The sequence below is a fragment of the Choloepus didactylus genome, chromosome 5, assembly GCF_015220235.1.
Source record: "Choloepus didactylus isolate mChoDid1 chromosome 5, mChoDid1.pri, whole genome shotgun sequence".
Classification (NCBI taxonomy): domain Eukaryota; kingdom Metazoa; phylum Chordata; class Mammalia; order Pilosa; family Megalonychidae; genus Choloepus; species Choloepus didactylus.
The window spans coordinates 76,039,830-76,288,939 of NC_051311.1; the positions used below are offsets into that span (position 1 = coordinate 76,039,830).

The 249,110-nt window shown below is 36.2% G+C and overlaps 1 protein-coding gene and 1 long non-coding RNA gene across 2 annotated transcripts; one reads left to right on the plus strand and one right to left on the minus strand.

Annotated features, from left to right (window-relative positions):
* Positions 1 to 22,267: 22,267 nt before the first annotated feature.
* CFTR (CF transmembrane conductance regulator) lies at positions 22,268 to 215,517 on the minus strand. The gene is made up of 27 exons (XM_037836310.1): positions 215,391 to 215,517; positions 185,222 to 185,332; positions 181,452 to 181,560; positions 167,966 to 168,181; positions 164,773 to 164,862; positions 163,718 to 163,881; positions 162,777 to 162,902; positions 158,097 to 158,343; positions 156,051 to 156,143; positions 150,206 to 150,388; positions 139,941 to 140,132; positions 114,349 to 114,443; positions 111,385 to 111,471; positions 109,227 to 109,953; positions 107,265 to 107,393; positions 91,600 to 91,637; positions 90,876 to 91,126; positions 86,894 to 86,973; positions 82,294 to 82,444; positions 81,153 to 81,380; positions 78,462 to 78,562; positions 55,253 to 55,504; positions 47,854 to 48,009; positions 35,173 to 35,262; positions 25,874 to 26,046; positions 25,136 to 25,241; positions 22,268 to 23,927 (listed from the first exon to the last, which is right to left on the minus strand). The coding sequence occupies exons 1-27, from the start codon at positions 215,441 to 215,443 to the stop codon at positions 23,727 to 23,729; spliced, it is 4,449 nt and encodes a 1,482-aa protein (XP_037692238.1). The 5' UTR covers positions 215,444 to 215,517; the 3' UTR covers positions 22,268 to 23,726.
* A 308-nt stretch (positions 215,518 to 215,825) lies between these two features.
* LOC119534196 lies at positions 215,826 to 221,763 on the plus strand. The gene is made up of 4 exons (XR_005216978.1): positions 215,826 to 215,980; positions 216,176 to 216,337; positions 219,286 to 219,413; positions 221,103 to 221,763. It is a non-coding gene; the product is annotated as an uncharacterized LOC119534196 (long non-coding RNA).
* The last annotated feature ends 27,347 nt before the right edge of the window (positions 221,764 to 249,110 follow it).

Below are 249,110 nucleotides of genomic sequence, written 5' to 3' on the forward strand. Positions count from 1 at the left end.
CACAATTCAACTTTACATGGCTACCCATGGCTCCATGACAGCACACAATCTTTGCAGGCAAGATTTTAACCGCATCCAGCTTTCTCCAAGAGCACGGGTATGACATCACACAGCTGATGTCCTGCTCTAAGGAGAATCATTTGAGGACATACAAACACTCAGAAAGGAGATCATAAAAAGGGGATGGGACTTTGCCCCACACGTAGTATGAGGCCCTGCCACCTCGGTTAAGTTCCTGAAATTACTTGTTAAGCTGAGGGCGCTTCCATCTCTGAAACTGTCAAGAAATAACTATTGACCTTCTCAGAGCCCACAATGTTAACACGAGCTCAACATCCTTTCAGCCTTTAGTATTTTAGAGGCTACATATTCCTCATTTACAAAGTTTAGTCCCTTTTATGCTGTTACTTGAATCAGCCCCCTGCAACAAAAGTGTCATGGTTTGAAGCTGTATATACCCCAGAAATGCATTCTTAAATCTAATCCATTCCTGTGGGTGTAATCCCATTGTAAGTAGGACCTTTTGATGAGGCTACTTCAGTTAAGGTATGACCCACCTCATTCAGGATGGGTCTTAATCCTATTATTGGAGTTCTTTGTAAACAGAATGAATACAGAGAAGGAGAGAGAGAGAAAGCCACAGAAGCAAGAAGATGAAAGCAAAGAAACCTGGAAGAGAAGGGAGAGACCAGCAGATGCTGCCATGTGCCTGGCCATGTGGTAAGTTGCCAAGCATCACTGGCAGCTGGTCTTCAGGGAGAAAGCATTGCCTTGGTAATACCTTGATTTGGACATTTTCTTGGCCTCAAAACTGTAAGCTAATAAATTCCCATTGTTTAAGCCAACCCATTTCATGGTATTTGCTGAAGAAGCCTAGGAAACTAAAACAAAAAGACTAGAATTTGTCTATATTGCACTACAACAGGCACTCCTGTTAACCCCCACTTTCCTCCCCACCCTCTTTAGCCCCCACTGGCCTGAGATTCCTTCACTGTAGAGGCTTTTGTAACCTCCTCTCATGCCTCCAGGAATCACTAGGCCACCCACAATGGCCATAAGCTGCTCATAGAATTTTGGTGCAAGGGGCTGCCCTCCTCAGTCTTATCCTATTCACCATTAGGGTGGCAATTACTGGCTTCATCCTGGGCTCTCCCAGACACAGAAGTTCTTGAAGGCCCTGAGCCTGTCATCCTTCATACTAATCTGCCCATTGCACCTCACAGCATGAAAAAGCACCTCAAACTCAGTATTAGCCTCCCTACTAAAATGGAAATGGTACCTTATAGATAAAGCCAAACCTGGGCCCCCTGGTCTATCCCACCTACAGGAGGGGGGTGGCCTCCCCTCTCCTTAGCCTCTTTCCAGATGCTGGAGGATGTCACCCCTCTCCTGGACCCCTTGGAATCAGCTGAATGAACAGTAAAAGAGAGGTTGTACACTTTACAGATGGTATCGCCCTTTGTTTGAGGTGCTAAATATTAATTTATATCTCACTTCATTCTGTAAATACTTCTACATTAAGGACCTTTATCTTTAAGCCTAATATTTGCCCAATGTACTTGAAGAACATTACCATACTAAATAAACTTTTGGACAATGTTAACGATTGGGCAGTCATGTCAGTCATGGAAGTCCTGGGTTTCTATTTTATTTTATTTTTTAAGAAAAAGCCTACACCCTGTTAAGCTCACATTTACCAAATTCCCTATTCAATGAAGCATTTGCACTGCCAAGATAGATCATTATTTTGTTCTTTCTCATGCTTTCCTTGACAGATCTACTTCATAGCCTCATTTTTGAAAATGAGGTCCAGATAAGTTGAGTGAATTTCATGGAATCACACAGTACTTAGGGGCAGATCCGAGATTAGTTATTTGAATGTCTGCCTTCTAATTTCAAATAAAGATGTATTTCCAACTGGGAATAGCCAACCAGTATATTGTACAGCCTAACCAATATAGTCTCTTTAAGGAGACAACATTAGAATTATGCTTCAGGGGATTCCATTTATATAGAATTCCACGTGAGTGATGCCTCGCTTGGATTGTGAAAGAATTCTTCCTGCCCAGAGTATCTGCTGCTGTTCATGTCCAAGCTAAGAAAGGGCCTGTCCTGAATTAGCATCTTTCCTTTGAAACCCAGGATGAGGTCTCATCCATACCAAAACCAAAAGCCAAAATGTGCATTGCCAATGTCACAGACAGATGAAGCATACAAGTTATAGTGGAACATCTAAAACAGCTATATTCTTGATTTTAATTGATATCCAAATCCCCAAATCTATGGGGCACTCAGGGATTTGCATTTTGATTGAAAACTTGTAAAAATAAAAAGCTTTTAACCCAAAGCAAGAATCTGTAGAAGCTCATATGCCATACCCAAATATAAAGGATAATTCTTTCTGTTTTCCTGACGTCTCTTCCAGCTCCTCTCAGTCACATCATGAGCTAGCCTAGCTGCCTACATTGACTATAAGCCATGGTACTAATCAAATATTTAAAATATTTGGCAGAGGCAGGGTGGGAGCTCACTTGTTTCTCCAGCTCATTTCAGTAGTTCCTAAGTTGCAACAGCTCATGGTTTCTCTTTTTCTTTTTTTTTTTTCTTTTTCTTTTTTTAGTATATCAGAAGGGGTAATTATGCTAGCAACCTGATTCTATCTCATTTTTTTCTACTCATTCCCTGTTACTTCTAGGAATTCATTGGTTCGCTAAGAAATAACACAATAGTTAATAGAAGCTTTAAAAAACACTGGAAACTTCTTGACATCCAGCATGGCTTTTTATTTAATTTTATTTTATTTAAAGGGTTTAAACTTCTCTGAACAGACTGGATAGTTCAAAAGTGAATTAGAAACCTTGCACTCTTCTAGTCAATACTCCATACAAAAAGAACACACACACAAAACCTCATGACCCCAGATAGAACTACATTTTCAGTAGGATGTATTGCTCCCCTATGAAAGTTAATGTATTGATTTTGTCAAAGAAAATAAGGTTTAGTCATGCCTACTTAATACCAAAATAACTAGCCAGTTCATCACTGAATTAGAATTTTAGACTAGCAGAAACCTATGAGGACATTTTATAAAAGTCTCTAATTTTACAGAATTGGGAACCAAGGCCAAGAGAGATTAAGCGATTTGCCTGAGGTAATACAACTATTTAGTGACAACATTAAACTAAAGCCCAGATTTTAGGACTCATGCTGCAGTGCTCTTTAATCATTCTCCTTTGTTTTTGCCCGTTCCAAACCATCCCTTTATCCCTTTCTCCTGATAAGACACCCTGATCTTCTTGGGAAATAATCCTTCCCGTTAAAGTCAAGTGGACCAGGTAGAGCTGACGCCCTTCCCAGCTCTGAGAATTGGCATGTGATCCCACCCAGACTAACCACAGCCAAAGACACTCAGTTCTGGAACTATGTTTCAGGTTCAGTTAGAGATGTTCTCCCCTCTGCAGAGAGGAGAGATGGTAAGCCTGGAGCTGCTGGCAGCCATCTTGCCACCACAAAGGACAAGCCTGCCTTAGAACGGAGTCAGCACATAGTAAAGTACATAGAGAGGAGACGATTGAGCCTTAGTGATAAGGTTTGAGCACCCAGATTTGGCAGCACCTGAAAAAGCTGCTTCCACTCCTGGGCTCAGTGAGAAAACAAATCCCCCTTTTAGCTTAAGCCAGTGTGAGGTAGGCTTCTGTTTTTTGTGACTGTAAATCCAGATAATACATCTTCCTATTATAGTGTACCATGTAAAAAAGGAAAGAAAGTCTATCCAAAACTAAAGACATTCTTTAATTATAGCACAGATAAAATAACTTTTACTTTTCAATGGTTTCCTTTGATTTAAGGAGAAAAAACCTTAGAAAATGATACTTTGTTCTTTAATTTTGAAAGAAATGGTGAGTTTAGTTATGGATGTGAGGCCAATTGGACTGCAGAGAAAAGGACCCATTGTCTGTTTGTCCACACCATTGGATTGGAATAAGAGGAAATCCAAGCCAGAGAAAATATTAAGAAACTTCTATAAATATCTTCCCTCAGAGCACTCTAAATCTCTTTTTAAAAACTAACAAATATGTAGAGAAAGAAAATGGATTAGTGGTTGTTTAGGCCTGGGGCTGTGGTGGGATTGGGAGTGATAACTAAAAGGTACAGTGTTTCTTTTTGAAGTGAGGTTATACAACTGTGTGAATAGAATAAAAATTCTTGCACTGTACACTTTAAATTGGCAAATTGGATGGTGTGTGAATTATATCTCAATAAAGTGTTTCCAAAAATCTAGCAAAATACTGCAATCTAGGAATTGTACTATCTCTTCCACAGGCTGAATACGTTTTCGTCTTCGTATGAGTGATTTTGCAAATTTTTTACTGAAGAAGTAAAAAAGATAATTCAATCTTGCCTCTAGCAGAGTTGTTCAAAATTTGTTTTGATTATTGATAGTTTAGAAAATCTTTTTTCAACACCATTGGTAATGCCACATCTTGGAATTTCCTGCTAGGGTGATGCTTCTGACTGTGAGCAGAATGGGTCAGCCAGCCGTGTGGGCTGAGTTGTGGGAGTCTGGATCAGAGAGCAAATCAGCTCTCAATCAGGGGCCAAAGAAAGGATTTGATGCTGGAGGAGGTCTACCATAGCCAGGTGTGGAGTGTAGAGGAAGGACTCCTGTTGGAACACCTACAAGACTTCTGGGGAAGTGCCCTATGACTCTGGCATGTGGCTGGAGCTACGGCATTATTCTGCAACCTCTGAGGAGAGTGTTTAGAGGCTTAGAAGGGACCAGTATAAATGAAGGTTCATGAAGCTCCATTAGCTTCATGAAAAATTCTGTAGTTTTCTAACCCAGACCTGAGAACATATCTATCTAAAAAACTACAAGGATCACCGAGAAAAAGTTCCAGCCCTCAAGGCTGTGTTCTGAGGAAGTTCAGGGCTGAACTTGGGCATGAGGCAGTCAATGTATTTAGTGTGGCACACAGACTGGCCGTTTTGAGACTTTGGTCAAACAATCCTTTTATCTCATTTTACAGGTGAGAACTTCCTACAGCCAGAGGTCAATCAATTACCCTTCTGTTAGATGTTTCCTTGCCAAGGCAGCCTAGAAGAGGTTGGCCATGTTTATTCACCTGGCACTTACCTAATGCAAGGGGATGGTTGTAAGCACTGTTTAGAAGAGATTTTTGGAAAGGGCTGCTAAACTCTGGCTCCAAAGGATTATTCAGTCAAAGATACAACTGCTTGCTGAAATGGAGCTCTAAATGGCCTCGGTGTCCCAGAGAGCCAGGGACTCTAAGAATGGTGCGCTAAAAAGTGACAATCTTAAATCAAAGGAAGGGCACCTCACCTCCTCAACAGTCAAAGAATAAAATAAAGTGCAAAGAAAAGGCTTAGAGTCAGACCTATGGAAAATGAAAAAAAAAATTCTCAAATGGGCTCAGAGAATATTCTCACTTGGACATCTCTACCACATCTGAGAGAGAACACTAAACCTCCCTCAGAGTCATTTACTTAGCTGCTCTAAAATACTATCCATTTATAACTTACTTTTTTTTGTGACATTAAGTTTCTAGCCTTTCTCCAAACCTAAGACACCACATACTTTTTTTTCTCGAGTGGCAACTACCAGCTTGCTGCCGGGGAGGAAAATTACATCTTCATAATCCTAAAAGTAAATACTGTTAATACAAAAGAATTATTAAAATAAATCCACTCTGTGTTCTGTTGACCTTGACAGTTTCCTAAAAGATGGAAACTGAAGAAAAGGAACCTTGGTATATCATTGATAGCAACTGAACAGGCAGAAATTTGAGCTGAAATCCCTGCCCTCAGAGTCTATGTCTAAATGGGAAAAAAATATATTAACTTCCTAAAAGGATGTAAAATCACTAAACATGAAACATCTTAGCCCTGGCTGTGAGAAAACTTCATCAAAAAAGTCTCTGTGAGTAGTTTTTTCTGTGGGATAAGGGTACCATGACTCTAATTTCACTCACAACTATTTACTGCTTCCTTTGTATGATATTGTGAAGCCTGAAGTGAATGAGCCAAGTATGAAGGGTCCCAAACATATTTTCTTGACTGGGATCCACTGTGTAGCATTAACAATGACAATAATGAGGCTAGGCATGGCTGGTTGATAGACATATTGAGCTTCATGGGAAGAACTTGGCAATAGCATTGAATAACTTCATACCATACAATAGGTGCATTTCCCAGAAAGGGGTAGTGAACAATTTTTACTTTCCAAAGGTTAGGCCCTGAGTACTCAGTGTTAGACTTCTTGTATCGGCCAGTAGATTTTATCCCAAGTTACTGGAAAAGTGAAAGAGGAACACATTATTGGTTTATTACTGAGGGGTGAATGACTTCATTTAAATAATTTCACATACATAGGAGCAACTGGATTCTCAATTCTTTAGAAACCAACACACGGATTCAAGTGATGAATCAACATTCAAGATCAGCTTGTTTACTGGTAAAGGCAGATTAGGTAACATAACAAGGCCACCTCCCTCCTTCTTCAACCCTTGGCTCTTACCATGATTTACTGACTTACTGGCAGCTGGGAAAACTGTAACTAAAACCCTGCACCAACACTGCTGTGTACCAAACGTGTAGTTTCCTGCCCGTGAGGTTATCACGGTCTAGTGGAGGGAAACACTTCAGTGCAATGAGGCATTATAGGGCTTAAGATAGAAGTGCAAAAAGCAGTAGTAGTGTCAGTTATGCTTGGGAAGTAGAAGAGGGGTCTTCAAAGTCCTCATGGACTATATGAACAACATAATTCACCCAACTCTCTTTTGAGCATCTGAGAGAGCAGATTTGAAGAGTAACAAAGTGACTGATGAGCAAACTAGGCATGAGAAGGTCACCATCCAGTCCAAAGGAGGCCCTGAATAGGAAGACTAAAAAAAGGGAGAAGAAAGGTGGGTACCTGGTAATATATCAGATATTGAAAACGTAGACAACTATAAAGCCATCTGCACAAAGGCTTTCATGATCCATCTCAACCATCCACTCAGATTCTCTGTAACTCTTTTGAAGTCCCATACACTTTATTGGTGCCTCTCTTAAACCACCTAATACAGTCAGCCTTACTTTATAGTCATACATATTCCTTGAGGACAAAAACTCAGACATCTATCTCCCTCTGCTTTATACATAGCGTGTGTTCAATGAATATGTATTTTTGCATTTAATTAAATGAAAGACAAGTTACTAATAATTTAAGAATTATAAAATTTAGGCAGCCTTGAGATCAGGGATAGCATTAACAGTAAAGGGATCAGTCCTAAAACATACCTTCTCTTCTTGCTACACTCTCTGGAGGAAAACACAGAACCATGCCTTGTGCCTGCCACTGCACATCACAGTCCATTACAGTTTCCATTCTCAATGGTACACAAAAGAGTGGTACACAATCTTTTATCTTCTCTCAGTTCCCACTATTCTAAACCATCATCACTCAAATCCCTTCCTCAATTCTGTTCAACCCTCTTTTCTCATTCTACCCATACTAAATCTTTTTACTTCAAAGAGAAAAGAGGTCATCACCTGGGAACTCCCTTATCTTCTTGTTCCCCTGAATCCTTGAGCCCCAAATACAGCCATAGTTACATGTGGAAATGTGCTGCTCAGATTTCCTGATGTAGGAAGCATAACTGACTGACAACTCCAGCTGCTGGCCCTCTGTGTTCACCCTTGTATGCGTTTCAAGGCCAAGCTTCCAGCAGGCTGCTCCCAAACACTGACTGCAATTGGAGGGGATACTTACAGGCCCATTCCTGGGAGACATGGAGCTTCTTTAATGGGACACTTTGACTCAAGAGCTCCCCTTAACCCTGGCCAAAACATCCACTTAACTATGCTATAGCTTGAGATTCTTAATTCCCTCTGTGCTGGTTTGAATCTATTATGTACCTCAGTAAAAGCTATGTTCTTTTAATCAAGTCTTGTGGGTACAGACTTATTGTGGATGGGATCTTTTGATTAGGTTGTTTCCATGGAGATGTGACCCCACCCATTCAAGGTGGGTCTTAGTTTACTAGAGTCCTTATGAGAGCTCAGGGAAAGAGCAAGAGAGCTCAGAGCTGACACAGACCCAGATGCTTGGAGATGAACACAGAAAGACATTTGGAGATGCTAAGCTAAGAGACAAAGTCCAGAGAAGCTAAGTGATAACCCACAGATGCTTAAAGAGAAAGCCACTGGAATCATAAGCTAAAAGCAACACAACCCAGAAGCAAAGGACCAGCAGATGCCAGCATGTGCCTTCCCAGCTGACAGAGGTGTTCTAGATGCCATCAGCCTTTCCTCAGTGAAGGTATCCTCTTGTTGATGCCTTAGTTTAGACACTTTTATGGCCTTAGAACTGTAAATTTGTAACCTAATAAATCCCCTTTAAAAATCCAATCCATTTCTGGTATTTTGCGTTCTGTGTCTTTAGCAAACTGGAACATTCTCCTCCGTTCCCTTTCTCCTTGGTAAGTATCAGACCTCCACTGGGGTCTGAAGGGTCTGTCTACATTCTCTTGCTCCACATCCCTCCCCCTTATCATTCACGAGTGTTTCCCCCAATAAATCTCTCATGTGTCTAATGACATTTTGGTGTCTGCTTCTTGGAGAACCTAAACTAAAATATTTCATATCACAGAAGATGAGGTTTTCACTTTCACCCATACAGTTCCTCCAGGACCTTGCTCCTTCGATCACCTACACATTCTCTGTCATTTTTCCTGTGGTTCATTCCCTTAAGCCTGTATGTATGCTCAAAGAACCCCCACTGAGAAAACAAAATGGAACAACTTCTAGCAACTGACATCTCTTTCCACCTCTTCTTATTTAGTCTTCTCAACAGGATTTTACTTCTTCTCCTTCTTTACTCTTCAATCAACTAAAATGTACTCTATGCTCACTCTATTGGGAAATTGCTACCACTAACATCACCAATGACCTTCTAATTCCCAGAACCAATGGGCAGTTTTTAGGCCTTACTTTATTAGATTTCTTTGTTGTAATTGACACTATGGATCATACCACCCTGCCCCGATCTCCCTACTTATGAAGACTGTCTTCTTTCCTGGCCCCCATGACACAAGAACAACAAGCTCTTTAAGTCCTCTTTCTACCTCTCTAGTGGTTGCTTCTTGGCCTCATTCACTGGAACTTCTTCACCTGTTTACTCCAAATGTCCAAGCACAATTCTGTCCTTGACACTTCTTCTACTACTACTCAGTACACCTTTCCTGAGGGATCTCATCTGTTGCCATGGTTTTAACAACCTATATTCTGATATTTATCAAAAATACATATCTGCATGGTGGGATCTAAAAACTTAGATCTGATTTGTTACAAAATGGATCTCAGACAACCATCTCAAAGTTGGCATGATCAGACCCAAACTCATTCCTTCTTCCTTACCTTTATGAGTTCTTATCCTTAGCTCTCTGTCTCAGCTGAGAGGAGCATTAAGGCAGAAGCCTACAAATCACCCTCGCTTCTTCTCTCTAAAAGTTAGTAGTTTTTACCATAAAATGTTGAGATCAGTCCTCTGCATCACAATTGCAGGTGATGATTGAATATCTAGACTGTTCTGTATATAAAGGATAGATGACTAGAAAAAAAAATGGCAAGAGAAATAGTAAAATTTTAAATTGGTAAGACCAGCTGTTCACCTGTTTGCCTTTAAACAGATATGGTAATGGGGTCCCTATCCCCAGTTTACAGATGAGCAGCTTAGACCCAGAGTAAGTAACTCAAGGTTGCCAAGAAGTCCATTGTAAAAGGGGAAGTAAAACCCAAGATTCAGGTTTATTAGTGCAGTGCACCTCATGCTGCACAAGGGTGGGTGAACACTGACAGAGTAAATGCAAAGGAGACCAGGTCTTGCAGTCTGCCCCCACAGTTATGCAACACAGAGAAATCTTCAGAGGGAGTTCCCTCTCCTCACTCCATGTATTCTAAGCACACCACTTAATATCAAACACCATCTGGCAGACAGTGTAGCATCTGTATAAACAGATCAAAGAGCAACTTAATCTCTTCTGCTTGTCACCTGAAAGAGAGTACTGTTGTCTCCCTGGATGGTAACCGACTGCCCTACCACCAAGTCAAAGGGGCCATTTGGGGTGAATCATCCTTCTAGAATCTCTCCATGAAGGTCATTTCACCAGAACAAATATGTTGGCCACAAAGAAATCCTTGTGGAGGGAGTTCTGGCTGCCCTAAACCTGGCACAAAAAAAGCTCAGAAAATTACGTGCAATTTTGACCTAATACGGATTATGAATCCATTAGGATATTGGAGAGCATATTGAAGTTATTACAAACTCAATTTTTAAAGGTTTACCAAATGGCTCCATTTGCCAGGTTGCTAAGATAAATACCACACAATGGGTTGTTGTATCAATGGGAATTTATTGGCTAATAGTTTCAGATGCTACAAGGCATGCTTCCCTCTGGGGCCAGTGGCTTTCTGGCTGTCTGGTAACCCTTGGGTTCCTTGATTCTTTCCAAAGATCCTTCCTGGGTAACTGCATTTCCTATACTGACTTCCTCTGAAATGGCTGACTAGATCCATGTTCAGTCATACCTTCTTTTGCAAAGGGATTTTCAGTTAAATCATCATGTGGAGCCCTGTTCTCTGGGGACCCACTTCCTGGAATTCAGTGAGAACCCATAAGAAAAAGGAGAGGACATCATCATGTGATTGAAAATCCAGGGAACCCAAGGATTGCCTGCTAGCCAGCATCAGAATATCAGTCTTCATGGAGAAAGCATGGTCTTGCTGACACCTTGTTGTTGACTTCTAGCTTCTGAACATGTGAACCAATAAATTCCCCACTGTTTACGCCAACCCATTGTGTGGTATTTGTCACAGCAGCCCGGAAAACCAAGACATAAAATTATAATAATATTATATGGTAAATTCATAGCAGATCTGGAATTAGGAATTTTTAAAGAACAACATGAGGCAAATGGAGAACATATGAATTAAATGAATTTTCCAAAATCACACAGAATTGATCTACCAAGAAGAGGTAAAGCTGGAATTAAAATTCAGGCATTTCTGAACTCAAAGATCTTATTTCTCTCGTATGTTCCAAAATAGGTTATGAAAGGAAAATCATCCTTTTCTTAACTATCCAACTGATGACTTAGGTTTAATTTTATTTAACCACCACTACGCTGAAATAGAATGCTGTTTTAGTTTGCTAAAGCTGATGAAATGCAATATACCAGAAATGGGTTCACTTTTACATTGTGGTTTTACTAACTTAAAAGTTACAGTTCTTAGGCTATGAAAACATCCAAATCAAGGCATCCACAGGCAATGCTTTCCCCACAAAGACCAGCTACTAGTGATCCTCAGTTCCTCCCTCATGTGGCCAGGCACATGGCTGGAGTCTGCTGGTCTCCCTCTTCTCTCCCAGCTTTCATTGCTTCCAGCTTCTGGCTTCACTGGTATCCTCCGTCAGCTTCTATGGGGCTTTTTTTTTTTTTTTTTTCCTGTGTTAGCTTCTGTCTCTCTTAACTTCTGTGTGTCTTTTATCCTCTTATAAAGGATTCCAGTGAGAGGATTAAGGCCCACCCTGGACAGGCCTCAACTGAAATACCCTAATCAAAAGGTCCCACCTACAATAGGCCTGAGCAAACATCACCTCTTTCTTGGGTGTTGCAATAGCCCAAAGACCAGCTGCCAGCGATCCTTGGCTCCTCTGTCACATGGCAAGGCACATGGGGCATCTGCTGGTCTCTCCCTTTTATTCCAGGTTTTGTTGATTTCAGCTTCTTGCTTCTGTGGTTTTCTCTCTCTCATGTTTGAATTTATCTTATTTAAAAAGCACTCCAGGAATATGATTAAGATCCATCCTGGTTGAGGTGGGCCACACCCTATCTGAAGTAGCCTCAACTTACAATGGGTTTACAAGCACAGGAATGCATTAAAGAACATGTTTTCCTGAGGTACACACAGCTTTACACCACCACAGGATGTTTGTCTTTTTGTTAAGTTGTAGGAGTTCCTTGTATATTCTGGACAATAGGCATTTATTAATGATTTGCAAATATTTCCTCCCAATCTGTAGGTTGTTTTTCACTTTCATATTGGTGGTCTTTAATGCACAAAAGTTGTTAATTTGATGAACTCCAATTGGTCTATTTTTTTCTTTTGCTGCTATACTTTTGATGTCATATCTAAGAGTCTATTACCAAATCTAAGGTAATGAAGATTTTCCCCTATGTTTTCTTCTAAGAATTTTGGCTTTAGTTCTTATATTTAGATCATTTTGAGTTAATTTTTGTGTATGGGGTTGGTAGGGGTCCATTTTCATTCTTTTATTTGTGGATGTCTAGTTGTCCCAGCATCATCTGTTGAAAAGACTATTCCTTCCTCCTTGAATGGTGTTGGTATCCTTTGCCTTTTATGTCTTCATCGTACTTATCACTAGCTAACATTATTTGTTTTTATTTATTATTTACTTTTTTATGCAATGGAATGTGAGTTCTATGAGGGCATGGACTTTGCTCTTTTTTCCTTCTCTTTATCCTCACTGTTTAACACATAGTAGGTTCTCCTAAATATTGATTAGGTGAACAAATGAAAATATACTTGCTTATCTCTCTCCCAACTGGAATGTAAGCTCCCTGAGAACAGGGACCTTTTCTCACTGGTTCACAGCTGTTTCCCTAGCACCCAGCACTGTTTCTGGTATTTGATAGACCCTTAAAATATTTGTTTAAAAATCAACCAAATACTGTATTATTCTTTAAAAAAATTTTTTTCCTTAGTAATGTATATGTTCAAGTGTTGATTGTGGTGATGAATGCACAACTATATGATGATACCATGAACAACTGATTGTACACTGTGGATGATTATATGGCATGTGAATAAATCTCTGTGAAATTGTAGGAAAAAATATAAATAGAGATAAAAGGGCTGGAGAAAACATGGAGAGAGGAATGCACCTATTTATTGTTGGTGGGGAGGTAGAATGATGTAGCCATAAGGTCCTGCAACCTCATTATGGGGTATGTACTTGGAAGATCTGAGAGCAGGGACAGGAATGGATATTTGCACACTGGTGTATATGGAGACAATATTCATGATTTGCAATGAGCGGAGGTCGCCTAAGGGTACATCGACTGACAAACAGAATGGTGAACTATGGTGTATGCATAAAATAGAATATTGAGTAACTACAAGAAGGAGTGAAGCTGTGAGACACTCAACAAGGTGAATGGATCCTGTAGACAGCATTTTGAGTGAAGTACGCCAGAAAGGAAAAGACAAACATTATAATACCTCAACCATATGGACTAACTACAATGTGTAAACTCTGAGAATTGAATCTCAGAGTACAGTTTATCAGGGGAATGCTTATTGTAAAGGTCCCTAGATTGTTAGCTCTTTCAGCAGTCACATCTATTCCTGAACTGTAATGGCTATCTCCAAATTCTGAGATGCTGATACCTTTGTGTATAACCTGGTCAGTCTCTGGAACTTTGGGTATCTGTGTGACACCTGAAACTCAGAACTAGAGCTCAGCACTATGGATGTCAGTATTACCTCATACAGCAACTGTTAAAAAAGCTGAAAAAGAGTTCAGACTTCAATTAAAGATATGAATGAAGTGGATCTGGTTAGTACAAAGGCAAATCTGACCAAAAGGTAAAGGACGATACTGACTGTGTTTTAAAATTTCAACTTCTGTGTGAGACCAAGGGAAGAGATGTTTATTTGGTGTAGGATATATATCTTCTACAGCACACTAAATAATTTAACTTGTATGGTCCATTTATTCAAACACCATAATTATATGGAACTTTGAATAGGAAGTGAGATCTGGTAGGTTTGTACAGGTTAGTGTGAAATAGCGATACATCCCAAAGTAATTTGGACAGAGAATAAAAATATATATGCAGCTCCTTCCCCCCACCCCCCACCCCCCTGCCTGCCTCCTGAGGAGCTGGAGGATAGTCTCACAAACATTGAGGGCTGACAATTTGGTATGCTGAGCCCTTTATCTTGGGGCTTGCCCTTACAAAGCTTGTTACTGCAAAGGACAGGCTAAACCTACTTAAAATTATGCCTAAGCGTCTCCACCAGCATACCTCTTTGTTGCTCAGATGTGGCCCTCGATCTCTCTCTCTCTCCTCTCTCTCTCTCTCTAAACCCACTCAGCAGGTGATCTCACTGCCGTCCACCCTACGTGGGACCTGACTCTCAGGGGTGTAAATCTCCATGGCAACGTGAGACATGACTGCTGGGGATGAATCTGGACGTGGCATTGTGGGATTGAGAAAATCTTCTTGATCAAAAGGGGGAAGCGAAATGAAACAAAATTAAGTTTCAGTGGCCGAGAGATTTCAAACGGAGTCAAGCGGTCACTCTGGTGAGTATTCTTATGCACTATATAGATAACCCTTTTTACGTTTTAGTGTATTGGAATAGCTAGAAGTAAATACCTGAAACTGTCAAACTACAACCCAGTAGCCTTGATTCTTGAAGATGATTGTATAACTATGTAGCTTAAATGGGGTGACAGTGTGATTGTGAAAACCTTGTGGCTCACAGTCCCTTTTCCCAGTGTATGGATGGATGAATAGAAAAATGGGGACAAAAACTAAATGAAAAATAGGGTGGGATGGGAGGGGATGATTTGGGTGTTCTTTTTTACTTTTATTTTTTATTCTTATTTTTATTCTTTCTAGTGTAAGGAAATGTTCAAAAAATTGACTGTAGTGATAAATGCACAACTATATGATGGTACTGTGAACAGCTGATTGTACACCATGGATGACTGTATGGTATGTGAATATATCTCAATAAAAATGAATTTTTAAAAAAATCAACCAAATATAAATGTGGGAATATAAATAAGGAGCTGGTGGAGCTTGAGATACAATATCATTTATTTATTTTTATGTCTTTGTTTGAATCATATTCCGTTTTGTTTAAAGGGATTTGAATATGTAGGAGAAAAATCTGTAAGACTACCTCCCTAAGAAATTTCTGTTAATCAAAAATTACAGAGTTGGGTAGTGACATGGAAGTCCTTCTGTTTTATATGTTGGAAAAATCTATAAGAGAGAAGTATGTTTAGGGTAAGGAACTAACTATCAACTGACCTGGACTGCTGGAACTTGGAAGAAATCAGAAGATATTTCCCCATGTCAGGGAGATCTGACGGGAGGAGTACGTGCTCAGATTAACAGCAGGTGAGGTGAGTGTGCAAAAGTTGCTGTTACCTTTACTGACAGGCAGCCAAGAACATAAAAGAATTGAGCCAGAGTTGATAAAATGTTCTGAGACAGCCTCTAAGAGAGCCAAAATTTTTAAAAGTGTAACATATAACACACTAGACAGGTATAACAGTCATTAAACTGCATTCTTTGAGGGTTGATGCTTACTTGGCCTATCCACATTGGGTACTGTATTAGGATTCTCTAGGGAAACAGAACTGACACTATATATATATATATATACACACACACATACATACATTATGTAAATATTATGAGATTTTTTTATAGGAATTGGCTTACTTGACTGTGGAGAAGGGCAAGTCCAAATTCCATAGGGCAGGTCACAAGCAGGAACGATCTGGATGAATTCCCCAGAAGAAGATGACTGGCTGAAGTAGAAATGGAAACCCTTTCTTCTGACTTGCTGAAATCATCGCTTCTCCTTTTAAGTTGAAGCTGATTGGACGAGCCTTCTCTCATTGCCGAAGGCAATCTCCTCAGCTGACTGTAGACGTAATCAGTCATTCATGCAATCACTTTACTGATTATTTAAATCCATGAAATAGGCTCACGGTAACAATCAGGCCAGTGGTTGCTTGTCCAAATCACTGGACACCTGCACCTGGCCAAGTGGGCACATGAACTTAATTATCACAGGTATACCAAAATCTTAAGCAAAGTAATCAGTCGGTGGGTGTTTATAGATACAAATCACTAACAAATGAAGAGTTAACTGAAAATTTTCCTTCAACCAAGACTTTAGGAAATACCAAGAATTTAAAATAATTAAATTCTATGGAATAATAATTTTATATATGTAAAAATGCCCCCCTACCACTGACACACAGTAAACTTATGAGGCTTAATTAGGAGAGACAATTGAGGCTGATGGGGATACAGAAAGCTAGATCCCAGGTGAAAGCAAGTGTGGTATTGAGGTCTGGTGGAAATACTCCAAGATATTTCCTGATACTGCATGAGGATGTGTGAAAAAAATTCCTTGTCTGTCTAGGAGCAGAGTAAGTTTTATGCCCTACTAGGAATTTCTGCTCAAGTGTAAGGAGAAAGGAAAAAATGAAAAAGGCCATAACCCTCATTGTAGAAGGATGGCTGATTCTATTGTGTTGAACAGTATGAAATTGCTATTTTACGGGGGGGAAAAAAAAGTCAAATATCAGCTATTTCACGTTTCAACATTCCACCTCGAATTTTTGAATTTTTGGAGGTGGATTTCTTCTTTGTCCCTTTTGGTGGGAAGAATAATTTCAATGTGGACTCCGAAGTGAGACGTATTCACCCAGGGTGAACAACTCTATTAAACGAGCTCTTTAATTCACAGCCTACGGATTTAACTATTTTACTTTCCATACCTACAGTTAGGAACCACATTAGCAGATCTCAATAATAGTTAATTCTAGGAATAAGGATGCTTTAATCAAACCTAAGAGATGGTGTTTATATTTTTCTGTATTTCATGTTACTTTGTTTTAAATATAAATTATCAGTTTACTGTATTATTGTCTTTTTAGTTTTTAAGGCACAAGAAAATAGTCTTTAATCTCTCTTAACCCTTCTCTAAATTAGGCATAAACAGGTGCCACCACCCACCTGGGGCTTCCCTCCAAAGCCTGCCTAGGGGGAGCTGATTGTCTCAGAGTTACTGTTACCCACACTGACTAAACCAGTGATTCAGTCATACTGGCCATAACCATTCATTAGAGAGAACAGAATGGACTTAGAAGAAAGATATAGTCAGCATAGCTTTTTCTATTATTTTTGTCTTCACAGCAAAAAAGCTTGAAAGCAGTAACCCATTCAAGCTGCAGGAGAAAGGGGGAAACTTCCTAGACTTTGAGAGAATATAATGAATGGGGGAAAGAGACACTGATGTCACCATATGGATAAATATCCTCCAAGAAATGCTGCTGGAGAGTTGCTTATTTCACATTTTTTAATATTATGTCATCCTTCAGTTTGATATCAGTCAGTCCCTGAGTGGTTGCTTTAAAGAAAAACTCATCTGTTATGACAGCCTCTACTCAGGCCAACCTACTTTATCTTTCTGCTTTTCTAAAGACAAAGATCTCCCAGGATCTGGGGCAATATGGTTTGAACGAGATCCAGCATACATTCCCTCAGGGCATCTCATGTTTGCCAAGGTTCCTTATAGCCCAGGCAGCATGAACTATGAAAATAAAATTTGGTGGGAGCTGACAAGATAATTGAATGAGAGTCCATCCAACAAGTAGGATATGTGTTCAAATATGATAAAATGAACTAAGCTCCTTTGATAACCAAATGAACAACAATATAAAAGGCAAGGTCAGACACAGAGCCAAAAATTATTTTTTTAAATTGCTGAGAAGATAAACATGATGCCAGCTGGTTTTGTTGACCTGTCTTCCCTTCTAGAGGTATTGTCTCTTCTAGTTTCAAACTTAACATTGTCCCAGCCCCTTCCATTTCCAAAGGGCAAAATAAAAGGTAATCATCTGCTTTATGGGCCTTTCTTGGAATCTATTGTATATTATCATGGGAACTTTATTCAAGCTTTATATAGAGCATATTGTTTTAACCTCAAAGGGTAGAACATTATACTAAAAGACCTGATATTGATTAACATACCCAAAATCTTCCAAAACAAATGCAAAAATGCAAATGAAAGCCCTAAAAACCTTTTTGATCGAAATGATACTTCATTTCCCTTTCAAAAGGAGTTCATCTTTCTCCAAGGATGAAAACTAGGGGTAATTTCTTACTTGACATTCCCCTTTACATGAAAACAGTCCTATAAAAATCAGAAATGATTCCCGATGCCAATGGAATTGAGTAGAGTGATGATTAAACTTTGTTCTCTACAGATTTTATTTGTCTTCAAAAATTGTAAAACCCTTATGATATATTCATGTCAAAATCCTCTAGTGCAACCAGAGGAACCTATTGAAGGTAAACTTATCAATGTAAATGAGGTATGTGGTTATGAGGAAAAGGATGAAGATGTCCCAGAGGAACTGACATCAGCAAAAATCTTCACATTGAAGGAACTCTCGAAGATACAATATTGAAGGCAAAGAGGACAAAATGTTGGAAGCTGATCCAAACTTATAGGAAGGAGTACACCATTCTCAAAGGTATAGAAAATATGCTATCTCTGTAGTATTGTAAGTTACAAGATGAGAAGAAGTCAAGCACTGTTCAAACAAATCTTGATAAGTATTCTACAAGGAAATAAAACACTTTCTTTGTTTCTTATGTTTTTAATGCAGTGTACTAAGTAAACATTAGTTTTACTATTTTTTTCATTTCCCTGTATGTTTCTAACCAACAAGAGTGTTTTTAATGTTTTGATTAAACAATATATTTTGAAAGGTGAAGAAACAATTGTAATTTTCCCAAATAATTAAGCTAATTTTTCATAGTTGCAGCTTACATGGTCATTTTTACCATCCTATACTACATCACAAAGTGAGGACTCTATATTTGAAAAAACTTGAGACAATGACATTTGTAAATTGAGTGGATATTTGATGATATTAAGGACTTTTTAAAGAAAAGCTGTGGCAGTGGTATCGTAGATATGTTAAAAATAATACAGAGAGTCTTTGTCTTTTAGACATTCATACAACTGAAGTTAATTGAAATCTGGGATTTGTTCAAAATAAAATAGTAGGGGAAGAAGTGCAAGGGAGTGTAGAAATGAAAAAAGATTGGCCATGAGTTGATAATTACTGAAGCTCAATGACAGGGATTTGGGGTTTATTATACCATGTATCTACTTTTGTATATATTTGAAAGTTACAGTTGTAATTTTTTTAACTGACCAGAAAATATATAAGAATGTAATAGCAATCCCAGGCTCATTTGGAATGTTTAATTTTACTTCTGTGGCTCCTCTAGCCTGATAACCTTGCTTGGTTCAAGTGTAAAAGCCAGGTGTTAGCTCCCAAGGAGGAAGGAAGCTATGTATGGGCAAAAGCAATCTGGCTTCTGCTTTGGCTCCCAAGGACACTACAGCATCCAAACCAACTGGGAAAATAGAAGAAATAAAAATGTCTTCCTCACAAGAGGATTCTCTATGATCTTGAATTTGCTTACACAACAAGTTTTCCTTTAGAATATGAATAAGCCCTTGGTCCCTGCTGCCAATGGAGAGCAGAGGGGAGGAGGGATGGTTGTGTTGAAAATAGTCTCATTTATATTGGCTTATAGAACTTTGATAAAAATAACAGCTAAGTAATCAATTGTAGCCAAATATATTGATGCATTCTTTGAATAAAGCAGAGAAAGCTTATTTCTTCACATTAAACTTTTTGATAATGCAAATTACAACTAATTTCATTGGAGTTAATTGCAAGATAAATTTTTGTATTTTTTAAAGGCATTTTTGCTCATTCTTGACAATCAAAACTTTCAGTTCCATTTGTCAGCATATCTCACATTGCTGATGTTTAAAGATCACTCTTTCTTCTATTCCATTAGTGTCAAAGGTGAATGGGAAAGAACAAAGCTAAAAAGCTGCTTTTATCCCAAAACTATTTTGGTTTAATTTTAAGTATTCCCAATGGCTTCAGGATATCTTCGTATGTCAGGTTTGCTATAACAAATACCACAAACTGGCTGATTTAAACAATGGATATTTGCAATCTCACAGTTTTGGAGGCTAGAAGTCCAAAATCACCATAGAAATGAATGGAACTGATATTTCACCCAGTATTCAAAACTAAGTAACATAATGGTTACACAGAATTTGGGGTGAGTGTTCTTCTGAAAATGAGTTTTCAGCTCAGAAAAAAACACCATAGAAATGAATGGAATTGGTATTTCAAGAATTCTAGTAAGTAACATAATGGTTATACAGAATTCTAGGTGAGGGTTCTGAAAGTGAGTTTTCAGCTCAGGACAACACCATAGAAGTGAATGGAATGGGTAAAAAAAAGAAAAAAACAAAATCAAAGTGTCAGCAGGATGGTGCTTTCTCTGAAGTTTGCAGCGTCTGGCGGTGGCTTGCCTGCAATCCACAGCTCAATTTCGACCTCTTTCACGGAGCCATGTCTCATCTCCTACTCCCGGCTGTGTCCCAATCTTTGCTCATAAGGACTCCAGTCATATATGACTAAGGCCCACCCTGATTAAATTTGCCCTTACCTTAATTAATAACATCTTTAAAGACCCTATTTCCAAATGGGTTCACATTCACAGGTCTGGGAGTTAGGACTTAAACATGTGTTTGTTGGGGACATGATTTAATCCATACCAAGGAGAAAATGTCTTGGAGATGCATTTAAGTTTGGTGTGAGGCTCTGTATTCATTTTGATCATTGGCATGTGTTCTTTTGGAGGAATTGGCTATCCTCACAATAGCACCAAATCTCCACGAGAGGGCAGTTCTTAAAGGTTTTGTAAAAGCTTAGTTTTTGATGACTAGTCCTAATTATGTCATACCTTTTGATGTAAGTAGTTATTCCGCTTTATTGCTGCATTAATCTGTTTTGCTATGTGAAATTAAAGGCCAGCTTTATCATATTCATTGAAACAATTTGTTTTGAACACCTTTAAATGATTAGAGAAAGTATTAGAAAGCAAGGGAGTTTGCTGTAACAAATTACAGATAAAGGCCAAATTTCTGCCAAGAATTCTCCCTTTTCTGAGAAAATACACAGAAATTGATTCCCTAGTTTCCAGTCAAATGACAGATAGTGCCCTGGGTCTTTTTGGTTCTGTATGCTGGGAGCAGCTAATAATTCCTACCCTGTTCATTTGGAGTTCTCAGGCCCTAATATATTTGTCCTGCATTTGTAGGTTTTTCATTGTATCTTTTAATAGAGAATTGTGATTGTTCACACCTGTTTTAACAGGTCAAACAGGTTTTTATATTCAGCTCTTTCAATTTCATTCTAAATTGCCTTCTAGCATAGTAGTTGAGGTTCTTTAGCAAACTACTAAAATATTTACTTTGGGGATTTTATTAGCCTTTTACTCTAATAGGTAGCAATTTCCCAACTCTGAAAGGTCCCAGTTACTGGAAGGAAATGTACCTGTTTCAGGCTTTTGGTTTTTTTTTTTTCTCTTAATGAGGAAGAATAAAATGAAAGGACTGAGAAATAAATGAAGAAAGTGTGTCCCAGATGGGGTGGGCATTGACTAAGACAAGTTAAACCCAAAACTCAAGACTTGCATATAGAAAACAAATAGATAAAATAGGAATTTTGTGGCAAAAATAGCTTAATTTTTAAAAATGGGGAAAGGAGGGAAGAAACTCTGGTACGAAGAAAAGCCAAGTATTTGGGATGATCACCGGAGCTTTGATTACTTCTTGCTTTTGTTTTTCTTCTTAAAGTGGACTTTAAGAATTAGAGATTCTGTTGTCTCATTTAGTTTATATTTGACTCCTCCCCTCTTTGTGAAGTTCTTTTTTTTTTTTTTTGACTCAAAATGTACTGGGATAGAGCATGCTCTGAGGCTCTGAGGCTGCCCTCTTGAGGTCACAGGTGAAAACAAACCTCTTCAAACAAGAGAACACAGAATCGGAGAGCCAGATGTTCATTTGGGATCTGCCGTCCTTCCGCAGCGTGCCAGGACCTGTGCCTTTTATGAAGAAGCAAGGAAGAAAGGGGACCAATGAAACCCTGTCAGTCAAAAACAGGGATGGGAAACAGAAAAGCCACCCAGGTGTTAGTGTAGAAAGAGTATTTTCCTTGATGATATTTGTTCACTTATCAAGAGCTATCAAAGCTGCTGCTATTTGAGCAAACTTTCAAATAAATGCACACTTAGAGAGTACATAACTATGTGTTCCATAAGCCTCCATTTACAAAAAACAATAACCCTAAAGTTGTCGATTCATGGGTGGTTCTCAAAGAGTCTATATCTAAAAGAAAGATTCATGTTTTGTTGTTTCATAAAACCTCAGAGATTGGAATAAGAGACCAGAGAGACATGATTAATGACCACACCTGAAAAACAACTAATTTTCACACAAGTATGTGGATTTATTGATATTCTTATACAGTAATAAATAGAATGCAATTTTTTTAAGGGTTAGTTTGAAGTTGGGAAAGTGGTATGTCCTTGATTAAAGTAGTCAGATTCTGCAGTAGCATCTTTTTTTCGGAACTGTATTATGCTGGCCAAAAATTACACAGTTGCAAATTACACATCTGCATCATTCTGATGCTTCTCATCCCACCATAAAGGTGATTCTTGGTCCCTGGCCAATATTGCCCTAGGGTTCTGCCCCCTCTCCACCAGTTGTAACATAAGATAATATCATAAAAATAGCTAGTACCATAAAAAGTCAGCAATTCAAATATAAAAATTCTTTTATACAAATATAATTCATACATAATCATCTTAAAATACAGCATTGTTATATATGAGTTTGAAACATTATTAAAATAAATATTTCCTAGAGAAAATTTCATTTTCATCACAAAATTATAAAACAGAAGCATATAAAACTAATTCATTATTGACTCTTCTTCAGTATGTCCCCCATTCTGATATAAAGTATATATAGGTGGCCTGAAAATACATATCACCATATATATCTAGCCTTCAGATTTCATGTGTGTCTGTCTGCAGTGCTCCATGGCCTATCCACCTAGGCACTCTCTACCCGGAGCTTATGCTGTAAGCGGGTTTTCTGGCGCAAATCTGAACTAAAGCACTTTTCTAGTCATTCTTCTGTTCAGAACCCTTAGGAGCTTGTTACTTTCGAGAGGCTGGGGAAAGGCACAACTTCCGCATCCTCTGTTCCCTGCCTGTGGCCACAGCAGCTCCTTTCCTGGTAAGGGATGTGTTCTGATTATCTGAATTATTTGGATTTTTAGTAGAGCTGGATGGTACTAACCCTGAATTTCCAGGGTCAGGAAGTTCTCTTTTCTCACTGTCCATAAATATAAAATGGAGCATATTTTGATAGGCTGTCTTGTGACTCTCACGATATTCTGACACTTGTTTGGAAATGGGATACTCAGAGTGCTTAACAGACAATAGAGTTGAGTTTCTAAAATCTTGGAGGGAGGGGTGAAAGAGTGGATAGAAATTTAAGTAAACCACATTACTGGTTTAGTTAGTGGTTTATTTATTTTCCAGTTATCATTACTTAATCCTATCTCTAAATAATATGATTTCAGCTCTTCTCCAATAATACAAATTAATAAATTTCACTAGACAATCAAGCTGGCTGACATTTATAGTCACCTTTCCAACTACCACCAAAGGAAAAGTCTTCAGGAAAATCTGGCTTACAAAACAGAAGTGATAAATCTTCAAGGATTTGAAGTACCCTTTCACACAATTTAGCCATTGCCAGGAAGCCCTTTACCCAGACCCATATCAGCGTCATTAATTTGTCTTACTAAATTGTTTTCCTTTTTTAAAAACATTATTATTCTTCCTTGTTTTCTGAGGTAGAGGCAACTGTTACCTCCTCCAACTCCATAAGTGCGTCTCTATGGCAAATACTGGTCCTGCTCTCTAAAGTCTTGTTTCTTGTACTTCTTCTTCTGTCTCCTCCTTCAGGGCTGCGATTTTGGATCGAGACTTGTGCTTGCTGGAATTCCGGTGGGGGAAGAGCTTCATGCGGTCTGAGGGGCTGATCGCCTGCCGGAAAAGGCTCTTCTCCCTCAGCAGCTTCTGGATTGAATCGTACTGTCGCACTTGGTTCTCCTCTATGACCTAGGTAAGAAAGTGGCCATCAGTGAGATCTTGGACAGAAGGCAGGGCAGACCAGAGCAGGGACAGAAACTGGCAAAGGCTCAAAGGAAGATAAAGCCAAAAAGAAAACCCAGGCTCCCAAGGCTTGCATTTTGAGCTGTCAGGTATAACTGCTGAGTCTTCATGCTTTAAGGAGGTCCTACCATTTGGGCAATTCTGATGATTTTTCTATTTAGCAGCTGGAAGAATTTTTTTTTTTTTAATTATTATGGTACTGGGCAATGCCCTTCTTCAGAAAACTTTAGGGGAACTCAGAATGCTTTGAAAATAAGGATAATTCATGTTAGGCCCCTTACATAGTACCTTAAAAATCAGGGTAAGTCTACAGCATAACAAAGATATGAACTTCTTCTTCAACAGTGGATCTGAAGCTTAAAAATTCCCAGTTGGTCAGGATTGCCTGGATTTAATAAGCAACCTTTGCAGGATAAAGTTGAGCACACCCACAGCCAGAGGATGGAAGGGCTTTATTTAACTTCCTGAACGTGGCTGTAGCAGGTCAACAGGTTGCAAATCTACCCTCTAATCTGGCACCTGAAGCTTAGTAATCATCATAATTGTAACAATCCTTCAGTAAGGAAACTAGTTATCTCCAGGAGGCTCAACTCAAAAATCTTAACAGAAATGACATGCTGCATCATCTTCAGAACTTGCTTGTAACTAAATCCAATAGAATCTGTAAATATCACTTGAAGGAACCTAACAGTTTTGAAATCACAATGAGAAGGTGGCTGGGTGAGGTACTAACCTGAGTGCCAAATAATTAACAGAAAAATGAAATGAGCCTTTCAACCACTGCATTAAAGCCATGAATCAGATTGCAGGACAATCTGGGTCTGTCCTGGACCCACTTCAGGGGAGATTATTGATAGCATCAGGAGGGAGTTTTAAGAAATAGTAGTCTTTCTTATGACTTGGTCCCCAGATAAAGGGCTCAAAAAGCATAATATAGCCAATTTATTGATATAACTTGTAATTGCTGCCATTTTAGATTTATTGAAGTCCAACCTAATCTCATTGCTCAGGTTAAAGTGAGAAACTTGGGCAGCTATTTTGAGTAAAACAGGATGGCTGTATGACAAGATTCAAGGAAGAATGTGTACATTGCAGCAATCTGTTATCAAAAATTAAAGGAGAAATCAAATCTTAAGTAAATAGTAAATATTCACCAAAAATCGTTGACATTCCAACATTGCTTCAATCCTGTGTTCACAGAGGATTACTGTGCAATCAGTGAATGCTTGTTTTAGGGTTCTTCTAATGATTTGGTATGTTCTGGAAAAGAAAGAAAATGCCATGTATAGCATCACAGATTATCAATAATCTGTCTTTATCCTTCAAAGCTTGCCTATTCTTCTATTGATTTAATTCTTTAAATTGCTAATCTTTCTTTAAATACTTTTAACATAATGAGAATACAGAGTTAGCCACAATCAGCTTTCCAAGCATGAGGTAGATTCTAAGTTTCCATAAACAAATAAGTAGGACAAATATTTTGAGAATTTTTTTGCAAATGAGTACATTTTTCATTACGTGGAAGCTCCAGTAGTTCTCTATTTTGTATTATAATTATTTTATATGATATAAATAGAATATAAAGGAAAACCATATGGATCTGATTATGCCTATGTAACTAAGTATTTCATCATGTGTTGACAAGGGGGAAGAGTTTGTATGAAAATTCCAAAACTACACTCAGAATAGAACACATGACTCTTATTCTAGAAAATAAGCACTTACGCTCATGTCAAGGAGTGACTTTTCCACTGTGCAAGTGTTTCATATCTCAAGGGGGGGTCCTCCACTTGTAAACATGACAGCCTAATGGGGATTTGTGTCAACATGAAAGAGGCCTCAATAATTCAGCCCCCGCTGTATTATTAAATAGCAGGAATTCTGAAACTTACATTGGATCCAAATGAGCACTGGGTTCATCAAGCAGCAAGATCTTCGCCTTACTGAGAACAGATCTGGCCAAGCACATCAACTGCTTGTGCCCATGGCTTAGGACACAACCCCCATCCACAAGGACAAAGTCAAGCATCCCAGGAAACTGCTCTATTACGGATCTGAGTCCAACCTACAGAAGAGAGAGAAAATATCAGGCTTAGAGAGGGTAGTTCAAATTCCACGGGGTTAAAAACACTTAAGTTGAAAATCTAAAATAAACAGAAGGGTTTTAAAAGTTTACATTTCATATCAGCCCCCCTTCCCCTTCCACTATTTGGGTTTAATTGAGCAAAAATCTATTTATAATCTTGGCAGCTCTCAAGGATCATTGTAGGGCTAATTTTAGTTTTGTACTTCATTCAGGAAACTTTCAAGGAAGGCCTATTATGTGCCAAGCACCCTGATAGGGATTGAGGAAGTGTTAAATGATACATGGCCCCTGCAAGGCTCAGGGTTTATGAAGACATATGCAAATAATTAAATACAACTGAATACATGCTTTAATAGATACTATGTATAGAATGGAGTTACTCTTCATATCATGACAGATTCTTTTATGCTACCTTCTGTCTTCTACTGTGTCATAATGGATGATGGAAGGTAGCATAAAAGAATCAACTGGGGAGATTTTTAAAACTACAAATGGCACCCACCTCTAAAATTCATTAAAAAAATTGCAAGAAAATTAAGGAAATTGTGAAGTAAAAAAAAAAACTGAAATAGTGGCAAATTACTAGGAGCTTTAAAGATGCTTAGACATTGGGGGTGGATTGCAAGAGTTGTGCTAGGATCAATAGCTTATTTTTTTAAGCCAGATAGGAAAAAATAGGTTGAAAATGCAAATGAAATAAAGAAATCTAGTCTTTCCAAGTAAGACAACAAATTGCAGTCTTGACTTTTATCACTCATTAAATGTGTATTAAATGTTTATTCTTAACAAGTACTGCTGAATGAAATATAGGTAATCATCTCCTGCCTTGAGAAGTCTTGGATGTAGTAGGGGGGAGGCAGGATTATTAATGTAATATATTGTAAAATAGGCAGAATGAGATAATGACCTTAAGAAAGAATCTCATGAGTTCAACAATGAATTCAGATATGACTTGCATCACTGCGTTCATTCAGCAAATATTACTTGTATGCCTAGCATGTGTATTGTAGGTGATACTCCTTTCCTTGACTAGTCTCTTATTAAAGAATTCTCACTTTAGGAGAATTCATTAAATTTTGAAAAGAGGTGCTGAGAATGTAAGGAATGTAAACATATTAATTAGACAAGAAGGACTACTCTGATGTATCAACAAAGACTCAAATATAAAACTGCTTTCAGATCCAAGTAGCTGAGAATGTGAAGATGTTGGGCAGGGAGTTAGAGAATATGAATTCTTCCCTTCTGTCTTCAACTTCTTGCTTTTTATTGGTTTTAGCCTGTGAACCTACAAGTCTCTCCCTTTTTAAAACAAAAACTAAACTCTTTTAGCTGCCATTCAATATATACCCATTTTGTCACCTAAAAATCTCAAAAAATTAGTGTGTATCTGTGGTCTCCACTGCCTCACATTGCAGATCATTTTTTCCTTCTTAGAAACTCTTTTCCTTGGCTTAGCAGAAACCATACACTCTATGACCACTTCTTCCTATTATCATGTGTGGGCAATGCTCCCTCTATCTGTCCCTTGTCTTTCTCACCCCCAACTCTGCAGCTCTCCACCTGAGATCTCACTCATTTTTAGGGTATTGACTATCATCTATAAGCTAATGATTTTCAAATTTTTAGATGCAGTCCTGGACGTCTTCCAAATACTTTTAAAATCCTTCTCCTTGCCAACACTCTTCTAGCAACCCTAGTCTAAGCCACTGTCACCTCTTGAGCATTGTACTGCAAAATCTCAACGGGTCTTCCTGCCAATTCGCCACAAACACCCAAAGGGATGTTTCTAAAATGCAGGTATGACCGTCTCATTTCCCTGTTTAGCATTCCATGGTAGTTCTCTTCCCGACATATTCAAATCCCAGCACCTTCACATGGGAAAAAAAGGAATCCAGAACTGAATCCCTTTAACTCTTCCTTCCAGCAACACCAAGTATCATGTAGCTCCCCATATGCCTTGATGTTCTGAGATCTGTACCACTGCTCAGCCTGGAGTGCCCTTCCAAATATCCCTGATCATACTTTAGGGTGGTCAACAGGCCCCAAGGCATGGCAATACTTATGTGAGTTTCCCCTCTCAGACTGTGAGTTTCCTGAGAGCAAGGACATACATTCTTCAGCTCTGTAATCACCAGTTCCAAGGCTGGAAGCATTTCAACCTCAACAGATTCATGCATTCATTCAACAAATATGTACCGAGGTCCTAAAACACTGGCCAACCAAGCAGACAGCATGTTGATGAATGATGAATCAAAACTTAAGAATGAATGAAAATAATAAATGAATGAGTTCTGTAACTCTGCCAGTGTAGAGTGTGACCTGAGACAAGTCACTTCACCTGTTTACATGCCTTTTTTTCCCTCATTTTCAAGAAAAATTAAATTATAAAATTGGAAGTTCCTTAACCTTGATAAAGACATCAATGCTTTATTTCAGATCAATCATCAGTAATTGGAGATTTTTTTTTCTTTTTTTGTCAAATTACCCATCAAGAAAAGTAATGGTTAAAGACTGGAGCTCTGCAGTCAAACAAAATAGCTTTGAGTCTGTACTATACTCATTTGCTGATGACATCAGGTGTGCTCCTTTAAATTTCATTTATCTCACATATAAACAATGGGAAACATAATAGTATTGACTCATAAGGTTATAAGTGAATTGTTCTTAGGAAATGCACATGGAATTACTAAGCGTTTAAGGAGCATGATATGTACAATCTATTCTCAAGATAATTTATGTAAAGAGTTTCCCACAGAGTGTGGCACATGGCCAGCACTTAATGAATGGCAATTATTGTATCTTTGGAGCCTGGGAAATCCCAAGGACACAGGCCCAGTCAACAAGACATTGCTGATACGACAATGGGGTTTGTAGGATTTTCCCTTCACAGGTTGTCTTTGGAAGGAAGTTAGCAGGAAATATTACAATGCTATTATGTTCCATTGTATCCAGAGTTACAGGTTGAGATTTTGCTGTGAGGTGCATTCTCCCTCTAGATTCATACCAATCAGATACTAGTTTCCTAAGGCCATACTAAGAAAGCTCCATCACTGTATTGTAGACTGCACTTCTGTATGATAAAGAGATGAGCAAAGTGTGTGTGTTTTCCCTAGATGAAACTCTTTAATACATGTAAATAATTAAATACTTACATATATATTATGGTCAATATTTAAAGAACAAAATTTTAAATATGAATGACAGTGAAAGAGACCAATCTAGAGGGTATTTTGCAACATTTCTAGCCCACTGTTCTACCCACCATAAGGTATAGTGTACATATTCTCTAGAGAAAGATGCAATATAAATTAGAAAAACTTTAAATTTTGAAGTCAGTATATATTTAACAAATTTATCAAATACCTATTTTTTGCCAGATATTGTGATAGGCTTTGGAGAAAAAATGAGAAACAAGACTGACTAGCAATTATTATTGAAAGGATGCAAAGTTAATACCAACTATATGTGCTTATAAGAAAGGTTTAAATTAGTCTACCAATTATTTGGATGTAAATAACTGCTTAGTCATACATTCCTGTCATTGACACTTACTGAGGGTTTATCAAATTCTAGAAACTATGGCAGACCTGGGGTTTCAACAATGAATAACACCAGCCCTGTCTTGAAGGAGCCTGAAGTACATATAGAGAGAAAAATAGTAAGTGGGAAATAACTGTTCAAAGAGTTGAATGCTGTAATAGGGCTATGGGGGAAAAAAAACCTGAAATGGAAATTGCTATAGAGTTCATCTAATCACAGATCTTTAGCAGCAATGTGTGTGTGTGTGTGTGTGTGTGTGTGTGTGTGTGTGTGTGTGTGTAGTCTCCCTGCAATCTTATGTATACTACCATCACAAACCATTTTACAATAGATTAAAAATAAAAACAAATTTTAGATCAGTCCTGTCCAAACAAAGGTGAATTAAAAAATACTGAAATTAAAATTACTGGAATTAAAAATTTACTGGAGTTTACCACTTATATGAAATCACTAGACTATGCAAATTCAGAGAGACAGAAAGTAGAGTACAGGTTACCAGGGGCAGGGTAGGGAGTGGGAAGGGAGAAAGGGGAGTTAATGAATAATGGGTATAGGGTTTCTTTTTGGAGTGATGAGAAAGTTCTGTTAATAGATGGTGGTAAGTGTAGAACAACATTGTAAGTGTGATTAACCCCACTAAACTGCATGCTTGGGAGTATTTTAGTTGGGATAATTCACATTGCATGTAGGTTTCCATATTTATAAAAGAAGAAGAGAGACTAGAGACAATAATGACTAAATACTATACATGCTGGACTGAATCTAACAACAGAGCAGAAAGCGTGCAAAAGGATATTATTGGGACATATGAAAAAACTGGAGTGTAGACTGTAAGCTTTATATTAATGCTAAGTGTCTTGAACTTAATAACTGTACCTAAGGCGGTTACATAAGTGAATTGTTCTTAGGAAATGTACATGGAATTATTAAGTGTTTAAGGAGCATGATATGTACAATCTACTCTCAAATGTTTAGAAAATAGATAGGCAGGCAGACAGATGGACAGACAGAGAGATGGATGGATAGATAGAATGATATGATAAATGTATTATTTACATTAAAAGTTGTTGGATCTAGGTATCTGAGTAGGGGGATGTATGTTGGAGTTCTCTGTATGCAGTTCGTATTATTTTGCAACTGTCCTGTAAGTTGAAATATTTCAAAATAAAAAGCATTTAAAAAATACTGGAATCAAAACTTTGCTAATTGTTCTCATTCCAACACAGCATTTAATAAAAATAAAAGCATCAGTTGTTTGTGGATATAAACAACTCTTCTTAGGACAAAAGAATTTGCTAGCTTTCTTCTGTTGAGCTGATATATTGATTGTAACTCCCAAATTGCTATTTATCAAGAAGCAATTTTATTTTGCAGCATATAAAAGTTAAAAAAATAAAGCATGGCAGTCTGTAAAGTGTCTGGTATTTTCTTCACAATGATGACTTGCTATTGCTACATTTTGGTAATGCTTTTATGGAACAAGAATTTGCTCTTGTGACGAGGAAGCATGAAAAAATCAGAAAAGTGAATTGTAGTGGAGTGAACAGTCTGTTTGTGAGCAGTGATAAAAATAGACATTATCAACTCTTTTAGACACTTTTTTTGCTACTCTGCAGGTTTTCCAGGGCACATTTTCAACTGAAAAGGCCACCATTTCTGCGATTTAGCTTGCTCTCTAGAGCACCTTACCTGACCATCAATTGATGTGTGTATGAGGAAGGACACTAGTTTATAAGTAATCTGAAAAGCTAACAATTACCAAAAAAGCCTTCATTCTAAAATCAACAGACGTGGTGCTCAGATTATGGATAACACTGAGATAGCCCACTTTGTTGAAACAGCCTGTGAACTAGGAGTCGGGCAACCTGCTCTGTTCCTGCACCCAGCAGCACCTTAGCCAAGTCACTCAGACTTCTTGAGGCTCAGTATCGCCACGCTAAATGGGGATAGTAATACTTATTGTGTATCAATCACAAGGTTGTTTTGATGATATAGTACACATGAAAACACTTTGTCCATGAAAGCACCATTCATTCATTCATTCTTCAATCAATCAGTCTTTACTGAACACCATCCATATGCCCAACACTATTCTAGGCATTGGAAATTCACAATCGTTAATAGAACATGATCCCTGCCCTCCTCCAGTAGGGGGCATGGACAGGTAAAGAGATAAATCTCTATGCGGTGTGAGAAATCTTGTGAAAGAGGTAGATTTATAGTGTACCCTTTGTAATGGCTCTTCCCTCAGATCCAGAGCCGCAGGGAAATTTTCCTGGCAGAAGCGCCATCTCAGGAGAGACCTGAGTAGGAGCAGGTACTGAAGGGCTGGGGAAAGTTTTCCAGCTACAAAGAACAGCATCTGAAAAGCTTCTGGAGAGCAGAGAGCACATGGTGCTTTACAGAAATCAAAAGAAATTCAGTATGCAGAATCATGGGAAGTGGGAGAGGTGGGAAAGTGAGTTTAGGGAGGGAGTCAAAGAGAAATCATGAAGGTGTTTGTAAGCCACCTTAAGGAATGCAGACTTTGTCTCCAGGGCAGTAAGGAGCCATAAGAAGGTGAGAAACAAGTGATCAGATCTGTGGTTTAAAAAAAAGTCAAGGGGCAGAGTTGACTGTAGGGAACCAATGAAAAGCAAACCAGCTAGGAGCCGCCTATTTCAGAAATCCATGTGGGAGATAGTAGTGGGGTCAGGTGAAGTTGGAGAAAAGTGAATGCATTCTAGATATCTGTAGGAAATAAATGGTAGGGCTTGATGTATGGGGGCCGATGGATGGGTCCTAGGCCTCAGCGTTGGGCAACTGGAGGGTGGCGATGACGTTCACTGAGATTTGGCACCTAGGACCAGTGTGGGGTGGGGCAGATAAGAAACTCACTCATAGATATAAGGTGCTTGTCTGTGCCAAGAGGTCTAACAGGCAGAGGAACAGATAGGGAGCTCCGGGAACAGGCAGATTTGGGTCATCAACAAAAAGAGATTAGAGTCAAGAGGATGCATGAGTTTTCCCGGGAAGAATAAGTAAAGTGAGACAAAGATAAGGATTCCGTGGAGCAACAACATTTAAGGGATGACCAGGTAAAGACCAGAAGGAAACATTTTACTAGCTAACATTTACTTAGCTATCTGTTATTTGCCAGGCACTCGGCTAGGCTGATTATACATACAAGTCCTAAAATTTATAACAACCCTTCCAATTTATTGGGCCACAGTGCTAGGGATCTGTTTTTTTGTTTGTTTGTTAGCTTGTTTGTTTTTACCTTGGGATTCAGTCTTTGGTGAGATTTTCTTTGGTCTAGGCAACTGGTAAAGTCAGTTTGACACTGCTTTTGGTGGGGAAAGTTGTCCAGGCCTGAGAAGTTTATGGGATAGGAAAATTAGACCACCTCAGTTTTAGGTCTTAGACAGAAACTCTCTTTCCCTCCCTTAGCTCTGCTTTAATTCATCTACAGAGTGATTAGGTGCAGAGGGCCAAGATGAACGTGTGGGCCTAGGTGCAGAGGTACAAGGGGCTCTCTTGGCCAGTTTTGGTTCGATACCTTAGAGCTGGGAACTAAGCAGGAGGTTTCATGGTTTCACAAAATCTAGTCTGTATCAGCAAGGATCAGATTCTGCACTGGAGCTTGGTTAAAGTCCAAGATAGGAATGGATTTCTTGGCCTAGCATTGTCACTGTGTGCTCTTTATTTCCACATGAGGGAAGGGGAATTCTGCAGGAGGTGCTGTTGGGATAAGATTTAGGTGTTTGGCTATCTGCCATCGCTCTGTTTCATCTCACTGTTTCATCTCACTCTAGAGATGTGATTCACACCAAGGTCACAGACAGGACTAGATAAGATGACATGCACCCCAGTTTGCCCAGGACAGTTCTGGTTTATACCCTTTGTACCATCATCCAGTTTAGAGTTTGACACATTCAAAAATGTTCCAATTTGTACAATAAAGTATATGATTAACCATATAGACTTAAATCCTAAGCATAGTAACTTTTCTGCTTCTCTAGACTGTTTATTTGTTTTATGCCATTCTGGGGCCTCTTCAACAAAAACTTATCACTACTATTCAAAGCACATGGCATTAATGTTAGGAAAACATCATCTCTGAACATGAACAGCAAATTATTAAAACGGGGCTCAGTAAAGAGATATACCTCAAATAAAGATCTAAATAGGTAAAATTTTTGCATTATATTGGTATTGAAAATCTCAACTGTATCTTCCAAGGTTTCAGAATTTTTTTTTCTTCCTTCTTTCCTGTAAATTTTATTGTGACTTGGCAATGCTTGTAGATTTTATGAAGTTTAATGTCTTCATTTTCAAGTTTCTCTCCCTCCCCATTGGGCTTCATATAGTTTATTCTCTGAAGTCATACCAAAGATCTTAAAATGTATCGCCTGCAATTTAGTTAATGTTTTCTTTAAAACCCTTGTGCTTGTTGAGTAATAAGGAAACTTTGATAATGAAAACGGTTAATCTAAGTGCATTTTATGGGGGGCACGTTAGGGTTGGGCACTCAACGGGTAAGTGTTTAACACTTACAGGCATCTCAAAGCTCCTGGCAAGGTCCATGCTGAAAGGAGGCAGAAAGTGAAAAACTATTTGGAATAAGCAGAATTGGACCACAAGACCAAAGGCACAGAAAACAGTGGAATAAAGTTGTTTTCTAAGACCTCTGAGTGTCAGCATTCTTAGGTTTCATAGTTCTAGTCTGCCACCATCCAGAGCTTTGAGTTTGAACCCCAGGTTTAATGAAATAGAACAATTTTTTTTTAATATGAAGTCTATATGTAAAGAATTATCAGTTTACAGCTAATGTGTTCTGATCAGGGAACCAAGAACTTTCCTCTATCTCTCCTGCCCTCCAAAATTCCTCTATCTAATACCCTCAATTATTGCGTAAATGAACACCTTTGGGGAAACACAAGGTGTTATTTAGGAATTTTGATTCCCTTTTTGTCCATATATTTCCAATATGGTATCCTAATGACCTCAAAGGGTGGCATAGACTTCATTTAGGTCATTGCCATTTCACTTGGTGCTCATAGAAGGTGACTCCTGGTGGTCTCAGAGAAGACTACATACATCTGCAGATGTTCTAAAATGATCATCAGCCTTCTGTGCTAAACCCATGCTTCCTAGAGAGTAGTACATCATATCAAACCAAAACCTCCTTGTAGTGCTGGGAAAGCTTCAGAACCCAAAGGGAATGTAGATAAGAAGGTGTGGAGGCATGATCCCTTATATCAAAGATAAACTGAGTGCATTGTAGCCATCTGGGTCTCTCCTAGTTCTATCTCTTTGATGCACCTTGGTTCAGGAAGAAGCCCAAAGTCACATTGTCTATGGGACTTGAGAGACAGAGCCTTAATTGTTGACGATTAAGGGGAGGTCTAATTCAAAGTGCTCCATGCTCCAGTTGTATTAGGGTACTCCTTTTTAAGACTGTGCACACACACACACTTACACACAAAGGTAGGTGTACAAAATTATCTCAGCTATAACAATCATATGTACATGAGCTAACTTTTTCATTCTAGGGTTCAAAATTATTAAAGTCTCCATCCTTACCTCATCTGCAACTTTCCATATTTCTTGATCACTCCACTGTGCATAGGGATCCAGGTTTTTTCTAAATGTTCCAGAAAAGATAAATACTTTCTATAATAATAAGGAAAAAAGAGGAAAGCATGAATAACCTACACATATTTTTACTTTTCCCTTATTTTATTATGATATATTTCAAGCAGAAAAAATATTTAAAATACAAAAATCACCCATGCACTTACCCTCCAATCTTGTCAAATTTTAATATTTCGCTCTGTATAGTTTTTAAGAAATGAAAATATTATGGTGACATTAGAACACTTTTCTAATCCCAATCTCTTCAGGATAAAGAAATTAATTGTAAATGATGAGAAATTAATTTTGTTTTATTCCTAGCAGTATTCCTTATTATAGGTAAATATAAAATTAAACTAAAAAAAAAAAAGAATAAATATGTGGGTTATAATTAACTTACTAGAACAAATTCCTATTTTGTTCTAATGTATTTTCTACAGATTTCTTTTTAAAAATCTAGTTTTCTAAGTGATTTTGAAATTGTTTTAACTTACAGACACTTATTTAAACACATATTTGTCTGGTCTATAAACCAAAGCATAACTCTATTTACATGAGCAGATAGGCACAGGAGAGGTTCACAACTTAGAAATCAGAGAAAGAATGGAAATTAAATATTTATTCAACTGAACACACTTTACAGATAAGATCAGTTCCACTGAAGTGATAAAATGACATTCTCATGCCCTGCAAGGAGCATTGCACAGCTATCACCCTGAGACTCTACTTGCCATATCACTGTCTACTTAGGAATTGCCTGTATGATTAAAAATGTTTTAAAAGAAAATTGCTGTCTCATTGGGAGATGCTGATACAGTAATACTTTTTATGTTGATGCTTAAAAAAATTTTTTCTTGTTTTTTCTTTTGCCTTTGGTTAATAACATTGAGTAAGAGAAATTAAGAACTAAATTTCTTGAAGCCATTTAGCTTTCACAAATCACCTTAGACTGAGAAAGAATGCTCAGTGCCCACCTGGTCTGCAAAGGACGGCACAAAGAAGTCTGCCCCAGATTAATGGTGTTCTGTGCCTCTCAGGCAGAACGAGACTATCCTCACCGTTGCAGCCAAGTTCAGAGAGGGTCATATTGGAAACTTCATCCCCCGGGGCATAATTTATGGCTTTAAGAACAAAGCTGTTGCCAAATATCTCAGGAACCCTCTGGAAAGGGCAATAAAAAGTCTAATGCTGATATTTTTCAATTTCTCATCATCAAAAAAAAAGCACCTTCTTACCATTATAAAGCACATGAGGGTGTCTACATTGCTTTACAGAAGTAGATATGCTATGAAGATTTTTTAAAACATAAAATTATATATATATGTATGTGTTTATATGTACATATATGAAGAATATATTTGTGCATCCTCCTCCAAGCTTCCAAGTAAATGAAAGTAATGTCCAAATATGTCCAAATAAGCTGAAGAGAACAGACAAAGGGCACAAAGGCTTTATTGTGAGAATTCTGACAAACTAAAGAGAATTAAATGAGAAGTGGCTGTGAGAACTTGTCAAGTCATTATTTAAGCAATTGGGTTTCTGTAGTACCTAAAGTTCAAAGACTTGCAAATGAGATTTTGCAATTTATTGGTCTTTCTTTTTTTCTTTTTATGCTGTGGTCCTTTATGTAAAAAGCTTTGGACAGCATACTACATGCTTCAGACAAGATATCTCACTGGAAAGGACGAAGCTGGCACACTGAGCTCCCAGTTATAACAGATTTACCATGTTCCAGGCCCTGAGACAAATTCTTTACACGTGTTCATCTTCATGCCAGCCTAACGAGGTAGAGCCTATTTTTATACATGAATAAATTGTGGCTGGGAGAAGGTAAGTGACTTGCCCAAGGTCTCTCAGCTACTGGACAGTAAAGCTGTAATTCAAATTCACGGGTGTTTGTCTCCAAACTAGTGCCCCTCACCACCACAGCAAACTGCTTCAAGTCCTACAAGAACAAGTTTTTTCCAATCTGGAGCTCAGGTGACATTACAGGTGGGGCAGGAGCAGCCCAATGGGTCTGTGAAGAGCCCATCAGCGCTCAGCAGAATATTCTTCAAGGTGCGCTCTACCCCTCTGGCAATTGGCTTGGTCCCTGCACTGTGAATGATGAGATTAGCTTCCTCTTCCTCCTCAGGACAGGGGCTGATGGATTTCACATGGGCTACAGGAGACTCACACATCCAGCAGAACAGCATAGAGAAACGGTTGAGTTTGGACAAAGTGGAACAATGTCATCATCCTGGAGGACTGTGGGTGGGTGGGGGCCAAAGGTATTACAGCATCACAACAGACAAAGCAGTTATTAAAGGCAATGTGGCTTGCAAAGATGCCCTAGTGATGCAGTTCTGGCCTGATAGATACGTCCACAAACATGATCCCCAGTGTTCTCAAGTCAACTCTACCTCTAGGCTTCCCCATCTCAGTATATGGTATCTTTCTGACTTTAATTCAAGAACCCCAGGAGTCATCCATGACTTACCCTTCTTCCTGACTCACCCAAATTTAGTCAGTCACCAGTCCTGCAGATTGTTTTCCCCAAATATACCTCAAATCTCTCTACCTTTCTATATCTATTGCCACTACATAGTCCAAGACAACAACATCTCTCTCTCTCTGGACCACTGCCAAGCCTCCTAATTGATTTCTTCCCTTTCACCCTGGTCTCCCTTCCAGTCCATTTTCATTTAGCAGTCAAAGCAGTTTACAGTTATAAATCGAACTAGGTCATTAACCTTTAAAAAACACTTCAATGGCTCTCCATTACACTTGGGGTAAAATGTAAAAGCCTTAAGATGGCCTACAAGAACCTTTGTGTTTTATCCCCTTCCACTTCTGGTGCAGTTAGTGCCCTTCTTCACTTCTTCACTTTTTTACTCCCACCTCACTGGCTTTCTTTCACTTCCTCCAACACTTTCTCCAACAGAGATACTCTTTGTTGCCTCATTTTCTTCAGGCAATTTCTTCCCTCTGCCTGAGAATCTTATCCCTTACATTCTTCTGGCAAACTACTAAATCCTTCAGGTCTCAAATTAAATCTCACTTTCTCAGGGGCATCTTTCTTGATCCTGAAAACCAAAGAAATTCCCCTGATAAATGGTCTCATGGCATCTGTATTTGATTTTCATAGCTTATAGTGAATATTAAAATTATATATGAATTTGTGAGTATTTTGTTTTTAATGTCCATTTCTCCTACTAGACTATAACTTTGCTATGTACACTTGTGCTTAGCACAGGGCTTTGTACATAGCATTTTTTCAATAAGTGTTGCAAGATTGAATGAATGAGCTGATAAAAACTAAAAGTATTTTAAATAATTATAGACAGGGTCCAGCACATGTTATTTTTCTTCCTTCTGGAAGAACAGTTGCTGAAATTCATCATCTTTAAAGGAGTAATACTAACAATCTACTAACAATCTATTAAAACTTTGATCTTTGTTTATAACTTCTTAAGAAATGACATGCCTAATCTTTTCTCATAATAGCCTAATAATTTATATAGAATGTATATTAAATGCATATTTATATATTCTATAAAATTAATTATATTTAAAATAGATACGAATTTAAAATATGAAGGAAGAAAGCTGTTTGCTGAAATTAGACATCTAAAAGTTTTAGGTGTGGTGGATTTGATACCATTCAGAAATTCTCTAGGTCTTTTGTTCACAGTCCATGTTCTAGCATTAAAATAATGACGTCAGTACTCCTTTAATTTTAAAGAAAAATTAACTGAACAAATTGGTTCAGTTAGAATTCAATTTCATACTATTAATCAGATATTCCATTTCTGTCTTATAAATATTATCTGGCACTCTATTATTATCAGGGGGGACATTAGGTTCTTAGATTTCTTTTCCAAACTGTTTGAACTTTTTCACAAACTCATCTGTAAAGCCAAAAGATCCTTGGAGGTCATTTAAGTCCTCTTCCCTGGTTTACAAATGAAACAGCCAAAGCCCTGAGAAGTTACATGGTTTGGCCACCGTGACAGTGTCAGACTGAATGTTTGTGCAGCAAAAAAATACACCTGAAACTGTATATCAAAAGATCCTGTATCCCCCTTTTATGCAATTGTTCACAAGTAGGAAAGTTAAGATGTGCAAATACTTGGTATTTATTTAATGTCACTATGGTATAAAGAGAAATTCGTGACTAATCTCTTTCCTGAAGCTGCCTTCCCTACTCAGTGGAAATTGTTGAGCCTTCGTGGAGTGCTTAGAGAGCTGGCTGCAGATACCTGCAACAGGCATTATGTTTAGCTTGGATCTCAAGTGAAAAGCAAAAAAGCAATAGGGCTACTGTGGTGACTGAATGTAATAACAATTAAATAAAGAGGAGGAAGGACTCTTTATCCTTAAGCATATAGTGCTGTTTTGTTCTGGCCCAGAAGGGAAATATATATATAGTTCAATTAAAATGTAGCCCAAATATTTATAAGCATCACTGTGACTCTGAACTCTCTTTCTGGAAAATTCTACAAAGTTTTCTTGTAAGTTAAATCTTTACATTAAAAATCTATCCAGGGATCTAAGATGGCGGCATAGAGAGGAGTGGAAGCTAAGTAGTCCCCCTGGAACAACTAAAAAAAAACAGAAACAACTAGTAAATAATCCAGAATAACTTCAGGGGGACAAATGTGACCGTCTATTCATCATACACCAACCTGAATTGGGAGGAATGCCCGAGATCACAGTAAAAATCTGTAAGTAAAACCTGCAGATTCAAATCGGGAGACCCCTCCCCCACAGCCCGAGCTACAAAGCCTTGTGGTGCCAGAGAGAAGCTTTCTCCCAGCAAGCAAATATAGCTCAGCTGAGCTCCAACTGGGGTTTTAATTAGTGAGTGTGAACTGCTCACTAGGAGGTACAAATCCCCAACAAGCAGACAGAGGCTTTGGCTGACAATTGACCTTGGAGAGACAGAGGGTCACCTCGGACTAGCTCTGAAGGGGACTCTCTGTTCCTTTTTCAGCTCAGTGGAGAAAGCCTCAGCCATTTTCAGTTCCCAGTTCTGAGACCCAGACAAGGGTATAGCACAGGCAAAGAGAGACCATTGAAATGCTAATGACCTCCCCCTAGGGCATCTATCTTCTCTAAGAGGAAAGGGGTGGGGCCCAGCTCTACTACCTGCCTTTCATTCAGTACTTGGGGTAAAAGAGCCACACCTTCTCACACCAGTCAAGAATTATAGGCTAACAGGTGCCACCTGCTGGGCAGAAAAGCACAGTGACCGGAGGCATCAGAGGGTGTACCAATTTTCTAAGACACACCCTCGGGGAAACCAGATACTGAATATTTCTTCCTTCTGGAACCTTAGCCCCTTCTGGTCTGGGGACACCTGATTGGGGTAACCAAGGAAACCATGCCTAGACAACAGAAAACTACAACCTACACCAAGACAAATGAGGTTATGGCCTGGTCAGGGGAACAAACTTGCACTTCAACTGTGATGCAGGAATTGAAACAACTAATAATAAGTCAATTCAAAAGGTTTAGGGAAGATATGGCAAAAGAGAGGAAGCATATAATGAAAACACAGGACATACATAAGGTAGAAACTGAAAGTTCAAAAAACCAGCTGGCAATCTATGGAAATGAAAGGCACAGCACAAGAGATGAAAGACACACCAGAAACATACAACAACAGATCTCAAGAGGCAGAAGAAAACACTCAGGAACTGGAGAACAAGGCACCTGAAAGCCTACACACGAAAGACCAGATAGAGAAAAGAATGGAAAAATATGAGCAACGTCTCTGGGAATTTAAAGACAAAACAAAAAGCAAGAATTTACATGTCATTGGTGTCCCAGAAGGAGAAGAGAAGGGAAAAGGGGAAGAAGCAATAATAGAGGAAATAATCCATGAAAATTTCCCATCTCTTATGAAAGACACAAAATTACGGATCGAAGAAGTGCAGCGTACCCCAAACAGAATAGATCTGAATAGGCCTATGCCAAGACACTTAATAATCAGATTATCAAACATCAAAGATAGAGAGAGAATCCTGAAAGCAGCAAGAGAGAAACGATCTATCACATACAAAGGAAGCTTGATAAGACTATGTGTGGATTTCTCAATAGAAACCATGGAGGCAAGAAGGAAGTGGAGTGATATATTTAAGATACTGAAAGAGAAAAGCCACCAACCAAGAATCCTATATCCAGCAAAACTATCCTTCAGATATGAGGGAGAGCTTAAAATATTCTCTGACAAACAGACAATGACTGAGTTTGTGAACAAGAAACCTGCTCTACAGGAAACACTAAAGGAAGCACTGCAGACAGAAAGGAAAAGACAGGAGTGAGAGGTCTGGAAAACAATTTTGGGAGATAGTAGCACAGCAATGTAAGTACACTGAACAAAGGTGACTGTGAGTATGGTTGAAAGAGGAAGGCTGGGATCATGTGGGACACCAGAACAAAAGATGAAAGACTGGGACTGTGCAACTCAGGGAAACCTAGGGTGTTCAATGATTGTAATAAAAGGTACAAATATGTTTTTACATGAGGTAGAACAAATGAATGTAAACATTGCAAGGTGTTAAAAATAGGGTGGGATTGGGGGGAAAATACAATCAATGCAAACTAGAGGCTAGAATTAACAGAAACATTGTATTATGCTTCCTTTAATGTAACAAAAGCAATATAGCAAAGCTAAATGCATATGGGGGGGGCGATGAATACGGGAGTGGTATGGGACTCCTGGCATTGATGATGTTGTCTGACTCCTTATTCTACTTTAGGTTAATGCTGTCTTTCCTTTTGTCAGTTTCTAGCTATCAAGTTTTTGTTTGTTTGTTTGTTTGTTTGTTTTTCTCTCTTTCTCTTGCCTTTTTCTTTTGCCTCTCTGCCTTCTTTGACTCTTCCTCCATCTCTGTGGAAGAAATGTCCTTATATAGAGAGTGGCGATGGTGCTCAATACATAAATACATTACTATATGGAGAACCAACGATTGTTTACTTAGGATGGAATGTATAGTGCTTGAACAAAACCATCTTAAAAGAAATGGGTTGATGAAGAAACCTTGAGGGCACTATATTGAGTGAAATAAGACAGACACATAAGGACAGATATTGCAGGGTCTCACTGACATGAACTAATTATAATATGTAAACTCATAGACATGAAATTTAAGTTACCAGGATATAGAATGAGGCTAAAGAATGGGGAGCAGTTCCTTATTATGAGCAGAATGTTCAACTAGGGTGAACTTAAATATTTGGAAATGGACAGGGGTGATGGTAGCATGTAATGAGAATAACTAACAGTGCTAAAAGGTGTGTGAAGGTGGTGGAAAGGGTAAGCTCAGAGTCACATATGTCACCAGAAGGAAAGTTGGAGGTTAAAAGATGGGACTGTATAAAACAGTGAATCTTGTGATGGACAATGTCCGTGATTAACTATACAAATATTAGAAATCTCTCTCACTAACTAGAACAAATATATGACACTATAACTAGAAGTTAATAATAGAGAGGCCTATAGGGAAAAAATATATACCTATTGCAAACTATATACTACAGTTAGTAGTATTTTTATATTCTTTCATCAACAGTAACAAATGTACTATACCAAAACTATGAATCAATAACGGAGGAGGGGGCGTGGTTAGGGGTATGAGAGGATCTGAGTTTCCTGTTTTTTGGTCTTTATTTCTTTTCTGGAGTAGTGAAAATGTTCTAAAAATTGAAAAAAAAAATAATTGTGTTGATGGATGCACAGCTGTATGGTGTTGACATGGGCAACTGATTGTACACTTTGGATCTTTGGATAGTTGTATGGTATCTGAACAATCTCAATAAAAATATATACATATATTAAAGAAAAAAGAATCAACACAACACACACACGAAAAAAAATCTATCCAACTTGAACAGATCAAGATCCTAAAGTTGCATTACAGAATGCTTTAAAATACGCATTTCTTTGTCTTTAATAATATATATTAATTAGAACCAGGTGAATAAAGTGTTCCTTAATCAAAAATATTTCAGGCTTATAAAAATAGAGAATAATTCTATAACAGTAATGTAGATATCATTTATTTGTATGTAAATGATTACATGCAGGATGTTCAAATTGTTTCCATCACAACATATTTATACTATGATTTTTTTTACTGTACTTTTTACTTTATCAGAGATACCATAAAAGAAACTGTTTTCTAGTTCTGACCACATTATGAAAATTTTCAAATTTTTAGGCTCAGATATAGTAAAATTGTGCTATATGTATTTTCATACTAGTTATTCTCTTCTCCCTTGAATTCCACCCCTACAGTCCTCATTTTAATTCCAGGCTCTTATCACATCACAGCAGCAGACCTTCTTAACCCATCTCCATACTTCTCATTCAGCCAACCTGAAGTCCATTCTCCAACAGCTGCCAGCAGCAGCCAACTCCTCTGCCAGCCCTTTGTATTCTCTTCCTACCTCTAGAAGAGTAAACCTGTTCCTCACTGGACCATGTAAGTACTTGTTGAGTCTTTCCCTCTTTCTCCTGATACTTTCCAACATGTGACCTTCTCTGTTCCCCTCCCCATCAACCCCTTCTAGTTCCCATTTTGGAACTTGTTCACAATCTCCCTGCTGGAATTCTAGAATATCCTCTAAAAACCACCCCCATCCCCAGCCTCTCCAAAACGTGCAAACTTCATGACCTACCCTAATGTTCACCTTCTTCCTGAAAGTGTCCATACTCATTTGTTCTTTTGGATAGCATATACCTCCAATCCAATACAAAGATGAAGGGGCCAAGATCCCCTGTCCTCAAAGAACTATAAATAATAATAACCACCAAAACCCAGAATATTATACTTACTATGTGCTAGAGAATATTTTAAGTACTTTGCATGTATTAACTCATTTAATCTCACAACAAATCAATGATGCACTTACTACCATCATTATACCCATTTTACAAATAAAGAAACTGAGGTACAGAGAAATTAAATAACTTGCCTAAGATTACACAGCTAGTAAAGCCTGCTGGTAGAACCCTGATCCCTTGTAAAAGAGATAAGGTAACTTAGCACAAAACAATGTGTATTGAATTCCTACCATGCAAGATATGGTGTTATGTGCTATATATGAGATAGAAAAATTAGTAAGAAAATGTTTAACTTACCATTGTTACTATATTCTTTTTTCTAGTCTGATTCAAATGTTGATTTTTGTTTGTTTGTTTGCTTAAATCTTGTTTCCTTAACTAGAGTGCCTGCAAAGTGTTTGCTCACAATACTGAGGGGGAAATTAAACAATTACACAGGTAATTCTAATACAAAGTATATCAGAAGGGCCAAGAGAGGTGTATAAATTCCATATGGGATTGGGATGTGGGAGTGGAGTGCTAGGGTTAGAGTCAGGGGTCAGAAAAGGCCCTTTGACAGAGTTGAGCATTTGAGATGCCAACATGACTATGGCGATGGGAGACCTTCTCAGAGGAAGTATGTGAACAGAGGAGAGGAGAGAAAAAAGTGGGCTTTCATGCAACAGTAAGTCCAGCTTGACAGAAGCATAAGAATGCATTGGTGGTAAGAGTAGTGAATCTGACCAGCAAGGTTGGACAGGGACTGACTAAGAGAGACCAAATGCCAGAAGCAAGAATCTGGATCTTAAAACAGTGAAGGAGGGAATGTCCTAAAAAGTTTTTGACTTGGCAAAGCACAAAAGCAGAATGCTGCTTTAATGTGTGCAGGATATATCAAGGGGAAGTGAGGAAGAAGATAAAGAGAAAAGAAGCTACTTCATACACTCAAGCAAGAAGAAATCAGGGGCACAGCAATGGGCATAGTGACATAGAACCAGCAACAACAGCGTTTGTGGACCAGGATTCTCTCCTTCATAATTACCCACAGAACACCCTGGATAGCCCAGCCCTTGATCCATGATTATAATTAATTCTCTATATTTAATTCAGCATTTTGGTTATATTCTTTCTTTCTCTGATCCCTGACTTAAGTAAACAGGTGTAATTCTGAGCATCTCATTAGAAGCTCACAGGCTGGACTATCACCTGATGGTGGCAGGTGAAGGATCAATCCTATTTATATTTTTATATGACTACAGAATCCACAGCAGCTAATATAATAAGCATACAGAAGGAGTTTAATAATTATTAAACTGAATGATAACTGCTGCAACCCCAATTTCATTATTTATATATTTTTGTAACTACAGAATCCGCAGCAGCTAATATAATGTTAAGCATACAGAAAGTGTTTAATAATTATTAAACTGAATGATAACTGCTGCACTCCCAATTTCATTGTTCAGATCTGCAGACACTTGTTTTGACCCCATCTCATATCCCCACTGCAAAAGACATCCCAACTCAGTGGATGCATGTGTGGACATGCATCATTTTTGGATCACAAAGTCTCCTAGCAAGAACAGGCCTAGTTGTCACCTCAGAATACTGCAGACTTTTAAACTTGTAATTGGAGCTTTACATGCCCTTAAAGTTGAGAGGAACAAATTGAAGGAGGCTCTACCCTTGAAATGCACACAGAATCCTGTCTATAAGGCTGATGCCTCCCCCAAGATTGCTTTCTAGCTGCAGGCAGGAATACTATAAAAAAAATTGCAAGAAGTAATCAAAACTAATGCCATCTTGTGATTCAACAGCTGATGTCTCAGGATCACTATGAGGAAGAAGAGAAAGTTCCTTGTTCAAAGTTCCCTTTTCATGTATCTGAAAACAAGTGACCAATTGACCCAGAGATCCTTGATGTCTCAATGTCAGAGATCTCAGGGAACTATGCCCTTGTAAGGTCAGAAAGATGGAAACATAAAAAGATGGAAAAGCAAACAAAAATAGCTTTCCTTGGATTTTAAGTTCTTTCTTTCTTTTTAAAGTTCAGACTCCAGGAAAGAAAAAAAAAATACTTAATTTTAAATTTCAAAGAAAGGTTAGGAAAATAAAAGCATCTCTTGGTTTAGATGTCAAAAATATATGAGGAGTTCAACCTCTTTCTCTGTTTTGTGGGCATTCACTCAGTGTTCTCAAGTAGTCACTGTAGAATAGTACATTCTGTCTACAAATACCCTGTGATACTGGGGGACAGTCCCAGAAGCCAGAGTAAATGGCATTGGCATCATCACTCATTTTTGGGAAGCCCATCTGAAAGTATTTCTTGTTTAGTTTACATAAAGCTAGGAGCTGCAGGAGAGAGAAAATGACAGGGAAGTTTGGAAGATCCACTTTGACAGAAAGGTAAGGTAAATTATTGCCTGTTCTCCAGGTTTTACATGTTTAAGATCCTAAATAGAGCACACAACAAAATGAAAACCGCTGTACCACATGGCAGATTAACTAAAGGATTCCCAGTGAAATTGAAGCTATTTTTTAGAGCTCTGCTTATTCAAAAGGGTGTGTTTGTGTGAACAAGAACAGCAACAAAAAACAAAAAACTTTATTGTTGTTAGTTAAAAATGGGACCAGAAGACTTAGATTAAACTGAACAACAACACTTCTCAGACAACCAAATTTTACTCCGTGTTCTTCAACATTCTTCTTTTGCCTACTGCTATCACCTTGGGATACTAGTATTTTCAGTGTCTGTTTATCTTTAGACCATCTGACAAACCCTTTTTTCTTTCTGAAGAAATAACACTGTTTTTCAAAACCCCAACCAGGATCAAGGATCTGGCAACATGGCAAAGTCTAGACAAATGGACTAAAAATGTCAGTCTCACAGTTAGAATATTTAGTGCCTCGTGAGCTGAAAGGAGCAAGTGTTCCCTAAAGTTAATCTATCAAGAATTACAAACTTTTTTCTCTGTCTAGATTTATAGTCAATCTACCTGGAGATGCTCCTGGCATTTTAATTTTGTGTGAAAAGTAGAGAATTGTTAAAAAGAACCATGGTAGTGGAGTGGATTCTGTGCCAGGGAAGAAAACGATAAGTAAAACTGAATACATCCATAGAGATGAGAGCAAATTCCAGTAGAAATACTGCAAATGCCTCTCAGATTTGGTCCTATTAAGGATATTCCTGCATGTCCATGTAGATAACAGATAATTTTAAACCGGGAACTGCTGCTCCTTCTCTCATATGCAAAAAGTCTTCTTGCACAAATAATGTACATAGAATGACAGTAAGCCAGTGAGGCTAGAGATCCTTTGTGACCCAAATCAAAGAGTGACATTTAAAAGAAAAAAAAAAACCACTACAGATTAAACTGACGTGGTTCAGCCTATTCAAAGAACAAAAAACAATCATTACACTTTCTATTTTCAATTCCACCACTTCATGCTTCCAAGAGTTTGTTATTTCAACAGCATCTTTTATGTCTTGCAGAGTATTTCTCAACCTGCTGTGAGTGCTAACTTGGAGTTCAGTTGCTGAAGCTGGGGGAAAAAACTGATGAAAACAAAAGCCACTGTGCTCCAGCTGTGGATTGTGTCTTCTGGCAAACACTATCAAAACTGTTAATATTTCAATAACTGCACATCACAGAGAATTTCACAATGGTAGAGACAATTTTTCTGCCTATTAAATGACTGCATTGCAGAAAAAAAGACAGCAATACATGTGGCTATATTTTGCAAGGAAATGTGAAGTTCCTGAGTATAAGTGTCAAATAATAGTAAACATGTAATTTAGTTCCTTTTTTTAGGCTCACCTGTGGTATCACTCCAAATGCTCTCCTCCACTGTTGCAAAGTTATTGAATCCCAAGACACACCATCAATCTGGATTTCTCCTTCAGTGTTTAGCAGTCTCAAAAATGCTGACAACAAAGTACTTTTCCCTGATCCAGTTCTTCCCAAGAGGCCCACCTATAAAATGAAAGTAGTGGGATTACTCCAGTGACATACAGATACCATACCCTAAAACTAACTTGGCATTGTACTTCAATAAAACCATCAGATGTGTTTTCCTGGTCACAAGGGGAAATTTTTCATTTATTTATTCAAGCCCCCTTGCACATTCCCAATTCTGACCAATACAGAGTAAACTGGAATAGAACACAGAAACTGCTCATAAAAAATTGGACCCATGATGCTGGATTCATTTATCACTGACCTTGACTAATGACAAATGGGTTGAAAGGCCCATTTTGTATTAAGGAAAAGCAAAGATACATTTTCTTAATGGACAACATTTCTGAGGATGTGCTTAACCCGGAAGTAGAGGCATACTAGACATTTGGTGCCAAACAGAGATACCAGCTTGAAATGAATTAATCTGGAACAGGTCTAATATATCTTACACCCTGTTCTTAATAAAATTAAGCAAGAGCCAAGCTCAGACATAACAATAAACAAGAGTAACTTTAGTGAACTATATATTCCCAGAGAAGGCAACTTGGGGCAAGGCCTCACCACTCCTCAGTGGATAAGCACTTGGATGGTTGTCAAATCAAAGTCTTAACACTCATCCTGCTTTGCAAGAAGGGAGTTCTGTGAAGCCGAAAGGATACTAACAACAACAACAACAACAAACTATTCTTGTTACCTAGAGCCTGTTGGAGCATAGCCTGGAAGTGAGGATGCCATGCATTACAGAAGAGACCAAGTGCCACCACGGGCGGCCAGCAGGGAGCCCCAGCTCTGTTTTTTTATTTCAGCTTAGACCCCAGCACTTGGTGGAAGGTGCTTTGACTGGGATAGAACATTCATGCAGTCATTAAGTTAACACTGAATAAATTGTCCAACATTTAGTAGCTGAATAAATTGCCTTCCCCTTACATCATTCTTATTTCTTTTTATCACTCTGCCTCCTTGCAATGTGGCTGAGCAATTGGTCTTTTGGAGCACTGCTTCTTAAACTATTCATAGTCAAGGACAGTTTTATTTTGTTTTGTTTTTTACTTTCCTATCCACTGTACATCAGTACTTTTAAAAATAGATAAAATTGTATTTCTAAATGCTTATTCTCAATTTCTATACTTCCTTGTTGCTGGCTAGTAACAATTTTCACACCAGTGCTAGTCCATGGATTGCATTAAATGTTTTAGAGCATATAATAACTCATAATAACAATAACTTATTGAATACTTATTATGTACCTAGTAAAGACCTGGGACTTTGGGATAAGTTAGTAAACAATAATGACACAGTTATCTTTCTATCCATCATAACTTGGTACAATACCAAGTTGTTATTTCAGCAGCATCTTTTATGTCTTGCAAAGCATTTCTCAACCTGCTGTGAATGCTAACTTGGAGCTCAGATGCTGTAGCAGAGGGAAAAAAATGATGAAAATCTGCAATGGGGTTTTCCAAATGTTCTCTGAGACAACTGGGAAAAAAAGGTAAACTAAATGTTAAAACACACTGCTGAGTTTCTTCATGGTAACAATCACAGTTGGTAATTATTTTATTTTTTCTTGATTACTGCTTTTGTTTTCCCCAAGAATATAAATTCAAAAGGGCAGGGTAGTCTATCTTGTTTTCTGTTGAATTCTTAATAGCAGGCATAGTGGTTGGCTCACATATGGTGCTCAATAAATAATTGCTTGGATGGATTAAGGGACAGTAGGATGGACAGATGGATGAATGGATGGATGAATGGATGGATGGATAATGAATGGATGGATGGGCAAATGAATGAACAAATTTAATTAGTTGATTTAACAAACAAATTGATTTAGTCAATTTTGATAATTAACATATCAACTCTTAATTTTAAAATCTTGTAGAATGTCCTATGCAACTTTCATTTCTGAATTGGTCCATGTTGCAAAAACATATCTCATGCCTTCCCAAACACAACAATAAAGTTTTATACAAGCAATGTGAATATTCCCCATGCAGGTAAGGTATGAGGGAAGGGAAGAGAAGTCCAATAGGAGGAAGAATTTCATTTAAGGGTCATATCAAGAATTTGTGGTAAAAAATACCTTACATGATGAATGTACAACAATGTAATGGTACTGTGAACAATCAAATGTACGATTTGTTTTGTATGACTGCATGGTATGTGAATATATCTCAATAAAATGAATATTAAAAAAATAATAAATAAAAATAAATAAAAATAAAAAAGTACCTTGCAGTTCAGATCCTTATCATTAGCCAGGGTTCTAATGACTAGGATAAATGACCATGTTCCCTTTCCTCCAGAAGCAAATACTAAAACATTCAGAGAACTCAGTTTTTATGTTGGGATAAGACTAGATTAAGAGGCAATTTGTAAATCTGCTTAGCTTCAAAGATTTTAGTCATTGCTCTGGTTTCCTTATATTGCTGAACTGCTGGTAGTGCATTAAGTCTGACATGTTTTCCAACAAGTAACCTAATTGGTTCTTGCCGAACAAAGTCTTCCTGTTGTTTATATAAAACTGACACATAGCCATTCTTTTCTGGGATTTGTTTTTTCAGGCTTCTCAGTGATCTGTTGAATAAGGCAGAATACTTCCCATAATAAGCTTTTAAAACATATCCTAATTCCAAGTCATTGTTTTCTAGTAACTTCAATATACCTCCTCTCTGAAATTTTGGATCAAGATAAATCAAACTACTATGTGGGGAGTCAAACACTGTTTGAATTTGGTGCTAGCTGTAATTGTACTGTACCATGAATAGAACAGTCTCAGCACATTCCTTTCGTAGCATCTTTTTTGCCACTTTAATACAGATGGAAACCTATTCTGCTTATTTTTCATCTCCTTTTGGTCTCCAGCTATCAAGATGCCTTATCAAGTGAAATGTAGATCTCCAAGGTGATTATAACTGCACCTTTTATATGTTGATATATCTGTTTATTATTAATAAAATGTAGTTCATGAGAATGTGCCCATGATAAACCCACTATAATTTACTGAATGATTCAGCTACTTCATACCAATTTTTATCAAGATTCAAGATGCCATACACAAGATGTTTAAGAAATTAAAAAGCATTTAGGTGCTCATGTTGTTGTGTTCTTAACCTTGACCTTACATTGAATTGTTTCTGGTGTTTCTTCATTATTCTAAAAAGACTGCAAATGGGGAAGGCAGCTAAGCCCACCCAAAAGAACAGATCTTGAAGAACCATTAAATACCTATTTAGTCAGAGGACTGTCCGATACTGAGATACATATAATATACGATTCAAGGCATTTTGTTAAGCCCAAGTTTATCACAACAGACCTGGCTCTAAATTAAAACCCAGTCTGCATTTGAGAGGAAAAAATGGGAGAGAGAGTCTAGTTGGGGAAAGATGATTTGAATACTAAAATTTAGGCAAAACTCAAAAGCTTTTAAGAAAAAAGCTACTCACAATTGGAAAGATACTTTTGTTTTGTTTTTCAGTTAAAAGCTGTGAAACAGTTGCTATACTTCCATGCATTGAAAATAAAATTTAAAGTAAAAGTTCTGTGGACTAAAGGTCTTAATTAAAAGCAAATAAAGTAATAGGAAATCTTTTCCCTAAGTAACTGCTAAAGACAAAATGTTTTAATATGAAGTTTGAATATTTTTTCTGTACAAAATATTCAACTTTTTAATCTTTCCCATATAGCAAGGAAAACTCAATTCCATTAAAAATGTTAAAAGAGATGTCCATTTAAGCATTTTTCAACTGCTTTTTTTTTTTTTTTTTCAGGAATGAATTGGCCCATAGCTGTTAAAATTATATGTAGTGTTTTGGATACCTGAAATAGTATACTAAATTTGAGTCTTCTCTTTAATTCAGCATGCAAAAAATATATTTGAGGCATCTTGTTATACTTTGTAAGACACTGTTGTAGGTTCTGAGGGCAAGGCAGTAAAATGACATTCTTAAGAGAGCTGCTCAGAGTGCCATTTTAAGAATCAGTTCCTACTCTAAGGAACCATGTGACCTAGAAGTACGTGTAAGTTATTCATTCATTCGTTCATTTAACATTTACAACCTAGTTATTGTAAGCTAGGCAATGTGTTAAGCAAAGGGATAAAGAAATGAAAACACAGAGTTCCATTAATTAAGTGGGGGGGGGAGCATTGTAAGTTATCACAAAATAAATAGCAATACTGAATTGCTAAATGAAAATGCATTTCATTTATACAATATAATTTTGAGAATAAGAACTGAAAAGTGTTTGCATTTTGAAAGACAGCATGCCACTCCTTTCTCTAATGAGGTTTTTATATTTTCCCCACGCACTTATTAGAGCCAGAAATTTAATTTTTGCTTGACATATTTTCTTTCCCAAAAGCCTCATTCAATAACAGTGCTTTAATTAAAGGAGCCACCTGAAAGTAAAGCACTCTGATTTCTATAATCCTGTGGAACTCAATCAAGTTTTAGACATATATAGGTGACAATTATTGCTTATTAGTTTTCAACCTGTGAAGGTCTTCAAGAACACCACAGTAATCAATATGCACACCCACAAAAAGTACCCCGTACATGCAACAGGTTCTAGTTCCTGGCCTCACAGTTCCTTGATCTGCAAAATTCTAATAACCTTCACCTCCATACTTCTTCAGTTACTCCAGCACATCTTAGACCTCATTTATTTAAAAAAAAAAAATGCATTTTTCTAAAATGTTAAGTTGTAGATTCCCCCTCCTCAATGTTCTGATCTTCCCAGATTTCAGCATCATTACTCTATACCAAAAGTTGGTAAACTACAGGCCAGAGAGCCAAATCTGGCCCACTACATGTTTTTGTACAATGAGCAGAGAATAGTTTTTACATTTTTGAATAGCTGAAAAAAAAGATGAATATTTCATGCAAGTTAAAATTATATGAAATTCAAATTTCAGTGCCCATAAATAAGTACCCTTCCTCCCCCATCTCTACTTGTTCAATTATACAGTTCAAGTCCCAAAGTCTCCTTTCAAATGCCACTCCCTGTATTAAACCTTCCCTGGATATCCCTACTGTCCACCAGCTTGTACTAACTGCTTCCTCCTCTGATTACCACAGCCTTTTGCCTGTATATCTCTTACTCAAGAGCATATCAAGGTTTTTACAATCCTGAAGCTTATATAATTTGAGGGGCTTTCTTCAAGAATAAAGATTACACTAATATACATTAAAAATTATGTGCCTTGAAAGGAGCTCAGACAAGTGAAGGCTCTGAAACTTAAGCTATGTTAACTTCACAGTAAATTTGCCTTGGCTCTTACTGTATCTCACATTTCCCTTTCATATTGTGATCTCCTGGGATAAGTCAGTCTTTCTATCTTTCTTCCTTCCTTCCTTCTGTCCCTCCTTCCCCTTTCTCTCTTTTTATTTCTTCATTTATCTCTTTCTTTTTCTGTCTTCATTTTTCTCTTTCCTCCCTCCCCCCTCCCTTCCTCCCTCCTAGCCTTCCTTCCTTCCATCCTTCCTTCCTTTCTACCTTCCTCCTTCTTTCCTTCCTTCTCTCCTCATTTCCTTCTCCTTCTTCTTATTTTATAAGAGATGCCATGGGATCTAGTGAAAAAAGGACTTTGAATTCAAACAGACCTGGGTTTAGATTAATGTTTTCTCACTCACTCTTCCATTGTGTAAAATAAAAGAAATAATATCTACCTTGGGGGTTATAATAAGATCAAATGTCATAGCAAATAAAGGTCTTCAAACAGTGCTTAGGACATGGTAAACTCTCAAGAAACATTAGATTCCCTCTTTGGAGGACAAGATCCATAGCCTTATGTGAGTAATTTTTCAATTCCCTCCAGAGTTCCCAGAAAATTTCTTGCAAGGAATAGTTACTGAACACACATGGCCTGTTTTCTGTACAGATTCAGAGAAAATGACATGCCTGAGCATATTGCTACTTCCTTGTGAAGCATCTCGGATTACTACTCCCACATCAAGGAAACTTGCACAGAAATGAGGATCCTAAATTCTTTCAGTGCTTGATCCAATAAATTCAATGGACAAGTAAGCATTAGTAAAGCAAAGTGTGGGAGGATGTCAGGAGAAGAGAAGACAAATAATTCACCAAGGCTTTCCAGCTTGGTGTACGTCAACCTATTTGTTGCTATTGTGTATGGGTTGATAACAATGTTTTAGGCACTGATGTGCAAGGCACAACAGAATAATTAATTATGCTGTGACACTGATGTGCAAAGCACAACAGAATAATTAATTATGCTTTCCATATTGCATTGCACATTGATGTGCAGGCATAACAGAATAATTAATTATGCTTTCCCCATTGCAAGGGAGGGATCAAGGCAAATCATTAATTTTACAAAGTTCCAAAGCATAACTTTAACACTTATCCAAATTCTAAACAATAGGAAGCAAAATATCAAGAATTTCAGAGATTTCATCAGGGCTCTGATACAACCCAAATATCCATAAACAACCTCATTGTAATAGTAGGGGAGGATTAAGTCTAAAACCTGAAGTCTTTCCATTTATGCCCATTTAAAACTGTTTTGTCTCAGAAAAAAAAAAAAATCCCATTCATAATAAAAGCAGAGGAATAATAAGGAGCAAATTTTAGTGGTATATGAATTTACTTCTCCTAACTGAGATAAAATGGTGTCAAATTCTGGCATTCCAGATCCAGGAATTGGTTTATATTGAGTATCTTCTAAATAGTCAGCCCTGTGCTGAAATCCATAGGAAATATTTTTAAATAGTGCATTGTAATTTTTGCTTAGTAAATAATTCTTGTTTATATTTTCAACACTTTTTAAGAAAAATCTGGCTAACACTCCAAATAAACAAACTGAAATAAAGCCAAGAAAAAAGTAGCACTTGTTTGACAGAGTGCAATCAAGTAAATTGTAAAAAAGACATTAGCTGGAATCATCCACAAAATAAATCTCTTACCTGAAATGAGAAATATTTTCAAGATGTGAATTCTAAAAGGTGTTAATTCTGGATTACTCAATGGTTTTTTTAGTAACCTAGCAATTAATCAGATATTCTGCAAGGAGAATCACATTTAAAATGGACTTGTTATATAAGTTCAGAACTTGGCAAATTATATTTCATATGAAAAATAACAATTCCATATAATAATAACTTGGAATAAGCATGATCAATATCAGTCCTTATCTGCAATAATAGTGTTATAAATGGATTCTACTAACACATTGCTTTATACTACTGGGATTCATTTAGTGAACAGAGGTCTAACAAAACAAGCAATGTTTAACTCTCACCCTCTGGCCAGGACTTATGGAGAAGGAAATGTTCTCTAATATGGCATTTCCACCATCTGTATATTTTGCTGTGAGGTTCTTGACAGTCATCTGGCCCCCTGAGGGCCAAGTGTCATTTTTCTTCACGTGCTGATTCTCAATAATCATGGCTTTGGAGAGCTGGCCATTCTTGGATGAACTGATTGATTTGGTATGTTTATTTTCTTCTGTTGGCATGTCAATAAACTTAAAGACTCGGCTCACAGATCGCATCTGAAATCAAAATAACAGTATTTTATTTTCTTTGTTTAAAATCTGTAGGCAATGTCATAATTAGTTTGATGTTTACTGAAAAATAACTTGACAGATATGACACTAGCTACTCATGACTCGGTTATTTGTCAGAGGTTTTTCAATGAATTAACAGGAAATAATTGGGTATAATTAAAAGCTTAGCCAAAGAGAATGTACTATGACATGTAAATGGGCTCTGTATAGACTTGTTTATTTTTGTGATCACTTAATTCTCAGTTATGCAAGCCGCACATAAATAGCCAAACAATTATTAAGGGAATAGATGTCAAAGGAAATTTTTTTCTACTCTGAGCAGTATTACACAATGTTGTACAATCGGGATATTATAATAAACTGTAACACACCTCAAAACCACTACTGAATGTGATTGTGAAGACCTTGTGGATCACACCCCCTTTATCTAGTGTATGGATGAGTAGAGGAATGGGGATAAAAACTAAAGGACAAATGGGGTGGGATGGGGGGATGATTTGGGTGTTCTTTTTTCACTTTTATTTTTTATTCTTGTTCTGGTTCTTTCTGATGTAAGGAAAATGTTCAGAGATAGATTGTGGTGATGAACGCATAACTATGTTATCATACTGTGGACAGTGGATTGTATATCATGGATGATTGTATGGTGTGTGAATGTATTTCAATAAAACTGAATTTAATAAAAAAAAAAGAAAAGAAAAAAAAAAAAAAAAACCACTACTGAAGATTCCTGCCTTTCTCTCAAACTACAATTCCATATTGCAGCTGGGTGGTAAGGACTCTTGATGCTTAGTCAATTTTAAATAACTTCACAATAATCTTCAAACAAAGTTAGGTCATTCAAATATACATATAATTAAATAGTTACATTTTAATCTAAATTACTTAAATATCAATTTCCAATGCTGAGCAAAATATGACTGAATGTAAGGGTTGTATGTGAAATTAAAAATATTCTTGCTTTATAAACCTATTCATGTAACATCTAATACTGTATATCTTTAATCTGAACAGAAATAAAACAGCTCAACCATTTTTAAAAGGTATTTAAAGTCTTTAACAAGAACATATTTCTTTGAAAAATTATGACTTATTAGAATTTGGAATGTAATTTAAAAGTTCAGTATATATTAGGCACTCAATGTATATATTTGAAAAATTAATGAATGAGTAAAGAATGAATAAATATAAATGAATAAATAAATGAATACAAAGAAAGAGTTTGAAGAGTTTGAATTCATTCAATTTTTGTTTTTCAAAGATCTCACCTAACTGAGTTGTTTCACAGAATGGTGCACCAAATTTACACCCAGAGCAGTTTGTTAGAGAACGTGTTTGTCTGTATCCTCGCCACTACTGACATTTTCAAAAGTTTTAAAGTTTGCCAGTCTAACGAGTGAAAAACTTCATCTTATTGTTTTTAGTATTAATTTTGTTGATTATTAATGGCGTTTAGTATCTTTTACATGTTTATAAATAGGCCATTTTAATATCTCTTTTGTGACTTGTATATTGCTGTTTTGTTCACTCATTTTAATTTGTAAGAGTTTTTTTTTATTTTGGATACTCTCTTCCTTTGTTATATATTATATAAATATGTTCCATAAAAAAAAAAAAAAGATCTCACCTTTGATCCTGAGACTCAGCCCTTTCTAGGTATTAACAGCTTACTAAGAGAATTTTATTGCTTTTTTGGGGTCTTAATAGCAATTGTTGATGCGTCCTTTATTAAGTCAAGAACTTAACTAAGCTTCTCCCTTGAAATGTTAATTTATTATCATTTTATTTATAGCAAAGGCTTAGACTTCTTGCAAAAAAAAAAGGGACAGAAATGCATGAGGCATTCATTACTATTCTATTTTTCTGTTTTTCGTGATCATAAGGTAAAATAAGTTCTTCATCTTTAGGGTGGAATGATTAGTGGAGAAGAGGAGTTTAGATATTGATTCTTATTTGAAAATTAAAAGTCTTGTCTCAGCAAATCTAATTGTATTGCTTGTTTTCACGTGCAATTGAACAAGCCTACTTTGTTTGTGAGGCTCTTTTTCCTTCTAGGGATTCTGTGCTTCCCTTTTATTAATCTTGAAAATATCCTAAAATATCTTCAATAATTGTTCAGGATTCAAGAAGAGAATCCTTTTAAGTCAAACCTTTTGTTAATGGAAGTGAAAAGGGACCAAAGGCCACACCCATTATACACAACTTTAGGAGATGTGGAAGGCACACAATCAATATTGTTCCCACATGTAATATTTTAAATTCTGCATTACAGGAGACTTTCAGGGGTTTTTAAATCCTGATTCCGTTATTCCTGATTAATTTTGAATTAAAGCATACTCTTGCATTTCATTGTCATTAATTTTCATAAAGCTGCTGGTTGGTCTCTATAAGTTCGGGAAGATAAATTAAAAATGTAACTACCCCTGAGATGAAAGTGCTAGAGAAATAGTTTAAATGCATTTCAAATACCCTATTGTATTTATCCTGCACAGGAATGTGAAAGGAACTCTAAAATGCCCTTCAGGCCCTAGGTTACAAAATGGTTCCCAGCAAAGAAGACGCAGAACAGGGATATCCTGAGCTGAGCACTAAGACTTCAAGCACGTGCAACTTGGAGAAGGAGACTTAAAGCTTACAAGAAAGAGGATGAGGAAAAAAAACCTAAGCTCTGACCAATCAGCTGCAGACAAGTTTCCTTCTGCCTTGATGTTCCAATAAGCCGCTAGAACAGAACTCACCCATCAACCACATTTGCTTTTTTCTCTTTTCGTACAATAAATTCCAAATGCCTGCCCACCCCTCTATCCCCCAAGGCTTTGGAACATGATCTTTTATTAGGAGTTGACCAATTTGTGAATTCTTACACTGTTAATAAAGCTATATTCTTTCTATTTGCAGTAGCAGTTCATTGGCAGGATTAACAACACCCTCTTAAAATGACTGAGGGAAATGCAGAACATAGCTTAATTTCACAAAACAAAGTTGAGACTGTCAACATTTCCTCAGGTCAATTCTGTGAAGAATGCTAAACTAGCATTTGTTAGCACTTTAGTATATCAAGAAAGACCCTATAAAACAAAAATCCTTGATATTTTAATACTTCCAAACAACAAATAAAACATTTAAATATGACTATCTAAACTATTCAAAATTATGATAGTATTATTAGAAAATAAGAGCTTTCAAAACCATTATTTTGGCAGCACTGAAATGTAGTATTTAATTTTAAGTCTGAGGACTTGTGTTTGAACATTGAAAACTATATTCCCCATTAGTGAGGCTTACCTCTAAAACTGAATCCAACCTAATACCACCAAGCATGACACCTTCTAATGTCAAACGTGATGAATGGAATGTACCCATCAAATTTGGAAAATAAAACTCTAACTCATCATCTTTCCCATAGTCTAGTTGCTTAAAGTGATTTTAAGATAGACTATTACAGCTGTTCACAGCATGGGCAAAGATCCTTGACAAAGAACACATTATTTCATCTTAAGGGGCACTCATCCGTAGCATATGAACAGACATTCATTCAATTCAATGGGTTAGAACATTTTCAGAGGGGAAAAAAATGGTGGCTAGAGCAGGCACCTGCATGATGATCAGGTCTGCAGGCTCTGAAATACCATTACTGATGCATGATATGAACAGATAATATTGTGAATTACTAACCAATTCCTGGTAACTCACAGGCTCTCCAGGTTCAGCCAGCTTGGGAATTCTACCTCCACTGCCTCTGGGAGAAGCCATAACAGAACAAAGCAGGGTACAGCAAGTCTTCTCTTTTAAGCCCAATTTTTGGGCCTTTGGAACTCAAGTAAGAGAGAATTTGAAAGCTTTGAGACCCAAGAATATTGCCTTTTAAGCTTCAAAAGCCAGAGCCTGAAGGACTCAAGTCACAATGTTTATGCAAAAACAGTAGCCATAAGCAAACTGGTGATGGATAGAAGCAGCTCCCCTCCACACCTCTCAGTCTGACTCAATAAAGATTGCCCATGAATGGCATAACAAGAGGACTTGGGCACCATTCCTCTAAAAAGAAGTCCTGCCTTGCACCTGAACCTGTTCTATCCTCTGGTGGATTTGGGGGATTTTAGAATATTCCAAGGTGGAACCCAGAAAAGAGGCCCATAGAGAAACTTCCAGTCCCTGGCATGGTGTGGGAGCAGTAGAGTGGACATGGTTGGGTGGCATGGCTAGACACAGAGAACTGAATTTCTGGAGCAGTGCTAAAGGGAAGTCAAATATCTCCAATCCTCAGACACCTCAGGGGCACAGAAGAAGCTGAGAGGGAGTTTGGCTAGGGAGAGCTCACAGTCAGGATAAGGACAAAGACACAACCTACCCGCACCATATACCTCCAGCCAGATAGGAACAATGTTGCAGAGACAGCAAGCCTGGGCAAAGAACAACTAGAGCCAGATGCTCCTGCTACCCAGTGTCTTGATATTCTGTAAGCTCCACTCAGAATGTAGATTCACTCTGGCAAGACCACTAAAATTCATGAATATGTGTTCAAATAGAAATTAAATCCAGCTATAGCAAAAGTAACATTCCTGCATACTTGATTGCAAAAGCCAAAGATTCACACCTGCTACCAGGTATGGACCCAGGTTTTGTGGGACCTGAAGCTTAAGTAATTTGGGTGATCTTCCTTTTAAAAAAAGAAAAAAAAGCCAAACTGTGAATAGAAAATGAAGGGCATTTGAAGGGGTCTGTGCAAGTGAGAGGACCTGAAGCTTACATTCACAGGCTTCATGTTAAACCCATCTCTATAATAGTAACCTTGTTCAAGCATTCCTGTGTCCTCACCATCAAGTGCTTAGCACCATGCAGTCACTCGATAAATTATTGTTACTAATGAATGAATCCATTGTTCTACCTCATATGCAAAAAAACAGTGTCTGTGCAGTGAAAATAACAGTACTGTAGGCCAGCAGGGAGTCCAGGTGGCAATTTTACTCCTCAACTTTTCAGCCTGAAAATACACGTTGCTACTTGGATTAGATGGAAGTTGCAACATACCAAACTATTTTTAGTCTGAGCTATTTGTTTTTATTGAGCTTTCTTACCTCACCTAATCCTTTCTCTAATTTAGAATGTCTACTAAACATTTTCACGTGATATGTAAAATCTACTGCACCATTGTCCAGCTGCCGAGACTGAGCTAGATGGAAGTTCAGGTCTGGCAATTATCAGAGTCTCTGGCCGTGGGCTGCCAAACTCCTGAACTTCAGGCTGCTGTCTCCTGTGTGTATGTAGAAAGGGTTCATTCAAGGAGAAATGAGAGGGCAGCTCTGTCCAGGGCAGCAAGCCTACCCCACTCACAGGAAAGTCTCGTTGTAGCCATGACCAGCTTATGTGGGAGAGCTTTTCTTAGATTTTGAGAAAAAGAAGATGAAGTCATAATGAGACCCAGGCAATGAAACACTGATCTCACTCTACATTTGTGGAGAGGCAAGCTTGACATAATTTGTACAGACTTTTACAGAATCGGCAGTTAGCCAAAACTAAAGGGAGGAGTTTTGCTTGAAAATTATCTGCTTTAAATTCTTGATTTCATCATTTAATTTTATTATGCGTCAAAATTCTCCTGAGCACCTTGAGTAAACAGAGTCTTATTTTCTTTATGAGATAAGGCTGGCCACACCTGTAAGGAGACTTCAAAAGTAATTGTTCAGAGGATTGCAAGAAACAACTGTGAAGAAAATCATCTGGAAAACCAACACAATACGAAAAATCAAAGATTTTATAAGAGAAATTTTCAAAATGTGAAATATCTAAAAAGGGATATTAAAGTGGTTTAAACCATAGATCCCTCTCAGTGGGTCCAAACTATATTTCAGCACTAATACAGACCTGAAACCCAACACCCCATGAGAGCCATTAAGCATAATCCTTAGAATATCACATAGACTTAAGAGATAATGGTTATCGTGAAAAGACACTCTGACCAAAACATAACCTTGAAACTTTGGTCCATCTTTCTGCTTGTATTACTCATGATCCCAGAGCACATAAAAAGTCAGTCAAGTAGCATATAGCTATAAATCATGAATAGGATAAGTGGTTACTTACAGTATACTTGAAACTCTAATCCTTTAGTAAATGATTATAGCTTGCTTTCTACACAAATGGAATACATACTCTAACCTGTGTGACAAATCACATAGCAAGTCAGTGTCACTTTTTCTGACTGTGAGTATGATATAGATGGTGATCTTGACAAAAGAGAGACAATTCATTGCAAGAAATGGCAAAAGTTATATCCTAATGTAAAAAGAAATAAAACAAAATAGAGTTACTATGGCTAAGAGATTTTAAATGGAGTTAGGAGGTCATTCTGGAGGTTACTCTTATGCAAATCTCAGCCAGATACCACAAACTGCCAAAGCATGCAAAGCCTCAAGCAACAATGTTCCTCAAAACCCCAAGGACATCCAGACACCAGAAACAAACCACAAGATAAAGGACTCAGTAAACTACCTAAGCTGAAGGACACTTGGAGCGTTCCCCAAATATCCACCAATCACAAGCAACTTATGTAAACTTTTCCTTTTTCTTTAAAAACCTTTGCCTGTAAGCAGCTAGATAAGACAAGATTTGGGTTGCTACCTGAATTTCTGCTCCCCGAACTGGAATGCTAAAACCAAAAATAAATGCCTTTGTAGCCTTGTAGCTTAGTTTGTTTATTTCTGTTATTTACACTAAGTAAACATGGAAGTTTCAAATGTTTGTGGTATTTTCAATAATTAAGACCTATACTAAACATAGTATTAATTGTGCCAACATGCAAGGTAGACTCAAATTTATCCTTATATGTGAAGGATGTGACACCACTCATTGAATCACCTACTCATACTGGAGCTTGTTTTTGCTGTATCATGTGTAATTTTTTAAAAGTATGTGACAAGCTAAAAATATTCAAAGGAAATCTCAAGTAGTCTAAAGCAGAAAATCAAGAATATTTCCTCAAGGTTTTTACTATTTTAATAAGATTTTTCACTAAGCATCTTAATTTTGAATTCTTGTGGCTTCCCAAAATTTCTCTGCATGAAGCATCATCCTTTAAATGTCTTTGTAAAAATTTATGTATGTATTATTGATTGATATATAGAACAAACATGATCTGCTGGTGATTCAACAGAAGTAAATTCTATCCATAGACTAAGGGTCAGCAAACAATGGCCTACAGGCCAAATCCCAGGCTCATTTGTTTACGTATTGTCTATGGCTGCTTTGCACTGCAATGGCAGAGTTGAGTAGTTGCCATAGAAACTTACAGCCCACAGAGCTCAAAATATTTATCCCCAGCTCTTTAAAGAAGTTTGACCCCTGTCCTAGACTTTCAGAAAGTCAGAGCTAAAATGAATCCTAGAGATCATCTAATACAGTGGTTCACAACCCTGAATGCATATTTTTTTAATTATCTGGAGCACTTTTAAAAATGTAGACAACATGCCTGGTCACATCCTGCCAACCACAGACAACTGATTCAATTGGTCTTAGTGGAGCCTGAGGAATCTGTATTTTTATAAATGTTCCTCATGTACTGTCAGGTTGAGACCCTCTGATCTAATCCATTCCTTCATTGTACAAAAGAAAGATCTATACCCAGAAAATAAAAGTGACAAGCACAAAGCCCCACAGATTTCTCACTTTCCAATACTCTAGCAACCACTTAGGGTTCTCAGATGTCTCCCTACCAATGCAAGACCAGAGAACATCATAATGGCAATTTTCTTTCTCTTTGTTGGTTCTAGTAACACACCTGCTCAAAGTTCTTTGATCAGCTCTGATAATTATGGTGATGAATAACTTAATCAACATCCTTTAGGATTCAGGGATAATGGCAGATAGTGACACAAGTGGGGATCTATGATAGTGTCTGGATACATGCTAATCAAGAGTTGAAATGTTTCATATGAAAAGGGGCCAGAGGAGAGAGATTGTCAGAGCTGGCAGGAAACTTAGAAATTTTCTAACTATACTGTTTCATTTTACAAATAAGAAAAGTGAAGTCATCTTGAGGCTATGACTTGCCTAACTCCTTGGTGGAGTCACACATCTCCTTGGAGGCAAGTCCAGAGCTGGAATGCATGGTTCTTCCCACCAAAACCATGCTGCAGGATGGAAAGAGAATGGTTAGATGGAAAGAGAATGGTTGGATGGAAAGAGGACTTGAGACTGAGTTAATGAATAGAAAATATATCCCATCAGCTCATGAGAACAGAAAAATAATGGAAGACATGATCAAGAGATCATTAAAAGGGAACCAAAAAAAAAAAAAAAGAAAGAAAGAAAAGAAATGGAGAAAATGAATCCTTCCCTTAGATCCTCGTAGGGCAAATTTCTTTCAATACAAGATAATTAGGTGTCAGAAGATATGAAGAAAAGCCAGGCTTCCCTTTTCTCCTTCCATCACGTTTCCTTTTGGTCAATATGCAGTCAGTCACTTGATCTCTTCTAGACCCCAAAATAAACACAGGCAGTAAAAAGACAAAGGAGAAAAAGAGGGAGTTTCTATTGACAGAAAACTCTTCTCAGATTGCATTAATCTTGCAAGAACCTTCTGGAACCTCACTAACTAGAATCTAAACTTGAGGCCTAAATGTGCACATTCTTCCCCTTTGGTGGCTTCCTTACTCTTGTGCTATTAGAAGCACACAATATAATAAGGGAGACAACTAACAAAAAGAGGGATGGTTCTCCTGCTGCTTCAGTTGGAGAATTAAGGAAGCAGGATAATAAACACATGCTTGAACATTTTAGTTCACTATGTGTTGAGTCCTGAAAAGACAAGGATTGTCACCTGCCTCATTCAAACAATAGGACTATGAGTGTGGCTTGTTATCACTAAGTTTGAACATTGCCTTTAGTGCCCTTTTAGCTATTTATTATGTATCTGATCTTCATTCATTCATGGAGGCAGAAATCTAGGCATGTGTTATGGATTGAATCATGTCCCCCACAAAGACATGCTCAAATCCTAACCTCTGGTCCTGTGATCTAAACTCACTTGTAAATAGGATCTTTGAAGATCCTATTAAGTTGAGGCCAAACTGAATCAGGGCAAGCTTATTCTAATATGACTGGAGTCTTTACAAGCAGAGGAAATTTGGACACAGAGCAGGAATGAGGAGGAGGCAACAGGAGACAGGTGGCCACGTGACAAAGGCAAAGATGAAGTCCTGCCAGCAAGCCACCACCAAAATGCTACAGACTTCAGAGAAAGCACATCCTGCTAACACCTTGGATTTGAACTTCTAGCCTCCAAAACTGTGAGAAAATAAATTCCTGTTGTTTAAGCCAACCCGTCTGTGGTACTTGTTAAGCAGCCCTGGCAAGCAAAGACAGTATACATTGCCTCTTTAAGTCATTTAATGCTTAAGTAGCTAAGCATAGGAGAAAGAGAAGCCTTACTGTACCAAAAAATGGTAGGCACCTAGTGAAGCCAAAGAAAGTAAATCATTCCACAGATTTTTTAATTAAAGAGGCAAAAAAAAAAAAAAAAAATAGAATAATAGCTTTAGTAACAGCAACTATAATTTATATAGTACTTGAGGTATGGGGTTAAAAAGAATAATAAACACTTCTCTGTTCATCTATCCACAGAATGGTATGAGAAATACAACTGAAATGAATAGAGAGATCCATACACCATTTATATTAAAGGAAAGAGTGAATTAGAAATAATAGTCTTTAGAACATTGTGATATCAGTTCAAATAACAGGAAATTCCCTAATATGGCAGTTTCCAATGGGAATTATTAAATTAGACTGTATGATAATTTTATTATTTTTTAAATTTCTGGGGTCATTCAGAGGTTCCATAAGGTGACAAGGTTCAGATGTATTTTTTTACAACTTGCTACAGAAGGCTAGACAAGTTAGTAGGTAGAATAGGAAGCTCTGTCTCTTTTATTGGTCTCTTGATACTCTGTATGTATTTTGAGGCAGTTATGGACAGGGACACATACCCCAAAGTGTCTACTGGAAGACATTCTGTCACTGTGGTTCATGAATAAATGGAGATGTCAAATTGGTAGTTGTTTATATACCTGCAGCACAGGAAAGAGGTATAGGCTAAAGATACAAATTTGTGGTTCATCAAGGGATGATTTCTGAAGCACGGGATTAGATAAAACAGCTAGAAAGAGTGCAGACAGAAGAAGGCTGGAATATAGCCATGGGGCATAATGATGTTTATAGAGAACTTCAAGAGGAAGGGCCAGCAAGGAGCACTAAGGAGCAGCCAGGGAGGAAAAAGGAAAATGAGGTAGGAATAGCATCACAGAAGTAAGAGAAGAAAGTATCAAAAAAGAAGGATTTGTTCATGGCATAAATACTGCTGAGAGGAAGAGGGAGATAAGGATATTGGCTCTGGCAAGATGTTGGCCATGAGTCACTGGGATGACAGAAATGAAATGAAGTAGGTTGTGGAAGGAATGGGGGTTGGTAGAAAATAGAGAAAGACACTCTTTCAAGAGGTTCTGCTGTAAGGAGATCAAAGAAATAGGGTGGTAGCTTGAGATCAAGGAAGTTTTTTTTTTTTTTTATGCCAGTGATAAAGGTACAGCAGTGAAGGGGTGATTGAATATGTGTCTACATAGGAACAAGGACACAGAAGGAAAAACGGAGTATAAAAATAGAGTCACCGGTACAACCAGTGGAGGCAAATGAGGAAATTATTTCTGGTTGTATCTCTATTTTCTATGAAGTATGCATTGAGGTCATTAGTTGAGAATCGAGGAGTAGGATTATTGGAGCACCTGAGAAGAGACAAGAAGGTGGGAAATGGTTGTCTTTGGAAATAAAACAGGAAATTTATTGGGGAAATGTAATGAAAGGGTGTTGGACATTGTCAAATGCTGATATTTGAGATTTGTTGTCATAAATACAAAATGACTTGAGGCAGCAGTTAAGTGTTAACATTCAAATATTACCTTTACTAGTAGAAAACTAAAGTAATTAGGCACCTGGATATAAGCAACAGATGAGAGGTAAAAGAAAACCCATGCTGCCGTTTTTATAATATCATCATTCTGTCAATGTTTGACTCTCCATCCATGTCTAACCTAGGCCAGAAAGATAAATGGAATATTATTTCCAAGTCTAAAAGTCTTTTTTTTTTTTTTTTATGAGTGTCCCTGCATTGGAAATCTAAAGGTGTGGGTCAAACAAAACACTGTTTAACCCATTTTAGACAAAGCTCTGAAGGCAGTTAACTCAGTAAAGTAAAATGACATTGCATTTTTACTTCTCACACAAACACATAATTTGAGGAAATAGTTATATCTATCTTCCCTCCTAGTCTCAACATGCTGAGGTGAAAATAGAAAGGTTACTGTATAACTTAAGCAACTGCATAGTTGTCAGCCTTATGGTGGCAAATAATAACTAGCAAAATGCCCACAAAGGCCCGGGAAAGGTCACTTGTGCTATTTGACAGAGAAATGAAAACTAACATATTCACACTGACATAAAAACAAAAGAACATGACTTTTAAAAATGAGATCAAATGCAAATATTGATACTGTCCATAGAATGTATTATAAAATAATAGTTCTTTGCAAGGATCTTTTTATGCTGTGGTATGAATGAAACTTTGTCAAAGCACACGTCACTAAGCTCAGGATACCCATGGGAAAAACTAAAAGAAAAGTGAAAATACTTTAAAGGAATGCTAACGGAGATTGGACACGCAGAATAAAATGTGCCAAACAAAGGTTTTGACATCATAATCTAAAGGCTATTAACGTAAGTCAAGAAAGTTAATAAGGTAAAGAGAAAGGAATTGTCCATATACAAAGTAGGAAGATGTCATTATATAAAGAAACAGGTAAAGTGTGTGAGTATCTAAAATGTAAAGTTGAAGTTGTAGAGAGTTTGAATAAAAAATTAAATAAAGGCAAGCACAATCTTTATTTTAAATTCTCCTGCAACTTTCCGACAGAAACATTTTTGAGTACACTTCTAAGAGCCAACCCCCAAAGCATACTAGAATAGTGCTAAATGAGGAGAAGGCTAGAAATGCTAGGAAGATCTGGTCAGATTCAAAAAACATTGTTAAAGGAAAAAAGATAAAGTCTATAATAAATCATGTTAAGGCTAAGTTACATTTCAACAAATTATTAAAATGCTTTGGTTACATAAAATATTATTTAAGACACATGGGCAAGAAGAAGACACAAAAAAGTTAGTTTTTTTTTTTCCTTAGAGAAACATTTCTGAAGATATTTGTTCTGATAGGACTCAATTATACAAGTTTCATAACTGAATGAATGTGTGCAGTTTGAGGTCGGTGTGAACTATCCAAGAGAATGGGAAAAGAAACTTAAGTGTAAAGTGCAATAATAGTGTTATTTAGTCATTCTCAACTTGTATTTCTAGATACTAATGCAGTAATGGGTGAATAATTTTAAATGCAATACTCTAAAAAGACTAAAGAGAGTCACTGACGAAGCTACCCAAACCGACTATACTATATAATCTGATTAAAAATCATAAATATTTATAATTCATTTCATAAATAAAAATGAGAAAATCTGCCTTGCTTTCATTTCTCTCTCATGATTGCTGCCATGGATTTGTGCCCCCCAATTCAGTGTTAGCACATAAACACTGCAGATTCTGAGTTCTAGAGCACCAAGACATGAGAAACAACAAAGCTAAAATAGGTCTTCTATGCCTGGCAATGTTGACTAGAAAGAGAGAGAGAGAGAAGACCACAGAATTTTAAAAATACAAAAAGAGTATTATGAAAAATGTTATTCTGATAAATTTGAAAAGCTAGATGAAATACCCAATTTCCTTGAAAATTATTAACTAAAAGACACCTGGTTAAGAAAGAAACTCAAGTTCCTCTTCTTCCTTTTCCTCTTTCTCTTCCCTTTGCTTTCAGAGAAACTGAGTCTAAAAAAAGTCATTAGGTAGGTGTACTACTTCCCTACTGCTGCTGTAACAAATTACCACAAACTTAGTCGCTTAAAACAATGCAAATTTATTACTTCACAGTTCTGGAGGACAGAAGTTCTGGATTGCAGGCCTGTATTTCTTCTGGAGGCTCTACAGGATGATCTGTTTCCTTTCCTTTTCCAGATTCTAAAAGCTGCTCATGGTTGCATCACTACAAGCTCTGCTTCCATCATCACATCTCCTTCTCTGACCCTGATACCCCTGCCTCCCTTCTATGATTACACTAGTCCTTCCCTGCCCAGATATTCCAGGATAATATCCCTTTCTCAAGATCCTTAATTTAATCACATCTGCAAGGTCCCTTTTGCCATATAGAATTACACATTCACAGGTTTGGGACTAAGAAGTCGACATTTTGGGGGAATGTCTAGGATGAAGACCTTCAGGTGAAATGGGCAATCAGACAGGAAGGCTAGCCAGGGTGGGCTGCCCGAGTTCGAGTTGGGTAAGGAGGGTGTTTGTGTGGGGACAGCCTAGTGCACAGTGTTGGAGCCTGGGTGGGGTGAGGGCAGCATCATTCAAGGGGCAGCCAGCACACGGTTTCAGAACACAGGCACAGTGAGGGGGTGCTCAGCTCAGAATAGGGTGTCAGTCTTCAAGGGGGTGAAGAGGCATGCCAGTGTGGAGAAGCAGAACCCAAGAAGGAGAAGGGCATCCTCACAGGCAGGCAGCGCAGTGCTGGGAGTTAGATCCTGGGTGGGATGAGGAGGACATCCACACTGGCCAGGGTGGGTGTGGCTGGGTGGGGCCTTTGAGCCTGGGCACAGTGAGAAGGATGTCACCTGGGTTAGAGGCAGCCCTGGCACAGGACATTAGAGCTCAGGTTGGGGGACAGGGTACTCATGTGAGGGCTGGGTACTGCAGAGAAGTCAGATTGACTGCATTCAGGGGATCAACCAAAGAGGTAAGTATATTGAAGATAACGGGATCCAGGTTTCTCACTGCTCAAGAAGGGAGTTATAAATATGAGAAGAGAAAAAACTACAATGAACCCTATAATAATAGATTGAAATTGGAGGTATGTGTGTGAACTCATGGTTTTCCACACACACATACATATAGCCATAGCTATGCTATATAGATATGGGAATATATATAGATACAAATGTGAGTGTATGTGTATATGTGTATTATATGCAGACATATATTCTCTATTTTCATATACTGAGAGAGCAGGTAGCAGTGATACACCAAAAGCAAAGAGCATACTTAGTGCCCAGATACCGATTTCTAAATACCATTCTCCACTAAAAGGAACCAGGGTTCCTTGGGAAAATGGCTGATTCCAAGGATGAGGAAGGAAGATAAGTCTGGAATACCTTCTTGTGACATAAAGTAAGAAATACTCAAAGAATGATGGGACATGTCAAAAGTACACAGATTGAAGGAGCTCCCATTGGCTGAATCTGGAAAAATTTGCATAACAAAATAAATAATCATAGCACTGGATTCTAACCCATTGAATATATTAGGAAATGATGAGTTCATTGATTAAATAGGAAGCTTGGTGAAGAATAGGGTATTTACATCATTTCAAAAACCTCCCGGGAGGCGGGGCAAGATGGCAGACTGGAGAGCTGTATGTTTTAGTTACTCCTCCAGGAAAGTAGGTAAAAAGCCAGGAACTGCGTGGACTGGACACCACAGAGCAATCTGTCTTTGGGCATACTTCATACAACACTCATGAAAACGTGGAACTGCTGAGATCAGCGAAATCTGTAAGTTTTTGCGGCCAGGGGACCCGCGCCCCTCCCTGCCAGGCTCAGTCCCGGGGGAGGAGGGGCTGTCAGCTCCAGGAAGGAGAAGGGAGAATTGCAGTGGCTGCTCTTATCGGAAACTCATTCTACTGATTCAAACTCCAACCATAGATAGACTGAGACCAGACACCAGAGACTCTGAGAGCAGCCAGCCCAGCAGAGAGGAGACAGGCATAGAAAAAAAACAACACGAAAAACTCCAAAATAAAAGCAGAGGATTTTTGGAGTTCTGGTGAACACAGAAAGGGGAAGGGCGGAGATCAGGCCTTGAGGCGCATATGCAAATCCCGAAGCAAGGCTGATCTCTCTGCCCTGTGCACCTTTCCTTAATGGCCCTGGTTGCTTTGTCTATTAGCATTTCAATAACCCATTAGATCTCTGAGGAGGGCCGTTTTTTTTTTGTTTTTTTTTTTGTTTTTAAATCCTTTTTGCTTTTTCTAAAACAATTACTCTAAGAAGCTCAATACAGAAAGCTTCAAAGAATTGAAATTTGGGCACGTCAAGTCAAGAGCAGAAATAAGAGAGCTCTGAGACAAAAGGCAATAATCCAGTGGCTGAGAAAATTCACTAAACAACACAACTTCCCAAGAAAAGGGGGGTGTCCGCTCACAGCCACCATCCTGGTGGACAGGAAACACTCCTGCCCATTGCCAGCCCCATAGCCCAGAGCTGCCCCAGACAACCCAGTGTGACGGAAGTGCTTCAAATAACAGGCACACACCACAAAACTGGGCGTGGACATTAGCCTTCCCTGCAACCTCAGCTGAATGTCCCAGAGCTGGGAAGGGGGAGCAGTGTGAATTAACAGATCCCCATTCAGCCATAATTTGAGCAGACTGGGAGCCTCCCAACACAGCCCAGCAGCCCAGAACTGCCCTGGGGGGACGGCACTCACCTGTGACATAGCACAGTCATCCCTCAACAGAGGACCCGGGGTGCACAGCCTGGAAGAGGGACCCACTTGCAAGTCTCAGGAGCCATACGCCAATACCAAAGACTTGTGGGTCAGTGGCAGAGACAAACTGTGGCAGGACTGAACTGAAGGATTAGACTACTGCAGTAGCTTTAAAACTCTAGGATCATCAGGGAGATTTGATTGTTAGGGCCACCCCCCCTCCCCGACTGCCCAGAAACACGCCCCACATACAGGGCAGGCAACACCAACTACACACGCAAGCTTGGTACACCAATTGGGCCCCACAAGACTCACTCCCCCACTCACCAAAAAGGCTAAGCAGGGGAGATCTGGCTTGTGGAGAACAGGTGGCTCGTGGACGCCACCTGCTGGTTAGTTAGAGAAAGTGTACTCCACGAAGCTGTAGATCTGATAAATTAGAGATAAGGACTTCAACTGGTCTACAAACCCTAAAAGAACCCTATCAAGTTCAGCAAATGCCACGAGGCCAAAAACAACAGAAAATTATAAAGCATATGAAAAAACCAGACGATATGGATAACCCAAGCCCAAACACCCAAATCGAAAGACCAGAAGAGACACACCTAGAGCAGCTACTCAAAGAACTAAAGATGAACAATGAGACCATAGTACGGGATATGAAGGAAATCAAGAAGACCCTAGAAGAGCATAAAGAAGACATTGCAAGACTAAATAAAAAAATGGATGATCTTATGGAAATTAAAGAAACTGTTGACCAAATTAAAAAGATTCTGGACACTCATAGTACAAGACTAGAGGAAGTTGAACAACGAATCAGTGACCTGGAAGATGACAGAATGGAAAATGAAAGCATAAAAGAAAGAATGGGGAAAAAAATTGAAAAACTCGAAATGGACCTCAGGGATATGATAGATAATATGAAACGTCCGAATATAAGACTCATTGGTGTCCCAGAAGGGGAAGAAAAGGGTAAAGGTCTAGGAAGAGTATTCAAAGAAATTGTTGGGGAAAACTTCCCAAATCTTCTAAACAACATAAATACACAAATCATAAATGCTCAGCGAACTCCAAACAGAATAAATCCAAAAAAACCCACTCCGAGACATATACTGATCACACTGTCAAACATAGAAGAGAAGGAGCAAGTTCTGAAAGCAGCAAGAGAAAAGCAATTCACCACATACAAAGGAAACAGCATAAGACTAAGTAGTGACTACTCAGCAGCCACCATGGAGGCGAGAAGGCAGTGGCACGATATATTTAAAATTCTGAGTGAGAGGAATTTCCAGCCAAGAATACTTTATCCAGCAAAGCTCTCCTTCAAATTTGAGGGAGAGCTTAAATTTTTCACAGACAAAGAAATGCTGAGAGAATTTGCTAACAAGAGACCTGCCCTACTGGAGATACTAAAGGGAGCCCTACAGACAGAGAAACAAAGACAGGACAGAGAGACTTGGAGAAAGGTTCAGTACTAAAGAGATTCGGTATGGGTACAATAAAGGATATTAATAGAGAGAGGGAAAAATATGGCAAACATAATCCAAAGGATAAGATGGCCGATTCAAGAAATGCCTTCACGGTTTTAACGTTGAATGTAAATGGATTAAACTCCCCAATTAAAAGATATAGATTCGCAGAATGGATCAAAAAAAATGAACCATCAATATGTTGCATACAAGAGACTCATCTTAGACACAGGGACACAAAGAAACTGAAAGTGAAAGGATGGAAAAAAATATTTCATGCAAGCTACAGCCAAAAGAAAGCAGGTGTGGCAATATTAATCTCAGATAAAATAGACTTCAAATGCAGGGATGTTTTGAGAGACAAAGAAGGCCACTACATACTAATAAAAGGGCAATTCAGCAAGAAGAAATAACAATCGTAAATGTCTATGCACCCAATCAAGGTGCCACAAAATACATGAGAGAAACATTGGCAAAACTAAAGGAAGCAATTGATGTTTCCACAATAATTGTGGGAGACTTCAACACATCACTCTCTCCTATAGATAGATCAACCAGACAGAAGACCAATAAGGAAATTGAAAACCTAAACAATCTGATAAATGAATTAGATTTAACAGACATCTACAGGACATTACATCCCAAATCACCAGGATACACATACTTTTCTAGCGCTCATGGAACTTTCTCCAGAATAGATCATATGCTGGGACATAAAACAAGCCTCAATAAATTTAAAAAGATTGAAATTATTCAAAGCACATTCTCTGACCACAATGGAATACAATTAGAAGTCAATAACCATCAGAGACTTAGAAAATTCACAAATACCTGGAGGTTAAACAACACACTCCTAAACAATCAGTGGGTTAAAGAAGAAATAGCAAGAGAAATTGCTAAATATATAGAGACGAATGAAAATGAGAACACAACATACCAAAACCTATGGGATGCAGCAAAAGCAGTGCTAAGGGGGAAATTTATAGCACTAAACGCATATATTAAAAAGGAAGAAAGAGCCAAAATCAAAGAACTAATGGATCAACTGAAGAAGCTAGAAAATGAACAGCAAACCAATCCTAAACCAAGTACAAGAAAAGAAATAACAAGGATTAAAGCAGAAATAAATGACATAGAGAACAAAAAAACAATAGAAAGGATAAATATCACCAAAAGTTGGTTCTTTGAGAAGATCAACAAGATTGACAAGCCCCTAGCTAGACTGACAAAATCAAAAAGAGAGAAGACCCATATAAACAAAATAATGAATGAAAAAGGTGACATAACTGCAGACCCTGAAGAAATTAAAAAAATTATAAGAGGATATTATGAACAACTGTATGGCAACAAACTGGATAATGTAGAAGAAATGGACAATTTCCTGGAAACATATGAACAACCTAGACTGACCAGAGAAGAAATAGAAGAACTCAACCAACCCATCACAAGCAAAGAGATCCAATCAGTCATCAAAAATCTTCCCACAAATAAATGCCCAGGGCCAGATGGCTTCACAGGGGAATTCTACCAAACTTTCCAGAAAGAACTGACACCAATCTTACTCAAACTCTTTCAAAACATTGAAAAAAATGGAACACTACCTAACTCATTTTATGAAGCTAACATCAATCTAATACCAAAACCAGGCAAAGATGCTACAAAAAAGGAAAACTACCGGCCAATCTCCCTAATGAATATAGATGCAAAAATCCTCAACAAAATACTTGCAAATCGAATCCAAAGACACATTAAAAAAATCATACACCATGACCAAGTGGGGTTCATTCCAGGCATGCAAGGATGGTTCAACATAAGAAAAACAATCAATGTATTACAACACATTAAAAACTCGAAAGGGAAAAATCAATTGATCATCTCAGTAGATGCTGAAAAAGCATTTGAAAAAATCCAACATCCCTTTTTGATAAAAACACTTCAAAAGGTAGGAATTGAAGGAAACTTCCTCAACATGATAAAGAGCATATATGAAAAACCCACAGCCAGCATAGTACTCAATGGTGAGAGACTGAAAGCCTTCCCTCTAAGATCAGGAACAAGACAAGGATGCCCGCTGTCACCACTGTTATTCAACATTGTGCTGGAAGTGCTAGCCAGGGCAATCCGGCAAGACAAAGAAATAAAAGGCATCCAAATTGGAAAAGAAGAAGTAAAACTGTCATTGTTTGCAGATGATATGATCTTATATCTAGAAAACCCTGAGAAATCAACGATACACCTACTAGAGCTAATAAACAAATTTAGCAAAGTAGCGGGATACAAGATTAATGCACATAAGTCAGTAATGTTTCTATATGCTAGAAATGAACAAACTGAAGAGACACTCAAGAAAAAGATACCATTTTCAATAGCAACTAAAAAAATCAAGTACCTAGGAATAAACTTAACCAAAGATGTAAAAGACCTATACAAAGAAAACTACATAACTCTACTAAAAGAAATAGAAGGGGACCTTAAAAGATGGAAAAATATTCCATGTTCATGGATAGGAAGGCTAAATGTCATTAAGATGTCAATTCTACCCAAACTCATCTACAGATTCAATGCAATCCCAATCAAAATCCCAACAACCTACTTTGCAGACTTGGAAAAGCTAGTTATCAAATTTATTTGGAAAGGGAAGATGCCTCGAATTGCTGAAGACACTCTAAAAAAGAAAAACGAAGTGGGAGGACTTACACTCCCTGACTTTGAAGCTTATTATAAAGCCACAGTTGCCAAAACAGCATGGTACTGGCACAAAGATAGACATATAGATCAATGGAATCGAATTGAGAATTCAGAGATAGACCCTCAGATCTATGGCCGACTGATCTTTGATAAGGCCCCCAAAGTCACCGAACTGAGCCATAATGGTCTTTTCAACAAATGGGGCTGGGAGAGTTGGATATCCATATCCAAAAGAATGAAAGAGGACCCCTACCTCACCCCCTACACAAAAATTAACTCAAAATGGACCAAAGATCTCAATATAAAAGAAAGTACCATAAAACTCCTAGAAGATAATGTAGGAAAACATCTTCAAGACCTTGTATTAGGAGGCCACTTCCTAGACTTTACACCCAAAGCACAAGCAACAAAAAAGAAAATAGATAAATGGGAACTCCTCAAGCTTAGAAGTTTCTGCACCTCAAAGGAATTTCTCAAAAAGGTAAAGAGGCAGCCAACTCAATGGGAAAAAATTTTTGGAAACCATGTATCTGACAAAAGACTGATATCTTGCATATACAAAGAAATCCTACAACTCAATGACAATAGTACAGACAGCCCAATTATAAAATGGGCAAAAGATATGAAAAGACAGTTCTCTGAAGAGGAAATACAAATGGCCAAGAAACACATGAAAAAATGTTCAGCTTCACTAGCTATTAGAGAGATGCAAATTAAGACCACAATGAGATACCATCTAACACCGGTTAGAATGGCTGCCATTAAACAAACAGGAAACTACAAATGCTGGAGGGGATGTGGAGAAATTGGAACTCTTATTCATTGTTGGTGGGACTGTATAATGGTTCAGCCACTCTGGAAGTCAGTCTGGCAGTTCCTTAGAAAACTAGATATAGAGTTACCATTCGATCCAGCGATTGCACTTCTCGGTATATACCCGGAAGATCGGAAAGCAGTGACACGAACAGATATCTGCACGCCAATGTTCATAGCAGCATTATTCACAATTGCCAAGAGATGGAAACAACCCAAATGTCCTTCAACAGATGAGTGGATAAATAAAATGTGGTATATACACACGATGGAATACTACGCGGCAGTAAGAAGGAACGATCTGGTGAAACATATGACAACATGGATGAACCTTGAAGACATAATGCTGAGCGAAATAAGCCAGGCACAAAAAGAGAAATATTATATGCTACCACTAATGTGAACTTTGAAAAATGTAAAACAAATGGTTTATAATGTAGAATGTAGGGGAACTAGCAGTAGAGAGCAATTAAGGAAGGGGGAACAATAATCCAAGAAGAACAGATAAGCTATTTAACGTTCTGGGGATGCCCAGAAATGACTATGGTCTGTTAATTTCTGATGGATGTAGTAGGAACAAGTTCACTGAAATGTTGCTATATTATGTAACTTTCTTGGGGTAAAGTAGGAACATGTTGGAAGTTAAGCAGTTATCTTAGGTTAGTTGTCTTTTTCTTACTCCCTTGCTATGGTCTCTTTGAAATGTTCTTTTATTGTATGTTTGTTTTCTTTTTAACTTTTTTTTTCATACAGTTGATTTGAAAAAAGAAGGGAAAGTTAAAAAAAAAAAAAGAAAAAAAAAAAGAAAAAAGACAAACAAGGAAAAAAAAAAAAAAAGATGTAGTGCCCCCTTGAGGAGCCTGTGGAGAATGCAGGGGTATTCGCCTACCCCACCTCCATGGTTGCTAACATGACCACAGACATAGGGGACTGGTGGTTTGATGGGTTGAGCCCTCTACCATAAGTTTTACCCTTGGGAAGACGGTTGCTGCAAAGGAGAGGCTAGGCCTCCCTGTATTTGTGCCTAAGAGTCTCCTCCTGAATGCCTCTTTGTTGCTCAGATGTGGCCCTCTCTCTCTGGCTAAGCCAACTTGAAAGGTGAAATCACTGCCCTCCCCCCTACGTGGGATCAGACACCCAGGGAAGTGAATCTCCCTGGCAACGTGGAATATGACTCCCGGGGAGGAATGTAGACCCGGCATCGTGGGATGGAGAACATCTTCTTGACCAAAAGGGGGATGTGAAAGGAAATGAAATAAGCTTCAGTGGCAGAGAGATTCCAAAACGAGCCGAGAGATCACTCTGGTGGGCACTCTTACGCACACTTTAGACAACCTTTTTTAGGTTCTAAAGAATTGGGGTAGCTGGTGGTGGATACCTGAAACTATTAAACTACAACCGAGAACCCATGAATCTCGAAGACAGTTGTATAAAAATGTAGCTTATGAGGGGTGACAGTGGGATTGGGAATGCCATAAGGACCAAACTCCACTTTGTCTAGTTTATGGATGGATGTGTAGAAAAGTAGGGGAAGCAAACAAACAGACAAAGGTACCTAGTGTTCTTTTTTACTTCAATTGCTCTTTTTCACTCTAATTATTATTCTTGTTATTTTTGTGTGTGTGCTAATGAAGGTGTCAGGGATTGATTTAGGTGATGAATGTACAACTATGTAATGGTACTGTAAACAATCAAAAGTACAATTTGTTTTGTATGACTGCATGGTATGTGAATATATCTCAATAAAATGATGATTAAAAAAAAAAAAAAAAAAAAAAACCTCCCTACATAATATGTATTTATTCACAAAAGGAAAAAGAGTAACTCTACAATGGAGAAGTTAACAGACACTACTTTAATCAATTGACCAAAGTTTAGCTCACCAACAATGGGAAAAATCAAAATCATGTGCCACCTGATAGGATGCAAAGAGAAAAAGTACTATCACTTCTAGGATATTCCTGCCAAAGATGTAGAACCTAAATACAACCATAAGAGAACATCAGACAAATGCAAATTGTTTCTACAAAGTAAGTGGGTTGTAATTTTCAAAATTCTTGAGAACATGAAAGTCAAGGAAAGACCAAAGAGATATATCAACTTAATGCAACACGTGGTTCTGAATTGACTCTTTCTGCTGTGGAGGATAGAAGAGATAGGGGTTTGTTTGTTTGTTTGTTTGTTTGTTTTTTGAGAGATACATAGTTTCCTTCAATTATCTGTAACCTTGTATTCCTTAAGCTGTGTGTTGAGCACACAGCTGCTCCTTATGTTACTATCTATACTTTTTCGTTTGTCTGAAATTTTCCATAAAATTTTAAAAAGTAATAATGACTTACCAAACTATCCACGTCTATGCTGGTGTTCACAGCCCAATGCAATGTACCCATGATATTCATGGCTAAAGTGAGAATAATACCAACTACTCCTTCCCCTTCACCTATAGATGGAAAAATGATATTTTAAAAGTCTTGACTTTTAGGAAAAAACAAACTTCATGCTACATTTCTTTCATCTGTGAACCACTTTATTTATACCTCTCCTATGGTCCTATCACATGAAAATCACATTTCTATGTTGTGCTGATTTTAACCTTTCTTTCATTTCAGTTCATCACAGCATCTAACAGTAGCAATGATGCTCTCTGCACATAGTAAGCATTCAACCAATATTTTAAATTGAGAAGTGAATGAATATTAGGAAAGAGTTGTCCTTTTAAAAAGTGCTTTAGATACTAAAGAGGCTGTTGGTGCTGGATAGACACCATCTTTGTTTCTTCTATTGTTACTCTGAAAGTAATAATACCATCAAAACCTAAAATGGGCAATGGGAAAAAGATATATTGTGTCCAGAAGAGTTCCTCTACAAAGAAGTTAATGAACAGTCATAAAATCCATGGGCTTGCCATTTGAGAAATAGAGATTTACCTTTATTTAAAAACAACAACAATAAAAACACTTTAGCTGGAAAGAACAACACTCAAGTGGTTAATTAGAGTAAATTGTTTGTCAAGGCTGGAGGAGACTACTGATTAAAATTCATAAATACTCAGTATTTATAGTCATAAAGTTTTTCTTACAGGAATGTGCTTAAATTATTATAAATTTAGGATACCAAGTCCCAATTGAAGACAGATCTTGCATCTATAATATATGAAGAAATTGTCATAAAATTGTCCTAGGGTTCTAACATTGGGAGAAAGTATTCATCAAGGTATTTCAATTGAAATTTTTGTTTCCACAATTTCTCTAACAGAAGACAAAATACAGATATCAGGTGTCTGCTGCTTTTAGTACTGATTCATTTATTTTAAAGAGGTAAGATTTATCAAGCATCCCAATATGTTACTCATCTGGGGGTTAAGATGAGAATAAGATAAATTGTTACTAATAATACAATAATAAAATTAATGTAACATTTATTGGTATATACTATGATCTAGACACTAAATGCTTTGCACAAATTATCACATTTAATACTCCCACATACCTATGCAGTAGATACTATATCTATTTACAGACTTAGGAAGGTTAATTAATGTGTGCAATATAGCTGAAAAGCAGTATAACCAGGGTTGATATTAGCTGTGTGGCCAGCATCCACTGTAACTGGACATCCGATTTGATGCTAAATGAACCCACTCATACTCTTAGCCATTATGCTAAAGCAAGTGGTATATTGGCTTGAATTAATTGTTTACAAATCTTTGTTCATATAACTCAGCCCTTTTTTATCCTATTTCAAAAAAAATAAAGGAAAAATTTTAAATTCTGAACTTAAAAAGAACCTTAATTTTTTAAAGAGTTGCCTAAAATTGCTGTATTGCCGAGGATTTAGTTCATTTGCCTGACCACTTACATTCCTTTCCTACGGCCATCTCCCACTGCCCCAGCTGAGGGAACCACACATGTAGTGTACCTATGAGTCTCACAGCACCTGAGTGCACCACAGGTGGGGCCCCGAGCAGGACTGAGCCCATCTGCTGATCTCTCTAGGACTCTGTCCCTGGGAGAGGGGAACTCTGCTGTCAATTCAGGGAGCCTGAATGGAGAGGCCACGTAAAACCAAGATGGCACAGCCACGGTACATGTGGAAAGTTCATCTTCAGCGAGGGAACTGCATAAAGCAGCCACAGAAAGGAGGCAGGACAACATCTGGCATCAAGAGATGGGAACAGCTGCATCTGACTGTCTAGTAGCTGTTCTAATTCCTCTGTGAAGCCCTCATGTGCTGGCTGTCTTGGCTTCCATGAGGTACTCCTCTAACTCTCCAGTAAATGCTCCATCTGGGTTTGAGCAGGATTCTGCTCTTAAACCAAACAATTCCTCAGATTTGGTGTCTGCTCTGAATCCTTGTCTACTGTCACATATATAATATATTCACAAACACTTGTTACAGCCCAGAAAGTCAACTTCTTAAATTGAACTCCTCTGAGCTCATTTGTTTATATAAATTCTAATTATGAAATATTTTTTCACCCAAATGTCCTACAATACAGGACATTTGCATTTGAAAAATATGGCTACATTTATCTAAGTTATTCTGCTTACTTCTGTGGCAGGTTTTCCCCCCCTCTCACATTAGGATAATAAATTTCACCAGCTGGTTGTTAAAAGAACAAAACTTACTGAGGAGGGGAATTGAATGTGGGTGGGTGTGTTTATAAATGTGAATGTTTCTTTTCCCCTATGCAGAGAGCTCTTTAATAAAGAGATCTATTATTTTGAAGCAAGGGCTCTATCACCAATATGAGAGTGAAAAGGATTTTTTTTCTTTCAATCACAGATTTGCTATCTGTTATTCTCTGTGTCCCTGTTTTTCTTAAACTGTAAAGCAGGGATAAAACTACATACAACTCTAATTCAAAGGAATCATTTGTTCACTAGCAAACCAACCATTTTTTTAATTAATAAACTCCCCACAAAATCTGTTTAAAAGTATCTGAAAGTTTATATAAGAATATAGTAGTTTATACGTTGACAAAATTTTGAATTAAATGCTCAGCTAAACAGTTAATGAGTTCATAGTACCTGTTGTTAAAATGGAAATGAAGGCAACACCAATGAAGGAGAGGACAAAAATAATTTCTATTCTCATTTGGAACCAGCGTAGTGTCGCCAGGTACAAGAACCAGTTGGCAGTGTGTAAATTCAGAGCTTTGTGGAACAGAGTTTCGAAGTAAGACTGGCGTCCAAAGGCACGAAGTGTCCACAATCCTTTTAAGCTTGTAAGAAGATGAGTGAAAATTGGACTCCTGGCTGTGAAATATTCCCATAGAAAACAAATCTTGTAAGTACAGAATGCAAATTCATGCTTCAATATACCTGTACTTGAAAAAGACTAACTTACAAGAGGAATCACACAGCAATATAATAAGTTAGAGAGGCTTTTCACTCCCATGCCATACTTTTAATAGATGTGATTTGTTATTTTTTTAATGAATTACTCTCCATTTTTACTTGGTCACCATTGACGGAAACTTACTATAAAATCACTGCCATTATTTATTCATTTTTCTTGGCTACCACTGGACTTCTTTTTTTTTTTTTTTTCCTAGCTAATCCTAAATTAATCGCTGCTGAGAGGAAAAAATGTTTTTCTTTTAGGACAATATAGTCAAGTGCCTCAATTATGAAAGTTTTATGTAACTTAATTTAGCTAATAACCTTCACAGTAGAAACACACTGGAAATTTGTCCCCTGAAAATACACCCACACCAAGGCTATTACTGAAAAATGTGCTTCCCAAACAGGTCTAGTGCTTGGAGACATGCAAAAATACAGACCCCAGGATATAAAAGAAGCGTGTCTGAAGCTAACAAGACAGAGGAGAGATTTTGTCCAGGATTGTTTAGGAACCCAGAGAAATCTTTAGAAAAACTACACTATCATTTTAAAATTTATTTTATGTAAGTGAAATATGAATGAATACCAATACACCAACCCTAGTAAGATGTTACAAAGTTGATTTAAAAATGATATGAATCACATGGTCATTAAATAACAAAAACAATATAAGCATACTTTTTAATCCATATTGTTACACAATGCAAGAGTTTAAAAGGAGGAAAAAAATATCTTGCAAACATAGATTAATGGAAGAGTTCAGAACTGTCAAGCAGCTCTTATGGATTTCTTCCCAGGGCAAGCATTGCAGCATCAGTAGTCATACCTTCAGATTCCAGTTGTTTGAGTTGTTGTGAGGTGTGAAGGAAGTATGCTCTCAATAAAATAAATGCGACTATCACAGGCATTGTTGCTAGGAAGATGTAGGGTCTTAAAATCGAGACTACTGCTATAGCACCAATCACAATTAGTAACAACTGTAGGATCAAAAAAAACGTATTGGTGAGTACATTTTCATGTTGCAAAGTGGACAAGGTATGTCGATGATAAGCTAAATAAACTCTTCACTTTCTGCCCCATTCTTAACAAGGGGCACGTGTCCTCCTATAAAATATTGTTTTAGTACCAGATAATAACTTTTTTTGAAGTTTTCAAAACATGATGCTCTTTGATCCAGGGATGTTCTTATTTATCATTCACTTTAAAGTGCACTGTGCTAAAAACATTTTTTAATTAACATAAAATTTTTGAACCTGGCATTTTTTTAAATAAGCTTTTTTATTCTGAAACAATTTTAGTATGAATATGAATTTCATGATTTATTTTGTTTAGACAATTTTTGAGAAACCAAACATACATTTTGGAGCTTTTGAGTCAGAAAGATCTAGTTTAAATACAGACTAGGTCATTTAGGCAAGTTATCTAATTTCTATGAGCCTAATTTTCTTGTGTTTAAGATTTAAAAATTTATACTTAAGAAATTTTACCCCCCTTCTCAACTCTTACGATAATTGGAAACACACTAAAGACTCAAAAAGACTTTAGGGGATAGCTGACTTGTCTTTAGACAATTTTTCCTCACATTTTTAGTCAAGTCGTTTTTGTGTTTTAGTCAAGACCATTTGTTATAGCATCACATTATCCACTAAAAAATAGAGCCCTATGGGCAATCTCAGAAACAAGCCAAGACTGGTACTCTTCAGAATCTAAGACGAAGACTTAAATTCTGTATTTCTACCTGATGCTTAATTCACACATTTTTAATTAAAAAGGAACAAAATTTGCTAACATTTACTCCACAATAGATCATTAGAATACAATAGATCATTAGAATAAAGCATTAATTAAGTAAATGTCAGTAACAAGAGTTATAAAGATAAGCCTATTATAACATCCAAATGCTAATCAGTGAGCTAATACTCTACAAATTGGCAACACATGCACTTCCCAGCTGATGGGGTCAAACAGGTAACATTTGGGTAGATGAGGGCAGGGGGAGAGGTGTAGCTCAGATATGCATAAATGTTCTTTGAACAGGTTGTTATTTTCATCTAAAAGTTCAAATGATCTAGCTCAGTGACACTTCTCTGAGGAGAAAATGCATCTAGGTCTCCAATCATCAAATTTTATAATACCAGTCCTTCATTCATTCAACAAATACTCAGATAGATGTTCACTGTGCCAGGCACTGGGCTAAATATATATGATAATGCCATAATCTAAGGAAAGTCTTATCTTCCATTTTTGCCCTAAAAGTGGCATCAGTACAATGAGAAAGTCCCAAATGCTATAGTTATTATATGATACCGTGCTTCATTAATGGCAAAGTACATTTTTTCTTAACATGAGCCAACTATTTTTTTTTTAAATAGAGTCTTTTTGGAAAAAGAAACAGGTGAAAAGTTAAGATCCAAGCATGATTAACTAGGGAAAGCGCTTCCACTTAACCGGGCCATCACATTCAATACTAGCATGCATGAACGACAAAAGCTGTTGCATTGGTATAGGAACATTCAGATCCTTAGGATCAGTGTCTTTTGTTTGCTGTTGATAGCTGTAAAATGCACTGTGAAGCAACACTCACAAGGTAATCAGATTTCCAGCAACTACTGTTTGCTGTTGATAGCTGTAAAATGCACTGTGAAGTAACACTCACAAGGTAATCAGATTTCCAGCAACTACAATCATCCAAAATATAGACCCAAACGAAAAACAAGTGAAAAATAAAAGTCTAAGCATTAGGAAAAATAACTCCATTTACTACATAAAAATCTATCCTTAGATACTGAGATCAGAGCCTAATAATTTAGCACTATGTATAAAATTAAAGGCACTGTGGCTTAATATATTTGACACTCTGATCATGCAAAGAAACCTTAAATTCTGTCCTAGTTTTTAATTCTCAAAGAATTATTTAAAAAGTCATTTCTGACTAGGTGGTATTAATGACAGGATAACATGAAAATGTGAACATAGATTTCTAATTCCCATTCAACTTCACCCCATTCCTAAACTTTCTCAGGGGAAAAAAATCAACCCACTATAAAAACCTGCATGGTACCATTCACACATACTCTAGGAAGTTGACAGCCGATTTTCACCCAACAAAGCAGTTTGAAAGCATTCTTTACACTGGAAACCACACAGAGCTGCCTGTGAAAGCAGAGCAGATAATAATGAAGGATCACTTTGAAATAAGAGGGGGAAAAGCATATTTAAAACTATGCAATGACCCAGAGATTCGTAATTCACTTCATAAATGATAGCGAATCCTTGAGAATTTTTAAACAAGGGATTAAGGGACTTAGAATGTATAGGGGAAAAAAAGATATGAAAGACCCAGTACAGAGCAAACTGGGAGGACTCAGGGAATAACTGCATGTTGGATTAAAAGAGAAGAAATCAAAAAGAATCTTAAGGTTTTGGGTCTGAGAATAGAAGACTTTTATTTTAAAATATGTATGCTTCTGTCTTATGAAAAATTCATTCAGCCCAGACATATAGATAAGTAATATGCTAAGATACAAACTTTTTCTCCATTTGGCTTCATGTATAAATTTGTCAGGCAAGGTCGAATTCCAGTGTTCCAGTCTGAACCACATAAACTAAGAATTAAAAGGGACCATTATCAGTTTATCTTCCCCATGTTACAGGGGAAACTTGAGATCCTCGGACATTAAATGTCTGATTCAAGATAAAATAGTGTTATTTGCAGAATAGAACCTAGATCTTCCATTTTCATTATACAAATGTACCAACAAAGAAAGCAAATTTGCAACATTATCAAACAGAGTGAAGAGAAATTAAGTTTTCAAAAGGCAATTCACAGATGTGCCTTATTTTATGCAATAGTTCTGTTCCTGAAATGTTGGGAATAGAGAATTTCATTATCTGAACATAGTTAAGTATAATCAAGGGTGCTCACAACCTAAAGGAACCCTGTGATAAATTTTTTCACAATAACAAATTTAATAAGATTTTTACTGTATTTAGATTGTCATATACCATGTTTGCTTAATGCAAGACCCTCTTATATTATAAATAAAATATGAAGTTAAAAGAGCCCGGCCTGATTATTTTTGAAGCAACTAATAAACCCAACAGCCTAGGTAGTTAGGTAGAAACTATTCATATGTGGCATAAGAGAAAGGACTTGAAAGCCATATTTAGACACAATAAATATTTAAAATTATCTCTCCCAGAGGATTTCTTAAATGAGCCTAAGATTCAGAAGATACTCAGTGGACCACAAATTTAGGGAAAAAAATTATCAAGGGACCACCATTCGTGAATGCTTTTGCAATCATGTCAAGATGCCCATGTTCCAGTCTGTACCTGACTTAATATTATATATGAGACAAGTAATTTACACTCCTAGAAAAAGAAACAAATTTCCAGTGTTAAAAGACAGGACACACTACTTGGAATGCATGAACTCAAAAGAATTCTGGCAGCTGTTGCTGAGTTATACCTCTAAACAGAGCAAACTGAAGGAAATCCAAAATACCAAAGTTCATTTGTAATAGCAGACATGTTTATGGCAATCATTTCAGACAAGGCAAACTGACAGTCTGGTTTAGTGTAGCTGCCAATGTCAGTTGTGTATACATGTGACTGTGCTATTCCTTATTTTGTTTAATAGGTTCTCTGAAGCACAGTATTAATATTTGCAGGTGGTAGAAGTCACTGCAGGGAGAATAACTCATCCCAAGATAACTCATCCCAAGATGATCACTTAGACAGTATATCACTTTCTGAAGCTTAACCCCAACCAGCTGGGAACCTGTGCTCAAACTCTCACTATGAGTCAGTCACCTCACCCCAGAGGCTTTCATCCTCTGAGCCAGGAAGTCCCAGAAGCCTCTTCAGATCTGTCTCCTAGATCTTGCCCTGAATTTTTCTTTCGTATCTCACCTGCTTGAAACGTAGCTGTCCATCAATAATGGTGCTTAATGGGAGGTAACTGGCTAGCCAATCTGTGCCAAAGCATTAATGGATGAGGCTGGTTTATAGTGTAGCCCATTCAGAGAATCACTCTTTTCATTTTAATAAGGGCCTTTTGAAGGTAGGTAGGCTGCCATTAAATAGTGATGCCAATGCCCAAAATGCCATGCTTTGTGGCTAGTAATTTGGGGAAAGACGATGTTTAGTCCCTCTCAAATCACACCCAAGTAGATAGTTATTACATGTAAATGTGGGATTGCCTTGGGTTTAGGTCATGTAAACAGTTCACACTTATTACTGAATTTACTAAATTTATGTCTATTTTCTAAGAGTTTTGTTATTCACAAAATTCTTACAATAAACAAGATTTCATTTCTCAATCAAATGAAAAATGAGCAAGAACTCATTTACTTCTTCTCATAATTATTTTTTTAAAAAGCAATATGACAAATGCAAAGACAGTAATAGTTATTTTTACAAACCTGGATGAAGTCGAATATGGTAAGAGGCAGAAGATCATCCAAAATTGCTATATCTTTGGAGAATCTATTAAGTATCACACCTATAATATAAAGGAAGGTATAAAGGAAGATAAATTGATCAAAAATCAGTATTTTTAAAAAGACATAGTGATATATTTAGTATTAAATTTGGATCATAGAAGAAACAGAACTCAAATAGAATTAGCATGTAATCAGATAAATAAGGACTTCAGAAACTTTAGTGTTGCACAAACACTAAAGTAAGTGTGTGTTCAAGTTACTATCTCCTATTGTTAAACCTTTATAAAAAGAGATTCCTATAAGATTCAGGAAAAATCCAATGTCTTTAATAAAGCCTTATTATAAATAATATCAGATATGAGCACTCATCTTATTACTTGTGGGGGATTGAATCATGCCCCCCACAAATGCATGCTCAGGTTCCAAACCCTGGTCCTGTGGGTGTGAACCCATTTGTAAATAGGACCTTTGAAGGTGCTATTAAGGTGGGCCCAAAATGAATGAGAGTGGGCCTTAATCCAATCAGGCTGAAGTCCTTAGAAGCACAGGAAATTGGATGCAGAAGAAGCCACAAGGGGCAGCAAGAAGCTAGAAGTCAATGGAACCCAAAAAAGAAAGGAGAAGATGCCACCATGTGCATTGCTATGTGACCAAGGATCACCAGCACCCAGCTCCAGAATGCTGCAGTCTTTGGGGAGAAAGCATCACCTTGCTGATGCCTCAATTTTGGACATCTCCTAGCCTCAAAACTATGAGCCAATAAATTTTCATTGTTTAAGCCAACCAACTGCATGGTGCTTGTTTAAGCAGCTGGGAAACTAAAACACTACTACAACCTCAAACTTGCAGTCCTGAATTTAATGATAATTTATTGAATATGCCGTCATCACTTTCCTTACATCTGTGTGCCATAACATGTAGTTCTCCCTCTCCTGTGACTTCCATCCCTTTTTGACATGCTGCTGCAGAATTGGTGGCTGCTCCATCTCCCTGCCTGCCCACTTCATGGGACTTTTTTGCCATGTTCTCTTTCTCTAACTTCTTCATTGGCAATCTAAGCTTCAACCTGTCTTGTAAATTCCAGACTCCCATTTATAAGTCTGATAATTTGTTCTTTTGATGATAAAAGTTATAAATATATGGCGTGTCAACTATGTGCCAGACACAATGCTAGGCACTGAGATTGCAGAGTTGAATGAGCCATGCTCCCTGCCATTAAGGAATTTATTGTGTAAGGGGCAGTTAAACATACAATTAGATAAAATGTAAAATAAAACTGTACAAACAAAGGGATAATCAATCTTAACTGAAGGATAAAGTCCAAAATACTTAGATTAATATTTAATGCCCTCCATCATTTGTCCTTAAACCACCTAGCCAGTGCAAGCTTCCTCAACCAAACTGGCCTATTCTTTAAATACACTCCACATTTTCCTCCCTCCCTATTTCTTCCACTTTCTTCTGCTTGAAAATCCTTTTCTCTCATTTGACTTATAAAAATCTCTATCTCCTTTCTGGCCCAACTTAAATGCCCCCTTCCAAGGAAACATCAGTGTTTGCACCAGCTGGAATTAATCTTTCCCTTCTCTGAACACACTTCATAAATTTAATATATCTTGTCAGCCTTTAACCTCTGTGTTAGAGTGATTATATATATGCCCTTTATCATAGTCACTTGTGTATATATCTTATCTCTTTTTCTAGATTGTAAGTTGCTAGAGGTCAACGGGTATGTCATACATTTCTTTTTGTATCACCCACAGCACCAGGCAAAAAGCTTTACATGTAGCAATTATTCAACATACATTATTGATCTGTCACTATCTCTTCTTAGCCTTTCATCCATAATATGTTCCTCAGCATATTTATTTAAAGATATTTGAATATCTTTGCTTAAATAAACCCAAAATAGGAAAAAAATTAGCCTGTGGTATTTATAAAGTGTTTAGAAATGAAACTTGTCTTTGGTGGAAACTATCATCCTGGAGTTTGTTATATTTCAAATAGTAGTATTCTGTCAAAATATGCATTAATGCTTTCATCCTCCATTCAGCACATTTTACTAAGCACCTACTACTATGTGTGTATGTGGCTTATGGTGTTCACTTAAAAAAGTGACAGGAATATCAGGCAAAGAGTCAGAGGAAATTAAGGTCAATGTAAATTGCATGAGGGCACACCTGGGAAAAAATGCAAGTACAATACAAGACAAGGGAGCATTGGTTGCTGCCAAGAATAGCAAAGACTATCTAGGTGACATAATAAGAATAATGAATCATGGTAAGTAATCGTGATGGCTTTTTAAAGAAAGTATAATAATTGCATACAGGAATTTGGGAACTAGGAGAGGACAGGAAAAGGGCAGATAGATGTTATAAGATAATTCAATTGGTATCGCAATTCTCAGCAATATGAACAAGTACAGGTCCAAAAACAGAGGTGTTTAAGAATCATCCCGCAAAGCAAGTTATAGCATTGTATAGTAAGACAAGTGGGAAAAATTAAATGGTGATTATTTAAATCTGAAACAGAGAAGGTTTAGAACCAACTGTAAGTAGAGTGTAACATAATGAAAGGCTCTGAAAAGTAAAGTGGTGGAATGGAAAGTACACCCCACAGGGCGTTCAGAAAGGAAGAATGATGGGGAACTAACATTTTGTATTGACTATGTCAATAAGCAAGCAGACTGCCCTGTTACATTCTCACAATCATCCTCTGGGACACTTATTCTTACCCCCTTTCATAGCCAAGGAAGCCAAGGCTCAGAAGAGTCATTTGTCCCTTGATGGCGGCTCATGTGGGGCCAAGCCCCCTTAAACAAAGCCCATGCTCTTTCCATTATATCTTATTGCCCATTTCTGACTCTGTTAGCAACACAGGCCAGTCCTCTAATTTGTCTGGTTTCAGTTTTTCCATAAAAAATGAAATAATTGATTCAAATTAATTTGAAAGTCCTTTTAGGTCAAAAACTTCTTAGCTCTAAAACAGAGGATGGTGATGAGTATATCCCACTGAGGGAAGGCTCTAGTGATACACAAGAGCTTCAGAATAAATATATGGAAGATCTTCCTAAGTACTAAACACTGAAATTTTTAAAATGATGTTTTTTTCTCTCTTGAGATTTTTAGACATAAATCACTCTAAACATCTCTATCTTTGAACTTCTTTTATGCATTATAATCAAATGATTCTGCATCTACCACCTGCCTCGTCTGTAAGTTCTTCAAGGGCAAAGACTGTGCCTATTCATCTTTACATAGCAGGCCCTGGCTCAGAGCCACACAAGTAAGTACTTGGTGGGCTGCTGAAGAATAAAACTTCGGGGAATCCTCGTTAACCTCAGACTTTAAAATGTGCATTTGTCTAAAGGGTACCTTTCAAAGTACCTTTTTGCCCTTAGTTTTCAAATCTCTGTTACCTTTACCCCACTATTCCTTCTTTCTGTGACTTTAAATATGAAAATAGTTTTTAAATACATCTGGGACCTCCCCCTCCACCCCTGTAAAAGGTTGAAACTAATTTATATGGTCCTTTTTGAACAGTTACATGAAAATGAATATTTTACCTAATCAAGAGACTTTGTCCATAGAAGAATTTTATATTTTCCTTGATCACTTCAAATCTCCCCCTTTCTTAAACAATGCTATGTATTGACAACATGATGCGTGTTGTAGGATTAGGTCAGATACCTGAACAGAGAAGAACAACTGACCTAGAAGAGCTTGTTTTTGCTGCCACACTCCCACCGACATCACATTCTAACAAACTAGCTACTCTCTTTAGCTGATGCAATAATATTTGGAGTAACAATAAAAGAGAACCCATGATACCTGAGAAAAGGAATTTCAAAAGGGGTGAATGCCACTGTGCAGAAACCAACACCACTGCTAGAAAAGCAACTAAACCAAAGGCCATATTGATGATGGATCAGCAGGGTCATTTTGTATACCTAGTCAAGTACCTGCTTTCAACGTGTTTAAGGTTGACATAGGTGCTTGAAGAACAGAATGCAACATTTTGTGGTGTAAAATTTTCGACACTGTGATTAGAGTATGGACCAGTGGTAAACCTCTGACGAGTCCCAGAGCAAGAAAACTGTCAGCTACTGCCACATAAATATAAAAAAAGTAATATGTGCTGGTGCTGGTGACAATCACTGCATAGCTGGCATTTGCACTCTCAGTACTATTCCCTTTGTCTTGAGGAGGTGTTCTGTAAAATAAAAGGAAAATTGTTTTTTTGGCAACCAAACTTGCCTATTGAACTTCCAATACATGTAAATGAAACCTAATTTGAGTCTAAAGAAACATGACACATATCATTAGCAGAGCTGGTGCCTTTAATCTCAAAAATTTACTATTGCAAGTAAATACATTTTTCTTACCATTTTCAATGATAAAACTGATCTTTATTAAGTTAAAATATTTAGAAAAATATTAAATGTGTAATGTTTCAAAAATTCTTACTGCATGTTATGGAAAACTGAACTCAACTAATTCTTTTAGAAATTGGCAAAAAGCTGCAGGAACTATACATGAAATTGCTCACAATTTTAACCAAAATAATTCTATTTTCCACTGTTGTGATAGCAAGAGAAAATGAAGCCCAGTGGATAAAACATTTAACAGGACAGAAATTATCAACAGAAACAAAACAAAATCCACAATAGGCCATGGAATACTCACTCATTAAGTATCCACAATACAACCAAAGAAGCAGCCACCTGGAACGGAACAATACACAATTGATTTTTTTCCAACATCTTTATTCCTTCCACATCCACTTCTAATTCCACCGTGACCAACATCAAAGTACACATAATTTCATTTTCCTTTGCTTTGCTTTCCTAGGTCCAGCAGCTACAATAATCATTCTTTTCACCATTATTTGTGGTAAGAACATGTTAAGTTAATGGAATTCAAATCTCACCAAAGTAAATACTTTGCCATTTCTCGCCTTCATTCAACAAAGACTTTTCATTGAACAAGGGAGCTAAGGTTACAGTTGCAAGCTACAAAGACTAATATTAGCCTGAGAAAGTTCATTCATGGTGACAAGAAAGATTTGACATGGAAATATGTGGTTGGGCATAAGGTATGGCTAAATTTTGCCAACAGTGGACTTATTAAAATAGTGATGCAACAAGGTGAGAACTTTACAGGCAGTTAGGTGATGAGTTGACTTAAACAACACCTTATATTGCTGCCAGAAAATTAATCTGGTTAGTTGCTATAAACACTTTCATTTGCCCATGTAATTCTTGTGAAGGACTAATACTTGTGAGACCAATTAATTATAGGAAAAGGTAAGATTAATATTTATGAAGGATCTAAGATGGCGGCATAGAGAGGAGTGGAAGCTAAGTAGTCCCCCTGGAACAACTGAAAAAACCCAGAAACAACTAGTAAATAATCTGGAATAACTGCAGGGGACCAAACATGATCATCCACTCATCATACACCAACCTGAATTGGGAAGAATACCTGAGATCACAGGATAAAATCTGTAAGTAAAAACTGCAGATCCAAATCGGGAGACCCCTCCCCCACAGCCCGAGCTACAAAGCCTTGTGGTGCCAGAGAGAAGCTCTCTCCCAGCAAGCGAATATAGCTCAGCTGAGCTCCAACTGGGGTTTTAATTAGCGAGTGTGAACTGCTCACTACAAGGTACGAATCCCCAACAAGTAGACAGAGGCTTTGGGTGACAACTGACCTTGGAGAGCCGGAGGGTCACCTTAGACTAGCTCTGTTCCTTTTTCAGCTCAGTGGAGAAAGCCTCAGCCATTTTCAGTTCCCAGTTCTGTGACCCAGACAAGGGTATAGCACAGGCACAGAGAGACCACTGAAATGCTAATGACCTTCCCCTAGGGGGTCTATCTTCTCTAAGAGGAAAGGGGTGGGGCTCTACTACCTGCCTTTCATTCAGAACTTGGGGTAAAAGAGCCACACCTCCTCACACCAGTCAAGAATTATAGGCTAACAGGCACCACCTGCTGGGCAGAAAAGCACAGTGACCGGAGGCATCAGAGGGTGTACCAATTCTCTAAGACACACCCTCAGGGAAACCAGATACTGAGTATTTCTTCCTTCTGGGACCTTAGCCCTTTCTCATCTGGGGAGGCCTGATTGGGGTAACCAAGGAAACCATGCCTAGACAACAGAAAACTACAACCTATACCAAGAAAAATGAGGTTATGGCCTGGTCAGGGGTACAAACTTGCACTTCAACTGTGATGCAGGAATTGAAACAACTAATAATAAGTCAATTCAAAAGGTTTAGGGAAGATATGGCAAAAGAGATGAAGCATACAATGAAAACACAGGACATACATAAGGCAGAAATTGAAAGTTCAAAAAACCAACTAGCAGAATCTATGGAAATGAAAGGCACAACACAAGAGATGAAAGACACACCAGAAACATACAACAACAGATCTCAAGAGGCAGAAGAAAACACTCAGGAACTGGAGAACAAGGCACCTGAAAGCCTACACACAAAAGAACAGATAGAGAAAAGAATGGAAGAATACAAGCAACGGCTCTGGGAACTTAAAGACAAAATGAAAAGCAAGAATTTACATGTCATTGGTGTGGAAATAATCAATGAAAATTTCCCATCTCTTATGAAAGACACAAAATTACGGATCCAAGAAGTGCAGCGTACCCCAAACAGAATAGATCTGAATAGGCCTACGCCAAGACACTTAATAATCAGATTATCAAACTTCAAAGATAAAGAGAGAATCCTGAAAGCAGCAAGAGAGAAACAATCTATCACATACAAAGGAAGCTTGATAAGACTATGTGTGGATTTCTCAATAGAAACCATGGAGGCAAGAAGGAAGTGGAGTGATATATTTAAGATACTGAAAGAGAAAAACCACCAACCAAGAATCCTATATCCGGCAAAACTATCCTTCAGATATGAGGGAGAGCTTAAAATATTCTCTGACAAACAGACGATGACTGAGTTTGTGAACAAGAAACCTGCTCTACAGGAAACACTAAAGGAAGCACTGCAGACAGAAAGGAAAAGACAGGAGTGAGAGGTTTGGAAAACAATTTTGGGAGATAGTAGCACAGCAATGTAAGTAAACTGAACAAGGAAGACTGTGAATATGGTTGAAAGAGGAAGGCTGGGACCATGTGGGACACCAGAATAAAAGACGAATGATAAAGACTGGGACTGTGTAACTCAGGGAAACCTAGGGTGCTCAATGATTGTAATAAAAGGCACAAATATGTTTTTACATGAGGTAGAACAAATGAATGTAAACATTGCAAGGTGTTAAAAATAGGGTGGGATTGGGGGGAAAATACAATCAATGCAAACTAGAGGCTAGAATTAACAGAAACATTGTATTATGCTTCCTTTAATGTAACAAAAGCAATATACCAAAGCTAAATGCATATGAGGGGTGGAGAATAGGGGAAGGGTATGGGACTTCTGGCATTGATGATGTTGTCTGACTCCTTATTCCACTTTAGGTTAATGCTATCTTTCCTTTTGTCACTTTCTAGCTATCAAGTTATTGTTTGTTTTTCTCTCTTTCTCTTGCCTTTTTCTTTTGCCTCTCTGCCTTCTTTGACTCTTCCTCCATCTTTGTGGAAGAAATGTCCTTATATAAAGAGTGGCCATGGTGCTCAATACATAAATACGTGACTATATGGGGAACCAACGATTGTTTACTTAGGATGGAATGTATAGGGTTTGAACAAAACCATCTTAAAAGAAATGGGTTGATGAAGAAACCTTGAGGGCACTATATTGAGTGAAATAAGACAGACATATAAAGGCAAATGATATGAACTAATTATAATATGTAAACTCATAGACATGAAATATAAGTTACCAGGATATAGAATGAGGCTAAAGAATGGGGAGCAGTTGCTTATTATGAGCAGAACGTTCAACTAGGGTGAACTTAAATATTTGGAAATGGACAGGGGTGATGGTAGCATGTAATGAGAATAACTAACAGTGCTAAAAGGTGTGTGAAGGTGGTGGAAAGGGTAAGCTCAGAGTCACACATTTCACCAGAAGGAAAGTTGGAGGTTAAAAGATGGGAAAGTATAAAACAGTGAATTTTGTGGTGGACAATGTCCATGATTAGCTATACAAATATTAGAAATCTCTCTCACAAAGTAGAAAAAAATGTATGTCACTATAACTAGAGGTTAATAATAGAGAGGCATATAGGGAAAAAATATATACCTATTGCAAACTATATACTACAGTTAGTAGTATTTTAACATTCTTTCATCAACAGTAACAAATGTACTACACCAAAACTATGAATCAATAATGGAGGGGAGGCATGGTTAGGGGTATGGGAGGATGTGAGTTTCCTTTTTTTTGTCTTTATTTCTTTTCTGGAGTAGTGAAAATTTCCAAAAATTGAAAAAAAAATAATTGTGTTGATGGATGCACAGCTGTATGGTGGTGCCGTGTGCAACTGATTGTACACTTTGGATCTTTGGATAGTTGTATGGTATCTGAACAATCTCAATTAAAAAAAAAAGACTAATACTTATGAAAATCAGTTAAATGTTTCAATAATGTAAAACTTCACAGTTTATGAGTGAAGATAAAGTGCATTCAGGTTAAAAGGTAATCGTTGGTATTAGAATTACTTTGGGCTTTCTAGCTGTGGAAACATTTGCCTAAAGGAAAATGTTCTTTAACATACCCCCAAAACAGCGACAAAAAGGTTTTTAAACCAACTGTGATTATTGTGGTCCTTTTGATATTAAAATTATCTGTACTCTGTTCTATTTCAAATTGACATTTCATTTGCTAAACCCTGTGTAGAAACAATTTTATGTTAATGCCATCACTAATGGTAATACCAGAAGTAACACTGAAACTACACAGTTAGCCCCAAAATAACTTTGCCAGAGACTTAAATACAAGAAAGCATAATCAAGCAATGATGACTAAAATCAATTTGGAATTGAACACAGAATAAAAATAAATAGTGGAAAAATTTGAATAGTGGAAAATATTTGAATTTAACTTTAATAATTAATAGTACCACCTGTAAGATTCATTGAGAATATTTAGCATTAGTTTAAAAATTACATTATAAAATCCTATACTTTAAAGAAGTGCATAACTTTTCACTAAATTCACATATCAGATGGGAGTATAATGATAAAATATCTAAAGACATCATTCTCACTTGCTTACTTTTCTTCATTATACACATAGCCTCTAGCCAACGTATTAATAAAAAGAAACTATCTTTAATTTCTTGAAATTCTTCTAGATTTTAAAAGACAAGAACCTAGAAATAATCTAATTATTTCAAAATTCTTTGTTCCACTACAACTGTCTTCATATTTCCTAAGACTGATCAAGTTACTTAAGATCCCGGATAAGGATATAGGTTCTGAGTCACTCTTTGGTTACTATATTCCCCCAATTAAAGGAGTGACAGTAGTGTTGGCTTTGCCAGCATTGTTTGGATGTGGTAAATCTCAGAAAGAAATATTTTATAATATTCACAATAACCAAAGTAGTCTTCCAAAGAACTGGTCTTGTCAGTTTAATATAAAGTTCTTTTCTGTTTTTATCCATATGGAGCCACCAATCCAAAGTGCTTTTATTGACTGGAACAAAAACATTTCTAAGAAATAATGACTTGAAAAAAATATCTGGGGCATATAGAAACAAGCAAGGAAGCAAGTTCTATCATTTCATTTCCCCAAAATGCTTCCAGGTTATGGAGTTCATGTAGCTTATGACAGAGTGGGAGACCTGGATGATTAATGGGTAAAGGTAAAGAGGTCACTATTTTCAGGGTTTTTTTTTTTTTTTCAGGGTTGTAAACATCATTCCATATCACTTAGATAACAGTAGGGACTGGATTAGTGCCATCCAAAAGAAATTTCTGCAATGATGGAAATGTTCTATAGCTGCACTGTCCAATATTGTTGCCTCTAGTCACATGTGGCCATTAAGCAGTTGAAATGGAGATAGAGGAACTGAATTTTAAATTTTCCTTTAGTAAATTAATTTGATTTAATTTATATAGCCACAAGTGGCTGGTGGCTACTGTATTGGACAGTACATGCAGGATTATAATCACTATTAGTTTTATAGGGATGTAGACAGAGTATATTTATTAAATATTCATGTTAGGTACCAGGAATCTGAGAGGAATCACACAGGAAATGTGATGGCTGAAGGCTGGTCATATTATGTAGTAAAACCTGAATAGTGTAGTTTCAAAAATAAGAAAAAACGTGATGTAGAACAGAACAAGAAGATATGCAAGACTTGTGAAGAACCCTATCATAACATATCCTGGCCAGATACAAGTCTGATATTCACAAATAAAGAAAATATGTGTGCAAGAGAAGAAAACCAGCAAGGGTAATATAATAAGGCCAGATATATGAAAGGTTCAAATTATGAATGTGAATGAACAAGGTATAATGATCTAACATTCCATCATAAAGAACTTTAGTAGTCTCCAAGAAGACCTGTAAATATTTGCAGGGGAATATCCTCTAGAGGCCTTTAAATATGACTTGAGGTTCTCCTCAGTCTGGATGTTGATCCTAGTTGATCCTAGTCCATTCCAGTTGCAACAGGTATCCCTGCCTTCCTTCTGTGTCCCCATCAAATCCATTTTCCATGTACTAGAATGATCTTTTTAAAACATAAGTAAGATCATATCAATATGCTGCCCAATGCCTTTCAAAAGTTTCCTATTGCTTTTAAATAAAATCCAACCTCTTTCCTACAGCCAATGGGACTGTGAGTCTGGTTTCTGCCTACTTTTCCATCTTCACCAATTTCTCCCCTCAATTGTCATGCTCCAATTATGCTGGCCTCCTTTCAGTTTCCATAGTTTCCCAAGGCCTTTGCATTCACCCCAAACTTTCCATGTCTCACTCTTTCTTATCTTTTAGGTGTCAGCTTAATGTCATCTCCTCAGACAGGCCTCCCGTCCATCCTCTTTTTCCTACCTCAGGATTCTTTTTCACAGTACACTATTTCCTTTTAGCACTTATTACATTCTGTAATTATTTTCATTAGATTGTGTTTATTGTTCTTCTTCACCCCCAGAGAAGAGCCATTTTTGTCCACTTTCCCATTATATACTCAGTGTCTAGCAAAGTATCTGGTAAGCATTCAATAAATCCTTCTTTAATAAATAAAGGAATAAACAAAGTAATTATTTAATAAATAAATAAAGAAAATTATCTATAGATTATATGGAAAACACATTTGAAAAAGCAGGTGACTTTATGTTAGTCAGGGTAAAGGTAAAGAACCAAAGAGATTATTTCTAATAGATTTTGTATATATATAAAATGCTAAGCTACCTCCCAAGTCACAAAATGAGCTGTGTGCTTAAATGACTACCTATTAGAACACTATCAATATTTTTCAGTTTTTACCAAAGGCACACAGCATCATAAACATTCTGTTTATGTCAAAAACATAAATTCATTATATACTCCAGCTGTATATCCTGTTTCGTTCTTCAGTGTATATACACAGCACATAGTATCATGAATGGCATATTGCAGGAACTCAATAAACACAAGCTGGATGAGTTAAACATGAGCTGAATGAGTTAAATATAAGTAAAAAGCCAAATGAATGACAGCCAGTAGCAGTAAAGTGATACCTGGACATTAATATACAGATTTCACTGCTTCACAAGTCAAAGCACGCCCTAAAACATAGACCCCAGGCTAAGTAAAGCTGCTGTAAAAGGATTACAATCCATCAATAGAAGCAATGGTATTATGGCAATATACTACAACTGTATTTTACTAATAAGGTACAGCTACTCAGGAGATCCTCAATAACAAACAAGAGGGACACAATAAAGGAAGAGGATTCAGCAGTTCTCTGACACATTTCTTACAAATCACAGAAGGAAAGCACTAAGCAGGATCGTTAGATAATCCAGTCAACTACAATATCCTCTGGTCCATAAAAGGATCCAGGAAACTGCCTCCCACTCTATTACTACCATTTCTTCTCTATCTAGTTAATGATGTGCTGCCAAGCAAGAGCACTAAAAAGAAGAACATTAACACAATTTGTATAGTCTGCATCCTTAGTGCTACTATCTAAGAAATTACAGGAGATACCACCCTAGAGTGGGACAAATGGTCCAAAAATACAAAGGTAGACTCCCTTTTCAAAAACACATTAATGATAAAAGTTAAAAGTTAATGAATTGAATAGAACTAATGTTTAACAAACGTGAACAAACTGAACAAAACAAAATGCTTAACAGCTTTGAAGAAATAAAAAAGGCTATTTCATATTACAAAAGGTAAGCATATTGAGCCTACCCTACAAAACATAAAATCTTAAATGAAATACGACCCTTATGAAAATTAAAAGTGAATAAATCACTTTCATCAAGGAAGAAATGAATCTCAACCTTTCTTTAGCCTGAGGCCTCAGACAGGATTAAAAGAGCTAAACTATCTCCCTGGATTAGTTCCTGAACCATGATGTGAAGGTAACAGTGAGATATTTCAATGGTAATGAAAAAGGGACACCAGTATTAAGAAAGGAGCTTAATCTAAAAGAAAATCTAGGTAATTTTGATTACGATAAGACAACAGGATTGTGAACATTAGTGAATGAATCACTTAGCCATGTAACTCTGTGCACATAATTTAAGCAACTATGATTTACCTACTTTAAGTAAGTTTTTGCTACTCAAAATTTTGAGAACCAGCTACTGGCAATCCTTACAGGATATTGGCCAAAAAGGTTCATCGTTTATTTCTGGTCATTACACTTGACAACAGAAGTATGTTATTAGTCATTTTGCAATTTTTTTCAATAATTGTGAGAGTTCAAATAATAATGGGTGGTTATGCAGCATTTACACACTCTGTTGTAATTTAGTTTCTTGCTCCAAGACAATTAATTAACTACACTAATAGTTTATACATATGTGCAGCAGCTCAATGCTCAATCATTAATTACACTTCATTTTTTTGCACTTCAAAGACACTGTGTTTTTTAATAATTGAAATTGTGGCAACTCTGCACTTAGCAAATCTATCGGTGCCATTTTTCCAAGGCATATGGTAGCTTCATTTTACTGTGTCACATTTTGGTAATTCTCATAATATTTCAAACTTTTTCATTATTATTATATTTGTTATGGTGATCTGGGATCAGTGATCTTTGATATTACTATTGAAATTGTTTTGGGGCATCACAAACTGCGACCATGTAAGACGGTGAACTTAAATCGATAAATGTTGTGTGTGTTCTGACTGCTTGCCCTGCTGGCCATTCCCCATCTCTCTTCCTGTCCTTGGGCCTCCCTATTCCCTGAGACACAACAACAATAGCCTCTAAATGTTCAAGTAAAAGGAAGAGTCATATATCTTTCACTTTAAATCAAAAGCTAGAAATGATTAAGCTTAGTGAGGAAGGCAGGTGAAAAACAATGATAGGCTGAAAGCTAGACCTTTTGTGCCAAATAGTTAGCCAAGTTGTGAATGTAAAGGAAAAGTTCTTGAAGGAAATTAACAGTGCTACTCCAGTGAACATACAAATGAGACAAAAGTGAAACAGCCTTATGGCTGATATGGAGAAAGTTTTAGTGTTCTGGATAGGTCAAACCAGCCATAACATTCCCTTAAGCTAGATATTAATCAGGAGCAAGGCCCTAACTTTCTTCAATTCTATGAAGACTGAAAGAGGTGATGAAGGTGCAGAAGAAAAGTTTGCAGCTAGCAGAGATTGATTCATGACGTTTAAGGAAAGAAGCCATAAAAGCACAAAGTGAAGCGGAAAGTGGTGATGTAGAAGTTGCAACTAGTTATTCAGAAGATCTAGGTAAGATAAACGATGCAGGTGGCTACACTAAACCCCAGATTTTCAATATTGTTGAAACAGCCTTCTACTGGAAGAAGATGCCATATAAGATTTTCACAGCTAGAGGGGAGAAGTCAATGACAGGCTTCAAAACGTCAAAGGACAGCTAACTCTCTTGTTAGGGGCTAATGCTGCTGATGACTTGAAGTTGAAGCCAATGCTCACTGACAATTCCAACCATCCTAACGCCCTTAAGAATTGTGCTAAATCTTCTCTGCCAGTGCTTTATAAATGAAACAACAAAGTCTGGGTGGCAGCACATCAGTTTGCAACATGGTTTACTGAATATTTTACACCCACTGTTGAGACATATTACTCAGAATAAAAGATTCCTTTCAAATATTACTGCTCATTGACAATGCACCTGGTCACCCAAGAGTTCTGATGGAGATGTAAAACAAGATGCAGGTTATTTTCACACCTGCTAACAGAATATCTATTCTGCAGATCAGGGATCAAGGGGGCATTTTGATTTTCAAGTCTTATTATTTAAGAAATACATTTTGTAAGGCTATAGCTATCATACATAATGATTCCTCTGATGGATCTGAGAAAGTAAAGTGAAAGTCTTCTGGAAAGGATTCACCATTCTAGATGCCATTAAGAACATTTATGATTCATGGGAGGAGGTCAAAATATCAACATTAACAGGAGTTTGGAAGAAGTTGATTCAAAATCTCATAGATAAATTTGAGGGGTTCATGACTTCAGTGGAGGGAGTAACTGCAGATGTGGTGGAAATAAGAGAATTAGAATTCGAAGTGGAGCCTGATTATATGACTGAATTGCTGCAATCTCATAATAAAACTTCAACAGATTAGGAGTTGCTTCTAATGGATGAGCAAAGAGAGTGGTTTCTTGAGATGGAACATACTCCTGGTGAAGATGCTATTAACATCATTGAAATGGCAACAAAGGATTTAGAATATTACATAAACTTAGTTGATAAAGCTGTGGCAGGGTTTGAGAGGACAGACTCCAATTTTGAAAGAAGTTCTATGGTGGGTAAATTGCTATCAAACAGCATCACATGCTGCAGAGAAATTTTTTGTGAGAGGATGTGTCAACTGATGTGGCCAACTTCATTGTTGTCTTTTTTAAAGAAATTGCCACAGCCACCCCAACCTTCAGCAACCACCACTCTGTTCAGTTAGCAGTCATCAACAACAAAGCAAGACCCTCCACCAGCAAAAAGATTATGACTCGCTGAAGGCTCAGATGATGGTTAGCATTTTTTAGCAATAAAGTATTTTTTAATGAAAGTATGTACATTTCTTAGATATAATGTTATTGAACACTTAATAGACTATAGTGTAGTGTAAACGTCACTTTTATATGCACTGGAAAAGCAAAAAAAAAATTGTGTGACTCGCTTTATTGCGATACTCACTTTATTGCAGTGGTCTGGAACCAAACCCACAATATTGCCGAGATGTGGCTGTAATTAATTATATATCATTTTGAAAGGTGCATAAGGTCAACTTCATGGAGATGCATGGAACAAGGGTCATGAAAATTAACATAAATCACCACCACATTCAGATATGACTACTCTTTCTTACAAAACTCTATAAGTTGAAGGCAATTAGGTAACAGGAACTTGCAATGCTGAGGTTCAAATCATTAATAATTATAAAGGGCAAGTATGAGGTTAAGTGTGGTACAGGGACAGGTTTCATTCACATTTATGTCAGTCATTTGTCTTGACTTGTAGAGATTAATATGGTAAATTTCAAATACATTTTGATAGAATATTTACCAGTCATGAAAGTATCGAATTGCTTAACCTCAAATTTTTCGTTAAGGTGTAAAAGGAATTATTGAAACTTTCATTATATTGCTATCATAGACTTGCTCACCTCAGTATACGGAGATTTATAACAATGACATGATATTAAGTATATTAATAATAACAGCAGATAGCATTGCTCATATATGTTTACTAGGTGCCAAACCCTACCTTTATATTCATGATGCCCCTTAACCCACAATATGTCCTATGACACTGGTACTGTTACGATTTCCATTTTATAGATGAGGAAATTGAGACTCAAGAGGTCAAATAGCTTTCTAAGTTTCATAGTGCTAATAAGACATGGTTATACCTGTTCAGTCTGATTCCAGAGCCAACACTATACTATACTGCATCTCACACCAAGCCTCCATTTGGCTTATTAATTTAAAACAGGAGGACAAAAGAAGAGATATCACAAAACAAAGATGAAATGGAAACCTATGGCTGACAGGCAAAGTAGTATGTACAACTTTTTGGTACATAGTCTTAGATATTTAACACTATGTTACTCGTTCAGAGAAGAGTAATGATACATTATGCAGCCTCCTTAATTGAAGTTAGAAAGAGCCTAACAATATGAAAATGTGTAGGTACAAGTTTAGGTTTCAGTGATTTATACATTGATACACTATTAGCATTTTGCCTCCCTATGAAAATTTGGTATTACCTGTATATCTTTGACTCTTTCAAACCTGCCCAGGTATGATGAGCCTTCATATTTCAAATTTGTGAAAAGGAGATGATTTTGAAATGTTATTGTTTTTAAATGGAGGCAGGCAGATGACTTGGAAAGGTGACTTATTCAACATGAAATGTGAATGTGAAACAAAATGGTGTCATGTCTGTGGGATTGTTGGACCCTGGGTGCTGGGGAAGTCACAGACGCATGCTCAGCGGTCATCTCCCAGCCTTCACCTACACACCCCCCCTCCTCCCTCCTTTTCTGTTGTAGGGCCCCTTCCCCCTGGTTTGTAGAACTACCCAACACACAAACAGTCCCTCCTCTCCAACATGATGTGGACCATGCAGAGCTGCCACCCACCAAACCTGACTTGAGCAATTGGCCTCCCAAAGAGACCTTCTATGATGGGATCTCTTCCCCTGTTATTCTGGACCCTTTGTGCTGTGTAAGTAAGACAGTGGCCATTTGAGGAAATTTTTTTTGTGTCTGAGCCTCTGTTCCCACAAAACACACTGTAGGAACTCACTCCATACTGTGCAAATGCACGTGTGTGTGTGTGTGTGTGTGTGAGTGAGAGAGAGAGAGAGAGAGACAAAGAGACAGAGAAACAGAGAGAGAGCAGTGTGCTCTGAAATCCTTCATGATGATAAAGAAAATAAAATATATATGTCCTTAGTTGGAAAGTATAAATTTAAATGAATTATTGCTTATCCAACTCTGAAGAGCAAATTATGAACCAAATATGAAAAATTAACTTGGATTCAGAATTCAGATCTGTCAAGAAGCTTCAAACAAATTCAAGTTTAACTTTTTCTAATTTGCCACCAAGGTGTCAAGCAAGAAAGCCACCACAAAAGGCCATATCAGAGGATTTTTAATAGTGAAAAATAAATGAATAAATTATAATAACTAAGAATATTGAAAAAGTAGTCAAATTGTTAAATATTATACTACCATGGTGAGTACTAGTGCTCCAGCCTAAAGGAAAACCAGAGAATCTCCCCCTGACAATGTGAAATAAATTAGAGAATAGTAAATTTTAGTTATTTATTCATGCATGAAAGCACTCATTTTCATTCTACAAACATTTATTGAGAGATTATTTAGCTCAAGACGCTTTGGGAGGGGTTGTCAAAAAGGAAAGGAGAAAAGAAAGAAGGAAGGAAGGAAGGAAGAAAGGAAGGAAGGAAGGAAGGATCAAAGGAAGGAAGGGAGGGAGGGAGGGAATCCTTGTCCTCAAGTTGCTCCCCAACCAGGAAGGCAAAAGACGCCTAAACCATAAATTTCAGTAACAATTCAGAAGAGCTAAAACAGAGGGAAGTACAAGGCACAAAGTCATCATCTTTGTCATGACCCTGCAGGAAATGGCCCCTTCCCATCCCCTCTCAGACCTCATCTTTTTCTATTTCTGCCCTCCTCACTTCCTCAGACCTGGCTGCCATTCTTCTGTTCCTCAAGTGATAGATGTTTATTATCTGTCTCTTCTTCCTAGAAAGTTCTTCCTCTAGATTTCTGCATGTCTCACTCTGTCACTTGATTCCTTTCTTTAATCAAATGTCTCCTCTGACCACCCTGCCTAAGTAGCTCTCCAAGCACAACCCACCCCCTAGCCTCTTTTTAATTCTCATCACAGCAGTTAAAACTACCAGATATACCCTCGTTCCAACATTTGACTTCTTTATTCACAAGAATGTAAGCTGTCTGACAGTAAATCCAGTTTATTTTAGAAAGCTGTATCTTCTAAGACAGAATTAGTACACTATCAGTGCTCAGATAAATTATTATTATTGAATGAAGGGCCAGCATATGCAGGCAACCAAAACAAGGATGCCAAAGTGACTGTGTAGATTGAAAAATGGTAATTTGCAGCTTCTTATCAGGAAGTAGAGTCTATACTGCTGAAATCTGAATCTGGGTTTGGTTGTGTGACTTGCTTGGTCCATTGCGACATTAGCAAATGTGACATAAGCAGAACTTTGAAAAGTGCCCAAAAGGTTTGCCTCCTCTTGCTGCTAGGAACTCTGAGACTATCCAGTGAAAGTACCCTGGCTGACCTACTGTAGAAATAGAGACCTGGTAGAACGGGCCCCAAGCAGATCCAGCTACCCCAAATTAGGCTCCAGATATATTGGTGAGGGCATCACAGACTATCCAGTTCCAGCCAAACCCATACCAGAAGACCCAGCAGTCAACCCACAAAACAGTAAAAAATAATAAATGATTGTTATTTAAGCCAATAAGTTTGGGGGTGATTTGTTACACAGTCAAAGCTACCTGATAAAATGATGATTGAGCTTTGACTGTAAGACTATTCATCAATTAGAATGAAGCACATGTACAAAGGCAGTGAGGTTTTAACGTGTACAGACAGCCTATGGTGAACAGTGATTGGCTGAGTATGCTAGAAAAGACTGTACTTGAGTAGAGGGCTTGTGGCGGGAAGGTGCTGAGTGGGAGATGAGGTTAAAGAGGGTGGTGGGAGTTGGGGGGGTTAATTCATAAACAGTATTTTAAAATATGCAGAGGGTCTCTAACTTTATCCAGAGGATTAAATACATGCAATAAAGACTTTTAATTGGGGATGACTATGAACAGTCTAACAATTTTATAAAGATTATTAGGCACCAATGAGAACACTAGAATGTGAGTGGAAGACTAGAAGCAGGACAATCAGGAAGCTGTTAGAAAAAATTCTTCCACTCTCCTAGCCTCAAAGTAATAAAAAGAGAAATCCCACTCTCTGAAAACTATGGCACCCATAAAACCTGGGGCAAATGTTTACTTGCTCTTGACCTGTAAGGTGATCTGCTTTGAGCTGTAGAGAAAACAGAGCAGGGGGAAGCTGTGGAAAATGCTTTCCCTAGAATAGCCACAAGAGATGCAGTTTTTCACCTGGGTCTCTTTTACCTGGAGGCAACATAAACCTTCATGTTAGATTTAGGTTTTATATGAGGGTACATCCAAAGTGTCCTCTGGACTAAATTATCTATAGTGGTGACTCACAGTCAAACTCACAGACGGTTTGTTGTACCCATGTAATTTGTGTTTATCTGTTTTAACTTAATCAACTACCCACATTTTTAAAATGGGGAAAATGTACAGAAATTTCTGGATTTCTGACTTATCTTGATACCTCAGAAGATTTGACAAAACTGATCCCAAATTCCCTCCTGGCAACTGCTGACTGGTGCTGAGTTGCAGTGCCCCCTTTAGACAGGGAAAATGCTCTCCAACCAGCCGCTGGTCCTCTTCATTGACCTTTGCCAGGCCCCTTTAGGCATTTATGTGGTTGTTCCTGACATAAAGCAAAGCCTCATCCATCATCCAACTTCAGGAACCTCTTGTGCTGATGGAGAACTGAACTTTGGGCCCTGTGCTAATGGTCACTTTTTTTTTTTTTTTTTAATTTGCTGATATGAAAGACAGAATGTGCGTGGTCAACAAGCTATGATGGTGGCATTGAAGTCAACAAAATTTCTGTAAGTGGAAGATTTGAATCTCTGAAATGTGTGTTTAAAATGATTACTAAGCTATTAATATATATTTATCTCACTTTGTGAAGGAATAGTCATTTAAAGCTGATGAATCATTATTTGCACATTTAATAATGCAACACCTAAAGTTAAACATATTTAAAATTTAGTGCAGAAATGTTTTCAGGGTTTATTTCAATACATACGTAGGCCTTTTAGTTTGAGCTTTTGAATCTCTCTAATGAAAACTCTTCATACATTTGTGTTGAAGGATATTTTGTTTGTTTATGTATGAAATAATAAAATATCAATAGCAATTCCAACTGTTGAATTATAGAAGCTAGGAGCTATATGGAATTATGCCATTATACACTATAAAATTACATATATACACATAAATATATGCATATATATACATATATACATATATACACACACACACACACACACACACACACACACACATCCAAACTTCCTTAATTTAACTTTAAATCACAGCAATATTTTACAACAGAAAATTCTTACCTCGGCCAAAAAAATAACAAAGCACCAAATTAGCACAAAAATTAAGCTCTTGTGGACAGAAACATATCGAAGATATGTGTTCCATGTGGTCACTGTTGGAATGCTCTCCACATCATCGAAAAGGCTCTCCTGAGAAAAAGAATCATGGCTATTACAATGAGGCCGTATACTTTCATACCACTGTTACTGTTTTATTTTGAATGTGTGAATATAAAGAATATTGCTATTTGAAGCTAAGTGAATTTTAACAAACACAAATCATGAAAGAAATGTGTAATGTCACTCCATAGCCAGAGTCCATGGGGGCTACATAGCTTTTCGAAAAATGAGAAACACCGTAATTCTTCACAATTCTGAAACTATATCACTGATTATCTAACTGTATTTTTATGGAAAAAAATTTATCATTTAAATGTTTAGCAGTGTCATACTTTTATCAAATGAATGACACCACCAAACTGAAACTTCCTAGAACACTACTTGATTTAACTTGTTACTTTAGCAGTCCATGGACAAGCATGGTTTGGTGTTTTGCTAGCTATAACGATCTTCCTATAGACTTGAAGACCATCTTATGTTTGCAGCTGCCTCAGTAGTCTAGGAGTGTCTTTCTTTCCAGCCATGATTTGTTACATAATTCTAATGCTGAGTATACTCTCCCTGAAGTCTTTATTTTCCCTTTAGTAGATGCATTTTAAAAATTTGTAAGAGAGATTCTGGATAGTCAAAAGAGAAAGGATGGTTTTGTTCCTGATGAGGTCAACAAAGTTTAAAGAAGGTGTCCAATGACATGGTATAATATAGCTCCACCATTAACTTCCTAGGAGCTGCATGAGTTTGGGCAAGCTGCTGAATTCCTCTGAACTTGAGTTTCTGTATGTAAATGAGGATAATGATATGCCCCTCATAAGGTAATGGTGGGGATCAAGTGTATGTTGTCTGGCATTATTATTAGTGAAAAATAGCATTCTTTATAACTAAATTCATAGGTCTGAGAAATTTGTTCTGATTGATGTTAAACCATAAAGGTGAATTATCCTTTAGAAAACCTTTAAAAATTATACGAATACCTAAAGTTAGCATTTTAGAGATTATCTATTCTGTTTCCTAATTTTACAAAAGAGCACACTGTGGCCTAGAGATGTTAAATGACTTGTGACTTGCCCAATGTCACACTATTCTTCAGTGACCTATCCAACCAAACATATCAATTCACTATAACCCTGCCCACAGTTCATCTCACTTAAGGTGTCTAAGAAATTTTTCTAGTTAAAAAAAAAAGCAACCTCTTTTATATTGCTCCCTGTTTTAAGAAAAAAAAAGCATTTATTCTTTTAGACTCAACATAACTGACTTTCCACTTGAAGACTGGCACTAGTATATGTTGAGTTTTGCTTATCTTCTTTAAAAGAAACCTTATTCAGAAACCCAAAATATAAAGCAAATTTAAAAATAAATAAGAGTACACACTAACTAAATTCAGGCAATATTGATGTATAACCAGACATCAGTGGTCTTGTCGACAGACTGCATACTTACATACTTTATATAGACTACCTTCATAAGAAAATGCTGCTTTGGTCTCTGAATAATTGAAACTATTGTTTATATATTTATTAATACTCCACCTTTTCCCAGATAGAGTTTAGAATGGTGAAAAAGCAGATGCTTTCTAATTTTACAGTAATGATTTTCACTGGTCTATTAAAAGACCGGACACTAATGCTTGCTTTGGCTTAAAATACATTTCATAAGAATAGTTACTGCCAATATGGTTAAAAAATAATAATAATAATGATTCTTTTATATTTTACTTACATAACTTCTGGGTTTGGACTTCCAGCTCTTAAAATAATCTTTCATCATAATCCCCAAATTCAAGTAAGTTTTGTAACATGTTACATTTTACATTTTACTTAATTGCCCTCTGGGAGGGGGGAACCACTAATCATTTATACATACCTTTAAATCTTTTTCATTAATTTCTTCACTTATTTCCAAACCACGGTCTTGAGATAATCGTCTTGAATATATATCCATGTCAGTGAAGTTAGCCTGAGGGGCCAGTGACATTTTTCGCGTGAATGCTGTTGTCCTCCGGTGAATGCTTTGACCCTGATTGACAGGGGAGTTTGTCAGTAGGTTCAGAACAGACTGCCGTCTGCCTCGCTGTAATATGGGGCCAGTGTTGATCAGGTTACTCCGAGGCAGGATCGCTTCTCCCTGCTCTGAATCTGGAACCAAGGACAGCCTTCTCTCTAAAGGTTCACCAGAATCCTCATCGATACCATTCATTTGTAATGGAGTCTTCTGGGCTCTTGAAATTTTTCTTAGGGAGTTAATTGGATTGAGGATAGAGTTCTTTCTTTTTTCGCCAAACTCCCCAGTCTCTTTAAAAGATTGTTTTTTTGTTTCATTCCAGGAAACAGCAGCATCTCCTTCTAATGAAAAACGCCGTAGAGTCTCGGTTATGATTGAATTTCTTCTTTCTGCACTAAACTGGTCAAAAGAATCATATCCCATGAGCTTTGAGCTGAAGTCTGGCCGTAGATGTTGTAGTTCAGAAAATGTCCCATAAAAATAGCTGCTACCTTCATGTAAAATTAGTATTTTGTCAGCTTTCTTTAAATGCTCCATTTTAGAAGTGATCAAAATCCTAGTTTTGTTAGCCATCAATTTACAGACACAGCTTTAAGAATGGAAAAAGATATATATATGATAACCATTTTATAACAATAATATACATATATTGTATATTAGCATTGTATTACCATTGAATTGTATTAAAACCTCTACCATATAATTTTATGATTATACTTAACATGGTTTTAAATTTAAATACTCTATATTGACTAACTTGGTGTCTTATTTAATTATTATAGCATGAAACAGCATGCTATACTGTAAACTCAAGAGACATAGAATGAAATTAAATTTCTGATATTAAATAGATGTTTGAGCAAATCACCTACCCTCGGATCCTTGATTTATTCACCTGGAAAATAAGGATATTTTTAGATGCCCTTTAAGGTCCTTAGAGGTCTCTGTTTCTATGTGTCTTCTAAAATGTCAGAGCCTTACTGTTCCTTAAAATTTCTTTTAATTTTCTGACATTTTTAAGTTGACTATCAATTTAGTGTTCAAGAGCAAACAGCAAGACTAATCTGATATGTTAATAACAAAAAAGTGAGAATTGGATAATAAACTTGACCTTCCTCTAATAAAATTACCCTCTTGTCTAGAAGTAAACCTTGACTAGAACCATCTAAGAGGGCCAATTTCTTTAGGCATTATCACATTATGTGTTGCACAGAAGGAGGTATCATTCTAGATTATACTCTAACATACTAGCTCAGCTAGCAAAGTTTATTTTGGTAAACAGTTACTTAACACAGTCACAGCATTGTAAAAATAGCATCTTACCTGTTAAATTTAACTAACTTCTAGGAAAGGTGCTTCTAGGAATAGTGCACATATATAAACCCTCATTACTTAAAATCTTCATTATTTCTAGAAGAATATGACTACTCTCCTAGTAAATTACCTTATCATCACTAAAATAATTTTGAAACTCTGAATTCAAGTCAATATAACTAACTCTTTCCTTAAGAACTTCTACACATATATGGGCTCCAGTGAAATGTAAATCCCGAACTCTAGATAACTGAAGAGGAGGTTTAGAGGGTGTCATTGAGGTAAATGAGTAATCTGAGCATTCAGCTACATTAACACATTAAGGCATTGAACATGTGTAGTTCCTTAGGAAATTTACTATCCAAAGAAGAGAGAGAATAAAATCCACACACAGAAGTTTTTAAAAATTCAAATATAATAACCGATTAAAATAATGCAAGATATGTCACAAGACAATATTATAAAAATTACATGGATAGCGATCGCTATAGCATTTTGGAGATGAAAGAGAATGGTTTAGTGTAAGGTTGCCAGAAAAGGCTTCAACAGATCTTCAATCTGGGCCATGAAGGAAAGATGAGATTTGAGTAAGTCACAGCAATACTAGAATATTTCTCAAGAGGTAATATACAGTCTACGATGGTATAGATCATTATTTCTTATCTTCCGGCATGACCATTATAAGTAAGCTATTCAAAGAACATACCTTTCAAATATTTCTTTTTCTGTTAAAACATCTAGGTATCCAAAAGGAGAGTCTAATAAGTACAAATCAGCATCTTTGTATACTGCTCTAAAAACAAAATGAAAATTAAATTAGATCTCGTCAACATTTTCCTTGTTATTTAGTGCAGATTATTTCAAGTGAGGAACAAGGATAGAAATCATGGATGAATTTTATGGGTTTTCACAGCATTCCAAAAACTTGGAGTGGTTCTGCTAACTGTAAGTGGCATCAACTAGCAAAAGTTACTAACTGAATCTCACCATATCATACAATTTAAAATACTGCTTTAAACAAAAAAAAAAAAAGAAAATCTTTCAAAAACAATAGTATCTACAAAACATCAGGCACTATGCTTGTGTTGATGTAGTAGATTCAAAGGACCTCTTAATCTTAATCTGCATTCCTATGGATGTGAACCCATCTATAAATGAGACCTTCTGAGATGTTATTTTAGTTAAGGTGTGGCCTAACTGAATCAGAGTGGGCTTTAATCTGTATTCCTGGAGTCCTCTATAAGCAGAAGCAGCAAGGATCTAGAGAAGGCCACACAGGAAGAAGCCGAAGTAAGTGGGATCAGGAAGAACAACACGAAGAGAGAGACTGCCATGCAACAGGAGGCAGAGATGTAAGCCAACATACCCCAAGGAATGCTACAGACTTCAGGGAGAAAGCATGGCCTTCTTTTGGACTTCTAGACCCTGAAACCATGAGACAATAAATTCCCATTGTTTAAACCACCCCATTGTATGACACTTGTCATAGCAGCCCAGCAAGACAGATGCCTAAAACAGTTGGGAATACAATGGCAAACAATACACAGACCCTGCCCTCAAAGATCTTACAATTAAGGGAAACAAAGAAAAAAACAGACACTTTCAATCCTGTAAAATGTCAGAGAAAACACTTATATGAAGTGTTTCTTTAAAATGCTTCTCAAAGTGTTGACTGCTATTAAGAAACTGATAGCAGTGCTGTTGTGGTGTATAATTGATACTGTATTTTGGTCTTTACAGTTTCAGTCTCTGTACCATATTCATAAAAGTTTCAAACAAGTGAAGGATAAAAAATTCACAATAAGAGATTATACCCATGTTATTTTACTTTTTAAATAAAAAGAATAGAATTTTACAAGAAAATGAAATCCTCGTTGAATTGGTCTTAGAACAGTAACAAGACGAAATACAGTCCCATATGAACACAGATGAGGTCATTTCTTCATAACATACGAAATTTTCTAATGTGATTGTTAGTTACTCTTCTCCTATCCTAACCACTGAGGATTTAGGTAATAGTTGGTACTTTTTGTAAGAAGATTGTGTTCGGTTAGCATGTAGTTAAGAGAAGTAATGGGGGAAAAAACAATAGTAAAAATTCAAAGTAAAATCTTTGTGCTAAAAAAATGACTGCAGTGTAAAATTATTTTTAGAGACAACACGAAAGGCTAAACGACCCCCATCAAAATGTACCCTTAAGGTCTTTCACTCCTCTCACTCAGTCCTTACCACTCTCTCACACTCACATCTATGAACATGTTTTCTCAAGAGATTAGAAATAATAGATTCATCATCCCAAACTAGACAACACATTACACATTCAGAGCAGAATCACAATAACCAATTATTTTCAGGATTATCTCAAACTGTGTGTACCTCAAACTGGTAAACATAAACTCAATTCTATGTTGAGTGTCTAGAAGCCATATAGGATATCTTATCTAAATTTGAAATGGAACGTTTAAGACCAGTGTTACTTTGGCTCATGGATAAATCAAGCAACTTCTAGCAGTTAGAAGTCATTATCTGTGAGTTATCTATATCTATCGATTTATTACTTCACAGTGTAATCCCACAATCAGTGCATAGTTTAATGTAAAGAGTCAAGAGGACCTGGTTCCAATTCTGATTCCACACAAAATCCAATTTGTGTGGATTTGGGCAGGTTAATATCAACAGCCTCAATTATCTCATCATCTTCTCTGTAAAGTGGGGAGAACAGTTCTTTCTTGGCAGGGTTGTGTGGAGATTAAATAAAATTACACACACATACACACATATCATCTTGAATAGTGCCAGGCAATTGCAGGTGCTCAATGAGTATTGGTTCCCTGCCTTAGCTCTGAGAAGCAGGATAAAGCAAGGTAAAGGAGCTGAAACATCAAGTCAATGTGATTTCTTGTTTACAATTTTGGCAGCACAATGAGAATAATTTTGTTAATAATAAAACTTGAGGAATATTTGACATCCCATATCGCCAATAATTTTTTAAACTGAAAGTTACAGTTTAACCACAAGGTTTTCTTCTTGACACAAATTAACTACGTACCTTGACACTTTCAAAATTCTTAGACCTATTATGTCTTACCAAGGGATCTCACCCCCACTCCCACAACGTTAGATTCGCTTGTCTTCTTTATTTTACTTTACAGATTATCACCTTAAGCCAAATGACATCATCTGCCTTGCTATTTTGTTATGAAAATTAATTATGTTGAAAACTTGAAAATGCATGTCCTTCTAAACCTAGAAGCATAAACAGAAGCCAAAAGCAAGTAAGGGAGTAAGTGCATTGGTGGCAGGAGGGTTGGGAGGGTGGGGGTGTATGATGGAAAAGCAGAAATTTATATCTCTTTCCTTGTGCTATGCAGAATCTCAGACTTTTCTGCTTGCAGTTTTTTTGTAAACCTCACCATAAGGCAAACAAATATCCACGCATCAAAATAAGGGCATGCATTTAGAAGAATCCATATTCATTTTCATATCCGGATACTACATTATTACCTGTAGTTTTAAAGGTGATTCTTAACCTACTAGCCATAAAACCCCAGGCACTTTATCAATTCAACAGAATATAAAGCAATAGAGATACATCTATGATTTTGTACATGCACCATAAATATGCAAGATATTTACAGCAAATGCTAGCTGGTCCTAATCAGATAATCACCTTGCTAAAGCAATTCTTGCTCGTTGACCTCCACTCAATGTGATTCCACCATCTCCAAGAACTGTATTGTCTTTCTCTGAAAACTTGGAGATGTCCTATTATCAAAAATAAAAATTAAAGAAGACTTTTTAGTATGTTGGATCAGAATTTGAAAGGTATCTCTTCCTTCAAAGGTAATCATGTATCAGAATACCGTTTTAATCACAGTTCAAAGTTTGAACATTGCATCTCAACTATATCAAATCAATTCATGTAATTGGTCAAAACAACATTGCTGAGATTTTAAAGGTAAAATTTTCTTTAATTTTTAAAATGTCACTCATGACCATTAAATGAAAAATGGAAAACATCAGAAAATAAAATATATTTATGTGTATGCAAATATGTGTGTACATCATCCAAAGGACATTTACAAATAAAATGCATTTCCCACCAATCTAAATGCATGCTTTTAAAAGGAAACCTTAAGAAATGAATAAATCTCCTAATAAGAGAAACTGAAAGAATCTTATTCACACACTCTTACAGTTTCTAAGCATCTTTTTTTTAATGACAGAGAATAAGTAGGTTTAGGTTCTCACCTCGGACCTATTTGTGACCTCATGTCTTTATCTGTACAATGAGAACAATAATATCTGTCTACAAAGATTATAAAGAGGATTGAATAAATTTAATCTAAATTCTGATAAATATTCAATAATTGCCTTTTTCTTCTCTAATTCTTCCCTTTAATGACCATTGATATAAGCCTTGTCAATATTGCAGAAAATATTCTCAAGAAGTATTTATATCCTTGGTTTGCTGACATGTTTTCAAAGCTGTGTTGAGAACTAGATTCTGGTAATCTAGAGCTACATCTTTTGACTAGTAATATCTTGGTTGCAATGGTATGAGTCTTATAGTAAAATGAGAATGTAAATGTGACAGAAGTTAACATCCTTTTTGAGAGGGGCACAAATACTCAACATCTCTCCCCTTTTTCAAGAGGATATGTCACAGCTTGCCACCTGTGAGATACCTTTATCTTGAATGGGAATAACTTATAATGGTTCAGAAAACCAAGTAAGTTTTGCAAAAATAGGCCACAATCTGTTTAATCATAATTAAACAGATAATTTGGAGAAGGCTCTTTAGGCTCTGAGTCTGTGGAAAGCAGTACTTTTTTATCTTTAGCATGCATCAGAATCACCTGGAAGTCTTGTTAAAACACAGATTCCTTGGTCCTATTCAGAAAGTTTCTGATTAAGTAGCTCTAAGATGGGGACTAAAAATTTGTATTTCTGGTTTTTTTGTTTTTTGTTTTTTTTTTAGAGAAGTTGTGGGTTTGCAGAACAACCATGCATACAATTCAAGATTTCCTCATACCACCCTACTATTAACACCTTGCATTGGTGTGGAACATTTATTACAATTGATAAAAACATATTTTTATGATTTTCCTATTAAGTATAATCCATGGTTTAACTTAATTAAGCATCTTCAGTAGGCTGCCATGGGTACAAGTCAACACCTTTCCATACTTCTCTAACCCACCCAACCAACCAACACAACCTTCTCCCTTATCCACTCTTGGCTACTCATTCCTATGCCCTCTCCCTGTACACTCTGCCTCTCCTCCCATCTCCCTGTGCACCCTCCATCCTTTCTCCAAGTCAATGAACTCTGTGGCAACAGGCATTATAAAAGTAGATTAGAATTGATAAAGAATAGTCCTGGACTCCAAGGAATGGGAAATCTACGTAAGAAGATCACACCATAATCCAGGGGAACGCTAAATAACATCCCAAAGGTTTAATGAACCATTTTAAGATAGGTTATAAAAGAGTACATGATTAATTGTCAAATTAATTGTGCTATAAAAGGCTAGAAGGCTTTCTGAAAGAGATGGGGTTTGGCCTGAGACTTGAGTGGGAAGAATTAAGATAGGTAAAGGTAGCAATCTCTCTTTAGTTTAAAAACAAAACAAAACAAAAAGCCTACTCTCTTCTTACCCCCATTCAGCTCTGTTCTTTTCTTTTGTTACCAGCTCCTTTTTTCTCTCCCTATTAAAAGAACTCTTCCATGCCATTCCTTTCTCTTTCATAATCCAGAAATAACTCACCGTTTCTCCTTGACCTACCACCAACATAATCTATATTTAAAGTGTCAAATATAATTACTTCAGTTATTCCTTTATGTCTGTTATTACCATTTGAAATTAAACTTCATACAAATAGAACATCATAAAAATAGATCTTCATACTCCAAACTCTAAACTCACAAGGCAGATAATTTAATGAGTGATACTTTATACTAAGAATTATTTGGCAGCTCCTGTGGGCTAGAGCCATGCTAGCCACTGTCCCCCAAGTAACTATTGCTGTTAACACACCTGACCTAGGGTGATCATGTGTGTCCAGGGGCCTGTGATCAAAAACATGTTGGAGAAGATGCAACAGAACTCAGGGAAGTCTGCTACTCAGGCGCTGGAGAAATATAACATAGAGAGGTCTTTGAGGCCCATGTTGGTATTGCATAGGGGGAGGACATTTTATTAGTTAGAAGACACGTGAAACCAAGCACTTCATCTCTTTCTACCTGGACTGAGTAGTTCTTCTTATGTTTAACCCACAGACTTGGCCACAAACCCACGGATCCATCTGTGGTGGATTGAATTACATTCCCCAATTCTGACATGTTCTTAATCTTAACCTGCATTCCTGTGGGTGTGAACCCATTGTAAATAGGATCTCTTGAGGATGTTATTTTGATTATATTGTGGCCCAACTGAAGGAGGTGGGTCTTAATCTGGATTACTGGATGCCTTATAAAAAGAAAGAAACCAAGAGCAAGAGAGAGAGAAAGCCAGAGGGAGGAGTCAGAAGCAGGAAGTCAGTGGGAAACCTGAAGCAAAAGGAGAGGACTTCATCACGTGACTGGAAGCAGGAGATCCAAGCCAAGGAACCCCAAGAATTGTCACAGTCAGACCAGAGTGCTGTGACCTTGGAAGGAAGCAATCCTTCTAGCCTCTGAAACCATGAGAAAATAAGTTCCCATTGTTTAAGCCAACCTACTGTGTGGTATTTGTCAAAGCAGCATGACAAACTAAGACACCATCCAAATGACAAGAACTGCATCTATCCACTCCTCAGAGTTTGAAATCTTCATCTTTGCTAAAGGAGCAGGTCCAAGAACACCTAACTCCCTCTTTAAAGCTTTATTGCATTGCTCTATACTGCACACCCTCTGTGCTCATTTTATAGCAATTAGTAAAACAGCTGATGTGTTTTTCTTCTGGTTCATTCATCTCTCCTTCCCCAAATCCCTTTCCCTTTAAAATAAAAACAAAAAACAAACAAACAAAAAAAAACTGAATCTTTAGAGAAATGAGAATTTGATTTATGAATAGATTGAGTGCAGGTTTTTGTAAAAGAGAAAATGTTGTAATACATTATTTAAAAGCCAGAGGTTGCTATAATTATTGGATTTTTCCTTATTTTTTTTCAAATTTGTACTTAACATCATGTTAGTTAAATTGGTGAAAATTTTTAAATATTTTTAAATTTAGAAATATCAGTAGTTGTCCTAATAGTAGTGATTATGACACAGTTAAATTTGAGAAACGGATTATATATTTAGAGGGTATAGAATCCTGGCCCGGTGTAAGCATTCAATAAATATTTATGGAATGAAGGAAGAAATGAAGAGAGAAAGGAGGAAGGGAGGGTAATCAATATAAGAAAAAGAAAGAAAGAAAATGGGAAAAAGAATAATTGGAAGAAGATATCTGTAGAAAAAAGCAAAAATATATTGCCAGAATAAAAGAGACAAGAAAAGTGAAGAGGGAGATAAGATAGATAGAAGTTAACGAACTATAGTCTACACTTCAGCAAATATCTCTACTGGATTTAAATGTCCAAACAGTACAATTGCAAGTTTATCACATAGGTTTTCTTTTCTCACAACGGGATAAATAAGAGGCTGCTTCAACTAAATTCCTCTCTTAGGACCCTGGAATAGTTGTAGTTTACTACCAAGCCAGGGAAATAGGAGGGGGTGGGGAGGAAAATAATGTACTCTCTTCCTTCTTTCCTATATGAAAAGGTGAAACAAAACATTAGAGACAAAAATCAGAATATCCTTGAGCAAGCTCATGCTTGACACACTCAGATCAACTGGAACCACATCAAATCCCTCTGGAAAGGAACAGAGACAACATTCCCTTTGGTCCCATCACTCTTCAAATCCTAACATGCAGCTGGTGAGGGAAAGAAGAAAATGCTTTAAAAAAAATGAGGATTCAAGGAAGGAATAGCTACATGGTTTCTTGGTACCATGTTACTGTCCTTCAATCTGTTTCAATTCTGTTTCAATCAAAACCACAAGCTACATTGATTCCTTTTCATTTTCGGAGCAGTTTTATTTACCTTTGAGCTCCTATAATAGTGGACTGTGCCCCAGTGCCTGACCTTTCAGGCAATCTTTCAGGCAGTGAGCTTTGTCCTGCACCCCTGGAGAGCCCCAGGCCTGCCTGGGGAGATGCCAGGCAAGGGACAGGTTCCTGCAGGGCTCTCCCTCCTTGGCTTTGTTTAGAGGGAATGATTGTATTTTGGGGTGAAACCTTCCCCCACACTTGGGAGAGCTTCCAGTTTGGGTGTGCCCTGGGAAGATGCCACAAAAATGCATCCAAGTATCCTTGCTCCTGAGTCACTAAGCGAGTAAAAATTCGAATTATGATTATGGTACCCATTTTCAGAGCTGTCAGATGTCATGTAAGCTGTATTTGTATTGGTTGCTCAATAAGTAACAAAGCTGGGATACTGAATTGAATAACGTGAGGCCAGAATTTGAACCTTGGTCTGTCAGGCTGATTGTGAAATCTCAGTTACTTAACAGTTCTGTGATTCAATTCCCCTCACAGTATCGTAGGTGGAATAATAATTGTTGTTTCATAAATGGTGCTAAGTATGAGAATTAAGGAAACAGCATTTACAAAACAATTCAATAAATAAAAAGCAATTAAATAAAATGCGACAATCCAAGCATAACATTTTTATTATGAAAATAAAAACTTAAACAAAATAGAAAAAAGAAAAACATGAGTGACAACACCGGCTAGAGAAAAAAATGACCTGTTTTCTAGCCCTGTCTGCTACTGATTGAATAAATAGCTTTGTGCAAATCTCTTCTGAACCTCAGTTCCCCATCTGTAAATGGGGATGAGAGTATCTTTCTTCAATAGCTGTAAAATTGGAAGTAACTGTAATATATAGAGACTGGGCTATAAGACACATTCAAACATTGATGACATGTAGTTTTATAATGAGATATTTACCAATGGTCATTTCCATTTGGCCTTAAGGGGAACACTTTTCCAATGTGATTTTCTTATTAGAGGAAAAGCATATATTTATTAAAGCCTGAACACATGGTCATTAGCATATGATTGTAAGGATGTACAAAGAATGATGTACGGTAAAAGCACTGGACTTAGTATCAGAAGCCGTGAGTTCAAGACTCAGGTTTGCCAGAAGTATTGTTGTTGAAGTTGCTATGTGTCTAGTTACATGCTTTTAAACTAAAAATCAGAATTCTTAAGGGTGAGGTAAAGGTAAGCATAATGTTCCCAGATAATATCTTGACTTCCTTCCCTATATTCCAAACACGACCACTCCAGAGATGGCTGGTTAATTGTATTTAACATTTTAGCCATGGTAAATAATGCTTTAATATTTTCATTCATTTTATTACCTTCTCATTACAAATGATTCAGATGTAGGGGAAAGTCAGCCATGGGGTAATCTGCCCTTTATCTTTTTTTTTGCAGAGAAATTTTATCCTAATTTTTAAAACTATGTAATATTTGATATGAAATTTCCACTAGAATATGTTTGGGCAGTACAAAGAAGAATATTTTCAAATTCCCATACTTTCTGCTAATTGCCTAACATATTACTGAATGAAAACCTCCTACTTGGACAATAAATAGCTATCAACACCACAGTAAACTTGATGAGTCAACAGCAGAACACTATACTAAGGAAGAAAGTCAATGCAAGCTGCCTTCAGGCAATTCTGTCCTTGAATTCATTTGCTCACATTTATTGGCAGTCTGGATTAGATCAGACTGGAAATATAAGATTTCATATTTCATGCAAACCTCTGTTGGATGCTATGTGATATTCCTTAGCATCTGCTACTGCAAAAAAAAAAAAAAAGTTTTTAAAACATACTGATTAAAAAAAAAAAAAGAGTGGGGCTCTGAAGCAGAGGGTTTGGATTTCAATTAGGCTCTACTATTTACTGCGATCTCAAGCAGTCTTCCCATCAGTAAAATTGGGATAAAAGTAATTATTTTCTTTATAATATTGTTAAAGTGTTAAATGACATATATTTAAAAGTGCTTGGTCTAGAATTTGGTGCTTAATAAATTGCCAATAATTTTGTTCTCCTAAAAAACTTACTAATAATATCACTGTATATAAATTAGTAAGCTTTTGTAATTTAATTTCTATGAGATATATTTTCATGACTAGGACAGATAGGTCAAAGGTATGTGTTTTCTTTATTTTTAAGAGATGTTGCTAAATTCCTTTACAAAATTTTTAAAAATTTATATTTCTACCAGCAAAATTTAAGAGCACCCTTTTCCCCATACCACCACCACCAAAAGGTATAACACTTTAATTTTTGCATATTTGTCATTTTAATTTGCATTTTCCTTAATTATGCTGAGATTTTAACAACTTATTGGCCTTGTAAATTTGTTCTGCGAAATGCCTATTTTATTGGATTTTGTCTTTTTCTTAGTAATTCATTTTTCTTTGTGCTACAGATACTAAATTTTTCTGCTACATATATTAAAAACTTTTTCATACTTCTCTATACTACGAATATACCATCTGTCATATGCAATGGTGTAATTTTTTATGAAGTCAATAAATCTATCTGGAATTCCTGTAATGGATTAAAAGTACTATCCAACCTTCAGGTACTATACATATAGTGTCCTGAATTTTCTTTTAAAATGTTTGTTGCTCATTTTTTTAATTAAAGAATTTATCTGAGCTACAATTTATGTCTAAGCTTATTTTCTTTTAATTGGACAGCACATATGATTTGTTAAATAAAAAAATATTCCACTGAATTGCTGTATCGTCTTCATATATTGAATTCCCATATTTTCTAAGATCTGCTTCTGGGCTCTCTGATTCCTCTGATCTATGCCTCTATTCCTATGGAATACTCTTTTGGATTTTCTGCTGTTTGGTTTTTTTTTTAATGGCTTTAAGTATGACTTAATGTCTGACAAGGCATAATTCTTACTCATAAATTTCTTAGCTCTTCTTGAGCTTCCATAATAATAGCTAATGTATACGGAGTGTTTACTAAAGTGTCAGACACTGTTTTAAGCAATTTACATGTATTAATTTATTTAATACTCATCACAGCCCTATTCCCATTTTATATGAAGAAATTGAAAGTTAAAAAGATAAATATCATTCTGAAGATAGCGCAGCTTGCAGATGATGGAGCCAGGATTCAAACGAAGGCAGTTTGTCTATAAATCATGTACTCTTTACTTTCCACTAATTCAGATCTTGTTTTAGTCCTTCAGAAAGAGTTTACAATTTTCTTCAAATATGTCCTGTAAATTTCCTATTAGGTTTATTCCTAAGTATTTTATAGTTTTGCTACTTTTGCAAAGTAAAGAGTATCCTATTCTAAATTCTAGATGGTTATGGTTAGTACAGAGAAAAGCTAATTATTTTTGTAAGTTTCACTATTCACACTGGGGTGTTTGGAGAAAAAAATTGTTAGTGTATTTAGGAAGTTTCTTTCTACTGCTATTTTTATATTGAATTTTAATTAGAAATGACTGCTGATTTTTTCCTTTTTTTTTTCTTTATTAGATAAATGGGTTTACAGAACAACCATGCATAAAATACAGGATTCCCATTCATCACCCCACCACTAACACCTTGCATTGATTTGGGTGTTTGTTACAATTGATGATACCCCACTTTTTTAATTGTACTATTAATTGAAGTCTATGGCTTAAATTAGGGTTGACTATGCAGTGTAGTTCCATGGATTTGTTTTTCAATTTTTATTCCATTACCATACATATAATCTAAGATTTCCACTTGCTAAATTTTATATGACATCCTTTTTAGCATCTACTGACCCTGTTACACGGTTTTTCTCCTTTAATTAGTTGATATAACAAATTATACTACATACATAGATTTCTTTATATTGAAGCACCCTTGCATTCTTATGACAAATCTTGCTTGGTAATATTTTATTATTTTTTATTCCTGCTGGATTCTATTCATTAATATTTATTGAATAAAATATTATCTGAATATCTATATTCATAAATATTATTGGCTACAATTTTCTTTTTTATTATTTTCTAATATTTTGATACTAAGATTATTCTGGCTTTAGAAGATGAATTGAAGAAATTTCCTTCTTTTTCCGTGATCTGGTATAGTTCAAATAATATAGGAATTAAATGTTATTTAAAGGAGAGATACAATTCAGATATAAAATAGTCACAGTGCTCTTTTGAGTGCTATTTATTGAACCACTTTACTATGGTTATTTGTCTATTCAAGTTCTTTTATGCTTCTTTGTTCAATTTTGATCATTCTTATTCTACTAATAATTCATCCAGTTCCATTAGGATTTTAAGTTTGTTGCAACAGAATTTCAGTAACACAATTTTAATAATTATTTTAATCTTTTCCAGATCTGTAGTTAAGCTTTGTTGTCATTGCTAATATTTTGTGTCTTCTCCTTACTATAGCTCAGTATAGATTTATCTATTTTATTGGTTTTTTTTGAAGATCCAACTTTGGTGAATTTTAGCCCTTTCTTTAACCTATTTGTTGGCTTTCTATTTCATCAAGTTTTAACTTTATTCTTTCTTTTAGCTTTCTGTGATTTGGTTACCCTTAATTTCTCAAGATAAATATGACTTTCGTGTATTTTTAGGCTTGTTTCTTAATAATAAAGGCATTTAAAGCTATAAATTTCCCTCAGTGTAGTCAAGGCACATAGATTTTTATAGAAAGGGTTCACCTTTTCAATTCATTTGAGATTTCAATTTATTTATAGCCAAGAAGTTTACTTTTCAATATGTATTGTTTTCAACTTAACTCGCATAGTCACAGCTAAACAATTTTACTTTTTACCAAGCATAGCTAATATGCTTAGTCATTTTCAATAGTAACCTGCAGAATGATGACTTCTTAAGAAGAAGCTAAGCAACTATAAAAGTATACATGAGTGAGAAAAGGAAAAGTGAAATTAGAAGGGCATCTTTGTATATATTAAAACTCTTTAAAAATGTTTTACAAACTTTCATTAGTGGAACTTAAAAAATATTTGGGTAGGGTTAAATTTAGCTTAGGAGGAGAGATCTTCAGGATTACTAGAGAAAGGTCTAAACTGATAGGAAGTTGAAGATGTTTCCAGTGTTAGACAAAATTTTGCCCTTAGTATTGCTTTTCTCAATAACACTTTAATGGCCTATAAAATACAACTTTCATTCACAGCATAATGCATACAACCAGAGGTTATCAAAGCTGCTATCCAAAATACTAATTTTAATGATTTGGGTGTAATGTACATACATATATACATATACACTTTAACATGTATACATAATACATACATATATACAGATGTATCTGTATATATGTGTGTGCTATTTTTACATCTACATGCATATGTGAGTGCATTTATACACACATGTATCCGTAAATATGTTGCGCTACAAACACATATGTGTTTATGTATACATCTATTCATGGAGATTGGTTTCCATCATCCATTATTATGGTGCTCAGGTAGGCAGAGAATCCTGCATAAGTAAGAGGGGATGATTATTTTATTTCTAAACTAAGTTATCTCTCTTATTTTACAAAAAAGCTGGAAGATATGTGGAAAATATGGAGTCCTAATAATTTAGTTGTTTCACTTTCCAAAGAATTATTTGCTTTAATACTGTCATGTAACATAATTACAGTTGACTCACTGGGGATGCTTTATCACATTTCATGAGCTTAAAAATATAGGAAAGTCATTTTTCCTGTTGATAGAGGATAGCTTGGCTAAAGAATAACTTTAAAGACAACAGACTGTGTGATCCATATTACTTTAAAGAACTCAAGTTGTTCATTCATTCAAACTGACCATATCATAACCCTGCTTAAAACAAACAATACGGACAAAAAATAACTGAATTCTTGTGAACTCCAGAATAAAGTCCAAACTTTCAAAAATAGCATACAGGACTTTTCCCAGCTTACTTCTTCAGCCACCCCTCCCAACACTCTTCCATATGCACCTTACCTCTTGCCACACTGAAGTTTTTGCTGTTCTCCAAACTTACACCTTTCACCATTCTGTGCTTTTGCACTTGCTGTTCCTTCTATCTAGAATGCCTTTCCCCTGCTTCTTCATCTGGCAAACTCCTTCACGATCAATAAAAAATCAATTACCTCTGTAAATTCTTCCATGATCTCCCTCACAATTAGTCAGTGCTTTTCTGGTCCATGTTCTATAAGAGCGTCATCCCTTCTCTTCTTTTGTGTTTACATGTCAGTGAGTTTCTCAAGGGCAAGGGCAGGGTTGTGATTTGTTTTTGCTTTGGGAGCCAGAGCAGGCTTCAATTATTATAGACATATGTTCTAAACAGTGAGGAAAGTATTTTAGGTTGCGAAGAGATGGTTAAGGTATAGCCCCTGCCTTCAGGAAGCTGACAATCTAGTGGGGGTATGAAGGATCACAATGAAGAAGCAAGCTCTTGAGCTGAGCTTTGGCTCAGTGCCTGGGAGAAAATTTGTGTCTTCCTCAGCCCAACCTTACCATGACTGGCCCCCACTTGTCTTTCTAGTCAGTTTGAGACACTGAGGTGCCTCACCACAGCGTATTCCCTCACCCTAAATAATAAATAAAATTAAATGATAGTAAAGTTATTGACATTTTAAACGTGGATATGGTGTGGAGAATAAACAAAAAGATGAATGGAATAGATTATAAAAACTCTACAAATGAACCCACACATAGACTGCAACATAGAATAATAAAATTGGAATGGCATTTATGGGGGAAAGTGTAAGTACTCAAAAAACTATCTTTGGAAAAACAAGTATCCATATGGAAAACAATAAAATTAGATCACTAACTCACACCATATACAAAAATTAATTCCAATGGTTTATTGTCCTAAAAGTGAAAATTGAACTTTAAAACTACTGAGAATATAACTTATGATTTGTGTTAGAAAGATGTCTTGAAGAAGACAGAGTGGAGGGGGGCACTTCTAGGGTTCTGTTGTCTATGGATGCAATGTCTGTCCTATGGTCAACATAGTCTGCTATGTGGGGGTGGATTGTGGGAGCCCAGGGCCCAGGCTCCCTCCCTTCCATAGTGATTTCATGTAGCTGCCTACTTGACCAGGACAAACATTAAGTCATCAGACCTTCCCAGGGGAAGAAAAAAATGTATTGTTAACAAAGCACTGAAACTCCCCTTCCCTGATCATTGTTGATAACAATCTCCACACCCTTGTGTCACAACATCCTACTGAAACTCTGTTCTCACACCCTCCTTGTCCTAACCCTTATCAACCATCCCCTGGTAACCCCTGCTTTTGCAGAGCGCTAACTTCCATCTTTCTCGGCCATTGCCACCATGGAACAAATCATCTCCTGTAAGTCCAATTAAACTCATGTCAAACTCTGGGGGGAAAAAAAGGCACAGAAAGCAGAAAACACAAACCATAAAAGAAAATGTGGATAAAATGGACTAGATGAAAATGAAAAAAACTCTTTACAACAAAAGACACCACATTAGGGGTTGGTAATCACAATGTATATAACAGTGTTAGTCCAGGTCCTCCAAATTGCAGATGCCAAGGCCATATTAAATGTGAAAAGATTTAGTTAGGGGAAATGCCTTTGCAAAAGAAAACAGGGAGAGAGGCAGGGAAGGCTCAGGGAGCTGTCAGACCTCAGTTCAAGTGCAACCCCAAAGTGAAGAAGAGAAGGAGAAAAGGTTGGATGGTAGCAAAACTCTGAAAGTCTGTGATCCAAACTCAGCCAATAAAGAAGTCCTATGTCTCCAAGTAGGGATCTGCCTTATTTTCCTTGCCATATTCAGTCATTCATGGACAGCAGCCTATGGAAATAGTCTCAAGGCAAACTAAGTGATGAATTTCATTGCACCATGGGGCTCTCAGTCAATTATGCTCCCTGTAATAAGTGGTATGTAAGGTGCATTTCATGGCCACCACAATAACTTACAAAAAAACTGGCAAAGGATATGAAGTAGGATAGCTAACAAACATGAAAATACATACTGTTGCTCAAGTAATCATGGAGCTGCAAACTTGAGCAATAATGAGACACAACTTTTTAAAAACCAGATTAGTAAATATTAAAGTGTCTATCAATATCAAGAGCTTTCAAAGATGTGAGGAAATGGGAACTCTCACAAATTACTGGTGGCAGTGTAAATTGGTACAGCTACTTTAAAGTGCAATTTGACAGTATCTAGTGAATTTGAAAATGTGCATCTAAATCCTTTGACCCTGTGATTCAACTCCTAGCTATATACTCTGGAGAAACTGTTATATATGCCTAGAAGAAATATCCAGAGATGTTCATTACAGTACTGAGTTTTTACTGAGTAAAAATTGGAAGCATTCTAAATGTTCGTCAGTAGGATGAATAAACAAGTAGAAAATAGGAAGTAAAATTTGACCATTAGGAGTATAACATAGCTGTTAACAAGTATAAACTAGATTTCTACATATCTGCAGCATAGCTATATCTCGAAAATGTAATAGGAATGAAGAAAAGTTGAAGAATAATAAGTACAAATTATACCATTTATGGACATTTTAAAGCCACACAAGCAAAACTACTAAATATTGTTCACAGATAAACATAGACATATACGGGTGCAAATTCATGTAAACGGACTGAAAAGGTAAACATCACATTGAAGATAGTGATTGCCTGAAGCTTGGGTTTTGTGCACCAGTGTGGGTGAGAAGGACAAGGAGAATGAAAATTCCTAATTAGAATTTGGCTAGGCCCCTAACAACACAGTTTAAAAAATGGGGATATTGTCACAAGAACATTTCCTTTCCAGAACAGGCACTAGTGATAAAGGTTACCTTTCAAAAGTATGAAAATAAGATTCCCACATCTGAAAAGATTCGATGTTCTGAGACAATGTATTTGGCCTCCTTTCCAGGATGGAATTCAATTATAAAGAGACATTAGCACATTTGGGTAATTTTAATTTAGTAAATTCCTCAGGAATCATAATTAATATGAAACTGCTAGGATTGAAATAAAATAAAATAATGGGGGTAGATTGAAGAGAATTGTGAATAAGCCCATTATTTTAAAACCAAATACGTTAGTAATACCAATACCCTGCTGCTGTGAGTGCCTGCTCTGATTAACTAGCTTATTGTTTATCTGTACATTTTATTAGTGTTTGGCTTTCTGTATTTGATTTAACATAAAACACTTTGTTTTGCATGCACTGTTAAACATTTATCTTTGCTAATTACTAAGGACTCTCAAATCTGGTAATATATTTATCTTAAGGATGTTGGTTTTCATCCTTTATAGCAGATTTTCCCTTCTATGAAAGTTATATGCTAAAAACAAAACAAAAAAAAAAAAAAATTATACCACTGAGTGCTATCATGAGTTACTTAAAAAAAAAAAAAAAACTACCTAGGAGCCTGTGTTGCTTAGAGAAGCCTTGCACTGCAACTTCCCTTGAGTTTCCAAGGAATTATCAATAAAAACTGTTGAGGAAATCATTCATTAGAATTAGGATGCTGGGCATGATTTGATCTCACATAAAATTAACTACTAAGATTTAAAAAAATTAGTAAAAATAAATCAAATAAAATTTTTTACATTGTGATCAGCCAATTTTCTTGTGGAAGAAACACTGACAAACTTTTCTTTCAAACCATTCTGTACTGCCATTTCAGTGTATAATAATTTTCTTGGCACCATTCATCGAAGATAAAATCAAATATCTGTTCATTAACTCCAGCTATTCTTACTCAGAAGGATTGGGACACAGCCCAGGAATCTGCATTTTAACAAGTGATTATTATGCTTACTAGTGTTTGATCTTGCCATTTAGATAACTGTTCTTTCGGCTAACTCCCTTTACATGCTAATCACATAGGCAGATGCCTACCTCAAAAGATTCTGTACATACACTGGGTCTGTTCAAGATTATAAAGCACTTGAAAATACTTAGATAAAGAGTGCTAGAGAGGGCCAAACCAATATTATAGTAAGTGCACAATAAAGATTAACTTATTTTGTTTTTAAGAGGTATATAATACAGCAAATATGATGTGTGCACTTCCCACATAAATGTTCACCTTTTTAACTTAAAAGAAAAGGCAAATAAGCTTCATTATCCCAATATTATTCAACTATGCCAACCAACCAAACCAGAAGTTGTTAAAGAGCTATTGCTAATATGAAGCTCATTAACTCTGACCTGAACATAGAACAGATCAAAGGTACAGGGTGTTATTACGTTTTAAAGAGAGAAAGAGAGAGAACTTTAAAGAAAGGGTAGAGTATTACATTTAATGGTCCTGTGTAATGTTGCAATATTTGCTGAGCACATTTGAGCTTCCTGTGACTTTGTAGATAGGAAAATTCCATAAACCTTGTTTTATGGCTGGCTTATCACTCTTTAGAACAACCTGGAAAATACAGCTGTTTGTGGTAAGGGAGGAGGGTGAGAAGCTTAGGGTGAGGTAACATGAACTTTAGAGGTAATGCCATTCGTGCCATTCAATAAAGTAAATGCAATTCAATAACGCATGCCTTGGACAGTAAAGCAGTGAACAGTTATTGCCATTGCTATTAATATTTAATAATTACTAAGCACTTATATTGTGATTTACGCACAAGGAAAATGAGCAAGCAGAAGGGAGGAGTAAAGAAGGGGGGAGCAGAGGGAATGAGTAAGGAGAAGGGTAGAGAGTTTCTTTTTCTGGAAATAGAAAGAATAAATTAACCATAATAGCACACAGCTATTATAAATGTATACATATACATATATATCATATACATATATACATATACATATGTTAACTTCCATAGGAGGAAAGAGATACTAGTGAATTCATGAATTAGGGTTCTGTTGATTAGGAAAGATATATTTGAATAATTTGTTGGCCTAAATTAAGCTTGATTACAAATAACTGTATGAAAAATACTGGCTAAAGAAGATTCATCCCTACTAGAAAACAAGAGAAGTGAGAACGTTTAATCAATTTGAAAAATAAAATGATTATCCTTCACAGATAGGTACTGAGCAGATTTATAGCAAAAACTCAAATTCCAAGAAAATTTTTATTGGACCAAATAAAAAGTAAAAGCAGCACTATAACTAAATATTGTTGACTCTTTGTCACCAATATTAAGCTATTGCTTAATATTTAGTTAAAAACATATATGCTTTTATGTATGAACTTACAAGAAAATATGTAACTATTTTATTAATATTTACTATGCCTCTGCAGGTGTTTATTTCTATAGTGTGTAAGTCTTTGTTTATATTTGAAAACAAATAACTCAAGATTTTAAAAGTAAAAAAAAAAGAACCATAGAGTACAATGTCTTTGGGTAAGTGTTCTCAAAGAAGTACAGTTAGAAAAGATACGTAAAACAAATAAAGAATCTCACTGACGTTATTCTGACTCTAAATCAGGCTCACCTAACTACAGATTCCCAGATCCCAAGTTTCAGAATCTCTGAAATGGTCCTCCACAGCTCTTTAGATGATTTTCATTCAGTTGGTCTAAGAATTAGCATTTAGGAACCTGCTAATCCCACCCAAATTGTTGGGACAAATTCAATCCCTGAAAAAGTGCTCCTTTCTCAGCACTTCTTTGGTGCATTACTGGTTTATCTTGCAGCTGGGCCTGCTCTGGATTGCCTAAAATGTATCCCAGGTCCCCAGTAACTGAGTCTCTTGCTTTGTAATTCAGTTCCTTGGGAGACGGACTTCAAACTTATCCACTCATTACCCTTGATGTCCAAAGTTCCTACCATGATCCCTACCCTCTCAGGAGCTGATTTTGGAACATCAACTGAGCAGCCTTCTCTCTTCTGCTGACTGTTCACCTACTTGGACTTCCGTATTTTAAATATGAAGTCATGAGGCATGAAGGATAGGTTCTACCCCAAAGGGAGGTGAAAAGAAGAAAATAACATGGGAAAAGATCTGGAAAGAAATTTCTTTACATATTTAAATTCTGAATGTGTTATTTATTATGGGTGATTTTCTCATGACACACTTATTTAAGATTATGGAACTTTGAAAGTACCATTTAAATGAAAATAAAATATGCATAGAATACTCCATATTAGTTCACAAATATTTGTTAGCATAAGCTCCTTTATGCTTATGCAGATTTATATTCTTTATGGTTTAATAATACTATTACAATCCTTGTAACGTTAATAAGCATGAAGTTCTAACTTAAAGTCAGTAATGTTCAAAGGATAAGTCATTAGAGTTTGAGATAGTTTCTTTTCTAATCTGTAACAACCCTAATAGGGTATAGAAAAAAAGGTAAGGAGTCAGAAGATTTAGATTTTATTGCTGATCCATGATGTATGAAACTTATAATTTTGAGAAAATCTCTTAAACTTTCACTTTTGTCTTTAAAATACAAATAACGGTATTTCATAAGCTTCTGCCTACAACCTCTTCGTTTTTCTTCTCGAATTTGGATATTGGCACTAGGTGAATCTTCCTAAAATAGTGTTTTGATTATGGCACTTCCCCATCAAAGACGTGCACTGGGAGAGGATACTGCAGACTCTTTGCTCTCCTCCCAGGGTACTTCCCTGTGTTCCCAAGCCTGGAAAGCAATGTACTACATTTTCCAGCGTCCTTTGCAACTGGAGTATTGTGTGGGAATTGGATTCCACCAATTATACGAAAGTGGAGGACATTCTATCTTCCTGTGTCTTTTGGCTATTTTTTTATTACTGGAAATAGATATACATACACCATCATCTTCAGAAGGAGGTTACTCTACAATAATAATGTGATGAGTGCAACATCAAAAACCTACAAACAGAGAAATGGCAGCACAGATGAAGGAGTAATGTATGTCACCAAGAGAAGAAAGAATGAAGAGGCTTTGGAAAGCACTCTCCCCTGGCATTTTCTACTTCAACTTTTCTATAGTTTTTACTGTATTTATCACTTGAATAGTATTACTGGTTTGTTTACCTGTTTATAACCTGTAAGTTCCATGAAGGTAGGGACTGTCTTGTATATCACTGTGTCCTCAGGTCCTAGATCAGTGCTTGCCCTTTAGTAGTAGCTCAATAAACATTCTTTGAATGAATGACTGAATATGAACTCTCTCAACTTTCTCTCATCACTCTATCTCAGAATTTCATCCACAATGCCTTAGCTTTATTCATCCTGCTTCTCAGAAGAGGGTTCCCCTTCACCTGTCAGAATCTAATCCCTCCTACACAGTCTATGGTTTCCATCTCCTCTTTGTGCTGTAAGTCAACCCCTTGCTTTTCTGTACTGTCTTCAACTGTCCCTCTAAAGGGGATCCTTCCTATTGTCATTTACATGTTATTGTTTCAATTTACTTTTCTTTAATTATGAAGCAGATTGAGCATCTTTTTATATGTTTAATGGCATGGAAAATTTTTAATGAATTTTCTTCTCATGTATTTTGCCCATTTGTCCATTAGACAATCCATCTGCTTCTTCTGAGTTTGCACATGTTTTTGTAAAATGAAGGAAATTCATCCAATGGGTTCTTAGGAATCTTACTTGACCTCCCCAAAGCACATGACATTATTGTTCACTCCCTATCATTTGAAACATTCTCTCTCCTTCCTTTCCATGACACCACACTCTCTTCAGGAATCTGTCCTCAGTCCAAGTCCAGTCTTGTCACTATATCCACCTTTCCCATGACTTCATTTACAATCCATTGGCTGGGAACTCCCACATCTCAGTCTCCAGACCAGACTTCTTTTCTAAGCTCTATGCATACGTATTCAAAAAATATCTGTAAGTCAAAAACTCATTGCAGACAGTGACCCTTGTGTCCATAGAAGAAACTCAGTAAATATTTGTTGCAATAGATTTTTTTAATTGATTAAATCTGAATCAATAGTAATTAAACCTTATAAATGAAAATTAGGTGTTATATACTTGGTTCTGAAAGATATCTATTATAATACAATTGCCATTTCAAGGGCTGTTTTGGCTTGTACTCATAATTTAGAAACACCAAGATTTCCTTCCTGGGAAGGTCTTTATGAACATTTCTCTACTGCTTTGGAGTTAGAAGCCTACAGATATTAAGACTTAGCCAGAGAGTTCTGAGATCCCTTCTGAATCTAAGTTCTATTAAAAAGTAAGTGGAACATCTTCTGGTCCTCTTCTTAAATTAGGTATTTCTTCAAAATGGAAAACTCCAAGAGTGAAGGGTCCAGAGACTTCTTTGAAGAGCTGGGGCTCTTCAAAGGGGATGGAACACCAAGCATAAATAGTGATACAATATGAATTTTACCTTTGGAAACTTAATGATTTTTTTGTACATTTTAAATATGAAGGCCTGGTTTAAATACCTAAATTTTATGATCTATTCATGGGACAGCTGGGTCCTAGGCAGTTGTAATTAAATTTTTATACTACTGTCCTGTTGACTTGCCCAAATCTTACTGGGGCAGTAAATCTTAGGGCTATTTTGGTTTTAGAGATATAAGAACTCAGAATTATACTCTTAATTTCCAGAATTATAATCTTAACCCCTAAAACTTAGTTCATACTTTTGAAATTCACCGTATTTTCAATTTGATGGCAAACTGTAGGCAAAGTTGTCATTAAACAACTGGAAGGTGGGGATTAAATGGACCAATGCATATAAAGTGCTTAGCACAGCAGGGTTGGCACATGTGCTCTCTCAGTAACTGTTAGCTGGTATTTATTTTTAAGTTCCACAGCTCAAATGAAGAGAAATAACAGTTTAGTTCAGGAAATGCTGTAACATTCCTGTTTGGTTCTGGTTCGACAGTTTATAAAATAAATGTGCTTGCCTCAAATTACAGCAAATAAATGGCAGTGCTTTGAAACTTACATAATTACCTATTGGCAGAAAATTATGGGTGGTTCAAGGTACAGTCACTTGTGGTTTATTCTGGCTTAAGGGACATGGTTCAAGGTGTTTCAAATATCTGCTTTATTTATCTACTACTGAATGCAAATGTTAATTTCTATGGCACCTTTTATTTACCATTCTCCCAACTGAGCATTTTCCTACTGTTGTGGATTAATCATCCAAAGGTCAAGCCTTAAATCCAATGCAGGTTAGTTTTGGCCAAACCTAGAGAGCCAGAGGTCAAATTCAAATTTAATTTGTCATATGGAATCTGCATGATGGAATTTATTTTCCAGAAAGTCATTAACTCATTTCTTTGCTTACTTCCCTCCCAAGTTTTTCATACTTTTTGCCAATTTCCCTCCCAAGATTTTTTATTTTATTTTAGTAACTTCTTGCCAACTTTCCTCCAAATTTTTTTTCTTCTAGAGAGTTTATTATGAAAAGTGCCAAGCAGTGGGTAACACAAGAAGATTTTATCATCTTCAACTTACACAGTAAATCTTTTTATTACAAAGCATATGGAATAACTGTCATGACAAATACTTAATGAGGATCATCTTAAACTAGATCCTAAAAGTATTGCAACAACTTTGTGCAAACCAACTACATATCCTAAGCCCCTGACCTCCCTCATCCACTCTCCCATTTCCAATCCCCAATCCCCACCATGCACTATTACAAAATCCAATTACTTCTCCAAACCCAGGTACTTTTACAAGTTTGAGAGTAAGTCATTGAATAAAAATGATTTAACAACTTGTGACCAAAATGCTGGTCTGCCTAGAATTTCTCTTCCCTTCGGCTGCAGGTCTTGGTGGTAGGATAATGGTAATGGTGAAAGGCAGGAGAGATGGTATTCTGGAAATAATAAAAGGCAAGAGGATGGTGGATGTGTCATTCTTTCAATAATGAAACTTATTATAATCTCCTTAAGTGATAAGGAGATTCCATTATATCAATTCCTCTTTTTAAACTAGCAAAGTCTCCAGAGACTAGTTACATGGCTACATATATTTATTAGGACTCTGAGGGTATTTTGGAGACATGGGAAAGAAAACTGGAGGATAAGTTACTAGGCACAGGGATGCATAATAATATTTGCTTTAAAAAAAATTCAATTTGCCTAGGAATCCATTCCATTGTAATCTAGATTCAAAGTAGGATGTTCCTAAAAGAAGGGAACTGGAGGTGAAGAATCTGAACATAACTTGCTCAATCACAGCTGCACATTAAGAGTTATTCTATCAGCATACAACTATCTCCATGTCCTTTCCTGTGATAAAGTTTTTAAGCTATCCCACTGAGTGGATAATTTTCAACAACAAACTGAAATCAGAAAACTATGTGAAATATGTTGTATGTGCTTTTTCCTATCCAAGTACATTTACACCTACCTGTCCACTCCTATGACACCAAGCATCATTGCCCACACAAGTGCTTTGCAGATATTAGAGCTGAACAAAAACACAAAAATGAGGAAGAGAATATTCTGTTTACATCTCCAGTTCCAAGTCTAGATGTAGCACATTAAGAAACAGATCAACTTTGGCAGTCAAAATGAAAACATACGGAATCACGAACATTTATAGTTCATGGCAGGGACTGCGTAGAATATAAATTGAAGAATTCTTTTGCTGGCACCAGCTGCTTAACCATCAAGGGTTCTGTAGGTATCCTGTATTCCTGTGATCAAAATTCCTCCACCCTTAAAAAATAAATCTTTCATTTCAGCACACAGGCATTATACTGTGTTGAGGTGCTCACTGGCCTCATTCAAAGATGAGAACACTTGTTTAACAAAAATGAATACAAAACGGAAAAACTTAAGTTACTGAAAATTGGGGAAACTTCTGATTTTGATGGTCAAGACAGTTTAGCACTTTCAATTACTATTATTTTCCACTCTTGGCAGTAATGTCCTGCCATGCAGTCATCTCAAACTTTGAGACTATGAGTTTCATAGGGAAATATTTTCTGAGCAAAATTCTTGCAGCTGGCATGCCAACTTCAAAATATCTTTGAAACAGTCATCCAACAAGAATTTACCATTTTGCCTATCAATGTGCTAGGTGGAGTATACCAAAAAAAGTTTTTAAAGTCCGTGCTCCCAAGGAATTTACCACATAGTTGGATGGATAAGAACAACATATATGAAACATTCAGCAAAGAGAACAGAATAAGATATAATAATATACTCAGTGAGTCATAAATTTAAAGTACAAAGAATTTAAAGAGAGAGCTGGGAGTTTTGCCTATTACATGATGACAAGGAAGGTTTAAATCAGTTGCAAAAATCAGTAGGACTGAAAGGAGTAGGGACACAGAGATTATCTTAAATGAAAAGCTACGTGTTTAATTTGACATTTTAGTAAAGAGAGAGAACAATAAATTGTATGCTAAAAAACAAAGCGACCATCACTATAACATTTTATTAAAACTCACCTAACGGTATCCACCATAAGCACTTTGTTAGCACTACCTGTGATCCTTCTGCCTTGATGAGCTGTCTCAGCTCTATAAAGGTCACCTCCAAGTCCTTCCTTCCTAAACCGATAGCATTCCCACCTGTTCCCCTTTCCAATTCCTGTTGTGCAAGAATCCTTAATTCTAAACCAATTTCTCTTTTCTTCTATTTCTTTAAAAAAATAACTCAAAATTTACTCTCCCCTGAAGGGTTATTTTCCATGATAACCTTTCCTATGGACGCAAATGGTGCATAAATATGACATTCCTTTCCTTAACACAGTCCTTTTGTTTAGCTTTTTTTTCCTCTTTTTATCTGTCAAGACCATAGCTTCCTATTGCTCTCCCTCCTTTTAGTCATTATAGCAAATACTTCTACAACTACTGCTACTACTACTACCATTGCTACTACTACTAGCTGTTTTAATTAAATACTTTCTATGTGCCTGAACAAACTACAAAACTCTATAAAACAGGTAATTTTATCTCCATATTACAGATGACAGCAATCAGTATATAGCAAGGGTAAGTAACTTTCATTAGAAAACCACTCTGTCAGATTTCAAAATCTATGGTCTTCCTGCTATACTACCACCAAGATTCTAACCCTGCCCACCTACTTCTCACATCACAGCCAAAGCATATTTCTAGAATGCAAAGCTGATTATGTCATTCCCTTTATTATAGCCCTCCATGACCAAATTCCTGAAACTGATAGACACAGTGCCCATGGCATGGCTTTCCCACTTCATCCGGGCTCCCCATTCACTGTCCCCCAATTACAGACTAGTTCTATCAAGATGCTGGTTCCCTGCACCAGTCAGGTTTCATGTCTCTGTGTTTTGGCTTATATGGTATCCTCTGTCCGGAATGCTTTTTCCAATTTTACTCATGCTTCAAAGTGTCCACTGTTAGAAAAAGCCTTCTCTGAACTCCCCAGGCAGGCTAAAAGCCCTCAGCTGGGATTCTGTGGCACCCTACTAGCACCTCTATCCCAGCACTTGCAATATTATATTGAAATGGTCTCTGTATGTATGTTTTTTCCCAACCAGCCTGTAAGTTCTTCAAGGGAAGGGATGATGATGTTTTCATTTTGTCTCTACCTTACCCCACCACATAATATCTGGCATAAGGTAATAATCACTCAATTAATCTTTTGGGATCAGAAAAGGGCACAGAAACTGGGACCTCTTCCCAACTCAAATGCCATATCTGCAGCATGGAACCAATGAGCCTACATTCCAGCCTTTGGGATATTTGACATCTTTTTTCTTCCACAGAATACCCCAACTTTTGTTGATTTTGTCAAGCAGACCAACTCCCATATGATCATCTCTATAATTTTCTCATAACCACTTGTCAACATCAAAGTTGAGACTGATAACTTTTCATGATTATTTTGCTTCACATTTCCTCCTTCTCTTTAACTGCATTGACCTCCATCTTGTGTCCACAGTAGTCACTCACTAACAAGATCTGACTCTGAAAGTCATTTCTCCTGCTCCGTGTTCTCTGGCAGTATTTGCTACCTCAAAGAGAAATGGAAACCAACTACTATTTACTGAATGACTGCTTTGCACAAGATGCTGTTAGGCACCTTATATATGTCTCATTTAATCTTCTCAACTATCTAGTGAAAATTTACTCATCAATCTCCCACTTCCTCATATCCACCTAACCTTCCCTCTACTTTATTGGTAGCTCTAATTTCTTAACCAAAAAACTCCACTGAGGCCATAGTTTCATTCTTGTTACCCTTAAAACTCCCTAGGAAGTCATTCCATCAGAGAACATTAGTCTGGTTGCCTCCATCTGGAGGCCTCTTTATAAAAGACAGATCCAGATAGAGTCCCATGGTTCCTCCTTTCACTCCCATAGAAATTCCACTTTCATTTAATATTAGAGCACCACTTAGATTATTTATTGCTATATTTCTCTTCCTCAACCTTCAAGTATATGGATCATGTTCATATTTTTATCTCCAGCTCCCATTACACTGTAGAACCAACATACAGCAGGTCTTAATAAATGTTTGCTAAATGAAGGCTATGTATCTTCCTCTAGTTTAAAAGTTTAGGCACAAAATACTACATATTTTTACTCCATTTATATGAAATGTCTAAAATAGGCAAATTTATAGAGACAGAAAACAGATTAGTGGTAGTTTAGCCTGGGAGGCACAGGGGGGATTATGAGGGAATGGGAATTGACTGCTAGTGGGTACACGGTTTCTTTTAGAGAAGTCAAAAATATGGTGATGGCTGCAGACATACTAAAAAAATATTTAGTTGTACACTTATTTTTAAGGCGAGCAATGCAACTAAAAAAGAAGTGTTCTTTTTCCTCTTCCTCCTTATTCCTTCATTATTTTTAATGTTTTTAACAAAATATAATTCACATGCTATGCAATCCTGCATTATTAGCATAGGTAACTATACTATGAATCTCTCAGAGAACAAACTATGTTTTACCCAACTTTGTACCCCCAGGACCTAGCACAGTGTTCAGAAGTTAGTAAATACTCAATCCATAAATGAGAGACCTATAACTTTTAATTTATTGTTGGTAATATAGTTAGGCTATATTTGGGTTAAACGTACTTTTACAAGTTTATCTGGAGAATCAATTCACCATTTATAAAATTCTTCTATGAGAAGTTATATAACCAAAGCAAAAATAAAGTCCAACAGAAACTTTCTAACACCGTTTTCACTAATGAAAGAATAAAATTCACGATTTATCTTGCAAGGCACTTCCACTCCTACATCCTACCCCTCTCCTAGAATCACTCAGATTTTTAGAGGTAATAAATCTACTGAGTGTTCTAACCTCCAGGTTGTGAAATACTATTCCTGGAAGAAGGGCTTTTGAGGAATGAAGAATATCTTCTTTAGGGTAAATATAATACTTTTTCAGGACAGCTTTTATTTTCATTCTGCTTTACGGTGTGTAGGAAACAAAAGAATGGGGGCTTTAAAAATCTGTTGAATGAGTCAGTACTTACATAGAAAGCCACTTGTATGGGTGTACAGCCTTCTTTTTAAGAATTGCAATTTCTATCTATTTCACAATTAGCCCCTTCCCATTTTTGCGCACTGTATTTTAAGCTTCATTTTATTCCCATTACAATTTTTTCATAAATGGTTACATAAAGGAATGCATTAGTGCTAAATGCCATCTACTGAAGACAGTGATTTTGAATTAGGATCTCTATTCAGGCAATACTGCAGATAAATCTCATAATACTATCTTCTCTGACCCAACATTTACATCAATAATTCTTGAACTCAGCCATCATACAATTTATATAATGAATAGCACAAGATCCACACACCGACTTCACTTGGAATACTTCAGGCAATTTCCAGATAATTAGCCCATTCCCCAACATTGTTATGAAACGAGTCAATAGCATCATCTTCTTTCTACCTCTGTTTCAGAGAATTTGAGTCACTAGAGGTTATACAGTGATATGTTCAAGGCCAAAAGATAAGATACAATTATATCTCTTTGATTCTCTATTGTCACATCAATGTTCATTCCATTAGGCTATTAAAATTATTAAGATCCTCTCATGTAATTTTTGGAGTATCTTTTAAAAATGCATGCCCCATATAAATAAACATTGAAGACATTTTTCTCATTAATGAGTGAACAAAATTGCACAGTATTCATGAAGAGCTTTTATTATAACCAAACCAGCCAGTCATTTAAAAATAGGTTACATCTCTTTTATTGTTTATAAGCTTCTTGAATGCAGGGATCACGTATTTTTTCTTTGATTTACCCACAGTAGCTTACTCATAGAGAAAATCTGATGAATTTATGTAGACTGGCTGGTTGAACAGGGAGCTGAATATTTAGTCTAGGTAGTTTGAAGGTTTCATACGCATAATCAGAAATCCTTCAGGTAATTGCTTACCTCTTCTAGTTGGCAGGCTTTGATGACACTCCTATACCTATATTCATCATAGGAAATACCAAAAATGATGTTTTCTTTAATGGTACCAGGCATGATCCAGGAGAACTGAGAGCAAAATGAAATTCTTCCACTGTGCTTAATTTTACCCTCTAAGGGTTCTAGTTCTCCCATAATCATCATTAGAAGTGAAGTCTGAAAATACAAGACATTGTTATTAGGTTAATTCATTTGATCAAATCACTCTCAGGATTCACTTGTCCTCAATTTTCACATTAAACAGAGGTTTCTATTCTGATTTGAAAGACTCTATTAACTCATTTGATTCAACATTTACTAAGCACTTCATGTTCTAGGTACTCTGCTATGCACTAAAGATAGGAAGGAGAATATAAGAGTCAATACTGTTGTGTGACCAAGTGCTATGATAGAGGTGTGAAGAGAAGGGACACCTAATTCAGATTGCTGGGGCAGATTTAGAGGAAGTCAGTTATAACAGTTAACATTTGTTGACTACTTGCTTTGTGCTGGGTGCTGTTCTAAGTGCTTTAACTGTATTAATTTATATAATCCTCAAAATAACCCTACAGAGTAGGCTCAATATTTTCCTCATTGTATAAAGAAGAAATTAGGTAAAAAGAGGTAATTATTATGCTATACTCTCATAGATTTAAATGAAATCACTTGGGGAGAGTATGGGAAGTAAGATGAGAGCCAAATTCAAAACCCAAGGAACACTAGCAAGTAAGATGGGTAAAAAAAATAGAAGGCAGCAAAGAAGACTAAGAAAGGGTGATCGAAGAAGGCTGAGAGAAACAAGGAAGCAGTTATATCAGAGAAGGCAAGAAAGAGGGAGTTTAAGGAAGTGTGAGGGGTCATACTCCAAAGAAAGTAAAAGGAAAATGAAGACCAAAAATTGTCCACTGTACTAAGTCATTCGTAGCACTGGAGGGAAAAATTTGACAGAATTCTGGGTATTGAAACCATTTGGGGAGTAAAGAGGAAATAAGAAAGTAAAGAAAGAGGAAATTGCTCATTTAAGAAGCATAGCTAAGAAGGAATTAGAGAATATGGACCACCTTATATTTTATTAAAAATTTTATTAGTATGTCTTCTATGAAATTATGTAAGCCAATGTCTTCCTCATTTGTTCTTGGAAATTATTTTAAATCAAGAAGGAGAACACAAAAGAAAATTCTATAGATTCTATTTTCATTAAACATAGGAGAAATATATAACCTGCAGACTCTAAAACAGATAAAAGAGCAATTAAGAGCAGTTGAGTCAGAAAGGAATATAAGCAGTGGTGAGAAGACCCAACAAGGGTAGATCTCAGCAAGTACTAACACAAACATTCTCTACGAAGGTGAGAGATTTACTCTGAAGTCTGCAACAGCGAGTACAGGGACATAGTGAGCTGGGCAGGCTGCAAATGACCTCCTGAACTGAATCTGCACCAGAGAAGGAAAAGATGTTCTACACAAATAATTATACAGATGATCGATACTTGCAGAAGCAATCTGTCTCTCTGACAGAAAATAAGAATAGAGCCTTTGGACAGTGAGCTTAATCTACCCTGTTCTCTCCTCCATGCCACCTCTTCTAGGCCACTGAAAGCAGTTAAATACAATATTTAACTCATTCAAATATAAATAATTAAATGGCAGTTGCAAAGCCCCCAAATAAAGAAACCATGCAAAAAAAAGAAGGAAGCCCATAAAGCAAAGCCACAAGAACTCAGGGAAGAGATGACCAAACAGGAGGAGGTGAAACATGAACTGGCAGAACTCAGGAAAGCAGAAGAAAATATTAAAAAACCAGAAATGAAGAAGAAATTAGGTGAACCACAAAGGAGAATAGACATTGAGGAAAATCTATTAAAGGACAAAAGGTAGAAACTAAAAAAGCTAACACAGTGCAATGGAACATAGAGTTTAAAAGGAATAGAGAGAAAAGGATAGCTGTATAAGACAGGTGAATAGTAGCCAACATCAAATGAGAAAACACATCCTTAAAGAAGGAAACCAAAACAATGGAGCAGAACAAATACTTAAAGATGTAGTCAAGAAAATTTTCGTGAATAAAAAATATGTTTTAATTAATATATTGCAAAGTTATAGTATATACCAAATAAAATTGGTCTAGAATGGTCCATGTACAAATATACCTTAGTAAACTTATTGAAATTTAAAGGTACCAAAAAAGTTTCTTTGGGCCACCAGGCAAAAAGAACAAGTCACTTAAGTGATTTTTAAAATAAATGTCAGGCTAGATTTAGATTTCTATATTGCAGCATTCATAAGCAGAAAACACTGGAGAAATACTTGTAGGATACTCAAAAAATAGAGGAAAAGTCAGGGATTTTATATACAGCTAAATTATCCCTCAAGAAAAGGACTATAGACAAACTGCTTTGTACAAGTGTGCTGGTTTGAATCTATTATGTAGCCCACAAAAGACTATGTTCTTTTAGTCCACTCCTGTGGGGGCAGGCCTATTGTGGGTGGGATATTTTGATTAGATTATTTCCATGGAGATGCAACCCTGCCCATTCGAAGTGGGTCTTAATTAGTTTACTAGAGTCCTTAAAAGAGCTCAGGAAGAGAGAGGCTCAGTGGTGACACAGACCCAGAAGCTTAGAGAAGCTGAGAGAGGCATTTTGGAGAGAAGTTAAGAGAGAACCTAAGATATATAATTCAGAATTTGCCCCCAGGAGAAGCAAGCAAGGACCCACAGGACCTGAGACAGAAGCCAAGACATTTTGGAGAAAACCACTGAAACCAGAAGCCAAATCCAAGAAAGAAGACTCATCAGAGTCAGCCATGTGCCTTCTCAAGTTACAGAGGAATGCTGGATGCCATAAGCCTTTCTTCAGAGAAGGTTTCTACCTCTTGATGCCTTAATTTGGACATTTTCACGGCCTTAGAACTGTAAATCTGTAAGCTAATAAATCCCCATTGTAAAAACCAATCCATTTCTGGCATATTGCATTTCGGCAGCTTTAGTATACCAGAACAACAAGCAATTATTCAGGTAATATTGTTCCCATGAGACCTTCTTAAAAAAACTATAAAATCACCCAAGAGATGGCTGGGAATGTTAACCAGAAGAACTATTAATGATCAGACTTTATATAACTGTGAACTAAAACTAAAACTACTGTGGGAATTAGAGTTAAGGAATAGAATTTATGTTAAATGCCCTGATAATAAGAAAGTTTAAGTAAAATAAATAAATGAAGAAAGAAAGAGAGAGAGGGAGGGAGGGGAAGAGGGGAGGGGGGGAGGAAGGGAGGGAGGGAGGGAGGAAGGAAGGAAGGAAGGAAAGAAACTGAAGGGAATGAGATATGGATATAGAGTGTAGAAGTTTGCTGATTGTCTCATCACTAGCAGCTAGAAGTCAAAGGTTATTATGTAAAGCTGACAAATCAAGTAATCGAAGTATAAGCATATTTAATAATACAAAGGTAAACATTAAGAAAGATAATACTACTGACTAAAATTGAGTAGGAAAAAAAGAGGAGGTAGTAGAGGAAGAAAATGAATACTTTATCAGGGATATTAGTGAACTGAAGAAACAGAAGACCAAGGATTTAATATAAAGTTCTTATTATAAAAGAAATCATTAGATAAAAACTAAAGAACTTCTTAAATATCATAAGAAATACACACACACACATGCAGACACATAACAGATAACAGAACTTTTTAAAAAGGAAAAAAACAAAAAATATGACAGAACGCAGACAAAACTCATCTACAAAGTCAGTAAATAAAAATACACTAAACTCAACTATTAAAAGAAAACCATTTTTGGATTAAATTTAAAATGAACCCAACTCTATGCTATAAAAGAGGCACACCTAAAAAAAAGTGATTCAAAAAGGTTGAAAATAGAACTTAAAATGGGTAAATGCAAACAAATGAACAAAATGCAAGACTGTAATATTCACATTAGACAAGATGTAATTTAGACCCAAAGACAAGCAATGCAACAAATCAGAGTATTTTATAATGCTTAAGAGTACAATTATGATTATCTACACACTGAATTTAAAAAGCAATGCCCTTGAAACAAAAGTTACAGAACCTGTAAGGAGTAATGAAGAAAAACATGTGTAGTGGAAGACTTTCATTCAACTCTATCTGTTCATAACAGAACAAGTGGACAAAAGATAAACAAAGACATAAATCATAAGTAATAATGTAGATTTAACTTCTTTGTTGAACTCTGAAAACCATAAACAGAAAATACACTAATATACTCTCTTTTTAACTGGTCAGGAAGCAATCACAAATATTGACTATTTATTGGGTTTTAAAAAACCATAATAATTTCTAAGAAGAAAATATAATATAGACAGTATTCTCAGAAAACAAATGCACTTCCACCCGGAAATTTTTAAACTTTCCCTTGGGAAACTCTTTGTCAAAAGAGGAAATACAAACCAAAGCTACAGATTTTATGAAACACAATATAATGGAATGTATATAACCAGAATCCATGCCACACAGATAAAGCATTGCCTGGAGGAAAATTCATGGCCTTAAAAAATGCAAGCATCGAACTCAAGAAGATAAAATAAAATAAAAAAATGTAGAAAGAAAAATTAATAAAGATAAAGATAAAATTATTAATTATTAATTATATTACAACAGAACTGTTGATCTAATGAGCAAATCTAAAAGCCAGTGATTGGGGAAAAAAAAAATTAAATAGCTAACCTAATGAGGAAGAAAAGTATTTATCAAGAATGCTGTAAATACACGAAATAAAAATGACAGAACACATCAAAATTGGAGAAGAAAAGAATCATAGAGATTGCTTTGTTCTACTTTGTGCAAACTGACAAGCTGAATGAAATGGATAAATACCAAGGAACCTGTATAACTAAATTGACCCTAAAAAAACTTGAACAAACTAATTTCCATAGAATAAATAAAGAAAACTGTCAAAGACCTATATCCAAAAAAAAAACAAAAGGCTCAAACAACTTCTTGGGACGAGTCTATCAATTGATTAAAAAGAGAGAATTCCAGTACTATTTAAACAGTTTCAGAGCAGGAAAAAAAATAGGAAAATTTTCAAATTATCTTTAAGAATAATATTGATAACAAAATAAGATTGATATACAAAAACTATTTTAAGTGTTTCATTTTTATTTATGAATTTTCATTTATTCAATGCAAAAATTCAATACAAAAATATAATACAAATATAGAAAACACAAAGTGAAATGAAAATACAATATAAAAAATTCCATACAAAAATTTCACATAAAAATTCCTAAAAATTATATTAGCAAATGGGCTCCAGAGGCATATTAAATCAATAAGACATCAAGTTTGTCTGTATTTTCTCTATATATATATCTCTCCTCCCATTCTCTCTGAATTCATTCTGATCAAGTTTTCACCTTTACTACTCCTGCTCTTCTTAAGGCACCAGGGATCACCACATTGCAAAATACAGTGGTCAATTCCTGATGCCATCTTACTTGACCAATAAGGAGCTTTTTTTTTTTTAATTAAATTCAGTTTTACTGAAATATATTCACATACCATACAATCATCCGTGGTGTACAATCATCTGTTCACAGTACCATCATATAGTTATGCATTCATCATCCCAATCTATTTTTGAACATCTTCCTTACATCAGAAACAATCAGAATAAGAATAAAAAATAAAAGTAAAAAAGAACACCCAAATCATCCCCCCCATCCCACTCTATTTTTCATTTAGTTTTAGTCTCCATTTTCCTACTCATCCATCCACACACTAGATAAAGGGAGTGTAATCCACAAGGTTTTCACAATATAAAGTATAAACATAGATCCAAATGCATAAAGGAATTAGTATTTCATAAGGTGGCATCTTAAAATTAGTGGGGGGATAAACGGACTATTCAATAACTCGCATTGAAAACTGGACAGCCATCTGCAGAACAAACAAAAAAACTGTATATGTATATCTCACACTATATGCATGGTGAATTCCAAATAGATTAAAGTACATTAAACAATGACATCTTAATATACTTAAAGAAAACATTGGAGAATGTCTATAAAAACAAATTCACACACACACAAAAATATTTGTGGCATGAGAAAGGCTTTTCTAACTATGACTCAAAAATGCAGAAGCCATAAAATAAAAGATAAATTAAACCACATAAAACAAACTTCTTCATGGAAAACAAAAGGAAGAATATCAATCTGAAGGAACTATCTGCAACACATCACAGAAAGAGATAATTTCCCTCTACATACAGGGCTCATAAAATCACTGAAAATGAAAATATAAGTAGACTTTGACATATGAAAAGATACTCTTTCATAATAAGAGAAATGCAAACTACACTGACATACCATTTTCCCCTATGAGATTGGAAAAAATTTTTAAATTAGATAATATAATTGGTTGGTGATGCTGTGGGAAAATCCACACTCTTGTGAAAACTGTATGGCAGGAAAATAAACTGGTATAACCTTCAGGGAGGGAAGTTTGCCAATATCTATCAAAATTGCAAATATGCAAATGCTTTGCCTTAGAAATTCCACTTGTAGGAAGCTATCCTACTGCAAAGGTGCTAAATGGCATGTGTACCAGATTAGTTACAGCATTATTGTTTGTGTTAGCAAAGTATTAGAAACAACCCATTGTCAATCAACTAATGACTCGTTACATTATAGAACATCCATCCATGCAATATATATGTATAGCTGGTACATCAATGATGTCACCATTTAACTTCATATCTTGCAAAATATCAAAATGTTGATAAAACTCTTCACAGACATTTGTATCTTATTTTCAAAGTAAGAAAAACAAGAACTTATAGCTTATTCTATACACCTAGATGCCCAGTTATTATAAGACCAAGTTAAAACAGCACCAAAGTGAGGCAAAGATGAAGAGACTATATGGTGTCAGCAGGGCCACAGAACTGCTTCAATATGGCGGGAACACTGAAAGTAGAGAACACCCCCATGCCCTGAGTAAGATATCAAAAGCCAACCACCTACTTGCTGCACTCCACCCTACATGGGACATGACTCCCAGGGGTGTAAATCTCCCCAGCAATGTGGGTCATGACTTCCAGGGATCAGCCTGGACCCAGCATCATGGGATTGAGAAAACCTTCTTGGACCAAAAAGGGGAAGATAAATGAAACAAAATAAAGTTTCAGTTGCTGAGAGATTTCAAATAGAGTTGAGAGGTCATTCTGGAGGTTATTCTTACGCATTATATAGATATCCCTTTTTAGTTTTTTTTGTGTATTAGAATAGCTAGAAGGAAATATCTGAAACTGTTGAACTTCAACACACTGGCCTTGATTCTTGAAGATGAATGTATAACTATGTAGCTTATGCAGCGTGACTGTGTGATTGTGAAAACCTCATGGCTCACACTCACTTTATCCAGTGTAAGGACACATAAGTAGAAAAATGGGGACAAAAAGTAAATGAATAATGGGGGATATGGGATGTTTTGGGTGTCCCTTTTTACTTTTATTTTTATACTTAGTTTCATTTTGTATAGTAATGAATATGTTCAAAAATTGACTGTGGTAATGAATGTACAACTATATGATGATACTGTGAACAACTGATTGTACACTTTGAATGATTATATGGTATACTGTACACTTTGGATTATTATATGGTATATAAATATATCTTAATAAAACTGCATTAGAAAAAAGCAAAAAGTCAGCCACCTTCAGTCAAGGGCACCCAGTGATGCAGGTTCCTGTCCTAGACCAATTTCACTTATTTAACTTGAAGATGATTCATAAGTGTAAAATACCTAATGCAGTTGAAAACAAAAAATGAACCATTTTCCCAAAGATATTCTGTTAAATATACCTCGATCAAGCACCTATCAATACCAGCACTATTATACTCTTTGGAATATAAGAAGAAAGAAAACCTGATACCTTGACATTATAACCAAGGAGAGTGACAAAAAATAACCATGTATTTATTGTTTTAGCAATAAAATTATATATATACATAATCACTGAAAATTTAGAAACTCAGAGATGTAAAACACACCTCAAATCTGAGATAACAATGTGATTCATATGTCTTTCCAGACACACATATACACATACAAATATATGTGCTTTTTCAAAAACATGGTTCATAAAGTACACACTATTTTGTATTCTGTTGATTTTCCTCACTTAGCAATGTATCATACATATCTTTCAGAGTCAAGCTTTAACATTCCTTTTACTGACAAAATATGCCACTATTTAGTTACATCAAAATCTAACCAATCCCTTATTATTGGACATTTGGGTATTTGTTACCCCAATTTTTGGCTATTTAAACAAGGCTCTGATGAATATCTTTATATCAAGTATCTGCAAACATACTAGGATAATGTCATACAAGTAGAATTAGTAGGTTATTTTTGAGGCTTTTGAAATAAATTACCAAATTGAGGGGAGGGATCTAAATTTTAAAATACTAATATTTTCAATTATTTCTTATATTTCAGTTATGTCTCTTGTTCAATGAAATGATAAAATGCTCTATTCCTAACACTATGAAAGGCATCCACCTAAACTGAGTAAGCAAATTCTATTTCTCAAATGGTTTAATTATTCCTAAGGAACCACTGCTTCTATCTGACCCTGTCAACATACCTGGTTCTCATAGCAAGCAATTGTAACCTCTGCCAGCAATTATATGCTTTTCAGTTCTTAATAGAACTACCCGAAATTTAGTTGCCAGTAAGTCTTGCAATTTGTAATTCCAAAGCTATTTTGCACATCTTTCGTGGAATTAATTTTAAAACATAAACTCAGAATTAATATTAAAACATTCTGTGAACAAAATTACTGTGCTCTCACAAACATCCTTTAGATCATCTGTAATTTGGTCGGTAGCAACTTTTCCTATGGATACTTTTCTGTTCATAATGAAAATTGTTAGTAATATTATGCAAGAAATATTAGGGAAAAATATCACTCTAGGCAGGCAAAAGGCTTTTTTAAGAAAAAAATGTGCAAGAGCTACTTTATTTAAAAGGCCTATTTCACATGCAGGAAAACTTATCTAGAGGAGCACTAAGCATATTTTATTACTAGCATTGTGGAAACCAAATTCATTGATTGGAACTTTCTGTGGCATTTTGTTTCCCAAGTCTGACTAAATTCATCAAAATATGGTTCTTCGTATTAGATACTAATAAATAACTGTCTTTCAGGAGTTTTTCTTATTTTCTATTTTCATTTACATTTTTATCTTATAGAAGCACTGCTTTTATCTTTCTTTATTATGTACTCTGTTTTAATTCTAGAAAATATCTTGAAGAATATGAAGAGGTCCTTAAACTTTTTCTTATATTTCTAGAAAGTACCACAACTAAAATGACAGTCAAATGAAAACATGGACCTATTTTTATAGACTTTCAAAGCAAATACTTGTCATCCTTAGTTGCCCATTCCAATGCCAAGAAGCTCATTCTTCTCTGATTTGATTTCTTCATGCCATTTAAATTTATTTCCTTGAGAGTTAAGAGAGCAAGTGTTTATCATTATCTGAACCATAGTCCATATCCTTGAAGATATTTTTTTAAAATATCTCTTTAGCTTTCTCCCTAGCCCTCTGACAACAAAGTTTGAGCCTTTAGTCATGTTTCCTTTCTTAACTATTAGTTTTTGTCAGATTTATTTCCAAATATCTCTGGTTTCTGATAAGTTAATCTTTAGGGGAGGAGGGGTTGACCAATACTGAAAAAATTAACATTCTTATTTATTTTCTTCAAAACACTATCTCACTCAATAATTTCATCATAATATATCATAAGCAAGTCTGAGTCTATTCTCCAGAATTGGAATGTCACCAAAATGGGGACCTCTTGCCTACATTGTTCCTGAGGTAAACTCTAAGCCATGATTTTCCTGGATCAGCTCTGAGAAAATATTTGTGCCAAAGACTTTGAAAAAATGGAAGATTTATTTGTTCAATAAAGTTATTATGTGCCAGTCATGTGCAACACACTGCTGAATGCTATGCAAGATATAAAGATACAGAAGAAAAAAGTCATTTAAAATAATATAAAGAAACAAAAAGCTACAGGCAACTATTGTGGAACAGTTTATATTATAAAGGAAAACATATCTAAGCATTTCCTTAATTTCAATGTAAGAAATTATCTAAAATAGTTTCTTATATTATAGACAAACTAGAAAAGGAAAGGAGAAATGCATGCCAAATTCAGTTCTTACTAATGAGAAATAAAATAGACTACCTTGCCTGCTCCAGTAGATCCAGCAACCGCCAATAGTTGTCCTCTTTCTATCCTGAAACTGATATCTTTAAGGACAGGAGCACCAAGAAGTGAGAAGTTACTGAAGAAGAGGCTATTATCACCATTGATAATTTTTATATTGTTATTATTTTGTTTTGCTTTCTCAAATAATTCCCCAAATCCCTGTAAAGACACATAAAAAATAAAAGACAGGTTTTTCAGGTATTTTCAACATGTATTTGTTTTATCTATGATTAATTTGAAAAGCACATGGCACATAATCCACACTTTATAATATATAATTATATAGCACATGATTTCTATAGCACATACATGATCCAAAACATTTGAGAATCGTAACTATAATATTTAATGGAAACAGGATTTCCCTTTCTCAGAAATTTACCCATCCTCAAATTAAAGATTCAACTAACATATATATTACTCATCTTCTCCTATAAGCTGAATGCATAAATATTATTATTTAATCTTCAGCATAATATATGTGGTAGATACTGTAATCACTATCTTTCAAAGATGCAGACTGTGACTCAGAGAGGTTAAATGACTAAAATCACATAATTAGTAGACCACAGAGTGGGATCACAACCCAAATGTGACTTCTACTCCGTCACGCTGGTAACACCTAACTCTGAGAAGCTCAAAGCATTTTGATAAGTAATTACTGTTGAGTATAAATGTGATGAGATTACAACATGGTTCAAATAAATTCTGTTGGCTAAGAGTAACTGGAAAGAAGGAATTCCTTTTTGAAATTTCCTGCCTCTCTATTGTCACCATGGGAAGTTTTAGGGCAGTGGTCTTCAAACCAAAGAAAGTAGCCTCTGAAAGTACTGCCAGTGAGAAACTGGCACATAGTTTTAAGAGAATCTATTTCCAGATCCTAAATATTCAAATGTACTCTTTCCTAAAATTAATCTGCCTGAGAATTTGCCTGCTGTCATTTTTCCTTTCCCACTCCCTCTCTCACAATTGTCCTTCCCTTACTTTACTTAGCAGAGACTCTCTTTTCCCAAGTCCTGAGTCTTCCTTTGTTCCACTAGCTGGAGTATATATAACTCCGGGATACTAACATGGGGACCTAGAGGAATGTCTCATAAGAGCAAAGCAAGAAATATTGAAGGGGGATGCATCTTATTTCATCTTATTTAGGCAATCCATGTGTCTTATCTAACATAGAATTAGATTTCTGAAATGAGTTGGGGGAGAAGGCATTTTAATTATATGTTTTCTTGTTATAAAATGAAGACACTTTTCCTGGTATAAAGCAAGTCTTATTTAGCTGATTGGCTTGACAGTGAGAAATGACTTCACCAATTCATTTATTTTCCATAAATAGAACACACTGAAATTGCATCTCCTAGTTTTTGACAAAAATCCATTTAAAACACTTAGACAATACAGACGATAAGTAGGAAATGACATCTTTTGCCATCACTTTAACCTATGCTGAAAAGTTATAAATAATCTTTAAAACATGCCAGGCATACACAGTTTTACAAAATTCTTTTAGGGCATACATAAGCAATGAAGTTTAAAAACCATTGCTTTGAGTTATTATAATATGGTGGCTAACATCTCCTTCAGGCATCATGCAATTAAAATCAGTGCTTTAAGAAGTAGTCAATGAAAAGTTTTAAAAATAAGGCATTTGTTATTCATTTATTCATTAATATATTTAATAGACATTTATTGACCACCATCACTACATTAAGGAACATTTCAAAAACCTCAAAAGGGAGAATAACATGAATGGATATTAATACAGCAACGTTCTTAGTGTGACAACCAAAAACCAAGCCAAGTCCTATGGGTGTAGATTAAAGAGAGCAAATGATTCAGCCTGAAGCTTGACCAAGTAAACAACACACATGCTGGACTATGAAGGGTTTAAGAGGGGTTTCATGAGACCAAGAAATGGGTAGAAGTATTCCAGGAAGACAGATCTGCATAGGCAAGGCTTTAGACTTCAAAGAACAAAATATGTCTCAGGATGGGTCAGGTGTGCATGACAGGATGACAAACAGTATCCTTTGTAAAGTTGGCAATGCCAGGTTATTAAAGGCCTTGTGTGCCATGTTTAGAAATGGGACTTTTATCCAATAAGCAGTGAGACCAATGGAAGGTTGCTGTTACTGATAACTTTAATTTCTCATTAGAGAAGACATTTAGTTCGGAAAATATGGAAAACAGACAAGCAGAAAAAAGAAAATAGTAACCACCCATAGTCATACCACTGAGAAATAACAGCCTTTAACATTTCAATTGATATCTTTCCAGTCTTTCACATAAATACATGTAAAAGCATATACAATCTTTTTTTTTTACAGAATTAAGAAAAATACATAAGGTTTCTGACCTGCTTTTCAGATGTATAATTAATCATAAATATTCTCACATGCCATTAAGCATTTTTAAATATAATTATTAATTGCAAGATAGTGTGGATATCCAGAGTATTGATAAATCATAACAAATTTAAACAGTTCTCTATTTTTTGGCATTAGGTGGTTTCTTTTTTTAAAAAAAATTAATCAATCATTCTTTGATGCACATACTTTGTTATAAATCTTGGAGCATGCACATAATTTTTGTATAAATTCCCACAAATGGAATTGCTGAGGCAAAGGGCATGGAAAAATCCAAGTCTTTTGAAAAGTAGTTCCAAATTTTCCTCCAGCAAAGCACAAGAGTGCTAATGCTCAGGAACCCTTATCAACACTATTTTTATTTGCTTGTTTGGTTTGTTTTGTTGTTGTTTTTTAATTTTATAGGTGAAATGGAATCGCACTGTGGATCTTATTTGTATTTCTTTTATCCCTAGTGAGGTTGCCCATATTTCATGTTTCTGGGCCCTGTGTAGTTGTGAGTGAGTGGAATGGTTATGATTCCTGAGTTGCTGAAGGCATTAAATGAAGTAATATACGTGAAATCATTCAGTATAGAGTAGAACAGTAGTCACTCTTCTTTTTTTTTTAAAGAAGAGGCAATATGGTGAGTGGGAAAGGACATTGGAGTCAGCGAATCCTAGTCTGATATTTTAGCTCTGCTATAACTAGTTGTGTAATCTTGTTCTAGTTACTTAAACTCCTTAAGCCTCCAATTCCTAATAAATAAATAGAAATTATTTTACCTACTCACAGGTTTGGAGTGAGGGAGGAGTGATATAACTCATCAGGGACTTGCCTCCTTGGTGACCAGGTGGACAGTGATGACATTAAATAAAGTAAAGAACAAAGTGGAAGGAGTGGGTTTATGATTCTTGGTGTGTGATACAGGTGAAGTTCTTGTGGAGCTTCCAGGAAATTTGGAAATACATGCGTGAAATGCAGGGAAGAAAACTGGGCCAGAGATTTATATTAAGGAATCATCAGTACAATGGTAACAGCTAACCTGGGTGTGGTCACCCACAGAGAGCATGAAATGTTAGAAGGAGGCACAGATGGGGACACAGCGGTCCATCATCTTTGAAGTGGCAGGCAGGACAGGCTTAGAAGTCATGGTCTGAGAGTAAAATAATCTGGAAACAGTGGTCACTGAAGCTAAAGAAGAGAACAGTTTTAACAGACTGGTGAGGGCAGAATCCAGACTGCAATCCCCAATGGAAGGTAAAGAAGTGAAGACAGGGTTGACAGTGAAGAGAAGGGAAGTGACAGGTTTTAGAAGATGAGATTGAGATGGGCAATAAATCAGGGAAGAATTTTTTTAACTTGAAAATATTTGAACATAAGAAGAAGTTGATTGAAAGATGTTGAAGCTTCTAGAGAGAGAATAGTTGCTGGTCCCAGGTTCTGAGAAAATTAAGCAAGATAGTAATCATTCAGTCAAGGGCAGGAAGAAGCATACATCTTCCTCTGAGACAGGAGGGAAGGAGAAAAAGATAATTACAAGAGTGAAGAGAGAAGCTGGGGGCCTTCATACATGATGATGACTTCTGTTTTCTCTGTATATTGTAGAAAGCAAAGCCACTTGCTGAGGGTAAGCAGACCCTGGAAGAGGTGTGTGCAGGGAGAGGAAGGGGGCTAGGAAAGTGGTAAAAATCTGGAATAGATTTTAGGAAAGTGGTAAAGGGAATTGATTAAAGCAAGCAAAAGGATTTTGCAAACAAGGTTACAGTTCCAGTTGAGGTTGAAACTATAAGTATATAAAATTTACAATTCACTAGAGTATACGAGTTTCCCAAGTAGCACCTTCCTTGCCAGAGCTGATCAAGTGAATGTTTTGCAGAGAAAAATTCAGCAAAAGAAAACGTGATTAAGAGGGCAGCTGAGAGAAGACCTGAAGTGACTGGTCTTGGAGTATGTGGAGGTTGTAAACAAGAAGAGGCTCAACAGGGAAAAGTCAATAGAAAAGCAGTAAAGATGGGATTAAGAGACTGGGAGAGATAGAGGGGTAGGAAAATCTCAGCAGAGAGAGATTTCAGAGTGCGACATATCCAAACCAGAGTAGGTCCAGGTGATAACGAAGCTCAGGATATTGCTATGAGAGGAAGCTTCTGAAGAATTTCCTGGAAAATAGAAGTTCTATGGACAGTTTGGAAGGATCATTCATGTGGATGGTTAAGTCTCTGAAATGATGTCACAGGTTTGACAGGCACCACTATCCTGAATAAATACTATGAAGGACTGTCTTGAAGTTTGACAGGTGACAAAGATTGGAAGAGGAGGGTACAGCCTGATGGGAGGCAGTGGTTCCATGCAAGGGCTCTACTAGTATGAAATTTGGGTACAAAGTCCAGCTTCTGCCTTGGCCAGTTGTGTGGCCTAAGGCAAGTCCCTTAACTTCTCTAAGCCTCCATTACCTTATCAATAAAATGGAAATATTAATATAACTTAGGCAAAGTATGTTGTGAGAATCAAATAAGAAAAGACATGTAAAGTCCTTATGTGCCTGGTACAAGTAATTGCACAAAGCAAGTCACCTATTTTCTTAGATGGAATGAGAGTGAAATTAAGATTTTTGTACCAGAGTATGAAAATAATTATCTGAAAGCAGTAGTGAAAATGCCAAATTTCTTATTTTCCCTTCATGCCCAGAGGGCATTTGAAATTCCTAAAAACAAAGAAGCAAAATAAATCTGCTCTTTACACTTCTCCACAATGTAATTTTGCTAGATAAAGAATTACCCTCTGACCTATATCTTTAAAAATAAACTGAAGCCCTGGTGATCAAGTTCTCTATATAAATAAATCCAATTTAAGAAATTGTGAAAGATTTAGAAATTGGAAATTGGTTTCCTAACTCCTACCTTTACTCACCAGATATGTGACAGGAAATAGGGACTTAAGAGGTGTTCTCAATGATTGAAGCACATTGACCTGGAACTTGAGGTCAGAGGAGGTGACATTTATGGAGCAACTATTTGGTGCATGTTACTTTGCTGAACACTTTACATAAATGACCTCATCCAACCCTCACAACAAACTTGCAAAGTAACTATTAATATTCCTCATTTTACAGTTGGGGAATTAGAGCCTCCACAAAGTTAAGTAATTTGATCTAGATTACACAAAGAGCAAATGGCAGAGCCAGGATTCAAACTAGCTCTATCTGGCTTTAAAATGCATGCTCTTTGTATTATTTCCTAATTTGTTATGTGAAATTAATTGTTGACTTAGAAAAAAATTAAGAGACATCTGTACTGTATTTGATATTTCTGGGCTTCCACTTATTAATCTATAAAATCCATAATCTATAAAATAAGTAAAGTGGTCCCCCCTCCACTTTCCATAATTCTAACTTAACTGCCCATTAGAATGAAAATCAGATTCACAAAGAAGAAAATACTTAAGTATTTAGAGAAACTAATTTTTAAAACTCTGACCTCCTCCCAGAAGGCTGTTACATTCTCCATCACTACATCTGTAGTTGTTAAGTTATACTCCAATGGCTTATATTCTTGCTTTTGTAAGAAATCCTATTTACAAAAGAGAGAAAAAAAAGCATGTTTTGGGAGTAGAATCACATTAATGCATTTTTACATATATTTTATACCATAATAGTGCCGCATCCTAGATTTGAATTTTATGAATTAAATTAGAAATTGTTTCTAAATGAAATAATTTTATAACAAAGTTATGAAATTAATTTGCAAAGCACAAGTATTTATCATATTTGAAATGCACACTGTAAACATGATATTCTACAAAACTTTTTATATATTATCTTTTAATATACAGATTATTCTTCCTCGTTCTATTGTATGTTGAACTTAGTGTGACTTTAAAAAGCACCTAATTACCCACCAATGTGCCTCAATTCAACATTAGGGCAGAGAGAAAACAAATGTCTCCATCTTTATGCACCATCCTTGTTAGGAGCATCATTAGCATCACTTCTTTGGGTTAAATAAAGGTATTCTAAGAGATTCTAAGAGAAGGGCTCTATTAGAAACTCTGAATTGCAGGAATTTTCATAGGGAAGCTGGAAGCATAAGGAAAAATGAAGCCCATGCATCCTGAAGTTTCATCAAATGACATAACTTTAAAAATCTGGTCCTTGCTTTGCTTCTTTACTTTCTTCTCTGCTCTTCTCTCTCTCAATCTCTCTCTATCTCTATCTCTCTTTTGGTTTTCCTCTCCGTTTTGCTTTCAAGATCTGTTTCTCTGTGTCTGTGTTCCTATTCAGTGACTCCAGTCTGTCTGTTTTTTCTTTCTCTTACTCTCTCTCTTGCTCTTTCTCCCACACAGCTGTGATAAGGTTAAAAGAGGAAATAAGATTATTCCAAGAGCTACTATGGTTCTGAGCTACATCCACTAATTTGTCCAAATCAATAGATCTCAAACTCAGATATTTTCAGGGGTCAGGCAGTGACATAACAGAGGATGGGGGGTAGGTGGAAATTGTGGTGAACCTGAACCAGAGGGGACAGACCCTCTCTGAGGGGGCAGTTGCCACAGCCTGTGGGGAAGAAGGGCCCTAAATTCTGGATATTCAAATTCTCAAAAATGGCTGAAAGCATGACTCTGTGTGTGTGTGTGTGTGTGTGTGTGTGTGTGTGTGTGTGTGTGTGTGTGACACCTCCCAATTTTTAAATGCTGGCAACTAATTCAATTTTTTTTAATGCAAAGGTCAAACAAAACATGAATGTGGGCCAAAATTATGTCCATGGGCCACTATTTGCAATCTCTGGCCTATATTAAATAATGGGAAAACCACCTAAAAGTGGATCACTCTTCATTCTTGTTTTAATCTATGCTACTGTGATTTATTTTGTGGGATAAATATTTAAATAAATATCCAACAAACGTAATAAAAACATATTAATCTAGTTATAAATTATGGAAAATTATAACCACATACAAGTTCATGGTGGTGATTCAATTAGCATCGTGTCAATTTAGTCTCATCAACAGGGAACTTTAGAACTTCTCTTCAAAGTTGCCAGCTATATCCGTACTGCTGGGATTTTAAAGTAATTAATGTGGCATAAAATGCCATACTCATCCATCATACTTTCCAGGGAAAATGCTTGGAATACTTTAAGCTGAACATTCACAGTTGTAGTTGGACAGTTTTATCACTTCCTGGTGAATCTCCCACCATCTTTTTCTACATTTGCCAAGTTCAAAACTCCCAATCTATTGATCCAAAATTGAAGAAAATATTGTTTCTGTACTTGAATAAAGTTCTGAAGACTGCAGAATCAATATTTTCTTCAATTTGTTTGACTTAAGAAAATCTCATAAGTCTTCCTTTTATTTCACTAGGCTTTCATTATAAGAGCTCATTAGACCACATGTAGACATTGAGAGACAAAGCGATGCCTTAGATAGGTCTGACCATGAATTCATCTCTAGAGAGTTTATCTATAAGTTCTGAAATGTTCTAAAAAGAATTGTATATGATGCATATACTTCTGGTACATTACCTGAATTTTGTTTATGGCTCCAAGCGAGTCATACCACGTTTGAACAGCCCCGGGGAATTGCCGTGTGACTGCCATGCGCAGAAGAACGCCCAATGAGGTGGCTGTGAGTATCTGTCGAAGGGCTATTCCTTTGTTCAGTGCATACGGAAGCACAGGTAAAAACACCACAAAGAACCCTGAGAAGAAGAAAGCTGAGCTGTTGAAGTATCTCACATAGGATGCCTTCCGAGTCAGTCTCAGTTCTGTTCTATTAAAAAATAAACAAATAATAAGATTCAGGTGCTATTTTACTTTTAAAATATCAAGCATCTTGGAATGTAGAATCCAAACAGGGGGTCTAGCAACTTTCTGCTGGCATTCTGTTCCTGTTTCAACACTACGTAGTTGTCTGACTTTGGACAAGTTACTTAACCTCTCTGGGCCTCAGTTATCTTACCTGAAAGGGAGACAGTAATGAACCTACCAATATCTTGGACATAATATCTGTAAACTTTATTTAAAAATTGTTATTAATAATATTAATTATTATTAACATTGTTATTACATTATTTTTACTTTTTATTTACTCCATTATTAACTGGGAAAGATTAGTGAGACTGATAATTTTTTGGTTTTTGGTTGGTTGGTGTTTTAAGTAATTGAGTGTGGAAATGATGAGAATGCTGCAAAATTTATAAAGAAAAAAGACTATCCTATGTTTACCTAATAGATTCTTAACACTTTAGAAATTCTAGCTTGACTTTGAGAAACACTAAAATAATATAATAAACCACAGAAGACTGGTTCTCAAGTTTTAGCATGTGTAAAACTCACCTAAGAAACTTGTTAAAAATACAGTTCCAGAGACTGAATGAGCCTACAGTAACATTCTACAATATATCAAAAAGACAACCCAATTTTAAAACTGGGCAAAGGACTTCAATAGATATTTCTCTAAAGAAGACATATACATGACCAATAAGCACATGAAAAGATGTTTAACATCCTTGGCCATCAGAAAAATGCATATCAAAACCACAATAAGATACCACTTCATACCCATTATGATGGCTATTATTTAAAAAAAAAAAAACAGAAAATAATAAGTGTTGTCAAGTATGCAAAGAAATAGGAATACTTATACATTGCTGGTGGCACTGCAGTATGGTACAGCCACCATGGAAATCAGTTTGGAAGTTCTTCAGAAAATTGAAAATAGAATTACCATATGACCCAGCAATTCCACTACTTGGTATACACCCAAAAGAACTGAATGCAGGGACACCAACGTTTATAGTAGCATTATTCACAGTAGCCAAAAGAAAAAAGCAACCCACATATCCACTGACAGATGAATGGATAAACAAAATGTGGTATATATATATATATATATATATATATATATATATATACACACACTGGAATATTATTCAGCCATAAAAAGCGATGAAGTACTGATGCATGCTACAACATGAATGAAACTTGAAAACATCATTTTCAGTGAAATAAGCCAGACACTAAAAGACAAATGTTGTATGAACTCGCACTTATGAAATATCTAGAGAAAGCAAACTATATAGAGACAAATGGTTTATAGAAAACCAGGGGCTGAGCAGGAAGAGGGAGTTACAACTTAATGGGTGATTAGGTTCTGTTTCAGGTGATGAAAAGTAGGAGTAATGGAAGTCAGTAATGGTAGCATAATATTGTGAATATAACTAATACTATTGAATTATACAATTGAATGTGGGTAAAATGGGAAATTCTGCACTGTGTATTTGTTATTACCATAAAAATGTTTCAAAAAAAGAACCCAAGTGATTCTGTTGTAGATGGTTTTTGAAAAATTATGAGTAGATACTGTATCCTTTCTGTCACTTTCATTTTAGTACAATTATTTGCAATAATATCATATTATACTTTCAATCTTCTAGTCTGAACTGCAAATGTGAACTATTTTTAGCATATATATATATATATATATATATATATATATATATATATATGCTCCAATAGACAAAAAAGAGGAGTGAGGAGAGGCACATGCAGGATGCAGGAGAGGCACATGCAGGATGCAGGAGTTGCTGAGAACAGAAGACAATGCTTCCTTCAACCTCACTTCCACTCTTCCAGGAGCCAGAAAAATTGGGATCACTCATGATCCTTCCCATCTAGCTCCTGTATACAGAAAGAGCAGTGATGATACAGACAAATAGAGGGTTCTGCAAGGAAGGAAGTAAAAGCTGTGCCATGGCTTAGTGCAAGGGAAGGGGGATACATGGCATTGGAGCACTAGTCCTGTGTGCTAGTATCATTCAAAAAAGCAATTTTCATTCTCAAGTGCTAAAGATCAGAGGAAATCATTTAAAAAAAAAAAAAAAAACTAAACCTGAGCACACCGATAAACTAAGTGGATTTCCAACATGCCTAACCTAGATTGTGATTCATGGTCTGTTTACCTATTTCAATATTATGGCATAGAAGACAGATTATGATTTTGGAATCTGATTTGAGTTTGACTCCTGCCAATTACTAACTGTGCCTTCTTAAGCAGGTTGCTCTTCCTTCTGAGCTGATAGACTCCACACCAACAGAAGGGGGTCCTAACACCTCCCTTGTAGTGTGTTGTCAAGATTCAAAGACAACACAGCAGGGAGGGTGGCACTTAATTGGAATCTACGTTTCCTTTCTCTTCAACAGAAAAAAGAATGATATTGACTAGGTTGATATTAATAAAATGTTAGAAACCACTGTTTACAAAATGTTATCAAATTTGTCAAATTGTTGTTAAGATGAAACATCTTAGAAAGTCAAGAACAATAAGAAAAAGCAGTACTACAAAAAAAGACCAAGAACATTTATCAGAACCACAAAGAAAGCAGTACTCTCCATAATAAAGTCACTAACGTTTTATGAGTCATCAAAGGATTTTATCAGTTTCTTATAAAAAAATGGAAAGTGACTTTATTACCAAAGAGTAATAAAAAAGTAGCTTTGCAAGGAGCCTTGCACAACCTTTTGTCCCATTCAACAGTGGTAATCTCTCCTTTGAAGGAAATCTCTCCTTTGAAGTGCATCCTGAAATCTCTTCCAAAACATTATACTTGCTCTCTTGAGTAGAAGCAATCCTTGCTTTCCCATATTTATGTCAGCACTTCTCAGCCTTTTTGGGTAACAATTTCATGCCAGATTAAGGAACTGGATTATACAAGTAACAACTAGACATTTGCTGTTAGAATTGGCGAAATAGAAATATGAGTAGAAAGGATGGATTTCATCTTTTGAGGAAGAGAGGAAAAAACAAAGTCAAGAAATGTCAGTAACCAAGAATGACCTGGCCTTGAGTTTATCATGAGGCCTGAGAAAACTGGATAGAAAATTTCTGATAACTTCCTCAAGGCCTTGCTATGCCTGTGCTTATCAGCGTAAGAGTGACTCCCAAGAAGATAAATGTGATTGAGCACTCATTGTTAATGAAAAAAAAAGAAGAAGAAGAAGAAAGGAAAAGAAAAGGAAAGAAAACAACTTCTACCAACTAAACAATTACCCCCAAGATCTTTAAGGATTGTTTCTGGAAAGAAAATGCAATCCCTTTCCTGGATTTGTCTTGAAAGGTATAATAAAACAGATGACCAATAAGTATGTTTGGGAAATAAATATTCTTTTACTCTTTCTATTTACATGGCAAAGGACTTGAGATTTCAGCATTTCTTTGTTTTTCCAATCACACACCTGCAGCTCAGTTACTACTGTCTACTGGAAGCAGCAGCCTGAATTCCTGACAACCTATATTCACTTCATCCAAAAAGGTATGCTTCTTTAAGTATATTTTTAACCTGTGAAACTCTCACGTAATATATGTCCCGAAAGTATTGGCCCCTTTTAACTTCCCTGACACAATATATCCACCCTCATTGCATCTCCTAGAACCTTTTGTGATTGCAGTTTGTACAACACGGAATCTGACTAAAGAAAAACAGTTTCACGGCCACAGAAATGTCCTGGCTTAAATTTTGCTCAAGATTAGCTCAGTGATCATATCTCAGCCTGTACTGTACTGTTTTGCTCCATATAATCTTTACTAATCAGTGAAAGAAAGGATATCTCAGGTGAAATAAGACTACAAAGGTGCCAAGTACTGATTCTATCACACGAGAGGGCTTTCATTACTTAAACCAATATCTTTTCAAGTGGTGTATGTAGGAGAACAATTTATGGGTATTATACTGAGTCATTATACCTCATTTAAGGAAGAACAAATATTTTAAACAAATAGAGGGTTATTTTTTCATTTGTCATGAACTATGACACATAAATTAAGGGAAATATAAGAGAGTCATTTTTTTGGTTCAGAATGGTATACTTGTTACTCTGACAGGTCCATAAGGTTTTAATCAGCCTCCAGCATCAGGGTCATTATTTTCATTAAATAACATATATTAAGCAGCTATAAATATGTACAAGAGATTCTCTCGCAATGTATAAATATCCTTGTAGGGGAAAATGACACATATGATCAACTATTCAAAACTATAGCCTATAAAAATAATTATTTCATGCAACTAATACATGAATATTGATATCAATTAACACAACTGTTTGATTGCCAGGAACCTCAGTTATGAGCTGTAAATCCACTGTGGCATACACATTTGTAAACTATAAATTGCTATAGACATTGAAATTGCTGGGATGACTTACTGTCTGAAATTTTCAATCATTTTTTCCATTGCCTCCTCCCAGCAGTATGCCTTCACAGATTGAATATTTTGAATCATTTCTGAGGTGATCACAAGTCTTTCATTGATCTTTCCAGCTCTCTGATCTCTGTAGAGATAGATAGATTAGATAGATAGATAGATAGATAGATAGATAGATAGATAGATAGATAATCCAATATTTAGTAAAAATAAGTCAAATTATTCACTAAGACCTGCTCAAGCTCTTAAGAAAAGCCACATTTTTTTAATTTATCAGAAGGGCATGCATTTTAATATCAAATTAATGGTAACAAAAACAATAGCTATTCTTTAGTCAATGCCTCCTATGTGCCACACACTGTATTAGACTCATACCATACACTGTCCCTATTCCTTATGATCGAATAGGATAGGTGTACATTGTCTCAGTCAGGTGAAGTGATGTAACTAAGGTCACATAACTAGTGTGTGATCTGGGATTTAAGCCATGAGCTATCTGACTCCAGACTGCACACATTTTCTGTCATGCTCTAGCTGACAAACTCTAGAAGTCTTCTGCCATAACTGTGACTGGCATCACAGTTTCATGCTGTAATAAAATGTAACCAAAGCTTTGGTGTAATGATCTATGTGCCAGAATAAGAAAGAGCCAATAAACTCTATACGAAATTTAAGCATTCCCTCCAATTCACATAAATATTTTATTTATTTTACCCAAATCTTATGATACATAAAAATGAACTGAATCTTACCCTACTTACAAAGAGATTCTATAGGTTGTCAAACAAAGAATACTACATTGATATAGGAAGTATTATTTACACCACTAAAAAGTTCCTTTTTCAGGACACCCAGTAAATTATAGTTTAGTGAATAAAGCAGTCCTGGGCTTTTTGAAAATCTGATCAACAGCACTTTCAAGCTTGAAAATAGATTTTTTACCTGTATTTCATCATCATTTTCCCAAACCCAGCTTGAAAAATGGCGAGGACAATCAGGACAGCAAGTCCACAGAAGGCAAAGGCCTGCAGCAAGTCCCAGAACAGTCCCATCACTAGTGCCACTTGTAAAGGAGCGATCCACACAAAATGTGCTAGTGCAAGTCCCTGGAAAATAAAATCACAGCAAAAACAAGTGTGATTTTATCCTTCATTACTGCCCCCCCCACCCCAAAACAAGCAAACAATTAAATATGAAAACATAGCGAAAACATAGTGAGCTGATATAATCAAACACTTCAAGGTTTTTGCTAAAATCTAGGCTTTCATTACACAGAGGACAAATACTCAACATGTAGACTAGGATTTCCCAAGGAACAAATTTCAATTCACTGCATTTTTTTAGTTTAATTGTGCATTTTTATTCCAATGGAACTAAGATTGGATATCTTAATAGCTTGTAAAGAATTGATTTTAAATAACTTGCTTCTATTTGAATAAAGCAAGAAGTGTGGTACAGACCATAAGAGGACAAAGGGGTCCCCAGAGTCTCAAAATACACATCTCTATAACTCCATCATCTGATAGAGATACTCAGAATGAATGTACACTCAATTCAACAGTAATTTCCTTAGCACTAACTGTGGGTTCAATACTGTTAACTACTAGAAATGCAAAGATAGATAAAACACATTCTCTCTCCTCAAGGACCTTACATTTATTTGTGGAATAAGATAGTACTGAACAAGAATTACTCACAGTATCAAATTCAGCCAAAGTAAATAACTGATTTAAAGAATTAGAGGGAGGCAAGATCTGATAAGGATTGAATTTTGAAGAACCTTACTAAATATACAGCAAACTGAGACACCTTTGAGTTGGGTTATACCCAGACTGGCACTTGTGGGTTATTTGCTTTCTCAGTTTTCCGAAATAGGGAATACAAGAATGAGTATGACTGAAACACTTACTGCTTTTATCTGACCCAGGAAAACTCCACATTTGGGATTGTATTATTTATAACAATAATAAAAAAATATTAAATCAGTAGGTACATACTTCATCAAATTTGTTCAGGTTGTTGGAAAGGAGACTAACAAGTTGTCCAATACTTATTTTATCTAGAACACGGCTTGACAATTTTAATGTCTAAAAGAAAAAAAGGGAAGTTAGATAAAATCAACAAACAGAAGTCAAATACACCTAAAAGTAGCATTAAAATAAAGCAGTAGAAATTAGGTTACTATGCATACACTTTTAAGTATCAGTAATTAAAATTATTTTATGCACATTTAGCTTGGTGTCTTCTCAGATTTACAAACATTTCTCTTCACAGCACATATTATGCTGGCAGACTTCTAGTAGTTTTATTTTCCAGCATCTAGAGAACAATACATATGTTTTCTCCTCCACAAAGACAATGATATTGTACTTAAACATCCATTTATATAGCACATTTTTGTTATTTTTATTTTCTTCTACTTTTAAGAAATATAGAACAAAAGTCAGTGATCTTTGAGATTAAAACCTTGGCCTTAAATTTTTCATGCAGTTCTATAGTAACTCTACTGAATAAAATTACCATCAAGATCAATAAAATTATATTATGAATAGTTGAATCATTAATAATTTTGTGAAAAATTATATTATTAACAATAGAAAATCCTTGAATTTTACAAAGAAAAATATGACTTTTTGCATATGCAAAAGAATTGTTAAGTAGACAAATTGATTATTATTATGAGAGAGCACAGTCCTATCTTGCCTGTATAATTTAGTAAGAACTGATTTGCCATTAGATGGCTTTGATTGGAAAGTACACATTTAATACTTGTTTCAGTTCAATCCCTCATTTATTGAGCAATTGGTAGATGCAAATCACCTTGTCTGATGCTTCAGAGATTATTATTAAGATTTATTAAACATAAATCTTGCCTCAAAGTAACCTAGTACATAAATAACAACAGTGTGGTAAGATAAATGAGCTAAAGAAAGTACAAAATAATAGGGTGATTAAGGTAAAGATCATACATCTGATTAGAAAAATCTGAAAATCTTTTATTGAGGAGGTAGAATCTGTGAGGGATCTCAAATAATGTAAGGTTTTAAATAAGCAGAGATGAGGAAGGAAGCAAGGCAGTTAATTCCAATACATTATCAGAGAAATATGAGGGGAAAGAATCTGTTGAGCTGGATTACACATGACTTAATAGCATGCGCGGCCTCAGGTGACTTTGAGTTCTCCGTGGGGCTTAAAATAGAACTGTATGCACAGTAAGCACTTAGCGAATATTTGTCGATTTTAGTTATTTCTGTGTGTTTGAAATTCACAGGTAGGCAGATTCAATTTAGCTTGTATTGCGATCCATTATCTAAAGTATAATTCGAATGTATCATATTTGTTGATTTTGGAACAAAGCTAAATGGTGCTCTATTACAAAATCTGGCACATTGTAGGAAGGGTTATTGACTGCCTGCCACATGGATGAAACTAGCCAGTTATGGGATAGGGTGAGGCCTGAGAAGAGGCAAGACAAGGCTGATTTTAGGGACTAAAACAGTGCCAGGTGGAGATGCCCATTGCCTTTACTGGAGGTGATGTCCCTGAAGGACATAGGCGTGGCTAGAGATGGGTAAGAACACAGATATTCAATGTTGAGAAAGAAGGACAGATACAATAGTGTCTAACTTTTCATCAAAGCGTTCAGGGTCAGAAAGCACGTGCAATGCCATATTTGTGCTAAATGGACTTAATTACAAGCTAACTTGCTCCTTATTTGATCTCACTTCCCCTTTAGCCCAGAGCACTTCATGCTTCTTTCTTCCTGTGTATTGTAATCAGCTGTACTACTTTTATTTCAGTATTTCTTTTATTTTCCTTAATAGTTGGTAAACCCTCTACTTCAGGGATTGTACTTTATCTATTTTAGAAATTTTGAAGCAATGTTTGTGCACTGTTCTGTACTTTTTAGGTCTTAGTTTCCTCTATATCAGGTTTTGGGGACAATCAAATGAGACAGTATACCTAAATAGCTTAGAAGCATGGCATGCAAAGCATTAGCTATTAGAACCATTATGATTGTATGCACTTTTTATAACTATTTATTTAACAGATTTCAGCTTTATTTGATATCCAAGTTGTGTAGATTCTATCTTCCAAAAAATGTCTAACAATTTCTTCACTTATATAAATTTCTGGATCAAAATAAAAATTTTGTTGTTTTATCACCCATGTTTTCCTGATACTTGTAAACCAATATGAGTGCAACCATGGTGATTTGATTAAACTGTGGACTCCATTTTTTTTTCTCCTGCCTCCATAAAAGGCTTTTTTGAACAATAAAATATGGCTATCAAGATTTTACAATACAATTGACCTTGCAGGTATATTATGGAAGTGTTATGGATTATTTGCTAGAGGTGGATTTCAGATCAATGGACCTTATAAGCCAAGTATATAAATTTTTTACACTGGGGAAAGAAAAAAAAGGATAAAGCCATAACCAAATGATTCAATAAAAACAGCTTTCTATAATAACATGGTAGATCCAAGCAGTCACCCATTGTGTTGACTCAGGTTGGTGGGAATGACAACCTTCATGGCTTCAAATTCTGTTTGTAAGGTAGTTAAGTCTTAGGCTGAATTCACCTACATCATGCTCCAGCAACATGGGCTCTTTTCTGGATGATACATTCAGAAAAGTGGATTAGGTTCTTATGGCTGCAATGCATGTGCTTTTCCAAAAATTTTAAATTTGCAGGACTCATAAGATGACAAAAATACAACTCAAAATAAGTCAGTGGATACCACCATTATGTTACAACTAGTTAAGGTAGAAACTTTTTTTATGGGGTTATCATTAACAATTACAGATTATATTCTTATTATTGAACATAAGCATGTATGGCATTTTACCATGAGATGGTATTTTGGCAATAACCTTTATACAGATTGTGAGAGTCATTTAACGTGGAATCATGGATTCAAAAAAATGACATGACTAGTGACAAAAACAAAAGTGAAACCTATAGGCAGTTTATAGAAGCTGCTTAATAATTATCATTTGAAGTGAATTGAGTTATCAAGGAAAACTACAATATTAATCATCCCTGCTATGTAATTCATCAGCATCAATTACCAAATTGATTTCAACATTTATTCCTTATTTATATCAGCTTCACTGCCTAATTGATGGTATTTAAAATATGACACCACTACAGGTATCATGAAGACTGTGCAAGGAAGTATTACCTTCTTATAAATCAAACTAAACATTGCTATTCTCATCTGCATTCCAATGTGATGAAGTCCAAAAATAGCTGGTTGCATGAGCAGGACCCTCAGAATGAAGAGAAGACTCAAGCCTATGACGAGGTAAATTGCGATAGAGCGATCCGCTTTGTTATCTGGATCATAGGCAGCTATGATTCTTCCCATAAAAAGAGGTTGCACTGATTTGGTGACTTCCTGTAGAAAAGGAAAAGCAGAGAGAGTAAATTTCACTTTTCTTTACTACAAAGGTCTCACAATTTCAACATGAGAACTTTCAGCTCTAGCAGAGGACTTGAAATAGGCTTACACAGAGGTTCATGCCATATATGAAATACCTAACATTATTTTAAATATTGGGATACATTGAAATAAGATTTGATTTTTGGTCATAATAAAAGTCATGTGGAGATAAGTTTATGTATAAGATGGATGTCTGAATACTTTTTACTGAAAAATCAAATAGTGGCTATAAAGTAAAGGTGTGGTTATCCATTCTGGAATGGTTTATTAATTATTAACATATACCTAGCACTTAACAGTTCACAAAATATTGTTGCATTTGATTTTCAGGACAACTTTAGGAGGCAGACTTGGCATTATTATATTCACTGAGGTCAAAGAGAGTGAGTTGATATAATTTCAAAATAGGAATTTCAACAGCATTTTTATTTGCAGAATGAACATAGCTTCTCAAGGCAAGCATGGAAATGGGAGCTGGCAACAAGAAAGGAGAAACATGCCAGCACAAGGGACATGTAAAGTCAGCCACCTCAGATGCCATTCCCTTCCCAGTTTTGAGTAGATATGGACTTCAAGGAAGGAGCTTCCCAGCAGACATAAATTTTGAACCAGTTTTCAGTGACTCATGAACTCCTCAAATACCCGTGAGTCAGTGAGGGATGGCCAAAGTTGTGTTTCTCAAATCCATCTATCAGGGTCCTAATTGACTTCTTAACCACCTTTCCCATCAAATATATTACCACTTCTCTTAAGTACATAGGAATAGATTTGAACCCAAGGAATTGAATATAGGTTGTCTAGCTCTTACCCATCGTGCTAAATTACCTTCAAATGAGAAAAACACATAATCCCCAGTTTTGCTTTCTGAGGACCAAGTGAAATGGGGGATCTGAAGCTAAACCCTGAAGGGAAATGATATTATGCTAATTGGTTCCATACTTCAAGCTTGACTGATCCCCTACTATGGCTCAACAGTACTCTCCCTCACCCCTTAATTTGCTTAGTTTTCATTCCCACACTATCTTTTCTATAAAGAGATGACCATACTTTTCTACATCAGCTTCATCTCCTCACATCCCTACAAGGAATCGTAGCCTCTAAACAGCTGTCATTAAATGACCACTGACTTGGCATAGCTGTCCATTCTGTGCTTTATATGCAGCAATTCATTTCAAATTAACTGTGTAGACCAAGGCTCTGAATGTAACAAAGGAAGATTCAAACCTTTAAAAAGAATTCCAAACTGATCACAAACATGGAATACCATAGTTCTTTCATCTCACATAGCCATATTTTAAATGTAAGTTTGAATTACAGCAGACATACAGATGAGACAAGAAAACCGCTAACCTCTTACCCAGATACAGTATGCCAATAATTCACCATTATCTGTTTTTTAAAAATAAATAAGTGCAGAAATTACAACTTATTGATATGTATCATTTTGTGTATGCTTTGTACTTTTATTATGTGTGTATGCATCCTTAGAATATCTATATATATGTAATTGTTTTAAAGGTTTTGAATTTTACCTAAATGGTATCATACCATCCTTTTTGCAACATTTTTAAACTTCATATTGTGTCTTTGATATTTATTTCCCTTGATACTGGTGTAGCTACCTCATTTGTTCTAAGTGCTGTTTAACCTTCCATCCTATGAATAAATCAGGTTATTTTTCCATTGCCCTAGTTTGGGGCAGTTAGGTTGTTTGCACTTTTAAGCTATTAAAATCAGTGCCAGTGTTACCCTGACCATTTTTACAATGTTCCATATATACTCTTTCTCAAGAGTAGATAACTATATTTCAAAATACTTCCTTAAATTAGGCAAATGTACAGCTAAGATAAATCTTGGATTCAAAATTATATGTATAAATATATGCACTATGAAAATAATTTTTCATAGTGTGTTTACAGTGGCAATATTTTATCCTCAAAATTATTTTTAGATCAATATTTTATCTGAGAACTTTTCTATATTATTTTGTTCTTCATAGAAAAATGTCAACACCACATTTGCTTTGATTTAGCTTTCCATTTGTAGTGGATTTGCACTTGACTTAAATGCTCTCTTCTGTTGTGGTCAAGAGCATTGGATTTGTGTGCACTGCCCATGTTGGAGTATCATGTACGGCCATGAAGGAGAGAGAAGGAACATTGATGTTTTCCATGCATACCCATACCAGATGAAACATCATTTATTCTTTACTGTATGATAATAGCCAGAAGGGTATGAATGTGACTGCTGTTCATCAAGTCAATTACTAGGTCATGATTCACATAAATACCCTTCTCCCTTTTCCCAAGCCCATTATCCTTTCTCTCTCTGCCTTCTGACACATATATGTATATATCCTGATAGAGACTATATCAAAAGATATAGAACCACTAATAAACACCATTACAAAAATGTATATAAATATATCTGATTAACTCCTAACTATGGAATGCAAAAATGAGCATACTAAGGAAAAAGGGAAATATTTTAGCAATTGAACTGTAACACAATTTTTAGAGTTAGAAATGTACAGGTTTATATTAAGTTTTTTTCCCTGTTGAGTAATTTGAACTAAATTCCCTGCCAGTGAGTCTTCATTATGTATTATGTTTTTCCATAACCTGTTATCTCTATCTCAATAGATGAGTTTGCTGGTTTGGCTGCAATTTATAAAAAAAATTGATAAAATTTGTATTATTCTGAAGGGGCACTTATTTTATATACAACCATTGCAGAATTAGTTGTCATCTTGCCTCAGTAGAAAGAGGACATACTCATATCTTTCAAACAATAACGACAATTTTCACAAAGACACTGGTAACATTAGTCTGGGGAGACACATATTCAGAGGAAAAAAAATGCAGCTTCTTTTTGGTAGAGAAAATTCCAAAAATAGGACGATCTGCAGACAGCAAACCAACACAAACCTCACCACAACACAGAACTATTAACTTTCAAGGACAAAATTCAGCTTCCCAATCCTTCCTCTTCTAAGGTTTTCACTAATCTGTTTTAAGCAGCATGTTCTCTTAATATTTACAACGGAACCATTGACAGATATCACCTGATTTTTTTTTAATTTGGAAAGGAAAACAACAGTAACTGATACCCAGATTAACCTAGGAAGTAAAATCCTTTACAAAAATTATCCCTGGAATGACTGGGAAAAACACAGTCCTATATTCATGGTATGTGAATGCTGTGTGTACCCCATTGCTGGGACTATTTCCAGAGTCACAAGAAACTCCCTGATTTGCTACTACATGAAATAGTACAAACAAACTGAGGCTTGAAAGGATGAAGAGGAACAAAATTTGTTTGAAAATGTGATTAAAGTGTGATTAAAATTATTTATTAGACACAAATAAAGATGGAATTCACTTAACAGTTCTAGCTCAGATAATAAGGACTGAAACCAATTTTTAAGCCAGTGTCACAGTGAAATGAAAAATGAATTCAGAGTTATGAAACTTGAGTCCTTATCCCAGCATGTTACTCGCACTCTCTGTGTCACCTTAGGAAGTTTACTTCTCTGGAGATTTTCCTCCCAGATAAACTCAGGAATGGAGCAAGCTGAACTTGAAGGACCCCCCCTCTCCCCACCCCAGAACTAATATCTCTGAATAAATGATCTGCGTATGGAGAATCCCATGGCCCACATCCTGCCAACAGGGAGAATGTTTGCTACTTAGAGGGATGCAGGGCTAAACAATGTGAGTTCAGAAGACTGTAGAGAGGCTCATGTTAGAAAACAGCTCAAGCTATTGTATTCCTGGTGGGCATAATCTTGGGTCTCCATTCACCCAGAAAAAAAAATTAGGAGGCCTGAAAATACCTCCTTGGAGATATAGCTGGTCTCTCAAGGGATCCTCCAGGCCAGAGCTCAAAGTCACTGGGGATGATTCTAAATCCTATAACTACTCCTAGAACAGGGTCAGATTTTTCTGGTGATAAGGAATTCTGCTTTTGAAAATTCAGACCATGAAGGAAAAAGTTAAAGTGAAAATAGAAAACTCAACTCAGGCTTGCAATTAAATTTAACTAACTAATTCTCAGGTAACTTTACTTAAAAATTACAATTTCAAGCCCAAAGCATAGTTGTTTCTAATACAAGGTGAGTAATTAGTTGAAGAACTTCTAAGGTTACATTGTTTTCTTTCATTTAATAGTAAATCACCATCATTATCTCTGCTTGCTTTAAATATGCTTTATGTGTTTTTATTCCAGGAATACTAGGATAGTTTAATATTGAGAAACTAATTAGTAGAATATCAATGGATTACAGAAAAACCTATGATTACTTCAACAAAAATGGAAAAGGAATCTGATAAAAATTCAGTATTTCTCTCTAATTAATGTTCTAAATAAACTTAATTATAAGGATATTTTAGTAACCTGAGAAAGAATTTCTCCCTCAAAACAATAAGCAGCACCATCATTATAAAACTCTGGAAGCATTACCTTTAGAGTCAGGAAACAAGGGCAAGAATGATGATTATTACATTATTAACATTTTTCTGGGACTTCTAGCTGGTGCAATTCAACAAGAAAAAAGACTGAGATATGAATATTGGAAAGGAGAAGTGGAAAGTATCATTATCAGCATAGAAACCAAATGCAAGTGAATAAAGAGTTTAATAGGTAAAAGTTTAAATAATAAATGTTCTAAGAAAATAAGAAAATAGATTCTTATATACCAACCACAATAATGAAATAAGTATCCCTTGAATAGTTATAACATAAAAGATACATTGTAATACTAATAAGAAATAGATCATACACACATATACCTCAAAATATATATTATAAATAGTATTGTGATATATTTAAAAGTCTCAAACAAATGGAGAGACAAACTTTCTAAAAAGAAAATCTCAATATTGAAAAGATTATATTCTCCTCAAAGCTATTTTTTACGATTAATGCAATCCTCATCAAAATCCCAAGTGGGTTTTTTGGAAGTGAATTTTCAGCACCATAAGAGCAGGGATGTCTCTTAATTTTTGTAAAGATCCCAGCACCATGCACAATATTGAGCACAGAGTATCCATTTAGCAAATATTTGTTGAGTCAATGGATAAAATGTTTCTAAATTTCATTTGGAAGAAAATGAGAGAATAATCAAAAACATTTGAGGAATAATGTATGAGATGGTTTACATTACTGGATATTAAATCATTGTAAAGTTATAATAGATGGCATTACAAAGAAATAGATTTATCTGGAAATCTAGGAACAGATCCAAGTATATGCAATAATTTAATATATGATAAAATGTAGCATTTTAATTCTGTAGAGAAACTGGATACTCATTTTTGAAGAATTAGATTTCTTTCACATTCATTCCCAGAAATAAATTCCAAATGAATTAGACATTTAAATGTAAAAGATGAAATAATAAAAAAATATAAATAAATGCTTACATAAAATTTGGATAGAAAAGGTCTTTATACAAGTCTGAAGGCAAAAGTAGGAAACAGAATGAAAAAGTTCTATAGATTTGACAGCAAATTTAAAAAAAAATTAAAACTTCTGACTTTTAAAAACTAAATAAAAGCTCACCAGAAATAAAAAAAAAGACAAAGGAAAGATTGGGGAAAATATTCTCTCACATATCAATAAGCTAAAAGAAAAACATACCCAAAGAAAAGTAGACAAAGAACATGAAAAGGCCATCCATGCACTCACAAAGAAATATAAATGCATAATTAATTTATAACAACTGTTTAAACTCACCAGGAACCAATAGTAATACAAATATAAATGATAAATATACTCTTCTTCACTCTGAAATTTGAAACATTTGAAAAATGATAATACCTACTATTGGTGAAGACTGAATTTTCATACTTTAGTATCAGGAAAGTACAGTAAAACATCATTTCTAGAAGGTAATTTCAAAATCTTCTGAGATGTAGCTTTTAAAGGGTAGTGCATTGAGTGGCTATTTACAGGAGTGAAAATTGGAAGCAATCTAAATATCCAAAAATGAGGAAATGGTTAAATAAATTATGGTATAGCCATATGATACATTAAACATTAAAATGATTAGGTAGAAAAATATCTAATGGCATGGAAAGGCATTCACAGTATATTAACAGAAGTAGAGTTATAACACATTCATAACACATTATGATCACCCCTCCCTTTATTAAGTATATGTTTCCATGGGTAAAAAGATGGAACGGATCAACTTCAAATTTAACAGTGATTATCTGATTATTTCCATAATCAGAAAAAATACTTAGAAGAATAACAAGAATAACAAAAGGATAGAAAATTGCATATATATTATGATAATTATTTTAAAATCATGCGTACAAAAAATGGAAGAAAGGAAACACCTAGAACTTACCATAAGATACAAAGAGTACTGGCTTACATACTAGCAGGGTAGGCAAGAGTGTTAAATTTTTATCTGGATACACTAGAGTCAGATGGTAATTTCAGGTTTTATACTAATTGTTGAAGTAGAATTTTTCCATATTCATCTGAGAAAATAAAACCTATTCATGCTTAATACAAGAGGTATTTTTAAAATATTTCTTTTATTTTGCAACTTTGGTTTAGAGTTTTTGCAAAAATACATACACACACACACACACACCACACACATCAAGAACAGAATATCAAAAATCTTATAATACCTGATGGCCTTTGAATCAAGTTTTTAGATGCAGTATCTAATTCTAAACATTTGACTTTTGGTATTTTTCTTTTTGTATTTACTGATGCATTAACTATTACTAGCAACATCTTCAACAGAAATTTAAGTGATATTCTTCATTTTTTATAAGAAAATTTCCTAGATTTGCTGAGACAGCAGCACTAATAGGGTTAGTCCAGAGAATGCAATAATGAAAGATATGTTAAAATATTAATTTCAATTTCTGAAATAATGCTTAGAATTTAGCCATAATTTTTAAATATTTGCAAAAATGAGTATTTGCCCAATTACCTAAACATTCTATTTAAAGAGAATAATAATAGCTAGCATTGATGGAGCACTTGCTATGTGCCAAGATCTAATCTACGTGCTTAACTCATTTAATTCTCACAACAGCTCTATGAAATAAGTGCTATTATGATCACCCCACTGTACAATAAAGAAACTGACAGAGAGTTTAAATAACTCACCCAAACTCATACAGCTAGTAAGTGGTAAAATGGGATTTGAATTGGGCAGTCTGCCTACAATGTCCCCTTTCTTATTCATAACCCTAAATCAAAATGAAAATGTTGTAACACAATCTGGTTCTCTCTCAGTTGAAACCAGAGAGCAATTCAAGAATCCTGATCAATTTAATGTCAATCTAGCAAATCAAGTTATAAGTTAATATCACCGTAATTTAAGATCAATACCAATTTTCTAGGTCCCATGTCATGACTCACATAATTTTTAGAGACAGAAGGTATCATAGAGATTGTATATTGCACTGCAGCACCACTAGTTGTATAGTTAAGAAACCTGAGGTACAGACAAGTTCTTTGATTTGCTGAAGATTATAAAACAGGCTTTTGGCATTAGGGCAAAATGCATACCCTAGAAGAGTTAAGAAAAAATGTAATACCTTTGAAAAAAATATGGACTTCAGTACATCACACATATTTTATTTTGTCTCACCCCATCACATTCATTAGTCATTATAGGATGATAGTTGGCTACAAGAACAAAAGATCTGCCATGTTCCTACCAAGGAATGAGAGGTCTGAGTCCCTTTATATTCAGTCTAAGTTGTAAGAGCATGATCACAGGCAATTCCTAATTTATAAATCTATTTTGTTCCAAAATTTCACATGTAATAAAAGGGGATATATTATCCCTTAGATAAAGTATTCTACTAAACACACTGTTGAATTCCTAATTTAGTCTTCAAAAGCCTGTGTAGTTCAAAAGGCTCATGAAAACCCAATCTGTTGTAATGCTACCTTTAAAAACTACTAATCAACCTGCATAAAATGTTTCTACAGGAAAAAAATGCAACCTCTCCCCATGCTGCAGTCTTGAAAGAGAAACCAAGGAGTCCCCTCTTAGCTATATCTTTCCCCTGAAACTGTTAACTTTCTGCTTCTTCCTTCCATCACCCCTCCCCTAAGATTCTACTGGAAAGGGGCAGTTAACGTTGGGGGCATCTGCTACTTTAAACCCTTAGGGACATTTTTGTTTCAGTGGAATTCCTGGCACCCTTTTCTTTCAGAGGCTCTATTGCCCTAATTTGTCTGCCTGCCTCTCTTTTCATGCAACTATTCCTTCTAATTGGACTTTCTCTTCTTTCATGAACACTTAAGGCCTTAGTACTCAAAGTGTGGTCTTAGGGCAATGGCATCATAACCTGAGAGTCTTTAGAATCACAGAACCTCAAGTTCTACCTGAAACTTCTGGAATCAGAATATACATCTTAACAAGATCCCTGGATGATTAGAATGCATATAAAAGTTTCAGAAGCACTGCCCTTCTGTCATTAAAACCATTAATATTCATTATGCCACATTTAAATTTTCTCACTATTATCAGAAAGGAAAAAAAAACAGACTGACAACTTATTTTTGTGTACCTGCTCCCACTTTTTCCCTTCTAGATTCTAGTAAAAGTCAGATGCACTAAGTGTGTCTTAGTTTCCCAGCTGCTAAAACAAATATCATACCACTGGTTGGCTTAAACAATGGGAATTTATTGGCTCATGGTTTTGAGGCTAGAAGTACACAATCAAGGCATCAGCAAGGCAATGCTTTCTCCCAAAGACTATGGCATTCTGCGGCTGGCTGCCAGTGATCCCTGGTTCTTGGCTTTTCTGTTACATGGCAATGCACATGGCAATGTCTTCTTTCTCCTCCTGGTTCCAATGACTTCTGGATTCTTCCTGGGGCTTTTTTCCTCTATGTCTGAATTTCATTTGCTTATAAAGGACTACAGAATAGAGATTAAAGCCCAAACTGATTCAGTTGGGCCATACTTGAACTGAAGTTACATCTCCAAGAAATCTTGTTTACAATGGGTCCATCCCACCAGAATGTGGACCAAGACAAAGAACATGCCCAAACCGGGATATACATTTCAGTCCATTACAAAGTGATAATGCTGGTGTTTGTCCACCAGTGGTTCTCAACCCTGGTGGAACTTTTCCAAAATCACAAGTGTCATCCAAGAGCAACTGAATCACATAATCTGGGGTGGGGCCACTAGCTACTCCAGAAACAGAAGTGAAAATCCCTTACATTTCAGAGAAAAAAAACATAAACCCAAGGAAACAAGTCTTCTTATCACAGAAGTGGTGGGAAGATGTAGAATGCAGTGAGTAGCACAAGCACAGCATGTGTGTTAGAGATTGGAGTGGGAGACAAGGGATGAAAATATTCAGGATATAAGGCAAGAAGGGGAAGTACAATATATGAATGACTGTTGGGTTGGAAAAGCAGCTAGATAGTGGGGGTATGCAGAGAGGAAAATGAGAAAGAAATCCTAGATGACAGACAACCAGGAGATTTGCTGGAGATATCTGTCTTTAGGTATCAAGCACATGGAAGGGACAGGCACAAGACAAAGCACCTAAAGCAGGGACTAGCTGTGCACTAAATTCCCCAGAATGAGGACCCTCTCTTCTTTAGCAGCAAGCTTGTGTTCAAATGCCTACCCAATGTCTTTGTCAAACATATGGAACAAATCCTCCTTTGCAATTTAGACTGTGGGACTTGGGAACTCTGGGAAAAAAAAAACACCAGGACTTCTCTTTTATGCCTTTAAACTTCTTAGAGTTTATGCCCTTAAACTTCTTGGAGTTTAATGAATAAAGGTAGTTTGACCACAGTTGTACTGACATGTATCTCAGTTTGATGATGGAAACATGCCCAGAGCCACCTGGGAATCAATAATATTTTTGAATGAATGTTTGTGAATTTCTTATTATAATAAATATATTGTGATCATCATAGTCTCTCAGTAATCTGTTTACCGAACTCTCTCCACTTCGCTTCCCTCAGACTATCCTTAATTGACTCTCACGCTCAGTTTTTCAACAGCTAGTTTTTCTTTTATGCTAGGAGTCTTTAATGTTAAAGACAATGTTGTATCTGGCTGCTAAGTCAGATGAAGAAAAAAACAAATGCATAGTTAATAGTGAGAGTCCATAGCTAATATGATTTAAAAATACATCACTGTTGCAAAGAGACAAGCGCCTTCATGATGGCGTTCCATTTTTTCTTAATCTTTGAAGCTCAACAGCAAATTTTATAATACTTTTCCCAGCAGTGCTGAAACCAATCAAATATTTTTTATACCACAATTATCCTGATTTACAGAGACTAAGAAAGTATAGGACATTTTGAAAGTATGTCCACCTATTTCTGAGAGTAGTGTTATAGAAATTTCAAGAATCCCTGCTCAGTATATAGAATTTTAAAATTACTAAATGACACACACAGAAGAAGAAATGTCCAGAAAGAGTGCTGTCAATAGCAAGGCTTTAATAAAACATGTTTAAAAGGATAGAGATCTTATTAGAATGGCTAAATGTTCTCCCCTTTTTTTCTTCCTGTAAGGGACAGAAAGAATGGGATCAAGAAATAAGGGGCCCTGAAAAGCTGTACTCATCTTAATGGTTACTATGGATATCTAAATTCCTTGAGACTTACACTTTTCAACATTTGCACTACTTAAAATTGCACTGCCTCGATGAGACCTGTTCTCTGTGCAAGGATGAGAAGGCTACTGGCACAACACACATGTGCCATTTTCATTATAAAATTTCCTCTCCATGCCCTCTTACTATACACAATTCAGCTGCTTTTCCCACCCGGGTCCTTTCCTCACCAATATTCTATTGGTTATCAGTAGAAGTTGAGCTGTTGGAAATAAACGTTGACTTTCAAATGTGATGCTGGTTCCAGACCCAAAGCCCAGGGCTCAGGTTAGGTTCCAGAGTGCCTCTCTCCTCAGACTGCCCAAGGATAATTAATACATCATAAAAGTTTTTAAGACCTCTTTTTTGATCTTGAGAAGTTTAAGATTAAGTTAGTCCTTCTCTACACCTACTCCATTCTTAGACCCCTTAATTTTGTTTATTGGTTTGAACCATGGCATTGCTGGCTTGTGGGTGGATTTCACATAGTTCATTCCTCAGGGCTAAGTAAGTGAAAAGACCCTGTTGGGGTTTCCTGTCCTGCTCCCTGTTGTGAGCTTTCTTCAGAGCTGACCCTGAGGTGACCCTGGCAGAATCTTCAACCTTCAAGCTTCTGTAGCCTGTGTCTCCTTAGAAGTTGCAAAGAAGCTATCTGAATACAGTCTTTATGAACATAGTTATATAGCAATTATAATCTGGTATGGTGGAAGGCTTATAGGCTTTGGAGTTAAAGAGACGTGGGTATCACTCAGATTTACCATAAGCATGACTTTGGGAAAGTTACTTAATTTCTCTGCATCTCAGTTTCCTTATCCATAAATTAGAGATGGTAATAACTTCTACTCAATGGAATTACTAGAAGAGTTAAATAAAATAATCTTGAGAAAGGGCTTAATATTGAAAATGGAACAGTTTAGGTTCTCAATAAAGGTTAAACTTTCCTATATCAGTTTATTCTTTGATCTGTGTACACTAGACTAAAAAATAAATCCTATAAATATTTTCAAATATCTTGCAAAATTTTCACATTTAGGTGAGTGCTTTTGTTCACAAAAAATTTCTATGCTGGTGGGATCTAGAGGAATAAATTATTTCACAAGCCAAGTAGGGCATAAAAGGGGCCTAATCATTGGCCCTGTCTTCCAGCTTCTACTCAGTAGTGTGTATGTTAATAAACGTAAGCAGTGTGTGATGGAAAACACTACTAGGGAAAATTTTGAGTTTCACCACAACCTTAGTCTCCACATAACAATTGTTTGAAGTTTCATTCACTTTAACCCAATAATTATTTAAGAATGTTACATTTTTATATGAGATGACCAGAGTGAATTGTCCTTCTATACACTTATTCAAATGTATGGACTGTAGTCATGAAAGAAACCAACAAAAATTTTTTATTAAAAATTAAGTTAAATAGAGCTTGAAGCTATGGATAAAATTGCTTCCCAAAGCTCTGGGCCCTCTCATTGAGAAAAGTCATCTCAACGATAGCTTTAAAAATAGTTCTCACTTACTTCACTTTTACTTACTGTAAAACATTTCTCATCCCCAAATTGTTGCAGGTAGTTACAGGGATTGATATACATACAGGGATTGGAAACTTATTATTTCAAAGGCCTGAGGAATTTCCTACAGGAGATTCTCAAAATCATTATAAAATGTTTTGAACCTAATTTTATTTATCTTTATCAAAACAAAACTTTAAATATATTTTTCTTGGTATGTATGGGCAAAAGTTTCTAACACAGTACAACTTGCAATGTCATTTCCTTGGCAGACACTATGGCATTGCTAATTCCCCGAAGCATGAAGACAACATGAACACTGAACAAGTCCGTCCACGTTGTCCCCAACCTCCCAAAGCATACATTGTGCACAGCCTTCACTTGAAGACTAAATAAGTTTTCAACTTGTCACTTTCTTTTACAGGCTACAACCATGGGTTTTTAAAGAAGCTCTGATACTGTAGAAAATAATAGGTGAGGGTCATATTTCACAGAAACTTGGGAACGTCCCAGACTACACTTAACCACCACAATACCCAGGGTTTTCAGGCATAGCACTCTCTTCACACTGATCAAAAAGTAGGAGTCTGAGAAAAAATATTGCAAGGGTACCTCACTGACAAAATTAAAAATTTTAAATTTTGCTATTTTTTTCCTCGAAACAATTCAGCATGCAAGTATGATTTCAAAAATGTTGCAAATATTTGTACATGCAGTTGACTGAATTTGACCTAATTCTTCTCTTAATATTGGCTCCTGAAATACTCCTGTTGGACACAGGAAAATAATGGCACGCAGTAATCTCATATACTAATAAGATAAAGTGATTTGGAATCATAAATAGAAAATAATTTTTTTTAAATAAGCAATCTATTCTTCTGAACCTGTTTCAGATTTCACACTGCCACCTGTGTTTCAGGACACCTAGGTTCTAAAGCAGTTTTATGTGTTTCTACTAGAGTTTTAGGAGATTTCTTAGTGTCTGGAGCTGGATTCATCCTTTATACCTTTATAACTGTATACTAGATCACCGTAGTCCTTCTCTAATCATAAAAATGAAGATAATTGTTATATTCATAATGAGTTTACAAACAAGATCCTTACCCCTATATATAATATGATCCCATAGAACGTAAATCTCCAGAAAAAGCATCGCCGAAGAGCATTAATGAGTTTGGGATTTTTCTTTGAAGCCAGCTCTCTGTCCCATTCCCTGCAAAAGAATAAAAAGTGGGCCCAATAAGTTGCCTGTACAAATATTTGAGTTGTTCTGTTTCCCTCAATATAGCTTGATTCACTCAAATATATCCAAGGAGATTAACCCAAGTGATTAAGAGACAAACCTTGTGGAGACCCTTCAATACCTACTGCTCAGTCACATATTTGGCAGAATTCAATGCCCTGCCATATATCATTTTGCAGGAGTTGATTTCATGAAAAGGTGCACACTGTTAAAGAAAGGTACTGAGCTTTTAAGAGCAGTGCAAAGGGTAGACATATAAAATATGACTATTATGAATAAACATTGCTGTATTTGGAACAAGATGAAAAATTAACAAACTAATAAACCAAAAAAGATTTTATTTTTTTTCTTTGACTCTTAATCTCCATCTGTTTAGAATCATAGTACATTTTACAACATTTGATTACCAAACCCAAAATAGATAAGAGTCAGGTGGATTTTTTAGATTAAACATTAGAAAACCCCATAATTAAGACTTTGTTTTTAAAAATAAAGATACAAAATAAATATCATCAAACTTAATTTTCAGCTACTAAAGTCATTTATTAGAGTAAAAGTCTTTGAAAACTGAGAATAGGATCAAATTCTACATTTTCTGGTAGGAATAGAAATTATATAGTCTGAAAACTCTGGCTGAAATATAATAAACTTTTTGCTTTCTTTTAAATTCTAAAGGCTCATCAGCTGATTATATTTATATATACTGTGTTAATGTCACTACTCTTTGACAATAAAAGCCCCCTTGCTCTTTGAGAGGATAAAATATTTCTAAATGCTATCATCATTTCAATTTTTAAACTGTACAGAGATGAAAACTAGAGGCAAGAACTATTAGGTTGGATAAAGGCTTTGCAGTTCATCATTGGCTATCCCTATTACTGTCAATCTACCACAAGTAAATGTGGTTCTGAGTCACTCCAAAGAAAGAACACACAACTGAGATTCAAAGTCAAACGTGACAGTCTCGCCTGTCTACAGTGCCTCGGCCCTATCCCATCTCTCTACTTCTTTCCTGTTGTTCCCCACCCTCTACTCACAGGGACTTGGCTCCTATCCATTTCATTCAGGGGACTCATAACAGAGTAAGAAGTTAAGTGTGGAGGCAGATTCACTCTCTCCTTCAAGTGGAGAAGGGTAGATGTTAAAATCAGGAAAGGGGGTGGTACCCAAGCTAGAGAAATGGAATTTCAAGGTGGGAAAAAGTGTTCAACACCAAAGTCAAGTAGGAAGATGTCATTTATTAGTTGAGAGCTAATGCTGGTTAATGTAGTTTTAGGAACAGATAAAGGTAAAAATCAAATTTCTGGGAGCTGAAATATAAATGAAGGTAAAGAAGTGGAGAGACTATGAGAGCAATGAAATGTTGGCTATGGAAGAAAAATGAGGATTGGGTAGTGACTTTGGGGGAAGGCAAAGATGGGGAATTTTTTTAAATGGATGGGACTTGAACAATTTGTGGCCTGGGGGAAGGGGTTAGCAGCAAGAGCAGATGCTGTGGTTCCAGTAGCAGCTTAACAGGTCCAATGAACCTTCCTAACACCAAAAGCTGAAACATAAAGGAAGAAGCTCTACACTTACAAAGCTCAAAGTTAGTATTTTAGCTACAGTCATGGACTGCATGTGAGATTTCACAATGGAATGACGAAGAGGCTCCAACCCACAAGCTGAGTCAGATGGTCCATTGTACCTCAGCCATGTGGTAACCACCCGGGGGCTTTTGCCACAAGGCAGTCTTAAAATTTGAAGCCGAGACCACTTCCCAAGGATGCAGAGGTACAAACTATTATAAATGGGTACTATAAACTTCCAGAATGTTTTAATAAATTCCAAATGCTAATTTTATAACAAAAGAAATGAATAGCTGGGTGAAGAGGAGATACCAAAAAAATTCAAAAGGAATATATAGAATTTATGGGCTTAGGCTGGCACAGTTGTTGAATTAAAATAAAATAGGTTTATTTGAATAACTGAATTGAAAAGTTGTGACCCAATGGAAACTGAGGCAAAAAAAAAAAGGTTAGGCTATATAATCCTATAAATTCAAGTATGTGTCCTCTATATTAAGCATAAATAAAAACATATCCCAATAACACATTTTCCATATTAATGTTAATATATATTAACCCAGTCTTATGCAGATTAATCTTTCCCTACACATCCATTGAGAACTTAGTCAACATCTACTATGTTATTTTGAACTTTCTGCCATACCTACCATGTGTTATGTTTATATATTTTATCTACTCAGCAATGTTGCAAGTTGTTATATAATACTACCTGATTCACATCCTATCATTCATTTATTCAACAAGTATTTATTGACCTTTTCTAGTCACTTGGGGATATATCATAAACAAAACAAATGGAAAAAATCAAAAACAAAATAGTCTGGCCCTCATGGCTCTTAGACACAGCAAGTGCCCCAGAACAGCAGTTGACCACTGATATTGGAAATGTGAATCTGCTGCTCCCACTAACCTAGTCCTACAAATAAAATCAAGAAAAATAAGGTTGAATATCCTACTTTGCCTTGAAAATATCAAGAGGAAATAAGTGTAATGAAGATAAGGTAAACAAATAGCAAGTATAATAATAGCTACTTTTGTTCTCTTGCCCAATACCCACCTCCAACAACCTCCCCATTTCATCTGTGCTGCTGGCACAAGGCACAGTCTAGGCCATTCATAGACTTTGGATCACTGTTGATCCGAATCATGAGCATGTTTAGAGTTGCTGGAATTTTTCTCACTTAGTTCAGGAGAAAGGGCTCCTTCCTGTATGGTCTATAAGAATTTGAACAAATAATTCTGAGTACCCACCAGATGGGGGAAGCTGGTCTGAGAGAATAAAACCAGCACAAGGCAAATGCCAACAGGTGGCATTTGAGTCCCTAGGCCTTCACCCACTTAGGCTGCAAGAGCCAATAAATTCCCTCTTTTCACTTAAGCTAGTTAATTGGGTTTCTGTCACTGGCAATCAAAAGCATTTTGACCAACACTTGTTGCCAAAGAGGACTCTGAGAAGTTCTGTACAACAGGGAACACTGTTCCTGAGGAGGCGGGCAGTGCAAAACTGGCTCCGTCACTCATTATATCACACCCCTGAGCCTCAGGCTGCTCTTTTGTAAGACGGAGATAATGGTGCTCCCTCCCAGGGTGGTAGAAGGAGGTACTATACCTGGCATGCAAAGGGTACTCAAAAACATGAAGGTTTTTCATTCCTTTGATATCCAATAGCCATTACCTTAAGATTTTCCAGAAAGTACATTTGTATTCAGACATTATTTAGTAACAAATGTACACAATATGCTTCATAAAGACAGTATTTCAGTCTTCACAAAATCCACCTAATGATCTTTAATGACAGGCAAATTCTCAAAATTCAAATAAGTATTTTTCAGGGAAAAAAGTCATTTTTCAGGACAAAAACCATTTTTCAGGAAAATGCTTATTTTTCTTTCTCTTTTTAATTGTTTACCCCTTTAACTGATCAAGGCTTGAGCAAGAAAATAAATTTCAATGTTATATATACCATTCTAAATATTGAACTTTCTAATGTTAATTTTATGTTCTCTGTATAATCAATAACATGAATTCTCTCTTCAGTTAATTAACAATGGACATGAACATACCGTTCCAATTTTTCAGACAGATTGTCAGCAGAATCAGTAGAAGGTGTTTGGTATATGTCTGACAATTTCAGGCGCTGTCTGTACCCTTTCTTCAAAATTGGTCTGGTCCAGCTGAAATAAAGGAAGGAAGGACAGAAATAAGTAATTACCTGATTTGGTCTCCAAAATGGACTTGTAATCTTAACCATTTCAAATATACTAGTATGTCAGAAATGGTGCATGCATAAACATAAGAATAAAATAAGTAAACTCATATAAATACCAGGATGCAAATACTAGAACACAACTGAATAAAACACTAACATCTCTAAACTATTGCAACTCTCACTTTGTCAGAAGGGATCAATAGTGATGGTACAATTCTTTCCAGGGGGCAAAAACTGATAGAATTTCTAAATTGAAATTATCCTTCAAAAAAGAACTGAAATTCTTCTATAACCAAATTCTATGAGTTTATAGAACATTGGTGAAATTCAATCTCTATCACTTCAATTATAAAATGGTTTGTGAATAGTAATGAGCACTTTTATATAACTTCATTAAGTACCCTGTACTCAGTGATGAGTCTTGAATGAATTGGATATAACTGGAGGGTTAATTAGTAATTTGCATCAATTTGTTGACTTAATTATCACATCTGAATCAGTTACTTCAGGGTGGGGATCACAACATTCCTATATTTTGTCTCCTCACCCCACGCAGTTACACATGTCTGCCCTCTAGGTGTTTAACATATAATAATTTATGATGGAAATTGTTGATTCTGGTAGGGGAAATAACTAGGCAGGATACCCCAGTTTTGTGCAAATATGATGTTTTTGATGATTATGGTTAAGGCAGAATAATCTTCTCAGAGATAAAATCTACAAAGAAGAGGAAGAAGGATGAGCAAGAAGAGAAAGAAGAATAATATGAAGCAAATATAGAAGGAAATCATGTACAAAGAGAAAATTCTAAATGAAATTTGAGAGAATGAGACACTTCTCAGGTGAAATTTCATGTATTTATTGAAGAAGGGAATTGAACCCAGAATTGGTATCTCTTAAACCTGTGCTTTTCCCCTTAGCATCTTTCTGATGAAAAACTAGAGTTCTAAAACTTGGTGAGACTTTATTTGATAATGTATCAAAATATACATTAAACCACCAAAAATCAAAAGGGAGTGTTTTAGTAGCATCTGAGAGGCGGGATAAACTCAAAATAGGAAAAATATTCTAGCAAAACTATTCATGATAAGGAAAGGAAATGCTAAGCCCAATGCAAACATTTTGACATTGTTTCAGGGCAAAACTAAGCAGCTGGCCCTCATGTCCATTCTTATCACTCCCAGCTCAGGGGTCCAGGCTCTTGTTTCCAGTTCCCTCGTCTTCAGTTTCTTCAGTAGGCCCCTGCCTTATGTACTTGATGTCTTTATAACTTTTCCTTCATTAAAATTAACTCAATTAAGACCCAATTCCAAGGCTAAGTAACTTCATCAAAAATTTCTTGCTAACATATTAATAAATGACTATGGTTTAATATAGCACTTATTTCCATTAAATGCAACAATTTTCATTTTAACAAGAGCCTTCGAACCTAAGCAAAAAGACAATTAAGTTTCACCTTCATTGCCCAGTCTGATCCATTGGTAACTGTCCTGGAAAACAATTATGAAAAGTGTTGGGGTCAGTCTGAACACAAGAAAAAAAGCGCCATCATTGTGCAGTGTCTTCTGTAAGAATTGCCTGGGACAATGATGGCACACCTGCAGTTCCAGCACCTAACATAAAGGCTGGAAGGTAAAGTTGGAAACATAGGTGGAGGTTAGGCCATGCAAAGTCTGGAATGGCAACTTAGGACAGAAACTCTATCCTTACATACAGCCTCCCTTCTCCAACCTCCATGCCTCTATCCATCCCTTCCTCTTACTTCTAATTGAGCTTATCCTTTTCTTTCATTCATAACCAGTCACTATACATTGACAAAGAAAACTTACAAACATTTAGAACCTGGGATATTTTTCAAAGTTCTATTTCTAACAGAAACCAGCTAATCACTGAATGAGTAGCAGGCAGAAATCCCTAAGATACACAGTTTCTTACACTCTACATGTTTTAAACCAACGTTGACAAACAATCTAGTAACCCAGATACATTGTTCACTTAACTATAAGTCTTCAGGTTTCACTGAATAAAAAATGCCGTTATTTTAGATACCTAACATACATATATATATATACACACACATACACACATACACGAAACTAAACTAATTCCTTTTCTTAGCAAAAAACTTCCTAATCTTTGTAATTTGTAATTCCTTATAATTAAAAAAATTTGCCAATTATAGCCACCTTCAAAGCTTTTTCACAAAACCTATCCCCTTAAAACCAGATATTTAACGGATTTTTCCATTTCACATTTTTCTTTTATTAATCTAACAGAAGCATTTGACATTTTCATCTACTAGAACTTAAGATGAAGATTGGGTATTGGATCTTTTTAATTCAAAATTATTTTTGTTTGTATAAAACAATCATACTTCCACAGTATTTAACACTACTTTTTATTTAACTAATCAAATCAAATAAAATGAAATAGCAAATTCAAACCACTAGTTGTATGATACACCTCCCAAATACTGCCAAATTAGTAATCCTCAAAACTAATAGCCTTTTCCTTTACATGAAATAATGAATACTTGAGGAACCAAGAAAAAAATTAAACTACTTTTGTAGACAAATCTAAGTACAGTGGAGGTTTTCTCATCATTCAAGTTTATTTACCATGAATTCAAAATAGTCCTAATAACTTGGATTATCCTAACCAAAGGAAATGCAGGGGGCATGTAAACGAAAGAGGGGACAATCATTTGGACAGATTGTGACAATAAATCCCAACTCCTGGAGCAGAGCTCTACCACATTGCCTCAGGTATTCTGCCAAATGGCCATGATGGAGAGGACTGATTTGAGACCCGATGTAATCTAGTCTCCATAAGGATAGAAAACAAAACAGCAACAACAAAAAACAGAAAAACCCACTCATATAAACAGCCCTTTGTTACATGTATTTATCAATTAAGATTTTATGTTACCTACATTTAGATTTATTTTTCTCTGTGAATTTTAGTCAAAATAAAACTTGTAAAAGTAGTGTTATCTAGTTCTCAAAAGTCCTGTGTAAAACTCGCAGACTTCAAGAACACAACCCAACGTCACAAAGTCAGGGTCAAGTCAGTATTTCCTTTCTCCTCTGATTCCACAAGACATTTAGCAGTGTTGGCCGCTTTTCCATAAAATGGTGAATTTATAAACAATAACCACTTCAGTCAGCTATATCAACTTTGGTAAGTAAATGGTAAAAATTAGTCATTTCTGTGTTTGAGAGTTAATTATTCACAAGGCACTAATTTTACCAAGGGAATTGCAAGTCATATCTGATAAGGGACTTTTATCTAGAATACATAAGGAAGTTTTATAACTCAATAATAAAATAACAATTTAAAAATGGAAAAATTACTAATAAATAAATACATGAAAAGACTCTCAACACCCTTAGCTATTAGGAAAATGCAAATAAAAACCACAATGAGTTGTCATTTCACACCCACTAGGATGGCTAGAATAAAAAAAGACAGATAATAATGAGTGTTGACTAAGATATGGAGAAAGCTCCACACTGCTGGTGGGATGTAAAATGGTGTAGCCACTTTGGAAAACAGTCTGAAGTTCTTCAAAAGGTTAAACATAAAATTACTATATGATATAGAAATTCTACTCCTAGGTATATATCTATGAGAAATGAAAATCATATGTCTACACAAAAACTTGTACACAAATATACATTGCAGCACTAGTCATAGTAGGGAAAAAGCAGAAACAACCCAAATATCTCTGAACTAAGGAATGGATAAATAAAATGTGATGTATTCATACTATGCAGTATTATTTGGTGACAAAAGAGAGTGAAGTACTGATACATCCTACAACAGGGACATACCTCAAAAAAAGTAGGTTAAGTGAAAGAAGCCAATCACAAAAGACCACATCTCATATGGTCACATTTATATGAAATGTGCAGAATTGGCAAATCCATAAAGATAGAAAATAGATTAGTGGTTGCCTAGGATTGGGCGGAGGGCAATTAAGAGGAAATGGGGAGTGACTGCTAGTGGGTACGGAGTTTCTTTTGGGGATGATAAAAGGGTTCCCAAATTGATTGTATTGATAGTTACACAATTCTGTGAATATACAAAAAATGATTAGATTGTACATTTTAAGTGGGTGAATTGAACTATGTCTCAATAAAGCTGTTATTTTTCAACCACAACAAAAAAAAACTGCATACAAAAATCAGCTGTCAGTGTGGATTTTGGAAAGTTTCCTAAGAGTTTGATTTTTCACTCCTAGAACTCGTGAAATCAAAATTTTCCTTATGATGCCTTCAAATATTTTAAGTCCTTTCAAATATGTTACTGCTTGGTTGAGGACTGCAAGTGATTAAGAACAGGTGCCTAGCTGATGAGAGGATCTAAAGCTCAGGTGACATGCAACATGAATTGTGTAAAGTGCTTATTCCCTTTCTCCAAAAGCAAAGCACTTAACTTCTGGAACCACTATGAATTCAGTAAAAGTGGTAATGATGATATACTGTAAGGAAACCAAAAATGGGTAGCATTGTCACGGAAAGGCCATTTCCAACAACTACACCTGATTCCCTCAGATGACTTGGATTTCACAGACTCAATTGAGAGCAACAAGCAACACTGCAAAAAATCCCACCTATCCTGAAAGATGACAGAGGAGAAACAAAGCATTGTGATTTATAACCAGTACCCTTGTACTTTAGAAAAGCAGCTTCAAGGCATCTTTACATGGTTTTTGTGAGATTTTTATTCTATCTGGGCATGAAGCCACTAACAAAAGCCACAATACTGAATATAGCTGGAACAAATGGCTAGAAGGATAGGATGATTAACCACCCTATCAAACTGCTGCATCCTGTATGAGTTCACTTTTAGGAACTCGTTACTAACCAAGAAAGACAAGTGATACTATTGCTCTCTAATTTACGATTTTTATTTCTATTGGCAATAAGGAATATATTTGAAACCAAGAAAATAAAGAAGAGAGGAAATGGATTGGCCTTATGATTTTATGGTAGAAATACCACTGGGTTACTGGCTGGCATTTTTAAAAGCTTACAGAGAGAAACTTGTGTGACTGTCAGAACCACATCACTATTACTGTTATTTCAGATAATCACATTCTAGAGACCAGAACAGAGAAGCAGTTTTAAGCACGCCCAGTGGTAGTAGATGGAAAGAAGGAGAACAAGTTCTACCTCTTCTTCTAAGGTAGTGATGAAATATACTGTAAATGAGTGATGTAAGGATAACTCCTGCATAATACATTGATTTAACTTTGCTGGTGTTTGTTTTATACGAATCTCATTTGTTCAGTACTCCCTCCCTTTTTTTAGAACTCTAAATACTTTTTGAGTCTCTTTGTTCACCTAGTCTCTTCGGACACCAATACTATGACCCAATGTAAACAATCTCCATTGGTCATCTCCATCCTTTTGCAGAAAAATACCCATGTCCTTTCTGAGCCATGGTTGTAATCCAGAACTAATTCAACATCTGGAATCAAAGCTTCTTGTATGGAGATGACACTCTTCTCTTGGGAATAGAAATCCTCTGAGAAGCTCTGAGATGTGGAGTCAGACATCTGTTTGGTGTGAACTGCTGCAGGCCAAGCATATGCTTGACTTGCTTGGGAGCCTCTGCATCCAAATGACTTAATGATCTCTCACTAGGCATCCAAAAAATATCACTACTTATTAAATATTCTTTGACATCTGCTTGCCAATTACTGCCTGGAAGCAATTTTTCCCCAAATTAAAAAAAAAAAGGCAGTGTATAATTCAAACTAACATATTTTGATTGAAGATATTTATTTGTTCATTCTGTTTTATAGGTGGAATAGTAAAAAGGAAGACTAGTGGCTACCTTAGAAATGTTTTAAGATAAAGATAATTAAGAACTCCAAGGATAACGCTAAAACACACTGTATCAGGAAGATGAAGTTGATTTTTTAAATTCAGTTATGATAAAGATAGTCTTTAGGATTGATGATCAAATTCTAGAATTTTCTCATTTATCTTAATCCTCTTTTTACCCTAATTTGTTTATGCTGTTTCCTCAATTATAAGCCCCCATTATATTGTTACTCTGATTATTCCTCAAGATTCTCAGACTTCTCAGCTGCAGATGATTTCCCATTTTCAAAATAAATATGGAATTTGGTTATTGGTGACATTTTAACCATTTTTAATCTCCCATTTTACCCTCTAGTAAACACATTGCAAGTTACAGAATTAAAAGGTAAAGTAAGCATCATTTTTACTTCTTCCCCCTTTGAGGGGGGAGGTGGTTCTGGACATACTGTATGAGTCATGAATTGTTTCAGATCATGTTCCTGAGTTTGCAGGGGAATGCTAATGCTACTTTTAACTTTTTTTGAGGCTTGATATCACTGGAAGGGACTCATAATAAACCTACTGAGATGTGCAACGGAGAAGAGCAGCAGTGGCATAAGGCTCACCTATCCCCATTGAGAATCCCAGAAAAAGTAACACGGCAGAGGCAGACTGTGGAGACAGCAATTGGTTCAAGGTTTACCAAGGAAATAAGACTATACTTCAAGACTCCTATTTAAATCCCCTTCATTTAACCTTCAAATCTTTTTTTTTTTCATATAAGCAACATAAAGGTAAGTAAAGGTCAAAAACCCAAGTTGCTAATTCTTTTCACCAGCAAAACACACAATAATAGATGATTGATTCATTAACTGATCCTAATAAGCAATTCAAGAGTTCAAAATGATAACCTTTGAAACCAGTCCATTAGAAAACATAATTCTTAACATAAATCATGAGAGTTCAATGAAAATAGTTTTTATAGGCATTTCGGAATTATTGTGATTTCAAATATCATGCTCTCTTTTGCTTCCACTCATGATCTCTTTTGCTTTAGAAATGAACTTTAAAGGAAACATCAAGCTGAATTCTCTTCCTTTTGAACTCTGCAGGAGCCCCCACTGGATGAAACTGTTGATAATAAGGTGACTCTTAATTTTTAAAAGGATTTTCCTATTCCCATTGCCTGGAATAGCATTCCAGGCAATACCAGCCAAATGCCAGGTCACACTGGAGAAAAAATTAATAACTTCCTTGAAATAAAACCTGACCCCTAGTTCCAAGAAATCCCAAATTCATTCAAGTAGTTTCATAAAAATTATCTATATGAGAGCCTCTCACCAGTTTAGGTTTCATTTCCCTCCCATATGTTCCCATTTTATCCTGTACTTCCCCACTTCAGCATTTAGCACACTTCATTATAAATGTCTGTTTACTTGTCAGCACATCCCCCATGTCCCCAAGCAAGTTTATGATAAATGTGAAGGGGCCTATATCTTGTTCAGAGGTCATCTTACAACACTCTGAGACCCTTTCTGAGGGATAACTTAAAGTCAATAATCCTAAAACTTCCAGCCAAGATTATCCAATTCCCCTCAAGAAAATGTTTTCATATTTCACAGCCTTCACTACCAAAACATTCTTCCTAATATCTGACCTCATTCTATTCTTAGTGGAGATGGACAAAAATTTCGCAAATAAAAAATCATTCTTCAGTCTTTGCAAGAGTAAACGGTCCCTTTTATTTTTACCCTCCTTTATAGTTCCCACTTCACATCAGTTGATGACGTCTGCACTGTCTCCAAGTTTTTCGTGTGCCATTTATGTTCCACGGGTCAGGTGCACACAGCTTCTGAAAAGTTTCATAAATGACCATATCCCCCTACACGTGGTTTTCAAAATGCTTCCATATCTCATTCTCCTCCTGAAGACTGTTGCTGGCCCCACACAACAGGGAAATTCCATGTCAGGACAATGCACACCATGGGGTGAAAAGAGCAAAGGTGAGACTCTGAGTACTTAAGATAAGTTTAAAAGTTGGGGTTGAAAGCCAAAGGTAAAGCAAAGGCTGTAGATATGGAATTGGGCAGGGACAGTTATAGGAGTGTGATCATCATAATTCAGAGGAGGCACTGGGTCTAGTTCCTAAGAGAAGAGGGCTAAATTTAGAGAATAGAGGTACCATCTTGGAGCCCAGAGGGAAGGAAGAAAAAATGTTTATTTGTAGTAATGTTGCTGCTGCTGCTGCTGGTGCTATGGTGTCTACCATTTATTAAAGAACTCTTTATCTGGCATTATTTGCAGTCACTTAATACATGGAAAGTGTTTACAGGGTAAGCACCCAATGAATGTTAGATGTAATAATAATGCTCTACCATTTTAGAGATGGGAATAGCTCATTGTACCAATGAAGATAACTCTGGGTTCAGAGAGGTAAAGAAGTTCCCAAGATCACATTGCTAATATGGCACAGAGTTAGGATTCCACCCCAGACCTGTTGATTCTGAAGTATGTCCTTCTTCCACTATATATTGCTACCTAAGAGTTAACGATGAAGAAAAAGATGAAGTAGGATGTGAGATCATTTTCTAAGAGGGCAGAAAGTGTGAAACCAGGGACTCAAGAGAAGGGCAGGAATAGCCAATAAGGGGGAAAAACTAGCCCAGTGGTTTTCAAACTGTGGGCTCGAAAATGCAAGTGCTCCCCAGAGAGACTTCAGGGAGTTCACCAACTTTTGATTTGAAATGTCAGTATTTCTTAATATCTTTTACTGTTTTAAAACTAGTAATAAGAAATATTACCCATTCTCAAATGCGTTATATGCAAATTTTAACACACTGGATTCATCCAAACATTATCCTGGACTGCCAGGCTGCCTTGTTTAGTGTCTACCATGTACGAAAACTTCTCCTGACATCTTGTGGCACATATTTAAACCTATTAATGGTCTGTCTTCGATTATCTCCACACTGCATTATTGAGCGTGTCACTGCAGCACACATGGACCAAGCTCAGTCAACAGCCCATTGTATCTCCAGCATACCTGTTCTGCAAAAGGTCTTATCAAAGCATAACATTCAACTGTGTAATAACCAGGTAGTGATAACCAGCCACATCTGATATTACCATGTTTTTATATTTCACCACACTTACTCATTCCAATGTTGACACTGATTTTAAGACTCACTAGCAATTTAATATACCCTTTCCCCAAAAGAAACAATACATTAAATATACACAGTTTTTAAAAATTAACAATAGTGTATACTTATTCACACAATTACCTATCACTTCCTTCTTCAGTATCATAGTTAAAGTTTCAGTCTAAACTTTCTTTGCAGTCAGGTCAAAAATCACTCTTAACCATTCATAGCTATGAATACCATAACAGTGACAAACTATGTTTGTAACCCCTCCATTAGAGTATAATTTCAAAGAATAGTGAAGGGCTGTTATTGGGCAACTTCTGTCTTTAATTACACTGCTTGGAATGCCAGACAGACTTTAGACTAAACATTAACTGTTTCTTTCAAAACTGGATCACAATGTAATTTTTATCAAAAAATTCCAAGCAAGACTCTAGATATAAGTTAAAAGTCAACCTCATGGTATGCAACCAATGCAAATAATCCACCTGAAGTCACAAGAATTTGTACCTTCTGTATATTGCTAAGCTCTCATATTACACTTTATTCCTGGGTCTACTGGCTGACATGTTTCTTTTGGCATCAACTATAAAAGGCATCCCAATTTGAGAACCATTACATTGTGAAAAACACAAGCATGTAGAACCAAGAAAATAAGGCAAAAATGTTGTATAATCATTTTAACCCTTATTTTGGGCAGTATCTTTGTATTTTTGAAAGATTTATTGCCGATGCTACTTTTATTTGTATACATTGCAGTTCCATGAAAACTGGATCCACTTCTAAAAGTATTGCTTTAAAAAAACTGCTAATCATTGCACTAGGGAAACCCAAGCTTAGATAAACAAAGTGTCAAACATCAAGTTGAAGAACTGTCTGCCCAGTGATACTGCCCCAAGATATAGAACGGAGTAAATATGGAGAAGCAGATGACGTGAATGAAGAACTAGGGACCAGCGATAGGAGCAGAACACCAAAGAGGGGCGGTGGCATGAAAGGAACACTGAAGTAAATGATCCTGGAACACAGCTAAGCGGGTGAAGTTGGCAAGCTAAGATAAGTAAATGTGGTAACTCGGGACAACAGCTGATTCAATAGGTTTGAGTGAGTGGGAATTGCCAGGAGCCTAGATTTGGAAAATGAAAACATGAAGGGTGATCACTAATGCCTGGATGGAACAAATCAGGATAAGAAGCATGGTCTGGGTAAAGTTTTTTTTGCAACTCTGCGGTTTCTATGTGACAATGTTTGGCTATTGACATGCTTTTGGCTGACCACATCTTTCACTCTTCAACCAGATATTTAGAGTTTTAAAGATCTTATTATCTGAGACAACATGACGACGCAGACTTCAAGAACTACTTAAAGGAAATTTTAAATTCTGTGACAAATTGAACTACGCCTGTTTTTCTATTGTTAATTTACTGAAGAATAGTAAACTTCCAAAATTCTCTTCCTTGGACCCTAAGATTGAAAAAAAGAGATGTTGGGATAGAGAAGATTAATGGAGCTGGGAGATGTAATCATCTCCATACCCCATATCCCACATTCCACGATTGTGTGGTATAATCCTTTGTCCTATCCTTGTCCTCAAATCTGTAGTTTTCCAATCTTTTATTAGCAATCTAAAGGATAGAGATCCTATAAACATATTAATCACTGACAATCTTTTTATTCTTGCCTTATTAGTGTTTTTAACTTGGACCATGGAACAGAATCTTCCAGAAGATTTTGCAAACTATGTACCTAAGCCCTATCCTAGACTTGTCAATCAGAAAGACAATGGGTTGAGTTTAGGTAAGTGAGCATTAAAAACCTCCACAGCTTTTCTGAATTGCATCCCTGGATAAGAATTTTTGCTTAGTCCAGGCTTTCATAAAACACAGTCAATGCCCTACCAGTATCAAAAGTAGCCAGTGGCATGTATGGAAGGTGTCACTCTTAAAGGTATAAATTCCTGGACCCTACTTCAGATAGTAAATCAAAGTTTCTGGGATTGGGACCCAGCTCCCCAGGGAACTCTTATGTCAGCAAATGTTGAGAACCACTTGCATAGCCATGTAAACCCATTTCCTTAAAATTGACCTAATGGTTCTCAAACTTTAGTGGGCAAAGAAAGTAACCTGGAATATGGAAAAAGACAGATTGTATTTGCTTCCTCCCCTGCCTTTTCTCAGAGATTCTGATTTAGTAGGTATGGAACGGGAATTTGCATATATAACATGATAGACAGATAGATAGATAGATAGATAGATAGATAGATAGATAGATAGAGATAGATAGAGATTTTTTAAAATTCAGTGTATTTTTATAAGCAGAATACAATTTGAGAAACACTGCTCCAGAGCTATAGGAAATGAAATAAGCTCCTAATTTTAAAACATAAGCAACTACCTGAAGAATTTCTTTATCCTATTTTTAATTAAATTTCCCTTTCAACAAAATAACTTAAATTTGAGGAAATTTTCATTAACTTCATATTTGGAAATTCATTGTTTTTCATTAATAACTTATATGTGCCCTATAGTCACAGAATCTGACTCTGAGTTCCTGTGGAATTCACTGGAACAATAGAGTGCTCCCATTCTGGCAGCAGAAACAACTAGATCACCAAAGCTTTTTATGAGTCTCAAAGGCTCCAAGTTACCAAGTTAACTCTTCAATGAATCCAAAGATTGTGCTCAAGGATTAAGTCCAGTTTACATTTTTAAATGAAATGACCTTATGTTTACGTTTCATAGGAAGTGTTTTTGAAAAAAAATTCAGCTACAACTAACAATTCTTGCTGTCAAGGAATGATACTGATGGCTTTGGAAACTTATTTGCTTATTATGTGAGATGTCCTTTATATAGTCAACAGTTCTGGAAATCAATACAAATTTTAGCACCCCTTACTTAAATGGAGCAAGAGTACAACCTATAGATGTATAGATGTATAATTTTTCCACAAAGAAAACTTTCATCATTAAAAATATTAACCTGAAAATTCCAGTAAAAGAAGAATGATTTGAATATATAATTGATTTTGATTTGTGTTCAAAGCCTTCAAACTACTATGTCCCTGGCTCACATCAGGGACTCAATATGTATACTGAATGAATGAATCAAAACCACATATTGTTTCAAAGTTAATACTTTTACATTAATGAGTTTGTTTTACAGTGGCTTTCTGGCTATAAAATTTTGATTGCATAAAAACTTAGTTCTCATGTTATTGGGATTTTTACTTTTGAGCTTTGATTTCACCAATTTTATAAACTCTTTAATACCATGAATAAAGTTTTGGATCTCATTAGAATTATATATCTTATGCTCTGAATTAATTATGTGAGCACCTTGTATCTAACTGTATTAATGATGATGGTCCAAGTTAGATCTGTAATCCAATTTAATCCATATGAGATCTACTTGCTTGGTGCATTTTTGTTCACAGTGCATATATACAAGCTAAACATTGACTTTTATGGAAGGTATCAGGTAAAAAGTGGCAGTAAGCTTTTAGAAATCAACTCTATCTTTGAGTTGAGGGGTAAAGTGCTTTGGGTAACAGTTAGTCAATATACTTATTATTACATTGAAAAATATATTCAGAGGTCCAAGAATAAAACAAATTAATTTAAGATCCTTTTTTAAAAAAAGAAAAGGGAGGAAAGAAAGTAAATTTTGGTACATACATTAAGTAAGAAATTTTAGAAATAATCATTGCAATAATCTGGCTTAAAATTAAGCTGTCAGGCATTCCTCAGTACTCACATAAGATTTGACTTAAGCTAGAATTTTCCTAGAAAGCTCTGTGAACTACACAAGAAAGCAAAATAAAAAGTTTTTCCTATTTTATGTTTTACTTCAGAATACATAGATTTGGTAAAACTACTGATTTTTTATTTAATGCTATACATTTTATCTTAAGAATATCAAATGGAAAGCCTTTATAACTCCATAATTATGAGTAAATTTTTTCATTTCCGCAAAAATTTAATTTCAGAAGCATAGCTATATACTGAATTAGTCATGTTTTATTCAATTCAACAAGTATATTTTAAGAGCCTAGTATGCACCAGGAATTCAGGCAGGTTCTGGGTACCAAAAGATGAATGAGAAACTCTGTCCTGCAGGACACAATAAAAGATGAATATGCAAAAAAAGAAGTAAAGAAGAAATGGTCAGTAGATTCCTATAAGTCAAAAACTATTGAGAAATTATCTAATTGCTAAGACACTATTTTCCTCTTTCTGAAAAATCCTTATTGTTTGTCTAATTTTTTTAAATTTCCTTTTCAAATTACAATTAACACTAAAATAATGTTAATTATATGCGTGCCTTCAAAAAAAATCTAGCTCTTTATTTTAAATGGAATATTTTGAAGTTCAAGCATTAAAGCTTATTGTAGTAAAAGTAAAAACAAAATAAAGCCAAATATTTAGAATACGTTAAAGCTAGGAATGGGGAAAAATAAGTCAAATATCCAGCTAAAGGATAGAATATTATACAGGCCAATAAATCTTAAGTTATAAATTTTCACTGAATCAGTTGCGTGAATGAACTATAGTAATCAACTTGCTAATAGAAAATATAAGCTTATTTAATTTCCATTTTTCTTTAGTTAAAAGAAAATACTACTTGGTTATTTAAATTGACTAGATCTTATTTATCAAAATTTGGGCTGAGCATTTTATGCTAAAGTAGTTTATGCAGTAAAAATTACTAAGTGGTGGTTCTATGTCACCACAACTACTTGAAGTACGGCCCTTAGACCAGTGCTGGTCTGCCACAAGGTAAGTGCTGAAATTGAAGAGTAAGTGTTTTGAAATGTTTATAGCACATGGATGTTTCCATGACATCCAAGATCATAATCAGTGGCCTCCTTATATTGAACAAGGTATAGAACAGTTGGGTGTTGCTAAAATTTCCCCTGAGTCCCATGTGGCACAAGCTGCATACCAGTGAGTATAAAAGGCCCTGTATTAAACAAATAAACAAATGAATAAATAAATGGGCCCTTTCTCACAGATACTTTATGAAACAGTGTTCTTTACCTTGGGTATATAGAAAATATTTGACATAGATACATTAAATAGATGCATGAGAGTGTCCAGTCCAGAAAAGGGGTAAGTAGGGTATGTCTCATAGCCAAGGCATAACCACTAATTCTGTTAAGCTTCAACCAAATGTATCTGGCATCAAATTTATGGTCCCAGGATAGTTCTGCAACTTGTCTTTATCAAGCATAACTACTATTAGCATGCAAAGAACAGTATCTGTTATACTGATTATTCCAGTATCCCATCCAGTTTCAGCATTTTTCTGCCCCCTTTTAATTTCAAAGGCATCCAGGTTTGGTGATGAACTATAAGATACAGTCACCCTAGCTACAACCATTCACTTAAATAAGTTTGTGCCTACTTGCTACGCTTTGTAATTATGTTGTCAGACTTACTGGACTTCATTTATTTATTTTTAGTTAAAATTTTTGCATTTTCATACAAGTATCTGCAGACTGTGTATCAGAAAATTAACTCCCAGAAGAATCCTGGAGAGCTGCTCCAGGCAGAATTTTGAAGCAAGGGCAAGTTTCATTTTAACTCCACTTACATAAAGCTGAGCTACTAGGTTTTCTATGTTCCCAGGTTTCCCATTCCACACCTCCTCTTCTCTAGACAAGACTCTATGTCAGGTGGGGAACCAGCACACTCTGACTATCAAGAAGGAGTCAGCAGACCATGGACCCTGGGCTCAATGGGGCTGCAAGCTGCTCAAGTATAGGCCTTGAGCTAAAAATGATTTTACATTTTTTAATGATTGGAAAAAAAAAGAAGAAGAAGATTTTGTGACATGCAAAGGTTTTATAAAATTCAAATTTCAGTGACCATTAATGAAGTTTTATTGGATCATATACACACTCATTTGTTTCTATATTGTCTATGGTTGCTTTTTCACTACAATGACAGAGACCATATGGCCTACAAAACTGAAAACAGTTACTATCTGACCCTTTACAGAAGAAATTTGCCAACCCCTACTCTAAAGCATAGCAACGGATTGTGGGATAAACACATAATACTTTTGTGTCGCTATTGCTTTATTTCCAAGAGTTCATAGATATGTTTAAAATAAATAAAATGTGCAAAAGGAGTTGCCTGTATTGTTTCTCTACTCCAGTGCCCCTAGATCTGGGATTGGTAATCCTAGCCAGAATGGGCTTCATTTTCTTGCCACTCCCATAATCAATGCTGTGCTCCAAAGTGTGGCCTCTCCATATACTCTGAACATAGCTGCCAGTGCCCCTGAGATTTTGTCTATATGCTTAATTTTGATATACCATTCTGATATATACTGGATGAATTTCTTAGGTGCCTTTTTAAGCTCTTGGTCTTTACCAGGCATTTGAGCATCGGTATCAAGTCAGGTAGGAGACGGCTGCACCTCTGTAGTCAGTGCTGGGAAGAGAAAGCTCTGTGTGTTTTAATAAGGCTCAAAGCCTTAACATAAATCAATAGTACACAACCTCTTCAGGAGTAATGACCATCATATTTAACACATGAAAATATTTCAAGTAGGCGCCTGTTATATATTCAGCCACTACAGGCAATACCTAATGTACAAGGAGTTCTTCATACCTCCTTGACCAATTTCTATCATCTGTATGATGTGTTGTGCCCTGTGGTATGAAAACTACTGGTTAAAGGAGGGAAGTTATGGTGGGATTGGGGAAACTCGAGCATGAGATGGTGAGATTTTGGGGGAATACATGGAATTGCTAAGTAGAATTGATAATAAAATTTAACAAGTGGTGTACCTAGAATACAGTTGCTTGTTCCCGACACTCTCAGGTCACATGATACAGCAATAAGACCCAACACTTCAGACCCTTCCCTAGATGCCATCCTGGACTTACTATAACAGTGTGAGAGAAGTATTTATAATTCTGATTGACACCTCAGACATCGTACTATCTTTTACCAAGACTAGGTCTTAAATTACTTTAAATATTTTTAAATAACCTTATTTCTTGGACTTAAGCCATATGCATCATTTCTTTTTTTATTATTTTAAGGGGAAGTAGAGGGTCTTCACAGGCCTCCACTGTCACTCCAAGCCTTCTCCTCTCACTGAATTTCCTCACTCAGTAAGCAACACCACCCTCTACTCTGTTACTCAAACCAGCAAATCTAGATGTTATCTTTGATTCTTCTCTCTCCTTCACCTTCCACATTTAATCAATTATGAAAACCTTTTAATTTGACCTCCTAAATGTCTTTCAAATCCATCATTCTCTCCATCCCTACTGTCACTCTTTTAGTTCATCACTTCTTTTGCAAAACTCCAAAACTCCAACAGCTTCTAAACTAGTCATGTTACTCCTTTACTTAAAATCAATGGCTTTTCACTTCCAATATGTTAAAGCCCAAATAAAACTTACCATGATCTGACCTCTGCTTGAGTTTCCAGGCCCATTGCTCACAAATTTCTGTCACACATCTTACGCTCCCATCACAGAGAACTTCTCTAAATTATTTGAAGTTTTCACATGTGCTCTTGCTTCCAGTCTTACATATAGTCTGTACTTTCTGTGTGTAATTTTTCCCAACCCATCTCCACCATCTTTGTCTGGATATCTCCTACTAGATAACTTCCTTCAAGTGTCAGCTGAAGAGTCACTTTGCCCAGCAAGCCTTCCTTGACTGCCTTTAGGCTTGGTTAGGTGCCCTGTTGAATGCTTCTGTAAGACCCATTCTTGGCCCTTCAGACTCTGTGTTTCAGAGAATTATTGCCATGAAGATGGAAACAATTTCATTCTGTTCAAGCTCTACCTTCTTAATGCCTAGCATGGAATATAGAAGGTGGTGAATAAATGAATGAGGGCATCCTCCAAGCTGTTTCAAATTATGACCTACAAAGAAAGCACAGCACTGACTCAGCTCCCCAAAGCAATATGTAAGAGAATTCTCTGGCTATATCAGAGAAAAGTTCAGGTTTCAGGACTGAGAATCTTAACCTTAAGGACCTAGCAAAAATCCTCACATCTTTTCTTTACCCCATAAGCAAGGAACAACAAGTAGGTTGTTCCACAAAGGTTAATGCCTAGCCATAAAGAGAATCAAGAGAAATTGGATGGAACAACTACTCTAGGTATTAAAAAATCTGCCCAGAGTTCTGCTTCCTGTGACCCCTTTTTATCAAAATGACACAACATTGCAGAAGGCTGTTGAATGTCATCAATCTACAATACCCATGGGTCTCTAGGGTGCATCACCATGGAATCATCATCATCACAAAGAAATATTTATTAAACCATTACATGCAAGAGTCTTGAAATGGTCTGAATACTCCACTGAACAAGACAGAGAAGGCCCCTGATATCCAATTTGAAATAGCCATAGATGTCAAAAGAAAGAAATAAGCTAATGGGCTGCGGAGAGAATAGCAAACTTGACAAGTCCTGTGACTTGTATACAACTGTGAAAAACAGCTCTGTCAGAGATCTATAGGAATGTAACCATTCTCTACATCAAGTAATCTAATAGTAAACTAAATTTTAACAGACTTCGTGCTAAAAGAAGCTTAAGATCTTTGCTAACAAAAAGCTCTATAGTAAAGTCACTTTGTAATCCTAATTTCATACTGAAACAACTACACAAAATTGATTCTTGGGAGCTTAGAAAAGCAACTGACATAGTAACATTTTACTCTATGATACAACAGAATTATAAATTAAACTTCTGTCGGGTTCTCCAAACAACCAGACCTCTAGCATAGCTTCTTTTCCTCTCCTGATCTCACTGCATAGCAGGGATTTTGCTCTAGGGAAATGCCCTAAACAGATGCATCAGGAATCAGTGGGATCAAAATTGCCAAAATTGCTGCTGAGTCAGAGGTGTTTTTAAAGTTTTGACAAACAACATATAGCTGCATGCTAAATGGCTAACATCCTTCCCTGAAGGTGTTGCAATCCTATATATTGTAGTTCTATCATACTGAAATTACAGGTTCTTGTGATGTAACAATCATAATACATTTTATAGTGGTGTTCATTCAAGGACCTTTTACACAAATTTCAACATTTATGCATTAAATATTATCATGCTAAGTTCTACTTCCACAAGACATTAAAATGAAAAACTGGAAAACCATGATTTCCCTAGTGTATCAGTTGGCTCTGATGGATATTTTGATTGTCACATCAAACATAAAATATTGATGAATCATTAACAAAAACAGATTCCACTTCTCCAGCAAGGAATTGAATGTTAAAACCTATACTATAGACTATGTTATGGGTGTATAATAACATTCCTAGAGAGTAAAGTGGGTAATTCCCATATAAAAACTATTGGAATATACTTCAAAAACAAGGAGGACGCTTCAAAACTTGCAAGTTTAATTGAAATAAATTAATTATATAATTACAATTAATTATAAAACTTGCAAGTTAGTTGAAATAAATTAATTATATAATTATATATGTTTATAATTATAATTTTAGTCATTTTATGTAGAGAAGGTAGGTTTAGAACTCTGAGAGTTAAACCAATCAAAATTAACACATATCCCAACCAAAAAATATGAACTCTATCATAACAGAACATAGTCAGCAAAAGAAATATAGGAAAAGGAATATTGCAGGATACATATAGCGAGTCAACCCTTGTCTGTGTTCAGGCAACACTGTCCAAGAGAGAGGGTCCCTGCCTCAAAGGTGGGCTCATCCATTTCCTATGGAGTTAACACCAAGATAGAGAATGGAAATCTTGGGGTGTCCCTGCTAGATGGCATTTGCCCATGTACTGACTAAATGGAATCACAGTGTTCAGGCACCCAAGGCAGCTATATATCTCACTGCAGATTAATATATTGACCTTCCGTTTAATGCATCTATTTCTTTTTTGAATAGCCTAAGCTTTGTTTGAGACACAAAACCTGAGATGATGAATGTACATTGATCAAGACCAGTCCAGACCCTATTGGAGTGGTCAACTGGTCTCTCTTGGCAACATTCTTATGAATATCCTCAACAAACTGCAAAAATGTTATGGCTTGCCAAAATTTTATATTTTCCCGTGCATTGCAAACATGTAAAGTTTAAATATAAAATCATAGTGATGAATTTTTTTTTACAATACACCATAATTTATATAACCAATTAAGTGTGGTCCTTTTCAAAATCAGCATCTTAATGGGTCTTTCATCATATTCTTATTATAATTATGCTTCCATGGCTCAAAACACTTATGTTTCTCTCCATTTGGAATTGTCTTTAAAACTTATGTTTCTCTCCATTTGTTTCTCTCCATTTGGAATTGTCTTTAAGTAGCGGTTCGTTGTTAACAAAGCAAAATATAATGAAAAATCTTTATACTATCAGAGTGAATTTGATTTTACTATATAGTCAAAAATCATTTAGAAACAACTCCAGGTGCTCCAGCTATTATCCTGAGACTTACAATATACAATTCTTTGCTGCATTACCACTGTAGATGCCAACATTCTTTACTATTGATCTTAGTTGAGATTTATAGAGTTTATAGGGGCTACCTAGAGCCAGTCTTGTAAGGGATCTGTCGTATTGTACACTTGGATTCCTGGTGCTCCCACAATTCGAGTACAGACCTAGATTTCTATTATGGATATAATGAATATAATTTAAGTTGCATCATCTGACACATGGTTTGAGTCACACTCTAACAACCAAACAGAATATGGGAAATCCAGGGCATTACAGAAGAGACAGAGAAGAACAACCTGAATAACAGCCTTAAAAGTTACCAGAAAAATAAATTTGAAGACTTGACTGAAATTGAAAAGCATAATCCCTGATGGTAAACATATCTAAATCAATCCCATTGGTATATAAATAATAAATTCTATGTAAACATATCACCTCTAGTTTAAAAATTATCTTCCTATTTCATGAATGTTATTTTCATAAAAGTTTCAACTAAATGTACTTTCTTTTCCATGGTATTCATGAACTATTCAATTTTTTTTGTGATGAGGTTCTCCTTTAAATTATTCTTATAAAAATATATTAGCGAGAGCTGAGGAGTGGAAGGAGAAAGCACGGAGATGCTGGTGCAGGACATGACTTTTTCTAGAAACTCAAAAGAGAAGGGAAGACTCCTGATACAGATTATCCTTTAATAGGAAATGGATGAATGAGTTTGCTGTTATTTTCTCAATAAAAGGGAGTTGGGGGCAGACTGGTGAGCTGTATGTTTTAGTTACTCCTCCAGGAAAGTAGGTAAAAAGCCAGGAACTGCGTGGACTGGACACCACAGAGCAATCTGTCTTTGGGCATACTTCATACAACACTCATGAAAACGTGGAACTGCTGAGATCAGCGAAATCTGTAAGTTTTTGCGGCCAGGGGACCTGCGCCCCTCCCTGCCAGGCTCAGTCCCGGGGGAGGAGGGGCTGTCAGCTCCAGGAAGGAGAAGGGAGAATTGCAGTGGCTGCTCTTATGGGAAACTCATTCTACTGATTCAAACTCCAACCATAGATAGACCGAGACCAGACACCAGAGACTCTGAGAGCAGCCAGCCCAGCAGAGAGGAGACAGGCATAGAAAAAAAACAACACGAAAAACTCCAAAATAAAAGCAGAGGATTTTTGGAGTTCTGGTGAACACAGAAAGGGGAAGGGCGGAGATCAGGCCTTGAGGCGCATATGCAAATCCCGAAGCAAGGCTGATCTCTCTGCCCTGTGCACCTTTCCTTAATGGCCCTGGTTGCTTTGTCTATTAGCATTTCAATAACCCATTAGATCTCTGAGGAGGGCCGTTTTTTTGTTTTTTTGTTTTTTTTTTTTAAATCCTTTTTGCTTTTTCTAAAACAATTACTCTAAGAAGCTCAATACAGAAAGCTTCAAAGAATTGAAATTTGGGCACGTCAAGTCAAGAGCAGAACTAAGAGAGCTCTGAGACAAAAGGCAATAATCCAGTGGCTGAGAAAATTCACTAAACAACACAACTTCCCAAGAAAAGGGGGGTGTCTGCTCACAGCCACCATCCTGGTGGACAGGAAACACTCCTGCCCATCACCAGCCCCATAGCCCAGAGCTGCCCCAGACAACCCAGTGTGACGGAAGTGCTTCAAATAACAGGCACACACCACAAAACTGGGCGTGGACATTAGCCTTCCCTGCAACCTCAGCTGAATGTCCCAGAGCTGGGAAGGGGGAGCAGTGTGAATTAACAGAGCCCCATTCAGCCATCATTTGAGCAGACTGGGAGCCTCCCAACACAGCCCAGCAGCCCAGAACTGCCCTGGGGGGACGGCACTCACCTGTGACATAGCACAGTCATCCCTCAACAGAGGACCCGGGGTGCACAGCCTGGAAGAGGGGCCCACTTGCAAGTCTCAGGAGCCATACGCCAATACCAAAGACTTGTGGGTCAGTAGCAGAGACAAACTGTGGCAGGACTGAACTGAAGGATTAGACTATTGCAGTAGCTTTAAAACTCTAGGATCATCAGGGAGATTTGATTGTTAGGGCCACCCCCCCTCCCCAACTGCCCAGAAACACGCCCCACATACAGGGCAGGCAACACCAACTACACACGCAAGCTTGGTACACCAATTGGGCCCCACAAGACTCACTCCCCCACTCACCAAAAAGGCTAAGCAGGGGAGATCTGGCTTGTGGAGAACAGGTGGCTCGTGGACGCCACCTGCTGGTTAGTTAGAGAAAGTGTACTCCACGAAGCTGTAGATCTGATAAATTAGAGATAAGGACTTCAACTGGTCTACAAACCCTAAAAGAACCCTATCAAGTTCAGCAAATGCCACGAGGCCAAAAACAACAGAAAATTATAAAGCATATGAAAAAACCAGACGATATGGATAACCCAAGCCCAAGCACCCAAATCAAAAGACCAGAAGAGACACACCTAGAGCAGCTACTCAAAGAACTAAAGATGAACAATGAGACCATAGTACGGGATATGAAGGAAATCAAGAAGACCCTAGAAGAGCATAAAGAAGACATTGCAAGACTAAATAAAAAAATGGATGATCTTATGGAAATTAAAGAAACTGTTGACCAAATTAAAAAGATTCTGGACACTCATAGTACAAGACTAGAGGAAGTTGAACAACGAATCAGTGACCTGGAAGATGACAGAATGGAAAATGAAAGCATAAAAGAAAGAATGGGGAAAAAAATTGAAAAACTCGAAATGGACCTCAGGGATATGATAGATAATATGAAACGTCCGAATATAAGACTCATTGGTGTCCCAGAAGGGGAAGAAAAGGGTAAAGGTCTAGGAAGAGTATTCAAAGAAATTGTTGGGGAAAACTTCCCAAATCTTCTAAACAACATAAATACACAAATCATAAATGCTCAGCGAACTCCAAATAGAATAAATCCAAAAAAACCCACTCCGAGACATATACTGATCACACTGTCAAACACAGAAGAGAAGGAGCAAGTTCTGAAAGCAGCAAGAGAAAAGCAATTCACCACATACAAAGGAAACAGCATAAGACTAAGTAGTGACTACTCAGCAGCCACCATGGAGGCAAGAAGGCAGTGGCACGATATATTTAAAATTCTGAGTGAGAGGAATTTCCAGCCAAGAATACTTTATCCAGCAAAGCTCTCCTTCAAATTTGAGGGAGAGCTTAAATTTTTCACAGACAAAGAAATGCTGAGAGAATTTGCTAACAAGAGACCTGCCCTACTGGAGATACTAAAGGGAGCCCTACAGACAGAGAAACAAAGACAGGACAGAGAGACTTGGAGAAAGGTTCAGTACTAAAGAGATTCGGTATGGGTACAATAAAGGATATTAATAGAGAGAGGGAAAAATATGGCAAAAATAATCCAAAGGATAAGATGGCCGATTCAAGAAATGCCTTCACGGTTTTAACGTTGAATGTAAATGGATTAAACTCCCCAATTAAAAGATATAGATTCGCAGAATGGATCAAAAAAAATGAACCATCAATATGTTGCATACAAGAGACTCATCTTAGACACAGGGACACAAAGAAACTGAAAGTGAAAGGATGGAAAAAAATATTTCATGCAAGCTACAGCCAAAAGAAAGCAGGTGTAGCAATATTAATCTCAGATAAAATAGACTTCAAATGCAGGGATGTTTTGAGAGACAAAGAAGGCCACTACATACTAATAAAAGGGGCAATTCAGCAAGAAGAAATAACAATCGTAAATGTCTATGCACCCAATCAAGGTGCCACAAAATACATGAGAGAAACATTGGCAAAACTAAAGGAAGCAATTGATGTTTCCACAATAATTGTGGGAGACTTCAACACATCACTCTCTCCTATAGATAGATCAACCAGACAGAAGACCAATAAGGAAATTGAAAACCTAAACAATCTGATAAATGAATTAGATTTAACAGACATCTACAGGACATTACATCCCAAATCACCAGGATACACATACTTTTCTAGTGCTCACGGAACGTTCTCCAGAATAGATCATATGCTGGGACATAAAACAAGCCTCAATAAATTTAAAAAGATTGAAATTATTCAAAGCACATTATCTGACCACAATGGAATACAATTAGAAGTCAATAACCATCAGAGACTTAGAAAATTCACAAATACCTGGAGGTTAAACAACACACTCCTAAACAATCAGTGGGTTAAAGAAGAAATAGCAAGAGAAATTGCTAAATATATAGAGACGAATGAAAATGAGAACACAACATACCAAAACCTATGGGATGCAGCAAAAGCAGTGCTAAGGGGGAAATTTATAGCACTAAACGCATATATTAAAAAGGAAGAAAGAGCCAAAATCAAAGAACTAATGGATCAACTGAAGAAGCTAGAAAATGAACAGCAAACCAATCCTAAACCAAGTACAAGAAAAGAAATAACAAGGATTAAAGCAGAAATAAATGACATAGAGAACAAAAAAACAATAGAAAGGATAAATATCACCAAAAGTTGGTTCTTTGAGAAGATCAACAAGATTGACAAGCCCCTAGCTAGACTGACAAAATCAAAAAGAGAGAAGACCCATATAAACAAAATAATGAATGAAAAAGGTGACATAACTGCAGATCCTGAAGAAATTAAAAAAATTATAAGAGGATATTATGAACAACTGTATGGCAACAAACTGGATAATGTAGAAGAAATGGACAATTTCCTGGAAACATATGAACAACCTAGACTGACCAGAGAAGAAATAGAAGACCTCAACCAACCCATCACAAGCAAAGAGATCCAATCAGTCATCAAAAATCTTCCCACAAATAAATGCCCAGGGCCAGATGGCTTCACAGGGGAATTCTACCAAACTTTCCAGAAAGAACTGACACCAATCTTACTCAAACTCTTTCAAAACATTGAAAAAAATGGAACACTACCTAACTCATTTTATGAAGCTAACATCAATCTAATACCAAAACCAGGCAAAGATGCTACAAAAAAGGAAAACTACCGGCCAATCTCCCTAATGAATATAGATGCAAAAATCCTCAACAAAATACTTGCAAATCGAATCCAAAGACACATTAAAAAAATCATACACCATGACCAAGTGGGGTTCATTCCAGGCATGCAAGGATGGTTCAACATAAGAAAAACAATCAATGTATTACAAAACATTAAAAACTCGAAAGGGAAAAATCAATTGATCATCTCAATAGATGCTGAAAAGGCATTTGACAAAATCCAACATCCCTTTTTGATAAAAACACTTCAAAAGGTAGGAATTGAAGGAAACTTCCTCAACATGATAAAGAGCATATATGAAAAACCCACAGCCAGCATAGTACTCAATGGTGAGACACTGAAAGCCTTCCCTCTAAGATCAGGAACAAGACAAGGATGCCCGCTGTCACCACTGTTATTCAACATTGTGCTGGAAGTGCTAGCCAGGGCAATCCGGCAAGACAAAGAAATAAAAGGCATCCAAATTGGAAAAGAAGAAGTAAAACTGTCATTGTTTGCAGATGATATGATCTTATATCTAGAAAACCCTGAGAAATCAACGATACACCTACTAGAGCTAATAAACAAATTTAGCAAAGTAGCGGGATACAAGATTAATGCACATAAGTCAGTAATGTTTCTATATGCTAGAAATGAACAAACTGAAGAGACACTCAAGAAAAAGATACCATTTTCAATAGCAACTAAAAAAATCAAGTACCTAGGATAAACTTAACCAAAGATGTAAAAGACCTATACAAAGAAAACTACATAACTCTACTAAAAGAAATAGAAGGGGATCTTAAAAGATGGAAAAATATTCCATGTTCATGGATAGGAAGGCTAAATGTCATTAAGATGTCAATTCTACCCAAACTCATCTACAGATTCAATGCAATCCCAATCAAAATTCCAACAACCTACTTTGCAGACTTGGAAAAGCTAGTTATCAAATTTATTTGGAAAGGGAAGATGCCTCGAATTGCTAAAGACACTCTAAAAAAGAAAAACGAAGTGGGAGGACTTACACTCCCTGACTTTGAAGCTTATTATAAAGCCACAGTTGCCAAAACAGCATGGTACTGGCACAAAGATAGACATATAGATCAATGGAATCGAATTGAGAATTCAGAGATAGACCCTCAGATCTATGGCCGACTGATCTTTGATAAGGCCCCCAAAGTCACCGAACTGAGCCATAATGGTCTTTTCAACAAATGGGGCTGGGAGAGTTGGATATCCATATCCAAAAGAATGAAAGAGGACCCCTACCTCACCCCCTACACAAAAATTAACTCAAAATGGACCAAAGATCTCAATATAAAAGAAAGTACCATAAAACTCCTAGAAGATAATGTAGGAAAACATCTTCAAGACCTTGTATTAGGAGGCCACTTCCTAGACTTTACACCCAAAGCACAAGCAACAAAAGAGAAAATAGATAAATGGGAACTCCTCAAGCTTAGAAGTTTCTGCACCTCAAAGGAATTTCTCAAAAAGGTAAAGAGGCAGCCAACTCAATGGGAAAAAATTTTTGGAAACCATGTATCTGACAAAAGACTGATATCTTGCATATACAAAGAAATCCTACAACTCAATGACAATAGTACAGACAGCCCAATTATAAAATGGGCAAAAGATATGAAAAGACAGTTCTCTGAAGAGGAAATACAAATGGCCAAGAAACACATGAAAAAATGTTCAGCTTCACTAGCTATTAGAGAGATGCAAATTAAGACCACAATGAGATACCATCTAACACCGGTTAGAATGGCTGCCATTAAACAAACAGGAAACTACAAATGCTGGAGGGGATGTGGAGAAATTGGAACTCTTATTCATTGTTGGTGGGACTGTATAATGGTTCAGCCACTCTGGAAGTCAGTCTGGCAGTTCCTTAGAAAACTAGATATAGAGCTACCATTCGATCCAGCGATTGCACTTCTCGGTATATACCCGGAAGATCGGAAAGCAGTGACACGAACAGATATCTGCACGCCAATGTTCATAGCAGCATTATTCACAATTGCCAAGAGATGGAAACAACCCAAATGTCCTTCAACAGATGAGTGGATAAATAAAATGTGGTATATACACACGATGGAATACTACGCGGCAGTAAGAAGGAACGATCTGGTGAAACATATGACAACATGGATGAACCTTGAAGACATAATGCTGAGCGAAATAAGCCAGGCACAAAAAGAGAAATATTATATGCTACCACTAATGTGAACTTTGAAAAATGTAAAACAAATGGTTTATAATGTAGAATGTAGAGGAACTAGCAGTAGAGAGCAATTAAGGAAGGGGGAACAATAATCCAAGAAGAACAGATAAGCTATTTAACGTTCTGGGGATGCCCAGAAATGACTATGGTCTGTTAATTTCTGATGGATGTAGTAGGAACAAGTTCACTGAAATGTTGCTATATTATGTAACTTTCTTGGGGTAAAGTAGGAACATGTTGGAAGTTAAGCAGTTATCTTAGGTTAGTTGTCTTTTTCTTACTCCCTTGCTATGGTCTCTTTGAAATGTTCTTTCATTGTATGTTTGTTTTCTTTTTAACTTTTTTTTTCATACAGTTGATTTAAAAAAGAAGGGAAAGTTAAAAAAAAAAAAAAAAAAAGAAAAAAGACAAACAAGGAAAAAAAAAAAAAAAAAAAGATGTAGTGCCCCCTTGAGGAGCCTGTGGAGAATGCAGGGGTATTCGCCTACCCCACCTCCATGGTTGCTAACATGACCACAGACATAGGGGACTGGTGGTTTGATGGGTTGAGCCCTCTACCATAAGTTTTACCCTTGGGAAGACGGTTGCTGCAAAGGAGAGGCTAGGCCTCCCTGTATTTGTGCCTGAGAGTCTTCTCCTGAATGCCTCTTTGTTGCTCAGATGTGGCCCTCTCTCTCTGGCTAAGCCAACTTGAAAGGTGAAATCACTGCCCTCCCCCCTACGTGGGATCAGACACCCAGGGAAGTGAATCTCCCTGGCAACGTGGAATATGACTCCCGGGGAGGAATGCAGACCCAGCATCGTGGGATGGAGAACATCTTCTTGACCAAAAGGGGGATGTGAAAGGAAATGAAATAAGCTTCAGTGGCAGAGAGATTCCAAAACGAGCCGAGAGATCACTCTGGTGGGCACTCTTACGCACACTTTAGACAACCTTTTTTAGGTTCTAAAGAATTGGGGTAGCTGGTGGTGGATACCTGAAACTATTAAACTACAACCCAGAACCCATGAATCTCGAAGACAGTTGTATAAAAATGTAGCTTATGAGGGGTGACAGTGGGATTGGGAATGCCATAAGGACCAAACTCCACTTTGTCTAGTTTATGGATGGATGTGTAGAAAAGTAGGGGAAGCAAACAAACAGACAAAGGTACCTAGTGTTCTTTTTTTACTTCAATTGCTCTTTTTCACTCTAATTATTATTCTTGTTATTTTTGTGTGTGTGCTAATGAAGGTGTCAGGGATTGATTTAGGTGATGAATGTACAACTATGTAATGGTACTGTAAACAATCGAAAGTACAATTTGTTTTGTATGACTGCGTGGTATGTGAATATATCTCAATAAAATGATGATTAAAAAAAAATATATATATATTAGCAATATGGCAGTTCAGATGCCATTCAAGTTTTGTGCTTGATGTAAAACCTATGCAAAATTAAGAAAATGCTTAGATTTTTCCCAAACTCTATTACCCTTTCCAGTAACAATTAAGAAGGAGGAGGAGGAGGAGGAGAATAGCAGCTAACAATTTCTAGGCTAAACACCTGACATGCATGTTCTCAATAGATTAACCCCCATAACATAAATCCTATTAGTTTTAAAGGTCGGGTCAAAGAAACACAGAGATGTTAAGAAACTTGCCTACAGTCACATAGCTAGTAAGCAGTAGATCTGGGATTTGAATCAAAACCATCTGAATCTAAAGCCTAACATCCTTTATCACTAAGCAATGTTACCCAACCCACTGCAGAAAATAAGTTACTTATCCTTTCAGAACTTACACCCAGAAGAAGTTTATAATCACTGGTACTTTAGGTGATCATCAGTTCCTATTAATAGTAAGAACTTAAATTTTTAAAACACACCTATTCTTAGAGCAACTTATTATGAAATAGTTTGAAAAACAGGAATGAATATGTTATTAACAAACTTAGAGGCATTAAGATGCATTTTCTTTCTAAATCAACCTGAGAGCATTTTAAAACTATAATAAAATTTATCAGGTGATCATTAAAAAGAAAAAAAAATATTTTCATAGATCAAACATGAAAAAAGTTCCTTAGAATTTAATACTTAGAAGTACCCATGGGATAGTCATTCTTCTGACAACTGTGTTCTTAGACTGATTGGCATTTAGCGTTCCTCAAAGTGCTGTACTAAATCTACATTTATACCAATTAGCGTTCTGATTTTATAAGTAGAAGAAAAAAAATATCTACAGATAAGCCCATTTTATAGATACAGTAACAAAAGTGCTGTAAACACAAGACGTGATTCCAAAGAGTAAAGTCCTTCTCTGGCATCCACAGGGTGGAGCTCCACTTCAGCGATCAATGGCCTTTCTTTACCACCTGAATTCCAGGCTTACTGCACGTGTAGAGAATTGAACATTAGGTATGTGAAAGCTGATTCCCCCCTCACCCCCCAGCTCCCCCCACACAGACATATTTATAATACATTTGACTTTTCTGATACTTGATTATTCTGATTCATTGGAGAACTATGAGTCAAGTAATATCTCTTGAGAGAGCTGTACCTATTCATTCATTTATGCAAGTATAATAAACTGAACAAAGTGGATTCGTATCCAAAGAACACTTCAAATATGAAACGTTACATCTAATTACACTTTGCCTAAAACTCTGAACTTAGACTCTATTTTTAAAAATCTCAGATGAAGTTTGCAAGCTTTTATGGCTCATCAGATGCAAAGAAGGATGAGAGCGCAATTTATTAAATGGTAGTTGGCTGTATCATCAGTATCTATTTCATTGGCTGTGGTTCCATGGCAATTCTGACCACCTACTCTTAAATGTACAGATTGAAGAATTAGCTTTTCTTAAAAAAGATAAATATTTCAAAAGATTTGTTTCATTCTTAAAGAAAGTATAACGGAATTGTGACAAATACTCAACACCTTCAGAATAAAAGCTTTATTTAAACAAATATTTCCCTCCTCAAAAAAAAAAAAATCAAAATTCAGTGAACAAATGTTTTCTGAGCACCTACTACATTCTTGTATGGCACTTCTAGCATGTGTGCCAAAAAAAACAGCCAAGTTTCTGAGGCATTGAGGGTGGTAAACATTGGACTAAATTTAAATATTTGTTATTAACAGTTCCATAATTATGTTTCTTAGAAAACAAAACAAATTGCACAGTAGCATATTTGGGTCTTAAGAGTCTGCCTTTAAGTTATAAGTAGACAATAGCTCTATCCAAACAGTAGGTTTCAGTTTATTCCTTTATCTCTTCTTAATGTCTTCTATTTCATTCCACAAAAATCCACGTTTTCTTTCATAACACTGAATGGTAGAGCATCTTTTTAAAAACTATTCTTCTTGCCCCAAAACCCAGCCCATACACACGCCCTCCTCTCCACAGCACGTGGCTTTCGGCTGGCCACCCTCTCACCTGAAGAAAAGTTTGGAGATGACGCTGGCCTTTTCCAGGGGCGACCTCTGCATGGTCTCTCGGGGGCGCCGGGGTCCCTGCCGGGGCAGACTGGGCTCGAGCTCCTAATGGCCAAACTCGCCCTACTCCTCTCGGTGCCTACCGCTCACCCCTTTTTCTCTGACCTGCTGTGATGTCATTTGCTTCCAATTCCCCCCACCCACCCACACCCCACACCCCACACCCCACACCCCACACCCCACACCCCACACACCTCCCGTTTCCTCTTGCTCCTTCCCCCACATCTAAGGCCCAGGTTCAAAGCTGAGCGCTGCCTGGTCCGGCCCCAAATTTGCTCCAGCCGCTTTCCCCACCCCCTCCGCACCCCCCGCCCGCACAGCGCCCGCTGCTTCCTTCTCGCCTCCTTCCCTCCCTCGCCGCCCCGCACCTCCCTTTCCCGGTTCTGACTCCAGCCTCCCTCCTCCGCGCGCCCTCTTTCCAGGTCCACGTCCCTACCGTCCGGCCCCCAGCCCAGCTCGCAGGTAGCAGACAGTGGCGGCCGCTCTCAGGTCCAGTCTCTGACGCTGGAGAACCGAAGGAGCCGCCCGCAGGTGGGAACCACCCCCGGGGAAGCCTCCTGGACCCTCCGCGCGCCCGGTGCCGCCGGACCCCCGACCTGCCGCAGGCAGCGTCCCGGGGCCTTCCTCCTCCTTTTTTTTCCGAGATCTTAGGCGGATTCGTGTTCCGTTTGCAAGGTGCATTTGGAAAGGAGAAGGAAATTGTGTCTCTTGTGTATCAAAATGCAGCCTTAGAAAGCCAGAAAGTTCCGCGACCGTGTCTGATGCGTTCGCCTAAGCGCTTCCTTTGGGTGTCAGAGAGAAGAACCAAGCTTTGTTAGTTGCAGTCTTGGTGTGGCACACACACCTCATGAGACGCACTTATGGAAAAAAGAAACATCCTACCATGAGGTAAGAGGAGATATTGCTTTATTCATTACCCACCCAGGACTTTCTCATTGTCTGTAGTAAGTTTTTCAGTCCGGCTTGCGTTTTTAAGGAAGGTGTGTGAGAGAGAGAGAGCGACGACAGTGACAAGTGAACAGTGTGTAAACTAACCCGCCCTCCAATGGATTTCCTAGTCTCGGTCAGCAAAACATCTGAACTAATACACTGAAAAGAATCCGGTCTTTGACGTGACTCAGAAAAACGCCATCTTCAATTCTGAGGGAATCTAGGTTTTGGTGTGTGGATTATGTGTGCGGCTAAAGTTTTTTAAAGAGCCAGGCCTTTAATTCCTGAACCCTGTTATGTAAAAACATTTACACATTGAGTTTCAATTGAAAAGTCAAATGAGAGTAAAAGTTTTAGGCTGATTGTTGATTTTGGTCCCTCAAAGTACAAGTAATGGGTGCACTTCATAATGATAGGAAGACAGGTACATGTGTCTAAATTAATGAATACCTTCAGGTTTTTTCAATGTCACCCTACTTTCTGATATCTTAAGGTGGTTTTAATAAATGTTTAAATTTTAGTATCCTAAATTTTAATAGTAGAGAAAAATAAAAGCAGAGATAAACCAAATTGCATAAAATTAGACAACAGGAAAGAACGTCAGCATTTCTAACTCATGATCCGTGGCTTCAAATTCTGTACACATGTTTTCCTCTCTCCAGTATGACATAAAAATTAAGTCTCTATCTTTACTATTGATTTTTCCCAGGTATGTCAATTGAACTCACTCTATACACTTCCCTACCCCCACCTTATTGTTTGCTTTATGACTGCTAGTGTGACCCATCCAAAGTAATGCACACATTTTGAGATGAATGTGTAATCAGTTCCTCTTTGTTATCAAAGAGCAAGTGACATAAAAGGATTAAGAATTAAGTTCCAAAGAAGACCATAGAGGTCGACCAAGGTATATGGCTCAGGGAGATCCCAAATATTTACAATCAATCCCCTTCCTTTGGAAACAATAAATAGAATAGTAACTATTTCTGCAGTTCTGACTACTTGTCAGGCATCATCTCATGTAAACTTGACAACAATCATGTGAGTGGGTTTTGTTATCCCCATTCTTCAGTTGAGGAAAGAGACAAGAGAAGTAATGTCTATAAACGTAGAGCTAAGATTCAAACTAAGGTCTAATTGTAATATTGTTTCTTTACAAAATCATCCCTCCTGTATTTATGTACTTTCATTTGCATATCAATTCAGTCTTTCTCCACACATTAGTTTCATGAAATCAAAAGTGTTAAACCTGTTAAGAACAAGACAGGAAAGTAGAAAGCTAAGAACCAAGTAGCTACTGGAGCGACATATTTTTAGTAATTGGCATGTAATTACAATATTCCATTTAAAGTGTATGCATGCATAGAAAGATCCTAGATCTTTATCATAAAAGATAATAGTCCAAATTTGTTCTTGGCATAAGTAAGACTGCGATTATACAGAAAAATATTCAGGATTTGCATTTAGGTGTATAATGTGGGAACATAGACTTACTTACCAGGAAAGTGTTCAAAATATAACTGAAGGTCATGACTGAAATCCTAATTGTGGCTTTGAGATGTCAGGAATAGGAAGGAGTCCATGGGCTGAGGTGAGAGTGGAAGGTGATAAAAGGCAATAGTGAAACTCTTCTCTCATATCTAGTGTTAATTGGATTATAATTCCCTAGGTTATAAAAACAAAGCTGAAGAAATCATTATTTTTCCATCCCACAAAATATATCGGGCTGCTCAAATACCAGCTCATATAAATTTTTAAAAATATTAAAATTGCTTACATTTGTTGAGTACTTACCATGTATGCCAGATACCATGCCAGATATACAGAATGCTTTGGCTTTTTTAAAATTTACAACACCTTCATGGACCAAGCAAGTTGCACAGTTAATAATAAGAGAGGAAACTAGAATTTGAACCCACAGAGTCAATTGGCAAAGCCTAAGCATTTACCCACACTGCTCCTACAGAATTTCCTAATGTTTTAAGAAAAACTGATCTTTAATGTAGAAGATTAGTTGTGTGTTATTTTAATTCATTTGTGTGGTATTATTTTAACAGTACATTAAAAAGAAGGAAGAGGAGAAGGGAAGGAGAAGAAGAAAGAGAAGCAGAGAAGGAAGCCAACCTTTACTGAGTACATAATATGTGTGTTCAGCAATGTGGGAGGTGTTGCCTACAAATGATATCAACTATATGTAAAGTTTGTAAAAGATAACCTTCCCATCATATGCCACTCACCTTGACAGATGATGAAATTTCATCATTAGAGATCAGGAGAGTTAAAGTTCACTATACTTTACTTACTCATCAAGTTCAACTTAATCTGAATGTGCTCCTCAGATTCTTTCCTGAGAGTGGCATTTAATAGTGTTAAGTGAGTACTGATCATAAGTACACTAAAAACTGGAAAAGTGGAAGGAGGAAGAAAAAGTCACCCCCACAGGAAAGAAAAGCTTATCAGAAAAGGGAAAGGTGAAGCCTTGTCAGCTTTACTTGCCTGGGCTGCTTCTACTTGTTAATTTACCTAAACTAGAAGTGTAAGAGCAGCAGCAGCTCATTGGCAGTATGCCACAGTGATGACCTAGGATACAACTATACATTATAGTTGACAAAGATATTTCAGGCTGGAGAGAGATGACCTGGTACATGATTAGGCCAGATTACCGTTTACTTTTACCGCTCCCAACATTGTGCTTGGTTCTAACTATTCTGTTTATAAACAGACATGCACACATACTTCTATTTATATACAAACTTAGGCTTTCTTCCCCACAACCTCCCTGGAGGCAGAAACTGTGTCTTCTGTTTTCCTTTTATTCACGTAATATTTAAAAATACAGTATATGCAATCAAAGAACATATTTCTCTTGGGGTCACTGACCTAATAGTTGAAATGTCATCCTAAAGGGGGAATCTGAAGATGCTGAAGAGATGAATGAATGCAGTTGATCTTTCAGCAAGCAAGAGCTTAGTGTTCAAGCAGGTCACAGAAAAAGGCAGAATCTCCACCTTTCAAAACGCAGAATCTAATGAAGGTCAGTAAAGTTTTCCAGAGATGGTAGCAGAGTGTAGTGGAAAGAGCTTGGGCTTTGAGGCAATAAAGTAGATTTTCAATCCTGGCACCACCACTTATTTAGCTGTGTGACTGTGGCTAAGTTAATTAACTTTTCTGTATCTCGGTTCCTTTTTCTGAAAGTGAGGTTAATAATACCACTCCCTAGGATTGTTAGCGTTTCTTTACCTCAAAATTATTGACATTTGGGGCTGGATAATTACTTGGTATGAATGGCTGGCTGTGCATCGTAGGATGTTTAGCAGCATCCCTAGTTCTGTCCACCAGATGCCAGCAGAAATGCCTCCACCACTCCTCCCAAGTAATGACAACCAAAACTGTCTCCAGGCATTGTCAAATGTGCCTGTGGGCGACAGGGGTGGGGGGTGGACAAAAGCTTCCTCAGTTGAGAACCACTATCCAGTGAATTAAATATGATGTATATAACAGATGTAAAGTGTGGGCTGGATAATTACTTGGTATGAATGGCTGGCTGTGCATCGTAGGATGTTTAGCAGCATCCCTAGTTCTGTCCACCAGATGCCAGCAGAAATGCCTCCACCACTCCTCCCAAGTAATGACAACCAAAACTGTCTCCAGGCATTGTCAAATGTGCCTGTGGGCGACAGGGGTGGGGGGTGGACAAAAGCTTCCTCAGTTGAGAACCACTATCCAGTGAATTAAATATGATGTATATAACAGATGTAAAGTGTTTAGAACATAATAGGCAATTAATAAATGTTAAAATTTGTCATTACACACTACTGGTTTGGTAAATAGGAAACCAGTATGACAATGCAAAATGGAATGCCATAGAAAACTGAATCACCTAAATGCTGACAGATTTTCTCGGGAAAAGTGGACTTTCTCATGTTCTCTGAAGTTATTTGCTGATGTTTGGACTAGATGAAAAGTGGGAAAATCAGCAACCCTCCCAACTGTAAGACAATTTTGACATTTGACATTTGAAAGCTCTGATTTTTCTGTTGTCTTAAGAGCTCCTCTGATTTCCAGCTCATTACCAGTGGTATATTCTTATCAACTGTGTCCAGATGGAATTTGGCACCCTTGTGGTTTTTCTGTAACTTAAAGGTACTTCCTCATGAAGGAAGACCTGAAGATCCTCACTCTGTACAGAACAAGTTTATTAATGCTATTAATGAACTGGAACAATTATGAACAATATTCAAATATAATTTTGGCATAAATATACAGTCGAATACATCTGCAATTTTTTAAAACTGCTGGGTTCTTGAAATGTTTTATTATTTATATTCATTCTTTTTTCATTTTCCTAAGGAAGCTATTTTAGAAACCAGAGTATTAATAAGACCAGATTAACTTTCATTGTTGACATACTGAAAGCCAGGTGTAATTTATAGAATTCAAATAGTGATTTTATACATTTGAACTCTAAGAATAAAAGTGATTTTTTTCTCACATGAGTTCCATCCTGATTTTCATGCTACATAGAAGAGTTACATTTAGAAATGGAATGGAGCACAGTATATAGAACAATTGGTTATTTACTTATTTATGACTATTTTCCCTCCAAATAGATAATGTATAATAAAATAAAGCAGGGCATTTAAACTAAAGAATAAACAGAATGACTGGTTGGGAAATGTTAACTGGACTTGAACACTAAAAATAATTCTCTATGTCTTTGCAGCCAAGCCTAGAGGTTGTATTATTCTCATAATCTGATACCTGATAGAAGTTAATATGGGAAGTTCAACTGGAGATAAACAGCATCCTCCCTCTTCTAATTCTTGGAACAGTTGCCATTTGGAGGCTTATAGAATTATCACTGAATGATATCATGGACAGTCTTTTCAGCTGCACTTTTTAAAAACATGTATTTTATAGTCATTTTTTATACCAATCAATGATAAAAGCCAAGGACATGACTGAAATCAATTACTCAAGGAAAACCTTTTATCCTGGGAAACTGGAATTTGAGAATTCACAGGCTTAGAGTCTCTTTCCATAACTTGCTGTAACTGTGTGGGCTCATCTTGATAGAGTCTATGGCTTCTTGTTGTTTTGAGACACTAAGCTGGCCATTTATTGATCTTCAAGTTCAATGTGATTGGTGAAACTAGAGTGATTAATCCATTCAATCAAAAGTTCAACTATTTTCCTGCTTTGGTGACAGTGACTTACGGTCCTGCACAGCCAGCCTCCCTATGTCTGACCCCAAGTGACTGGACCCTCCAGATGTCAAAGGCTGTTGAGAGGCAACACTGATGAAGTGCTGGCAAAACACTTTGGAACTCTTACTGACGTGCAAAAATTATATTTAAAGAAATATATGAAAATCACCTAACTCTTCTGGAACAAAGCATTATTTATCATACTAAATAATAAAATCATTTTTATAAATTTGTATCATGTTTTTCGTGTAAGCAAATTTGATTGTTAGAAAATTTTACCTGAAAATATAGAAATCATAATTTTTATAACAGCAAGTTAGGTTTAGCCTGATCCTGTCTTTGCAAGAAAAAAAAAATATGAGTAGTATATATCTGCTTGCCATTCAAGTTACATTGCATGTATCAGAAAAATCCTACAAAGTTGGTATTGTTGTTTGGTCATCATTCAGACTCCCATTTTACAGGTGAAGAAACTGAGGTACAGATGGTTAAATGTCATGCCAAAATTCAAGAAACAGAGTTTAAATTTGAGTGAACCTAGTGGTTGGGCCCCAGGGCTGAGCACTTCATCACTGTGTTCTGACTGTACCTGAACCACATTGCTTGTTTAACTAAGAACTGTCTTTATAATTTGTCTGCTTGCCTCTCCAAGAAGGGAAGAAAGATAGAGATTTAGGAAGGACATTCTGCTTTCCTTTATTCTGGAAATTATTCATCAAGTCGACCCTCTTCATTACAGGAACGTAAAGTAAGTATCCACAGGGAGGGGAGAGGAGAACAAAATATTTTCTATGACTTGACAAGGACTACCTATTCTATTTCCTTTTGAGGTTCAACATAATCAGAATCTATGTGATGAATTAAGATGACCCCAATTGAATTTCTCGAATAGACAGAAACACCAAGAGTTCCCAAGGAAAACTCATGACACCATGAGAAGTAAGGCTCAACGCCAAAGCCTACGGCATGGTGGAAGGTGTGTTGTTCTCTACTTTGTAGCTGAACCTGGAATCTTGTCTTTCCCTATCTGTCCTCCATCCTGGGGTGGTGGGTGGGCTTTAGAAACACCTGTAGCAACTTTCAAAGTCCAAGTACTACTCAGCCATGTACTACTGGCTGAGACTAGACTGAGGAGTTGGGTTTCATCTTTGTCTAGGAATCACTGTGACCTACACAGGGATCTGTTCCAACAGGGTAATAATAGTAACACTGGACCAGGCTGTGTTGACTCTGTGGGAGGACCTCTTTTCATCAGTTACACAACGTTGTGGTGACAGAGGCTCAGGCAGCAGAAAATGGGGATGGGGCATGTGACAGAGGACTAGTAAGATCCTCCATATTCTCCATATCTCTGGTGTTGGGAAACAAATGACCCCTCTAGACCAAGAAAGCCCTGGGGTCCTTGGACAATTGGAGATAAGGGAAATCCTTAAGAAAAGTCACTGAACTTCTTGCTTACTTCAATATTTAAAAGTTAAAGAGATGTGACCTTATTTGTGCCCCCAAAAATGGGTGAAAGGAGACATACAGATTGCATGTGTATGTTTGTAACATTGAAGAAAAGGTTGAAAAGATGTTTGTCATAATCATCTTATGCCATAAATTCCTAAGCTTTGTAAATAAAAAAGAAAGAAAAGAAATTATCCTGTGGTGTAAAGTGACTATCTGAATTCATTCCACAAATGATTTTGAAGAGCTATAGCATTCCAGGTCTGGGGACTCAGTAAACATGACAGAATTCTGAGACAACTTCCAAAGGGCTTCTTAGTTCTGAATTGTTAGTAAAATTCTGACAAAGCAAAGCATTAATTGTCTTAGCCCAGAGAAAGTTACCAGCTTCATTGTATCTTTTATTTATTCTGGATTCGCTTCAGCCCTGAAAAATCTATGGTAACTCCCTAAATCTCCTTCTACTTGCTTTCTTTTACCTCCACCCCAGCCCTGCTTTCTTCCTCAGAGTCCTGGTTTTAGGGCCAAAACAAAAGCTTCTCAAGAGACCATTCAGGAATGGCCTTAGAGTGAGAATTTTGCAATCAAACAAGGTTATATTTAGTCACAAAGATGCCCTGTTGGGAATAGAAGAAAAACACTTCCATCAGGTAAACTTTAAATGTTTGATCCATAACCAGATCCTATCACCCCTCATTCAATTAGAGTTAACATTCTTGTAAATCCTGTGAATTTTATGTATCTAGTGTGAGTGCTAAAATGACATTGCATTTTATTTTTTGCATGTTCAGAGCCTTAATTTGTAAATGTAAAAAAGAACACAAGTTTTAGAATCCTATGTTGACACTTTTTTCCTGTATCAAAATATACTAGAAACTTCAAAAATGGAAGTGTCTCAGTCTTCTCTCTTCCTCCAAGATGACTCTACAAACTCCCAATCGTCTCAGAGGCCAAGCTATGGCAAATGAGGAATAGCAGCAGGTTCCATGCCCCTATCAGCACAGACCTGGCCCGGAGTAAAGCAGCAGCTCCACTCCTCACGCCCCTCCAGGCACACAGGGATACTTGTTTTCTGCTTCCTGTCGGATGACTGGCATACCCTCAAGACTAATGGGGAACAGAAACCTTGAACCTTTCTGCACCTGAGTAGCGCGTGGCACTGTGGGAACCAAGCGACTGACAGCTCCCTGGAGGAGAGCCAGGCAGTGGTGGAACACCCAGTTCCATACCACAGGCTCATTGCCAGGCTCAGGAACAGTCATCAGCCATGATTGCACTGCTATGTTTTTCATGATTCTAATTGTCGTTAGGAATTCTTTTTCTTAACCACCTATCAAGATGATAAAATAAAACAAATGACTCTTGGAAATGACTTGTCTGGTCCAAAATTGGGTGGGAAAAACAACCTATTTGATTCTTAGATTATACCTTACTTGCTTTCAAGAAAGTGAAGATGGGGTGGGGGGGGAGCTGCAAAATGAATTCAGATTTAAACATCTGGGTAAAAATATATACCTCTATTGAATTACTAAAATGTGTTGCCATAAAAGCCAAAACAAATTTGAGGCTTCTAATGATCTGGATATTTCAAGAAAAAAGGACTATTTTCTGTAATCTGTTTCTACATTCACTCATAATTAAATTAAAAATATACTTTCCTTCAGCTCTGTAAGTATCTAAGCCTTAGAACATCTCATTTTTAAATATATTGTCTATTAGATAGCACGGCATAGGGATTTAGAGTTCCTCCATTGAGTGTAAGCTTAAGTTTCCTCATTTTTAAAATGAGGGAAATTAGAGTTTCCTTTACACAGGGTTGTTGTGAAAATTTAATGAGTTGACATCAGTATTTAACACAATGCCTGACAGGATAAGTGCTCAATAAATTGTGTATGTGTGTGTGCATTTGAAATCTTACATCCTTTTCTTAGTGAATCACTGAATGCCGAACTGAATCTTCAATGGTTTTTTTACAGGAATAAAGGAAATATGGGATAATTCTTTATGACTTTTAAATGCACATCTTTTCAGCCTCTTTTATTTTTTGTTTACTTAGTCCCTTCAAAAATAAGGAAAAATAAAATTCAACAATAAGAAAATAAACAGCCAACATAAAAAATGTAGAAAAGATCTGAACAGACATTGCACTAAAGAAGATACACCAATGGCAAATAAGTATATAAAAAGATGCATAGCATCATTTATCAGTAGGGAATTGCCAAATCAAAACAACAATTAGATATCACTACTTATTAGAATGGCTAAAATCCAAAAACTGACAATACCAATTGTTAGTGAGGATTGCTTGTGAAAACAAAAACTGACAAAACCATTTGGAATATAGTTTGGCAGTTTCTTATAAAGCTAAATATAGTCTTACTATATGACCCAGCAATCGCACTCTAAGGTTTTTCCCAACTGATTTGAAAGCTTATATCCACCCAAAAATCTGCATGCAAATGCTTGAGAGATTAAGTCGTAATTGCCAAAACCTGGAAGTAATCAACTATTCTCTAATCAGTGAACAGATAAATTGTAGTATAACCATACAAAGGAATATTATTCAGCAATAAAAAGAAATGAACTAACAAGCCACCAAAAGGGCGATTTTTGGATGAATTTTAAACGCATATTGCTAATGAAAGTAGTCAGTCTGAAAGTCTACATACCATGGGAATTTAATTACATGACATTCTGGAAAAGTCAAAACTACAGAAATGGTAAGCAAATCAGTGGTTGCCAGGGGCTTGGGGTAGAGAGAGAAAGGTTAAATAGATGAGGAACATGTGATATTTTTTAGAGTGGTAAAACTATTCTGTAACCATGAATAAATGTCAATATGAATTTTTCAAAACCCATAGAATGTACAGCCCAAATAGTAAACTTTAATGTGTGTGAATTTTTTAGGAGATCAGGGGAACCACAGGTGAGAATGCAGAATGTGACAAAAGAATCTAATTGTATTACCAAGGTATGAAACAACCTCACTGAAAAGAGTGTGGTGGTGTGGGAGCAGTGAGGGGGAAGTGCTGACCTAAGTAAGTGAGCATAGTTTGTAAGACTAAAGGCAAAAGAATCTACGTAAGTACTGTACTCTAGCTGGTGGAGTTGTTTCCCACAAGGGTATCGGTTAACAATTCTGAAACCACTATACATATGTACTGAAAATGAACAATTAAGTAAATGGGTAAAAGATGGTGGAAGCCAGGTTTCTCACTGTTGGAGTGGGAGGTTGTAGATAAGCAAGGAGAAGAGGCTAAAATGATCTGTGTGGTAATGTATTAGAGATCCAGACAAAAATATGACCTCGTGTTTAGCATACTGTAGATACAGATGGTTACATAAAGAAATATTAATAGATACATGTATATACAATTGTTACTAAGCACACATATATTTCTTTGCTTTGTCAGCAAAAAGTACCTAGAAATAATAACATATCTAGCACCCAGATCTTAGTTTCTTATACCGTTCTCCAATAAAAGGAACTGAGGGTCCTTTTAGGCCTAGGGCAGAAAATATACAAGATGAGCTTGGTGCATCTTGTTGTATCAGATAGTAAAACACACACAATGAAACTTCATAATGATGGGAATATTTCAAAGGGATATAAGATTATAAGATCCAGGTGAAAAAAAGTCCTGAATGGCTAAAGCCAGAACAATTTAAGCAACAAAATAAATAAAGTAGTATTAAGCTATAACCCAGAATATAAAATAAATATCCTGAACCCATACTGACATAAATAAATGGTTGACTTAACTAACTAATTAATATAATAATAGGGGAAAATAGACAAATCTCCTGTGCTGAAGCATTCCAAATAATTTATGTAGATATGCAGCACTCAAGGAAGTGAAACATAATTCCCTACTCTTTAGATGTTGGCTACACATAATGACTTCCTACAAAAAAGTACAGAATGAAAAGGGGAAAAAAAAGAATAACTTTACAGAGGAGAAATCTGACAAACACTACCTCAATCAGGTGATCAAAGTCAAAAGCAACAATGACAATTCATCCTGATAGAATATACCCTTCATATGATGTGATGAGAATGACTCTACCTCTATGGTAAAACATATAACCCCCATCTAATTATGAGAAAAACATCAGACAAACCCCAACTGGGAGACATTCTAGCAAATACCTAATCCATACTCCTCAAAACAGTCAAGGCCATCAAAAACAAGGAAAGTCTGAGAAACTGTCATAGCCAAGAGGCATGTAAGGAGACATGACAACTAAATGTAATATGGGATCCTGAATGAGATCTTGGAACAGAAGAAGGAGGTTAGGTTAAAAACTGAGCAAATCTGAATAAACTATGCATCTTAGTTAAAAATAATGTATCAATATTGGTTCAAAAATTGAGACAAGTGTACCATAGCAATATAAGATGTTGACAATAGGGATAACGGGACATCAGGTGTACAGGACATATCTGTACTGTCCTCACAATTTTTCTGTAAATCTAAAGTCATTCTAAAATCAAATGTTTATTTTTAAAATAAAGGAAAAAAATTGCTTAATTTTTGGCACATTCTCCATTCAACAACAGATTACTAACAATTTAAACCTTTAATAATTTTTACTTTTTAATACCAATAACTCAAGCTCAGTCTGATCCTTTTTATCTCATTTTTAACATTTTCAATATTTGTTCTCTTCATATTTATTTGTCTCCATTATTTCTTTTGTAAGCTTAACTATAAGATTGAAGGCTTAGAACGTGAACTGCGTAAATCTGGGCAACTGGGTTCAAATTGGGTTACTCTATGACCTTAAAAAACTTTCACACACACACATCCCCTTACACCAGTGGGAAATATATCATGTAAAAAACAATAGTCCATGAATATTTTTTAAAAAATAAAACGAAAAGAAACTCACTAAATTTCTTGACCCCCAAAAAAACTAACAAGAAAAACAAAATTTTGTTCCTTTGTCAAGCCGGGGCCATCAAACTGGTCTGCAATTATTCGATAATCTACAACCATTATTAAGAAGACGGAATTCATCCACCATGCCAAAGTTGCAGGGTTATGTTAGCTGTTCATTGTGAAAGTTGTATGACTTAGAAATAAAAGTGGGTTTGGCTGCATAGTGGTGACAAATAAATTTCTACTCCCATTTTATATGTAAAAAAAAAAAAAAACCACATTTGGATTCTAGAAAAATATTAGATTAAAACAGATTTAACTTTAAGGTCTTTTCTCTGTGAATATCTTTTACTTAATTAGATTCTATCTGTATGTTTCCCTTTCCATCTTGCAATGCTCTTCTCTCTCTCATTCTTCAAGCTTTAAATGTTTAGGTAGGATTGCTATGAACTAACAAAAAAGCTGTCACATTTCACTCTAAGAATGTATTTTGAAGGTAGTTGAAGTCCAGTTTTAGTTTGTATAATCCTTTTGGAAAAACTTTAGTAAAACATGTTTGAAATTTTGAAGACTTCTATTTGTAGAATAACTAATATTTTAAGTAACTGAGGCATGAAACATGCATTTTTGTTTCTGACTTGATTGTCCCTGTCTTGCTTTCCAATCTGACATCAAAATCACTGTGTATCCAGGGCAAACTAAATGTCGTAAATTAATTTTCATTGAGTCCCTAACGTGCTAGGCCTTTTATGTGGGTTTTATTCCCCATTTAATTCTCTCAATATCCTTGTGAGATAATTTTTATCATACTATTTTACTCTTGGGGAAAATTAGATTCAAAAGAATCTTTAACACACTTATCTACAGCCTCACATCCACTACAGATAGTCCTGGATTAGGTTTAACCCATCTCAAGACCACTCTCTTTCACTACATTGTTGTAGGGTAAAATATCGTTCAATGAATGAAAATCATTGAGAATTGGAAATTGTAGAGTTAATTTTCTTTTTTTTTAACAAAAATACTTTAAATCAAGTAAAATTTGTTTAAAAATTTTTCCCCTTTGTAACACCAGTGATACAATTGGAACTGGAAAATTCAAGTGACTGACTTCTTAACATCACAGATTTTTGGCATTTAGCAGGGGAGACTCTGTGGTTCCCTTGAGTCCCAAGAGGTTCATGTTACAGAGAAGAAGGTAAGAAAAGAGGGAACTCAGGAGTGATACCGTCTTCTTACCCTCCTCACTCAGGAGAAACCCCGTGATGGAGCACCTTTTATCTAAAAGTTGAAGAAGAATAGAATCAGCAGTTGTCAGAAAGAGTGAAGGGTAAACTATGGGTGTGGAGAGCAATGGGAGTTTTGTTGGGCTTGAGCATGAAATTCCATGAGGTTATCTACAAATAAGCACACATAGTAGGTTTTGTTTTGTAACATTGCACAGAAATATTTTAACTATAGTCCTTTAAAATAAGAAAAATTTTAAATTCCTGTTGGAAACTTTGAAAGGATTGGAACTATGAGCATGTTTTACAACTACATAATTAACAAGGTTGTGTACACAAATAAATATGTGTTTTCAGACAACTGCTTGCCATATAGATGCTCATTCAAGTGGAAAATGCTGGTTAGTGCAAGAACTATCCTTTCAGCATATTTTTGTATGTGCAAAGTGTCCTCTGGAAATTTGTCCTTAGGTTTTATAAAACTGTCCTCACTTTTTTCCACGAATCCCACATTGACAGCACTTGCATATTGATACTTCTTTTTCCTAAGTTTATGTTTTATTGGGATTTATTTTATATGTATTCATGTGCTGTAGTTAAAAATAAAATGTTAAGTTAACAAAATGCTTTTTACTTTTGATATATTGAAAATTTTGTAAGTAAAAATAAGAATATGAAACAGGTGTTAGTATGGGTCATACATATTACAAAAATGTTTTAATGTATAATAAATTTTAAATAAATTTAAATGTATTACTAAATTTTGAATAGATAAATCAATAAACTTAATTTTATTTTTCAAATTTTAGTTCATCTAGTTGTATATCTCTTTGAGTGAGTCTTACAGAGGACATTTCAGAATAATGTATATTTTGAGTGAGTCTTACAGAGGACATTTCAGAATAATGTATATTTTGTATAAAGCAATTAATTCTAACTTCACTGCTTTTTGGTTCCTGATCTATCTCCAACCCTGCTTCTTGAGCCTCTGGTACTTATGGAATATGTCAAATCCCTGAGGTGTATGGGCATAGGAGAGAAGGTTGAAAATTCGCTTAGTTTTCCAGGGCTGCCATGACTACTACCACACAGTGGATTGGTTTAAATAACAGGAATGTATGGTTTTCCATATTTTGGAGGCTAGAAGTCTGGCATCAAGGTGTGGGCAGGGCTTGCTTTTTCTTGGAGTCTGTAGCATGCTGGCACTCCCCTGTTACATGGCCATCTCTCTTTCCCTCCTTGTGTCTGCATCTCTGATTTCTGCTGACTTCTGGCTTCTTCTGAGTGACTGCATCCAACTTTCCTTTGTTTATAAGGATTCTAGACATATGGATTAAAGCCCAGCCAGATTCCATTTGGCCTCATCTAAATAGGACCTTGAAAGACCCTATTCACAAATGAGTCCACACCTTAACCAATAATAACATCTTCAAAGGTCCTATTCACAAATGGGTTCACATCCACAGGACTGGAGAGTGTGGTGTGGTGGTAGGACTTGAACAAGTCTTTTGAGGGGGATGGGGCATATGTTGGGGCATATCTCCAACAATACTAAATGATAAAATTTTCTTTTGTGTGCTGAATTATAACAAGTAACTAGGTCCTCTTCATTTTGTCTTCTTTTCATTATAAGATAATTTTATAGGAAAGGTTGGGTTTATGTTAATTTAGCAAAGTGGGACTTGAAACACATCATTCCACTACTTAGTCTAAGAGAATGAGATTTTATAAGAAAAGAGTACCTAAATACACACATTTCCAAAAAATTAAACAAATGTTAATTTTAATGATGAGCCCTTGCTTTTAGATATGACTCATTTCTGTGAATAGTATTAGGAAAATCACAGAGATACACAATTCATGCATTTATGTACCTCAGAGAAGACATAGTTCTAAGTAGGCAAATTTAAGCTATATTGTCTAATAGCAAAGAAAGATTTAGAATTGACACTGGTTTGACCCTTATGGCAATGATTTCCAAATACTTCAAAGTGGTAGTATCCATTATATTTTATCCCTAGCCTAATTTTGATTAGTAAATGACACTATTCTCATGAAAAATCCATTTTTGAAACTAAATTAGAAGGAGAGTCACAAGGGACACAATTCACCTGATTCTGTACCTCACAGTACAGGGAACTAAGCAGTTAGTTTGGTTGTTAATCAGTAAGAATGAGTACTTTATCTCCTTTCCAGTAGCTCTTTGACCTGAAAAGTATAAAGCAAATAAAAGTTAAATTATGGTTTTTAAATTAGAAGTTAATATTAACTTTCAGTCATATTTCCAAATAATATTCTGACTAAATTTAGAAATAGGAATTAATGTGTAATGCTTATATACAACAAATTTTGCTTTGTAATTAAATTAAACCTACTTCAACAAACATTTATCAGGTGTCCATCATGTGTGAGTGCCCCTTACACAGAGTCTGGAGCATCCTTTGGTCCAGATCTTAGATTGTGTACAGTCACAGAGATACACTGACAAAACTGAAAGAAGACAGTCACCATACAATGTAAAACATGTCCAATCACTAGACCACAACAACTGAAGTGTATTATGAGTTACATTTTTTTTGAAATCTTATAATTATCTTATAAACAGCACAATTACATTGAGGTTATTGTAGACATACATGTATTTTAAATGCATTCATGTGTTTAAAGTAACATTTAAAACACAGTAGTACCTCGGTACTCAACTGCTTTGAAACTCGTCGAGTTTGGTACTCGATGTATTTTGATGCAAAAATTTTGTCCTATTACTCATCATTTGTTTGGTACTCAATGCACAAGCATTGGTTGCCTTATGATTTGCCATCCTTTCCAGCTAAAACAAAGGGACATGTTGTTAGTCATGCGGTAGCTCTTGCCCTGTGCAGATCCCTTTGTGGTCTTCTCTTAGCTTCTTTGGTAATTTTGTGTATTTTTGCACTTTTTTTCTCATCATGGGTCCTAAAAAAAAATGTGCAATGAGAGCGCTGAGCAGGAAAGAAAATTACTTCACACCAACATTGAGAAAAAAAGAAATAATAGGCAAATATGAGAGCAGTATTTGCATTACTGATCTTGCTACAGAAAACAGTATGCCTAGAACAATGGTCTTCACCATCATTAAGAATAAAGAAGTGATTTTTAAAAAGGCTGATATTGAGTTAGTAGAGGAACATCATGAAGAGCTCAGCACTGAGGAGCTGCAGGAACTACAGAAGGAGCAGCAACAAGAGGTGGCTGAAGATATTTCTTCAGGTGAGGAGGAGGTAAGGGAGAATGTCTCCAGTTCCTTGATAAAAGAAATGTGTGCAAAATGGGCAGAAGTTCAAAACTTTGTGGAGAAGTACCACCCAATCAAATCTCTGAAAACCAGAAATGTGAATTTATTGAATGACTAAAGAATTTCACATTTTCATGGAATTCTGAAAAGAAGACAGAAGCAGTCCTCATTGGATAAGTTTTTAGTGATGGTGACAACAAGTGTGTCAGGGCCTGTGGTGCAGCTGAAGAAAGGCAGAAAAGAGAAAGAACACCTGAGTGCAAGTGCTCCATGTTTTATTGGAGGGGGACTCTCCTTCCAAGCAATACTCCATGTAACCTCTCTTCCTCACCACTCTCCTCCCACCATCCCATTAGGCCATGGACTCTTTTCAGTACAGGGAAAGTGAAGTTTTTATTTTATTTAATCTAAGTATTTGTTAATTTTTAGGTTTATTTCTCACGTAAAGTAAGGCATACAACCATATGTTTTTACATATTGCCTTAAAAATGTGCATTGTCTTTGGTTTGGGAATGCATTGAATTTATTTACATTATTCCTTATGGGAAAAATTTGTTTGGTACTTGTCATTTTTGGTACTCATCGCACCTCCAAGGACCAAATAACTACAAGTACCAATGTACCACTGTATATCACAAGTTTGTAACCCTGTTTTCAACATTCTGGGGCCTCAAAAAAATGCAAATGGCCCTGTTTTCAGAATGCCTGCTGGGCTCTGCCAGCCCCAGAGCACCACACTAAGCTCTGGGGAAAACAAGACAAAGTCAGTTCTCATGGAGCTTATAATCAACAAAGAAAAGGAACAAATACACAAATACCTATAATATATGATAGAATATGATGAAGGCCTTTTGAGAGAAGCAAATTATCATGAGACTCAGTGGCACCAAAGATCATTTCCAGCTAAGAATCAGAATGTTTTCAAGAGAAGATGCCATTGAAGATAGATGGTAAACAACAAGGAACTGTTAACAGGCAGAGATGAATGCGAAAGATATGAGTGGAAAGGAGCATACTTTAGGAACAGCATCATCTGGTTGGTGTGTAAAAGTAGAGGAGGAAGTGAATGTGGGAAATCAAATTGGGACCGTGTTGTCAAGGATCACAAATGGCAGGGTAAGGAGTCCCACACTTACCACCATAGGCAAAGGGAAGCCATTAATGGGATTTTGAGCAGTACAGTAACACCATCACATTGCATTTTAGGAAGATAAAACTGGAATAAAAGGACTAGTAGAGTAAGAAGAGAAATGATGAGAAACCAGTGGGAAGATTGTCACAGCAACCCTAGGGCTAGACTATTTGCCAGCCCTTCCTTGTGTTCTCCCTCCACTTGCTCTCTAAGCTATAAACTTGTCTTCATTGGGTGATCAGAGGAAGTTCTTTTTTGGTCAGTATTTTGAAATACTCGTTAGTAAGACCAGGTTAATTTCCATCAAGATAAAACTTTTTTCTTCATTCTGCTCCATTCCCTTAGAAGTACTAGATCTTCTAAGAGAAGAATTAGATCTTCTAATGAAAAGTCACATATCCATTATGGATGGTTAGGAAATTCCATATCAACTCATAATACCAGGAAGTATTGATTCTAAGACAGCTAAGTGACAAATGTCATTGCTCCCATTTGCTTGATAAAGTGTTGAGTCACCAAGTCAATGTTTCTTCCATTGAATAAATGAAGTATAGAATTAGCACTTTTGAGAATCACCTTTTTTTCCTAGTTTTCTCTTTATTGAACAATCAATTTTTAACTACTTTTATTTTACAAGCTCCTACAGGCTAGTTCAATAAGCAGACTGAGCTGTAATAATACCTAACATTTAAGAAGCACTTACTATGTGCCAATAGTGTGTTCTAAGCATTTTGCATAATCTTGCTCAGCTGTTAAAAAGATTCTTAAAGATGAGGTTCATAATAAGAGGAGAGAAGGAACTCCTATTAATTTGAATAAGAGTATTTATCCTCTCAATGATGGAACGTACTCAATTTCTCCCTGCTCCTGTATTTCTAGAACAATGGCATTATCCAAGCTGAAAAGGCAAAAACCCAAGTTGCTGCTTGATTTTTTATTTAACAAAGGTTACATCAAGTTGTTTTGAGCTGTTGAATTACATGGTTTATCATATCATCTGTTTTGGAAAGGATGTTTTATTATTGATTAAACAAATTTAATGTTGCAAACAAAAGCAATCTTAATATACCTATTAAAACCATATTTAAACATTCTTGTGGGATACACTTCTGCAAAAAAAGAAAAAAATTTCCATTGAATTCCATTTGGGTTTCCTTCAGTTATGTGTTAAAAAATACATTACTTGGTTAATAAAACTTCAAACCATGCTTAACAATTTTGCATATCAAAGTTATGACCAAATTCCTGTATTAGGATGCATATGGAAAAATACACACCTAAACACATTTATAATTGAATTGGAAAACCAATAGAAAGCAAAGAGTCTAATTAATTGGCATTACCCAAAAAAGAGGAGACATTTTAGACAGATCACTTCAAAGTATAAAGGATATTCAAATTTTTCAGTATGACCATTGATGTATATAACCTTAATTAAAAATTCAAAGTGCTAATTTCATTGGAAATTCCTTAATTAAGTCAAATACACTTATAAGAAGTTGAATACAGATTAATCCCCCTTGTAAATGTTGCAGAGAAATGTTTAAATAGTTTGACTGAAGAGCAAGAAGCCATACCATTAACTTTCTTCTGTCTTTCTCACCTGCCCTCTGCTGGCAAAAAGAGAAAAGTAAAAAATAAAGAAGCTTCACAGAAAACATACTTAAAAAGCACGTTTTTAATCAAGAATGTACAATGCTATAAACATTTTCTTGAGGCTGATTAATTTGACATCGTATTATCTCACCACTCATATCTGGAGCAACTGAGTTACGATAGGAATTTTTTTTTAATGTTTGGGATTTGGAACTATTTCACTATTTAATCTAGCTCAGGTAAACGGTCACCTTAAACTAAGAAAACAAACATCTAAAAATGTAGGAATGAGAAATAATTTATGGGATTTCTTCCTTATATCCTTATGGACAAAATAAACATGGACCGGATGAGAGTTCCATTAGCGGTATTCATAATTAGTTGAATGACCATACCCAAAAGGTCTGATTACTGGGTCATTGTGTGCCAGGATAGAGATTGATAAGGATGGTCTGCAGGACTTTATCTTTAGTCCTCCCTAAGTAACATTTTCATCAGCACTGAGAATGAAGATTAGTGAATCCCAGCCCATAAAGATCTCAACAGACAGGGCATTGAGCAAACTACCTCGATAAATAAATCAGGAATACTACAAAGTCCAAAATGTAAAAATTGCACAGGCATAAGATTCATAGTGGTACCGTATGTGAAAGAGACTTTGATATTTCAGTTATTAGCAAACTCAAAATAAGTCTACAATGTGAGGTTTAAGTGCCCAAAAAGTTAACAATAACAACTGTCTTCACTGAGTGTTAATATTTACCAGATCTATGCTGAGCACCCTAAAATCTCAGAATCTTGCAAATTTGGATTAGTGATTGGATTATTTATTGCCAGCTCATATTCTCAGAGATGAGCTAGAATTCTTTTTCAGGGCAAGGAGAATAAGGAAATACAGTCTCCTGATATTCTTAGATTTGATATCCTTAGACTACATACAAAATTTAATCTATTGTGTGCAGGATAAGTTTCACTATCATAATTATTAGGTTTATTAGGAAAATGGAGACTCATTAATTGCACAATATGGCAGTACTGCATTTTAGGTAACTGGAAAACTTTAGACCCACTTATGGCCATTTTTCTTAAAGTTAATCTTTTCTGAAATGTGATGTACATACAGAAAAGTGCATGATTCATACTTATACAACTCAATGAATTTTTATGAAGTGAATACACCCATGTATCTACCACCTAGATCAAGACATGGGGTATATCAGCAAAGCAGTAGCTTCCCTCATGTCCCCTCCCAATCATTACCTGCCCCCCAAAGAAACCATTTTGACTTCTATTACCATAGATTCATTTTGCATGTTTTTAAGTTTCATGTAAGTGGAATTCTACAGTATATATTCTTTTGGCATCTGGCTTTGTTCACTCAAACTATGCTTGTGGGATTCATCCATATTGTAGTATGAAAAAGTAGTACATTCATTTTCATTGCTATACAGTATTCCATTACATGTACATGCTTAATAAATGTGTCTATCCTACTGTTAATGAACATTTGAGTTGTTTGATGTTTTTGTCTATTATGAATAGTAATGCCATAAACATAAAATTTGTACTTATTTTTGGTATCTATATCCATGAGTTTATTTTAGGCATATCTAGGAGTAGAAAATCTGTGTCATGGAATTTGCATATGTTCAGCTTTTGTAGATATTGCCAGACAGTTTTCCAATGTGTTAATGCCAATTCATAATTTACATTCTACCAACAGCGTGGGATATATAGTTTTTCCATAGCCAAGACAATAATCGGCATTATCAGTATTTTTTATTTTTATTTTTAAAATTTTTAAATTTTTAAATTTAATTGTGGTGAGTTAATAGCAGTATCTCATCATTCTAAATTACATTTTCCTGGTGATTAATGATTTTGAACACATTTTTATACATTTCCTGGCTAATTGAATGTATTCATTTGTGTAATACTTGTTCAACTCATCTGCTCATTTTTCCACAGTTTGCATTTGTCTTTCATTGATTTTTAGGAGTTCCTCATATATTCTGAATATAATTCCTTCATCAGACATAATATATTGCAAATATCTTCTTCCCTTCTCTGGATTGACTTTTAGCTCTCTTAATGGTATCATTTGATGAAAAGATCTTAATTTTAATAAAGTCCAATCTATTAATATTTTTCTTTATAGTTAGTACTTTCAATAGCCTGTTGGAAATTTGTACGTATCTTAAAGGCAAAAACTGGGCTTACTTCTCTAGCACCTTGGCTTCTCAAATCTTGGCTGCAAATCATCTTTAGTGAGAGAGGAAGAGTATGGGGGAAAACATGATGTTGTGTTAATGCATATAAAAGGCTATATGGGGAAGAAAACATTATATTTGTTCTGCATAGTCCCAGGGAAAGGAATAAGACTGTAGGTTGGAAAGTAGAAGGAGTAAGATCTGGTCAACATAAAATTTTCTAGGTTGGAAAGTAGAAGGAGTAAGATCTGGTCAACATAAAATTCTACATCCAAATAGCCCAATGATAAAATGAGATTGTGCCTCCTCTCTGTCACCAGAAGCTTGAATGTGCTCATTATTGGACAGTTTGCTGGAAATGGAAATTGTAATAGATGACCTTTAAGCCAATCAGTCTGACTTTAAAAGTGCAACTAGGGGAAGTGATACAGGGAGTATAGTTGTCCTATATACCATAAGCTTAAAGAAGTTAGGAATAATCACTTAAAATATCCCGGTTTTTCCCTTAATAGAATTCATGAATCTACAGTAGCTCTTAATTGCAACTATTTATATTTTCAGTCTCTGTAATCTCCAATTTAAAAATAATTCAGTATTCCTTTATCTTAAAATTTCATTTTGAAAGTTTTTAAGGAAAAATCTGTACTTCTGATATTCCAGAATTTTCCCAAAAACATTCTATTTATTCTAAGCATGCCTTCAGTCATTTTCCCTCTCTACCTTCAACTATCAAAAAGGAAAATGCTATATCTGTTACTTGATAAAATGGCAGCAAAGGTCCGTCTTTCTGTTTATTGTAAAATGTCATTCTCTACACATTCTTCCATAACTTCAGGCATTTCATCAGGTTCAGTATTCAAAATTATATGAATATTTCAAGAGAGAACATACCGCTGAAAAGCAATGTCCTGTAATGTTTATGAGATTGGCTCCTAGAGATAGACATTGTTCAAATCCCATCTCTACCACTTACTAGGGAATGCAACTCAAACCTTCTAGGCCTTGGTGTTCACTGTAAGGTGAAAATAATATTATCTACTCTGTTGTTTGTTGTGAAGATTAAATGAGATATTGTCCACAAAACATTTAGCATAGTACATGGCTTACAGTATACACCTTTTTTTGAAAAATTAAGCCATCATTTTCTCACTCTCTTTTTTTTAATTGTGGTAGGTTAAACATAAAATTTTCCATTTTAAACATTTTTAATTGTACAATTCAATAGCATTAGTTACATTTACAATATTGTGCAATTGTTACCACTATTTCCAAATTTTTTATCATCCCAAACAAAAACTCTATACCCATTAAGCAACGACTCCACATTTGCCACTCTCCCAGTCCATGGTTACCTCTACTATACCTTCTGTCTATGGGAATTTGGCCATACTAGATATTTGAATGTAACTGGAAGCGTATAATATTTGTTTTTTTGTATCTGGCTTATTTCACTTAACATAAGCTTTTCAAGGTGCATCCATGTTGTTGCATCATCAGAACTTCATTCCTTTTTAGGGATGAATAATATTGCATTGTATGTACCAACAGATTCTCATCATTTGAGGTAATTTATATTATATAAAGACACTACAAACACTGAGTAGATAACCACTGCCCCTAGGGAATCTACAGAGTTAGGTTCCTGGGAGCCTTTGGTCACAACATTTAGTCAGCTAAATACATAACCTTGTTTTATGTGTGTTCCTGTTTAAAGATGCCTTGTATCTTTTGCTTCACCTTAAGTTTGCATACAATGATACCCTAGGAAATCCTTTGTTTCACCAGCCTTTTAGACACTGCCCCCATTTAACTCCAGCTAGAAACAGTTATCACTGTCCTCAGAAAATTTTAGAACAACAATTTAAACAAAAGTTTTCATCATAAATTTAAGCAAGCTTAAACTTAAATTGCATTGTGGGGGCACATAATTGGAGCTCAGTAAATAAGGTGTTGCTTCAAAACATTGAACTGATGGCCAACAGCACTAGATAACTCCTGCCTGAACAAAGTTTATCTAACACATGTATTGTCCCAATAAGGAACATCAAAGCCTCCTTACCTCTGGGAAAACTGGATAGCTCTTCAGCACTGTTTGGGGGCCTTTTTTTTTTTCTTTTTTTTTTAATTCAATTTTATTGAGATTGTTCACATACCATACAGTCATCCAAAGTGCACAATCAATTGCCCACAGTACCATTATACAGCTGTGCATCCATCACCACAATTAAGGTAGTTTCTACCTTTTGACTATTTCACCTTCTGGCTATTCAAAATAACTTTGCTATGAACACTGGCATACAAGTATCAGTTTAAGTCCCTACTTTCAATACTCTGGTGTATATATCTAGCAGTGGAATCTCTGGATCATCTGGTAATTCTATATCTAACATTTTGAGAAGCTGTCAAACTATTTCCCACTGCGACTGTGGCTTTTTGAGATTACCACCAGTGGTGGATGAGGGTTTGAATTTCTCCACATTTTTGCCAATGCTTGTTATTTCCCTTTTTTTTTTTTTCCATTATAGCCAACCTAGTAGGCGTAAAGTGGTGTCTCATTGTGGTTTTGATTACCATTTCCCTAGTGGCAAAGATATTGAACATAGTTTCATGTGATTATTGAACATTCTTGTATCTTCTTTGGAGAAATGTCTACTCAGATTCTTTTCTCACTTTTTAATTGGGTTGTTTGTCTTTTTGTTGTTATTAGAGTTGTTTATATATTCTAAATATTAAATCCTTATCAGATATATAATTTGCAACCATTTTCTCCCATTCTGTGGATTGTCTTTTTACTCTCTTGGTAGTCTCCTTTAGTACACAAAAGTTTTTAATGTTGATGAAGTCTAACTTATCTATTTTTTTCTTTTGTTGCCCGTTTTTCAGTGTTATTTAAGAAGCCAGTGCCAAATCTAAATCATCAAGATTTACTCCTATGTTTTCTTCTAAGAATTTTATAATTCTACATTTTTAATTTAGGTCTTGGATTCATTTTGAATTAATTTTTTAATATGGTGTAAGGTAAGGTTCCAACTTCATTTTTTTATATATAAAAATCCAGTTTTCCAGCACCAAGTTGTGAAGACACTTGGTCTATTTAGTCGTCTTGACACCCATGTTGAAAATCAATTGGCCATACATATAAGGGTTTATTTCTGGACTGTCAATTCTATTCCATTTGTCTATATGTCTATCTTATGCCAGTACCATACTGTTTGATTACAGTGGCTTTGTAGTAAGTTTTTAAACAAGGAAATGTGAGTCCTCCAACTTTTTTATTCCTTTCATTGTGTTGGCCTTTAAATTCCATTTGAATTTTTTGAAATTCCATTTGCATTCCATTGGGATTTTGATAGGCATTGCCTTGAATATGTATATCACTTTGGGTACTATTGTCACAAACAATATTAAATGTTCCAATTCATGAATATAGGATGGCTTTCCATTTATTTAGTTCTTTAATTTCTTTCAGCAATGTTTTGTAGTTTTCAGTGTATAAGTCTTATGCCTCCTTGGTTAAATTTATTCCTAACAATTAATTGATTTTGATTTGATTAATTAATTTTGTATCCTGTAACTCTGCTGAATTCATTCATTAGCTCTGGCAGTTTTGTTTGGGGGGGGGTAGATTCTTTAGGATTTTCTAGATATAATATCATATTTGCAAACAGAGATAGTTTTACTTCTTCCTTTCCAATTTGGATGCCTTTTATTTCTTTTTCATGCCTAATTGCTCTGACTAAAGCTTTCAGTACTATGCTGAATAGAAATGGCAAAGTAGGCATTATTGTCTTTTTCCTAACCCTAGGAGAAAAGCTTTCAGTCCTTCACCATTGAGCAATATGTTAGCTGTGAGTTTTTCATTTACAGTCTCTATCATGTTTAGAAAGATTCCTCTCTTCCTAGTTTATCAAGTGTTTTTATCATGAAAGGGTAGTGGATTTTTTTAAATGATTTTTCTATCCATAGCAATGATTATGTGGGTTTTTTGTGTGTGGTTTTTTTTTTTTTTTTTTTTTTTTTTTGCCTCTATTTGATTATTGTGTTATATTACATTAGTTGATTTTCGTATGATGAACCATCCTTGCATTTTTGGAATAAATCCCACATGGTCATGGTGTACAACCTTTTTAATATGCTGTTGAATTAATATGTTGCTGAACACTAGATTTTGTTGAAGAATTTTGCATATATATTCAAAGGCAAGCCATCATTTTTAATTTCCCAAAATTTGTAGGGAAGATCTACAGTGATTTTCATAATATCATGTCCCTGTATTATAATTTGAATTCTTTCTAGTCATACACCTTATTTTAGACTTAGCCATACCAATGTTCACTTGCCTGTTTTCCATCTTCTCTCCCAGCATAATAGATTTTAAAAACTTCTGTGTTAATTTCTTCACATCCAAAATAGCATTTATTTAATGTGATTGTGAACTCAGAGATTTTATTAGAAGTGCCTTATCTAGAAAAATTTTACATTAACATCAGAGTTCTTACTGAGAAAGCCAACTACTAAACTTGTTTTCGAAAAATGATTGTCCTAACCCTTTGTTACTGGTTTCTAACTCAGTTCCTAAATAAAACAAAGCTTTTTCTACAATCCTATATTATATCTTTTAGGAAATAGTTTCTGGCATTATGTGTGTATGTGTGTGTGCATGTGTGTTCTGGGATGTGTGTGGGGGTGGTGGGGCACAGTAGGGAGGAGGAAGACTTTGTCAAAGGCATTTTTCTAATGTTAATAAGTTACATCCACTGGTTCCTCTTTTTTCAGATAGCTATTTGTCATTTCTTTGAACATACTTGACTGGGTGGCATGATTTCCCATTACGTAAACCATGCTGTTCATCCCCAGATAGATTATGTTTGCTTAAATGTTCAACAATTATACCATTCATTACAAATTCTACCAGCTTCCCTGTACTTGAAGTGAAAGTAAGCAATCTGTAATCAACAAGAACCCCCGCCAAGACGCTTTGTGTGGATCAATTACACAAGTTATTTGTAATGAAAAGATACATATTTTAGTCATCCAATTGTAGTACATTAATCCATGGTTTAAAATGAAGTCTTTTATGAGCACCGCCTAGCCAAATCATTTTGTTTCTTAATTTCCTATAGCATTTTCAATTCCTGGTTAGATATTTTGTATTATATACTTATTACTATATTTTTTGTTTAATCCTGGATATACATACAATTTGTTTCATAGAAACTATGTAGTACTTATATTACTTAAAGACACCTGAAAAGCTAGAGGCAAAAATGCATAATACTCTGGAATAAGAAGACATATGCTCTTCTGCAGAATCTAGCTTTCTATTATTGTGAAGTACGCAAATTTTACTTTTAGTGATGTCATTATCATTAGCAGGCAAAAATGCAAAATACTAAACCTAATTCTAGCCAGAAAAACACATTTCTAAATTTATATTGGACGTCTTTGGGCCCAGAGTACAAATGGCTGGTTACAACAGTACATCTATGCTCAGCTTCAAAATAATCTCAATGGAAAATCACAGTGTAAGAGCAACTGAGCCTGTTGATAAGAGCCTTTCATCACAGGGAGTCTTATCTATTATACTATCCATTTACATGAAAAATCAAACTTTCTAGAAGAGAATTTATACTAAGGAAAGAGAGAACTGAGTAAACTCTCTTGGTCCAATAAAAAAAAGAAGGTAGTGAAAAGTTCTGGAGCACCAATTGCCCCACAGAATTAGCCCCACCTTGAGGCAAGTGATAACCCCTATATAATCCCCAATCAATAAGTCATTGGTCAACATCTACATGGAGGGGGTGGGGAAGAGGAAATCCCAGGAGAAAATAATTCTCTGAGTTATCAACCCACAGTGATATCAGCTGGAGGATGGGTTCAATGGCAGGGCAAAGTGGATCTGGTGGAGGCATCAATGGCATCTATTACGGGGTCCAATTGATTTGACTTTGAATCCTGCCTCCACCACGTAGCTAATAGCTAAGTGATCATTGGGCAAGTATTTAAACTCTCTGTGTCTTAGGTTCCCTATCTAAAAAATTGGAGAGAATAAAACTCATCTCTCAAGGTTGTTTGAGTATAGAAAATTAATGCATACACAGCACTTGTGCTGCTACTGATGAAAATGTTCCATAAACAGAAACTTTAAAAAATGCAAAGTGGCTAGAAAGCAGAGTGGTCAAAAGAATAGTATGGTTTCCTTCAAATAGGACCTGGTGTTTGGCAAAGTTCCACATGTTTGGCAAAGCTCTCCTTCCGGCAAACATTACATAATAAAGGCATTCTTGCCCATTTTTACAGATGTTTGTGCATTCGCCAGGTCTTCAGCAACTCAGTGGAAGTAGTCTGTGGAAGAGACTAAGTGCTAGACTGGGTGCCATGGTTCTCAAGAGAGCAGCAGCACTCCATGGAAGAAATGGACAACCACAGTAGTCCCACCATCCAGTTTAAGGAAACTACAATGGGAAGAAAAGTGAAAATGCTTAAACCTATGCACTAACTGAGCAAACTTGTCTGTGAAGACATGTCAGACTCTTGGGGGGTAAGGGGTCTGCGTAAGTCTCAGGTCCTGTAATAGTAATATAGAGGGAGGTTGCTGGTGAGAGTCAGCTAAGGAAGGATATCAGTATGTCCTTAGGAACTACTGATTTGTCATTTTTATTGATATTTGCACGTTTGACTAGTTTCAAGGTACAGGTACACATTTACTGGTGACGTTGTAATTGTCATCTACTTAGTCTGCCTGGAGCAACTTCAGTACCATTCTAGCATCTTAAGATAAAACAGGGAATAAAACAAAGATCTCTAATACTAAGGATCTTGTATTCTAGTACAGGATAAACATAATAAATAAAGAAATAATATAATGTAGTATGTTGGAAGGTAAAAACTGCTATACAACAAATGTACAGAAAAGTAAGGCATGCCAGAGGGTAAGGAGACAGGTTGGAGCTGAATATCTGGAGTAGAGTATTTCAGACAGAGGGAACAGTTACAACAAAGGACTTGAGCCAGTAAAGAGTTTAGCATGTTTAAGGAAAAGTAAAGAGAGGAGTGAGCAAGAGTGGGAGTGGTATGAGATGAGGTCAGAAGGGTGATGGACAAGAAGTAGTGAAGTAGAGGTCAGAAGGGTGATGGACAAGAACTAGTGAAGAACTCACCATTAAAATGTTGGTGAGTTCGACAGGGCTTTCATGTGCCTCTTCAATCAGAAAATGATAACAGTTCTTTGCTTTCTAAAAATGAAGAACTTGATGGAATGACAGTATTCTGACAGACGTAGAATACTTTAAAGAGTAGTAAATATATTATATATCATAATAGTAAATATTCCTTCTTTGTGTTTCTCGTAGCTTAGCTTGGTGTCAGGCAATAAATATTTGTTTGACAACTTTGGAACAAAACAGACCTAGTTTCAAATCCCCAAGCTCCAACTTACTAAATGATTCTGGTCAAGGTAATTACAGTTTCTGTGCTCAGCTTTCTCCATGGCAAAAGGGAGCTGACATAATTTTCAGGGTGATTTTCAGACCTGGGTCAAATACCATGAAAAAGTCCCCACATACAGAAGGTGCTCTATTGTAATTTCATTTCTCCCTTAAATGTTTTCCTCTTCGTGTGGTTGCTTTTAATTTACCTTGTTCAAAACACTCAGCATAAACCTACGAAGCCTCAGAAAAATCTATTTTTTAGCCCATTACAAATTAACAACTCACATAGTTCTGGTCAATCTGGCTATGATAAGAGCATGAGAAAAGTAATAGCCATAAAGCCAGGTGAGAGTAAGGAGACAGCTGCTCTCCCAAATATAATAAGTACCATTCAAATATCCCCTTATTGAAGATCTGTTGGTTTTCCAAATAACAAATTATGACACATTTCTGAAATTGTTCTTGTAGGCAATAATATCCCAAACATGGTTTTAAACTGAACACTTGCAGGCTATTATTAGCTTAAATTACTGTGTACATAAAAAAAAAAACTTTTCTAAATAAAAATGACACGGGCTAGGATCATTTTCTTCAGGTTCATAAAACTGTTTTATGATCATTCTATGGCAGCAATAAATACATAAATACATTTTCTAGCGTTAAATTGACATCTTCCATATCCTTGCAATACTGAAAAAGGAAAGCCATTTAAGATGCTAATATGCTATAAAAGGAAGTCTACTAAATGGAACCAATCACCTCAATTTTCAAAAATCAAAGTTTGTCAATTATAACATGAAAAAAATAGTAAGGAAGAAGACTAGTTTGATAATAAGAAAACAAAAGAAAAGATGAACTACAATAGGGAAAAATGCCTGGCATTAATAATATAATCATTGGGACTAATTTCTTTTAAGCAATAACAACAGAGTTTACAATTCATTGCCTGCATAGAAATTTCAATTTCTCAGGGAAATACATTATACAATATGTAGCCATAAAACTGTGCCAAAATTTCAAGTAACCAATGGAATTAGATTTCACAAAATATGGTATCTGAGAGACTGGTGATAAGAAATTAAGAAATATTTAAATGCTCCATTTTAAAGTTTTAAGCCTTTGTCTTATGTGGGAACATTTGTAATGTAATATTGGTTTCAATTCTTCTGTAAATTTAATAAAACTCTATCCTAAAGTAAAAATACTTTTCCTGGCTGGTGTCTAATGAAGTAAGAAAGGCATGGCTCTATGTAATTCCAGATTCAGTTCATGGATTTTTTTGGCACAATCTGGATCTAGTATTTCCAAATATCAAATACAAATAATCACACCAGCCTCTATCTACACTCACAGGATTTATGAGTAAATCACAGGTATGAAAACATGTATGAAAATACTTAAGAGTTCTTTCAGTGACATTACAAATTTGAGTTAACTATGTTGTTTATTATTATTGGTTAAATACAACCTAAGAACAATAGCAACCCTTTATTTGCTGGTATCATTAGGAAACAATTTGCCTATAATTAAAAGTATGTCATCCGTAAAAGCATTAGGAAGTTATATGGCTTGAATCTATTATGTCTCCCACAAAAGCCATGTTCTTTTAATCCAATCTTGGGGGTGAAGACTTATTATGGGTGGGATCTTTTGATTAGGTTGTTTCCGTGGAGATGTGACCCACCTAACTGTAGGTGAGACCCTTTTTTATTACATTATTTCCATGCAGGTGTGACCTACCCCCCATTCAAAGTGGGTCTTGATTAGTTTACTGGAGTCCTTAAGAGAGCTCAGTGGCTGACACAGACCCAGACACTTGGAGATGCAGACAGAGGACACCTTCACTGAAGAATAGTCAATGGCGTCTGGAACACCTGTCAGCTGGAAAAGCATGTGGCTGGCATCTACTGTTCCTTTGCTCCAGGTTGTGTTTCAAAATGGTGTTCTCCAATATGTCTCTGGGCATATCTCTCTTAGCTTCTCCAGAGCAAACTCTGGGATAGCATCTCCAAAAGTCTCCAAGCATCTCTAACAGTCAGCTCCTAAGTGTCTCTCTAAAAGTCTCTCTCAGCTGCTTTTGAGGCTTTTTGTCCTCTCTTAGCTTCTCTGGAGCACACTCTGGGCTAGCATTTCAAAGTGTCAGCAAGCATCTGGGTATCTCTTAGCTCTCTTAAATACTCCAGCAAACTAATCAAGCCATAGCCTGAATGAGAGGGGTCAAACATCCATGGAAACATTCAATCAAGAGTTCACACTCTAATCAAGAAGATTAAAAAGTCTGCCCCCACAAGATTAAAATATAGGATGGGTTTTGGGGGTCATAATATACCCAAACTGGCACACTTGGTGTCAGTGCCAGCTGAGGAGATAAAGCAGGAGTCTTCCAGGGCTTCTAGAAAGCTTTGGGGTCCCTGATAAAAGGGGGAAGATGTGGCTGGATGCATCCCTTCCTTCTTTTTTATTAAGCACAACACAAACATGCTGCTTGGACCTGGGATAAACATCTTGCAATTATGAAAATAAGGCCAAGAGAATGGAGTAGACACTGTCTGAAACCATTGTTCCAATGAACCAATGCCAGCTGCCAGACTTCTTATAATATAAAAGAAAAGAACCATATGTATTTAAGTGATTGGTAGTTGAACATTGCTACTTGCAGCTTAAAGCATTCCTAACTGATACAGAGTTAATACATGTAAAATGCTTGGAAGAGTGCCTAGCTGTGGTAAATGCTAATAAATTTTAACTATAAGTGTTATTTTCCAATTAATCATACATTCTTTGTCATCAATTTGATATTCATTGATCTGTGATATGCATTTGTCTGGTTTACGTAACTTTTCTTATAATTTCAACATAGCATCGTAACATTATTTAAAATTTATTTTACTTTAAAATGCATGACAGATTTGATCATTTCCTGTAGCAATTAATCTGTCTAAAAGCCAAATTTTTTTTCGCTGGATTCTTTAATTCAAGAGACCATTGTATCTGTTGAGATCTTCTTGGTGTTCATCATTTATTACTAATTTAAAAGTTCTCTGTAGCTAAGTAAGTTTTAGAAATAATGCTGTGGAATTCATCATTAACTACCTTTTAATCCAATCTTAAATGTGTAGTTTGGAAATGTTTTAAATGCAAAATGTTCATGTATTTATGAGTGGCTACTATTTCCCAGCAATCTACAGCAATAATATTCTGTTGGAAGTAAGGGTTAGCATACCCCTCGAGCACTGCCTATCTGAAATGGCTTATTGGTACACACTAAAAATGTAGAAAGACTACCTGTACAAAGTGCAGTAAATAAGTAAATTTCTAAGATAATTGAAATAAGAAAAAATATAAAATCAAAGTAAATTAATCTAGAAAACGAATTCAAATTGTGAACTATATCCTATTCTCTAGTATCTCTATTTAGAGTTTAATTAGCAAATACTACATAATAAGATCCAAACTGATACTCTTGATTTCAGTGTACCACCCCCTGCTATACATATGTCCATTGCTCCTTATTCCATTTTCCCTACTGGTGTAAATGCAACCACCATTCACCTAAATGTTCAGGCCTAAAATTTGGATGCCATTCTTGGCCTGCTCTTGCCCTATCATCCTACTTCCTATCTATTGGCAAATCTTATCTGCATTTTCTACAAAATGTATATATTCTGAATCCGATCATACCTACCAACCTCCATGAATAACTGTCCTAGATTCAACCTCCCACATCCTTCTTCCAAAACCATTTTTAACTCTGAGCTACATAGAATATTTGAAGAAGCAAACATGACACAAATCAAATGTTTTCATTAACCATTACTTCCTTGTGTTGGTATTGTGTTATATTGGTGAACACTTCTTAAGCAATACCCATTTCACAACTTCCTGATGAAATTTTTTCTTCTTTGCTTAAGGATTTGATTTGTTCTCTGACCTAACCATATTCCTTAATCCTTAAGGAATTAAGAAAATAAATCCAGATGGGAATCCATTCCTCTTTTAATAGTTTAACATCAACATTCTAGCTTTTTTTATCGCTGACTGGATATAGATAACTGCCCTAGACCCAAACCCACACATCTTTCTCCCACATATTAAAATTACCAGAAGAGCCTTGAAAAATATAAATGCCTGGACCCTTCTCCCAGAGATTCTGATACAATTACTTTAGGCTGTGGCTGGCTAGAATCATCTCCAACGGATTCTAATATACAATCAGGGTTGAGAACTTAGAGCATTGTAATTGTCTCTTAACCCGTTTCCCTGATTCTACTCTTGCTTCTCCTACGTACAGGCTTTTCTTGTTGTACCCAGAGTGACCTTTTAG

What these genes read in the sequence shown, in the direction of transcription:
- CFTR (XM_037836310.1), bottom strand. Translation starts at nt 215,443, where the DNA reads ATGCAGAGGTCGCCCCTGGAAAAGGCCAGCGTCATCTCCAAACTTTTC. An exon ending in ATCTCCAAACTTTTCTTCAG is followed by an intron (nt 185,333 to 215,390) that starts GTGAGAGGGTGG and finishes CCTTTATTTCAG; the next exon opens with CTGGACCAGACCAATTTTGA. An exon ending in AGTGCTCATTTGGATCCAAT is followed by an intron (nt 25,242 to 25,873) that starts GTAAGTTTCAGA and finishes TTTCTTTTCCAG; the next exon opens with AACATACCAAATCATTAGAA.